Source organism: Lacerta agilis, chromosome 6 (assembly GCF_009819535.1).
Source record: "Lacerta agilis isolate rLacAgi1 chromosome 6, rLacAgi1.pri, whole genome shotgun sequence".
Taxonomy (NCBI): Eukaryota; Metazoa; Chordata; class Lepidosauria; order Squamata; family Lacertidae; genus Lacerta; species Lacerta agilis.
In genome coordinates this window covers 73,539,681-73,828,038 of record NC_046317.1, presented here as the reverse complement: position 1 = coordinate 73,828,038, position 288,358 = coordinate 73,539,681, and the positions used below count along the sequence as shown (strand labels likewise).

The window sequence follows — 288,358 nt, the reverse complement described above, 5'->3', positions numbered from 1 at the left end:
AAAACAGGGCTCCTGAATCTTTGAGAGTTGTGCAGAAGAGGGACATTTGGATGTGTTACAGGAATTCTAAGGTCTCAAATAGAGAATAAATGTTGATAATTGCTCAAGGCAAACACATAAGTATATAAACCACATGTCTAAAATAGTACAGGAGAGCAATCCAAAAGACTCTAAATATTTCCTCTGCCTCCTTAATCCCTCTTGCCTGAGAACAGGTAGACAGGTAGACAGATAGCAATCAAGGGAAGTTCCTGAAGGTATTCTTTTCCTATATCTATGAACCTCCTTTGTATTAATTTTCACTGTTTGCCCAGATGCTGCGCGTTGAGGGATGTCTGACGGGCATCCCAATTGTCTTATCAAATGCTAATGTTTTTGTGTAAACTGTGTCTGCAACTATGTAAAACTTGCTAAAACCTCAGAAATATCGCACCTTGGCCTGCCTGAGCCACAGTAACCCCACCTGATGTGTGATGTAATTTCTGACTGTTTGTAGAGGGGGTGTTCAGTTCTTCTCCGTGCCAAAATGCAAACCTTTGCCTCCTTGCTAGGAGTGGAGGGAACTCTGTTGCAAGAGAAAAATAAAGATCTGCATTGCTTTCACTGCATCCTGCCTTCATCCATTCATCTCTGACTGATCATGGAGTTAGGGGACTCAGTGCCTTGGAGAGTTGGGCAGCAAAAGCCAATCACCCCTATTTTTCTATATCAGATGACATAATTGGCCGTGTAAGTAATGCCTGCCGATAGCCCTCTTCATCTTAACTGTTAAAGGTCCAGTCCTCCCCCCTCCCCATCTGACCATTCTACTGCTAACTGCCCTGGGTTGTGTTTTTTTTTGGGGGGGATAGGTTATGTGGATTCCTCTTACCCAGTTGAGGAGCCTGATGTGCACAAATCACCTGGGAAGCTTTTTACCATATGGAGATAAATATTATTACTTAACCTGCTAACTGAGCTACTGTTTTAAGACAACTTTAGGAACCAGTTCTAACGCTGGCAGCCCTAATTATAGAATAGATGCAATTCAAACATATTTAGCTAGTCCATAGGTGCATATATTAGCAGCATTTTAAAATAGCACTCCAGGGGGGAAGTGGGGGTGTGGTGACACAGGTGTCTGGAAACAGAGAGATTTGATGCAATATCTGTCATTATATATTCAATTGCTATATTTGATCCCTTTGTATTATTATTATTATTATTATTATTATTATTATTATTATTATTATTAACATCAGCACCATCACTTACCTGCCCTTCAACCTAAGATCCCAGGGCAGGTTACAACAACTAAAAATACAATATTAAATTTGCACAGTGTGCTCTTTATACCACATGGACCTATTCTTAAATCAGAATCTTCTTGATGTATTGATGCACAGCAGAGTTAGGGAACCTGTGGCCAACTCTCCAACTCTCATCAGCCCCAGCCAGCCTGACCAATGCTCAGGGATGATGGAAATTGGGGTCCATGAACATCTGGGGACAGTGGTGGCCACACCCATAGGGCATAAGCAAAGGAGGCCAACATTGGTGGAGCCAGAACCAACAAAAGGTAGAGCCAGCTAAGGGCTTGTCCACACTGGCCTTTACTGTGTGTCTGAGGATGTTTGAGTCCAAGATTTTGGGGCATCACTCACGTGGATTTGCCCCCAAGCAAAACCCATCCCATATTTTTTTTGTTACATGAATCCTGGGAAATCTGAAAAACAAAGCAAATCTCTTGCTGTCTGGCTATTGCCATTTGCATTCTCTTCAGGTCAGGTGGAGCCAGAAAGATAGTGTGAGATCTAATGGAAGGTGGGCAGGAAGAATCCAAAGTATGCTTGCAGAGTGAAAGAAAGAAGGGGACCTTCCCCCCCTGCTTTTATTATTATTTATTAAATTTATATACCACCCTTCAGCTGAAGTTCACAGTACATAAGCACGTGTCATATCTCCCCCCTTTTTTATTAAAGATTTTCTTGATTTACAAAAGTGTGCACAATGTCACTCTCTTATTTTTTTCCATGTATCATTTTTACAAATCAGTTTTGGTTGTTGAGACATTACGGAGAGAAGGGGGAAAGAGGTGGGTGGGGTGGGGAGATGGGTGGGGTGGGGTGGGGTGACGATGTTTCTATTTTACTTAATATATGTAGGGTTTGGTGTCAGCGTTGTTTGTGTAGGCTCTCTGTTGTTCGCTTGTGCTTCTTTGGCGGTGAGAGAGATTGGGATTGGCATAGGGTGTGATTGTTCATTTGTGGTTGGCTGTGGTGATCTTTGGTTTCCTGTGTGAGTGGGGTGGGTGGGTGTTTTCGATCAGGTTAGCCATATTGATTTGTATGCTGCCGGTAGATTTTTGTCATTGTCTTGTTGGGCTGTGTGTGTGATGAAGGGGGAACCATACTGGGGTGAAGGTGTCTTCTTCTGTTTGTCCCCGTGTTAGTTGTGTAAGTGTCATATCATAACAACAAACAAAACAATAACCTTCCGCACTCCCCCAAAAAATACTTGGAGAAGGGCCCAATATAGAGGGGGGAGAGCATAGCTTTGTTTCTGACGAAAGATGGGGGTTTGCTTGTGGGGCCACCTTAAACCTTGTTGCCAACACAAGCAGCACATCAAATCAGTTGTTTGGCCTGAGAAATTGTGGAATGGTTAATGACTCTTTACTTGTCCCCCACAAAAAAGAATGTGGCAGCCCCACCTAACAAGGAAGGCTGGCTATGGGGCTGCCCTCTGGACTGGTGATAAGTAAGAAGATCAGTGGCTTTAGAGGAATCAAAACTGAGGTTGGATGGGTTGTGCCCCATTTGCCCTGAGGGACTGGGCCCCACTGACTGGTGGGATACAGATTCTCCATTGTTAACATACAGCATTCCTGTTTTTTTGTGGGGAGGAGGCATGGACTTTTTACAGTATAGATATATAGACCAGCAGCTGTCCTTCCATGATGGAGAGAACATAGCACAGCCTTATGGGCAGATTTTCTGGTTGATACCTTACTTCCATCTCCCCCTCACCTTGCCTCCAATCCACACTTTAAACCACAGTGTAATTGTGCTAAAATCTAACAGGTGATGCTGAGAGAAACTGGGAGTAAAGCTGTCCCCAATTCATTGTTCTGCGTTGAAGACAAAGACGTAGGAAGGTCAGGTGGTACCCGGTGTGGAAAATGTCTTGTCACACACACCCATTGATTCCCCCCCTGCAAAAATGGTTGTACATTATTTCATATTTTCTTACAAAGGAATAATAACAAGTAATAATAATAATAATAATAATAATAATAATAATAATAATAAAACTTTTATTTATATCCCGCCCTCCCCGGCCGAAGTTGGGCTCAGGGTGGCTAACATCAGATACATAACATTGGTATAAAATCAAACAATAATTTAATTACCTCCTAAAAACATCTCAAAATCAAATGAAAGTCTAATTAGATGGCATTCCACAGGGTTAGGGTTGGGAACAGTAAGTGCTCCACTGAACTGAAATTTCAGCCTTCACGACATAGGAAAACAGCCAAGTAAACAGCTATTTTGGTGGAGGAGGGTCAAGATATTAACCGATAGGCATGAAATTTCATATATAGCTATATAATCCCTAGTATAGTAAGATAAGACCTTTGGAGCAGGCATTTTTTTTAAAAAAAAAAAGTTTATTATGAACCGCCCTAGTAGGGCAGTAATTGTTCCTTGATCATTTGTCACCCCCTCCATTATGGAACCTGGGGCTGCCCACCCCCTATGCCCCCTCCTTGCTACGTCCGCCCCTGGTTGAAGACCACATGAGAAAAGAGCTAGCTTTTTTAACTGGAAAACCCCCCCCCAGAAAATCTAGGTGTGAATAAATGTGTGTGAGAATCAGTCCGTGGGTGACAAGTAAACAATACTCAACACACTCCAGAAATTGGACATCATTTGCTCTGCTTGCCTGCCATGAGCCCTTCCACATTTGGAATCTCTGCATAGGCTACTGTCTGAGACATTTCTGTATCCAGATTAAAAGCGTTAGCCTCAAATCTCCTAATTTAACCAGAATCTTCTCCATAATAGTATTCACTGGAGGAGCCATCTGGACCGGGGACATTATTAGCTTAGAATAATTTAACTGCTTTGCTAATCTCATCCAATTTCATAGGTTTGTTCCAGTTTCCCTGCAATGCATTATGGGAAGACTGGGCAGCGGTTTGTCTACCCTCTCTGTCAGCATCAGCTGCCTTCGGGCAGCCGTGCAAGCTTCAAACCTCCTCCTAAAATCCTCTAATTTAAATGAGGCATCCTCCTGCCCCAGCGATTCTGATACTGGCAGTCGAGTGCCTCTGAGCATGCGCAGAATACTTTCCCCATTTGATTAGAATCAGCTTTTTAAAGACTGATGGAAAGGGCAGCATAGCTAAGCATGCTGCTCCTGTTTGCTCAGTGAACTCCAATTCCCAGAGTGGTTTAACAGTCAATCCGTCTTCCCAAAGAACTCTGGGAATGGAAGCTCTGTGATGGGAATAGAGGTCTTCTAACAACTCTCAGCGCCTTAACAAACTACAGTTCCCAGGATACTTTGGGGGAAGCCATGACTGTTAAAGTGATGCAAGAGTGCTTTAAATGTGTGGTACAGGTGTTGCCTTATCATGTGGCCTCCATTGCTCCAGACTCTTGGCTGTGTTGTGTGTGTGTGTGTCTGTTGTTGCCATTCAGTGCTTACCTCTCACTTTCCCCTTCCTTTTCTCTGTTAGCTTCTTGTTCTCTTTTTCTTTCTCGCTCTTTTCTTTTCACAGATCTGTTTGAGTTTGCAGCTTCTTCTTCTTCTTCTTCTTCTTCTCCTCCTCCTCCTCCTCCTCCTCCTCCTCCCCCCTCCTCCTCCCACAACTGGTTGTGATTTATTAATGTAATTCTTCAGTTGCATAGACATGCTGAAGGAAATTTGCACAGCTATTTGGGCTGAGCGGTGTGCCTGTGTGATCAGGGCCGTCTTAGCCATAGAGGCTAGTGGTGTGGGGGACCACGGCGCCATGTTCTGGAGGGCACCAGGGAAGAGGTGGAGGCTGGACGCGGTGCCTCCCAGCATCAACTTGCCGCCCTTGTCCTCCTCCGCCATGCCGCGCTACGCCCGGAGTCTCCTCCCTACTGGAGGAGCCGCCCTCCAGCCCCTCCGGCAGCACCGCCCTCGCCCACCTCCACCATGCTGCACCGTGGCTGGAGCCTCCGTCCCGCCAGAAGAGCCACCCAGAGTGAAACGTGGGGGTGGGGGGGCACCGGAGGGATCCTTGCACCACGGCGCCAGATAAGCTTAAGACAGCCCTGGGTGTGATATTTCAGTTATTTTTTTTCAAGCCCCCCCCCCCAACTAAATTGATACTAACACTTTAATAAATAGAGAGAAAACAGTGGCAGATGTTTGTTGCTCAAACTGGGTTGCTACCTTCCAAACAAGAGAGAGAAATTATTTTAGCAGCTGTGGAGCAGGGAGACATGGTGGCTTAGTGTTGGAGTCCATTCTGAATATGTTGTTGTTGTTGCTGTTGAGTCGTTCAGTCGTGTCCGACTCTTCGTGAGCCCATGGACCAGAGCACGCCAGGCACGCCTATCCTTCACTGCCTCTCGCAGTTTGGCCAAACTCATGCTTATCAAAAATCAAATCAAACTTTATTCATGTAGCCAACAGGCCATTGCGACTAAAAATACAGATAAAACTCATGCTTAGTCACTTCGAGAACACTGTCCAACCATCTCATCCTCTGTCGTCCCCTTCTCCTTGTGCCCTCCATCTTTCCCAACATCAGGGTCTTTTCTAGGGAGTCTTCCCTTCTCATGAGGTGGCCAAAGTACTGGAGCCTCAACTTCAGGATCTGTCCTTCTAGTGAGCACTCAGGGCTGATTTCTTTGAGAATGGATAGGTTTGATCTTCTTGCAGTCCATGGAACTCTCAAGAGTCTCCTCCAGCACCATAATTCAAAAGCATCAATTCTTCGGCGATCAGCCTTCTTTATGGTCCAGCTCTCACTTCCGTCCATTACTACTGGGAAAACCATAGCTTTAACTATACGGACCTTTGTCGGCAGGGTGATGTCTTTGCTTTTTAAGATGCTGTCTAGGTTTGTCATTGCTTTTCTCCCAAGATCACTCCCAGTGATTCATGGATCACTGCCTTGTTGTGGCGAAGGGGCTTGAATTACTCAGGGAAGCTATGGACAGGTCAAGATGGACAGACCATAGTGGAGAGTTTGGACCAAACGTGATCCACCTGGAGAAGGAACTGGCAAGCCACTCCAGTATCCCTGCCAAGAAAACTCCATGGACAAAGACAACATTCTGAATATAGCAGATCATAATTGAAACACATTGAAGTAAAAACCAAGAGAATGCCCAGCGTATAGGGCATCTCCTATATTACTGAGCAACAGCATTTGATTTCTACACTGGCAGGATTTCCTGGTGTCACAGCCACCTTCTTTTCTAGCAAGGCTCCTATGCATTTCATAGCTATACTACAGCTAGGGAAAAATGATCCAGTATGCTGGAGAAAGATGCACCTGTTGAATATCTGCCTGGTCTGAGGGACGGTAGACCGGCCCACGGCTGAAAAAAGTTGCTGACCCCTGGTGTACACAGAATGCTTTCCCTATGGGGAAAGGCTTAGCAAAAAGGGAAGAGAATATTCACTATGGATAATTCCTGTCGAGAGCAGTCTGGGATGGCAACAACAGCAACAACAACAACACTTCACAAAAATATGTGCTGCTTAAAGTTCAGGCGTGTTAGAGTGGCAAAAGGACTATTAGTACATTCAGTGGGTTTGGAACGTTTCCTACTTTTAGCCTGTATGGAATGATTCACAAAAGACCCCTTGTTTTCCATACCTTTTAGACTCATGTACTTATTGTCTGCAATGAGTCATCTTCTCCATTGACTTTCAGCTTGATCATCTTCCTGCAACTGTGTTTTCTCCAACCATTTTGTGGATCAAGCTGCTAACTGTCTGATTCATTAGGGGAGGGGGAAACAACCACAGCATCTCAATTCAAGCGATATTTTCAAGGCTTTTGAATGAAGGTAACCTTAACTTATTAAGACAGCAGAATCACCTATTGTTCAGGGGTAAAAATCATTTGTGGAAATGTGGATCGAAAGCTGCTTGCGAAATGTTTGCATTAAGGTCCTCAGAATGCTTTTTCACGGTGGACCTTTTAGCTTAATAGTATTTTTAAAGAAAGAAAGAAAGAAAGAAAGAAAGAAAGAAAGAAAGAAACATCGCCACAGTTTCAGCCTCAAACAAAAGATGTAGATCATGATACAAAATTAAGTGAATCACGAGCAAGAGAGAATGATTAAGGAACTAGAAGAGATGGCGATATATCACATTAAAATTATCTCAGGACAAGTGATGTATGACCTCTCCAAGCTCAGCCTGAATTAGCTCTGATATTATCTGGGATATTTTCCAGGGGGGGAAATGAAGAATCTGGATCATTTCTCCAAACTGATCTGACACCCAGAGTAATAATACCAACCTCTTAATTTTCTCCTGATGGATGTAATGAAGAGATGTTGCTTTTTATATTCAATAGGGGGGAAATGTAGAGGCTGTGGGGTTGCAGATAAATTGAAACCTTTCCTTCATGGAGGACCTCTGGGCGATGGATACAGATACAGATACAGATACAGATACAGATACAGATTATATAGATCTATGCAAACACAAAGTGTCTCTGTTGCTCCAGACTCAAGATGGAACAAAGATTCCAACTCACGGACAGACTCAGTGACTGACTAATGAGCTGACATACCTAAATCACATACTGTATATAGATGGCACTGAGCTGTTACCATAGCAACTGGTTCCACTGACCTTGCACCTGTCGACTTATCTCAGAACATAGGTTGATTTGTGCTCATGAAGGAAATTAACCCCTTCTTTCATGTCCAGTTCCTCCAACACAATGCTGTGTGAATGCTCCAAAAAACCACCACAACAACAACAACTTGCATGCCTGAGGTGCACTGATCTCACAATATACACTCCTTTGGGGCCACCTTCTGTCCTCAAGTGAGGGGTTGTTTTCTTCTTCTTGCATCCCTGATATCTCCATCTTCCTACCTTCTTTGCTTTTTGTTTCCTTCAGTACACACCAATGGGAGCACCAGATTGGCTCAGTTGAAGCATTTGCACCATACTGACCTTGAACCCATCTCATCCCCACCCCTACCTCCTGGTAAGTAGCAGCAATGTGACTAAACAGAGGTCAGGTGGGTGCTTCCCTCCCACCTGCCATTTGCTACTGTTTGGTGCCCTGTCCCGTGGGTTCCACTTTCTGCCACTTTCATTTTAAACTCAAGTGAAAGCCAATGAATTCTTGGAAATGTTTGGCCTTTCTGAGGAAGGTGGATTTGGCCATTATTATACATAAGAACACAAGAAGAGCCCTGTTGGCTCAGGCCAGTGACCCATCTAGTCCAGCATCCTGTTCTCACAGTGGCCCATGTGATGCCCATTGGAAACCCACAAGCAGAACCTGGGGATAACTACATTCTCTCCTCCTGCAGTTTTTAGCAGCTGGTATTCTGATTCATACAGTGAAGGCACCTGTCTGAAGTCAATAGACAGGGAGTCAATAGGCACCCAAAGTGTGGGCAATGCCACACTAAATGCTTGGTTTGTTGTTGTTGTTGTTGTTGTTGTTACAAATGTGGATTGATTGATATGTCAGGAACCGTGCTGAGGGCTGCACTGAGGAGGAATGGTGGGAGCCACCCCCTCTCCCAATCCTGAATTTTCCCAGGAACAGGAGGACAGTGTAGATTTGGAACAGTGGTTTGCAGAGGGGCATAGTCCAGAAGGCAGAAGCTGGGAAATACTCGATGGGGAACAGTTAGAAGAAGAAGAAACACTGGGGGGGGGAGAGGGTTAACAGATTCACAGTCTCTGGACAGCATTCCTCTACCGCACTCCCCAAAGTCGTGAAGAGCTCAGAAAGTCATCAGAACAGAAAGCGCAGAAGGTACAAGCTCAGGTTACAAGACGTAGGAGTGATGTAGATTAATAGAGACGGAGGGGGGGAGTGGCCCTTAATTAGGAACACCGCCATTTCTAGGAGATGTGTTCTTTGTTCCCTCACTGTGGTTATTAAAGATTCTAACTGGTAAGACATTCCTTTCATTTGATCTTCTTATCTACTTCCACGGGGGGGGCGGGGTAGGGAGCCGATTCCCCAAAGCCTAACAAATATGGTATCTGCCGCAGTGCCAGTTCCACATGTCAAAGCGGTCAAGTGGGCATATATTAGGTACTGCAAGCTTTTAATGTGAAAGCCTCAATTTATAGTATGCACTTGAATCTCTCCTGCAAAATCATGAACGTCTGGAGATGCCCTGTGCTCCTGGCTTTGGTATCCATTATTTGGCTCCAACTCTGGATATTCATTCATTCATTCATTTAATATGGTTTGCTCCATCCTCAGTCCTGGCACAACTCCTGGTTCCTGGCTCTCTCTGACTGCTGCCTATAGCTCAGCCCTAATAGTAAGGCAATAGTGTGGCATTGCCCAGACTTTGGGTGCCTATTGACTCCCTGTCTATTGACTTCAGACAGGTGCCTTCACAATCTGCTCCCGTACTATCCAGGCACCTCTTGGATATCTGACAACTTGTAGCCAAGAGAGGGCTATAAAATAGGGATCACATCTTTGTCCTGCTTTGCATTGGCATTCACGGGACAGCTCTATTAAGTGGCTTGACATAATTGGACACTGTGATAATTGAAGACTGTACCGTTGCTAGAGATAGGAAGTCAGTAAAAGAGACATTAATTGCAGAAACTGAATCTCTCCAGCTGCTTGCCTTCTGCCTGATGCTATTCCGGAAATTCGCATTTTAGGATCCTTCCCTTTGCTCCATTCTGCTCTCTGTTCTTCAGCTTGAAGTGCCTGCTTAGTACTCTAGAGATCTAGGGATGGGGGAGGAATTGGATTGGGTTTGCTTTTTAATGAGAAACCACCTAATTTGCGCTTCTCAAATCAACACACAGATCAAACCATGGTTATCCTTTGAAACTGACACTCCTCTGAATTTTGTGTTGCTGTTCGCCAAGTGAAAATGCATACAATGGAAGTGTGCATAAAGATGCATATATTAATGGAACTAAAGTAGAAAAAATGGATTAGATCAGTGGGAATTGCTTGCAACAAAGGTGTATACAAGTCAAACTGCATACAAAATTGTGCATTTAATCCACACTAAAATGCTGACAGATTCTCATGGGGATTTTGTGTTAGAGCTAATTTCTGTGAAAATGTAGAGAATTGTATTTCGAAGGGGATAATTGGAAACTGAGAGAAAATGAAATTAAAAGATCTGCCCATCGTGATAGCTAACCACTTGTCAGTTAAAGGTATATTTGTAAATTGGTTTGAAATGCCTCCTAAAATCTTCTGCTAGCGAGGGGCAGGGGGTGCTCATATCTTCTCCCTTCCTAGCCACCTGGTCTTTGACATCTGGTCTTTATATCCTTAGAGTCAGACTTTGCTTCATGCTTCAGTAATCAGTTACTAATTCCTAGCTCTTTCTCTGAGCAGCGCAAGAAACAAAGCGTGGATTCATCTATTTAAAATGCAATTTGTTGTTGTTGTTGTTTAGTCGTTTAGTCGTGTCCGACTCTTCGTGACCCCATGGACCAGAGCATGCCAGGCACTCCTGTCTTCCACTGCCTCCTGCAGTTTGGTCAGACTCATGTTGGTAGCTTAGAGAACACTGTCCAACCATCTCATCCTCTGTCACCCCCTTCTCCTTGTGCCCTTCCATCTGTATATACCATAGTGGTATAGTAATGCATTGTGAAAGGCTGGAAACCATCATGGTGGCTAGGAAAGCCACTTATCATTTTTTGCTAAAAGAAGGGGAAATGCATCACCAAAAAGAGAAGAATGGCAGTCACAAATCTGCACCGCATTTGCATATGTTAATTTATAGCGTATATATGCAAATCTAGAAAAAAATTACTATAATTTTAAATAAAAATATAATACATCTTAGCATAATGGGGAAGACTGACCAGGTGACTTGCTCAGTCTTTGGTCCGGGTGCTAAGTACCAACTTCAAGGCCACTGCCAGTGGAACCAATATTTGCTAGTACTAGTCATGCAAATTATGAAGCCAGAAACACACCACGGATGAAGACCCCCACTATGACCTCTCATTTTATGTGATGTCTGTCTTCTTCTCCCAAGGAGGGGAGAATGGAGATTTTCTTCTTCAGCCTTTCATTTTGAAGATGCAAAATGAGACAGTGAGTGCTTTAGAAAACAGGAATTCAAATGGTACAATTATCCTTGGGGTGATACACTCCAATCACAAATCACTAATTCCAATTACACCCTTCCAGTCTCTGAAATTTTGAAATGCAGATGAATATGCTGCTTAGTCTAGTCTTGCTTCTACCACTCCCAGCAGCATAAGAACATGTGCAGTTGCCTTATTATACATTTCCCAAATTGTTCTGTAACTTTTTCTTTTTCCATTTCTTTCTTCAATGAATTCAATTTAAAATAAAAATATCATTATTTTAAAAAGGAATGTGATGGCAGCTGTAGTTCAAGAACATCTGGAGGGCTGCAGGCCCTGGAAGAATTAGGTTGTACATCTACTTATACATGCATTTTGTAGTGAAATGATTTTACTCAAATCCATTGGAAGAAGGGGAAGATTTATATGATTCCAAAAAAAGAGAAGATAGTGGAAACAAAACAAAAGATGTCTGCCATGTTCTTGGGGGGGGGGGGGGGAATCTCACTTTCTATTTTTCTGGCCAGCAGGACATTGATCTCATTGAGATGCCACACCAAACAACCATCAGGTGCAAATTGATATGGCATTCATAGGGTAACCTAGAACCTCCCCATCTCCCACCCTTAGGCATCAACGCACAGCCTCAAGGAGCCAAGAGACAAAGCTGAACTACATGTTGACCTTAAGCAGCTGGTGACCCTTACAGGGTTTTAGCATCTTCAGCAAAATGTTTTGCAACCCAGCTATATTTAAGCCTTCTTCACCAGCAGCACCATTATACAGTAACTTCCAGTGCCACCTGCCTGGACCGAGTAATAATGAATGGTGCCCTTGCTCAGCGCACAAATGGAACATGTGATAGCTCAGCCAGTTATAAATCTCAGCAAAGTTTCCATCTGGACCAAAGTCTATTTATATCACAGCAGCCCCAATTAACTTTGAAAAGCAGGGATTGGTGGTAAGTCTGATTCTCCACCGCCCTTAAGAGTGTGTGTCCAGTTTAAAAGAGATGAACACATATTCCATCCAAAAAGCATGGAATCAGGCACAAGCTTGGTGTTTTTCAACAAAGAGGAAAGCAGGAAGCACAGGAGCTTGTTATGACAACCGCCACCCCACAGCCACACCCCTAAGGAGAGTATTCCACCCACATATATGGAAATGAGCACTGGTACAGAGCATAATACCCAATTTATTATGATCAGCATTACTGCAGCCCTATGCATAGTTACCTGGAGTTAAGGTCCACTGAACTCTGTGGTGCTTACACCTAACTCCAGAGGTTTGACTTGTATAACCCACTGAGTTTTAAGAAAAGATCTTTAGGCAGCTGAAATACAGCCTTGTTTTGTGTTCTTAATTAGAAATGCAATCAATCTTGCAAAGAAGTTTGTTCATTTAAACTGCTAGCCTGAAGTGCGGAAACCATCAAATAAAAGGAAAGAAGTGTCTGGCCCATTTTTGGTTATACTAATTTGTCTGAAACAAACATGGAAACTGCATCATTACCTCCTTCGCTTGCCAGATCACAGAGGCTCCATCAATTACCCTGGCACTCCACAAGCGGATGTCATCACTGCCCCTCTGGGGGAAAAGGTCCCATTACAACAAGAGGTGTGTTAGGGCTGCTGTTGTCAATCTGGTGCCCTTTAGATGTTTGGGGGTTACAATTTCCAGCCATAGCTGTCAAGTTTCGGATTTGAAAATAAGGAATCAGCATTCTCACCTATCCCAGAGACAGTCACATGTCAGCGGTGGGTGGAGCCAGAAGCAAAAGTGGGCGGAGCAGCAATGTAAACTCCAAGCGGGCTCGGGCCCGGAGCGGAGCAAAGAGGAGGGCAGCCATGTGCTCCGCGCGATGGAGCCCCATCGTCTTCTTGTCTGATCCCATCAAAACAGGACAGGAAGCAGCAGCTGCTCAATGGCAGCCAGGCTCCGCCCGCCAGCTAACCCTATTGGCCGGCTGAGGGGCTCGGCGGCAATGGATAGGGGCTGATGCAGGGGGAGTAATACACCCCCCTGTAAGCACGGGAAATGGCTCCCACTTGCTTTGAGGGCTGAGGCTTTTCTCTCCAAGTAGCCGAGGTCTTCCCACCCAGTCCCTACCCAGCAGGGGAGGAGCTGCTTCCATTAAAAACGGGAAATTTAAGGGAAATAAAAAATAAGGGAGAGCAGTGGGAAACTGCTTGAAATAAGGGAGAATCCTGGGGAAAACGGGATACTTGACAGCACTGTTTCCAGCAGCCCTAGCCACTACAGAAACTGGGTGTGACCCAGGAGATCTTGAGATCTTGAGTCTTTGGGGCTGAGCCCTGATCTCCTGCCTTTTCCCTAATATTGTTTTAAGCTTTCAACATATAAAGCCTTAAACGACTCAGGGCTGCAATACCTCAAGGACTGCCTCTTTCCATATGAACCTACTCAGACCCTGAAATAATCTTCTGAGGCCCTTTTTCATGTGCCTCCTCCTTGAGAGGTCCGGAGGGTGGCAACACGAGAACAGACCTTCTCTGCTGTGGCTCCCCATCTGTGGAATGCTCTCCCCAGGAAAGTTCGCCTGGTGCCTTCATTATACACCTTTAGGCGCCCGGCAAAAAATGTTCCTTTTAAACCAGGCCTTTGTTTGATTTGATTGGCATCCATTTAAAATGTGTTGGGGGGGGGGATTATTGAGTTGTTGTTTTTATTTTGATTATGTATTTTGTGGATTTCTATTCTGATTTTATTCTGTGAACCGCCCTGAGACCTGAGGGTATAGGGCCATATATAAATTCAATAAAACAGCAGCAGCAGCAGCAGCAGCAACAACAACAACAACAACAACAACAACATTTCCTGAAAGTCTGCATGAGTCACACAGCTAGGAATTCTTTCCAAGGCTCCTTTCCCCACAACATCCAAGTACAAAAGATATGTTCACACTTTAAATAACAGAGAGCAGAATTCAGCTTTAAGATTCATATAACCCCAAAGCAAAATTACTTGGATATAAACCAGTACTCTTTTATTTAAGTAGTCATCCAACATTGAAAAGGAAATTCTTCCTCTTATGATAGATTGGGTCTAATGAATCAAAAAGTTCTAAAATACTTTAACACTCTATTTGTACTGTCTTGTTTCCTCTCTCAATCACAGGCATGAACCTCACAAGGCATGGCTTAAAATAGAAATGGTTCGGTCTGGCAATAGGTGGATTATTTTTAAATTGGATTCTGAACTATTTAAGAGACTGGCAAGGCAAAATTAATTCAGCATGTAAAATTAATTCCCAAGATGTAATTGAATGTATGGACTTCCTGTGAAGCGCCATTCCGTTCAGTGTGTGTGTGTGTGTGTGTGTGTGTGTGTGTGTGTGTATTTATATATCCTTATTCTATTTGTTTTTAAGTGTCAGATTTAATAAAGAAAAAACAAAAACAAACATATCTTTTTAATAAGATAGAAAAACGCACAATAGCAATGGACACTGTCGGCTGACATTCAGAATGCAGTAGACACCAGTGCTTCTCTGAAAAATTAAACAAATAAGTTGATAAGAGCCCTCCAGATACCCAATAGGTGTCTACACAAAACTGGAGTTTATAAATGTATGTTCAAATGTCAACTCTGCCCTATAGCAGAGAATAAATCATTCAATTCATATTTTGTACATTTCAGATATATAGATCCGGGGAAGGAGGTGCTGCAGTTTGATGTAGGAGACGTTTCACTGTTTCTGTCAATTTCTCTTCCTGCAATGTTTGAATCCGTTTCTTACGGGAGACATAACACTATGATCCTACCTTGAATACAGGCATCGCATGCTTCCCATTCAATGCCACAGAAAGAAGTTGTACCCTTGTTATTTTCAAAATATTCCCAAAGTTCAGCCACCATCTGCTTTTTAAAATTTTCATAATTCACATACCCAAGATATTGGAGCATGATCCGAAACAGCAATTATAAATATGTAATGTTGAAGAAACAAATAATAATAATAATCTTGCGAAAAGCAATTTTGGGGTACTGATGAAAAAAAATGCATTCTCACACACTTTGGGATGTTGTACGTCTCAAACATTGTTCAATCTAAATGGAACCATATATACCTTTAGCACTGACCTCACTGAAGACTAATTTTGGGGGGGAGCAGTGTACGTCCAAATTTGGACCATATACTGTATTGGTCTGAATATAAGCCGCACTCCCCCCCCCCCAATTTCGACTGTGAAAGGTTAAAGTAAGGTTTCCAGATTTTTTTCAAATAATTTGGAGACACTTTATTTTGAAAAGAGAAAAGAAAGTTATTGTTTTAAAAAAAGAAGTAATATCTTCTCTTTTGTGGTCTCCTCTGTTGCGCGGCCTTCCTCTGGGCCCCAACCTGCTCTCTTGGAATGCTAGCCCGCCATGGAGTAGGTTCAGGTCAGGCTCTCCTACCTCTTGTCCTCAGTGGCGTGGCAAGGTTGGGGCTCCACTCTTTTTTCTCCTTCCTCTCTCTCTTGCTTCCTTCTCCTCCTCTCCTCCTTTTCCCTATGTCGGCCCCAGAGCACCGCTGGGCAGTCAGCTGGGTGGCCGGGTGCTCTCACTCCCAGCTCGATTTGGGTCACGGGGGGTGGGCAGCGGTTCCCCCAGTTGATGCAACGGGCGTGCCCAGTGCCCCCTTGGCAGTGGCAGTGGCAGCAGCAGTCTCAGCAATCCGGAGCCAGCCTGGTAGCGCAGTTGGCTCTGGCTGGCTTCAGGAGCTGTCTGCTGCCATGGCATCCACCATTTTACCTCACCAGAAGTCCCCATATGATGTGTCTTGTACCTTTGAACCAATCACACAACATTCATTCCCTACTACTAAATCTACAACACTTAAAATATAAATCCAGGGACATTAAATGAAATCCGGGGTTGGATTTTGTCTGGGTCTGGGGACAGATTTGTAAATCCGGGGACTGTCCCCGGGAAACAGGGATGTCTGGTAACCATAAGTTAAAGTGCAGCTTAAATTTGCGACCTTACAAAAATTGCTGCAGTCAAACCACAGCAGCCCATGAGGTAGAGGGCAGCGGGGAAGAAGCTAAGAAGTGGGGTCACAAGTGAGCGGGGCAAGGCGGGCATTGTGTGCAAGGGGGGAGAGAGAAACCTCCCCTCACGAGCAGCCCAAGTTTGCTCTCCTCTTTGCGGAGTGTTCCCGCTTCTCCCGGCGGCGGTGGATTCCTCCATTTTCCCCTCCCTCTGTCTTTCTCTCCAGTGGCGCCTGGACACCTTGAGCTGATAAGGAAGACAAGAAGACAAGGCAGTAGCAGGAGCGGTGGCGGTGGGAGAGCGTGTGCCTGTACTACTCGCAAGGAGGAACCAGCCCTGAAGGGGCGTCAAGAACACACGCGAGAAAGTGCCTCAGACAGACACACACGGCAAGGGTGAGGTGGGTCCCAGGTGCGCCGGTGTTGCGGCTTATATTTGGGTATTGACTTTTTTTTCTCCCCCCCCCCCTTGAATTTTAATGGTGCAGTTTATTTGCGGGTGCGGCTTATATTCGGGCCAATACAGTGTTTACTATAGCCAGTGTCTTGCTAGCAAAATAAGAAACCTTCTGTATCAACAATAGTTTTTAACAGTGAAAGAGGAGCATATTTCAGAATAAATATAGCTGCACTTTTAGAATTCTCAGAATGACCACTAACGTATACTTTCCCTATCTAAACTGTTCCCATTCTATCTTGATCTTCCACCAGAAGGATGTATCTCTTGCAGTAATACCACATCAGATGTAGTGTGTGTGTCATAATAAAACTACTAATGTAAACCATAAAACATGTGTAACCTATATGTAGGTGCCACCCTTACTACTACAACATTCTTAAAATGGCCAGGCATATAACACAACTATTAAGAATCCATATAAATCATAAAGCAAAAGGTAACATCTCTGTGGATACGCTATAACAGGGGTCAGCAACCTTTTTCAGTCATGGGCCGATCCACCGTTCCTCAGACCTTGTGGGGGGCCGGATGATTTTTTTTGGGGGGGTGAACGAATTCATATGCCCCATAAATAACCCAGAGATGCATTTTAAATGAAAGGACACATTCTACTCATGAAAAAACACACTGATTCCCGGACAGTCCACGGGCCAGATTGAGAAGGCAATTGCACCGCATCCGGCCCACGGGCCTTAGGTTGCCTACCCCTGCGCTATGAGGGCACGCTCCAGCTATCTATACTACAATGCTAGGAGCCATAAAATCTTTAAAATATAAATAACTATAACAGAAATCAATTCTGAGCAAATAATAATAACCAGCCAATCATTTGTGTAAGCTGATACAGTGCAGCTAAAAAAATGTGAAAAGCCACCCCCCCACCCCCCACCCCCCAAAAAAGGTGCAAAGAGAGATAGATAAGAGTGCACCTATGAATCTCCATCATGAATGCATTATGGAGCAGTCCATGGGTCCTGGCTTGTGATGTCTTGCTTCTCTTGGACTTCCCTTGCTTTGCTTCACCTAAATCAATTGTTGGTGACTTGTGGAAGTCTGTTGTTAGATCACCACACCTCAACCAATGTGTTGTATCAGCAGAGTAGGTGGAGCCCCAGCAGAGTCTTCAGAGATTTCCTGCTCCCAGCAGAACAGCTTCTTCCAGAGTCCCTGGTTAGGGGATAAATTCCTCTCCCACAAAGTTCGAAAAGTGTCCATTGTCTCTGTTTCGCCTTTCCAGTAGCAGTACATCACAACTTTGGTGATTTCAGGCCTTGGGCGGAATCCTTTAGTCATCTTCCTAAATGGGGGGGGGCGTGGGGCGGTGACCCCATGCCCCCATTACGGCAGCAATACCAGGGTTCCCTGTTAAAGGGGTCTTGGGAGGAGGCATTGGCCATACACCGAGAGGTTATCATTGCTCTCCCCCTCCAGCGCCAGCCCAACCGCCACACATTCTGGACAACCCTGAAGTCTCCCAGATCCCTGGCTGGGGGCTGGGAGGGATAAATGCTCAATGCCTGAGCCAAGGTCTCCCTACATCTGAATTTTAATAAAGTTGTGGCCAATTTAATCCCATAGCACGTTGTCTTGTGTCATTATTCTGTTCAGGGGTCGCATGGGGTTTGGGGGACTCCGTCTGTCCACGCAAAGTGTCCATTGTCTCCAGACACAAGACAAAGTTAAACTGTACTATCTACTATATACAGTTCTTCTGATCTTTGGAGTAAAGATACAGAGGTCCACCAGCACTATCACCATGCTAGCTAATGCTGCCGGGTAAAACCCACAGCCTCTTCTCTCTGACTCTCACAGATTCAGAGTCAGACCCTGACACCAAGCAGGACAGGACACAACATGAAGCAGGACTTGATGAAAGCAATGCCTTGGAGTCTACTGTACCCATCTCTACATTCCTGAATCAATGGGAGACTGAATGACTCAGCAAATTATACTCACTGGTGTTGCTATGGTAACCCGGTGCACCTGGCACTCTTATCTCAGAACATCCGGCAGCAGGGTGGGACGTGCTAACTCAAGCCAATGCATCCTGCCTGGTTCAACTCCCTCATCCATGTCTCTCCCACAATCACTTTGAGACCTGAGGTGCAACAATAGCAACAATAAAATGAAATCCTAGCCAAACCTCAGACCAGAGGATGCGATGCAAAAAACACCACAGTGATTCTTATCCTTGAGCAAATACTTGAGAGAAGGAATCAGAAATTTAAGAATATTATTATTATTATTAATTTATTTATTTATTTATTTATTTATTTATTTATTTATTTATTTATTTATTTATTTATTTTTATGCCCCGCCCACCTGTCTGGGCTTCCCCAGCCACTCTGGCCGGCTTCCATCACATTAGAAGATGAACAGGTAAATGAATCCCTGATGGTATTGCTGATTTAATTAGATCCTATAATAGTGCTTCCTGAACAGATCAGGAAACAAGAGTTGCCATCTGGGTTTATTGCAGGGTTTAATCCTGTGGTTCTCACACTGTTTCCTCCAGGCCACACTTTCAGAATAAACATTTGCTCTCACCATATTTTGTTGATAAGGAAACCTTTGGAAAACAAAAAGAAACAACTCCTAGCAGTATAATAATAATAATAATAATAATAATAATAATAATAATAATAATAATAATAATTTATTTATACCCCGCCCATCTGGCTGGGTTTCCAACAAAATATTAAAATGCAATAAAATATTAAACATTAAAAGCTTCCTTAAACAGGGCTGCCTTCAGGTGTCTTCTAAGTCTGGTAGTTGTTTTTCTATTTGACATCTGGTGGGAGGGCATTCCACAGGGCGGGTGCCACTACTGAGAAGGCCCTCTGCCTGGTTCCCTGCAACTTGGCTTCTTGTAGTGAGGGAACCGCCAGAAGGCCCTCGGCACTCGACCTCAGTGTCCGGGCAGAACGATGGGGGTGGAGACGCTCCTTCAGGTATACTGGACTGAGGCCATTTAGGGCTCTAAAGGTCAGCACCAACACTTTGAATTGTGCTCGGAAATGGAATATTCTGCCTCGGAGCCCCACTGATGCTCCAGAAAGGAGTGGAACAGCAGAACCAGCTATATCCCTTTCCACTTGTCTAGTTTTGCTGGTACAACACCCCCTTCTACCCAGTTTCTGTGCTCTTGCAATTAATTCTTAGGTTGGACAGCTCCCTTGCCTCTTCAGAAACTTTGCTATGCTGGACAGCTCCCCAACCTTCACAGGAAGATAGGAAATTCCAAATCAAAGAGTTCCATATTGCTAGGAATGGGACAATAATTGACCAGGTAAACCTGCCCTAGGTATTTACTGATTGCAGATTTCTAGGTTGCCTTTAGGCCCACCGTCTCTCAAGGCAATTTACCTTAAAAGAAGAAAACCTAATTCCAGTGGAACACAATGAAAGCTGAAACAGCTGTCTGTTAAAACGTTTCAAAAACCAGCAAGGTACTCATATTAACTTACACAGCTAAACAAGAGCAAGTTAAAAACAGCAGCAATATAATATGCTGATAGGTTCAGCTTCTTAATCAAAATCAGCTTGGAATAAATGGGGGTATGGGGGACTGTTTAAAAGCCAGCACTGAAGGGGCAATGTGCATCTCAGATATGGAACCAGCACTGACAAGGCCCTGTCTCTACCTCCAGCAATCCTATAACTTGAAAAGTTGGTTCTGCAAGGGACTTAACATATAGAATAAGAGAACAAGAAGAACATCCGTCTAAAGAAGATTGGAAAACGTTTATTGAATATATGGAAAATAATGGTGTATAGCTGAAAACGCTGGCAGCATTAAGATAACTTCAACAGTGCAAATAAGTTTTGATGGATGCAATAATGGAAAACCGATTGGTATAGTTTTTTGTAAAATATGCAGGGATTTAAGATATGTAAAATGAACCATGGAAAAAGAAGAAGAGAAGTCACTGATAAGGATGTAAAATGAGTATTTGAAATTGGAAAACAGAAAATTAAATGAAAATTATATTTTTTTAAAGTTGGTTTTGGAAGTGGGACCTCAAAGCTGTGGGTTTTGCTGCCACCACCAGCACCCCTGTTAATAATCAGAAAATGCAGAGTACATGAATCGCATAGTTTCAGAAGGCTATTTCACACATGTTTTCCACCCTAATATATGGAGATCACCTCCACTTAAGGAACATAGGAAGCTGCCTTATTTCAAGTCAAACTGAAAGGCTATCTAGTGTCAACACTGACCAGCAGCTGTTCTTCAAGGTTTCAGACTGACAGTCATTCCCCAGCCACCATCACAACCACGTGGAGATGCCTGAGATGGAACCTAGGACCTTCTGCATTCAAAGCAGAAGTTCTGCCACTGAGCTATGGCTCTTCCCACACCATTACTTGCCAAGTGTGGCATGAGAGTATTGACGTTCCTTGACTGCATGGATAAGAGAGCAGTTCCTATGATGAATTCAGCTTAGAACACTTGATATTAGAAGCAGCCCCAGAGGGCAAGGCAAATGATAAGGTCAAGCAGGCATGGGCTTAAGTTAAATGATCCCGGTGTTCTCTCCAGGGTGCTTATATTTATAAGATTTATATTAACATCTTTATAGAACAGCAGCTGTTCTGCTTCTGTGACCCCCACCCCCACCCCATGGGTTTGATTTTTCCATTACTTTGCACTGTGTTTCTCTCTCTCAGCAAACGTAAAAATGTTACTGGATCAGCAGACTCTTATTTCATGCTGCAGGAAAATGTTAGGACCCCTTGGAATCTATGGTATGAGGTAGCAAATGGTGTATATTATATTATATTATATTATATTATATTATATTATATTAATTATATTATACTGGTATACTTTTAAGTATGGCATCTTAGAAGAACTATTCCCTGATGAGATGTATATTCCTGTATGTTAGTAAATACAAATCCCAGGGATGTAGCTATGTTTGTTGGTTGCAGCAAAAACAACAAACCATCCTGCTATACCTTAGAGAAGAAACAGGGTTGTTGCGATGTTATTTTGCTTCATAAGCTAGAGAAGCCACTGTATCAAACACATGAATTGTGTGTGTGTTTAATGCAGCACTCGCTCAGATAAAATTCTTTCTAGACATTTTGTGATAATTTTGCACATGTGGTTGGAAAGACGTCCTGTGCCTCCAATTAAGTCCAAACTGACCACAATTTAATTTGCTGGTGAATTTTAGCTCAGCGATTTCAGTGTCTCCAATTAAGTCCAAGCTGAACACAATTGGATTTGCTGATGAATCAAGGTTCAGCGATTTCCACATCCTCCATCTTCTCTTTGAAGTTTTGGAGAACAACTGCTGCGTGTCCTGGGAGACTGCAGTGTTCCCTCATTGGCTTCTGAATGTTGTTATTTTTATACCAGATTCGTGTTCCCTTGCATCGAGTTAGGTCTGTTCTTATGTAGATAGCAGGAGGGCATTGTTAGCAGGTAATACATATGTATCACATTAGAGGATGAACAGGTAAATGAGTCCCTGATGGTATTGCTGATATAATTAGATCCTATAATAGTGCTTCCTGAACAGATTAGAAAACAAGAGTTGCCATCTGGGTTTATTGCAGGGTTTAATCCTGTGGTTCTCACACTGTTTCCTCTAGGCCACACTTTCAGAATAAACATTTGCTCTCACCATACCAAAAAATATTGTTGATAAGGAAACCTTTGGAAAACAAAAAGAAACAACTCCTAGCAGTGCTTGATTTATAATATAGAACACAGCTACTTTATAGTATGTTCATCGGACATCCAGAAAAAAAATACAGCTACATAAGAACAGGAATCATTCCCAAAATATAATACTGATTGTCCTTGAATCTTCCTGCCACACTTTCTACCCTCCCCTGCCACACCAGTGTTGCACACCGCACACTTTAAGAAACACTGGCTTAATCCATGGATTTATATCTCTGTGTTAGATGGCCAGTTTTAGTTTTAGGTGGTCAATGGTAGATTAGGGAACTGTCTGTAAGTGAAAGCAGGTATATCATCCAAAATCTGTGAAAGGGACTAATCGTTGCCCAAGATGAGCAGTACAGATGGAGAAGAAGAAGAAGAAGAGGAAGAAGAGGAGGAGGAGGAGGAGGAGGAGGAGGAGGAGGAGTTTGGATTTGATATCCCGCTTTATCACTCCCCTTAAGGAGTCTCAAAGCGGCTAACATTCTCCTTTCCCTTCCTCCCCCACAACAAACACTCTGTGAGGTGAGTGGGGCTGAGAGACTACAAAGAAGTGTGACTAGCCCAAGGTCACCCAGCAGCTGCATGTGGAGGAGCAGAGACGCGAACCCGGTTCACCAGATTATGAGTCTACCGCTCTTAACCACTACACCACGCTGAATGATGATGCAGTTTCAGCTGGAAGCTCTCAGTGAAGACAACTGGTGTTGTTTTTCTTTGAAGCTTGTCCTGTAGCAGGCAACTAGTCTGGCCTTGTCAGTGTTAGGCTTTCTTTCTTCTTTGGGTGGGTTGTGTTCTTAAGATGCCTGATATATTCTTCATGTGTGTGTCCCTATCCACCAGGGACCGTGCTGAGGAGGCATGGTGGGAGACCCCTCCTCTCCCTGACCCTGAATCTCCCCAGGAGCAGGAGGACAGTATGGATTTAGAACAGTGGTATGCAGAGGATCATTATTCACAAGGGAAAAGCTGGGAAATACTGTGTAAGGCAGGGGTAGGCAACCTAAGGCCCGGGGGCCGGATGTGGCCCAATCGCCTTCTCAATCTGGCCCACGGACAGTCTAGGAATCGTCCAGTGTGTTTTTACATGAGTAGAATGTGTCCTTTTATTTAAAATGCATCTCTGGGTTATTTGTGGGGCCTGCCTGGTGTTTTTACATGAGTAAAATGTGTACTTTTATTTAAAATGCATCTCTGGGTTATTTGTGGGGCATAGGAATTTGTTCATTTTTTTTCAAAATATTGTCCGGCCTACCACATGGTCTAAGGGATGGTGGACCAGCCCATGGCTGGAAAAGGTTGCTGACCCCGGTGTAAGGCTTGGGTCTCTCCCACACACACGAGATGACTCCGGTAGTTAATTAGTTCAGATTTATTAGGCAATTTAAAAAGCCCCAGTTGGAGCTCAGCTAATCTCCGTCATCCTCAAATAGCACAGTTGCCAGAACTGAGCTCCGCCCCCTTTCCCCCCAGCAGGAAAACCCCCACCTTCTCTTCCTTTCCTTTTCGCGCTTCTTGGCCAGTCTCATGATTCTACGAGATTTTGGAGATAGCACTCCCTGTATTTCTGTGTCTGTCTCACTGCCTGAGCTTATAAGTTCCATTCTTTCACTCCAGCTCTCTCTTTCATTTTCCCTGTGTCCAGAGATCAAGTTATGGCTGCTCCGTGCTTCTTCTCCCTCCCCTCTGCATTCCGCTCTTATCTTATCTGTTCTCTTCTCTATGCCTGCATTTCATTTCCTGTCAGTGAAGGAACATAGCTGACATACTGGATGAAGAGCAGCTAGGAGAAGAAACACTGGAAGAGAGAGGGCTAACAGATTCACAGTCATTGGATAGCATCCCCCCCTATGTTCTAGGAGAGCTGAAAAAGTTGCTGAACAGAAGGCATGGTGACTACAAGCTCAGGTTACCAAACTAGGGGTGATGTGGATTGAGAGGGATGTGGGGGTGTAGCCTTAATTGGAAGCACCGCCATTATCCCTTGCTGTGATTATTAAAGACTTCTAACTGGTAAGAGAAGACAGGAGTGCCTGGCGTGCTCTGGTCCATGGGGTCACAAAGAGTCAGACATGGCTAAATGACTAAAGAACAACAACAACAACTGGTAAGAAGGCTCATTTCACTTTGTTCTGCTGATCTACTGCCAAGGGGGAAGGAAGCCGATTCCTTGAAGCCTGACACTATCAAAGGAAATGGAATGAATGTGATTGTATTGCAGGTCCTGGCTGTAGATGATGGATTCTGTTGCGTGCTGTGGCTGGTAGCTGGAAATAGGTAGATATAGGCCGTTGTCCTTGAAGCTGTTAGGCTAAGGTGGAATTTATATGGCCATCCTATAGGCACACTGTGGTGTCCAGAAACTTAACCTGTTACATGGACTGGTCCAAGTCTCAGACTGACAGTGGGATAGAAATAATACCTAGTGGAATTTCTCAGTGGTCCTTTCCTACTCCTTGAGTCCAAATGATGAAGATGTCATTGATGTATTTCAGGGAAAGGAAAGGACTCTGAGGCAGGAGCTAAGGTCTCCTAAATCAGCCTGAAGTTCACCCATCCCTGCCATACTCCTTTATCTGGGAGTATGTTGCACTGAAATAATAGGACTTTCTATTGCATAGACATGTTTTGAGTAGTGCAGTAAATAATGTAAGAAAAAGGCCCCTGTCTTCACCCACCCGCCCACACGCCACATGTGATAACACGTGTTTGAGTTAGCAGGCGCTTCTTCCAATAAAACTCTGTGACATAGCTGTCAACCTTTCCCTTTTTTGCGGGAAGTTCCCTTATTATAGCAGTGGGGAACAGCAGGGAGGGTTGACAGCTATGCTCTGTGAATTAAGAATTATGGACTTGTTTGAATGCTTCTAGCTGAAGAAGTGTGCATGCACATGAAAGCTCATACCAAGAACAAACTTAGTTGGTCTCTAAGGTGCTACTGGAAAGAATTTTTTATTTTGTTTTGACTATGGCAGACCAACACGGCTACCCACCTGTATCTAGCTGCGGTGTGATTTGTTATTGGAGTAAAATAAAACCTGTACTTCTCCAAAAAGGAAAAGCTGAAAGCCGATACTGGTTTTGGCTGTGTGTTGATTTTTATTTTATTTTTTTAATTTTTTGTGGCTAAACAGTCCTGGCTTCTTCAGTGTCAATGTACGTCTGGCTCCAAGCTTAGAATGGCAGGGAGCTGGTGGACATTTATAGACGTAACCGCATGACATTGAGAATGGCAAAGTTGCTAATTATTTACCAGCTTAGCGTGTGCTCTCTTTAACAAAGGGCAAGTTGAAGTGCAGAACCCCCCGTGGCCATTTAAAAAGCAATAAAATGCAGCCCATGGGAAGTTTGAACGGTTTCCACCCCCCACAAAAAGCTGGATCCTGTTTGGGAAATGCACAGCAGGAGAAAGGTGAGAAAGTTGTATGTCTCCACAAACGTAGCATGGGGTGAAAGATATGGCTCAGTAGGGAGACCCAATTTTCAATTCCTTAGCATGTTGTAACTTTCAAGGTCCTTCCAAGACTTGTTGAATTTGGACTGGTGTATATACAATAGGGTTGGGGCGGGCGGGTCTGAGACCCTTAAATTGTTGTTGTTGTTGTTCAGTCGTTCAGTCGTTCAGTCGTGTCCAACTCTTCATGACCCTATGGACCAGAGCATGCCAGGCACCCCTATCCTCCAGTGCCTCCCGCAGTTTGGCCAAACTCATGCCAGTCGCTTCGAGAACACTGTCCAACCATCTCATCCTCTGTCGTCCCCTTCTCCTTGTGCCCTCCATCTTTCCCAACATCAGGGTCTTTTCCAGGGAGTCTTCTCTTCTCATGAGGTGGCCAAAGTATTGGAGCCTCAACTTCAGGATCTGCCCTTCCAGTGAGCACTCAGGGCTGATTTCTTTAAGGATGGATAAGTATGATCTTTTAATTAGCCTTCCACATATCTTACCTTGTGTTTGGACACCTGCTGATAAGCTGCCTACTTTCTTATCTATTGTGTGGCTGTGGGCAGCTCTTGGCAGGTCTTTAAGCTCAGCCACCCGTAAGAGGAGCACCGTGTCACATAGTCTCCAAGATGGGTTTATATTTGTAAGAGATAAAAGGGGCTTGGAATCTCTCCTCCACAAACTGCAGCATAAACCAAGACCAGAGAAGGTGCAACTTACTGTATTGACCACTATAGGTTTCTGTACTGAGGGGTTCCCAGTGGCTGAAGGGGCATGAGAACTGCTTGTTCTGTCTGTTCTCAAGCTATAGAAAACATGATGGCTGTGCTCTGACTCTGTGGTTGGAGGCAGTAATGCTTCTGAAGACCAGTTGTTGTAAACTACAAGAGCGGAGAGTGTTCTTGTGCTCGGGTCCTGCTCACAGGTGGCCACAGTGAGAGCAGGATTCTGGACTAGATGGGCCATTAACCTGAACCAGCAGGCTATTATTATGTTCTTAATTGTTATTCTTCACTCATTGATTTGGTCATTGCATGTGGATCCAGTGAAAGAACTGTTGCTGTTGGCAACACACTCCCCAGTGCTCCCATTCTGCCCCCCCTTGCATGAATAATGTGTTACGGGAGATTTAAAGTCACATGTCCCTTGGCGATCCATTTTACTTCCTGCTTCAGACCTCACCAGTGATTATTTTTTTTAAAAAAAAATTAAAAATAAAAATCCCAGAGTAAAGGTAAAGGTAAAGGGATCCCTGACTGTTAGGTCCAGTCGTGGACGACTCTGGGGTTGCAGCACTCATCTTGCTTTACTGGTCGAGGGCGTACAGCTTCCGGGTCATGTGGCCAGCATGACTAAGCTGCTTCTGGCAAAATCAGAGCAGCGCATGGAAACACCATTTGCCTTCCCGCCGCAGCGGTACCTATTTATCTACTTGCACTGCATGCTTTCAAACTGCTAGGTTGGCAGGAGCTAGGACCAAACAACAGGAGCTCACCCCGTTGTGGGGATTCAAACCACCAACCTTTTGATCGGCAAGCCCAAGCAGCACAGTGGTTTAACTCACAGCGCCACCCGCGTCCCTCCATTCTCCTATTCTGTCCATCTCCATCCTCCTATTCTGCAGCGACTGTGGCTATCATGCTGTGAAGGACTTGCGCACAAAGGAAACAGATGCCGTTGGGATGTGCAGTGTGCATGACAGCATGGGCAGGCTTCTGCTCATCTGACTGCATGCTCAAAATCCATCTGGCCATGAAATGGAGCAAGCAGACAACAGTTTAACGCTTGACATCCTGATCTGAAGGCCTGATGTTTCACTTGGACGCAAATTACCTCCTGGAAATGTAGAATTCAGTAATGAAATGGAAATTGCTGTGATGATGGGGAACATTTCTCACATTGCACACCCTCATTCAGCAGTGGCAAAGTGCTCTTCACTCTAAAAAGCCCATAATTTTCTCCATAACACTTGAAGGGAGCTAGCCAAAGGAGAGCAAGCAATCTTGGAACATGCCATCGGTTCTGATTGTTTTAGGCCCTTTTGTTTTTGAAGTAGTTTTTTTATTTCTGAATATCGAAAGAGGTGCCCACCAGCTCAGTCATTAGCTCAGGAATTCAAACAGACAGAAACAATGGATACATTCACCTGGGCAAAAAATAGACCTCCAGATGGTTCTGTATGGTGCACACTTTGCAATAATGTAAGGTAATCAAAGTAGGGTGGGGTGGAAGGCGAGCTGTCACAGTGAGGGGCCAAAATCTATGAGGAGCATTGCCACCTACTGTTACATAATACACAAAAGAGGTAACGTATGAGACAGAGACAGCCAAGTACCACTCGTTTAGGTCTAGGTACTATAATTTGGAAGAGTAAAACCTCTCTACTGTAACAGTGACTAAAATGCTACCTTTCAAACCCATGGGTGGCACCTAAAAGTGGAAATGCAACCTATAGAACATCTCAAGAAATGGATGGGCTTTCTAGAGGAACATATTTCTGTCTCCTTCCTGGAGCTATGGAGGTCTAGGGCTGGTCAGTGCATCAATAGGAGACCACGTGTGAACTGCTTTGGGTTCCATGGCACGAACCCAAGTGGGATGTAAGTGTTGTTGTTTTGCAACAGTTCTGGGAAATACAATTTGATTTGAAGAGGGGAGCTAAGATACTTTGTGACAATGTTTTGGTTTCTAGGTATCAAGGAAAATGTGACATTCTGGAAGAAGAAGGGAACTGTATCAGTGTGGGAGAAGAAAAATCTGGACTGGAAAAATGTTGGGGGGAAGCCTGGGGGGAGATTGAAATGGGAGGGAAGATGGTGAGGAGGGGGTTGGGGGTAAAGGGATTTATGAGATTTAATAGGAAGGCTTACCATGGTACTCCGACGCCAGAGGGTAAAAAGGATTTGGAGAATGGAAGAAATATTTAGGTTTTATGAAAATGAGTTGATTAGAATAATTTTGAAGTTGGAATTAGAAGTAATAAGAGCAACAGCTTTACTGAGTTAAGAGAAGAAGGGATATAAGAAATTAAGATTTGGAATGTGGTGTTTTATTTGATAAGAATAAGTTTTATGATATAAGACTTGTTGATTATAATTGTAAGATTAAGATTAGTTATAAGGGTTTAGATTTTATAATGTTACAAAGTTACTAAAGAAGATTCGAAATGAATGCACAAGGGAGGGCGAGAGGAAGTCCCGAGTAAGATTCATAACAAGTGAAGGATTTTTAAGTAATTGTGTTGTTTTATTGTGTGTTGGTGTATTGTGTTGTGTTGGTGTATTGTGTTGTGTTGGTGTATTGTGTTGTTTTGTATGGGATGTGGGTATTTGTAATTGGTTTAATTTGGAAAATCCAATAATTTTTTGTTTAAAAAAAAAGTAAGTGTTGTTGTTGTTTTGAAAGAGTTAAGCAGAGGACCAATCTGGAGACTGCCATGTTGAGATCTGTGAGCCAACCCAAAGAACAACATTTCAGAAAAAGACCAGTGATAGAAGTGGGAGGGACGCAACTCATACAACCATTTGCGGTTTCAGCACCATCTGGTTTGTCTTACCCCAGTGGATTTCAGCTTTTTGTTTGTGTATTACATTTATATACTATATTTTCCTCCAAGGAGCTCAAGGCAGTGCACATGATTCTCCCCTCCTCATAACAACCATTGGTCTTATGAATGCTTCAGCATGTGTCCAAGTTACAATTTTAACATCCTAGTTCAGAGTCCAGCTTGGCAACGTTCTACACATGAAATGGCAAATGGGTTGCCTACTTGGAAGGCCAAGTGAAAACCCCACATTTCTGACATCCTGTCACAGCTTCTGTATATCTTCAAATGTGGCTGTCTAGACAATTTTAAATGATAAACTCCCCTTGAAAGCAGAAAAGAATGTTAGTATACTGAACATGAAAATGTCCTTGAAAGAACTTAAATCTCCACTTGAATCTAAAGTTGTGCTTTCAAGTTTTTCTTGAGTGCTACTGATATTCAAGAAAGCCAGCCCAAACTGCTAGGCGAAACCAATGTGCTGCCCTCCAGATGTTTTGGATGTAAACTCCATGCTGGACCATTGGACATGCTGACTGAGGCTGATGGAAGACACCATATTGGTTATCCCTGGCTTTGAGTGTATACAGAAGCTGTACATCTTGGGAGGAGCAAGTCTATGGGGAAAACACTCACTCTGCTGCTTTGAACAGATGCACAAGCTTTTTTTCCCAGGATCTAGCTTGGTAGAAATCCATTCTTCCTCTTGCCCTTAGCAGTCACCTCTGAAGTGTGCTCACTGGTTGGTCCATTTGCTGTTTTGAGGTCACTCCACTCTAATTCCCAGCGAAGTGTTTCAGTGTTTTAAAAGTCTCTCTGTGTGTGTGTGTTAAATAAGGTTATGTGAATGAATGTTCATGCTGCACTTAAAACCAAAACCAAAAATACATTATTTACAACCTATGTGAACACCAGTTGAATTGCAAGTGGTGAGAGTGCTGTTGCACTCAAGTCCTGATTGCAAGCTTATTTATTTAACAAAATTTATATACCACTTGATTGTAATAAAACCTCTAAGTGGTTTACAAGAAGTGCAATTCTTACAAGCTTCTCATAGGCATTTGGCTGGCCACTGGGAGAACAGAATGCTACACTAGATGGGCTTTGGGCTTAATCCTGGAGGGCTCTTCTTGGGCACATTCACAACATACATTTAAAGTGCTATGATACCTCATTATACAGTCTTGGCTTCCTCCGAAAGAATTCTGGGAGCTGTAATTTGTGAAGGCTGCTGAGAATTGTTAAGAGGTCCCAAAGTCCTGCATAGGGCTACAATTCTCAGAGCTCCCTGGGAAGAGGCACTGATCGATAAACCACTCTGGGAATGGTAGCTCTGTGAGGGGAATATGGGTCTCCTAACAACTCTAATCACCTTTAAAAAAAAACCTACAGCTCTCAGCATGGGCATAGCCAGGGTTTTTGTTAGGGGGGACAGGACTTCTGTTGAAGGGGGCAGGGCTTTTATTTAGAGGAGGGTAGACCCAATGTGATTGGTCAGTTTGTTAAGTATTTCTATTGTTTTACTTGATGGGGGGCAGCTTTCCCCCTGCCCCCCTTGGCTATGCCCATGGCTCTCCGAATTATTTTGGGGGAAGCAAACAACTGTTATGGAAGTGTGATCTTTTGCTACCTTGTACAGATCTAGCCTCAAAACTCCATTGTAACTGAAATTGCTGGTGTGTGTGTGTGTGTGTGTGTGTTTGTGAGAGAGAGAGAGAGAGAGAGAGAGAGAGAGAGAGAGAGAGAGAGAGAGAGAGAGATTGACATTTCCATGAGGAAAGCAGGGATAGGAGATGGGAGGGCGGACTCCCTTTTTCAGGGGAAGGGTTTACTATGACTCCTAATTTCAACTACCGGTATGTCTGCAAAACTTACTTCCTTTCAAAAGATGCTCCGGCAGCCAGCTTTGGGCTTTGTCACGTTGTTGCATAAAGGTCACGTTTTGCATTGATCTGTGTGTGACATCGGTCAACATCTTGCTGCCCAGTACAAAAAGCAGAAAGCCTTGAACTGATGCAGTGTGGCATATGGACTCTAATTAAGTCTCAGCCAAGCCCCTTTCTCCAAATGAATTCGACACCCTTGTCTTCTGGGATCAGAGAAATTAGAAATGGAATCGTCTCCAAATGTGTGAGATCCGTGTCCGTCTGCTTGGGCCGGATGTATTAGCTCCCGCCAGTAGGCATACAGTTCTGTCTATTCCTATTAAAGGGCCGTGCAATTAATATTTAATTAGCCCTGAAGCTGTTATTAATGTTGCTTCGCTCACTTGCATCCTGGGGGCGCGGATTTATTTCTCGGGCCTAGCGTGGAAAAAAAGAAAAGAAAAGAAAAGAAAAGATTAAGCTAGAAAATTGTTGCTAAGTGTGATTGAACGGTAGATAAGGTGGAAACAACACAGATGTGAAGGAGTGATCTATGTTCCTGCCAAGGAAAGCAGTAATAAATGGTTCCTCACTGATGGGCTTACCGCTGTTCTAATCGCTCATATTCAGGTCATGCTCTGCTTAAAGGATGCTTCAAGTGTTCCTCTTCTGCAACAGTGTGCATGGTTTCGAATGCTACAGTGTTCTCCACATTACCCCTCTCACATATCCCCAATTATTGAAACCGCTCTCCTTTGAATGAAACTAATTAATAAAAGTGCACCATACCACTCATGCGCGGTCCCTAATTTTCACCATTTATTCTTCTGAAGTTGCCTAATCTATTTCTGCCATGAGATCTGCATTTTTTCCAGATTCAGATTTTGGGCTGGCATAATTGCAGATTTCTATCTCCCTTGGCTAGGAGAAGAAATACACTGTAAAAGCCCCAGAAATCTGTGAAGATAACAATGGATCAGGCTTTGTAATTGTGGGGAAACTTTTCCAGAGTCTAGAATGGAATTATGGCATGAAGAAGACAAGTGGCCTTGCAGTCTGGACCAGGCATGGGGAACATTGTTGGACTCTCAATTCCCATCAGCCCCAACCAGCATGGCCAAAGTCAGGAATAATGAGAGTTGTAGTCCAGCAACCTCTGGAGGGCTGCATGTTCCCCATCCATGTTGTAAAGGCAGCAGTGACATGAATTGGCAATAGATTGTATCCAGTCTGAGTTAAGGCCCAAACTCTGTGCTTGGTCAACAGATCAGAGGTAAAAGATGTGATGGCTTCCAGAAGTTGTTGGACTACAGCTCCCACCAGCCCCAGCCAGGCATGGGCAATGGTAAGAGATGATGGGAATAGTAGTTTAACAATCTTCAAAGGGCACTGAGTATCTCTAGGGTAGGTGGTGACATTGTCGATAAGGGTGGAGGACATTTAAGAAGAGGAAAAGTTGAGAATGTCAGACTTGGACAGAGTTTGTGAATCAATAGAACAGCTGTACAAAAAGGGATGAAGCGGGAATGGTCTGGATGCAGAGGTCTAGCTGGCATCATAAGCATACAGTTGGTACTGAAAGTCATGGGATTGGACAAGGTCAGCCAAGAGCAGTATAGCAGGGAGAATATTAGAAAAGCAGGAACAGGTCCCATCAGAGGATAAGAAGGAAGAGGAAGGTTGTTTTAACTCATTCTATGTGCCTAGCTTATACAGTGGGGTACCTCAGGTTACAGACGCTTTAGGTTACAGACTCCGCTAACCCAGAAATAGTACCTCGGGTTAAGAACTTTGCTTCAGGATGAGAACACAAATCGCGTGGCGGCGGCGTGGCGGCAGCGCGGTACCACTGTAATTTTGTTTCCGTCTCTTAATTTTTGTCTGTTGTTATTATTGTTCTCTCTGTTTCATAAACATTATGAAATGAAATACAGTGGTACCTTGGGTTAAGAACTTAATTTGTTCTGGAGGTCCATTCTTAACCTGAAACTGTTCTTAACCTGAGGTATCACTTTAGCTAATGGGGCCTCCCGTTGCCACCGTGCTGCCGCCGTGTGATTTCTGTTCTCATTCTGAAGCAAAGTTCTTAACCCAAGGTAGCATCTGTAACCTGAAGCGTCTGTAACCCGAGGTACCACTGTAAAGAAAAAGCTTTAGAAAGGAGAGGAAAGCCTCTTCCTTTGAAAATGTTGAATGGGTGATTTGACAGGTAGAAAGAAAGAGACTCAGATGAGAACAGAGTCGAACAGTGCTCAGGTTATCCATATGAGTTTATTAGCAACATTCATATTGTCATTGCATATATTATCTCCCCAAATATTTTACACGTGTTGATTCATTTCTGCTGCAAATCTCTTGCTAGTATTGCTGATAGTTTCGAAGTTTAAATACAGTTATGGGACATCTGGTGGAGGTTGCAAGCACTGCATGCACTTATGTTTTAATTATTATTTATGTTCCCTTTCCGCTTTATCACCAAGGTTTAGTGCAGATTAAACACAGTGTTATCTCATTTTAGCTTCACGATAGCCCTGTGAGGAAGGTTAGGCTAGGAGATAGCCTTCTGTGAGCTGGCTCCTCACATGTGGTACTCAGTCCCAGGGGAAGATAGGCAGGTACTATCTCTAGTCTATTTTAAATGAGCTTTGGATGCACTTCTTCATCTTTTAAAAATGACTTTTGGAGTTTAAAGTGTTCTGCTGGACAGCGAAGCTATTTTCCAGTGCTGGTTTTTGTCAAGTTTTATTGTTTAAATTGATATATTTCATTAACTGTGCACTGCTTTGTAATTGCCCTAAAAGGTGCTATTTTTTTTTAAAAAAAATCTTCAATAAATTAAATAGAAATATCCCTTGCACAATCACATTCTACCCGGCAAGCAGGGCAGAAATTAATGTGCTAGCTAGATGAAAAAGTATATCTACCTTGGGGCAAAACATCATGCTTTGGAGTGCTGGGAAAATACAGTGCCCCGTGATAAAAGAAAGGACATGCCGAGTGTGCAAAACAAAAAGAAACTGAAGCCAATTTATTGCACAAGTAAAAATAGCATTAAAGGGGCCTGGGTCTGTGCTGCTAAAGATAGCCAGCATTTTGCTGCAATTATTTTTATTTCTGGTCTTCTGCCTGAAACTGTTTCTAGTGCAGAGCTTTACTGACCCAGTTAAAATACAGAGGCTCGGCCTGGCCTTTTCTTTTGAGTGATCAGAATTTAAATACTCCACATTCTAGCTGAATAAAATTAAGTGTGTATTTGCATCACCAATTCGTTTTTGCATGATGTCTGTCATGGGATGTACCACGGGCAACTGACACAGCCTGCACTTCATGTTTTAGTTCTGGGATGAATTTATACCGGAGTTAAAACAGTGTGAGAATTCAGCACTTGGGATAGCTCCTGGAGCAGTACAGACATAGGGTTATACGTATTCAATGCCAGTCCTGCTCAGAGTAGCCAAAGTTAGTCATGTCGATTAACTTCAATGGGTCTACTCTGAGTAGGACTAGCCTTATGTACAAGGGCAAACATGTGGACTATCGTGTGCTTCTTGTTTGTGGATGCATGCAAATCACAGGCAAATCACAACTGCACAGGCCGATTCATATTGAAAGGATTAAAATATCCCAAGAATGCTGGTGGCTTGGCCCAAGGACAAGATGAAGGATGGGATGCAACTAAGTTGTTGTGCAATGAGGTCCATCTGCAATGTTGATGAATGAGGTCCACTTGCAAAATGGGACTTTCCCCCTAACTCCTCCCCCTGCACTTACCCCCTAAATATGCTCTGGAGGGTTCGGGAACCCCCAGAACAGGTTATGGGGCTACACAGGAGCAGGAGAGGGGGAACAGTCCTGTTGGCAAGTGGGCTTTGTTCTGCTTGTGTGTATACCCCATTTAATGCTAAATTGAATTGCACTATTCCAAGAATGCAGTGATCATAGGAATACATAAGTCTGATTCATTTTGCCTTATGTAAGCAGAATTGTTCAAAGCATGGCAGATGGGAGAATGCTAGCATGCTCGTGTTTTGCCTGTGGATTTACAACAGGCATCTTGGTCACCTACTGTGGAAACGGGATACTGAACTAAAAGGATGGGTTTTGGTCTGATCCAACTGGGTTCTTGTACAGTTGTACCTTGGTCATTGAACGCCCTGGAACTCGGACATTTTGGCTCCCAAACGTCGCAAACCTGGAAGTGATTGTTCCGGTTTGTGAAAGTTCTTTTGGAACCTGAATGTCCAACAGGGCTTCCTGCAGCCAATCAGAAGCTGCGATTTGGTTTTTGAATGTTTTGGAAGTTGAACGGACATCTGGAACGGATTCCATTTGACTTCAAGGTACGATTGGCAAGACAATTCCTGCATGTTTCTGTAAACTAATGCCAGCACAACCTTCCTAAATGTTAATCTAACTTCTGCCTGCAGCAGGGGCGTACCCAGGATCAAAACTGGGGGGGGGCCAAGCCATGGTCGTTCAGGTTCAAAAACAAAAACAGCTTCAAAAAACAAAAACAGCTTCAAAACACAGAAAAACTCCCCCCCCCCAACAGAAAGCCCCAAATGGCTGAAAAACTCAGTTTCCCAGGATCCTCAGTCCTCGCAAAGGAACTACTCACCATGCAAGGGAACCGTGTTTGCCAAGCTCCCTTGCAACGATGAATCCCGGCAACGATGAATTCGCCCCCTGACACTGCCCAAGTCTCAGCCTGCATCCCCATTTGACCAAGCAGGGTGCAGGCTAGGATCCGGTCTCTGATAGGCACGCCAGCTCTTTGTCGGCATGAGGGAGGGGGAAACAGCCGGCGCAAAACACACACACACACACACACACAGTGGCCAACTGCCTCGGCAAGAGCGGAAGAGCTCAATTGTTATTGAGATTTTGGGAGGGGGAGAAAGACCAGTCTTGAGCTTTTTTTCCCTTTTAGGCTGCCGATAACCATTTATTTTTTATTTTTTTGCTTCTGGGGGGGCAGCTTCCCCCTGCCCGCCCCCCGGGTATGCCCATGGCCTGCAGCCTGCATAAATGAGCTTGCCCTGTGCAATAACCAGCAAGATGGGATCAGTTGCTGCTGACTGTGCCTGTCTAGCCAAAATTCAAAAACACCCATCCTTTTGGGACAGACTCATTCTCCTATTATGTTCTGAGCTATCCTTTTTATGCGGCTCCTGGCACCTTGAAACTAATTTCCAATCAGAGATCATTAGCTGCTTTCTTTCTCTTCTTTTTATCTCATTTCCATCTGTACCAATGGGACCTTCTGGTGATCACAATAGGCTTGTTTCACTTGGCTTTTGGCAAGCACCTGATAATAGGCTGGTATTTGTGCAAGGGGAAAAGTGAAGACTTTCATCTGTAATTATATCAGAGTCAGGCTGCAAGCTGTTTCAGGGTGGTTTTGGGGCGCATTAATAACTGTGGAAAGCATAATTGATCATGTTCCTTTTTTTCTTTTTTGGTCTTGCAGCATCTGTTGGACCAGAGGAAGCCCCCCAAAGCAGCTTGTGAAGACTTATTTGGAAATGAATTAAATCTTTTCCCCTCTCCATCTTCACTTGGCAGTCCTCCTTGCCGAGGAGCCCAGGCTGTCAGAGGAGCCAAGATAAAGCTCTTCTCTCCTAGCTTCTATGCAATTCACTATACTTGACTGTGAAAGGCTGAGTGGCTCTTATTTGGGACCAAATTGAGCACCTGTCCTCCAAATCTCATTATGTCTTAATAGGTTTAAGACGCAACTTGGGTCTACAGGCTCTGCTCTGAATAATTTAGTTTGACAGATCATATAATATTGAGCAGATAGCGGAGCTGACGTCTTCAGGGCCCTTGTCAGTAGGAAATGCTCACACATTCCTTCCCTTCAATAAGTTATCCATGCAGGCTGTTGGTTAACATGATAAGGCACCATGGTGGGGAGGGTATCAGACCACAAGCAAAATTTGCAAAGCACATACTGGTAATTTTCTTTCCTAATCATTTGCATGCAGCATATCACCCAGCCCTAGAATAAAAGAGACAATATGGTCTCAGTTCGGAATCCAAGACTGGTTCATTGTGAATGTGGAATGAGTACATCCTTGCAAAAGCTGGCAAAAGGGGAGGAGACTGCAAAATTGCTTTTTGTCACTATGCACACAGCTGTAATTAAAGAACCTAAAAACAGGCAGCATGATGCAGTGGTTAGAATGTCAGACTAGGACTGAGGAGTCCGAAGCTCAAATCCCCATGCGGTATCCACAGTCAGATCCACATGCCAGAGCCTGAACATGTGAGACCGAGGCAAGGGTGTCACAGATACAACTATGGCCTCTTGCCCCGCTGTGAAATCAACCTCACAACTGAAGCAGGTCCAGTCAGGATCAAGTCCGGACAATGGATTTATGGCATTAGAAACAGAACTGCCCAAGAAACTATTTTACCAGCAAAGGTAAAATTTTACCAGCATCAAGGGTACCAACTTGAATAAAATATTGGGGGCCCCAGGTAAGCCCTGTGCTGCATAACTGATCACATGACATGGCTCTCACACACCATTTTAATTACAATGCCTATCAACTTTGGGGGGAGCAGCCCCCTCAAATATTCTAGAGGGGGCAAAGGGACCTCGGCCCCTAGGAGTTGGCTCCTATGTCAGGCATAGACTGAGAGGTTTTATGCTAGTACACCCAGACATAATCCTTCCTTTCCTTCCTTATCAGATGGATTATATAAAAAAACAAAAAACTGGTGCCTCCTCCTGTTGAGTAGGTGTGCTGTAGATTTCAGCTGAGCCCTGCATCTCTAGGAAGAGACCAAATAAGTCTGTCTCTGCTAGCCTAGCTTTCAACGATAGCATCTGTGAAAAAAAGCGGCAATGGACTTGATCACTATGGGATACATCTCAGGAACACTGCTGGTTTGCTGTTCTTCTTGGCCCCCGATTTCCACACATGCACAAATTTGCATGGTGGCTTCCTATGCGCAGAATCCAGTGGGATTAATAGCAGCAGTGAATTTAAATATGTAGAGAAGCTTTTGCAAGGATTGGGCAGCTTCAGAATGCAAATACCCTTGTTAAGTTGTTGACGAAACGGTGCACAGAATTATCTAACCAACTAGGCTTCTGTGCCATCTGCTGGAAGAAACCCAGAGCTGCAGTGATTCTACCATGAGCAAACACTGTATATACTTCCCATTTATTTTCAGTAGTGTCCTGTCTTAGATAAGTAGCCCTTTTTCACAAGCAAAATTTCTTTTAAAAAATGTACATTTGCTCCATTGCAGTCTTTTGCAACTAATTGCACGGTAATTTCACACTAATCAGATGCTCATGTTATGGTGCACACTCAAGCAGACAGAATGTGCATTACATCTGTTTTAAATATACATGAACCCAAAGGGAGAATCCTGTGCAAAACAATATTTAAGAATGTTTTCAGATGACATGTTTCTCATATGATGCTATCAATTACATTAAATATGAGTTACCTTTGAAACTCCATGGACCACAAGGCACAGCTTTCTAACCATTTATATGAGTGGACCTGAAATATCTTACATAGCTGAAGATATTAGCCCTGAAAATATGTTGGTCCATGTTTCCTTCTACTCAATTTAAGGCTGGCTGTCTCTGCAGAAGGCCTTTTCTGTGGGCCACTGACTGTCTGAGAGCATATTATACCTGGAGAAGTAATATTAAAATGTGACTCTGGCCTGCATAGCCCTTGCAACATTCACACTGTTTTGGGATGTGATCCTTGATCAAGGAAGAACAAATTTCCCTAGAAGCAAAGATGGACCATCTCTCGGTTAGCTGTAGCATATGCCATGCTTATGCAATGAGAACTCACAATCAGAAAGTTGCCACTTAGCTATAGAACCATTGTTTTATTGTAGCAAACTGTTTAATAAGATGCCACAAAACTAAATGAGAAGTGCACACAAATAGAGGCCTAATGCCAGTTGCATTACAGGGAACCAGACAGAGGGCCTTCTCGGTAGTGGCGCCCGCCCTGTGGAACGCCCTCCCATCAGGGGTCAGAGAAATAAACAACTACCTGTCATTTAGAAAATACCTGAAGGCAGCCCTGTTTAGGGAAGTTTTTAATTTGTGACTTTGTATTGTATTTTGGTATTTGTTGGAGGCCGCCCAGAGTGGCTGGGGAGACCCGGCCAGATGGGCGGGGTATAAATAATAAATTATTATTATTATTGCTGGACAAGTGTATCAATCCATTATAATCTTCAGCTTCTGAGCAGGGACTGCAGGGGCAGAGAGAGAAATCTTTCCCTGTGCTGTAAAACTGTTCAATGTAGTATAAGTTTCTGCATCGAGTTATCCTGCTCCTCTTCTGCTGTGAAGACTTTGGGGTCATAAAGATGCAAATTCCACAGCCAATTCCAGTCTCCTGTCCTTAGATCTGGGAGAAAAAACAACTCCATGCAGGGAAGTTTCATATGCATATTATTTGCAGTTAATGATCACCACCATATTATTACTGTCATGGAGTCTGGGGACTCTTAACTGTGGATTACATCCATCAAATCATTATTGCCCTGGCACAGGTACACGCTTGTCATTTTGGACCCCTTTACTACAATTCTGGCTGGATACAAAGGCCCAACAGTCAACTGTCAGGTGAGCGCACCTACTCATTGGTTTGTATAAAATTTAGACTGGAGTGAGGAACCTGTGGCCTTCCAGATGTTGTTGGACTGCAATTCCAAGCAGTCTCAGCAGGCATGACCAATAAGCAGGGATGATGGAAATTGCGTTATAACAACATCTGGATGGCTCAAGGCCCCACAGCTCTGATTTACACTAATGGTAGAAGTGAATACTGTTTACTAATGTATGGGCCTTGCCCTTTGTACTGATTGACAAGAGCAGCCTTGGGCCACTTCCAGCATTTGAGACCCCTAGCCAGTGGCAGCTGGTGACCACTGTGCTTGGTTAGTCTGGTTTTCTCCCCAACGTCTTCCCTTGTAAACAGACTGTGGACACTTAAGCATTGCAGGTTTACAAAATAATTTGCACACAAATAAACTGAAGTCTGTCTAACTTACATTCAGAAGGGATCCCTGTGGGGCATATTTTCTCGTGTGCATTCATGCCAAAGAAGCTGTACATTACTCAGAAGTAAACCCCACTGAAATGGACTATGCTGAATCAGCAAACAGCTAAAATAAGAGGACTTAATGATGACTGTTTTATGGAAGAATGGGAGTCTTTTTTGGACTATTTAAAGAAATATTATAATAGGGTGAATTCACGATCAGGATTTGAACTATGAGCAAGAGAAATTATTAGAGATTATTGTTTTATGGTTATGATATAAAAGAGTGAAGATATAGTGCAGCAGTTACTGGTATATGGGGGGGGGGGACAAAACACCATGGAAAACAGGATGGGGAGTCGATAAAACTCTTTTGTCCAAGGATAACCCTTCAGAGTATGCTTATTATATAAGTTAAGTCAAGGAGACAGAGACGTGTTTATAGCTGGATAAAGATCATGCCTGAAAGAACCCACAGAAAATGTCATGCCTCCACATCTACATTTCCTGCTATCGCAGGGAGAAGAGATGTCAAAAGCATTGTTCACAAAGTGAGCAACAATACTATGAGAGAAGAACAGAAAAACTAACAGCGATCATTTTCAAGATCATTGCACTAACAATACACACATGGACACATACGTACAACAAAAACTTCACCAGGAGTGCCTATCCTATACTTCAAAGAATTTGCTGTGTTTGTGGTTGTGCACTCTCCAACCCTGCACCTTTGGATTTGACAGATCCATTGTTTGAATGAGCCCCCCCAAGAGATTTCTGCAGCCTCCAATTAAAAAAGAGAGCCCCCCTCCCCCCTCCATATAAACTCACTTGCTTCAATGGGATTATACTAGAATAAAGCATTTTTCGGGTTTAAATTTCACACCTTGACCCACAATCCAGTTATGTCAAAGCTACTGCTGACAGCTAAATCTCTAAAGCTGACTTGAAATCACGGAAAAATCAACTGTGTTAAAAGAGACTTCAATAAAACGTTATCAGCTGTCAGACAAGTATTTCATGTTAACTAGCCTAAAGCTAAAAGTGCCTGTCATCTTTTTAGAATGCCATTTTGAGAGAGTTCCTTTTTTCATTAGAAGAGTAAAATACAGTATATTTTATTTTATTTAGCTTTTATTTCCTGCTTCTTAGGCACCAAAGCAGCATTCAAAGTTGTATACAGTGAACAAGACAAAATGTACAATTTTATATATATTAAAAAGTCATTTAAAATATCACCATAACATCAAATCAAGAAGCCTTCCATATAAATTAAGTCTGTCTCTAAAGAAAACACCAATGAGCCCCCCCACCCCCCGCAGCAGAACCCCTCGTTGAGATGGAAATAACCTAGTTGCTTTTCTCTCCATCCTCTAGTCAAGGGATGCAGAACTTGTGGCCATCCAGATGTTGTTGGACTACCTCCCATTACCCCTGAGCACTGGCTAATGTCATGAGTCCCATAGAGACTTTCTGGCAGGACTGGTCAGATGATATGTAGAATGGGATGGGACTGTGAAGCTCAATGCTGAGGAAGGGCCAAGTGGTCTGGGAAGTGCATACCTTGATTATTATTATTATTAGTTATTAAATTTGTATACGGCCCTATACCAGTAGATCTCAGGGCAGATCACAACATAAAGATGTATAATGAACAGGCAGCCAAACCTACCTGGGGAGAGCATTCCACAAATGAGAAACCGCTACAGAAAAGGCCCATTGTTGTGATACCACCCTCCAGACCTCTTGTGGGTCAAGTGGTTTACTTACCCAGGCCTGCTCCTGCCTTGCAGGATTTGGATTTCCCAACAGAGGGAGAACTGCCTAACCCAGGGAGGCCTGACCTGAGCTTGGGTCAGACAGTTTGCTCCCTGTTTCCAAGGACACATAGTCAAGAGCACCAGCTGAGCAGTTATCACCTACTTGCAGGAGTGCTCACTTGCTTTCTCACTGCAGTTCCATTGCTTGGGACAGGACCTGTGTGACTGTGTCCTCCTCGCTCTTCAAAAGGAGAGCCAGGGAGGTGTGTCAAGTGTTGAGGCAATGTCCTAGCTCCTGCCAGGTACCTTAGAGCTCCACTTTGAACTTCTGAACTGTGTAACCAGTAACCTGATTGATGTTTAAACTGTGCAATGGTTTTTGGAAGAAAATCTTTGGCAATAATTGAGCGGAGTCTGAACACTGTCTTTACAAGTGGAGGTCAGGTCATCCATGCTGGCTGGGGCTGATGGGAGCTTAAGTCCAACAACATCAGGCAAGCCAGAAGGTCCTCATGCCTGCTCAAATCATGGAAAAAAACAAAACACCATTATTCTAGCTAGCATGTCTAGGGAAGGGAGTTAGGTCACCTACTAAAGCCTCTGCTAGGTGAGCCAAACCAGGCTTACCTCTCATCCTCTAGCCACAGAGGCATGACAGTTAAAATGCTGTCCTACTGGAGGAAGTGAAAGAGGAATTCCTGCTACAGTGAAGATACATTTGGAGGATGTTACGTCCTAATTGGTACAAATCCACTCCTGAGGTACACACACTGAAGAAATGCAGGAGGCAGCATTGCCATCTCCCCTTGCCCCCGCTCCTGTCCTAGCAGCAGCTCTGTATTTTTAATAGTTGTAGCAGAAAATACAATGCTGCCACTATTTCTACTACACAGCATACCCCATACAAAAAAAAAAAAGCTTCATCTTTTGAATTTCTATTTGTCGTGCACGTGGCGACAGGGGTCCTGCTACCATCTGAGAGCAGTGACTGGTGTAGCTGATGCATTATTCCCAGAAGGCTAAGCCATGTTAGCCTGTTGCAGCAGAAACAATAAAAACTCTTGCGGCACCTTAAAAGACTCACATTGCGGCATAAGCTTCCGTGTATCCGATGAAAGTGCACTCTAGTCAACAAAAGCTTATAAAATACGTTGGCCTTCAAGGTGCCGCAATACTTTTTTTTATTGTTTTAGATTTATAAGCTGTTCAGGTACATAGGAAGAGGCAGCAAGTCACCTGCCACTTACTCCAGTACTGTAAAACAAACGGGAACATAAGAAGCTGCCATAGCAGATCAGGCTTCGTCCTGGCTAACAGAGACTCTCCGAGGGTCAGGCAAGCAGGGTGTTCTTTGCCACCGCTGCCCCAAATGCATTTAGTTGGAGATGCCAGCCAGGGATTGAACCTGAAACCTTCTGCATGCAAGACACACACTCTGCTTTGGAAATGAGTCGGTCCATCGAGCTCCCTGTTGTCTCCTCTGGTTGTCAGCAGCTCTCCAGGGCATCACGCGAGGGAGGTTCCCAGCCCTACCTCCCCCAGCGGTGCCAGGATTGAACCTGGAACACTTCTGCTCCCTACCACCGAGCTGCAGCCCTTCCCCTGAGGGCGATCGCTGAAGGGACGCGCACACGACCTTCTGTCCGCTCCACGCAAGCCGCTGCGAGGTTCAGAGCAGAACGCGCCAAAGCAGAAGCTACCATTAGTAGAGGAGGCGGGGGCGTGGGGTGGTTGCCGTGTGCCGAGAAGAGGGAGAGAATACACCTCTCCCTCCCTCTCCCTTTGTTCCCTATATGCAATGATCCCTTTACTTGCACACCGCCTGCCTCTGAGCGGACCCCGCACCCTGGCTGACATGGCACCAGGAACACAGGGCAGAACGGGGGGAGGGACTCTGGAGGGGAGGGGAACGCATCGCCGTAGGAGGAAGCGGAGTGTGTTCTCGCGTGGGTGGCAGGGAGCGTCGCTTCCCTCTCTGACTCCAAAACTGGGCCTGTTGCCATGGCTACGGAGCGGCATCCACCCAAACCCACTCCCCTTCGCGGCCCTTGCAGTCCAATAGGGGAAGCGGGAGACGCCGCGGGGAGTTGGGCGGGGAGGAAGAGAGAAGGCAGAGGGGGAGGGAAGGAGGAAGGCGTGTCCGTGGCGGAAAGGGCGTGGCCCCGGCGCCGGAAGTGCCTGCAGGAGCCGCAGGGTGTGTATCTCTCTGGTGAAAGAGCGGAACGGGGCTGCCGCGCGCCGAGAGAGAGAGACGCTTCATTCCGCCCGGGGACGACGAGTCTTTTTTGGAGGCCTGTAAGCCGCCTTCGCCTTCGCCTTAGCGTCAGGTGAGCGGGTTTCCCCGCCGGAATCCCCTCCCCCACCCGCGCTGCTGAACGGACGCGAGTCGCGCGTGCAGCTGCCCTTCCCCGCCCCCACGCGCCTCGGAGGAGGGGGGGGGAGAGGGAGAGGGCAGAGCCGAGGTCTCCCCCGCCCCTCCTTCCTTCCTTCCTTCCTTCCCTCCCCGTCTGCTTTCGGAAGCGAGGACGGTGCTGCCTCCGGCTCCGCTCTTCCAGAGAGAGGCCTGAGGAAGGCCGCGGAACCGCCACAGCCGCCGCCGCCGCCTTTCTGCCCTGAGGCGATACCCCACTTACGCGGCGGGCTGAGGGCACGGGCAGCAGCCCCTCCTTGGCAGCGGGGCTCTCGCCTCCCCCCCTCCTCTCGCCCCCTTTTCCGCTCCAGGGTCTACGCCCGGTGGCGTCACCTCGCCTGCCAGCGGCCCCGCCCTGGCTGAGTCACCACCTTCTGCCCGGGGCTGGGCGGGCTCACCTGTCCGGAACCAGCCAGAGGTGGGGCTGGTCTCTTTTTTTAGCCGCGCTTCTGGTGAAAGGTCCTCCACCACCACCACCACCCCGGCTCCCATAGGATTCAGGTCGCCCTCGCGGCCAGGGGAGTGGGCGGTGTGCCCTTCCCCCCTTAAAAACACACACACACACACTTGCACAATCCAGCCTTTGGGGCTTTGCCCACCTGAAAAAACGGGATTTTTAGTGCCACAGTAGCTTTAAGTAAGCTCACCTGGAAGCAAACATCATGGGCTTCCACGGCTTATGACTACAGGCTTGGTCCCTTTTCTACATGAATGCTTGTCCACCCCTTCCAACTACACATGTTTTCTCCTTGCTAAAATAGTCTTGATTTCTTCCTTTCATACCTTGTATTTTATTCTTAAAAGGCATGGAGATCAATAGCATTTGCGTTTTCAGAATACCTGTTCAAGTGGCGAGGGAAGAGAGTGAATGGTAAGGAGTATTCCAGGCACCAAATGGTTCGCTGGCTAACACTAGTACAGTGGCACCTCGGGTTACAAACACTTCAGGTTACAAACTCTGCTAACCCGGAAGTAGTACCTCGGTTTAAGAACTTTACCTCAGGATGAGAACAGAAATGGCGGCAGTGGGAAGCCCTATTAGCTAAAGTAGTACCTCAGGTTAAGAACCGTTTCAGGTTAATAACGGACCTCCATAACAAATTAAGTTTGTAACAAGAGGTACCACTGTAGTTTAATGGCCCTGGTAGGGAACAGTAGTTCTTACTGGTTAGCTATACCGAAACTAAAATGGCAGCTCTGTTGGGGAAATGGTAACTGACCATTGTTTAATTGCAGCATCTTTACCCTGTCACTTAATGATGAAAGCTTTTAAGAGTGGCTTACAAAAATCCCTGTTGCTCCCCCGTTTGCTGCTGCCAAACTTACCTGATGCATCAAATTTGAATCTGAGCTCTAAAAACCTTTATGTCAAAAATTAGTTATGTTTGTAATTTAGGTAATATGTGTGTGACCAACATAAAAATATTATTCAAAAAAAATAGTGTGTCATACTTTGAGTATAATGAATGTGTGGGTGGGTCTTGCACATACAGTGGTACTTCCGATTGTGAACAGGATCCATTCTGGAGGTCCGGCCGGATCCCGAGGTTTTCACAACCCGAGGAGAAGTGGTAGACTGCTTCTGCACATGTGTGCGGGGTGATAGACCACTTCTGCGCATGCGTGCATGGCGAAACACTAATGGGTTTGCCGCTTTCACAACCTGAAGTTTACGTTACCCAAGGGTAACGTAACCTGAGGTGCTACTGTAATTCTTTATATCACTTTCACTGCATTGTAGTCTGAACTTAACTGCCTAGAGCCACATCGCTGATCCATTAAAAACAAAACAAAAAACCCCTGCTCCCTGCTAGCTTTTGCCAACCCATCAATTCCATAGTAGAGATCCTTGAACGCAGTTGCTTACATGCAGCTGGGTCTCTGTGTGAACAGGGTTATTAATCCAAGACTTCCTTTTAGGAAGATGTAGAGAACACAACAGAATCTGAGAACATGGAAGGAAGGCAGGACATAAATGTACTTGAATCTCTTGACTCCTAGAACTAGACACATATATATCAGCAGCTCTTTCCAACTCAATCTGGGATGATAGAGCATGAGGAAGAGCAGTCACCATCACAAATCCAATGGGGAACCACCCTTAGAGGGTGTTCAATTCCCTCTCCCCAGTGTCTTGACTAGTGAGAGGAAGTAGGCTTTTAACTTCTTCAGAATTATATTCCTCCCTTGAACTTCACACACCCTTTCAGGGTTTCTGTGTGCCCCTACTCCCTGCACAAAGAGCCTAGAATTTGAGAATAACTTATTTAACCTAAATGGAAGCCAGTTACCTAGGGTGCCTCTGTGAGGGTCCCTTGGAATTACTAGGGTGAATATAGTAAAGATTATAAAGTTTATTGCAAAATATGCTGCACAATTAATAGTACAGTATGTGCACATTCTAAAATTATTTAAGGCAGCTCATTTTTAAAAACATGTTAAACGACAAATAAAATGATTGATGCTTAAAAGATGCAATATTTAATTAAAAGTATGCTGGTATAAAACAGTGTTCCAAGCCTGCTGAAGGACAGGCATTGATTGACCGAGGTTTGACTCTGGAAAGGCTTTTTCACAATCTAGGTGCTGCTAGTGAAAAGGCTCGTGCACATACATCACACATCAATTCAGGAAGGTGACACAGAGGCCACCAAAGTTAAACAGATTTCTCAGAAATTTGAATGAGAGCAGGTGATTCTGTAGATACCATAGTCCTAGGCCACTTCACATCTTTAAAGATTGCATTGATAATGCCTTGTAAGTCAGCTTACTGTTGTGACCTTGCTGTAGCTGCTTGTGGTAAAGATGAATTAATAACAGCATGGTTGGGAGCTCTTTAAAAAATGAACAGGAAATGAAATATTGGGAGATTAAAAATTAGTAAAAACTCCCAATATGAAGATTATTACAATATAATTTATTATTATAAAAAGATGACATTTTGTTTATGATCTTAGGGTAGTAATCCAACTAAGTCATACTCAGAGTAGTAGATCCATTGAAATAAATGTATTTAAATTACTAATGCCTAACTTAAGTCCATTGATTTCATTGGATGGTAACTTTCAGCTTTAATGGAAATGTATCCAAATAATGGTCACAATGACCTGAACATTCTTTTCATTAAGATGGTTTTGCATGCATGGAAAGAAGGTGATAAATTGTTCCTAATGTCCAGTACAACATAGTCTTACAGATCTGTTGTGACATAAGCTTTTGCAGACCACAGTCCATATTGGCAAATGTCATTGAGTAATTGGTATAATAGTGGCCAGTGCTCTTCACCAGGCTGTAGTCAACATAAAAGGGCACACATCAGCTATGTGCAAGAAACCTATTGCAAATAGATAAGCTGAGTTTTTGCTATGATATTGGAAGGGACTTCAGGGACATATTGTTCTGTGCCCTCTGAAAAGTAACCACCAGCTGTGCTGCCTGCTGGGAGAGCATTCACATAATCCACAATATCTGTCAATACTGTAGTTGCTGTTGCGTCAGCATGTCTGTGACTGAATTATAAAGGAAGTTCCCCTCACCCAAACTGCCTTCAGAAAGCTACTGGTTTCCTGAATTTTAAGATGAAAGTTTTAGAACTGGGGTGTTGCTGGGGAAGCGCGCTCTCTCTTTTTCCTTCTTTGGTTTTAGCAGATAACAATTTTCTCAAAACAAACTATTCCAGTGTTAGTTTAACACCCGTTTTGGTCATCTGCAGCTCTTGTTTAAAGTGTAAATATGTTGACGAGAGATTGCCACCCATATTATTATTTAAGATGGATTGAAGATGGCTTTTTTTAGATAAGAAAATTTGAAGCATTCCCCCCCCCTGGTGGTGTGGAAAGTTAGTAATGACAATTTCATTTTATGAATGTCTCTTAAGTGGTTTAATTAGAGCTAATTAAAAATTAACCAAAAAATCTCTGTCGTTTTTCTGCATTAAAAACAATACCCAGGTCATTTAAAACACTTCATGCTAGTATGTTTCCATTTTACTATATTAAGCTAGTCAGATACTTCTCTGCCAATTTCCCTTTTCTACAGTATTTAACTGTCATTATTTTGCATCTGTTTTGATGTCTTGTGTAGTTCATGGAAATTTGAAGCAACAGACTACAACCTGCCATGAGTGGTGTCTTTATAATTGCAATTCCAAACTGTGACTTACCTCAAAGATCCTTCAGTACCAACTGAGTAACCTTGGAACAGCTTCTGTTGTTACTTGCACTTTCCACTGGTTTTCACTGATTTTTCTCAGATGGAAACATCTCAGAATCAGAAGTCTCCTTCAAAGTGCTAAAATCTTACATGTATTCTGTGTTCTCCCATACATAATCGGTACCAGGATTGTCTGAAGAATCATGCCAAATTTGGTAGATTTTCTTGTGAGATACTGCTTCTGTCATGGTATTGAATCTTTTGTTCAGAGATCCCTCTATAACTTCCCCCTTTTCCAAGCTCCCTCATAGTGACCACAGAGCATTCATCTCTTGTCTCAACAAGGTAAGCAATGAAGAAAATTCAAAGTGTTCCTTTGTTCATGTAGACCCAGACAGATTGCTCATGTACTTGAGAGAACATGTCTCCTGAAAGAGGAATGAATTCAAACATAAAGAGCTTCAATGTGCCCTATTAGACAGTTCTAAATACTTTGGGCAAGATAACTTCTTCATGCAATGGGACTTCATCTTCCTTTGCATACCCCCAAAACCTGCTCTGAAAGATCCCCCACCGCTCTGGGGCAGATTTGGAAGGTGTGTAGGTGCTACTTGTGGTGGTGGTGGAAGGTTAAGTATTGTTGCATTTCTGTTTGTGCACAGAAATGCTTGATGCAACGGAAGGTAGCAAATTTTCCATCAAGGCAAGTTAGCAAGTGTGAGTAAAAGTTTTAAAGCTTTATGTTGAATTTTTTAAAAGTTGGAATGTTTTTATAGTCTAAGAATGAAATCACTTGAGCTGACACATCAGAGTCCAGGAATTTATTGCACTTGTGAAGATAGTGTATAAGAGCAGTTGTCATCTTGTGTTAAACTGGTGGCTATCCACAATTGAGAGTTTGACTCTCAGGAGTCTTAAACAGGTGTAAGTTCTTTGGGCCCCAGTCACCAGATTTGAAAACGAGTATCCAGGTATTAAGTTCTCATCATGCCAGATTAAGAGACATGCTGTACCTGTCAGGCAAGAATGGGGGTTTTTACCACATGACTTAAGTTCAAAAACTAGAAATAACATTAATTGCTTGTAAACAATTAACATGCGGGGTGGTTTTTTTATAAAAAAAAAATAGAAGCTGCAGGGCCTTCTGAGTAAGGATCAGGACTGTGTGTGTTTAATCCTTCCTCACTGTTGTGATCCCACTATAAATCTATCCTCACTCAAGATGCTATTAGCCCTAGGAGAAAAGTTCCCACTGGTGTCAATGGGAGCTTTCCTTTGGGAGCTAACAACAATGTATGTTTTGTGTTTGGGGTGTGTGTGTTGGGGCCGTGGGCAAAAAGGGTTAATCCCTATTCATTTTTGTTCCAATCCTGCTCATCAAACCCTGCAGCAACTGTTTAAATCAGTCTTTCTTAACCTTGGGTCCCTGGATGTTGTTGGACTACAACTCCCCTCTTCCTTGACCACTGGTCCTGCTAGGTAGGGATCATTGGAGCTGTAGCCCATCAACATTCAGGGACCCAAGGTTGAGAAAGGCTGGTTTAAATGTTTAAAAAGGTTGCATTAATTGCTTACATGAAATTGATGCTGCATGTAGTATAGTGTTAGTTCATTCAGCCCATCGCTCTTGTCGTGCACTACAGTGATCTTTCCATTCCCCATAATTCTGTACTTTTCTCCTTGAGCATGTTATTTCTCTTTAATTCTGAAGTGCCATTACACTTGCACATGTTCCCTTCAATAAATTGATTTACCTTCTGAAGGTTTTTTTTCTGGGAAGGAGGTAATGCATACTCCTAATGAAACAGTTCTTGTTTCTAATGAAAAGAAACCTAATAACAATGCTGGTGTTGCAAATTCAGCACCCGTAAGCGGGAAATTGCTGAGAAGGGCAGAGACTTGCAAAGTGTTAGATAATGATTTATAAGAAGTGTAGTATTGTACTTTGTAATGGTCTTGGATAAAATTCTGCAATGGTGGTGTGTGAAACAGTATTAAATTATGACAGCGTCTGAACCTTCCAAATTTGGTCCAGCGCGAAGCTCCTGAGGACCAGTCGATCTTCATTCCGTTTCATTGCTCTGGTACTGGAAAATGACCTTGTTGCTTGCTGCAAAGGAGCAAGGAACACTGTCTTTAGAACTGAGACACAGGTGTTCTCTGCAGGGGTTGCTTTTAGATTGAAGGGGGAATGAGTCTCCTAACAGTTACTTGTATCCCATTTGAAGGGCTGCCTTGTTAGTTTATTCTCATACAAATGTAGCCATTGGTTAGCAAGGAGATTAATCTGTTCTGTTTAGTGGCAGTTGGGTAAAGCTATCCGAGCTCAGTATCATTTGCCTCAAGAAGGATACATCTAATTATATTGTGGCACAAGCTTCTGTAGAGATTAAAATAGAAATAGTTGTGTACATTGCACTATTATATGTAGTCAGAGATGGCTATCCCAGAATAATATGGTGTATATACAATCATTCCCAAAGTTGCTGTTGAACAGGTCAAATTTTACAGAGGATCAGTGACAGGCAGGAGAGCAGTTCATAACAAAACACTCATAGATGCTACATCCCAGCACAAGACTCTTCCTTTTTTTTTTTGAAAGGGCCACACTCTACTACCCTATTATATTGGTGGATTTTTAAACTTACTCCTATGTCAGAGTACTGGAGTCTTCCCTTGTACGTTGTCATCACTTTGGAATAACCCACATCCTGATGGTTTACTCTCAGATTTACTAATAAAAAATTCCTTCCAGTAGCACCTTAGAGACCAGCTAAGTTTGTTCTTGGTGTGAGCTTTCGTATGCATGCACACTTCTTCAGATACACACGAAAGCTCATACCAAAAACAAACTTAGTTGGTCTCTAAGGTGCTACTGGAAGGAATTTATTTATTTACTACGACCAACACAGCTACCTACCTGTCTCAGATTTACTGTATTTTATGCCTATCAAATCATAGTTCTGTCCTGCTGGAGAAAATTGAGCTGCAGGAAATAAACAGTTTTATTTTTACTCTTGCCTCCCTCCCCCCCCCCCCCCCAGGAACAAACATGGATAAAAGTGAGTTGGTACAGAAGGCCAAACTTGCTGAGCAGGCAGAGCGCTATGATGATATGGCTGCTGCCATGAAGGCTGTCACTGAGCAGGGACATGAGCTGTCCAATGAAGAAAGGAATCTCCTCTCTGTTGCCTACAAGAACGTGGTTGGTGCCCGTCGTTCTTCGTGGCGTGTCATCTCCAGCATTGAACAGAAGACGGAAAGAAATGAGAAGAAACAGCAGATGGGAAGAGAATATCGTGAGAAGATTGAGGCTGAACTGAAGGACATCTGCAATGATGTTCTGGTAATAGCCTAGTAGGAATGGATATAGCAGCATTTATTAAGGAGCTCCATCTGTTGGGAAGCTTGTGAGCTCAAGGCAAGAGCACAGTTTCATCGCTTAAGGATCTACTTTGGTCCAACAGCCAAAGATCCTTGCTTTGTAATTAGTTGTTTATATGCTAGGTGTAGAAAATTATTTTTATTTGATACTTGATAGACTATGTGTACACTTGTATGGACCAAACCTGTAAACAACACAAAACATATATAAACCTCTCTTCTATAATCTAGCCAATGAATTAAAGACATGTGACCTTGTATAAAGAGACCAGAGTTCTCCAAAGAGTGTTTCTTTTTGTTTGTTTTTTTAAAAGCTTGGTGCCTCCTGAACTTCTAAATGTTGCTCAACCACAACTTTCATCATCCCTGGTCATTGGCCATGCTGGGTGGGGCTATGCTAGAGGATGTAGTTAGCAACATCTGGATGGCTGTAGGCTAGGCCCTCATATTTTAGATGTACACATATTGTAGATTGGTTGAGGAAAATGTGTGTAACCTTGTGATTATATGTCTTTCAGGAACTGCTGGATAAGTACCTTATTGCTAATGCCACACAGCCAGAAAGCAAAGTCTTCTATTTGAAAATGAAAGGAGATTACTATAGATACCTTTCAGAAGTGGCATCTGGAGAAAGCAAGCAAAGTAGGTGGTTACATGAAAATCAGAAGCCTTTCTTAATGATTGATTCCCTACAAGAGCTGTGTGTGGTATTATTAAACTTGTTTCTTGATCTCACAATAAATTTGTCTCAGTATTCTGAGAATATCAGATGTTCTGAATGCAAATGGAGTAGGGAAAAGAACCAGTGGCTTCCTGTTGTATTTAACCATAAGGTGGTTGACTACCGTGGAAGGGCCAGGTTGAAAGGATTGCTGCTGCAGGATACTTGTTTTTAGTATCTCCAACTTGACTAGAGGTTACTAAAAGGAGGTAACAGCAAATCACAAGAAATGGGTGTTCTGCATTTTTCCATTAAGACAGCAGTACCCTCTTGGTGAAGACACATATATTGGATTTAGGAGTTGAATATGTCTACAATATACACAGAAATTAAAATGTTCTAGTTTTTGTAAATTATTTCATGAAAATCTTGCTACTACACATTTTGAGTAAGTAAAGCTTTTTAAAAAAGCATTTCACTCATTCCAGGAGTCCCCCCCCCAGTGTTCCCCAAATTTTCCATTGAAAATAAATCTTTGAAGTGGGAGGGGGTTCCTCTTTTTTCCAGGCCTTTACATCTCTGCTGCAACTGAATGCAAAGGCTCCTAATGGAACCTCTGACCACAAGGAAAGATGTGGAAGGTTCCTTTTCAGAACTTAGAAGTGTAGGAAGCAGAAAGTATAAGTTGCTTGTACATATCTTGAATATAAAGTCACAGTTTGTACATGCAGCTTATTTAATCTGTAGTCACAGATGCTGGATCTGTGTGTCTTCAAACCTTAGATGGTCTATGAATTTGTTGTTAAACAAATATGTCTGTACATGATACCAGGCTAGTGGCATTTCACCATTTAGCCTACTCTTGCTATAGATTTTTTTATTTTTGCTTCCCCCCAATAAGATTTGTAGTGTTCTTGGAAGATCACCAAATATAGAACCCTGTAAAGTTTTTAGATATAGGGATTGTATTCAAATGTTACTGTACAGTATTAACTAATATGTGACACAACTTATAGCTACGATAGAATTTCTAGACACAATAGAATTTGGTTCTGGATCAAATATCTAAGATAGAATAGGAAATGAACATGCAGGGTTCATGTGATATTCAGATATAAGCGGTAGGCCATACTCTTTGTAGAATGTCATATTTGCAATTGCCCCCCCTAAATATTAAATATGTTTGTATTTAATCTAAGGTTTTGTTGTTTAGGATGGGCTGAAATGGAGCGATACTTACTTTGACAACATTTTTTCTTCATGTATTTTCCCATCATATCAACACTGTCATAGCCAGTCAATGTAATGACCCTGGGGACGAACTAGCTAATTCTAAGTAAAGACAATATTTCCTGAGTTGGAGTTGCTCTCACTCTGAGCTTTGTTTGTTGTCAGTGACTATGCATAGCCAAATATTGCCACAGTGTCCCTGCTACTAGGTAGAAGATGACCAGTCTTAAAGCAAACTGGTGCTGAAGCAGCACCTGATTTTAGCTGTGAACAGGTACAAAAAAGTAACATTTCAGCAGTCTTTTGGGAAACATTTCAGGCTCCTAAAAAGACTGTTTTTGTGTGTAACAAAATGTTCATTACAGATCACTGTTCAGCCCTACTTTATGCAGGCACCTGTGTAAATGCTTCTGACTTGGAGTTGGCCATGTCAGGAAATATTAAAATTATCACCCTCTTTTCTTGCAGCAACAGTAGCAAATTCTCAGCAGGCATATCAAGAAGCATTTGAAATCAGCAAGAAAGAGATGCAACCAACACATCCTATTCGACTTGGTCTGGCACTTAATTTCTCTGTGTTCTACTATGAGATACTAAACTCACCAGAGAAAGCCTGCAGTCTGGCAAAGACGGTAAATAGACTTAATATTGTCAAGAATGGTTATGGGGAAACAAATTTGAGATACACGTTGAGCTGTTGTGAATGCAACTAGAAATGTATGGCTTAATAAATCATGTTGGAGAGCTCTAGGAGAGCTTTTATATTCTTCAGAAGAAAGATTAATTATTAAGTTAAAATAACACACTTGAAATTAGAGGTGACACTTATATTCTAAGGAAATCTGTCTTGGGTCTTAACCTGGATGAACAGAAGTGTAATGTTAAGCGTTTTTCATCACTTAGCCAGCCCTGTCTGTGCTTGGAAATTGAATGGGTTAAACATTCTTAAGGCAGGAATGATCAGAAGCAAAATAAAGTGAAATAATTATTTGAATTTGGTTTAGGCATTTGATGAAGCAATAGCTGAACTGGACACACTGAATGAAGAATCTTACAAAGATAGTACTCTGATTATGCAGCTACTTAGAGATAACCTTACTGTAAGTATTCCTTCAAAAAACTGGCTACACTTTAAATGATGCAATGCTTTATAATTTTAAGTCTTGCCATCCCACAAATGATTGATAATTGCACTCTTGCAAACTATTTTGGATGTAGCACAAAGTTAGTTCCATATGAAAGAATGACTGCTGTCAGCATTGTGTGTGTGGAGCAGTCATACCTGTAATGGAAAACTTGCCAAATGCCCTTATCAGGCAGCTAACAAATTTGTGTATTACCTGCAGGCTTCATGTACTCATTGTTTAACTTCATCTAATCTCCAGTCCTTAGTTCATCATTCATTAACTCTTCCACTCAAATAATACTGCTCTACTGAAACAAATTGCCCCACTACTCCTTTCCAGACCAATGTAATTAACTGCATGCTTTCAGCATAAACATGTTTGTATTTTCTTACAGCTATGGACATCGGAAAACCAGGGAGATGAAGGGGAAGCTGGGGAGGGCGAGAACTAATGGCTGTCACGCTTCACTATATGTTCAATGTCACTCTGTATCCTACACGTTATATCCCTTTGTGCGACAAGCAAAAAGAATAGTACATCGACTTCACAACCTCAACGTAGCAAACTGTCTGTGGGGTAAAAACAATTGGTTGGTGTTCTGTGTACATAAAATGGAGATCAATTGAGCAATGGCATTTTGAACCTTTCCTATTATGAACACTTACAATTATGATTACTGTGTTTATATTTTTTTTTAACTGAACACTGTGATTATGGGTTTTGCGATTGCAGTTGACTATACAAAACTCTAAATGATGGAAGAGTAGATATCAATCATGTAATTCATTGGAAAGATTATAATCTGGGATCAAAGTAGTCGAAGTACAATTCTGTTGTAAAGTTGTACAGAAAATTATAGAGATTATATTGTGACACTGCAACATGGAAGGGAAACAATCTATTGTGCGGCATTCCAGTTCAGTAGTTCACTTCTGTGAATTTAATAGGCACATTCATTCAGAAATTTTTGTTTTTGAAATAATAATGCTGGACACGCTGCTTTTCAGCCAAATGCTCATGTCAAATGTAAACATTTTCTGAGGCCTCAATTTAAACGGCAGCCTAAGTTCCAGACTCCTTAGCAGTGGCAGAACACTGGTGCTTTGTCTCTGGAGAAACAGCCCAGTCCTCTTTCTGTGGACATCAAGCCCCTTCCCACAGCAATAAGTTAACATATTTACAATATGGACTATTCTTGGTAGTGAATTTTTAGAGCACTATCATGGAATTTCAACAGGATATTTCTGTTTTTATGGCCTTATTAGTTGCTGGGTAGGCATGCTAAATAGAACTGTTTTCCCACTTTAAAATCCTAAAATCTTAATCTCCCTCCTCACTTCAGGGAGGAGGCCTGCCCCTTTGAATAATCTGAAAGAGCTCTTTGCATGGATTGTGTTCTCCCACCCAGTCCCATTCCTACTTCAGTTTAAAGCCTGAGGTCCTTTGTGTATGCTGTTAAATCTTTGATGATGGGAGCATCTTAAATATGTTGGAATACAGTTTTCACTTAGATGCTGAAAGCTTGCCAGTGCTGTAGTTCTCAGCTCTTGGCATCTGCCCACTCCTGGGTCACAAGATCCTGTTAAAAATTTTCCCATAGCTGCCTTAGGAATACAGACCATAAACATGCATATTAATTGTTAGCTTGAGATACTGAAATTCCAAATGTTCAATTGTTTATAAACCTGTCCAGTCAAATACCAGAATTCAATAGGAGTTGCATGAATAATGCAGAGGAAAGATTTGAATACTCACCCTTTCCAATCTTTTTAATATCGTTCCTCTGCCTATAGCATTCCACTTAGATCATAGAATCCATCTGTTCGTCTTTTCATCTGTTGCTGAAGAGAGAAATTCATGCACTGACTTCAAAATTCCCCTCTTACTAGCTGAACAAATTGTGCAGTTATACTTGGCGCTTGATAAATGCGGTAGTGAATGTGGAACCGAGCCTGTCTGTATATCTGGTAGCTCTTTTTGCGTTGTTTCTACTGACCAGTATTTTGCCTAAAGTTTGCTTCTGTGACGGTTGTATTGCCTAGCACACACACACGTGGTTGTGAGAATAGTATAGCAAAAAGAAATACCTGGTTATTGATGTACTAGATTTGTGTATGTCTTTTAAAACAGTTCTAGTTTCACCTTACACAATCGGGAAAGTGTAAAAGAATTCAAAGACAATAAAAAGTTTTATCAGTTGTGGTCTGTTGTTTTTTTTTACACTTTTGTTTGTTACTGCCATGGCTGACTACTGTGGCGGTAGAATGACTGCTGTTTTATGTCTTGTAGCTTGCTTAACTCTGCTAAAGCAGCCTGTAAGGTCTGCACCCCCCCCCCAAAAAAAAACCACCACCTCGTCACAACTGTTTAGAGTTGGTCACTTCTGTTTCACAGGAAGAGTGAAAGAAGACACCTTGTGCAAGGCTTTACAGCATCCAAGCCAAACTGCCTATCTACTGGACATCTGCCTTCTTATAGACAATAGTGAATGATTTTGAAAAGCATAAAACATGCTGCGTTATTCCTTCAGATATTAAAGCAGCTTTGGGTTCTAGAAATAATTTAGATCCTAGAAAGGTTGTAATGTAACACTGAACAGAAATGGCTTCAAGTGGCCCTTGATTTCTTAGCTTTCTGACATGAAGCATGAATTCATGTTCAAAAGCTACCTACATTATGAAGTCCTTTAGGAATAAGGTTTGTCCTATAAGTACAAGTAGCTTGTAGGTGCAAGTGATCAAAGTTTCTAAATGGCACTTTGTGGGTTGTAATTGTATTAAGAACAGTTCTGCTGCGGAAGTCTAAATTGTACTTGCTTTAGACTTTTGATTCTTTTCCATTATTAGAATTATATCTTAATTCTGCAAGGTATTGGTACCACCAGCTCTGAGGTTCCTAGTATGAAATACAGTTTGTGGTTCTAGTTTTCTGATGCACTTTAAAGGGATCTTTCCGATTGCTTCTATGAAAAGATGCTTGAACTCCCCCTGCAGAAAAAGTGCACAGGTTCTTTCAAATGGTAAGAAATGTACCCAAAAGCAAGGAACCCTGTTCCAGCAAAGACTAAGAAGGGTTCATCTAGGCTTCCTTTTGTGTCGTGTTTCTAGGCACAGATTCAGGCTTTAAAGCTCTCTGTCCAAGCAGACTTTTTTTTTTTGTCCCCGGCCTTTCCCTGGGAAAACCCGTGTTTTACCGCTGAATTGGAGCAAACAGGTTTTCTGCAGATTGCTATTTGCTCTATTCAGTGGAAAAACACAGGTGTTCCTGGGCAAAATGCCAAAATCAAAACTCTCGGATACGCCGCTTTAAAGCATGAACCTGTGCCTGGAAAGCACAGCACAAAATGAAGTCTGGATGGGCCCTTAATGTTGAATCTACACTTACTGATGATTTAAGAAGGTTACCTTTGTACTCTCCCAATGTGTCAAGTGCTTGAAATTGGCACCAAACAGTAACACACTTCCTGCGCTACCATTTCAGAGTGCAGATAATGAGCTGTGTGTTTCAGTACTTCCTCATGAAGGAGACTCCATCTGTTTGGTTTAAAAGGCCAGGCTGAATCCTTCGCTCTAATCTACTTGTTTTGCATGCATAAGGGGTTGTTTTTAATTGAGCATTCAAAGATGCAGCCCTCCCAACTTGCAGCCTGAAATTGCGCAGCTTACAAAAAGTGTGCTTTTAATTCCTGCAGAATGTAAGCCAGCCTTCCAGATACGTTCCACAATTTGTTTGCTTGTCTCTGTATGTTGTTGGCTCATGCCCAAGTGTACAGTACTTGTCTTGGAGCAGAAAGGGAAGAACGTGATAACGGCCTAAAACAGCTTTTCGTCTAGACAATGTGGAAAAGCAACTTGCTGCGATACCAAGCAAGCAGCTGCCAGTCAGTTGTATTTTTTTCCGTTCAAGGACTTTACCCTTCACAGGAAAATGAGAGCAATGTTATGGCCAGACTTTGAAAGACTTGTTCTAGTTCCCTAGCTGCTTTTGCTGTTACAGAAAAGCCACAACTTAAACTGCCTTTGATAGCCTATGGCTATCCGAACAGCCCATGTGCAGAGAGGAAAATGGAAAGGTGTCCTGAGTAGCAATGAAGTAGTATGACTTCATGTAGAGATAGAAATATGCTGAAAGAAGAGATGCATGGAGACTGCTTTAAAGTGTGCTTGGTGTTAACAGCTCCAGCAACATGATTTGTGGCGTAACAAAGTTAATGTGGCATGAGCCTTTTTCATCAGATGCAGGAGCTATGGAGATGATTGATTCAAGCAGAGACCAATGATTAATTGGGGGGTGGTCAAAGGACTGGTCCTTTTTATTTCCCCTGCAATGATTGCCCAAGCTCTTTCTCACCCATCCACAGTGACATGGTGAGCCCTCTTTGCTGTTGACACTTGTTTTTGTCCCTCGCAGCATCTTTTGCCATTGTGTTCAGGATTGGAATGTGCGGGGAGATAAACATTTGGGCCATTAGGGTGGGGTGAGAGGAGCATCCGTCGTGGGTGAAACAGACAGGCATTCCAGAAGGGTGTAAAAGATCATGGGTTGTATCCAAGTAAGTCGTAAGTACGTTTATTGAAATTAATGAGTTTAAGGGCATTGGTTTCAATGGCTCCTACTCCTGAGTATGATTTGTTTAGATAAAACCCTACATAATGTTTTGATGTTAATAAAAGTTATTTAGATGGTAAATTAAAAAAAAAGTCAGGTTCAGAGGCTTAGTGAGAGCAGCATGTCAGGCAAATTGATAGCAGTTTTTCATTGGCTCTGTGTCTAGCATTCAGGCACTGAATCTGGGTAAAACTGAGCATGAGACTTAACCCCAGCCCGTTGATTCAGACTGGACAACAGTTATGGGGAGAGAAGTTCCCCAACAGCTTCTTAAAAGCACAGTCTCATCTGAGTAGTAGGAATGACATTTTATCAGTAATACATTAAATTTAGAAAGCTCTGCATCTGTAAGAAATCATTCTTTTAGTGTGGCAGCCCTTACACTTTGGAACTCACTGCCTATTGACTTCAGGCAGGCACCTTCACTGTACTATTTTCAGTGCCTGCTTCAAAACATTTTTGTTTAGGCAAGATATGTAGAACATTGACATGTGTTTTAATCTGGTTTTTAGTTTATTGCTTTATTTTTGTAAACCGCTTTGCTGTTTGGTTTGGTTTTACAATCAAATAGTGCAAATTTTGTGAAATAAATAAATAAATATAGAAACGTTTTTGGTGTCTCATTTACCTCTTCACTCTAGGGAAGTCCCAAGGGTTATGCTTACTTTAACTTTCTATGCACATGTATGCATATATAAATTGCTTAAATGTTCTACAGTACTTACAATCGAGTGGAATTTAAATTTTGTTCAAATGAAAAAGAGAGAGACTGAAATCTTTGCCAATGGGATTCTGTGTCTTCCCATCTTTTAATACTTGTTTTGTGCATGTCCCAACTCCTGGAGAACGATATATCTGTTTGCCATTGTGGCAACTAAAGAACGTATAGTGAATGTTATACAGTGGTACCTCGACTTACGAATTTTTCGACTTACAAATGAAAAAAGTGCCCGCACGCCTACGAATTTTTCGACATCCGAAGGACATCGATTGGCGGTTTTAGATGGGGTTTACTCGACTTACGAATTTTAGATGCGGTTTACTCGACTTACGAATTTTTCCGAATTTTTCGTTTCCAATGCATTCCTATGGGGAAATCGCTTTTTTCAACTTAGGAATTTTTCGACCTACGAATGTGCATTCAGAACTGATTAAATTCGTAAGTCGAGGTACCACTGTAGTTTTAAAATGTCAATGCAGCAACATACAGAACGCACAGTGCATTGTTATACATGTTACTCAGAAGTAAGTCCCAATGCTTTCAATGGAGCTCTTACTCCCATCCTGGTGCCTTCCAGTTGTTTTGGACTACAACTCCTATCGTCTTCTGACTGGCCAGCCACACCCCTTTCAAGAAACTCCATTCCTTCCCTTCTGTTTTGTCTCAACCCCACCCTTCCTGCACCCCACTATTTGAGTTGTCTTTGACTTGGGTGAGTGTGTTACTTTTCCTGAATCATTTTTTGCATTCCTGCACATACTATATTGTGGTTCCTCTAAGCTTGTTGCTACCTCCCTCTTGTTCATAGGTGGTGCTATTCTGGCTACATAAGAACAGGCATTTTTTTTAAAAAAAAAAACGCATTCACTTTTAGTACATAGGATTCAACATAGTTTAATTGTTTGTTAGGAAGCAGGTCAAGTGACTGTTTCCAATGGGCTGTAACTACCAGTCATACTCAAGAGTAGACCTTTTGAAAAAAGCAGGATTATATTTTTTAGTTTCTTTGCATTTTTAATATTTTACTTCCTTATGCTTAGAGGACAGTTTTGCATTGAACTTTCCTTCTGTTTATGCAGCTGGTTTTTATGCGGAAAGTTTGTTTTGATACTTAAGAGGATGCTCTCTTTAGTTGTTAACTGTGCTTTATAGAATGTATTGATTCTCTCATATTTGTTGCTTATTAAGGATGTTTTAACCTATGGATGGAGCCAGTGCTATTCCTACTCATAGTTGACCCATTGAAGTGAATGGGCATGGATCACTTAATTTTGATGGGTGTACTCTTGAGTAGAACTTTATTGTCTACAACTTTCTCTTGTAACCTATGTACTACATCTAATGCTGGAGGCAATGTGCCCCCAGTGACCATTCCTGGAATTCACAGGTGGGAATGTCCCAGATCCTACCAGTGGCGTAGTATAGGGGGGGAGGCACAGGGGTGGTTGCCCCAGGCGCAAAATTGTTAGGGGTGCAAAATTTCAAAACCCTGTGCTTCCTAAATACAGCTGTGTACTTCCTTTGGGCTGTGTTCTCTTCCCCATGCGAACCAGGAAGTGGCCTATCCCAAAAACAGAATGACTTGAATGTACATATGTACTCTGCCTGTTTCCCTCCCTTTCTCTCTGTGCGGCGCCGGGCATTGGCAACCCATGCTATGCCACTGGATCCTGCTGTTGGTCTTCCCATAGGCACCTGCTTGGCCACTGTGAGATCAGGCTGCTGGACCAAATGGGCCTGATCCATCAAGCTCTTCTTATGTCCTTAAACCACACAGAGGGAGGAATTCAGCATAGGGCCAAGAAGATTGCTCTGTCAGTGTAAGCATTTCTGCTTGCCTGATTCAACCGTCTGCCCTCTCCTCTCCCTGCATGCTGTTCTTGGGGGTGGGGGGGTGGAGGAAGCTCTGTTGTGCTAGTGATGGTCTTTGTGCAAGTTTCTGCTAGTGGGGCTTGTTATAGTTGAATCCCACCCCCCTCCATTTTGTTTAAATGGTACATAAATGGTCCAAATAACTAAACAAAACTAACATGGGTCCATTGATTTCAATGTCTCTACTCGTGAGTCAAACTAGATAAGCACAGATTAGTATTAAACAAAAGTCTATACAGGCTAGGTTTATATATTTTTTTAAAAAAATAATAAATAAATCAACAGCCGACCCCTCTCCTCACCCACCCCTACTTTTTAGAAGGGAAGTGCATAGCTTTCATCCCAGAGTCGAATTCCAGTATCTCTTTAAAAACAAACCTGCAGAGTAGGCAAGGGGGTGGAGTCTGTTTTGTAGTATTTTGAATCCATGAAGCATCTTATAAATGAGTGGATGACAACCTTAACTGCTGGTGTTGGCATCGAAGCTCACAGGAGCGCAAGACCCAGCTTCCCACCCTGAACACTTTCCAAAAGAGCTGGTTTTATTGCCTTGCCCTGTACTTTTAACTCAGGTGGGATTGGCAGCATGGTGTGGGGTCTCAGGAAAAGCCACAGAGGCCTGTTCTTATCCTGTTTTTGGGTTAGACTAACTGATGCCATTTTGCATCTGTAAAAAACTACCTGCTTTAGAATTTAGGAGGGTGAGCCACAAATACGTGAAGACCAGATAACGTTGCTAGGCGATTTTCAGGAAATCCTCCCTCTGCCAGGCAACTCTCCCCTTCAAGGTCTCCCGGCAGGGTGTCCTGTTTCAATCAGCGCAAGGAACCTCGAAAGGGGGAAAGAGAGGGGGGATGCCTATTTAAAAAGTATGAACAAAAGCTATTTGGGGCAGCTTCACCATCACACCGGTGAGTGTGGCTCACCCACTCTGTTTTACCGACCCCTATGGTTGTAATCCGTGGGCAGTCATTTAATTTTATCCTGATTCTAATTTTTAAACTGCATTCTAATCAATTGTTTGATTGTGTTTTGATTGTGCTTGAATGTATTTGATATTTGATGTTAGCCGCCCTGAGCCCAGTCTTGGCCGGGGAGGGCGGGTATAAATAAAATTTTACTTACTTAATTACTCAGCTGAATAAACGAGTGATTATGGGAATCTCTGTCTATGGCATTTATTGGCTTTTCAGTGACCAAGGCAGCTTGGGCCCGATTAGCGGACCCCAACAGTGGCTGGAATGGTTGGAGCAGGTGGTGGTGTTACAGGAAGTGGCTGGCCACACCTATGAGTCAAGGGGGCGGGGCAATGTATTTCTGAGAGCTGCTCCCACATTAGGGAGGACCAGCACTGAAGGTGAATGTTTGCTGGCGGCCTTGCATAGAGTCACATGTGAGTGCTTCATGGGTTGGAGGGGAAAGCTGGCTGGTGGGAGGGATTGGGAAATCACGAAAAGTATATTGTTACATGTATAGCCAGGTTCTATGCATGTAAGGAATAAGGAATGTTTACTCTTAGTCAAGATTTCAGGTGAACATGTTCCCAAATTAAGTGTGCAAAGAACTGCAGCTTGAAGTTGAGCCGGTTTAATGCTCTACTAGGGCTCTAACTAAGAGACATATTGAATTTGGAACAAAAAAATAAAAAAATTCCTTCCAGTAGCACCTTAGAGAACAACTAAGTTTGTTCTTGGTATGAGCTTTCGTGTGCATGCACACTTCTTCAGCATGCACACGAAAGCTCATACCAAGAACAAACTTAGTTGGTCTCTAAGGTGCTACTGGAAGGAATTTATTTATTTATTTATGTATTTATTTTTGGACTATGGCAGACCAACACGGCTACTTACCTGTAATTGAATTTGGAGTTGGCTTTCTGGATTTGTTTCCTACCTCATCTCCCCCACCTTTCAGCTGAGACGAAAGTGAAATTGTGGATTTAAGCAGACACACTAAAAGCACATGAAATAACTGCCTTGGCAGTTCGCCAGAAGGATCTCGGGAGTGTAGCTGATCACAAGCTGAGCATGAGTCAGCAGTGTGATGGAGCTGCAGAAAAGGCTAATGTGGTTGTTAGGCTTCATGAATAGAACCATAGTTTCCAAGTCACACAACGTAACCCTGCAGTTTGCTGGTTGTAACCTAGGCTGTGACTCAGTCCTAATTTATGATTTTCCCAGTGTGTTCCGTTCAGTGTGAGACCATTTCTGGACAGAAAAATCAACTAAGCAACCAGTTAAAAACAAGTCTAGTTACTTTCCACCATTAGTTTCCAATTGCTTAGTTAGTCCTTTATACAGCAACCAGTTAAAAGGTTTCCCCTTAATTGTCCTGCAGGAAGGAAAATCTAAAGGTCAGTAACAAGACTAGGAGGAGGGACCCTCAAGGGGGGAGTTAACAAACACACCCTAAAATATTTGTTTTCTCTCTGCCCCTAAGTTTGTTTTGTAATACATATTTTTCTCAGCGCCACTCTCCCCAAATGCTTGACTCTGGTTGCAATGTAAGTGGTTCTTACTTCGTTTCTAAACGATACAAGTGATACAAGATTGAAACTGATTTTTTTTTAGAGAGAGAGAGAAAACGAGCTCCGTACCAATTTTCAACTTTTTAGTTATAACATAAACAGCTTCCTTTGTTTTATACCTGCTGGTATCCCCCTGTTCACTGTATCCTTGTCATCCTTCTCCCCTTAGGAAACAAAAATTATGCCAGTCCTTTAATTCCTGGTGTAAATTTTCTCCTAACTTACCTAACGGGCTACCCTGTTTCTCCTAAAATAAGACATGGCCATAAAATAAGCCATAGCAGGATTTCTATGCATTTGCGAAATATAAGCCGTTCCCCAAAAATAAGCCATACCCCGAAAATAAGCCATAGTGACGTGGTACCTCCCATTAAAACAGCCTGGAGAGGCGTGGCTTTGCAGCGTACCGATGCGACACGGTTAAAATAAGACATCCCCTGAAAATAAGCCATACTGTGTTTTGTTGAGCGAAAAAAAATATAAGACTGTGTCTTATTTTAGGAGAAACACGGTATGTGAACATCAAGTTAACACACTCTTCCTGCGTGGAGGAGTGAGGGGGAAGGTTACTGCCTTTCCCTGGCCCTCAAATCCTCTCTACCAGTGAGTTGGCAGTGAACTGAATGACACCCCTCTCCACTCAAAAAATGCCCCCACCTAGAAATGTGAATGCTCCACCTAACAAGGAAGGCTGGCTACAGGGATGTGACACAGCACATCTTTTGAGAGTCATCCTTAAATTTATGCAGTGCCGTGTCCAGATCCTCTGTTGAGTCTTACCCCACCTGGCTCTTGTAATCTGCTGGTGAGCATTGGACCCTATATGACACCAGTGGGTCCCAAAGTGGGAGATATCCCTCTATTGTGGGTGGGGATGGGTGGGTAACCTAGGGTGTCCCCCTGAGAGGCAAGGGGGCGACAGGGGAACTTTGAAAATCTGACATCACTGAATCAAGTTCATCAGTTTGGTTGAATTGGTTAATTAAAACTAAATCGTTCTAATTGGTTTGTGAAGAAATGTTCAGTTGTTACTGTTTTGAATTGTACTGTGTTCTTATCTTCCTTAAATGGATTGTGCGAACCGCTATTCTGAATAATACTTTTTATAGGGTAGGGGGAACTGGAGATGAGTTTATGGCAGGCATCCCCAGCCTTTGGCCCTCCAGATATTTTGGACTACAATTCCCGTCATCCCTGATCACTGGTCCTGTTAGCTAGTGATCATGGGAGTTGTAGGCCAAAACATCTGGAGGGCCGCAGGCTGGGGATGCCTGGTTTATGGAACCGAGGCGGCATGAAAAAGTTTGGTACCCTCTGTATTACACCCTTCCAGTCAACCTCTTGTGTTCCAGAAATTGTTGGCCTGCAGCTCCCATCACCTCAGACTACTGGCCCTGCTGGGTGGGGCCGATGGGAGTTGCAGGCCAAAACAAATTGAGGGTGTTGTGATCATAAAATCATAGAGTTGGACGGGACCCTGAGGGTCATCTAGCTCAACCCCCTGCAATGCAGGAATCTCAGCACATGGGTTATGGATTTCTAATGCACCATAATGTTTCATGTTCTCGTTCTCTCTCTCTCTCTGTGTGTGTGTGTGTGTGTGAGAGAGAGAGAGAGAGAGAGAGAGAGTTCACATACATACATACATACATACATACATACATACATATACAGTATACATACATACATACTCCCCCCCCTCTCTCACACACACACTCTGTGTAGAGGCGGCTGAGTTCCACAACCCCCTCTTCTGTTTATTATTACCTATGGTGTATTATAGTGTGGAGGTGCTATCCAAGGGGGCAACAAGGTATATATAATGGGTTTCATTTGCAGGCAACTTCAAGAGCTCAGAGGTTTACATGGAATCTATCCTATAGAGTCCTACTATTTTTGCATCTCTAAAGATCCTTGTTATGCTGCCTGGGAGTAACTAGGTTTTGCTTCACTTCCCAAGTTAAACTGCATGATTGACCATGAATGCTAGTGGCCCAGGATATCCGCTAGCCTCCCTCTATGTGGGCGACTTGCACCCGGATGTAACGGAAGCCATGTTGTACGAGAAATTCTCGCCTGCTGGACCAATTCTGTCCATCAGAGTTTGCCGAGATGTCTCCACACGCCGATCACTAGGTTATGCGTACATAAATTTTCAACAGCCTGCTGATGGTAAGTAAGTGAGAACTTCTTCTAAACTCTCAAATGTTGTATTTTGTTTGCATTGGGTGTCTTTGCTCCACTCTTCAGCTGAAAAGACTCCCAGGGTAGACTACAGATCAATAAAAAGTAATACTGTGTTGCCTGAGGTCAGAGGCTATCTCAAAGGCAGGACATGAAAGGAAAAAAGGAGCAGAGAAAGAAGAGGGAGGAAACTCAGGCACTAGTTAATAAAGTTCTTATAATAGTGAAAAGGGAAATAGTTTGGTGCACAGGTGGGGAGCCTGCTACCCTCTGGATGTTGTTAGACTCCAACTCCCATCAGCCCTGGCCAGCATGGCCAGGGGTTGCTGGGAACATCATCTGGAGGTCTTCAGGTTCCCCATTGCTGGTCTGGAGAGAGAGGGGGATCCAAATGTTTCTGGTTTCAGCTGAGCCGATGAAGTGGCCCTGCTTCCCATCTCTCCCTCAGCTGCAGCCTGATAAATCCATGTTGTACGATGTGCTCATGAGCCTTCTTTTGGAAAACGAAGCAAGTTTTGCCAGGCAAAAATGCAACTCAAACTCTGCTTTCAAGCAGAGTTTTGGGCTCTACAGTACTCATTTTGATCCCCAGATATTAGCTCTGAACATTTAGAAATTAGCTAGCAAGTAACCTTTTGTGTTCCAAATCATTTCTGGTAGCTGTAAGATAAGTGTTGAGCTAAACCAATGTGAAAGGAAGCTTCAGCCTTACCCTGTTCACTAGGCCACAGTGATTAAGATTAGCCATTGCAAATGTCCCACAGGAGGAGTGAAAAATCTGTGGATTTATCTCCCATGAGCCCCAGCCAGTGGGGCTGGTGGTCAGTGGGAGTTGCAGCACAACAATATCTGAAGGGTCATATCTTCCCCAGCCTTTACCACTTGACCCATGATGCAACTATGGTCTTGTTTACAGACCATAAGAGAGCCAGTGTGGTGTAGTGGTTAAGAGCGGTAGACTCGTAATCTGGGGAACCGGGTTCGTGTCTCCACTCCTCCACATGCAGCTGCTGGGTGACCTTGGGCTAGTCACACTTCTTTGAAGTCTCTCAGCCCCACTCACCTCACAAAGTGTTTGTTGGGGGGGGAGGAAGGGAAAGGAGAATGTTAGACGCTTTGAGACTCCTTTGGGTAGTGATAAAGTGGGATATCAAATCCAAACTCTTCTTCAGATGGTTGACTTAGAAACCATGGGAAGTTATTTGTACCTTCAGCTTCCAGTCATGTTTTTCAGAAGCCAGAGCTTCTCTTCTTAACACCAATTTCTTAACCCCCACTCCTGTCGAAATACTTTGTGATCTTCCCTGTTGGTAGTAAAATGAATGTGCTCACACACAGCTGTTTGCAAGGTGAGAGACCAGGCTTCGTTGCTTCCAGCTTTTTTGTTTGTTTGTTTGTTTGTTTCTGTGTAAACAAATGAGCTTTCCCCCCCCACTGCTAGCTGAGCGGGCCTTGGATACCATGAATTTTGAAGTGATAAAAGGCCGACCCATTCGCATCATGTGGTCCCAACGGGACCCAGGACTCAGGAAATCAGGCGTTGGGAACATCTTCATCAAGAACCTGGACGATTCCATTGATAACAAAGCTTTGTATGATACATTCTCAGCCTTTGGAAATATCCTTTCTTGCAAGGTAGCTATGCCACTGGCAGAAATAACATTACCTGATCTGCTTCTAGCATTCTAGTATATGTGTTGTCTATCATTCCTTTTATCCTGATGTATGCAATTTTTGACCAGTGGCTTCTAAGCACTCTGGCTTCACTTTTGTGTAATATCATTTGGTGGGTGGTGATTTAAAATTCAAAACGATTTTGAGGTAGCCTCTAGGTAAAACACGTTGGGCAATTTCCCACCCACCCCCTCTAGCATCACAAGCGGGATAGTTCCTTGAATCTCAGAACTTCTCTGCTGGTCCAACGAAACAGCACTTCAGTACTGAGGGAGACCTCATTGAATTGGACACCAACCCCATTCCAATTTTCTTCAAGTTCTTTTTTCTCTCTCTTTGAAACTTGGGAAGAAATGCCTTCTCTTTCTAGGGGAACCAAGGTTTTTACTCATTGCTGATGGGCCCCATTGATTAGGGTTACACCAAAATGTGTCCGGGACTCAGGATACACTGTTTGGGGGGGGGGCTTTGTAACAATTGAGCAGATATACATGTAAACCGGGGGGGGGGGGTCGGTCAAGGGCCCATCTTTTTTGTTTTCAGTTGTATGACTTCTTTTTTTCCCCTCTTCCCACACACCCACCCATGTCTTAACAGGTTGTTTGTGATGAGAACGGATCCCGGGGTTACGGCTTTGTCCATTTTGAGACCCACGAGGCAGCAAACAGAGCAATTGGCACGATGAATGGAATGCTCCTCAATGACCGTAAGGTGTAAGTGGAAGCTTGGGGTGGGGTGGGAGCTAAGGTGCAGGTATGGGTGAAGTGGGTGACTGCGAGATCAAATGTTGTTGACTCTCTTAATTTGGTAGATGCAGATTAGCATAGATCCTTATTGCGAGTTTTTTTTTTTAACATTCTTTAAGAGAAGCATTGCACACATAAATAAATAACAGAGCCCCTCTTATGCAGAACACAATTTAGAATAAGGGTATTAGCACAAAGGAACACCAAGGTTAGTAAAAGGTGCAACAAATTTCCTTGGAAACATACCCAGTATATCAAATGATAGAATAACAAGTATATTCGTAAGTAAATGGAAGTATCCAATATTTTAGTGCAAGTTTAGCATGCAAAACAGTCCATAAGGTCACTAATTCGTTTCCCCTGTGATTCTAGAAAATGAGCATTTCCAACAGCAATACGGTTGACCAGAAGAGCTACGGCTCATTCAGACTTCCGCTTGTCCCACCGCTTCTCCTCCCAGGAAAACCCACTCTTTCATATTGAATTGGAGCATGCGTCAACTGGGTTTTCCTTGGATTGATGTTTGCTCCAATTCAGCACTAAAGAGCTGGTTTTCCTGGGGCAAGTTGTGGGGCAAACAGAAAACCACTCAGACTTGTATTTGGAAAGGACAAGTGGCAAAACCAATTGGAACCATGCTTTCTAGGCATGGGGAAAGCCAGGGGGGCGGGGGACGAGCCCTCACTGTTGCATGTGCTCTATAAATCCTTTGCCTAGAAGATGCCTTGCCGATTCACAGTTTTCTCTCCACTGCCTTAAGAAGAGCAGTGGTTACAGCTGAAATCCACCTTGCGAGGTTGATGCAAAATACAGGCCTGAGCAATGTTATCACTGCTCAAGCACCAGGCTCTCCTAGCTTAAAGGTCTCTAGAGCTACACCAAACAGAGATAATCCTGCCTCTCTCCTCATGACGGCGTCTCCTGAGCACTGATAAGGCGAAACTTGGCACTTGTGGTTTTATTAGAGTATGGTGATTGACAAAGCTGCCTCGGTCTTGCCTACTTCATATCGCTTGGGAGGTTTCCCTGACCTCGTTGCATTTTTAAAAGTGGCTTCACCGTTTTCGCCCTGTTTACAGGTTCGTTGGCCATTTTAAATCTCGGCGAGAGCGGGAAGCAGAATATGGCGCCAAAGCAATGGAATTCACCAATGTCTACATCAAGAACTTTGGGGATGACATGCATGATGAGCGACTACAGGAAATATTCTCAAAATTTGGTAAATGCGACACTTTGAAGTATAGTTATTGGCAGGGAATGTTATTTCAGCTTGTGGGCCTAATTAGGCCTGCCAAACCTCAGAGATTGGGCTGCCAGGCTATTTTGGGTGAACAACACCCCTGTTTCCTGAGCCTGGTGTCATATACGATGCGAGGTGCACCTTTTGCAAATCTGCTCCAGAGGATTGGGGGAGTGCTTTGAACAGGGTTCCGCCAGCAGGGGAGAGGGAGAGGGAGAGGGAGAGGGAGAGGGAGAGAATATTCTGTTGTGCAAGGAGAAATCCTTGCCCTGACGGAACGTTTGCCTTTACCGGTATGTCAGATTCTACCCATATGTAATAAGAGATTGCGGGTAAGATCCTTTTTTTGTGTGAGTAGACGTCTCCATCTCCCCACTACATTTCCTGCATCCTCCCAAATCTGCTCCTGAGAATCCCTCAACCCTCCAGGACAGACTTTGGAGGCATGGATGTGGGGGAATCAATTCTGTCAACTGGATCTGTTCTGCTGGCACACAGACGAAACTGTTGTGTTGCGCTGGTGGGCAGGCACCATTGGATTTCGCCCGATAGGCCCAATTGCATGGCACCAATGTACAGGTAAGTCTATTGCAACTTGTGGCCCCAGCAATGTCACACTGTCTTAAAGTTGCTTGTTCTACTTTCCAGGAAAGACGCTGAGTGTCAAGGTGATGATGGATAATGCAGGCCATTCGAAAGGGTTTGGGTTTGTGAACTTTGAGAAGCATGAAGATGCTCAGAAGGCAAGATGGTCTTTGATCTATTTGTCTGTGCCCAATGCTTGCTTGTTCCTGTTCCGGTGAATGTAGCTGTCAAGATGGAGCTGAAGACTTATTGGTGGGAGAGAGAGACCTGACTTGGTTGTGTGTGCACCCAAAGGAGTAAATAGGCTTTCTCCACCAGGAACCTCCCTGTTTTGTGATCATAAAGTTGGAGGAGGCCGTCTAGTCACTTGCCTGATGTGGGAAATTCCAGAGCTAGAGCAACCCCAACAGATGGCTGCATATTTTGTTGTTGTTGTTGTTGTTGTTGTTCGGTCGTTCAGTCGTGTCCGACTCTTTGTGACCCCATGGACCAGAGCACGCCAGGCACGCCTATCCTTCACTGCCTCTCACAGTTTGGCCAAACTCATGTTAGTAGCTTCGAGAACACTGTCCAACCATCTCATCCTCTGTCATCCCCTTCTCCTTGTGCCCTCCATTTTCCCAACATCAGGGTCTTTTCTAGGGAGTCTTCTCTTCTCATGAGGTGGCCAAAGTACTGGAGCCTCAACTTCAGGATCTGTCCTTCTAGTGAGCACTCAGGGCTGATTTCTTTAAGAATGGATAGGTTTGATCTTCTTGCAGTCCATGGGACTCTCAAGAGTCTCCTCCAGCACCATAATTCAAAAGCATAAACTTTTCGGCGACCGGCCTTCTTTATGGTCCAGCTCTCATTTCCGTACATTACTACTGGGAAAACCATAGCTTTAACTATACAGACCTTTGCCGGCAAGGTGATGTATTTGCTTTTTAAGATGTCATTGCTTTTCTCCCAAGAAGCAGGCGTCTTCTAATTTCGTGACTGCTGTCACCATCTGCACTGATCATGGAACCCAAGAAAGTGAAATCTCTCACTGCCTCCATTTCTTCCCCTTCTATTTGCCAGGAGGTGATGGGACCAGTGGCCATGATCTTAGTTTTTTTTATGTTGAGCTTCAGACCATATTTTTCACTCTCCTCTTTCACCCTCATTAAAAGGTTCTTTAATTCCTCCTCACTTTCTGCCATCAAGGTAGTATCATCAGCATATCTGAGGTTGTTGATATTTTTTCCGGCAATCTTAATTCCGGTTTGGGATTCATCCAGCCCAGCCATTATATGGCTGCATATAACTTCTGCTTAAAGACCTCTCACAAAGGAGAGTCTATCCAGTTGCTTTGATCATTGGTTCCATTGCCAAACTGATTTTACCAGCAAGAACTGTCCTAACGTTCAAGTGACATGCAGCCGCTGGTGCAGCAGAGGAAATGAAATCTTGTCACATTCACATACATTTAAAGGCTTTCCCGCAAAGAATATTGGGAACTGTAATTTGTTAAGGGTGCTGGGAATTATAGCTCTGTGGTGGATAAACTACAGTTTCCAGGATTCTTTGGGGAAGCCATACCTGTTAAAGGGGTGTAATTGTGCTTTAAATATATGGTGGGGACTGCTGAATCTGTCCTCTTTTGGGTGACAGCTCTTCAGGTATTTGATGAGTGCTGCTGTTGTGTGTTCTTTCAGTCTTCTCTGGACCAAACACACCCCAGTTGATTCAACCTCTCATTATAAGATGAGAATAATAATAATAATAATAATAATAATAATAATAATAATAATAATAATAATAATTTATACCCCACCCATCTGGCTGGGTTTCCCCAGCCACACTGGGCGTCCCCCAACAAAATATTAAAAACAGAATAAAACATCATTTCTACACTCCTGACAATCTTTGTTTCCATCCTCCGAAACAGTTCTAGTTTGTCTATGTCCTTTTTGCATATGAATCTCTCTCGTGTTCACTATGAATGCATGATGGCTACAATACCAACTAAATTGCTCTTGGTGGGGGGGCGGGCGTAGGGGGATTTCATTGCTTAGGCAAAGGACATCTTTCTGCAAGATGGATGTGTGTCCGCTGAGGGGTGGGGTTAGTAGTGGAACTTCTTGATATGCAGAACCCTCTTTGTAGACACCTGGTCTCCCGGCAGGCTGTTGAAGACATGAATGGGACGGAGATCAATGGGCGAATGGTGTATGTCGGCCGAGCTCAGAAGAGGATGGAACGTCAGAGTGAACTGAAGCGCAAATTTGAGCAGATCAAGCAGGAGAGAGTAAACAGATACCAGGTAATGCTAAATAACAACGAGGTCATCAGGTGTGGCAAGGTACACTTTTTTAAAAAAGCAACACACCTGCTGACTTTCAAAATCTCAAATGCTGCGGTTGATCTCCAATACGCAGTTATGCCATACCAAAAATTATCATTTATAAATATTTATTTGTTTGTTTGCGGGCATCGTTTCTATTACCGCTACTAATAAATTTATTACCCACCGTTCACCAGCAGAAGGATTACAGCAATTTAAAATCCAGTATCAAAAACAGTGGAAACAAATTTCAGCCCGTAATTGTACGTCCAACCTTGGTCTACAATAAAACAATGTAAGGTTAAAATATGAAAGATCCCAAATTCAGTAAACTAAAAGCGGTAAAACAATTTCCAGGACTGAGCCATTATAATTCCGTAAAGTGACTGAGCCATCTAGAAGAAATCCACATTTCTCAGTCCTGCTTCACTAGTGAAGGATAAGCAGCTTAGCAGGTCAGGCCATTTTTTCACCAGGCCATTTCATGTTTACTCTTGACTGGCAATGGTTCTGTACGGTTTCAAGCAGGGGTCGGCAAGGTTTACCTCGCCTGGGCCGGTTCACTCCAGCGGAGATCCCTCCATAGGCCGGATTTAGTGTGTGTGTGTGTGTGTGTGTGTGTGTGCCGCCCCCCCACACACAATTTCCGGCGTCAGTGTCTGTGCAGATGCAATTTCTGGCGTCTGCACATGCGCAAAAGCAATTTCCGGCACCGCGGAAGCAAGTCCCCGTGCGACGCTGCACCAATTCAGCGCAGCGTGCAGGGACTCAGCAAGCAGGCAGCTTGGTTCGGGGGTGGCTCATGGGCTGGTTAAATGACCCCTGTGTGCTGCTTGGGTTCTCTTACTATTCATTTGTATTTCCTTGGTGGTGAGAGAGGGTGGGTGTAGCTTAGGGTGTGGTTGGTTGTCTTTGGCTGGCTGTAGTGAGAATTGGTTTTTGAGTATGAGCGGGGTTTGATTGTGCATTTTTGAATCAGGTTAGCCAGATTGATTCGTAAGCTGTGGTCCCTTTTGAACAGGCTTCCTCAACCTCGGCCCTCCAGATGTTTTTGGCCTACAACCATGGCCATGATCCCTTGCTAGCAGGACCAATGGTCAGGGATGATGGGAATTGTAGTCTCAAAACATCTGGAGGGCTGAGGTTGAGGAAGCCTGCTCTTGAAGCACAGGTCACCTGCAATGACAGCGCATGGTAATGGTTCCTGTTTGTGGCAAGGGATGAAATTTGTTGGGTTTCATCTAGAGGCCTTAAAAAAAAAGCCAACAAAATTAAGGCTGGCTTGCTTATCCTAAGAGTTTTGGTAACACAACTGGCAACAGGTGCATCCTTGAGGTAAAAGCTTTGAAGGGTGCCACCGGACAATCTCTATTTTGTTTGTGGGATTCAAGCACATAATGGGACTTTAAAGGTAAAGGGACCCCTGACCATTAGGTCCAGTCATGTCCAACTCTGGGTTTGCAGTGCTCATCTCGCGTTACTGGCTGAGGGAGCCGGCGTACAGCTTCCGGGTCATGTGGCCAGCATGACAAAGCCGCTTCTGGCGAACCAGAGCAGTGCACGGAAACGCCGTTTACCTTCCCGCCGTTTACCTATTTATCTACTTGCACTTTGACATGCTTTCAAACTGCTAGGTTGGCTGGAGCTGGGACCAAGCAACGGGAGCTCACCACGTTGCGGAGATTCGAACCGCCGAGCTTCTGATCAGCAAGCCCTAGGCTCTGTGGTTTAACCCACAGCGCCACCTGCATCCCACTAATGGGATTTTAGGATAGTGTAATTAAAGCAGATTAAAGGGCTCTTTCGCCTGAGCACAGCATATTTGGATGATGTTCATTGAGAGAAAGCGCAATAATGTTATAAAACACTACACAGGTGATGGGTAGTAACAATTTAGTGCTATTCCCTCATACAGGAATCTGATCTTTACATAAGCTGTAGTGTGTGTTATACAGTGGTACCTCGGGTTAAGAACTTAATTCGTTCCGGAAGTCCGTTCTTAACCTGAAACTGTTCTGAACCTGAAGCACCACTTTAGCTAATGGGGCCTCCCGCTGCTGCCGCGCCGCCAGAGCACGATTTCTGTTCTCATCCTGAAGCAAAGTTCTTAACCCGAGGTACTATTTCTGGGTTAGCGGAATCTGTAACCTGAAGCGTCTGTAACCTGAAGCGTCTGTAACCCGAGGTACCACTGTATTGAAGTGTTGGCAGTGTTAGAAATTGAGATATGAAAGCTAGGAGCTAAATGGCACCTTAAACCTAGGTTTTGGGTACAACGGCACACTTTTTAATAACAAGAATACAAAGCTGAAAATGGATGAACTGCAGCTAAAATATTATGTTCATTTTTCACACGGTCTAGTCCTTCCCCTGCCCGCCCACCCTAATATACTTAAGAGGGTCTCTTCTTCAGTCTTCAGAGAGCAGCTGGAAGTGGGGAGGCAGAAAAAGGTCCTCCCTCCACTCTGCAGTTTTAATCTGAAATCTTAGGCACAGTACTGCACCCTGAGCTCAAAACTGCTCACGCTAATGAAATTCCCTGTCACAAAACGCACCTAGAACAATGGGAGTTTTGAATCCTGGGTTTTGGTGTGGATGGCATTTGGTTCCCTTCCAGCCTTATGATTGAGTGTTGGAAACCTTATTTTTTGTGCATATTTTAAAATGGAAAGATGCGGCATAAGTGTTACATAAAAAATATTTATGAACATATGGGAAGTGTCTGTGCTTTTTGCTCCTAGGGTGTGAACTTGTATGTAAAGAATCTGGATGATGGGATTGATGATGAACGGTTGAGGAAGGAATTCTCTCCTTATGGAACTATTACTAGTGCCAAGGTAAGATCTATGGTGTGTATTTAATGTTGACCTATGTTGAACGTTCCATCAGCTCAAACATGTCAGCTTCTCAGATGGAAACCCCCCCCCCCAATGTTCTAGGGTGTTCTCCCTGCCCCCAAGCCAATTTCAGGGGGCACAGGGGGAAGGGAGAAGCCCCACTGCACAAGTGGAAGACCTTGTGCAAGTCTGCTGCTGATGGGACTCATTAGATCAGGGGTCAGCAAACTTTTTCAGCAGGGGGCCGGTCCACCATCCCTCAGACCTTGTGGTGGGCTGGACTATATTTTTTTGGGGGGGGGGTGAACGAATTCCCATGCCCCACAATAACCCAGAGATGCATTTTAAATAAAAGCACACATTCTACTAATGTAAAAACACCAGGCAGGCCCCACAAATACCGGGTAACCCAGAGATGCATTTTAAATAAAAGGACACTTTCTACTCATGTAAAAACACGCTGATTCCTGGACCATCTGCGGGCCAGATTAGGAAGGCGAATGGGCTGCATCTGGCTACCGGGCCTTAGTTTGGGGACTCCTGCATTAGATGAATCCTGCCCCTTCTGTTTTTAACCAAATATCGTTTCTCTGTGAAACTTTCATTCATACCATAGGCAAGGACTCATGTGATTGATTGATTGATTGAATCATTGATTGATAGCTCCTTCCATATTCCTCCTTAAAAAACAAAAACAAAAAACACTGGGCTGTTGTTGTTTTTTTAACATGCAGGGATTTGGGGGTGGTGATATGGAAGGAGAAATTGCATGAGCCACCCACCTGCAGTCTGAAAACAAGACAGCCCAGAAACAGTTTTGCCACTGTTTTGAGGCTGAAATTGCCACTGAGGTAATCCAGTGATCTGTCCCCTCCTTGCCTTCTCTGCAATGATTCCATCTGGAATTCTGGTTACCGGACTACTTTCATCTAGTCCTTCAGAAAACTATAGCGCTCAGAGAAGCAAGGCAACCAAAGCAGTGAGGCATGGGTGTGGGACTGTTGACAGAGTTACTAGAAACTCTGCAAGCCCCCAGTCTGGGAGGTGTGGAGGCCGCTGTGTGCGAAATCCAACTAAATAGATCCACCTGCACATTGATGTTTAGCTGCCCAAAGGAACTTCTCCTCCCTTTCTTGTCCCTAAGGGCTGAGGTTGAGGAAGCCTGCTCTTGAAGCACAGGTCACCTGGAATGACAGCGCATGGTAATAATAGTTCCTGTTTGTGGCAAGGGATGAAATTTGGGGCAGGGATCCCCAAACTCTCTAGAGCAGATTTGGTGCGGGTGCATCTACAAGCCTATTTAGTTGGAGACCATCCATGAAGTTTTGAAACCACCAGTCAACTGTACATTTAGTTATGATTGTTTGCTTGAAGGTGTATGCCACTACGTATGTCTCCCCTGCTGCTATGGCAGGGTACAATGAATGTTTACCGTAATAATGGCTCAATGCCTCCCCATTTAGTGAAAACTAGGACTTTTAGTTGACCTTTGTTCCAACTGAGTTTGGTGGGACTCAAGATCAGTTCACCCCAATGAGTATATTTGTGTGTGTTAGGAAAAGTTGCCAATTGTTCCGCTCATCTCGATGTCCGTGTCTCTCTGCCTCTGCTCTTCAGACTGCCGTTTGCCATCCACTCAGTGGACTCTGTGTTTTAATTTTCAATTTTAGGTGATGACAGAGGGTGGACACAGCAAAGGTTTTGGGTTTGTATGTTTTTCATCCCCAGAAGAGGCTACAAAGGCTGTGACTGAAATGAACGGGAGGATTGTCAGTGCCAAGCCTTTGTATGTTGCCCTGGCTCAAAGGAAAGAGGAGAGGAAAGCCATTCTCACCAACCAATACATGCAGAGACTAGCTACCATGAGGGCCTTGCCTGGTCCAATCCTCTGCTCCTTCCCTCCAGCAGGTTATTACCTGCCCTCCCTTCCACAGGTAAGATTTGTAAAGAGGCTGCTGTTAAAGCTTACTTCTATGAAACCCATTGACTAGCACCAATGGCAGACAAGATGCTATTGCACTGCAACTTAATGCACTTTGGAAATCCATTGCATTCCAATCTAACTGCCATATTCGGAGATGACAGGATGCATGTCTAAAAATGGCTTTCACAGATCAAACACCATAAGAACTTTTTATATCTCTGCCTACATCACCTCAAAAAAATAAATCTTGCAATAGAGCCCACCCGTTCAGCTGCGAGTTGTCCAATCTAAAGCAGTCATGGCTTTCCCCACAGAATCCTGGGAGCTGCAGTTTGTTAAGGATGCGTAGAGTTGTTAGAAGAGCCTTATTCCTCTCCCAGAGCTACAATTCCCAGAGTGGTTTAGCAACCAACCCCTCTTCACGGGGAACTCTGCAGGTCCCGGAATCCTTAGGGGGAAAGGATGTGCAAAGGAGAAACAGGGTCTGTAGCTCAAGTTTCCCTTGGGTGGCCTGGAGGAAAGGTCAACCTGGAAGGCCTTGTAGGTTTTAGCCCAGCAAAGTCTGGGCCTTCTTTCTTCTCAGGCGTACGTTCAAGAGGTGCTTTCCTTGTCATTTCCTCCCTCATGCATTGAAGGAGAACATGAGCCTGAGGCTTCCTGTGAGTTTATTACATATAGTGCCAAACTATGGTTCAATGTTATTGTAGTTGTTCTCCTAATCTGCCTCAAGTCATTCTCAGGTAATGGTTCCTGTAAAGCTACACAAAAAGAACTGCCGCATATCTTTTCACATCCCAGGCCTGGCGCTTTCGGTAGTCCAAGCTGTGTGAGGACAGTAATGTATCTTCTTCCTTTGTTTCGTGGTCTTTTTTTCTAGCCTCAAACCAGAACTACTTTCTACAGTCCTAGCCCTGTTGCCCAAGTCCGCCCTGTCTCCCGTTGGAACATGCAGCCCTCCAGGCCTCCCTGTGAGTGTGTTTGTTTGTTTGTTTATTTTAGAAAAGACTTGGTCATCTGCAGAGCATGTGGGTGAAGGTTACACTTGATATGGAACTCCTACCATGCTGTTGGTTGGAGTTGGGACCCCAGTATTTTCGTGAAGTCAGCATGCAAATTCACGGGGTTTGCGACCTGATTATGCTGGACTCCAGCTCATGGTCAGAGATCATGAGAGCTGGAGTTCAACAACAGGTCGCAGGTCCCCATCCCTGGATGAATGTGTGGTGGTCTTAGTTCTCATTACTGAAAGTAGACCCACAGACTCAGCAGAACTCTCTGCTAAGACAAGCGGGGTGGTGTCCCATTAAGTTCTGCTCAGAATAGACCCATTGGAATTAATGGACTTAACTTAGTCATGTTCACTAATTTATTTATTTTTATTATTTATTTAAAAAATTATTTAAGCTTTTCAAGTTTATACATTTCACTAATTTTACAGTCATTTTAACATTGCAAAACTTGACTTCCTTCCCCTTCTTTCTGCGGTTCCTTAAACTTATTTTTAATATCTTCTGCATATCCAAATTAACTTAAATTTGCTCATTTATTCACCTACTTTAAATCTATACTCTTATAAAAACTGCACCTTATTACAATAATCCTCCCAATGTTCGTATCTGTTTACAATTTATCTGTAAATATTCAATAAAGCATTTCCATTCTTTTATTAAAAAAAACGTTTGTTATCTTGATTTCGTATTCTTCCATGTTCACTAATTTATGTGGATATAACGTCTCTGAATGCCACCCGCTTCTTATGCCTCCAAATTCTGATGAAAGTATTCAATGTTTTTAGCATCCTATCATGCAGCCAGCCCCATCCTGAGGACTAGTGCACCTCCCAGGCGCCCACTGTCCAACATCAGCACCATGAGACAAGCATCCACTCAGGCTCCCAGGGTATCTCCCAATGCCCAGAGAATGGGTAAGTTAGGAAATGTGGATGGTTCATCATCAGATGGAATGGTGCGTGCCTGTGTGCTTAGATGCAGGTCGCAATTATTTTATGCATAATCTGGTTGGGGGGGGGAATCTGTCACAGTGTAGCATTACCAGGAAATGGAACCTGTGGCAGGGTGATGGCAATAAGGGTAGGCTGAGTGGGAGCCATTCACTTCTATGGGCTGCCATAGCAATTGAGAGATTAGGTACACAAGTTGCTCTTACCATGCCTCCTCCAGATAAAAGGTTACAGGTGGGTAGCCGTGTTGGTCTGCCATAGTCGAAACAAAATAGAAAATTCTTTCCAGTAGCACCTTAGAGGCCAACTGAGTTTGTTCTTGGTATGAGCTTTCGTGTGCATGCATGTATCTGAAGAAGTGTGCATGCACACGAAAGCTCATACCAAGAACAAACTCAGTTGGTCTCTAAGGTGCTACTGGAAAGAATTTTCTATTTTGTTTTGGCCAGATAAAAGGATTATCAGGATTTAGTGGTGTGGGGCTTAGCCCTTGCTTCAATGGCATCTGTGGGTTCATGCTTTTGCCTGTTTTGTATACATGAATGGAGTGTTTTATTACCATAAGATTTGGACCACCCAATTGTGCTGACGTTGCAGGGGAGATTTTGGGAGGACTTCTCAGATTTATTTGTTGCAGGCTGTGGATGCAGCTGAGAACTGCCACCTTCCTCTCTCCGCCTTCTGCACCATTTTTGGAAGCCTGCTTTTAAAAAGGCTTCTGCAAAGGGTGTGTGGCATGAACGATGGGATACGTCATCTCTCCTCTCTCTGTAGCCTTCCAAATTGTTCGTGTTCTCATTTCAGCCAACATAGGAACCCAGACCATCAGCACTCGGGCATCCTCCTCAACAGCCCTACCACGTGGCATTTCCCAGTACAAGTACTCTTCAGGCGTGAGGAATGTCCAGCCACTGGGCACCATGGCACCTTTGCCAATGCATCAGGTAACTCACCTTCAGTTGTGGAACAAAGGATATTGTATAGACCAGTGTTTTTCAACCACTGTTCCACGGCACACTAGTGTGCCGCGAGATGTTGCCTGGTGTGCCGTGGGAAAAATTGAAAAATTACTTTATATATAGTCAATATAGGCACAGAGTTAATTTTTTTTAACATTTTCTAATGGTGGTGTGCCTCGTGATTTTTTTCATGAAACAAGTGTGCCTTTGCCCAAAAAAGGTTGAAAAACACTGGTATAGACCATGTTTTCCTCCCTCCACTCCTTAACATGGAAGAGTTTTGTGATCGTGCCATTAACATAGGCTGTGTACACACCATACATTTAAAGCTCCCCCCGCCCTGCAAAAATCCTGAGAACTGTAGAATAAGGGTGCTGGGAATTGTAGCTCTGTTAAGGGATAAACTGCAGTTCCCTGGATCTTCTGTTTGTGCATCATGTGTTTTTTTTAAGTGTGCTTTCAATGTATGGTTGTGCACGCAGCCTTTAGAGTTTGGTCTTACAGCGTGTTCTAGTTTTTGGCGTTGGATAGGTCTGGATTAGTGGTTCCCAAAGTGTAACAGACCAACCAAAGGTCACACAGGTCCCCGTCTTTGATTTAGAGGTATGTGTGGTGGCCTAAGTCTGTGGGTCTACTTTCAGTGAAAAGAACTAAGCAGAACTCTCTGCTAAGACACTGGTGTGTGTGTGTGTTCAATTAAGTTCTGCTCACAGTAGACCCATTGGAATTAATGGACCTAACTTATTAATTTCAGTGGGTAAAATTTAGCTGACCACCACCCTCTTCTCATTTCTCCAGCTTCTCCTGATGAAAGTGTTCCTTCGGGGGGTGAGCTCAAACCACTGGAGAGTTGTAGCGTCTGCTGTGGCTATAGAGACTGATGCAGGAGAGATATGTTTTGTTGCAGCTGGGGCAGATGAAGGCATCCGGCTGTGCTGCAGCCAATGCACTGTGATGATTGTTCTCTCTGAGCTCCTCCCAGCGGTTGTTCCCCCTCTGGTCACTGCTGTGGATACGTGACCTGTCTCCAGACACTGTTGACCAGCAGTTAGGGAAGATGGGAGTTGCAGTCCCAACAGCAGCTGGTTCTTCTTCCCTACTTTAGGGAGCTTCAGTTGGTGCAGGAAGAGGAGTTGCTGCCATTAGAATATTCCCTCCCCCCTCCACAGAATGTCATTCAGGAACTCACACAAGGACCATGCTATTATTGTTGCCTTCTGTTTATTGGCCTGCAGGTTGTAGAACCGGCTGTCCGTGTCCACGGACAGGAGCCTCTGACAACATCCATGTTGGCTGCAGCCCCTCCTCAGGAGCAGAAGCAAATGCTTGGTGAGTTGTGGTGCGTCCTCCTCCTCCATCAGCAGCTTGCCATTCTGAGGCTCCCTGATTAGCTAGCAGCTATGTCTCTGGGCAAAAATGTTAACCTTAAATTTAAAGGTGCCGCTCTGTAGCTTGGAAACTGTTTTTGGCTTCGCCCGAATATGCAGGGTCCGGCCGTAGTTATTCAGTGCTGCTGGCAATGCACTCTGCTCAGCTGGTAGAGCATGAGACTGTTAATCTCAGGGTTGTGGGTATGTGTTGGATAACCAGTTGCTGGGATAACCAGTCATCTGAGAGCCTGCTCTGGCTGGTTATGAAGGTTCACTGGTTATGAGGGTTCTTGAAGGTCGTGAGGAGTTTTGGGAGTTGCAGAAGGTCCGAAGAGGATAGGATAGGCAGCAAGAAGCAAAGCAAAAGGTGTGGCCGAAGAAGCAGGAAGAAGGCCAAATAAAACAGACTGCAGTCGGTGGTTTCAAGTGCACTCAATGCGAGCGAGCTCTCTGTCTCTCTGTCGCTGAGCTAACAGAAGCAGGGGCTATTTATTGGCAAATTATACAGCGTCATCAAATAAGCATCAACCAATAATAATACAGCAATAACGAGTGTTTCCGGGTGGGAAACCAGCTGTGTGACCATTACCAGAAGGCTTCCTGGCGCGCTTTTGGGGAGGCGCGGAGGGATCCAGGCTCCAATCTCCGGCCGGATCTTCTTTCCTTCTGCGCAGTAGCGCGGAAGGATTATCAAAGCGGCTATCGCGCAGGAAAACCCAAAACGTATTCCCACAGGTATGAGTCCCACATTAGGAAAACACTACCCGCAACTGCGACGAACAACCTGGGAGACGGTCTTCTTTTCACTGCCTTTTGTGGTTCTGTTGGCTTGAGATTTCATTGTGGGCCTTGCTTAGTTTCATAGGCTTTTAGCACAGATCAACACCATATATTTAAAGCACATTAAATGCACATTTAAAACATATGATTCCCCCCCCTAGATTCCTGGGAGCGGTAGTTTAAGGGTGCTGTGAACTGTAGCTCTGGGAATGCTAGTTCTATTAGTTTGTACAGTTTGATTTGATTTTGTTTGTGTATTTCTGCCATGAGACCTTTGCTTTAAATAAAGAAACATGCAAACAGGAAACTAGAACGAACACTGGAAAGGACATTTGCTGATTGGTATAATTACAACCTAACATTGCAGAAGGGTCCCCCTAGCCAAGACTAGGGGAGGAGATGCTGCAGGATAGTATATTCAGTATCCTTTCCATTCTGCTTCTGAAAAGCAATTGTCTCAGCAGTGCTAGCAGACTGTAGTATGAAAGCAACCTTGGCGGCTGGTTGCATGGTTCTAGCAACCATGATGACACTTCAGCTGGAGCCCTGCTTTAAGGGACTGGCTACCCAGCCTGAGCCCTGTCAATCACAGCTTTTCTCCCTAGCAACTGTCCTGGGTCTGGCAGCAGGGGTCTGCTGGCATGATCAGGTATCGTGAGTAGCAGCTCTTTTCCTGCTGACCAAGCAGCTGCTGCTCTCCTCCACATGATCTGATGAGGCTGAGCTGCGTGCCAACTGCATTTGAACAGAGAGTTTCTTAGATTACTAACAGCCGGACTGGACAGGCTCTTCCTGTGCTGCCACCTGCTTTGGGTATTTGTGTATGCTTTGGGCATACCCTTCCTTTCCTGCCCCCATAAGTGTACTTAAGGAAAATGATGCTGTTTTTCCTGGAGGGATTTTCCTTTTCAAAGCACACAGCACCTCACTGTGGAAGCAGAAACTCCTGCTCTTCAATATATACTTTCCTCACACAATGGTTACAGTGGTGATGGGTTGAAGGAGTTTATATCTGTGTTCTCTCTCTCTCTCTCTCTCTCTCTCTCTCTCTCTCTCTCTCTCTCGTTCCTGAAAGAAAGGTAAATCTTAGTCCTTGCTCGGTTGCAACAAGAAAGGCCAAACTGGCCAATGTGAAGCATGGCGTGAGTAAAGAGTGCTGGAATTAGGGATGGATCATTCCGTTTCTGGTCTCTGTCCTTTTCTCCCATGTTCACAAAATCCATCATGTCCCATGTCAATCTGCAGTTTTAAAAAACAATGCCGTGGACTGGGAATTTAACTGTACGCAGTGCTAAATGAATCACTGCCAATCTTATTCGGCATTTGTTCTGTTTCGTTTAAATGATAAGCAGGAGAAATCCTGGTTCTCAACAGGCCCACAGTTGTTGTTGTTGTTCAGTCGTTCAGTCGTGTCCGACTCTTCGTGACCCCATGGACCAGAGCACGCCAGGCACGCCTATCCTTCACTGCCTCTCGCAGTTTGGCCAAACTCATGTTAGTAGCTTCGAGAACACTGTCCAACCAGCTCATCCTCTGTCGTCCCCTTCTCCTTGTGCCCTCCATCTTTCCCAACATCAGGGTCTTTTCTAGGGAGTCTTCTCTTCTCATGAGGTGGCCAAAGTACTGGAGCCTCAACTTCAGGATCTGTCCTTCTAGTGAGCACTCAGGGCTGATTTCTTTGAGAATGGATAGGTTTGATCTTCTTGCAGTCCATGGGACTCTCAAGAGTCTCCTCCAGCACCATAATTCAAAAGCATCAATTCTTCGGCGATCAGCCTTCTTTATGGTCCAGCTCTCACTTCCGTACATTACTACTGGGAAAACCATAGCTTTAACTATACGGACCTTTGTCGGCAAGGTGATGTCTTTGCTTTTTAAGATGCTGTCTAGGTTTGTCATTGCTTTTCTCCCAAGAAGCAGGTGTATTCTAATTTCATGACTGCTGTCACCATCTGCTGTGATCATGGAACCCAAGAAAGTGAAATCTCTCACTGCCTCCATTTCTTCCCCTTCTATTTGCCAGGAGGTGATGGGACCAGTGGCCATGATCTTAGTTTTTTTGATGTTGAGCTTCAGACCATATTTTGCGCTCTCCTCTTTCACCCTCATTAAAAGGTTCTTTAATTCCTCCTCACTTTCTGCCATCAAGGTAGTATCATCAGCATATCTGAGGTTGTTGATATTTTTTCCGGCAATCTTAATTCCGGTTTGGGATTCATCCAGTCCAGCCTTTCGCATGATGAATTCTGCATATAAGTTAAATAAGCAGGGAGACAATATACAGCCTTGTCGTACTCCTTTCCCAATTTTGAACCAATCAGTTGTTCCATATCCAGTTCTAACTGTAGCTTCTTGTCCCACATAGAGATTTCTCAGGAGACAAATGAGGTGATCCGGCACTCCCATTTCTTTAAGAACTTGCCATAGTTTGCTGTGGTCGACACAGTCAAATGCTTTTGCGTAGTCAATGAAGCAGAAGTAGATGTTTTTCTGGAACTCTCTAGCTTTCTCCATAATCCAGCGCATGTTTGCAATTTGGTCTCTGGTTCCTCTGCCCCTTCGAAATCCAGCTTGCACTTCTGGGAGTTCTCGGTCCACATACTGCTTAAGCCTGCCTTGTAGGATTTTAAGCATAACCTTGCTAGCGTGTGAAATGAGTGTAATTGTGCGGTAGTTGGAGCATTCTTTGGCACTGCCCTTCTTTGGGATTGGGATGTAGACTGATCTTCTCCAATCCTCTGGCCACTGCTGAGTTTTCCAAACTTGCTGGCATATTGAGTAGCACCTTAACAGCATCATCTTTTAAAATTTTAAATAGTTCAGCTGGAATATCATCACTTCCACTGGCCTTGTTGTTAGCAAGGCTTTCTAAGGCCCATTTGACAGTACATGAGCAAATAATTTATCCAGCTCTGCAAAAACCATACCTCTTGCAATACAATTGGGGGGGGGGGAGCTCCCATTGGCACCATGCTGCCGTTTCTCCAAGCGGTGGTTTGTGCAGTGACCTTACACAAGCCGAGCATTCACTGTCGCATGAAGATGCCCTCCTCTCTGCTTTTTGTTTGCACAGCCAAATTATTGACGTGTGTATAGGGCTGTGGAGTTGCCTATGCAAATGTGTAGTGCTTAAAAGAAAAATAATGTATGAAGTCTGACTTGAACCGAGTCAAATCTCAGTGTCAACAATGGCTGCATCGTCCACCGCACCTGAGGGCAGCAGATTAGCTTAGGGGGTGAAGAGAGGCTATGTGCCCCACAGAGCTCTGTCTTTCACTACCTTGTTGCTTACTCCAAGCCCCTCCAGTATTTGCTGCCTGAGGCAGACGCCGCACACTGCTTAATGGTAGGGCCAGGCCTGCATGCAGTCATTTAAGGAGAAAGTCATTTACAATGCCTGCAGCAGCAGCTTGAAAACTGGGAGGATAATAAAGAGGTAGGTCAGTTGTGTATCTGAATTTGCTTTCCCTTAAGACAGTCTTTTCTAGTAGATAACATTTCCTTTTGGGGGGCAGGTGGGGGGTACCTCTTAGATGGCAATGGATGTTAGTATCCTTGTATATCCAGTTAAACTCTTGTAATTTTTTCAAGTGCTTTATTCTTTGGATATCCATGTACAATTTGTTTAACTCTTCTGCCTGCTCTCTCTTAAAATTCTGGTCCTTACCAGAATTTTTTAAAAATGGGTTTTCATGTGAGAACTGAAGCCCCCACCGCCCCCCAGTGTTCCTCATGGGCCACTATTGCCTCAAAGCTTAAAAAAATGGAATGAAAAAATGGAATGGGGCCAGCTCCATGGGGTTTTCTCACTGAATGATGCACGCTTTTGTTCCTTTTGCTTGTGCACAGGTGAACGCCTCTATCCTCTGATTCACTCATTACACCCCTCCATGGCTGGGAAGATCACAGGTATGCTGCTGGAGATAGATAACTCTGAGTTGCTGCTGATGCTGGAGTCACCTGAATCCCTCCACTCTAAGGTACTGGAATTCCATGCTATAAAATAAAATCTGCCATTGCAAATCCCCAAATTATGCAACTAAAATATATTGTGCTGATTTGAGTTTTGTTTATCTGTAGAGTTTATGATATGCATACCTTCAGAATATGAAGGGTTTCTTTTTTACAGAGTTTTTTTGGGGGGGTTGCCCCCCCCCCGAAGTAGGTGATGGAGCAGGAGACTATTGGGGAACTGAAATGATCCCTAAGGGCTGGGAGATTTTGAAACCCTGGTGGGATAACTGATAGTAAAAAGGCTCCATCTCTGACTACAAGACTTTCCACTGTTGCTTTTTCCCATTCTGTCCATTTCTCATCTGGTTTGTACATGTGTGTGTGTTCTAACTATTCCTGGTGCATTTGCGCCTTGAGCAAATGTGGCGTGCGTTTGTGTATGTATCCCACATGGAAGCATATTTCCTCGCTGAGATTAAAAACTACTTTTGTACATATAAAGTGGCAATTCACTGTAATGGTATGTCCTGACTAGTTAGAGGAGAAAACAGAAAAGATCACATGACACAGCCTTAATGTCTGTTTTGACATAACACAGTGTGTGTGTGTGTGTGTGCAGGGTTTCTATGAGTTTTGGCTGGCTTGCAAAGACTGCATGTGCAGCCCTGTGAATTACCTCCACGTTATGAGCCATTCTATTCTCAGTGCTTGTTGTCATTTTGTCGTGTCTGACTCTTCGTGACCCCATGGACCAGACCACGCCAGGCACCCCTATCCTCCACTGCCTCCCGCAGTTTGGCCAAACTCATGCCAGTCGCTTCGAGAACACTGTCCATCTCATCCTCTGTCGTCCCCTTCTCCTTGTGCCCTCCATCTTTCCCAACATCAGGGTCTTTTCCAGGGAGTCTTCTCTTCTCATGAGGTGGCCAAAGTATTGGAGCCTCAGCTTCAGGATCTGTCCTTCCAGTGAGTACTCAGGTCTGATTTCCTTAAGAATGGATAGGTTTGATCTTTTTGCAGTCCATGAGATTCTCAAGAGTCTCCTCCAGCACCATAATTCAAAAGCATCAATTCTTTGGCGACCAGCCTTCTTTGTGGTCCAGCTCTCACTTCCATACATCACTACTGGGAAAACCATAGCTTTAACTATATGGACCTTTGTCGTTTCTCAGTGCTAGAGGAGCTATTTTTAAGCAGTTAGTGTTTCAGCTGCAAAGGCTTTCGATGCATGAATAATAACTTAAGGAGATCCTTCCTGGATTAGGCAAATGGTCCATCTGGTCCAAAATACTGTTTTCCCATAGTGATGGCCACCCAGAAGCCCCCCAGCCAGGGGCATGCTGTTCCTCAGCAGCTGATACTTATATGGCCTCTGAAATGCGGAGGCTAAAATGAATGTAGCCTTCCTACAAGTAAATCCAGTGGCAGATGGGGCTCGTCAACCTGGGAAGGTAGCCCATCTAGGAGGTTATCCTTAACCTTCATTGCCATGTGGGGTATCTTCAAGAGAAGAAGAGTTGTAAGGAATAAACTACACAAATCTGGAGTGGGGTCCCTAAGACTGTTGGGTGGTGCCTTGTACACCTCCTCAGGCCCTTGCAGAGCCAGGCAGAGGCGCGGGCCAGGTAGATAATGTGCCCCCCTCTTTTTAATAATACATAGGGAAAAGGATTATTTTAAGTATTTACATCTAAATAATGGTGAGCGATTGTGAATATGCTGACCGAGGCCCCCCTTAGAATCGGAGGCCCGGGCCAAGTGGCCCATATGACAACCCCCCCCCCCCCGTGTTTGGGCCTGTGCCTCCTTCCAGCAACTCCTGCAGCCAAGCTGGTGCCAAGCGTATTTCTCTGCATTACTTTGGACCACATCAGCAAGGCTGAGAGGGGGGGTCTTGTCGTCTGGGCAGCCCAGGACCTCCATACACACCACCCAGGCTTAGCGCCCCTGGGAGGTCACTTCCGTGCTGCTAACGCAGCAGTGTGACTTCACCTCCAGAGGCACACTCCATTGGCTCTTGAGACAGACCAGATGCCAACAACTGCTAGTTAAGTCCTCCGTGCATTTGCCCAATGCCCTTTTGATAAGAACATTATGCTTTCTGGAAGTTACAACAAACTGAAGACTTGGAGAGTATGCTTGGATAATGTTGGCATTAAAAACAGAACGGGGGTGGCGGGTGAAGGCTGAGATGAAAAACTAAATCACCCTTTGAGAGCGTGTATAACTGGAGGGTGTATATAAAGCGGGTTTGCATCAACTGCTTTCAGATTCGGTAGGAAGTTTTCAAGAAACGATTTAATGCACATTAAGGCAGTTGAGAACGTTTTTGTTAAAAAGCCCAACTGCATTAATGTATCTGTGTCAGAGTGGGTTTGGCAAGCTACTTGCTTGAGGGGGAGGGCGGGTTATTGGTTTGTTTTTGCTCGTTTTTATTATGTATTTTGGTTTTTTCTCTCTTGTATTTTTATGTTGTGAACTGCCCTGACATCTACAGGTGAAGGGTGGCAAAAAAAAGTTTAAGAAAAAGAACTACTGTAGCTCACAGATTGGCCTTAGCTTAATTGTTTGCAAGAACACTTTCCCTTTTGTGCAATTTTTCACTCAGGAAAAGAAACTGAGCTTCTTAGATCTGTCCTCAGGTAGACTGATTTTTGGGACGTCATGAAAAGGCAGCAAATTGCTAATTGCCAAAATTGTTATTTTGTATTTTTTACTCTCAGGAGGTGCTTCTGAGGCTGAAAATCCCGCGACAGGCCATGGCATTATGCGTCTGAAGTTGGGGTGGGCTGGGGAGAGCCAGTGTGGTGTAGTGGTTAAGAGCGGTAGACTCGTAATCTGGTGAACCGGGTTCGCTTCCCCGCTCCTCCACATGCGGCTGCTGACTGACCTTGGGCTAGTCACACTTCTTTGAAGTCTCTCAGCTCCACTCACCTCACAGAGTGTTTGTTGTGGGAGAGGAAGGGAAAGGAGAATGTTAGCCGCTTTGAGACTCCTTCAGGTAGTGAAAAGCGGGATATCAAATCCAAACTCCTCCTCTTCTTCTTGCTTTCCTGTTTCAGGCTGCAAAACATCTTAGGCCAGTCCTGGCTCAGAGATAACTATTTCTCTTCTCTTCCATACCTTCCATGTTGGTGTGAGGAAGAGTTCTGTGTATTTCTAAAGCTTGCATACTGCATTTTTGGGTGTCAACTAGTTGCAATGAAAGAGGGTATTTTCAGTGGCTCTGCATGAAATTTGTTACTATTCCTTGACCCAAGGAGCAAGATTGTTGAGAAAAATGAGCTTGCAAAGTCAGGCTTGGGACCACACAGCCTGACCAATCAGAAATGCAAATAATACAAGTCTTGCTGCACGAATTTCCCTTGATCTGTCAAGACGAAGCCCAGAAATACTTTGACACTCCAAAATGGCAGTCTTAATTGTCTGAATGTACCTAGAGAAAGAACTGGGTGAAGTTTCCTTCAGAGGCTTGGACCTCAGTGTGCGCGATTCTTTGGATCCTAAAGCAGCCAAGTGGCTTTATGACACTATCCACATCAGTCTATTAATTGCTTTGGATGGAGAGCCTATGGCTTTCCAGATTTTGCTGAACTCCAATTCTCCAGCTGACTCAGCCAGCATGACCAGGAGCCAAGGATGATGGGAGTTGTAGTCCTGCAACATCTGGGAGGCCACAGGCATTCCACTCCTGCTTTTCAGGGAAGCGTAATGCACCTAGGATTGTTAAAGGGCCTCCACGTTGATTTGCCAAGTCCATCTCAGTACAACTGGCTGTAATAAATGACTGTCTGATCCTGGGCTTTGCTTTTGTTAGATTGAGGAAGCTGTTGCTGTACTGCAAGTGCACCAAATCTCTGAAGCATCCCACAAGAGCAACTCGGCAGCATTTCTTCAGTGACCAAGGTGGGTTGGTAAGGAGTGCGCAGCGATCAAGTGAGAAACTTGGCTTTTGCCAAAAATATGTAAGAGGGAGGGAAGGATAGCAGGACCAAGCATTCCATTGGGGACCTAATGCAAAGACATGGTTCCATGTTGAGAACTGCTAACACAGAAGGAACTATTCATACAGTGTCATCTGCTTGGCAAGGTGAGGGACTCGTAGGAAAGTGTTGCATCTGCATGTGTAAAGCTGACACTTTCTGCTTCACTCCTTTTTAGGATCCGATTGGTACTGATCAAATGACTACTTCTACTTTGCCTGTTGCTGCAACCGTCACGTCTACATTGCTTGTGCAGCAGCCTTCCTTGTTACCATAAATTTGCTGCATGTGGTCTGGATCTCACTCAGACTCAGTGCCCAGCCGTGGTCCCGAACTACTGTAGGCACAACTAGTGGATTATCAATGGGCAAATTGAGTTCCTCTTCCCATTACACTCAGGATGGCTATATGCAACTTATCTGTGCATTCTAATTTAGAGTTTCTCCATTTAACATATGCGTTTGCAGTCCCATGGCACAGGTGGTTACTATATATTCTGTCCAACTATTTATTTTTTGGTGGGGGGAGGTATATGTATATAAATATTCCTGCAAAAATCTAGCCTTTTTTAATCACTTTCTTTTGTGCACTTAAGAGTCATTGCAGCTTCTTTTCCCACTAACATTGTACTCACACTTTAAAGTATTTTCACAGGTGCTTTTCTAGTAACTGCTGGTATGGGAATGATATGTTGTGAGAATGATGTGGAACAAACTGGTTCCCACATTGTGTTCAATTTATCGAAGCTGGTCATTTTTTAAGTAGCCTTAAACTTCAACCACCACTGGGGCCTGTGGCACTATTTTAGCTGCTGCTGTTGACATGATGATAAAGGAAGTGAAACTTCCTTTATCATCATCAAGCCTTGTGTCAGTGTTCACTGTCTAACATGGCACTAACAACTCAGTTGCATGGGTCCATGGGCTGCCAAGATTACTGGGACAAACCATTGTGAGCTCGTTTATTTTAAAGAAAACCAACTGGTTCTCATGCTTGACACATGTAGGAGGGTTTTTTGAATTGCATTTTTAAATAACTCTTATAGAGATGCGAGAATGAATTCCTGCTCTCCTTAAAAACACGTTTCTTCTGCACTGTGTCATGCACATACCCTCTTTTCAACAGCCACATGTGCATTCTGTAGAAATTGAAATATTTATATGTACTGTTACCTTTGAGCTGGGAAAGAAACTTTGACTTGTTTAACACATGCCTTATAAACTTCATATCCTGGTAGCACATTAATATATGACTGTTCTCCTTTATAACTTGGATCTAGTTAAATTGTCCCAAGAGCCCACAGAGGGGGTCACAAGCAGGCACCTGCAGTTGGCCCCGCGCTGCAAAGTGGAAACGATTAATTTCCGTTTGACAACTACAAGTTGCGCAACCAAACATTTATTTAAAAGTTCAAAACACCAGAAGCATGGGCTGATTTTAGTTTTCTTCCCTCAATATTTCCAGATGGATGCGAGAGGCGGCTGTTACTAGACTTTGCTGAACAGTGCAACATTAACAGTAATGGTTCCCTCGAAGGTATTTGGTGCCTAGCCTGCTCTGTGCATGACTGTGTTAAAGAGACTACATGCAAAACTCTCCCCCCTCCAACTTTAAAATGGCATGAGCTCTAAGGCAAAAGAAAATGAGGATTGTCTTGGATCTTCTCACTAATACAAGGTTGAGGGACTAACTGCAAAGCTTGCTCTGGGGGGCAGGCTCAAGAGGTTACAGGTGTTTTTTGGCTATGGAATTTTGAGCCTAGTTTTCACAAAGAGCAGAAGAGATAGTAAACCGCTGCCTGGATGCTATTAAGAGTGCAGGTGAAGCCCCTTGCAATAAATGCCCTTCTGTTATAAAAAATGTAGAAAAGCAGGTGATGGAGAAGGCACCTGCCATTTCATTATCTGCTACAGAGCAGGGGAAGTGGCTGCACTCTCAACTCCTGTCTGCCCTAGTCAGGAATAATAGGGGGCACAGGTCGCTCTGCAGAGGGATTCTTCATACTAAGAAACATTCTACCAGATGGGTACCTTACCTGTAGTCTGGAGTGCTAGAAGCAACATCAATTTTATCAGCCGCTATTCATAAGGAGGTCTATGAGCAGGCAGATAGGCAAAAAGCTTTTGTACATGCAGATCGCTGTACTCTTGAGGGCATGTTCTTTCTATATGAAGCAGGAAAATTGGCTATGCCGGTCTACTTTGCTTCCTGCCCTCACCCCCAGCTGAATGTTTAGCCTATAACTACTTTCAAACATATATCAGAGAAGGGAGTGTCATCATAAAGTAATAGGTATGTAAAAAACATAACAGGCTATCAAGCTAAGCATAAACGAAACAGCCTAATCTAAGAAAGAACACAAGTCTGCAAAAGGTACACAAAGCATAAGAGCAGCACAATGTACCAGACTCTTTGGTAAAGGATAAAAGCAGCATTAGATTCCTAAATAACATTTCGAAGACCAGAACGCTCAACTGGAGCCTAGTGCACAAAAGTTAAGGCAAAGCAGAGACTACTTTTGAAACACATCCATCCGTCAGCCACTGTGTCAGTCCAAGCCTTTAGCTTGCAATTGTGCTGCTACCTACATGGATAAGCAGCTACAACCAGAGGCTTGCAATTCTTCGCTCTGCAAAACACATCCACCTACCAAAAAATACCAGTTAAGTGCCACCCTGTCTGCTATAATCTCTTTCTCAGTGAGTTAAGGTAAATTTTGCTAGAATAAGGGACTTGCAGTACAGCTACTACTCTGGAAATTCTATTAGGACATTGTGACTCTCAGATGGTCACATAGAACTTTTGGAAGCCTTTGTAGGAAGAACAAATAACTTTGATAAAGGAACCAGAAAGATACCAACAGGTCTGAAAATGAATTTTGCATCTGGCTCTGCATTCAGGCTGGTCCCTGTGATCATTTTTTTAAAAAACAAAACAAAACAAAACAGGAAACATATCTTCAGAAGAGCATGGTGTTGCCTTTAGCCTCTCTTATTTTAACAGTTTAATTCTTGCAGTAGTTTCTGAGCAGCACTGTTCTTTGGTTCAATTTTCAAGAGGCTGTTGATATCCGCTTTACTAGATCTGTAGTCCTGGAAGAAAAGAAAACATGTACCTATTTGGCAGGTGCTCCCGAGAAACCAGCTCAGGAAAACTTGGAGAAAGCAAAAAGTGGCACCTCTACATTTAATAAAAATCTTTGGAATTTAGTGCATTCAGCAGCACTGCCACTTCTACAGCCCCATCCTCATGGTTTATAACACTACCTGGTATCCTTTGCACCATATGGGAACCAACAACTCCCTGAATTTAGTGTTGACTTTAGTAAACAAATGCTTTTGATTACTCTTTGGGATGCTCTCAATTCCCCCCCTCCCCCTTGATGATCCCAATATCCTGAGGAGCCTGCCTTCAGCTGTTGCCCCAAAGTGGCCACCTTCCAGATGTCAACTCCTTTACAAACCTGGAATGGGGAGACAGAAACTTCTAACCTGCCAGCAAATTTGGCCCACCTGGGGGTCCACTTTCACCCACAAGGTCATTTTCATTGGTAACGTCAGCTGGTGGGAAAAGTTTAATCCTGCATTGGCTGCAAACCCTGTTCTTGACAGTGAACAGGATCACAAAGCCAAGGCAGCAGGATTTAATCCCCATTCATCAAGGGAGGAATTTGCGAAACATTATCTGAAGCAGCTCTGTGCTGCTTCTCTAAGCAAGTGGGAGAAAGGAGTCTGTCCCACCACCCATTTGCTTAAAGGAACATTTGCAAAGGGCTTTAAAACCAATGTGGGTTCCCAAGCAGCCAACATCCAGCTGGCTGTAAAGCACTTGGAAACCAGATGCAATGGATTTTGAGAGGTAGGTGGGGCTGCCCGCCTTTCATGTGATGTCACAATGGCGAGGTGTGTGATTGATAAAGATCTAGCCACTGGAGCCAGAAAGGTTCCCCAGTCCTGCTCTGAAGCAAAGGATGTGGAACTGGGTAGGTGGAGAAAAAGTCAAATCACCGCAAACAAACATTTCCCATATTTTAACTTAGTGACCCAAAATTATAGGAAGTTCCTTACCTTGAGCTCTTTATATGCTTGTGCTCGTCTGTAAAATGCTTTGACATTCTTTGGGTCCATCTTAAGTGCTTCTGAGCAATCCTGAATTGCTTCCTTGTACTGCTTCATATTCAGGTAGCAAAGGGCCCTACAATGTATACAAGGAAATATGACAGTCTTTGGAAACAACTGCTATGGAAATCCTGCATTTGGAATGATCTCATACACCTAAATAAAGGGTGCTGGGAGTAGGTGTTCAAATGCTCAATTTTTATTTTGAGACACATTGGTTTCTCTCACAGAATGATTGCTATTGGCAACTGGTAAGTAGAATGAATGAATATTGCCAACATCATTAAGAGAAATTAACTCAACCATGATTAAGTTGTAACAATGGACATCTTTTTTTAAAAGTAGTGGCGTTTTGCTCATCTGTAATAAACCAATGTGACTGCAGCCATTTGCACCTTGATCAATTAGGATTATCATCTTGCATAGCAACATTTCTAGCTTCTGTCAACAGGTTCCCCCTCCCCCCAAAAAAACTTTCAAGTAGACCTTTAAAGAGGCTGGAGCTAAAAAGATGTGGAAGCTGGTATTTTCAGGAAGCTGAATGCTGCACATAGTAAAACAATTATGTGCTCCTATAGAGTAGTGGTATACAGTCGTACCTCGGGTACGTACCGGAGCACACGCATGCGCAGACGTGTTCGTGCATACGCAAACCACTACTTCTGGGTTTTTCGCGCGCTTGTTCGGGTTGCGTACTTTCCGGGTTAAAAACTGTAACCCAGAACCAATTACGTATGCAACCCGGCGTACCACTGTATACAGAGCATAATTTGCATATACTATGATTACAGAACGTAACTAAACCATTTGGGAGGAAAGGACTTTACCCAGGTACTCTTAACAGCTTTAACAAAAACAGAGCCCACAGGAACATATCAGCCAAAAGAACTAGGCTTCATGAGGATGACCTGTACTTGTGCATCCAGGCTGTTAGTAAACACTGGGTCCTGGAGTGTCCAATACCTTTCCATCTATCTATTGTCTCCCCCCATTGGCCCCTTTGCAAATTCTCTCATGGCCACTACAAGTATGACTCCCAAACTACCGTTGGCTTATTCAAACTTAGCCTCCATGAGCGGCATGAATCAGGTGTTGGCCTTTTTAGCAGCACAGAGAGATTGATAATTCCAGAATTAGTAGTAAGGGAGAGCTCTTACTGTTTCTGTTCTTGGAGGCTCTGACTGGCCCCATCAAAGTAGGTTATGTTGTGAACTCCCCTGAGATCTACGGGTGTAGGGCAGTATGTGAGTATAAGAAGGAAGGAGGACATGCAAGTGTATGTTACACTTGAGTAAAAATGTCACAACCCCAAAGTATCCCTATTGACCATATTTGCATACAACCCTAAACCAAAATCCTGTCTTAATAACCTAAGTTATATGAGAGTGATGAGCACCTGCAGGCAGTCCCTTTTCTGCCACTTTTCCCCTTCCCTTTGCATGAACCCCAGCAGAAGTCAGGATTCAGCACTAAGCTATAGCTCCCTGTTTCTTGCAACCTAGAAACTATTGTTAATGGCTCCAAAACAAGCCAGAATATGAAGCCAACTTTAAATCATGTATTTTTGGCATTTTATGTGCAAATGCAGCCATTATCTTCCACTCACATGAGTTTTAGGACTGGCAGTCAAAATAGTTTCTGATACCCTGATAATGTGCTACAGTGCAATTTGAGGGTGTATACCTGGACCTGTCAGATGGTTACATTAGCATTACCTGTTAGTGTACGTTGCACCTTCCAGCTTATGGAGTTTTAAGCTTTCTGTGTACTTCTCAACAGCTTTTTTATAGTTTCCCTTCTTTACAAACTCATTTCCTTCCAGCTTCAACACATTTGCTCGATCCATTGTGGCAGCAGTAGGCACTGAAATTCATTTCAAGAAAAAACACAGTGTAACCCTGAAAGCGGCTATGACAGAGGGCCATGCCACAAAAGAAAATTCAGTCCTTGGTGTTTCAGAGGGTGGAACTATAACAACTGAAGGTCAAATTATAATGTTAGGATATACTTGTTAAAAGCTCCTTCTGATGACTGCTCATCAAGGACACAAATTTAATAGCTACTTGATGCCAACACAAACAGCTAGCCTTTTGTGTTAGGTAGTAGTTCCAGCAAATCTCAGTGGGTCTGTGGGGGGGGAAAAGTGCTGGAGAAAAAGACTGTGCTGCAGTACCAGCTCTACGGAGCTGACAATGGGAACAGGAAACATACAATAGAAGCATATTCTTACTGAGGTATATACACAAATGAAACTGTACTTTGATCAGGTCTGGGCTGCTTGTGATGCAGCAAGCTAAATGCAGCACAGCAGTGAAGTTATGGAGAGCATCTGATAAGTTTTGAAAAGTCTGGTTTTTATTGCTGAGAAAAGAGAACTAGAAAGGGTAGGTGGGTATGAAGCACATGGCAAGCCATAATGCTTGACTGATGGGCTGTGTTCAGTTTGGTGGTCACAAGTTCTGCAGATGAAGTGGTTAAAGTGGACCTAGCCCCTATTCCCACCTCAGATTCCAGGTGGTTTCTCTAAACTGCCTAGAGTTATCAGAAAGATAACGCCGGTTGGAATTTGGATGAGTTAGTTGAGGCTCTATGTGCTCTATCCCTCATTCTCATCCCTAAAGCAAAAGAACTACTCACCTTGCTTTGTTCCTGCCGTATTGTTTTCATTGCTTCTTGTAGTAGCTTCTTGGCTTCCAGATGGGGGCTCCCACCGTCTCTGAGCAGAAACTGGAACAGATGGGATGGGTGGGAGCTTCTGCCGCCACTGAAGACCATCTTTTTCCAGTAAGGCTTTGGTCATTCTAGAAGAGGACAGTTATTAGTTTAGCCATTGTTTGACACAGTCACCTTCCCATAAACAGATAGCTAGCTAGTATGATTTATACACCTCTAAACCACAGGGATGCAGGTGGTGCTGTGGGTTAAACCACAGAGCCTAGGGCTTGCTGATCAGAAGGTCGGCGGTTAGAATCTCCACAACAGGGTGAGCTCCCGTTGCTCGGTCCCTGCTCCTGCCAACCTAGCAGTTCGAAAGCACGTCAAAGTGCAAGTAGATAAACAGGTACCACTCTGGTAGGAAGGTAAACAGTGTTTCCGTGTGCTGCTCTGGTTTGCCAGAAGAGGCTTAGTCATGCTGGCCACATGACCTGGAAGCTGTACGCCGGCTCCCTCGGCCAATAAAGCAAGATGAGCGCCGCAACCCCAGAGTCGTCCGCAACTGGACCTAATGGTCAGGGGTCCCTTTACCTCTTAAAGCACAGAAGTTCCATTCCTAGATCTGATTTCCCGGAATATAGACAAGATCTATGCTTATTTTAACAAAGGTGGGCTGCATCTTAAAATATATCAAACTGTTCTGGAACAACACAGAACCCACTATCCAGAGGCACATAAACAAACCTAATTTGAAAGGAGAGCAAGAATGATCTAAAATATACATTAGAAATTTTTTTGTACATTCATTTTGAACACAGAGCAGGGGATTACCGATTGACTCCATCATGTGCAGCTTGTACAGTGATATCAACCTGTAACACAGTTTTGTAGTCCACGTAGGCTAAATGGTATCTCTCAAGAGCTTCATAGGCTGCTGCGCGCCTCAACAGGGGCTTGATTCCAAAAGGGACCAGATCCAGGGCCCTAAAATCAGCAGAAAAGGCATCAAAAGATCACTGGATAAATAAAAGTTAAACAGCAGAATTTACAATGTTCAAACTCAGTTGGCGGAAGAGGGTTCACGTGCACAGCACATCTTTATCAAAATTTCAAGTATCTGAAGAGTTTTTTGGGCTCTGCAGATAAAATGTACAGTACTATAGAAGCAGGGATGGGAAACTCTTGGCTCACTGGCTGTTGCTGGACTTCAGCTCTAATCTGTCCCAGGAAACCTGGCCAATGGGAGTTGTAGTGAAGCAACATTTGCAGGCCACAGATTCTCCATCATGTAAGTTATCTGAGCAAGCCACACCACTTCACAACGAAATTTTCCATATGCAAGAATTGTTGGATCAATCCATCAACCTCTGATGGATGGCTTAGAATGATAGGGTCCGGCATCACTTTCACTGTGCGTGTGTGCCTGTACCTATACTCAGCAGATTTACATCTCAACGCAGCTCCTTTCTTAGAAACGTCTTCGGGGTTGAAGGTGCACACAGTAGGCAATAAACACTCAGGGACGCCATAAAGATTCAGTCAAGTGTAGAAGTTTACTTGACAGGCATAAATGCATACTGGTAGCAAATATATACAGACATTCACCATTGCCGTGGTCAAGGCATGCTTAGAGTCCAGCAAGAGTCCAAGACTCACTCTCTGCTTCTCTCACCGCAAGGCACAAGCAAGAGACTCACAACAAGTTACACAGAACCAAAGGACAGTTCCCACAGAAAACTTCCTTGCATAGACAAAACAATCTTAGCCTTCTGCTTCTTCTTAAAACTTCTCTGTTTCTGGAACAAATGATTCTCTCTCACACACAGAGAATATCCAACAAGATTAATGTTATCTTGGACGGACCTCCCTCCTTCTTTATCTATGTCTAGCTATCTATAGCAGCGGCATCACACATGGGGGTTCCATTCCAGAAGTAGCTTGTACAGTAAGTGCAAAATTGTGCCCCACCAAAATTTCATAGCTGCTGTCTGGCAAGCTTGGCGGGTGGGGGAGTCCCATGCAGAGACCTTCCCCATGTCTCTGTGGTCTTGCCTCAATCTTGCACATGTGGTGGCAGCATTGAGAGGGTGCATGTAGTCTTTCTGTGTCTCCACTGCCTTCCCTCACTTCTGCACCTGCACAGGAGCATTGAGATGGTGGTAGCAGCAACCCGGCTCCCTCGGCTGTACTTACCAGAGGGGAAGGTGGAGAGATGAAGGTGGAAGGGAGGCAGACAGAGACATGCAGGCAGAGGCTGCAGCTCCATTCCAGCCTTTTTCTTCTGCCCGAGTCTCTGTCTGCCTTCCTCCTTCATCTCTCCCCCTCCACTTGCACCCATCCCTGGAAGGCTACTGCCATCGCTTGAGGCAATGCCCTTGCCACCGCTTCCTTTCTAGTGGTCACAGCTGTGTGTCATTGAATTTGTGCAAGTTAAATGTGCATGTGATGCTACTACACTGTTTTAAAATATATATTGAAAAGTATCCATATGCTGCTGCTTTGCTTGACAATGGTTTGCAAGGAGCAGATGAAAGTAAATGAAAACACAGCAAGATAAATACCACAAGAAATGAATTATAGGCCAGCTACTGCATCCAAAGATTGCAGAATGTGATTTACCCCCCCCCCCACAGAAGCAACCTTTTGCTGAAAGCAATGGGGTCATTTGTTTAGTTGATTCATTTATCTTAACAATTTATCCAAAAATAAATTTGAAATTCAAAACCTACAACATGGGGAACACAACTAAATTGAAATTAGTAAAAGTATTTAACCAGCTTAAAATACAATGATTTAAAATGCCTGGTTACTGCTGCTTGTTTGGAAGAGTCACATTAACAGTCTTCTGTCCTCCACCTATATTTTGGGCAGTTTAGGAATGAACACTGGAAGATAATCCTACTTCCAGCCAGCAGGGACAACAGAACAAGTCCCCCTCTTCTTTCCAGCAACTTTGTGGGCAAAGTGTGTTGTGCTTCAACCCTGTTTAATATTCCCTACCTGTAGAGAGTGGGCTCTGAATAGGCAGAGTGGGCCCTTTATGTAGCCAGGGTCTGAAAGGCATCAAGCGGTAAGAGGAAGCAATGTATAGGAATATGTCAACTTGACTTCCATTCTCTTTTCCTCAGGACACAAACTACTTACTCAGAACAATCCTTAATGCAGAGACTACAGTTCCCATCTTTCAAATAGCAGGCAGCACGATTGGAAAAAAGAACACTCCTCTCTTCTGCATTTGCATCCCCTAGATATAAAGGGAACATTAAGTCAGATTTTTAAGCATAAGTCCCTCTGGTGCTAAGCAAGGTATAGTGGGATTTGGAGATGCCTCATCTTCTGCAACAGAGATGGGGAACATGTGGTCCTCCAGAACGCATTGGAATAAAACTTGTATCAACTTAGCCAATGGTCACAGGTGATGGAAGTTGTAGTACAACATCCGGAGGACCCCCTCCTCTGCAAAATGCTTCTTGTTACCTTGTGTAAAGCTTCAAGACCAGTAACTATGATGGAGGTGAGGGCAGAGGTCACAATTGGAAAAAAATGTTAATGAATGGGGCGGCTTCTTAGTAACATCACTTAAACCAGTCGCTAAACCATCATTAACCAGCACTTACCATTTTTTATTGCACAATAAAGAGGATATTGATCACAAGAATTCCTGATTGTCTGCCGTGTCCCTTATTTGAACATGATCTTTGTGCTGCCCCTCCCTATCCTCATTTACTACATTTTTAAGCTCACCTTCAAAGAGCTCAAAAAGTATACATATATGGTCTCCCATTCCCTATGCACATGGTCTCATACTCCAATCACATATTTTATCCTCACAGGAGACTTATGAGGCATGCTTGGCTGACAGTGTGTGACTGATGCAATATTTGTTTTGCCAAATCATTTTTATTTGTTTTACAATAATACAATAGTAATTTTCATTACATTTTCTCCTCTCATTTTATACATTTTGGCTTTTTAAGGCCGTGACTTCCTTCAAACCTTCCTTATTATTTTCTATTTTTCATTTCAAATTTCTGTATTTCCACTGCTTAGGCTAACCACTGCTTTAAACTATAACATCCAAAGAATATCACTAAAGTTCCATCTCTACGATTTTTATATTTTAACTTACAAAGGTGACAGATGCAAATTTACCCAATGCTCTTGGTGGGTTTGAACTTGGGGGATGAGTGTAACTCAGTGACAAAGCACATACTTTGGCTCCAGAAGGTCCTGGCATATCAAGGTAGGGCTGGGAAGACTCTTTTCTAAAACCCTGGAGCCAGTCAGCATAAAGAATACTAAGCTGGGTGAACCAATGGCACTGCCAAAGAAAGCAGATGCATTGCCAAAAGAGAGGATAGGCGGTGGCATAAGCTTAATTCACAGCTACAGGTGCAAATTTAGAAAAATAATTACTGTAATTTAAATCCAAATATAATACATCTAACTTATTGTTGAAAAACTGACAGATAACCTGTGTGCCTGTTCAGTCTGCTGTCTAGCTGCTGATGGACAACTTCAGGGCTCCTGCTCCTTAGCACCGATTTTTACTCATTTGTTAAGCAGTATATCAAATAGGTTTACACGAAATGGTATAAAACAGTCATTAGGTAGCCATAAAACACTTTAAAAACAGTAAATATATTATCAGTATATAAACACTTTTAAGAACAAGGCGACATAAATGAAAATAATGTCTTGCCTAAACAAAAAATGTTTAGTGTCATGAACAGTACAACAAAAGCACCTGCCTAATATTCATAGGATTCTTTAAACTGGACTTAGATTGCATAGCCCTTTAAACACAGGACACCATACAGAGGACTGTACTTTTTAAAGTATCGCTATCATTATTCAAGTTTATAAACCACTTCACAGTATCAATGTGGCTTACATAGTGGAACCAGAAGTCTGAAACACAAGCTCTAACAATAAATCAATTCGACAAACTCTAAAACAATAAAACCATCCTAAAAACTCTGAACACAATTAAACTGTTTATCAGATATAAAATTGATCTTTCATAAATGGCTGGGTTACACCCTAGGGAAAGCCTATTAAACAGGAATGTCTTCAGCAGATGATGTCTAAATACCATCATGCTAGGCACCCAGCTGATTTCAACTGGAAACTGACTCCTGAGAGCTGGAGCTGCAGCACTAAAAGTAGGACAGATAGCCATTCTAACCAAGGTACCTTTTACCAAGGTAAAAGGTAGCTCCCTCTAATCTTACACTGCTTACTAGTGTCACACTATGGCCCACAAACCTCTTTCTGGGTGTTCTTGTAGGCATTTCCAATGCAGATTTCTGGATATGGAAGTGGAATAACACAATGTATGCTGTCTATAACTAGAATAAGTATAGAGGCATATGCAACTTTAAAGTTACTTTAAAATACAGGAGAGTAGGGATCCAACTGCTGCCCATATATATATCATGTAGATTTTTTGAAGTGGAAAGCTGCCAAAAAATAAAAAGCACACATGTGCTTTGTATTCTTGATAGACATCACATATATGTCTGTAACTATTATTGGTACCTCAGTAGGAGGGGGAAAGCCTGTCCGATACAGCTCTCAGAGGCCATGTGATGTCCACACTAATGGAGAAAAGACTATAGAAAACAACAACATTCCTATTCCGTTCTGTGTGGCCCCCAACAATCCATAGAGCCCCATTTCCTTCCATTTCTTCAGCAAGTGTATGGCTCTTCAGGGTGTCCCCATTTCAGGACATTTTTGCCCTCCATCTAGAAGTCCTTCCCTTTTTCATGTTCAAGAAAGCCCTGACAGAGACTGTTAAAAACTATATATGCAGTTGGAAGGGGGGGGGGCAGACAAGGCCAAAGCCAGAACTCAGTTAAATCAACTTCTGTCCCTCACCTTAACTCCATTAGGAATGCAAGGGAAAGAAAGGAAACAGAAAGCAAAGTCTATAGCTCAGAGGCTGAGAAAGAGAGAGCCTAGACTGAGAGAAGAAAGGAAACAGAAAGTGTATCTCACGAGCTGTCCAACTGCTGGCTCTGTTTTATGTTAGTAACCAAACTTACTCATTGTGACACAATTACTGCAGCAGACAGCCTGCTGACCTAATAAGTCTAAGGCTGTGGAGGAGCTTCAGAGGCTACCAGTAACATTAAGACCAGGCAATAATGAAGCCTTAAACATCTTCCACTCATCTGCCCACTGTAACCTACAACGTTGGGTGCCTTGTACTCCATGGGCTGCCAATTCCAGGAATATGTAGCGTGACAAAGAATGCTGTTCCATATTAATCCAGAGGACCATAAAGCACCGCTACTCTACCTAAAGAGCTGGTTTAAGAAAAAGAAGCCCAGAGCTCCCAAAGCCAGCTAATGGGATGGAGTTTTTATATTCTGCCATCAGGTATGGTTTGAAAACTACTCCCGGTCTCCAGACGTACATAGTGGTATCCTTACTTTTGCATCAAATGCTTCAGGGTTCTCAATCTGGGACTTGGCAACACAACACAAAATGTTCCTCAGCACGGGATGGTTTTATGGGAAAAATCCAAACCACAATTACTATTTCTGTATATACAAGTCTTCACCTGGGTTAGAGTATACAAAGTTACCTATTGGTCAGGCCACCCCACCATCTAGAACTAGATACTACAATTGAGTAAAAATCTCTCAGGGTTTTATCCTGCCCTAGTAAAATCCCTTTAGCTTTAGACACTGAGAAATAAACCTAAGACTTATCTCTCTCACAAAACCCTACAGAGCTATTTAGGTCCCATCTCTTCTAGTGGCTTCCTCCGAGCCTCCATTTCACCCACTGTAAAATGGGTGCAGTCCTATTTCGCAGGGATGTTTTAAGGGCAAGCCCCATAAAGGCCCTTAATGACTCTGCAAATCAGGAAGTGATTCACACATGAGCAGGAGAAAAGCACAGGGTTGTTGTCATCAGTGCATGGGGGGGGGGGGTGAGAAGGAACATTTTTTGCAAGTTAAAACATTCGCCGATGGAATATGGCTTTGAATCCTAATACTCGGCACATACGATTTTGGATCTAGTCTCCCCATATAATTAATTTGGGGCAGGCGATATTTGAGAGTTAAAAGACAGCACAGAACTAAGGGATGGGTTAGGCTGGCGAGGGTGGTTGGGTGGGAAGACACATAACTTGGCTAAAGACAAACAGAAGGGGGGCCTTTATGGGGTAGGGCAGGAGGGCACTATAGCCCTGTAGATCCCCAGCCCTGTAGATCCCCAGCCCTCTCTGACTGCCTTCCCTGGAAACTGAGGCCTTGCCAGGGCTTTCGCCGCCCGCCGCCAGTACCTGCTGCTTCCAGTAACTCCAGCGCCCGGCCGTAGAGGGCGGCCGCCTGGCTGTATTGCCCGTTGCGGAACTGCTCGTTGCCCGCCTGCCGCAAGTCAGCGATCCGCGACGCAGGAGCCATGAAGCCGGCCGCGGGGTGCGAGGAAGCCGGCGCCGGCTCTCGTAAGGGAAAGCAGCCGGGGCTGCAGCTTCCTCCTCCCTCTGCGCTCGATTAAGCAAGGGGGCGGGCGCCGTCCGCCAGAAGCTCCTCCTTTTCCCCTCCAGGGGCGCCTGTGCGGGGCGAGAAGCGCAGGCTGCTCTCCGTGCCCGAATTTAGGCGAGGGGGCGTGACGCAGCCCCATTTAGCACATGTTCGCTTTCTCGGGAGGAAGAAGCCCCGACTGAGTTCGCTGCGAATTGCTTCTAAGTTTGCGTGTGAGGAAGCCGCGTCGAACTCAGTGGGACTTTCTTGAGAGTAAGCACGCCTCGGAGGCTCCAGCTGCAAGCGCCTTCCTTCCCCCCCCCCCCCGGTAATGGCATAGGACCGGTCTGCTTTCGTTCCCTGCGCCCCCCAGCCTTCCAGGATGAAGATCGGTCAAATGACTTTTCCGTTTGGAAACGGCAAAAGGCTTGATCCAACAAGCCCAGTTGCGCTATGGGGCTGCAATCTTGCGCACGTTCACTAGTTGGGAGCAAGTCACTAAAAGTGTTTTGGGCAGGAGTCCCGTCCGCGTCTGTGAGCAAATCTAAAATCTAAAATCTAAAAAAGCAGGGCGCCTTTTTATTTTCACACGAGATGATGGCTGCTAGTTAATAGAAGTTTATGCCGCGATCAATCTTGTTCGCTGAGTAAAGGCAGCCCTAGTCCTTCGCATGTTTACTGAGGAATCAATCCCTTAGTCAACGGGCCTTCCTAGAAAGTGGCTTTAGGATGGCAGTCGTGCTGTACAATCTTAAAGTTAAGTCCTACTGTGTAGTGATTTGAGAGCAGGACCCAGGAGACTCCAAATCCCTCCAGCTCTTAAGTTCATTTTATTACATTTCTGTACTGCCCTTCACCTGAGGATCACTGGACAGTTTACAATATAAAAACACAAAAATGTGTAACAGTAACAAACAAAAACAAAAGCACACACAAAAAACAGTTTAAAAGGCCATAGGTTGCTCAAATAGCCAAAGGCCTGGGAGAAGAGGAATGTTTTTTGCCTGTCATATGGGCGATGCTGTGCCTGTCCCCATTTCTCACCTATGTTGTTGCAAAAATACAATGGAACCAGATACTGACCTGGTGACTCCTTTGAGTAAATGCAAGGAACAAGTGTAATGATCATAAATATGACCTGCACCCAGGTGAAGATAGGATAAGTGTATTGAGACACAATCCTTTAAAAAAAAGTAGGTTATACAAGCATCTACTCAGAAGTGAGCACAGATTGGATTGCTGTGGAAAAGATGAAGTACAGAATGTCTTTAATATGCAGCACATTTAGAAATTGCAGGGGAAATTATGGAGGTGAAGTCAAATGTGAAATTAATGTGTACAGTATCTGGAAAATATGTACTAATTTGTAAACTTTTGAAACTCAGAATATATATTCTGAGTTTCAAAAGTTTACAAATTAGTACATATTTTCCAGATACTGTACACATTAATTTCACATTTGACTTCACCTCCATAATTTGACTTCATATATATATGAGTAAGTGGAGCTCCAACAGCCTTACCCCCAGGTAAGGGTGCAAAGGATTGTATCCTGTCTTTACAGCATTACAAAACTATTTTAGGCAGCTGCTGAAGATGTACCCTTTAGCACCTGAGCATGCTATTCCCCTGAATGTAATGCTTTAACTGTTTTTAATGGTTGTATATTTAAATTGGCTTTTGACCTCCCCCACCTCAAGGCTAGTGGCAGGTAATGAATCAAATTACAACAACATGATGATGATGGGCCTGAAACGCTGCTAATTTTCTCTCATTTGGGGCAGCCATTTTGCAGCATCAGCTTATTTAGAGAAGCCCCGCTTTGTTCAATGGGGCTTGCTTACTCCTTAGCTAGATTTAACTTCAGAAAGCACCTCAACGTTTTATTTATTGTGGCCTAACCCTTCAGAGGCATAAAGAAAAACGCGTAGTGATTCTTCTGCGACTTCTGAGGAAGCGCGGGATGGGGGAGGGGGGGAGCAGCAGTGCAGCGAGGAGCGACATAGCCACGCCCACCGCTATTTTTTTTTATAACAAACCCACTGGGGGGCAACTGCCGCCAAGACCTGCGAAACCACGTGGCCTGGTGTCGCGCTTCCCCCTTTCTCCCTGCCCCGCCCCCTGCTGGTTTCCGGCTGGTGCTTGCCTGCGGGGAGGGCGGGGTTCTGAGAGTAGGCGGCGGCGGCGGCGGCGGCGGCAGCTGCAAGGCGGAAGTGCCTTTGGCGCTCGGGAGGCGGGGCCGAGGGACTCAGCGCGAGCGGGCAGAGCAGAAGGAGGGCGGCGGCGGAGATGGAGCGGCCGTGAAGAGGGGGGAAAGCGCGCGCACGCCCACCCTCGCCACCCCGGTCAGGCTGCGGCGGCTGCGGCGGCAGCGGCTCCCGTCAGGCGGCCATGGAGACTGTGCAGCTGCGCCACCCGCGCCGGTGAGAAGCCAGAGGGGAAGAGATGCGCGGTGATGGTTAGGGTGGTGAAGGAGCCCCTGCGCTGTCCGAGGGGGTGGGAGGAGGCAGTCTGGGTGCATGTAGGTTACGGGGGCGGGTCGGTGCACTTCTCTTCCTCTTTAGGCCCTTTCCCACACACCCTTCTTCTCCCCCGCTTCCTCCTGGGAAACGCGCTCCTTGTTCGTCTTAAACTGCCCTCCTCGCATCTTCCGTCGGAGTTCGCGCGCACGATCCAGAGTTGGCTAAATGCAACGGGAGTTGTGCAAAAAGCAATGAAACAAATTAGTCGCCCATAGGCAAAAACAAAACCTTTTTGGGGAACTGCCCGTGTCGTAAAGTTCTCTGCTTAAACTGGGATTCCAGAGTGATGTAGGTGGTTGGGACTCACTCCGCTTGCTTTTTTTTTTAAGGATGCCTTTACATTTCTTTTGCAATTGCTCGCCTCCTGTAACAACTGGAAATGTGGCCCCTGAAGAAATGAAGAGTTTGGAAATGAATGTTTTGGTGGTTGCTCTGGTTTGAGGTCTTCAGCTGTTGACTTAAGAGCAGGACTCGCCTTTAACCCCAACCTTCAAAATGCAACCAGTTTATAATTAATTTATTTATGCTGCTATATGGGTGACTGCTCCCCTATTCTTCTGTAACTGTGCTCTGTTTCTTTCTCATAAAGACCAGGCATAAAACAAAGTGGATTATATTAACAGTGTGACAAACCTTAGATCTGGGCAGGTAAACATGTGAAGATGTCATCTTGAGTCAGGTGCTGATATGTCTTTGCCAGGTATTATCTGCTCTGGTAGCAGCTCTCAAAACTGGGGGGGGGGGTTCCCCAGCTGTCTGAGATGCCAGGGATTCATCCTGGGACCTTGTGCATGCATGCAGAGCCTGCAGTCTTTCATGAAGTGGAGCTTTGCATTGATTTTACTGAATTATTTCGTGTTACATCCAACCTACATGAAAATGAGGTGTAAACCAACTCAAACATGCAAACATCTGGCTGCATGTAAGAAGTGTGTGTTCAACAGCCCCAAATAGGAAGTGCTGGTCTCTTTTTGCAAATGCTTATTGCTCATTTATGAGCATGGCAAACAGAAGTGAACAAGGAAGTCTGGTGCATAATGAGAAGTTCTAGATGACAAAACTCTTAAAATCCTCGATTAACCATGAGTAGAATTGAAACAAGGATGAATATGGTTAGAGACTAATACTTCAAGAATAACCTCCTGTCATTTATTAGTTAAAGATGGCTGAACCGTTAACATAATGCTCTCAAAGTGTTGTTAGGCTTTGGTCACAGTACTGACTGAAAATGTAGACCACTATCTTTTATGTTCTATCAGCTGGCAGAAAGCTGTCACCGCAGAAAGCAGAATAGCATGTTGATCTGTGGAAATTAAAGAAAGATGGACAAATATGCTCTCACTTCCTTAGGCTGTTTTGGATTAAACATACCGGTAGTTCTGTGAATTTCATCACAGGGTTCATAAGCAGTACGTTCCGGAATGATGTCTTAATACAATATTTGGTTTTTAAATGTCTTTCTGGGTTGAGGAATTTAAGGAAGTTAGACCAGATCACTCAGAGAAAAAATGACTCGACTCCACCCCGCCCCCCGCCATGGGCCTAGAAAGGCATGAGTGTTGCCTGTCAGTTTTTAAAAGTAAAACTCTTGTTATTTATAACTTAATGTCTTCAATTTTATCTGTTTCTCACAGTTATGCTGTTGCTGGTAGAAATGGATTGTTGTTAAAGAAGTACATTTTACTTCATTTAATTGTGATGTCTCCTAGGGTGGGTCCACATGTGTATTCAATGTGATAATGTCAGTGGCCTTATCATAACTTCCCCCACACTCCCCAGGCTCATGCTTATTCAAACAGTAATGCCTGATAACATGCTTTGTGGTTGCTTTTCGGTTGTATGTGTTGGGCTGTAATTTAGCATTGGAAAACAGTCTCTCTCCCCCCCCCCCCCCACCCTCCTGGACTCAAATGTTGCCTTCATCCCTCTCCAACATAGTCCCAAGGAGATTTGAAACTCCTGTTTCCATTTTTTGTTAACTGCCATTCAGTGTTATGTCTGAACCCTAAACTTTGGTTAATTTTAACTATGGTTCGTGAAAACAAGCTATATTCGTGAACTGTGGTTTGAAGTTTACTTGTTCCAACTAATCATTACAGTGGTACCTCGGTTTACGAACAGTCCTGTTTACGAACTATTCTGGTTTGTGAACTTTACCTTAGTCTGCAAACGGAAGGCGAATGGTAGAAGGGCATCGGCGGCGGGAGGCCTCATTAGGGAAAGCGCCCCTCGGTTTAAGAATGGATTTGGTTTAAGAACGGACTTCAGGAACGGATTAATTTCGTAAACTGAGGTACCACTGTATTACACATGGGTTTAGCCCAGAAGTTTGAGAAGCAGTCCGCAGAATGTAGCTAAAATACGGAACAAGACAAAACAGCAAGCTGTGATTAATCTAAAACAAGAGGGAAAGCCTCTGAAGTTGTCCTCGTAGCTTCACCAGAAAGGGGACCATGCAGATCTGAGGAAAACAATATGGTTTATGGTTGCATCTGGACCAGCTCTATGTTTCTCCTTTGGACACAAGTATGATATAAAGGAGATACTAACATTTTGGCTAAGAGGCCAGTTACAATTTAGGATTTTTGTTTTGTCGTTTTAGCATTGGCTGTAAGTGAACTGTCTCAGGTTAAGAAAACCCCACAGAGCAGCTCACAGAAGTATCTGGTTCATGCAGTCATGCAGCTGCTTTTTTCTTTTTTGGATGGCCCATTTACATGATGAGCAAAAGAGGCTGCTTCCTTTGTTTTGTGGTGTAGAGAGCACCCCCCCCTTTCTTACCTCTCTCCACTCCCCCCCACACATTATACTTCTGCTGATGGTAATATGTATGTTTCCTCTATTCTTGACTCGAACTTTGTTGTGGTGACCAAATTAAAGAAATCCACACTGAAAATTTATTCTTGTACCAATATAGGTTGCTAATAACATAACTGAAATAGTGAGTATCGTTGGTAACTTGCTGCTTCTGGCTTCATTTTTATATGTGCTTTTCCAAGTTCAGATGTTGCTAACGGGTTATAATGATTAAATGGAAGTGCAACAACTTTAAGTAGGCTTCAGCTTTTTAAGCAAGGTTGGTTGTTCTGTGAAGGTGGTGTGTATGAATGGGAGAGAGTGGCTTACTCATGTGCAGTATTTAAAAACTTAAAAGCTGTGTCTGTCTATTAAAGTTGCTAATATGGATGTCCGCTTAAATAGTTGGATTTTGAAGTTAGTATGTCACTTCCCTCTCTCTTCTTACTTATGTCTCCATATTCCACCAGTATTTTAACCAAGTACGGTAAATAACCAACCCTACTTCTAAGATTGTATCTTTACATGAAACTGGCTTCTAAACTACTTATGCAATACTTGGATTAGTACTTGCCTGGAATATTAGTACACAATGTACTAATACATTTTTCATCAGTATTAACTAGCAATCATGACCTAGGCATATTTGTTGACAACTGTTTCAAACAAGAGCAGGTTCTGTGGTCTTAATGCTTATCGCTGAAGCTAGTTCTGGTATTTCACCATTTCCTGGGTGGAAATCTTAGTCATGTTTCTTCATTTTAGAAAGACTGTGTATTTCACATGTGTTTTTCTACAGTATTTATGTATTCAGAACATAATACAGAAAACCATATGTTTTGGGTTTTCAGAAACGTGGACTTCTCAGGACTCGCTACTACTAATTTTGCACTTTTGGTAGAAGGCTGCCTCTGAAATGTGAAAAGTATAGCTCACATTTTCTTTCTGTTTGGTTAAAAAAATGTATTTGCTGTAGTTCCCCATGTGTGTTTAGCACTTCTAATACTGTATATAGCTCCATTATTTACTTATAAGTATTTTTTATTAATAAACATAGACCGTCTTCTGAAAGTGAACAATGAACATTTCAGCAGATTCCCATTTTTAAAAATTAAAAAACCCTTTTTTAAAAAAGCATTGTTCTCTGAAAGGTGCAACGCAACAGAAAATATGGGCAATTATGAGAGAAAATGGATTGTGTGTGCATTACCCCTTGTGCTTCTATAGGCTTCTTAAAAAGACACTGCAACAACACTGATTCAGTGGTGCTATAGGGCTTGTATCAATTCCAAAGCCTACGTGGCTCAGAGCTTTGAATGCCTCTCTTCTCCTTGCTCTTAAACCTATTTGCATTGTTTTTTGTACCATGTAGGCCAATGTAGTGCCTTCCAGATGTTGTTGGACTCCCAGCTTGATCCTGTCCATTGGCTATGCTGGCTGGGTTGATGACATTTGGAGTCTACTAACATCTGGAGGGCATTGCATTGGCTACCCTTGATATAGAGGCTTTCCCTCAGAAGAGTGCTATTTGTACTGTTAAAGAATTATGATGACTGATAAGGCTGATTGAACACTGTCTCCTATATCTGACATTGAGTTTTAAAATATATGTATGAAAGCCTCCTCTGATATTTACGTAGCATAACTGAATTTTTCTTTCCTTTGCCACAGGCAGCTAAGGAAGTTAGATGAAGATAGTCTGACAAAACAACCCGAAGAAGTGTTTGATGTGCTAGAAAAACTCGGAGAAGGGTAAGTGCAGGTAACAAAAAGTGCAAGTAATGCGCTGAGACATGCAGGTGCTGGTTCTTATGTGTGCCACAAGCTTCAAAACAGCTTGTTGTTCATTGTATTGCTTATACAGATCAAGAAGTGACCATGTTCTATAGACAGCTTATTCAGCGGTAACTACGTGTAATGTTTATTAATTTTAAAATTGGGATTAAAAAGCCTACCAGTCTTCTGCCAGAAGGTTTTATATACCTTGTACAGTGGTACCTCAACTTATGAATTACTCGACATACGAATTTTTCGATTTACGAATGAAAAAAGTTCCCGCATGCCTACGAATTTTTTGACATCCGAAGGACATCCATTGGCGGTTTTAGATGGGATTTACTCGACTTACAAATTTTAGATGCTGTTTACTCGACTTACGAATTTTTCCGAATTTTTCGTTTCCAATGCATTCCTATGGGGAAATCGCTTTTTTCGACTTACGAATTTTTCGACCTACGAATGTGCATTCAGAACGGATTAAATTCGTAAGTCGAGGTACCACTGTATATTCATGTGCATCATGTAAATCCTGCAAGTGATTGTCAGTGGTTATGTACCCATCATAACCCTTGATTGTTGACCAACTTAGCAAGGCTAGTACCATATTAATCTTTATGTAAGTTCATCATTCAGTGTTGAGTGCTTGAGTGTGGGGGGCACTTTAGCATACGAGTCAGTGTCTTTCCTTTCTGTATCACCTCTTACAGTGTTCAAAGCCTGTTTTTCTTGTTACAGGTCCTATGGCAGTGTTTTCAAAGCTATCCATAAAGAAACGGGCCAGGTTGTTGCAATTAAGCAAGTTCCTGTTGAATCTGACTTGCAGGAGATCATTAAAGAGATATCCATAATGCAACAATGTGATAGGTAAGTGCAACTGGTCCATATTTTCACTCACCGGTGGTGAGAGCCTCTCCCATCTATCATGAGTGCCCCCAAACTTGCAGCAAAAGCAGCATGCAGGAAATACATTTTACATGGTAGAGTGAGAAAAGAGGAGTGCATTGCAGCCTTAATGTGGTTTAAATAAATCTTATCAAAAGCTTTACTTGGAAAGTGTTTCTTTTGGAATACTTGTATTTAAGACATGACAGCTCAAGAGCAGATGCCTCTTGCATTAAATTTAAAACTAATGGCCCTGAAAACTATTATCATACGGATTCTTTGTGATTGAAAAGTTCCACCCTCGTGTCAGTGCCTCTAGGGTCATTTTTAAGGATTACAGTGGTACCTCGGGTTACATACGCTTCAGGTTACATACTCCACTAACCCAGAAATAACGCTTCAGGTTAAGAACTTTGCTTCAGGATAAGAACAGAAATCGTGCTCTGGTGGTGCAGTGGCAGTGGGAGGTCCCATTAGCTAAAGTGGTGCTTCAGGTTAAAAACAGTTTCAGGTTAAGAACGGACCTCTAGAACGAATGAAGTACATAACCAGAGGTACCACTGTACTGAGAATATATGGAGAGTGCTTGGAACTCTTGAAATGTGCCATATGGCGATTAAGTAGTATGTGCTATATAGAAAGCAATATAAATATAAACGATATAATGTGCTGCATGTTAAGTAAAATGACCCTTCACTGTAGGAGACATACGGTTCTGAAAACCAGTTGCTGGGATTCACAAGTGGGAAGATTGCTATTTCACTCAGTTTGTGCTTGTGAGCTTCTCATGCCTATCTGGTTGGTTGCTGTGAGAATAGGATGCTGGACTAGATGGGCCAGTGGCTTGATGCCACAGGGATTTTCTCACGTGTCATGCATGGTACGGTAGGATGTTGCAGAGTTTAGCTGTTACCCAAACTAAATATTACAATATTATGGTAATGTCTCTCATGTAATCCTTAGCTCTCGCAATGTTGGGTACTGCTTCAAAGGATATAGCTCTTCTTGAACAGTTTTATTTCCCTTTTAGTAGAGTATTGCCCATTAAGCTATTGGGCAGCCACTGCATACCAAATAAATCAAGCTCTTTCACTCTATCCAGTGAAATATACACTATGCACACTTCCGACAGATGAATGAAATAGCAGAGCTATGGAAGGGGATTTCCCTTTTCTAAGTTTGTGCTTTTAATAGGACCCCACAATATTGTACCAAGTCTGATTTTCATTTTTGTAAATGCAAAATGTGTACTTCAGTGACACATCTTCTTAATTTTTATTAGTCCTCATGTAGTCAAATACTATGGCAGCTATTTTAAGAACACGGACCTCTGGATTGTCATGGAATATTGCGGTGCCGGATCTGTGTCTGATATTATTCGACTGCGAAATAAAACGGTAGGTGTACCTTCAGCATCTTAATGTGTGGTGTTTTGCAGACAAAAGCATCAAGTGCTAATATAGGACATTTTAATGTCTAGTGTTAGACTTGGAATCCTTTCTGTTATACTTTTGCTGCCTATTCAAGATGTTCCTCTTTTAGTAAGCTTTCTACATAAGTGGAGGTTTGTTTTTTTATCTCAGCTGGTATCTGTTGGATTTGAATTGATTTTATATATGGTGATGGTTGATGTGTATGTGAGTACTGAGTACACGCAAATGATTTAGCTGTTTTTATATACGCATTTGTCTTGTGTATAGTTTTCACTGTGTTGTAAATCGCTTTGGGATGAGGTGCATCAGGAATGCTCTCGATATATGAAATGAAATTAATTAAGTAAATAGCATTGTATTTAAATCTTTTTGGTAATTAGCTGGAGGTTTTCTTTGAGTAACATAAGATGTTAAAGTTCATAATGTATTACTTCTCCTTGCTGCTATTGAGATGGTAACAGCAGCCTGAGTCCATAGCATCTCTACTGCCTCTTTTTCATGCCCCCAGGGTGTATACACCTTCTCAAAGCATTGCATTTGCGGTTTTATTTGGCTGTGTGTATGCACGGTGGCTCTTGATTGTATTAGGAGGCAGCAGGATATGTCAGTTCTTAGTTACTTTAGAGCAGGAAAGAGGAACCTGTGACCCTCCAGATGTTGTCAGACTCCCAACTCCCACTTTCTCGCTGTCCATTTTGTGTAGCAAACAATAATTTAGGGTGGTGGAGTTTTGATGGGATCATTGATAGTGTACAGGGAAACTGGGAGCTTCGATAGGGGCCTACAAAATGCAGCTTGGACATAGTTTGGGGTGTGTGTGTGTGTATTTGAGAGATAATTATTGTATATTTATTATCAGTCAGTTTGACAAGGAAAGGGACAACTTTTAGATACCAGTATATTGAGTCCCAATTATTTTGCATAAATAATAGTTGGAGTAGTAAGATGGGTGGAACATTTGTATATTTATATTGTATATTGTATATTTATAATGGACACACAATGGCAGTCTCTCTTAGCGACACTTAGTTGCTGGTATCGGTTAATGTAGTTCATTTGTTCCTTCAGTTGATGGAAGATGAAATCGCTACAATAATACAATCAACACTCAAAGGGCTGGAATACCTCCATTTCATGAGGAAAATACACCGTGACATCAAAGCTGGCAATATATTACTCAATACAGAAGGGCATGCTAAACTTGCGGATTTTGGGGTAGCAGGCCAACTCACAGTGAGTAAAAATTGTCTATACACATTTTCCCACCTGTGTTTCATTCAGTATTTAGTTTCTTGGAGCTGGTGCACATTAGCTGGCAGCCCCCCCTCCCCCACCACATACGCCTTGGGAGGAATAGGCAGAGCCACTACTTGAATGGTTTGTTTTGAAGCTGCTGCTACTATTGTTTACACAGATGTGACTTATTCAGCCCTCACAAGATGCTGGTCTTCCTTCAGTCTGCATGTTTTGCTCTGTGATCCTGAGGGACTTGCATGGGGGGCCACCAGCTAATATGTTGTAGCCATGGTGAAACTTATATTCTGTAATGTAGAAGTAACGTCTGTTTCTTTTTCATGAAACATAATTGGTTTCTGTTGGCTTAACTATGTAGATTTCATGTAATTGTTCTAACACATTTTAGATACGGAGAGCATGTGCTCTGGATAACCTCTAGGACAGCTGTTTCCAATCTGATGCCCGCCAGATATTGTGGACTACAAACTCCCCTCAACCTTAGCCAACACAGACTGATGGGAGTTGTAATACAAAAGGTCTGAAGGGCACCAGATTAGTAAATGCTGTTTCATTAAGTTTTTTTTTATATAATTGCTGCACTTCATTTTATGACTGGGTTCCCTTTCCTTTGTTAGGACACCATGGCAAAAAGGAACACTGTGATAGGAACTCCTTTTTGGATGGCACCTGAAGTGATCCAAGAAATCGGATACAATTGTCTAGCAGACATCTGGTCTCTGGGCATTACTGCCATTGAAATGGCAGAAGGAAAACCACCATATGCCGACATTCACCCGATGAGGGTAAGCGTTGGGTAACTGGACTTAACTGTGCAATCTCTCTTTTTTTTGCCAAATCATTTTTATTAGATTTTCCAATCATAAAAATCACATAATATATTTATAAATATCAATTAATCCATATAGTCCAATTAGTCCAAATAAATCCAAATAAATTGCCGAATTGTTAAAAAAAATTTATGACTTCCCTTGCTTCAGACAATTAGGATTTTGATCAGCTTCTTAATTCCATTGCCTTCCGTAGTCTCGATGTCATCCACCTCCTTTCTGATGTTATCCGTCGTTCTTTCTTAACTGTGCAATCTCAACCATGTCTACCCACAAGTCCTGTTTTAATTCAATGGACATGTGAGAATCCAAATTCTTAGATACGCCATTGCATGATCTTATGGGTGCCGCGTCATGTGTTGAGGGGGTGGGGCAGCAGGGTTGCACATTGTTGCTTTTGCATCAACAAGTGTTGTGAGGGGCCCTACATGGAGGATGTGAGCATCAGTGGGGGAGGGCCTAGCCCATGTGGCCCTGTAACCATGTCACACATTATTTTAATGTGTAGAGAAGGTTGTCTCAACACACCAGTTGTTTGACCTTACAGCACCAAACTAGCCTGTTCTCTTAACGTCAATTTCACAATGGGTGAAGGGAAACTCTCCAAAGGAAAGGATAGTATAGTGATCTTGTATCAACAGATTGCCTAAGCAGATGCCAGCTTGCACAAACCTGTCTTTCCTTCAACCCCCCACCCTGAAAAAGCCTCTTCTCAGAGTCTGGGAGGAACTTCTGAACATTGCAGGTTTTGTCATATAGGAACCTGCAGTTGGAGGGTGAGGGGGTTGCCTGAAATTGGATGGAAGAACCTTGCATGAGTGGAGCTCCACCAATGCAAGATCTTCTGCTTGATTTCAGCTGATCCTTCTTTCCCAACAGTGTTCAGTAAGCTTCACACAGAGACACTCACACATACTTCATGCCTTCTGAGACAGCATGGGCACATTGATCTTTTATACACTGGAATTGCTGGAGAATGGAGGCTTTAAACTGCCCCCCATCCCAATACAACCAAAGTCAATAAGCTGATAAGTCTTTTCTCTGCCACCCAACTGATGGCTAATCGGCTGAGCAGTTGAGGAAAGTGGGCAGGGCTTCCTGGGGTTTAGGGAACTGCAAAGAGAGCTGCCAAAGGCTGTATATAGTCCGGTTGTTCCTATGAGAACAGCAGCATTTTTATTTTGAACCCAGCTTATGCAGAGTACAGTTTGAATACAATTGAACTTAGTAGGCTTGAAAGATATGCTCTTATCCTCTGAATATAAAAAGCAGTGCATAAGAAACAGTACAATGTATTGGTGGCTGCCACCAATTCCACTGGTGGGCCCTCTGAGGTGGAGAATTATGATGGAGGTGGGCACTTCTTAAGGTTCCAGTTTTAGCCTTGGAGTCCTCATTAGCCATCCCCTGTGCAACACTGTCAAGAGCTTTGGTCCTTTAGACCCTTGCAAAATCTTTCTCATTGTGCTCATTGTTTGCTTTGTACTTTAAAAAAAAAGGTAAACAGCAGGTAGATATATATATATATATATATATATATGTGTGTGTGTGTGTGTGTGTGTGTTCAAATCAAATCAAACTTTATTCACGTAGCCAACAGGCCATTGCGACTAAAAATACAGATAAAACAGATAAAAATACTGGAGAAAGACCAGTCAAGTACACAAATATATAAATATACTGATAAATCATATGAAACCCCCAGGCTAAAAGGCCGTTCAAATAGTGACCTCGTTCTCAGAGAGTCAAACGATTTTCTCTGTTATCGTTTTTGACCCTGCTAGAAATAAGGTAGACAATGAGGCCCTAATTTGGCGGCCTGAAATAGTCAGTAAAGATGGTACGATACTCTCGTTCCTCAGAGCTAAATAGATAAGCTGATCGAGACAAATATAGACCTCAGGTGCATGGACTAGTCATATATGCCGACTTGTCTTTCAAATTGTGGCCCTTAGTCTCATTGCCCTCTCAATGAATCTGGCAACCTTCTCTGTTGTCTGGATGTTCTGGTCCGCTAACAAGTAAAAGCACCGCTACTCTACCTAAAGAGCTGGTTTAAGAAAAAGAAGCCCAGAGCTCCCAAAGCCAGCTAATGGGATGGAGTTTTTATATTCTGCCATCAGGTATGGTTTGAAAACTATTCCTGGCCTCCAGACGTACATAGTGGTATCCTTACTTTTGCATCAAATGCTTCAGGGTTATCAATTAAAACAAGTAAAACTATATATATATGTTGTTTGCAGGCAATTTTCATGATTCCAACAAATCCACCTCCAACATTCCGGAAGCCTGAACTCTGGTCAGACGAATTCACAGACTTTGTAAAGCAGTGTCTTGTGAAGTGTCCAGAAAAAAGAGCCACTGCCACACAGCTGCTTCAGGTCAGTATCTGTTGGAATGTAAAGCAATAAATAAAATTATAGGTGTTCCCCTCTTTGACTATTGGAGAAATAGACAGGCAGTTTTCCTGCCTGTTCCCCGTTCCCCCTCTGGGTTTTCCAGTATAGCAGTTTTGTTGCTGATCGCCTTGTGCTTCTAAGTTTTAGATAGTACAGTGGTACCTTGTTTTGCGACCGGGATCCGTTCCGGAGCCCCAGTCGGTAGCTGAAAAGGACGCATGGCAAAGCACCACATCTGCACATGCACGCGGAGCGGTTTGTGTTTTTGTGCATGCGTGAAGTGTGATTTAGCGCTTCTGTGCATGTGCGAGTGGCAAACCCGGAAGTAACCCGTTCTGATACTTCTGGGTTTGCCGCAGATGTTTGCCGGAACGGACGTTAGACAAGGCGGACGTTCGCGGAGGTATTACTGTAGAGTTGGATTGTAGTGCTTAAAGTTCTAGAATAAAGTATGTTGCTGCCTGGTGGGGGTTATCAGTAGGCAAAGTGAACACTGATCAGGAATGCTATGGGTATAGGATACTGTTTCTTGGGCAGAGGATTGGATTATATTGGATTTCTTATACCCCTGTGTTTGGTGATTGTGCAGCTGCTTTGTAAATATCATATCCTATGCATATTTACTCAGAAGCAACTCAGTTCATTGAGGCTTGCTCCCAAATTAACATTCAGAAAATTCCTATTTCCATAGTCAGGGGAGACTTTGTGGAATCTTGTATATCTTAGCTGTCTGAACAATATGTACTGTTGCTGACAGAAAATGTGTATAGATCAGAACTAGCATGCATACTTTCATATTGATATTAACTACTACTTTCCATCCATTTGCAAAATTAGGCAGATCATTTGGCATTAGTAGTCCTTTCTGTGTCCTAAGCTATTGAAGTATTTAAACATAACACGAAAGCTCATACCAAGAACAAACTTAATTGGTGTCTAAGGTGCTACTGGAAGGAATTTTTTATTTTATTTTGTTTTGACTATGGCAGACCAACACGGCTACCTACCTGTAAAGTAGAAATGCATTTGCCTTGCAGATTGCATTGTTTGGGCAGGGCTGCCATGCTTGAATAAACTTGCATTACAAAATCTGCAGAATTAAAGAGATTAATGTAGCTCGGGGTTAAGATCTTTTGCTGTTACATTTCATTCAAAGTTTATCGTTCTCAATGTGTCATCTTTAGCATCCGTTTGTAAAAAATGCCAAAGGAGTTTTCATCCTACGAGACCTGATTAATGAAGCAATGGATATTAAACTGAAAATTCAGGAAGCTCAACAGCGCGAGATGTATCATGATGATGAAGAAAATTCAGTGAGTGCTAAAATTACTTAACCATTGTTCTTCCTGTAGAAGCATTGCTCTGTACCCCTGTGTTAGCTGTGTTGGCTGTTCATAATTTCTCTGTAAGTTTTTTAAAGTCTGTTTTCTGAAAAAAATACGCCCAAGTCTCTCAGTAGGTCAGTGGCCTTAGAACCAACCGTAGCTGGTGAAATACAGTGAGCAAGCAAGGCGACTTGAAAGCTTGCTTAAATGGAAAGGAAGGGCTCTACATCAATAGCAGAGAACATGCAGTGCATGCAGAAGGGTCCCAGGTTCAATACCTGTTATGTTCAAGTTTAGCAGAGTTGGGGCTCAACTTTGACAGGTAGGTGGGGTCAGGTCTGTCATCTGATGTCAGAGAGGTCAGGTGATTGACAGGTTGGTTGCCTCTCTTGCCTGTCAGAGTTCAACTTTACGATCAGCTGACCCGGCCACAACTTTACCAGCCCCATACCTGACATCACACATGACAGCTGGAGTGGGGCAGGTGGGTGTGGTTTGGGGAAAATTGCCTCATGGGCCGAATAGGGGAAACCTGGGTCACATTTGGCATGTGGGACATTTTCTATCCTTGAAATAAAAGGATCCTGGATGGCAGGGCTGGGAAAGCCCTTCTGCCTAAGACTCTGGAGAGCTGCAGAAACGACCTTAAATTGCCCAAGTGGGTCAGAGTTGGGACCAGAGGAATAAACAGCTTTTTCAAACGGATATCAGAATGCATCAGCCGAAAACCAGTAAACACATTTTTCAAATAAGCCACCCTTTATCTGGTGGTTTCCAGATACTTTGGGATATAGCTCTATAAAAATGCATAAACTGGAAATGCATGTTATGCAAAAGCAGAGGAGAGACCTTCTGAATTTCTCTCTTGGCTATGGTGGAGGAAGAGAGGAAAGTTAGGAACAAGCAGCTTGCTGTAGCTTATTTGGGCTTATTCACTTCACATTTGATTTTATTTATTTATTACGGAAGTAGTTTATGTATCCCCTTTCAGCGCCCCTAAGGTGGTTCACAACAATAAAATGCAATCTTCTTGCAATATAGAAAAAAACAGCAAGACTCTAAAAACAAAAGAAGTAGAAAACAGCCAACAAGGCTGTTATATACAGCTAAAAGTGTAGTGAAATACAGTTAGACCTCAAATTATGTGGGGGCTACATTCTGGGGATCGCGCATAAAGCCAAAATCACTTGTAGTCAAAATACTTTTGGTTCAATGCTGGGTTGGATTGCCAAAGTCTTTTTTCCTGGATGTTTGGGAACCACTGTTCTAGATGATACGTGTTGGCAAATTAAAAACATGTATCTATTTAGAATCCCTGACTTCAAAGTTAAGAGACAGTTTTGAACAAAAATAAGCCTAATATTATGCATTATTATTATTATTATTATTATTATTATTATTAACACTTCGACCCTGTCCTTCCTCCAAGGAGCCTGACACAACATACAAGCCCACTTTGTGGAAGGATTGCATAAGTTCAGGACTTCATCAAGTAATTTCACAGTTTTGTGTGGTTCTTCCTCTGCCAAAATGCTATCCTCTATTGTAATCAGTATTTTGAAGGGAAACTTAAAATATTTGTTATAGGAAAGTGGAATCTCAGCATTATGATCTGTTGCTAAATTATGTAACATTTGTTTGCACTAATAATTTTACTTCAGCTTCTAAAATTTCTGCAGTTAACCTTTTTTTTGCAAAGCTTTTTAACATTCCTGTGTTGTTGCTGGTAATGTATAACTTGACCTAAATAGCAGATTTCGATCTTCAAAGCTGTCTGTCCAATATTTGCTGTCCATTGAAAAGAAACAGTTACTAACTGATAACGAACTAGAATCAGATATGTAAACTAACATTACACACTCCTTTCAATTCTAATTGCATTGTCGTGGAGAAATACTGATACCTTGCTTAGTCTGATTCAAAATTATATCTCTTGCATCTCTATTCAGGAAGAAGATGAAACTGATGCTAGGACCATGGTGCGGGCACAGGGACAAGAGACTGGTACAATCAGAGCTGCTTGTGGAATGAGTGATGGCATCAATACCATGATAGAATACAATGACACGTTAGAGTCACAACTGGGAACAATGGTTATAAATGCTGAAGATGAAGAAGATGAGGGTACAATGAAGAGTAAGTGCATTTTTCATTATAATAAAGTGCAGTCTTTTAAGCTTTAAAGCAGGGACAGCCAATGTGATGCCCTTCTCATGCCAGCAGTGACAGGGAACAAAATAAAATGGGTATTTTGGAGAATTAACCCTTTAGCTGAGTTCAGGCTCTTTCACATTTAGATTTTACTCAAATTGGGGATTGTTGTTGATGGCACAAACACTCTTCCTCCAGAACTTACAAGGCAGTGGCAAAGTGTGGGGCGGTCTCTGGAACATCCCACCCTTCATGGTTTCAGGTACAATTGGGTACAAGGTTTCAGGTACAATTGGGGAAGGGAGTTGGTAAGAGGAGTGTTCAGACCCTATTGTGCTCCTGACGGCATCATTGGGAGCATCACAGGGTTTCTGAGCTGATGTTAATGAGAAATGGAATGTAAATAGAATGTAGGTGAAGGACTGAGCAGAGAAGCCATAAACGTTCTTGTGGAATGACATAGGTCCAGGTGCTTATCTCGAGTGCTTATCGCAAGAAACTGTGGTAGAAGCAGAAGGAAGGAGGGAGAGGGAAGGCTGAAAACCTTGATGTCATGACATGTGCTTAAGCAGCAGAAGTCTGAAGCTTTCCCAAATATGGAAGAGATTGTGATTTTTGTACTAGTAGAAATAGGTGCACGGTTCAAATGTTGGCACACCATTTGCCCACTTCCATGGTGGGGCCATCCTGCTTGACTGACACTGGAGTCTGGATTCTTGACTGGCTGCCTAGGCTACCCTAGGCATGGGGGAATTTAACCCCAGTATTTCCTGGAGACTAACTTTCTTGGAAACCATTTCCTAATTCTTGGGGAAACAGCTTGGCAAACTCTTCTCAGAGTTGAAAAATGGGGAGCTTGCCCATTACATTTGCCACAGGGGGGAAATGTTCTATTGAAACTAAGGGGACTTTGCAAAGCCATTTGTGACATGGCATTAGAGGGGAAAGTGACATGTCCAAGCCCTTGGGTTGCCTAACCATGTCTTAAATCTCAGGTGATAAATATTCTTCCATATAGGATAAAAAGCTTTCATTGTGATCCACTGTTCTGATGCATTGTGAGTGGCAGGAGGCTGGACAGAATGGAAAAGAGAAAATGAACTTTGTTCAGCTATGTACTAAGAAGAAGCCTCTTCCTGTAAATGGAAAAGGGAAGTGCTTTGCATTAATAGAATCAGTCTCATGAAACGATGCAAGAACACAAATTGGATATAATGTCTATGTGGCCTAGCTAATCTTGAGTCAGCAAGATTAGCTAGGCCACATAGACATTATGTGTTTGATGGAATTTAGAAGATGGTCCTCTTACCCCCTGTGCAGCTGGCTGGAATGATTGCTGAATCTATATGGGCCATACAGATGTTTGTGATTATGATATGCCAGTTAGTTGCATGTTAGAGTAATAACAAGAATGCAGGCAGCTGCTGTTCTGACATACTGTTGGTTTTCCTAGATTGTATTGACTCATATACTTGAATTACTAGTAATTGCTACTTTGGCATGGCATACTTATAATCAAGGATTGTTCTTTCAATCAAAAACAAGTTTGACTTGTTTGTAACATAAAGCAAGCTAGCTGTGATACCTGCTTACCATGATGTGACCAGTGATGACTGACCTCTATGAATCTAAGAAAATAATGTTTAAAAATGTATTTTTTTGTGTGTTCTTTGAATTTTGGCTGAGTCTGCTTCATTGTTAAGATATTACAGCACAGTCTACATCCAGGTGTAGGTTATAGAAAATGAAAGTTCAGCGGTCTGTTTTTTGTCTCATTGTGGTTCTTCATTCTCCTGAAAAATGCTCCTTTCCACCACTGGAGGGAGTGTAACATGAGAAATTAAACTTTCATAGAATTGTAGAGTTGGAAAGGACCACGAGGTTATTCAACTGAACAGTTTTTTGCAAAAAACATTTTATTGAGTACATGCAGTATACATTGCAGTCTATCTCTACCTTTAGAGATAATGTTTAATGTATTCAATTTTTGTTGGAAGCTGCCCAGAGTGGCTGGGAAAATATTATTATTATTATTATTTATTACCTTCTGTGGTAGTCAGGTTCTGGAAGTAGAAAGCAGATGTTTCCGTTTAGCTGTTGTCTCTTAAAACCTATGTTAAAGCACACAGATAAGTGCAATTATGCTGGGGCTGTGGAGCAAAGCAGGGCAGCTGATACCACCAACTTGTGTTTCTTAAATAGCTCTATACTAAAAATATAAATAAACTAAGAATGCTGTTTTATAGCCTATACTTAAGCCTATACCACACATGAGGGGACGCGGGTGGTGCTGTGGTCTAAACCACAGAGCCTAGGGCTTGCTGATCAGAAGGTCGGTGGTTCGAATCCCCGCGACGGGGTGAGCTCCCATTGTTCTTTTTTTAAAATAATATTTATTGATTTTTCCAAAAACACAAAAAGCATCAACAAAAAAAAACAACTACAGAAGAACAAGCAAAAAACAAAATAACACAACTACAAAAATACAATACATCAAAGATAGAAAGAAAAAACAAAAAAACAAAAAAAAAACACAAAAATATATCATCTTACCAAAAATCTACTTTTTTCTTATCATCTTTTTCGGACTTCCTCCTGTTTCCCCTTATTTGCGTCCCTTTAGAATATTTCACGTAACTTCCAAATTTAATTTCCTCACATATTTTATACATACTATTATCTCTTAAAGAAATAAAAAATACAACACTTTACCCTCTAAAGCTATTCATATCTAAAACAATTTCCAAATCCATTCTAAAATCCATATATTCCTAAAATTCTCCTTAATTACTTCAACTTAAAATTGACAGCCTATCCTTATTTTCCAAACACAAATTAATTTTAAATATTACAATGTTTTTTCAAATACAATTTAAATTTTCCCCATTCTTTCTCCACTGCGTCCTCTCTCTGGTTACGGATTCTCCCGGTCATTTCTGCAGGCTCCATATATTCCATCATCTTCATCTGCCATTGTTCAATAGTAGGTAATTCTTCCAATTTCCAGTTTTTTGCTATTACAACTCTTGCTGCTGTTGTGGCATACAACACTAAATTTCTATCACATTTCAAAATGTCTTTACCTAAAATACCTAACAAAAAGGCTTCAGGCTTTTTCTTAAAAGTGTATCTAAGTATTTTTTTCAACTCATTATAAATCTTTTCCCAAAAGTCCTTCACCTTAGGGCACAACCACCACATATGAAAGAAAGTTCCTTCGGATTGCTTACACTTCCAACATTTCTTACTTGATCCCTGATGCATTTTTGCAAGTTTAACAAGGGTCAAATACCATCTGTAAATCATCTTCATAAAATTCTCCCTTAATAAACTGCACGCTGTAAATTTAATACTCTGGTTCCACAGTCTTTCCCAATCCTCCATCATAATGTTATGCCCAAGGTCTTTTGCCCATTTAATCATAGCCGATTTCACCAACTCATCTTGCGTATGCCACCCCAATAATAAGTTGTACATTCTGGAAAGATTTTTACTTTTCGGTTCTAGTAGTTCTGTCTCCAACTTGGATTTTTCTATCTGAAAACCAACCTTCTTATCTGCTTTGAATGTTTCATTAATCTGATGATATTGTAGCCAGTTCGTAACTTGGTCTTTCAATTGTTCATAAGTTTTTAACTTATAATTCTGTCCTTCTTGTATCAAAATGTCTTTATATTTCGGCCATTGTCGATCCAAATTTTTACTTTTATGTGCCTTAGCTTCCAAAGGTGACAACCATCTGGGTGTTTTGCTTTCTATGAAAACCTTATATTTCATCCAAATTTTAAACAACGAATTTCTAATTATATGCTTCTTAAACTCACTATGTACTTTACTTTTGTCATACCATAAATAAGCATGCCATCCAAAGACATTATCATGTCCTTCTAAATCTAATACATCAGCATTATCTAACAAAAACCAATCTTTCAACCAGCAGAAAGCTGCTGCTTCATAATAAGTTCTTAAATCTGGCAGGGAAAATCCCCCTCTATTTTTTGCATCTATTAAGATCTTATATTTAATTCTGGGTTTTTTCCCCTGCCAGATAAATTTCATTAGATCTTTCTGCCATCTTTTAAAACAGTCCATCTTGTCTATAATTGGCAACGACTGAAACAAAAATAACATTTTTGGTAGGACATTCATTTTTATCACAGAAATTCTCCCTAATAATGACAATCTTAATCTAGTCCACATTTCTAAATCTCTCTTTATCTCATTCCATACTTTCTCATAGTTGTCTCTATATAGGTTTAAATTCTTTACAGTCATATTAACTCCCAGATATTTTACTTTCTTCACAAAACTAAGCCCTGTTTGTCTTTCCAATCTTGTACTCTCTTCTTTGCTCATGTTTTTAGTTAAAACTTTCGTTTTGGTCTTGTTTAACTTAAAACCTGCGACCTGCCCAAATTGTTGGATTGTCTCCAGTGCACACACTGCACTGTTTTCTGGATCCTGTAGGGTTAAAACCAAGTCATCTGCAAACGCTCTCACTTTATATTCTCTTTCTCCCACTCTTATTCCTTTAATGTCCTCATTTTGTCTAATCATATTTAATAAGACTTCCAGGACCGAAATAAAAAGTAGTGGGGATAGTGGGCACCCTTGTCTTGTTCCCTTCTCAATTCTTATTTCCTCTGTAACCACATTGTTAACTATAATTTTTGCTTTCTGTTCTTGATATATTGCATTTATTCCGTTCATGAAATTACCTCCCATCTCCATCTTATTAAAGTTTTGTTTCATAAAATTCCAAGAAATATTATATTTGAGCTCCCATTGTTCGGTCCCAGCTCCTGCCCACCTAGCAGTTTGAAAGCACATCAAAGTGCAAGGAGATAAATAGGTACCGCTCCGGTGGGAAGGTAAATGGCGTTTCCGTGCGCTGCTCAGGTTCGCCAAGAAGCGGCTTAGTCATGCTGGCCACATGACCCGGAAGCTGTCTGCGGACAAACGCCGGCTCCCTCGGCCTATAGAGCGAGATGAGCGCCGCAACCCCAGAGTCGTCTGTGACTGGACTTAACGGTCAGGGGTACCTTTAACTTTACCTTTTATACCACACATGAGGTAGTATAATGATCTTTGCTACTTCAGGCTACAAATGGTGGGTGCTGTGTTTTTAATGTTCTTCCTTCACAGATGCCCAGCAAAGTTAAGCAAGCAAACAAAAAACCCTCCCCCCCAAAAGCAGATAAGAAAGGTTCTAGCCCCACCTACTTGCAGGGTTTATTTTTAAGCATAAGGGTACATTTAAAATGTATTTCCCCTTCCCCTGCTTGCCTTCAGTCCATTCTACTACTGTGTGATTCGATCATTTCTTTCCCACAGTCTTATTTTATATAGTATTTGCAAAAAGCAAACGTTTCCCAAATCTTTCTCTTTCCCAAATCAGGTGGTTTTATTTTGATGGCAGCAAAAGTGGTACTTCTGTGATGATGCCTAGAAATAAGTTTCGATTTTGATGACCCAAGAGGCAGCTCCTCTTAACTTGTGTAAATTTCATCAATTTGAATCCTTCACCACTTGCTGATGGTTGCAAGCTGTTACTCAGGGTTGCCCCCCTCTGGTTGGGTATCTCTTCCACAGGTTCCTTCTGTGTGTTGCTTCTCAAGAGTGGAGAGTCACTCTTTACTTTTCCTAAGACTTTCTAGTAGAACTAGAAAGGATCCTATTCAATTTGCAAGATTTTACATTGTCATCATCGTCCCCTGCCCATCAAATCAAACCTTTTGCTGTGCAGACTATCATTGCAAATTACATACCTGGAGCTTGTCAGCTCTACAGGAACATAAATCTCCTTGATGTCTGCATAGGATGACAACACAACCACCAACAAATTTCACTAACACATCTGTGAATGTGAATGTGACATATGGTTTGCTTGTGGTTCTGAATGGCATCCCAAGTGAAAATCCACAAGGAATACGCTTCAGGTTACATACTCCACTAACCCAGAAATAACACTCCAGGTTAAGAACTTTGCTTCAAGATAAGAACAGAAATTGTGCTCTGGCGGCACAGTGGCAGCGGGAGGTCCCATTAGCTAAAGTGGTGTTTCAGGTTAAGAACAGTTTCAGGTTAAGAACGGACCTCCGGAACTAATTAAGTTCTTAACCCGAGGTACCACTGTAAACAGTTTCAAGAGGATGTACTTCTCCCTCTTTCATGCATTCCACTAACTCCTAGGCACCCCTTCCCCCCACCCCCTGCTGTTTTCCTCTCCACAGTCTCACAGATTGCTCCTTTCCCTATTTTCCTACCTATCCACTTGGTCATTCTGCTGTGCGTTCAGGTGTTTAGGTCCCAAACATTGAAAGTACGTATTGCAGAGCAAAGGAGGCAGTTAAGTGTTGTGGGGAGGGACACCCATTACATCCATGAATGCCTTTTGGGTGACCCTAGACATATAGGATGTCTATCCTATCTCACTTCTAAATGCTGTAGGTAGGTTGGTGTGGGGTTTAGTATGGAGATTAAAATGCTGCCTCTTAGTCTGATTTACTGTTTTCAGCTGCATGTGAGCCAATTGTATTGGGTTGTGGATTTTACTGCAACAATTTTAAGTTTGTGTTTTATACCTGAGATTGAAAACTTTCCAAATAGAAAAACGACCTATGGAAAAACGTTATTGATGGAACATATTGTTAAAGTGCACGAAATTGACAACATTTAACCAAAAGAGGGTGCTCTTTCACAGCTTTTAATGGAAAACTTGAGTTGTGAAAGGGTAGGGTGTTCTTCTTCCACCTGAACACTTGTTTTCTCCCTTAGCAATGTTGATAAGCAATATTAAAGACAGATGTTCCAGCGCCGAGGGCCTTCTGGCGGTTCCCTCATTGCAAGAAGCGAAGTTACAGGGAGCCAGGCAAAGGGCCTTCTCGGTACAGTGGTACCTCTGGTTACGTACCTAATTCGTTCTGGAGGTCCGTTCTTAACCTGAAACTGTTCTTAACCTGAAGCACCACTTTAGCTAATGGGACCTCCCATTATTATTATTATTATTATTTATAGTACAGTACGGTATCTTCTCATGAGGGTCACTTCACACATCTGAGAGTGCCCATAAAATATCTGTGAATTGGACTCCTCTGGAAATGGGTGTATCCACCCATCAGGTAACTTCTTCTATGGGTTCCTGTTGAGCACCCACTTGTTGGCTAACCTGGATTAGCTTCCATGTAGTGTGTGGATTGGCTCTAAGAAATTCAACAGGCCGGTAAATGTTCACCATACAGTCACTGTACATGGGTTCACTTAGCTAGCCTATATGAAATGATGTTGTCACTTGATATTTTGTAGTATGCCTCCTGTCGTTTTACAACAACACCAAGTGGAGATGTTACAAGTCATTGCCCAGCTATACCAAACATGCAGGAAGGAATGAAACCTGCAGAAACAAAAACGTTGCCATGCAGGTAGATCTTGTTCAGGGTTCTGGCCAGTGCGCCAGAGGTGCTATCTTCCAGGATAGGCAATCTGCCCTTGAGTCAGGAAATCAGTCTTCTGTGCCTCTTTAGGGTTTCTTTCTTAACTTTTCTTGTATAGGCAACCCCTGTTTTAGGCATGACTGATATGTGCCCAGTCGCTTGCATGCACACAGTGCCAACCCAGAAGTGATGTCAGCTCTATTTTTTTCCAGGACTCATGCAAGGTCCAGTGTGGTGTAGTGGTTAAGAGCGCTAGACTTGTAATCTGGGGAACCGGGTTCGCGTCTCTGCTCCTCCACATGCAGCTGCTGGGTGACCTTGGGCTAGGCACACTTCTTGGAAGTCTCTCAGCCCCACTCACCTCACAGAGTGTTTGTTGTGGGGGAGGAAGGGAAAGGAGAATGTTAGCCGCTTTGAGACTCCTTTGGGTAGTGATAAAGCGGGATATCAAATCCAAACTCCTCCTCCTCCTCCTCCTCCTTCTTCTTCTTCTAAGCCAATCAGAAGTGGTAAGAATACCTGTGTCACTATGTCTGCGTTACACCCCCCCCCCCCTTTCTGGATTCAGAGGAGCAGGGTGGAGCTGGCTCCGTTTACACAGGCTGTGTATGCATAGAGCGCATGACTTTGCACACCTGAGTCTCCTTCAGTATGTGAAATACTGGGAGAATAAAAGCCGTGTGAGATCTTACTACCCCCAGCAAGGAGTAGTAGTAAGAATGGGAGACAAACAGACCTATAGGCTAGGGAAATATGGAACTGAGGGAGTAACAGATGGGAGTTGTAGGGGCACCTCTGATGATGTGCAGAGAAGCAGAGGTGTTACTGCTCTGGTGTGCAAAGGGAATGGTTTAACAAAGCAAGTTAAAGAGGGCACCGTCTTCTCTGAGAAGCATTGCTGTGAATTCTTCAAGCTGGAAATGCTGTGGGTGGAAACCTGAACGTCTTGTATGTAAAGTTTGCTTTGCCACTGAGTTGGTTGTAGCCCTTTCCATCACAACTGTTCCAGCAAAATAGTCTGGTGAACGTTCCTTATTAAAATTGCTTTAAAACAGCTTTGTGCTCATACTCAAGCCTTGCACAGCTTCTTACCTTTGCCGTATTAATTTTTCTTGGTATAATTGTTTCTCGGCAAGGTGACCTGTGCCATATTCAGTCTGCGGAGTCTGTATGTGCTATGCCCCACTAAATTGCTTCAAGTGCTCTGTTTTTCACCTTATCACTCCTACAGTAATGTTCCTTTCACATTCAGTTAAATTGATTTAGCTGTAAAAAAAATCATCAGCCTTGTGTAACAGTCTTTTGGGGAAATAGTTTTTAATAATCAGTATAACTAAATGGTATTTTAAATGCAGTGGAATTGAGGTCATTAATACCATCAAAGTGGTTCGTATTTCATGACTGGCGTTAACAACTGGTAGGAAGGAATTGGCTGGATCTTAACAATTCTTTTTATTATTATTTCAAGTACCATAGAGCAGAATTTTCTGCAACTTTTTTCCCCCTTGGAATGCTGTGTGAAACACTGGAGTGTTAAGTTTTTTTGCATTCTGCATTCAAAAATGATTCCCCTGTGTCCTATTGCTCCAGTTCATACTTCAGTGTACTGTGGCAAGGATATTCCTGCAGCAACATTACACCATTTGTTGGCATACTGTGGCATCTGCTCCCAGTAGGGGATTCACCATGTCTGATCTGTTCGGTAGTCAAGAGATTGGATTGGCCTTTTATGTTCTGATAAAATGATGCAGAAGCGCTCTTGGAAACTTTTTTATTTCTGCCTGCATGAATAGGAGTATCCTAGAGCTACAGTTCAGAAAGCAGATAGCACCCCATACCTGAAGGAGGAGTGCCTCCTCCCAAATCAGCCTGCCCATTTTGTAAAATCATCTGCTGAGGCTTTTCTCTATGTACTTTTTCCATCAAAGTACAAACAGCCTCTATAAGGGAGAGGTAATCTAGGCAGTTGCATCTGGTTATGAAATGCCCTCTGCAGAAGCACCAACACTGCAATCTGTTGGGTACCAAGCAAAAACATAATTTTTATCAATCAGTGGATTTTAGTGTGTGGGAGGTGGCAGAGTTAAGATCTGGGTTATATTGGATTTTGGGGCCTTTATCAGTAAGCCTTCTAGATTACACCAAATGTCTACTTTATCTAGTTCAGTATCCTGTTCCTTACAGTTACCAGCTGGATCCAATTGGGGCATGAAGCCAGAAACCCCTGCCCCCCAATCATTGTTCCCCAGCATCTGATATCCATTGGCACATTACCTCTGAACATGGAGGATCCCTGTAGCCATTATGTCTATTGCTCATAGATAGACCCATTTTTGTTGTTGTTGTTGTTGTAATTGTGTTTAATCCCTTTCTAATCTGACAGCCATCACCAAGATTTGGGGCACCTAATGATCTGCAGGGAAGTAATTTTGTCTGTCTTGAATCTGCTGCTAACCAATTTCATTGGGATAACCCTAGGCTATTGTATTTGAGAGAGAGAGAGAGAGAGACTGCTGCCAGTCAGTGCAGACAGTGTTGACCTAGCATGGACCAGTGATCTGACTTGGTGTAGAGCAACTTCCTATGCTATATTTAGAAAATATTTTGGCATATTTTAGATAGATGTCTCTGTAAGCTCCCCTGAGCCTTCAAAAGAATCTTGGATACAAATCTAGCTGTCTAAATATAATACATGTGCCATGTTCACCTTTTTAAAAAAAAAAAAAAAAAAAGTCTGTCTTCAGAATTGTAGAATGTAATTCAGAACAAATCTGTGTTAATGTTTCTGTTTCATTATGGGGGTATAAAATATGCTACAGATTAATTGTACCTCATTTTTAAAAGATGAGAGCTGGCAATCCAGTCTAGTTGCATATCATATTATTATTATTACTACTACTATTATTACGAATAAACCAAAGAGAGAGAGAGAACTGTTACAGAACCTAGGGCGTACCGATCAGAAGATTGGTGGTTTGAATCCCTGCGATGGGGTGAGCTCCCGTTGCTCGGTCCCTGCTCCTGCCAACCTAGCAGTTCGAAAGCACATCAGAGTGCAAGTAGATAAATAGGTACCGCTCCGGTGGGAAGGTAAACAGCGTTTCCATGCACTGCTCTGGTTCGTCAGAAGTGGCTTAGTCATGTTGGCCACATGACCTGGAAGCTGCACGCTGGCTCCCTTGGCCAGTAAAGCGAGATGAGCGCCGCAACCCCAGAGTCATCCGCAACTGGACCTAATGGCCAGGGGTCCCTTTACCTTTACCTTTACCTAGCTTAATCATAGTTACTATGGACCAAATTTTCTCAGTCCGTTCAGATATAGTAGGAGATATGCTCCGCCCCCTGTGTGTGATTGTAGATCTTACCCTTTCACCTAGAAACCGTTTCACTTAATTATATTTAAGCAGGGGCTGGTTTTGTTTACTCAGTGTTGAAAGAAAGACACATCCTAAGACAATTGAGGATCCTGTGAAGCTGCAGACTTTGTTGGACCTCAGCTCCAGCTAACATGACCAATAACCATGGATGACTGGAGTTGTAGTCCAGCAACATTTGAAAGGACATAGGTTTCCCACCCTTGCCTGTCATTATCCTAAGAGGAACTCTCCCACCCAGTTGGTCCAGGGGCTAAAAATCATTTCCATGGTAAATTCTGTATCTGAGGCTCTTTGCAGCATTTCCTCCTGAACTATTGACATAGAAATAAATACTTCTGCATTAGCAGTAGCCTTGAGCACCATGAACTTTGATTGCCAGATGAGATGGGTTTTGTTTGACAGACCAGTGGATCTTTCACTTCCCATTTCATAATTTCAGCTGTAGCTAAATTTACTATATCTCTGTAATGTGCCCTATATTCTCTCTGAAGATAAATCTAGGTGGGTGTGTTTTTAATTGATTGCTCCTGTAATTTCTGAAACAACTTTGTCAGGGTTCAGCAGAACTTGTACACCCAGTGGCTCACAAATATATTTTGAAGTCTCTCTTTGGGACCCAACCCTTGGCTTCTTTCCACCCTATCTGTGCTTTCGCTCTACATTTCATTACAGAAGCTACTGATGGAAGCCCGACTTATTGAATGACCACAAATTTTATTGGAAACAGATTGCTTTAACTATCACTGGACTGCATCTTTGGTAGTGGTAACAGATTGCTAGTTAATGTAAAGCTATGTATGTGTTGTGAACTTGATAGGATCTTGGAAGCCTTATGTTGGGTGTTTTGCTGCTATTTTACCCAAAGTTTCAGTAGAAAACTTAAGCTAAAATGCTTCAGTTCGGTAAACCTTTCACCGGTCATTTTTCATTTAGAGGAATGGCTCTATTTTCCCTGTAAAATCAGAGATCTGAAACGGAGCGTAATTAAATATAGGAGCCTCAGAAGACATCCATTAAATGTGTAGTTGGGTTACAGTCACAGGCAAAGTATTATCGACCTGGTATTTTATATAAGGGAGAGCTGAAGGTTGTTTGTTAGCAGAAGTCTTTGTTTGTCATTGCATTGGCCCTTAGTACTGTGCATCACTAAAACAAGGTAAGCCATTTTAGAAAATAGCTTTATTCGATGTTGGAGTAAGACGATTCACTTGGAAGAAGATTCTTACCTAGAAAAAAAGTTGCACCATTTGAGAATAATTAGAGTATAAAGCACTATTGATGTTAGGCATTTGACTCAAGAAGATGAGCATTAATCTGTCCAACCATTCAGCACTTCATTGCTGCTTCACTTCCGTTGATGGAGAACATAAATAATTGGGTATAAATGAGACTTTGCTTCCTTGTAGGGGCATGCCTCCTTGTACTGATTATATAATGATTTTGCTCTGTGCAAGCGATAGCTTATCTATCATCTTCTGTAAGCATTGTACTGCAAGCATCCTCCTTTATTAGCACAGCCACATCTACCAGCCAGGAGCACAGGAATCTTCCTCATACCAAAACAGGCCATTGGTTCACCTAGTAGTGTCTTCACTTGACTATTCAGACGGGACATTCCCAGCCCTATCCGGAGGTACTGAGGATTGAACCTGGGGCATTCTGCTTGCAAAGCAGGTGCTCTACCTCTGAATTATGGCCCTTAAGTCTGGCTTAATGATAACTAATCCATTATGTTTCCAAAGGGTTTCTCCTCTCCCACCTACTCCCCCAGAACAGAAGACAAATGTGCCAATTTCCCCCATTAATCTATGTTAACCCAGTGGTACCTTGGGTTAAGAACTTAATTCATTCTGGAGGTCCGTTCTTAACCTGAAACTGTTCTTAACCTGAGGTACCATTTTATTTTTTATTTTTTTCAAAGATTTTATTGGTTTTCCACACACTAAAAAACAATACAACAGAACAAATACAACAACACATACAGCAATCAAAACAGAATAAAAGACAAACACAAACCACCACTAGAACACCAATATTTCTTTTTCTTACTTAGAAAAAAATTTCTTGTTTTGAATCTACATAGGGTGACTTCCCCCGTTTTCTCTCCTTTGGTTCCAATTCTAATTTACTTTAATAACTTCTCATCTCTAAAGTTTAAATCATCCAAAATATCTAAACAGACTTCTTAATATTTATTTTACTTCATAATATGACCTATTACTTCTTAGCTCAAATCTTACATCTTATTTTACTTAAAACTGCTGCTGATAAACAATTCACATATCTCTTCACTAGTTCAAAATCTTAAATTCTTAACACACTGACTTCAGGGTACCATGGTGAGCCATCCTAATTATATTTTAAATATTCTCACCCTATCCCTCTTCTAACCATTTTCCTTCGCCATCTTGGGATCGCCCCCTAGACATTTCTCCATCTCCCTCCAACATCATTGTCCAGAATGTCCTCTTTTTCTTTAAAACCAAAAGTCCAGACGCAGTCCATAAACATCCTTGCAGGGAGCTCCAGGGAACACAAATCATCGCCTTCCAGCATCTCCATTTCAGAATTCCAGTCATCTTCTAGTTGTAGTTTCACAAATCTTTTTCCCTTCATTTCTGGGCTCTCACCCCAGAAATTGGATATAAATTGTCTTCTAACCCTGGGTCTCTCACACCAACAGGATTTTCCATCTTCTCGGAGTTGCATAGTCACTGTACTTTGTTTCTCAAAAATTTCCTCAAGTTCCCTAGCAAGGTTTTCTTCCAGTTTAACAAAGTTCTCAAGAGTCTTTCCTGTAGCATATAACTTTTCCTCGACATCCTGCTTCAACAAATTTAATTTCTGGTTTAACAGTTCTAACTTCAAAAGAATAATCCTTTGTTCATGGGTCAGTCCCGAGTCTAAAGCCAGTTTAAAAACGAAACCAAGCATGGTAGAAGTAGGCAGAGGGTGTCAAGTTTCAGTACTTTTCCATCTTTAACCATAAGTTCCAGCCGCCATTTTCCCCCGAATCAGGGTGAAAAGATTATAATCCAACAACTTCAAAGAAGAAATATTTCCAACAATTTATTTCCCCTAGAAGGGGTTCAGCCAGTCTCACTTGTCAAAAAGCTCCATAGAAACTTTGTATCCGCTACTGCAGCAGCAGCTAGAAACAATGTTATTTTCTTCATTCAACAAAGGGAGGAACGGGCTTCCTTTTTAACGTTCCTCCCGGAGTGCCAATTGTCAGAAACTTTAAATCCAATTAACTCCGTACTCACGGCCTACGGGTTTCTTCTTTTTTTTCTTCCAAATCAGGTAGAACGACTCGCTCAGTGCAGGCGGCAGCCGCCACTTCGCCAGCCCGGTTGGGGCATACCTCCACAGCCCGGCGCCATTGTCCCTTCACTCCCGCACCCCTTTTACAAGGGGAACGGGAGAAGGGTTCAGCGCCATAGTGGGCTCGCTGGAGAGCCCGTGCCGCGGGACGCTCGACCCGCGGTTTGGCGGAGCCCGCTGTGCGGTAGCGGAGCTCCTACCCCCAGGACAGGCCAGGGTCGTTTCGCTGCCGAAACGACCCTCGACCACCCGCAATGGCGTCCTCGCCGGAAGTTGAACCTGAGGTACCATTTTAGCTAATCGGGCCTCCCGCTGCCGCCACCACACAATTTCTGTTCTCATCCTGAAGCAAAGTTCTTAACCTGAGATAGTATCTCTGGGTTAGCGGGGGTCTATAACCTGAAGCGTCTGTAAACTGAGGTACCACTGTAATTGGTGGCTGCCAGTCATTTGAATATTTTATAAAGGGGTGCCATATCTCAACAAAAACATCCATATCAGATACATAGCTTAGTTTCTCAAACAAAGCAATTGTCCATACATTCTGTTTCCATTGTATGATGGTGATTTTAGGAAGGTTTATTTGTCTATAGCTTGTTCCAAACTGCTTCTTCAAATTCTGTACTTAACTCCTTTTCCCAATTTTGTTTCATAGTCAAGCATTGTCTTTCAGCTGGCTTGCTTGTAAGCTGTGTAGTGCTTTATAGGCCATAACCAGCACTTTAAATTGTGCCCAGAAGCAAACCGATACAGTGGTACCTCGGTTTACAAACTTAATCCGCTGCGGAAGTCTGTTCTTAAACCAAACCGTTCTTAAACCAAGGCGCACTTTCCCTAATGAGGCCTCCCACCGCCAGTGCCCTTCCACCATTCAGATTAGTGCTGTGGGTTAAATCACAGAGCCCAGGGCTTGCCGATCAGAAGGTCGGTGGTTCAAATCCCCACGACAGGGTGAGCTCCCATTGCTTCGTCCCTCCTCCTGCCACCCTAGCAGTTTGAAAGCATGCAGTGCAAGTAGATAAATAGGTACCGCTCCAGTGGGAAGGTAAATGGCGTTTCCGTGCGCTGCTCTGATTCGCCAGAAGCGGCTTAGACATGCTGGCCACATGACCTGGATGTTGTACGCCGGCTCCCTCGGCCAGTAAAGCAAGATGAGCACCACAACCCCAGAGTCGTCCGCGACTGGACCTAACGGTCAGGGGTCCCTTTACCTTTAGCTACAGAATACTAGATTCTTAGCAGCTTCAGTAAATGAGGAAGAAAAGCTGTATTATTTGATATTAATAATTCACACTTGGCACACTTGGTTTGCAAAATATTGAATGTAAGGGAAACCATGTAATCAACAGCTCTTAACAGCAGTCACATGTTAGTAATCTGGTGTAGGTGGCAGTTTCTAGAACCAAGACAAAATTTTGTTGGAGCTACATATGTTAAGATAAGTGTAGTCAGGCATTGGAATTATGCATAATTCACAATTAGGTAGAGTATGTGGGTGTCTAGTGTTTTGATAGCTTAATAACTCAAGTTCTAATTTGGGTTGCCTTGAATAAGTGACTTCATGTTTTGGCCATTTAAATTAACTTCTGTTAAGTGTATTAAAACTGAAAGCACAGTTCAGATGTGAAGCTTATAGAAGCAGGAATGGCTTGCACTTCTGAGTTGAGCATCAAGGGTCTTGCATGTAGCAAAATAAGATTAGTTGAGACACTGTGGTGCTACATCAGACTAGCAGTTTGAAGTGCACGATACTCATGCCACGTTACAATCTTCCTCTCCCAGTTTGCTCCCACAAAGCAACTTGGAAGAGTTGGGTCTAAGGGAAAGTGGCTTTCTTGCAAAACAGAAATAAAAACTCACTGTCATGAAGAATATAAGCTGCACCTTAAATCTTGTGCAATGTACAGTCACTGTTCTGTTTTCCCTTGGATTAATTTCCTCTCTCCACCTTCCCACCCTGCAACCCAAGAGACTGAGTTGTTAACATTAAGCTTATTTAAAATATTTGCCCCTATAATATCAAATACATCTGCAGTGTTTAGTCTTTTATTTCTGGAGTAAATTCCAGCACCGCATCAGGATTTTGTTTGTTCACTTTAATATCGTTGCAGCTAATACATGGAATTGTTTCTGGGGTGTTACTTACTGAAAACTATAATAATGTAATAATCAGCCAGTTGTGGTATTGTGTTTGGACAACAAGGTATTCTGGAAAAAGGTCAAATTGGTATAGATTGAGCCAGTTGCTAATGGACTTCTTCTGCCATCAATCAACTCTTTGGCACATGTGAACAACCATTACTAGCTAAGGCAGCCTTTCTCAACCTTGGGTCCCCAGACCACTAGTCTTGCTAGCTAGGGTTGATGGGAGTTGTAGGCCAAAAACATCTGGGGACCCAAGGTTGAGAACCACTGAACTAAGCATGTAACCATTACATTACTAAGGTGCTGCTTATGAACAGGACAGCTAACCAAAGTTTCTAGTCTAACTACCTCATAAGCATCTGGCCCATGGGGCCAAAAAGATTTCTCCACCCCTTTTTATGAGAAGATCTCCAAGGGGTATAGTATAACACATGTATTTCCATTTGCTAAACTCTCTCTCACACACACACCCACACCCACACCCCTGTGGTTAAAGTTCTGATGTACCAAATAATCATCCAGTGGTATGTTAGCATTTTTGCACTCTTCTCTGTTCTGACTTCCTGCATAGCTTTTCTTGATCTGATTGTGTACAATGAGGTCTATTGAAGGGGAAAACTACAGTCGGCAGTAGAATTGCTTATCTTCAATAGCTCAGAAATTTCCACATTTATTTTTGTACTTGAACTTTCTTTTAACCCAGAATGACCATTGGTTTTCTATTATTATATTTTAAGCTTTCTCTTGATATCTTAGACTGGAATGTTTTATGAAGTGATAATTTATTATCGTTAAGGGGATTTGCTTTTATGTTTGCTTCTGTTATGTACAGAATATCCTCCTTTTAAAGCCTAATGGATTTAAGATCATACATACATATATGCATTCTCTATACCAGTAATAGGCAGCTTCAGAAGCAAACGTGGCCGAAACAATGAATGTGTATTTTAGTTTTGCACATTAGGCTACTTTCTGCATCCATTCCACACTCCTTTCTGTCTTCCATCCATAAAAAGCAATAGGCATTATTCAAGCAAAGGCCATTCAATGACTGTAAGCAAAGAGGCATTATCAGAGTTCAGGGCTGGAGTGGGGTGGCATGGGGCCAGGCTTGTAGAACCATATTTGGTCCATGGCCCAATGCATCCTTGCATGGTTATGCTAAAATAAAGTGAGGATGTATTGCATCCTGCTATAAGGCATCAAAGTAGGGGCAGGAACGAAAATAAAATAAAATGCTCTCGCTTGAGTTTTGCCTTAAACTTTTTGCTTGAAGACAAACATGCAGGGTCATAGAATCATAGAGTTGCAAGGAACCCTGAGGATCATCTAGTCCAACCTCTTGCAATGCAGGAATATGCAGTTGTCCCCTAGGGGGATCAAACGTGCACCACGCTCTACCAACTGAGCTATCCACCACTGATCCATCTAACCAAGTACCGTATCGACTGGCAGTGTCTCTCTTGGGTAAATGTATTTCCCATTCCAGCAACCTAAGATCCCAGATGTTGAGTCTGCTCAATGTACAGAATAGATGTCAGGATTTGAGCTCTTGCCAACTGCATACAAAACTAGTATTCATCCATTGAGTTTTGGCTCTTCTCCATGCAGTGGCTAGTACTAGTGGCTGTCAGTCAGTCAGGAATCCTTGCCGTAATATAATTGCAGCATCTGTTTCTTCATTTATAATGAAGATGCTTGGAACAAGTTAACTCTACATAAGTCTTGACAGATCATTGTTTTTGCCCTTTTAGGCATTTTAATATGTTCAAAGATTTACTGCTGTATGTAAAGAGCTATAACTTCAAAAAGGTCTCTCTCTGTTTGTCTTAACAATTTTGAGTACATTGTTTGATCTCGCAGAGTGACCTCATAATGTACGTGTAGGGGGATAATGCATACAGCAATTCATCACACTGGGGGAAAATATCCATGAGTCATCTTGGTAAATATGCTTGGAGCATATATGGACCTAGGACTCATCTTGAGTCCTCTCTACATTAATTGTTTTGCAGACACACTGATGGTCACTTAAGTGAATTCCATACATATGGAGATGTCTCATGAAGAAAATGAGTGCATTGATTTGCTTCTGCACAGAACTTGCCAGCAGGCTTCTAGAATTCCAGGGTTCAGTCCAGTGTTTCCCAAACTTGGGTCTCCAGCTGTTTTTAGACTACAGTCCTCTCTGACCAGTTTGGGATGATGGGAGTTGAAGTCCAACAACAGCTGGAGACTCAAGTTTGTGAAATACTGGTCCAGTCTCTTATTTGGAGACTTAGGTAGATAAGGGTACAACAGAAAAATACGGCAGTATTGAGGAGGTGCGTTTTCTGAGAAAATAACTTTGGCACTTTCAAACTACATTTATCATTCTATGTACCTTCTATGTACTTGTTCATTAACACATTTGTATTTGTGATTAGCATACCTGCAGTATTCCTGAGGTGAGTGCTGCAGACATTTTGGTTTATTTTCTTATAGATGAGTTAAGTGATGGCCCAGGTAAGAGAGTTTCTCAGTTGTGTTAAATTCCCACTTAGGGAAAGCCACCTGGCCAGCACTCTTACCTTTTGGCAGACAGTAAAAATCTGGCTGTTTTTTCAGCAGACGTTTGTATCGGTCCTGGTCTGAGATGGAAGTTTCATGTAAGCTGTCATTCCTTTGTGTGTTTACAACTGAGGTGTTTTTTTAAAAAAAAAAAACTACTACTATTGAGAGCCATGCTGCAGGAAAGCATTTTTTACATTTTTAATATGCGGTACCCCAAACTTAAAATATATTGGGTGGGTGGCAGCTCTCCCTTGCCCTTCTCCCATTCCACTGCCAGATTGCAAATACAGGTGGGTAGCAAATACAGGCTGTGTATCTGAAGAAGTGTGCATGCACACGAAAGCTCATACCAGGAACAAACTCAGTTGGTCTCTAAGGTGCTACTAGAAAGAATTTTCGAGATTGCAAATAGTCTGGCATAACATACACAATCAGTGTTGCAGAAATTTTATTTCTAGCCTACTCCTTATGAACGATGTCAGTAAAATATTAAAACATAATAAACCAGTGTGAGAGAATAGTCACTTAGATACAATATACAGCGGATGCTTGGATTGCGAACGTGATCCGTGTGGAACCTGCAGCGCCACGTCTGCGCACGTGCGGGTTGCAATTCAGCAATTATGCACAAAGCGGCAAAACCCGGAAGTAACCCGTTCCGGTACTTCCGGGTTCAGCACTTCCGTAACCCGAAAATGCTTTTTAATGGCTGAAGTTGTATGTTTGCAGAAAATCCTCAGGTTTAGACTTTTACAGGGATGGGAGTTCAGGACAGTTACGAGTGCTTCTGAATGTGACTTGCACTACTCAGTACATGGACAGTATCATTAATATAATTATGTTATTGTTATAAGTTATATGTTTATGCAACCAAATTGATAAGCCTGTGTGTGTGTGTGTGTGTGTGTATTCTTGATGCCTTGTATTTCTGTACCACTTTAGAGTCAATGCTGTGCTTGTATTTCAGTCTCCTGATGGCCCATTCCTATCAGGAAGAAAAATGAACCGTGTTGCATGATTGTAGTCTAGTCTCAAGAGGTACAAAGGCATGAATGACTGCCCTGCTGCCATGTGAAATAAACACCCAGTCTTCTCCTCAAGTGGAATTGGGGTGGAGGGCCAAAAAAGTTGAATGCTATTACCTGGGTTTTGAGGTACAGACATTTATGTTAGAACATTCTAAGGCAGTGTTTCCCAAACTTGGGTCTCCAGCTGCTTTTGGACTACAATTCCCATCATTCCTGACCATTGGTCTTGCTAGCTAGGGATGATGGGAGCTGCAATCCAAAAACAGCTGGAGACCCAAGTTTGGGAAACACTGCTCTAAGGCAGCCTTTCACAACCAGGCGTCTTCCATATGTTTTTGACTACATTTCCCATCAGCCCCATCCATCACAGCCACAGGTTGGGGAAGACTAGGCCTCAGTTTTGGACTTCTGTGGCTAAAGGAGATGCAACATTCCCGATAATCTACCTGATCTTCCCGTTTCTAGATTTCAAGAGATGTGCTGATAATTTATCCATTACTTGCTCTACTGAGAAGCTCTGAACATTTTCTTCTCTTCTGAAGCTTTTTAAAACTAGCAACTCTTATCATGTGTAGGTATTGTTGTGTAAGCAATGTGCTAAATAGTTATCTTAGTGGAATGCTAAACTTTTTCCTTTTGAGTTAATACTATTTTGTATATTAAATATATTTGTAGGAAGAGATGAAACAATGGAGTCTGTCAGACCATCTTTCCTTGATTATTTTGAGCAAAAAGAAAAAGAGAATCGGAGAAACAACTATGGAAGGAATGTACCAGAAAGATATTCCTCCGATTGGAGAGTTCCTCAGGATGGTGATTATGAATTCGTAAGTAAAATACTTTTGGCATGTTCCAGAATCACAGTTTGCTTTTCTATTTTTTTATTGTAGAAAAGGAGAAATAATCCTTGATCCTAGTAAATATTTGAAACAATATAAAGGTGAAAGAAAAAATGCATAATACTTTATTATTACAAAGAAATGCTTACTTAAAACAGACAATACTGAATTGCTTAAGATGTAGACAAGTGAGAACAACAAATGATTTAACTTGGTATTCTGCATGTATTGTGAGCAAAGAAGTATTGCGTATAGATAGATAATAATAGTTCAAATTGCCTGTGAAATGAAAATGGTGTTCTGATTGCTAATCTTATTTCAGTCATATGGTTTTGTTCAGTGGCGTGGGTTTAAAGCTGCACCACAGTTTAGTTGAATCCTTTTTTTATTGTACATTTCGTCTTGGTAACTATATGAGAACCGTACTGCTAGTTGAAATGGGCTGTTGAGAAGGTGTAATTTATCTCCTTTTTGACAATTACCCATAACTTTTTCACACCCCACCAATCTCAAATAGCATACTGGTGAAGGGAACTCTCTCTTCCTTTTTCCTTATGCCATTCTTCTGGCTAAGGAGCTTGAGAAGCTACAGTAATTTTCCTGTTAATAACTGTTGTCAGCTAGGAAATGTGTTCATGGTGATGGGGATTTCTAATGTAGAAGGCACTTGGCAAAAGAAAAACACTGAAAAAATTAGTGTACATGGCCATCTCTTAGTTACTGCACGGCTCTGCTTGCTGATCACTACTGTTACCTAACCACTTTCAATATGAGAACCCCTCCTATACTCCTTGATTATGTGGAGGGAGAAAGCAAGAGTTGGAAGATGTGAGATAATGCACACCCAGGCTACTCATTCCTCCTAACAGCCTGGCACCATGTGTGCATGCTGGGAGCAGTTGGTGGAGTAGGCAGGAAAACGGCAGTATTATTTCTGTATGTCAGCCCTCCCCAACCTGGTGCCCCCCAGATGTTTGGGACTGGGAGACCCATTGTTCCTTATCTTGCTGGTTGGGGCTGATGAAAGCCACCTTAATGAGGATACTGCCATACATGGGCAAGGATCGTGCCCTGTTGGTATCTAACCAGTAGTTATGTACTTAAGATTTAGTACTGCCATTATAGGCTGTAATACTGTTGGAAGGAGCAATGTAATCCCTAGCCAAAGTATGTGTGCATGTGTAGTGTGTCGTATTGGCAAAATGTTCCTTTCAGTGTTAAGACACCATCTCTAACCCCTGTCACTAACTGCTTATCACATTTCTTACTACTTTTTCTTTTTTTAAAAAAAGTCACCTTGCCTCCAAAAGCCATTTGCCACGTTGCAGAGGCATATAGGTAGCTGCCCAGTCCATTGAGCTGAGAATTGCCTTCATTGACTGGGATCTTCGCCATAACATGGTGCCTGATCTCATTAACTGGAAATGCCAAGGATGGGTCCTCAGATACTTTCCATGTATTCTACCATTGGACTGTGGTTCCTTCTCATAGTTTTCACCTGGCACTGTTTACACACACACACACACACCCAATTCCTGCACCATACTGTGGAAATCTTTAAAGACAGAAGTCAACTCAGCTTACTGTGAACAATTGTTGCAAGCACCACATTGCTTATTTAAGATGCAGCCTTGTCGTGCAGTATGTGGCGTATCTGAAAGGATAAAGCAAAATATTTGCATGGATCTCTGCAGGTGATGGCTGTTACTGGGTGAGAGCTGTGCTTAGAATTTCCAATTACAGTAATCAAAAGCAGTTGCAGTAATTCAATAGCAGAGGCTTAAATACCATAGCACCAGTGCATGTAATTAGTCACGTACTGTTGCAGATTTAAATAAATTATGCTGCCCTTTTTATCCTGAAGGGTTTGCTCATACGGTGTTCCCTCCCCATCTTCCGAGCTTACATATACTATAGTTTAGATTTTATTACTTGAAGCATTGTTCCTTACATTTTTAATCTTCTTAAAACATCCTTAAGCTAATTGGGTCTCCTTTTTTTAAGTTTTGTTTATTTGTCAGTTGGGAGATGTCTGAAAAAAACGCAGGAGGTTAAAATGTCACTCTGCATATTTACCCAAGATTGTCATGGAAATTGAGTGTTCACTGTGAATACCGGTAGTTGTATTGCAGTTCTCAGAGAGCCTGCTTGTGTAGAGGGAAACATAAATGATGCCTCTTTATGTTTACCGAGTTTGAGGCAGTTAGGCTTAATTGAATTGCTTTTTCAAAATGTAGCTAAATTTGCCCCTTAACATCTCTTCAGCATGACAAACACTGTCTTGGTTGGGAGAAAGGAGGTAACAACGGCTGACTTCATTGCTAATTATTTGCAAACCTTAAACCATAATACAAGATGTGCTTGTTGTTCTTTTATTGAATCTTCATCTCCGTCGAAGCGGAGGCACCATTCCAGTATTGCTGGTCTGGGATGTGGATCTAAGGCGGCTGTTTTCTCTGCCACAGATTGAGTGACCTTTCAGTATGTCATCCTGTAACTGAATTCCCTGTCTATATAAATGAGATTGCCGAGGATAAATCTGTTCTAAAGTGTAATATACTTGGAGGCTGAAGTGGGGAGCCCTTCCCATCACCACAGTTTCATTAATAATTTCGCATTGTCAACTGTGTTGGAAAGAGTCGAGAGAGTTTGATAGGGGCTTTCCCCAAAGTGTATTTCTTCCTTGATATGTGTATTTCAAGCATTCCCCATTTAGGGTGTATCTGTCCTGATAAACGTTGTGCTTATGCCTAAATTTCAATAAATCATAGTGGCAGAAGAGGGCATTCTCTTTCAATCATTGCTCCTACCACTGTGGAAATGATAGGCTACCACAGTGATTCACTCTGCCATTCAAAGGAGCTCAGATTTGGTGCATATTATGCACACTGGGTGAAGTCTGGTGCAGATTTGGCTGCTGTCACTCATTTGGAGGGGTATTGACAAGGCTGCATATATACTGTGATCATAGCATAAGCGTAGAACATAATGTTTTGAGAGAACACACATTACTCATTTAGCCCATATGGTTGTGCACATCAGCTGTGAAGTGCCTTAAAATTGCTTAATGCAGTCTTTGAAGCTGTTGTCGGGCTTGGCTTCAGTTCATGTACAAAGTGCACCCCTCACTCTCCCCCCACCACTGTGGGCTCATCATCAAACTATATGTGGCATATTTTACATATTTAGCAATTACACAATTTTTAGAAAAGTAAAGAGTAAGTGGGTGTGGGGCTGTTGATATTGGGCTTCCAACACCTGCTGTTTGCGTTGGTAGGAAATCTTCCATTGGTACCAGTGGAAGCATTTCTGCTAATGCAAATAATAGGCATGGGGTGGTGGTGTGTGAGTTGGATTATGGACCACAGTGGAAGTAAAGTGTTAAAAACCCCTATCACCAGGATCCAGGTCCTACCCCCCCACAGATGCTATTTAAACTTCTTTTTAAAAAATATGACTCACATCACAACCAGTTTGCCCTAAGTAATCCTATCCATTCTCCACACATCTGGAACTGGGGGGTGGAGAATGTTTCCCAGCTAGAGAGCTATGGACTTTTGAGTCCTGTAACCTGAGGTTTTCACATTGTTTCATGCTTAGCTCCATCTGTGACCTAGTGGTGTTCAGTAGGTTTTGGAAAAATAGGGTGGCATTAATAACCTTAGGCTTGCAGCATTTTGTTTGCTCTCTAAACCTTTTGTATGCAAAATGTGCTTTCTCTGACATTCTTTCCCACTTAAAAGTTTTCTTTTTTCCCGGTTAACCTCCTGTATAACTGGAACCCTTTCATCACAAACATTTGATGTTTGCTTCTGGTATTCAAGTGGTGCTGTGGCAAAGGTCAAATGGTAAGGGCTTTCTGCACATTCTAAGATACCTTGGCTGCTTCATAACATGCTCTGAAGAATGTTAATGGTTTTGCCAGTTGTACAGAGGAAACATCTATTATCCTTTCTGGAAATGATTTATAGTGAGCAACTGCAAGAGGCCGAGTGATTTATTGCTTATTGATCAATGAAAACATGCTCTGGTTTACAATGACCGGTATGTCTGCTGTGTTACAGGCCTTTGTGCTGGCGTCATTTGTCTCATGAACAAGTCAGTATCATCTCTCCCTTTCCTCAAATAGTTGTTTTATTCCCTCTTCTGAACTCTAATTTGGACTTCATGTTGGTAGCTTAGAGTTGATAACATATTCCTTCTCTGACTTTTGTCAATCCTTGTTTGGTGGTTACCGGTAACTCCATCTAAAGTTCAGGCAACATAGAAACAAGACTTTTCCACAGGCACAGGGTCTTCACGGCCAAAACAGTAGCATTTATTTCTTTTCACATTTAATTTATATACCACCTTTCTATATTACTACACACAAGGTGGTTTACAAGCTGAAGAAACAAGAAAAATCACACACCTTAGAATAATATGATCCAAACCAAAAATGTCACAATAGCAGCATAACTTTAAAAGAAACAACTTAGATAAAAAGTAATATTCAGTAATCCATTAGAATATAACAGTACACAATAAAATTAAAAATAAGCAAATGATAACTAAACAGAAATTCACTCTTAACAATTGCAATAAATAATTTCTAAACTATAATCAATAAAAATAGCAAGTCACATGGCAGAAAAATAACACAATACAACTTGAGAAGCAAAGACATACAACTTGTAAAATTATTATTTTTAAAAATGTCCCTGAACTCCTCTCTTCTCAGCTGCTTCTGATGTTCCTAAAATCATAGTTTGGGAAAGGTTCCTAATGCATCAGGGTGGGTGGAGGCAGGTGGAAAAAAACCATTGCCTGATGGGCAGCGGTATTCACATATAGTGGTACCTCTGGTTATGTACTTAATTTGTTCCAGAGGTCCGTTCTTAACCCGAAACAGTTCTTAACCTGAAGCACCACTTTAGCTAATGGGACCTGCCGCTGCGCCGCCAGAGCACTATTTGTGTTCTTATCCTGAAGCAAAGTTCTTAACCTGAAGCGTTATTTCTGGGTTAGCAGAGTCTGTAACCTGAAGTGTATGTAACCTGAAGCGTATGTGTCAGGAAACCGCCCTCGCCGGAGCTGGAAGCGGTGCCGGGGCTTTTTCAGTATCGTGAACCCCCGTCTCCACTGAGCAGCTCATCATCTTCCCCCAGTGGAGGAAGCGATCACTCTTCCAGTGGGGAGGGAGAGATGGAGGCAGGAAGTGGGAGCAGGGGCTGTGGCAGGGATGGAGAGCCTCTGCGCCAAGCGGGAAAAGGGGGAGAGGGACCCTTTCCGTCGCCCCGTTTTAGCAGGGAGGAAGGACGTAGAGGGGGGAGGCGGGGGTTCAGGATCCCGCGCCTTTTATGGTGGGCAAAAAACCGGAAACAGACATTCCCGGACTCTGCAGAGGGATGAGCTGGACGTCTTTATTTTAGCTCCACTGTAAATATCTGCACAATAAAGAACTTAGTGTTTAGAAGTTCTGCGTTTGCCTGATTTCTCATGAGCAACCACTGAAACTCCTTACAGTATGTAACCCGAGGTATATCCAAGTGGCTCAGTTTATGTTTTATAAACGATGAGTTTTATATTAACACAGAGTTTGGCCGAACTCGCCATGGCACTTCTCATGTTGTTATTCCAAAAGTAAATTTCCTTCTGTTTGTAGCTTGCTCTTCATTAACCACGACAGCTTGCAATTTAAAACACACAATAGATGGGGTTCATAAAACCATTACAGTATGAAACCTTTTAATATGTAAGATAGAAGTGCATTGGCCACAGTTCTAATAGTCCAGCAAGCAAAACCCCATTAGTGACTGGCCTCATAACATCACCCCACCCCAGAAGCCTGTTTGAAGAGGCATGTCTTCAACTCTTGCCATAAGCTAAACAGCAGCTCACACTGGGGGGTTTACTATTGAAAGATTCACATGTAAAGAATTCTGCTAGCAGATAGATGCATACACAAAAGTGAAGCATTCCTTTTAGTATACTACCGGTAGGTGTTTTATAACTAAGAAAACAGCGCTTTCGCTGTACGGTATCCAAATGAATTTCTGTCCCAACATTTCTCACTGGCAGATTATAGGGAGGAAAAAACATAGTTTAGACACCTGCTATATTTGTATTTGGCTAGCTATATTTAGACACTATATAAAAGCTTCACTATCGTGTGCATTTTTATTAATAACTTTGCATGGTAGCTTCATATTTTAAACTAGAGGTGAATAGATAGATGTGCCTGGAGTATAGTTTGTGTTAGATTATCCTGTTTATCAGTGAGACAGCTTTTAAAAATGAGTGTGCTATGATGCATCCATAACTGAGGAGTTTTGTCTTCCTGCATAATACTGAAATTTGAGAAACAGGAAGCTTGAGATAGGATGGATCCTTTAACTAATATTAGACTTCCTCGTGATGGTAGTTCTAAATTAAAACTTAGATGAAAATGCATTGTGCTGAAATAGGATTGTATCCAGTGTAGTGCTGTTTTAAAGTCACTTAGTAATGTACTTGTTCTGTTGGTGAACAGTGCTGCTTCCTTTGCATGAGCAGAAGCAACGAAGTAGGGCCCCTGGCTTAGCATTAAATCCAAACAGGAGATCATGGTGGGTTTTCACCAATGGAATGAGCCATGATTGATAAACCAAGAACAACCTTTTGCTTCAAATGGTGGTTTGGAGCAAAAGAAAGCCATCATCTTCAATTTGATCATAATTCTTAGCCAGTATTGTGGTTTGTTGCTCATACGGATGTTACATCATTAGTTTACACGTGAACACAGCTATTGACAGCTCTTCACTTCAGCTAGATTTTTGCAGTCATGTCTATGCGGAATCAAGGCTGTGCTAACAGGAATAAAAAGATCAAAATTCTGCACTAACTGTATGCCAAGAAAAGCAGATTTCTGCTATCCCTTTAAATTATGCAATTTGTATATCTTTGCTTTGACCTTTGCATTTTTCTGCATCTGCTGATCAAAACAGGGGTTAAGGAATTTTTGGCACTGAGGTACAACTTTCAGTTTTTTAGATTACACCAGAGCTAAAAAAAAAAATAGGGCTTGGAAATGTGGTTTATCCAAGTTGTCAATCCTGTATGCACTTCCATTAAACTCAAGCGGCTTGTATAGGATTGGAAAGTAATGAATTAAGATTACAAACGCTGCTTTGGCATGATTAGTTCTTCATAAGGTAATATTGTCCTCCATGCCAACTCCAGTTCTTCTTTTGAGAGATGTTATTTTGCTTGTTGCTGATCCCAGCTGCAGACGCACAACTGCTTCAAACTGCGTCTCTGATATACATCATATTCCTCATATATGTATGTGCCCCACAGAAACGCTGGGCTCCATTGCAACCCACAATGGGGGCACATCACTTTTAGATTTAGAAAATGCTTTCTGCCAGTGTTTGAAATTGGAAAAAGTCAGGTAGCTTAGGGCTTGAATTGTTTTCAGTACCTACTGCCAAGGATGATTATTTTCCCCTTCCATCCCCTTCCTTAACTGGGCATAAAAATCCCAGTTCAGAAGACAGGCTCATCAGTCAAAAGTTTTTCTCTTTATAAAAGTGACACTGATCAGATTTGTAAAAATTTTATGCCTTTATTGTTGCTACTGATGGTATATTTTTGTTGTGTTCAGCAATTTTAGGATTATGAAGACTCTTTAAAACAAAGTTGCGTGCAGGATTCTAAAAGAATAAACTAAGAGACGGTTATATTAAGAACATTCTGTTCTCCCTGCCTGCGTAGACAGATAAGCTGAATTCGGTAACCCCAAGCTTACACGGCCCATTCTTTACCCCAGTGGGATCATCAGTGGGATCATATTCTCCTGCAGTTTTGATGGAAATGAGAGTGAATTGGAAGGAGGGGGTCAAAGAATCACTTGCTGCTTGTGAGATAGAGAAATAGGCCTGGGTAGTGTGTGGGAGATAAGGTAGCAAGGTCTGATAGTGGTTCAGGACTCTGACTTGACCTTGGTGAGCCTGGCTTCCAATTAAATGCTGTTATTGAGTAGCATTGTCATTTTTCTTCTAAGGACAATAGTATATTGTTCCTCACAACAGCTTGCAAGGTTGGTTGGAGTGAGAGACAACACTTGACCTTTCCTGCATTGGCTCTCCATTAAAAATAAGTTGATCTCGTAACAGGCCTAGAAGTGTTCTGGATCCATGATTGTGAGTTAGACCTATTTCTGGAACCACTGTCACGATAAAAGCTTGCTGTGCATTCCCAGAACGTAGTAATATGCAATACCAGTAAGCCATAACTTTAAGTGTCCAGGCAAGTAGACCTATGTACTTTCCTTAGGTACCCAGGAAGCTGCCTGATACTACTCCAGACTATTTGTCCACCTATCCCAGAATTCTCTACTCTTAACATGTAGAAGCTTTCCAATGGCTTAGGCAGGGGTCTTTCCCATCATCTTCTACCTGATTCCATTTTGACTGGAGATGCCATGGGTTGAATCTGAGACATTGTGCAGTCAAAGCATGTGCTTTGTCTCATGCAGAGCCTGTCAGCACTATGAGAAGCTGTAGCCGTCACGATGTGGGTGCAAAAGATTATGCTTGTCTGTGCTTGTAGAGCTGGTGGCATGTTGTAGGAAAATGCTCAGACTGAAATTTCATAGAAGAGAAACCATAAGTTAACAGACAAAACACTGTAATGAGGGCTGAATGTTAGAGCGAAAAGTGCCAAGACAAGCAGCAAATGAAGACATTATCATTTTGGACATACTCGGAACAAATGTGTTCAGTCTAATCTAAGGCTTCATTAATCCTTTCTTAGTTCTTATTTGTTCAAAAGGGTCTGGCTTCTCTTTTGTTATCTGCCTTGCACACAATTGTTAATGAGTGCCAAATCTTTGAACAAATTAATGTAATCAAATTCAGTAAAGTCATCCCATGAGTCTGCTGCTTTTCTTTTCTTTTTTTTTCTCCTGAAGAGGATTGATTCATAGGCTCTCAAAAGCTCTACATAGTTGATGAGTCAGTAAATCAGTATTACATGGTTTCTCATCAGTTGTGAGTCCTGTAGAACAGGGATGGACAAGCCGTTGCCCTCCAGTTCTTTGCTCAGCTACAAATCCCATTGTCCCTCACACCATTGGCTATGCTAACGGGATAATGGGAGTTGTAGTTCAAAAACACCTGCAGGGGGGCAATAGGTTCCCCATCCCAGCTTTAGAAGAAATACAATGTTTTCAGCATTATATCAGTTAAGTGATTTGTGAATAGCACTCTGTCTTCTCTGTTAAAAATGTATGTTTCAACAGCACTTGATGATGATGATTATTATTACTCGCCTTTCACCCCAAGGTGGATCACAAGTATCTCAAATGTCAAAGGGTAAAGAGCTGCATCTTCAGCATACAATAAAAATTGTGTAATGAAAGTGCTACGGACACATCTCTGGCTGGTCCTGAGTTTCTGAAGGCACTGGGAACTACTAAGAGGACCCTGCTGTATTTTGGACCACCCTATAAATTTTTATTTGTATTTCTGCATTATTTTACACGCTGGACTCCTTTCTCTGAGGAGCTTACCACCACCACATATTATTAATGTAAATATGTTGCATGGACTGCTTTTGATGTTTTTTCTATTGAAATAAATAAGCAGAGTGCTATGCTCAAATGCTGTGCTTTGAAAGAAAGATATGCCTAAAACTGTTGCTTTGTGCGTTTTGTACATGTGTGACCTTCAAGAATAGAAAGTTGATTTATTGCTCTGTCGGGCTTTTAAGTGTCCTGCTTGCTGAAATAGGGGAAAGAGTAATAATTTTAAAGGAGAAAATATATTGCCATAAAACTGCAGAGGTCTGCCATGGTGTAAGCACTTTTAAGCATCAACTCCAGCAAATAAATAATCTGCCTGCAGAAAGGTGTGTGTGTGTGTGTGTGTGTGTGTGTGTTTCTGTTTCTTTGTGTTGGTTCAGAGAAATTGACCTTCACTTGTCTTGTAATTCAGTTATAGGGAAGTTGTGGGGGGGGGGGAGATGCCTTGTCCTTTGTGTATTATTGGATTAAGACACCAGAGCCTTTTGATGTCCTTTAAAGATGAAATGTTTGTAACTGATGGCTGTGTGGAGGAAGACAGTTGAGACACCTTGACATTTCCTTCCTTTCAATCAAGTCTGCATAGAATTTAAGTTGTCAGAGGTGCATGGAACATTAGCCCATTATTTGACTGGTTTGGATATATATCCCCTGCTTCATAAACCATGAGTTATGAAGCCAGGAGTGAGTGTTGTGGCTGCATGCTTTTCCCTTCCCATGCATGCCAGCTTTGTTGCGATGATCCTGATTTGTTTTTAAGCCGGAGTTCCCTGTTACATCCAAAAAATGGGTCAGTGGTGTAATGACTAACCAGGATAAACTTAATATGAATTGCATTAAAATATTGATAGGGTACCATGTTGGCTGCCCCTGAATTACCGGTAAGTGGCTTGGTTCTGACACACAATCCCATTTAATTCAATGGTAGGCAATATGGTACCCTCCAGATCAGGGTTTCCCAAACTTTGGTCTCCAGCTGCTGTTGGGACTACAAATCCCATCATCCCAGTGGTCGGGTCAGGGATAATGGGAGTTGTAGTCTAAAAACAGCTGGAAAGCCTGCTCCAGATCTTGTTGGAGTCCAACTCCCATCAGCCCTAGCCACTGTGGTCAGCTGTCAGGAATGAGGGGAGCTGGAGCCCAGAAATGTTTGAAGAGCACCATGTTAGTTTTATTAAATGTTGTTCGTGCAATTCAGGATAACAACACCATTTTACAACCCTCCCAACAAATTGGCCATTATCTCGATTAGAATATGCTAAAAATAGAGCTGAATAAAAATCAGCATGGGACTGAGGGAAGCTGTAGACCAGGGGTCAGCAAACTTTTTCAGCAGGGGGCCGGTCCACTGTCCCTCAGACCTTGTGGGGAGACCGGACTATATTTTGAAAAAATATATATGAAAGAATTCCTATGCCCCATAAATAACCCAGAGATGCATTTTAAATAAAAGGACACATTCTATGCATGTAAAAACATGCTGATTCCCGGACTGTCTGAGGGCCGGATTTAGAAGGCGATTGGGCCACATCCGGCCCCCGGGCCTTAGTTTGGGGACCCCTGTTATAGACGAAAACACATGGAGAGCACCAGGTTGCCAAAGGCTGCTATAGTTGTCAGGTAAAAACATTGCTGTTTAAATGCCCGTATGACTGAGGTGGGTATTAATGCCGTGCTTGGACCAAATCCTGGCTTATTAAGCCAGGATTTGCGTGGGTTCGCTATATTCACCGGCAGTGCTGTGAGTTGATGTTTTGAATGCAGGGTAAGTGTTTTAAGCTCTCTTTCTCTCAGTATAGTTTTATCTGCCAATTACTGCTGATGTGTTTACTAATTACTTTTTAGTTAAATTTGTTTTAATAGTATTTGTTTTTAATGGCAGGGTGCAGAATCCCCCTTTCCTTGGTGCAGAATTTGATTGCCTGCATTGCAGGCTTTACATTTTTCATGCAGAAGTTATAAAGTCCTGGACAACTACGTTCTGATCTGAAGCTATTTCAAAATGTACTGCAATTTTTAAACATTCACTCTGGGTTGAATTTAACTCACATTTTACATGTAAATATCTATTCATTGCTGCCAACTCTTATATGGGAATGCATTGAAGAACTCCTAAGGGATTTAAGCGCTATTGAAATAGAATTCTTCAGAAGTAGTCAGGGATGCTGATGGAGAACAGCAAGGCTTTCTCCCATTATATAGCTCCTACCTACGCTCTCAGTGTGGGTGTCCTATTTGCATAATCATCTGGACAGTGTTCTCTAAACCACATGGATAAATATACAAATCTCTTTAATCCAGGTACCACAATTCCTGTGGTGTTATCCTCTTTCAGGAGTCTGTCACAAGCCTAATAATGCCCACCGTGTTTCTCTGCAAAAAGCAAAGAGGATGAAAGCAAAAAGCTACCAAAAAGATGAGGCATCAAAATATTTTTCATTTCCATTGTATTTAATTTTGCTCTCCTATTTTTCTAAGCAACATGTCTCCTTCTGAAAATCCAATGGGTGCCAAGCAAATCCCAGCTCTACTAACAGGTTGAATGTAAATGCTCCCCACTTCCATTTAACCTTATTTCAGTGGCTCATTGCTGCTGCTTGATCAGCCTGTGAAGAGTTAACTTCCTTGGCCCAGAGGTTGAGGGATAGTGCTGGTAGCTTAAGCGTGGATGTGGGAAATGGCTGTTCTTGCCAGAGGTGTGTAGTTGAGGGCATTTCCATTCAGGCTTACATTCAAGGTGAAAATGCATGTTAGTAGCAGCAGCCACCTGTGCGAATTTATTATGCACACACAGGGCTAGAAATGGAGGAAGGATTTGTTCGTTCCTATCTTCTTTTTTGGTGACTGACCTAATTCGATGGTCCTGAAAACGCTTGCAGATTGGTACACAGTTCTCAATTGGATTGCGCTCTTTTTTAGATTTTGCAATGTAGTTTTGGGGTGCAAAAAGTACGTACAAAAATATGTTTTATATGGTTAAAATGCACATTGAAAAATACGTATGGGGGGTGCATATAATCTTTACAATTTAAATAAGAAATTCTCATGCATTCTTTTTTTAAAAAAAATATCCCCATAGGAACAGACCTATAATTGAGTGCCAATGAAAAAGAAACAGGATGGTGTTAGACTGATTGGACATCCTTACTTAAAACATTGGTGGTCGACCCTTTTAGCAAATAGTGCAAAGTACAGTACATGGGCAGTCCTTCCCCGGCTCCCCAAATGCCCTTGTTAGATTTTCTTCTAATTTACTAAGCTGTGGCACAGGCAGCACTGGAGGAGGCAGCGGTGTAGACCTGGCTTTATCCTGTAGCCCAAGCCTCTGGCCCTTCCTGCTCCTGTTCTGATGTGTCACAGGTTGACCACCTGAGAATCCAACATACCTCAAAAAGCCCTTAGATAAGATTGCAACTTCTTAGTGATGGAGCAGGGGCTACTTAAGTGTTAATGGCCTAAATTTTCTACTCTTATCATCAGTAGCCAAATCTTCTCCAGCTTTTCAGGGGAGCCAGAAAAGAAGCCATCTGAGAAACCTCAGCTCAGAATGCTGATTGGAGCCCATATTGTTAGTAAAAAGAGACATGGGTGGTGCTGTGGTCTAAACTACTGAGCCTCTTGGGCTTGCCGATCAGAAGGTCGGCGGTTTGAATCCCCGCAACAGAGTGAGCTCCCGTTGCTCTGTCCCAACTCCTGCAAACCTAGCAGTTCGAAAGCACACCAGTGCAAGTAGATAGGTACCGCTGTACCGGGAAGGTAAACGGCGTTTCCGTGCGTTCTGGCTTACGTCGTGGTGTTCCATTGCACCAGAAACGGTTTAGTCATGCTGGCCACATGACCCAGAAAGCTTTCTGTGGACAAACACTGGGTCTCTCAGCCTGAAAACAAGATGAGTGCCGCACCCCATTGTTGCCTTCGACTGAACGTAACTGTCCAAGGGTCCTTTACTTTTACCTTTATACTATTAGCTCATTCTGAACAAATGAAGCAGTGGACTTAAGAGTAGGATTGGAAGGAATAGCAGCCAAGCTCATTGATTCCATCAACAGTGCTTAAAACTAGATTCACAGTTGTGTTGAAAATGATCCAGTCTATTCATTGGTGAAGAAATTTGGGATGACGGAAAGGATTCTTTAAATGTTCTCTAGGGTGCCTGAAACTCTCCCAACAGTTGGAGTGAGTGCGTGGGGGGCACTCTATTTTTTTGCCAGATAAACTATTGTCAACTTGAAGTAAGCTTTTTAAAATATTTATGGACCACTTTATCTGATGGGTGTGCAATGGGTTATATCACTTCCATTGACTGCTCCGTAGTAATCATAAGTTCAATTCTGTTAAAATTGGTGGGAGGGGTTAAGTAACAGGCAACCAATTCTGCCTCCCCATCCTTGCATAAATTAAACTTGCATATAGTTGTTTGTTTTGCATTCTGAATTGCTTGGCACATGGCAGTGTAACTTGCTAGACATAACCTGGGATTCCATTAGGAATCACACAGATTCAAATGAATTACTGCAGCTGCAAGAGCTAGAAACATGCAACACGGGGGTTCTCAGGCTGTTGAATTGTTTTAGTTCACATGCCGAATTGTCACATTTCTGTGTTTATACAGAATTGCTGGATATGCTCAGCATGGTTGATTATGTTTATGGCTTTTAAGTTAGAATCAGGTTCCTTTCTGTCCCATGTAACAAAGTACTTAGCAAAATAGACCAACCAAAGATATTCATGGCTGTTTGTTTTCTAATTGAGGAATCTTTATTGGCTTCCAAAGCACACCTTAAAAATGGCCAGATTAAAAAGATAAAGGTTGATTGCTCCTCTGCATGAAACATTTAAAGTGTTTATAAGTACCTAATGAATGCTGTCAACCATGCTTGCCAGAAAACCCGTATCACTTTAGTTAGTCGCTCCAAAAACACACTAGTGCTTATTTACAACGCTTCTCAGGAAGTATTGAGAAAAACTCTAAAATTAAAACAAAGTAAAGAGCCCAAAACAAGCTTTTGCATTATTAAAAGCTATTTCATGGTAACTACATAATAGCTGGCATTATAGTTATTTTATATACTGTTTATAAAATGTTTTATATACTGTTTATAAAATGTTTATAAAATAGGGTTGCCATATTTGAAACAGTGAAAATCCAGGACATTTTGCCAATTTCTGCCCTGACACTGTTGCCGGCGGTATTCCGGATATGTCTGAGAAATGCCAGACGTATGGCAAACCCTTAAACCCATCTGAGACTTGCAACTGAAGCTAGGGTTCAGGGGTGTGTTGTGGGACTATGCAAGTCCTTTCCTTATGTGTGAATTCTTGCTATCCCGTTCTACCCAGTTCTGTTGGCTGATTGTTTTTACATAAACCGTCAGCAGTCTGGATTAAAAACTGGGTTCTAAAAGAGAGTTTAGGCACATTGCTGATTTCAGTTTAATGTTGGGGCCAGCAATGGTTGTCATCTGTCTGTCTCGGGAGACAATGGAGAAGTGCGCCCTTGGGGGTGAGGTCACACTATTGGCAGGTTGCAGCACCTACTGTGGCTGTAGAGACCGATGTCAGAGAGACATGTTTTGTTGTTGATGGGGCAGATGAAGACATCCAGTTGCTCTGCTACAGATGCACAGGGGCGTTTCTTCTCTCTGTGCTCCTTCCTAATGGTCATTTCTCCTCTGGTCACTGCTGTGGATACATGATTTGACTGTCTCTCTCCAGGCACTGTGGTTATCTGCAAGAGATTCACACCAGGTGGAGTTGATGTTGCCAACCTTCATGTCCTGTTTGTAGGCATCTTCATAACACAGAGTTGGTCTGCCAATTGGTCTGGTGCCAGAAGCCAGCTCCCCTTTAAGGCGGCATCACATCGCTTCAAACAGTCATGGCTTCCCCTAAAGAATCCTGGGGACTGTGGCTTGTTAAGGGTGTTGAGTTGTTAGGAGACCCCTATAGACCCCCTATCCCCCTCACAGAGCTACAATTGATTGTTCAACCCCTCTGGGAATTGTAGCTCTATGAGGGGACTAGGGGTCTCCTAACAACTCTCAGCTTTTCGGAACACAGCCTTAATATCTGTGCTAAATAACTTTCTCAGTTGGAGAGAGGGGGAGAAATTGATCAGTAAGAGAAAATGCATTTGCAATAGCAAATTGCATACTTGTGCTGTGTGTATCTGTCCCCCTCCCCTGACACCCAGTAAGAAATATGCTGTGTGCAAGGAGAGCTCTCCCTTGTTGCCAACGAGGAAAAGGCCTTTGTAGGGAGTACTCAGAGTCCTCCCCTCTGCCCCAGTATATACCTCACATACTTGAGATCCCTCCCTTTATTTAAATAGCAGGAAGACATCAGAACAGTTGAGTTGCCTCTAGGGTACCATGTGTACATTCCTGGTTTGGTAGACTTTTTGTTTTCTATGAGAACTGCCACCCACTCTCAACCATATTAGGTAATGCATATTATGAGTTCAGCTGAACAGATCCTAAACCTGTTCCTATCCTGTTTTGCTAATGTGTAAAAATCTCCTGGGTCTTCTTAAGTGTGTCTCTTATTCCTTGTTAAGGGAGCTGTGTTTTAGAGCAAAATGGTTCCCCTCCACCACTTTGGAACATCCTGAACCAAAATCCAACATGCAAGCTGTTAAGAATTGCGTTGCATGCTGTAGCCCACAGTGAACATAAATAATTAAGTTGCATTAAAAGCAGAAGCTTGTTCTAAGGTTTTTATTTTTCGGTTCCTCTGAAAGATTAATAAAATCTGTGTTGTAAATTCACAGGAATTTTCTCACAGCCATTCGCATAGCTTTCTGCTTCTCTCCCTGCAACCCATGAAAAATTATACACAAAAGTATATATCAAAACTTCTAAGACTTGGTGTTTGCTGTTCCAGTATCTTTTAATAGCTTTGTTTATCTTGAAAAAGCGTTGACTGCTTTGTCTTGCCTCTGAAAGTGAGAACATTTCTGTGTTGTCCCTCGGGGGGGGGGGCACTCGAGGCAGTGTAAACAATAAGATTATATAAATGATAAATATATAAGATAACAATTAAACGATACAATTCAACAAAACGGATAAAACACAATTCAGCCTGTTTACATGACATATATCACTTGTTGTGCAAATGATCGCAGGTGAGCATTCCATAGATGGGAGTCAAAATTGAGAATGGGATGAAGTACCTGTGACTCTTCCATGGTCCTGCAGGAAGGATGGCAGAGGACCATCATTATAGCAGGCAAAGCTGCTTCTCAGTCATCTTTCATTCTGTTACCGAACTTAGCTAAACACCAGATAAACTTTTGTTCCATGGAGAGTTATTTGAAAACCATTGTTCTAGAATGGTTGCTAAGCCCTACAGAATAAGTGTCAACATGGTGGTATAGGCCTATAGAAGCAACTTGGACGCTAAGAAAACCAATGCCATCTTAAATATATATATTTCCTTATAGGTGATTGGGATGAGAACGGGATAGCTCAGCTGGTAGAATAGGAGACTTAATCTTAGGGTCATGGGTTCAAGCCCCACGTTGGGCGAAAGATTCCTGCATTGTAAGAGGTTGGGCTAGACAATCCTTGTGGCCCCTTCCAGCTCTACAGTGCTATGATTCTAAAATCTGATTGCTGTGAAATGTCAAGCGCTAGAACAAGACTGGGGTTGCTATGCAAGGGGACAAGAGGAAGAAGGTGAACTGTAGTGAGGAGCCTGGGAGAGGCATGCCTGTACTCGGCCAGCATAGCTAGTGGAAAGTGGAAGTTCATGCATCTTTTATTTGAAAGAGAACTTAAATGTATTGATTACAGAGCTCTCTCTTAGCTAAGGGTATTGGAGCAGAGGTGTTCATAATCTTGTAACCAGAATACCTTCCACCCCATGGGGATGCCCAAGCACTTAGCATACTATTTATACTGCCAGAAACTGAAATACAACCACTTCCAGGGTCAAATCTGGTGTCTTACTGCTACTTGCTCTGTATTGATTGTTTTGGAGAGGAGACTTGGACATACTGTATTGGGGTGTTAATTTTTATATAATGCTGCACATTTTCAAAACTGCTTGCTGAAGGTGTGGACCTTGAAGACCAGTCCCTGTTGATGAGTCCCAGGTCACTGCCATACCCAACCATGTAGTGTGCATTCTGATGTGGGCAAGCTTCCTTCTCACTGTAACCGAACTGTGTGCACCTTGCCTGATACATCATTCACCATGCACAGTGTCGGACCTGTGGTGAAGTCATGGCTCGCCTACTTCCCATGGCTCGCCTACTGTTCAGAGGGAGCAGTAAAAGTGAGAGTACACGTCTTCTGCATTTACCCTTCAAATGCAAAGCATCAGAGAAGACTGGTGCCTGGAGAACTCTGCTGTATGTTCTTCGGTAGAAACAATGGGACAGACACACAGACCTGGAGAAAGAAGTGTTATCCTTGTCCAAAATTGCTTTGCTGTGAGCTTGCTTTGAGTCGGAGATGTTACGCTGGGGGCATTCTTATGGCTTCAAAGGGAAAATGAAAACAAGACATCTCTCTGATTCTGCTTGACAAAATTGGTGATACTTTAGACATTCCTTTTTTCTTTAATGTTTTTGTGATTCTTATACTTGGACTTTATTGTATGCCTGATTCCTTCCTTCACTTTTACATTTCCTTTGGCTGCCACTTATACTTCATTTTGTCTTAACAGCACCACCTGCTCCAACCTCATTGCCATCCCCTAGGGAACCTCACAAAGTACCATTGTAAACAATGCTGCTTTAGATGCTTATGCCTGGATTCTCAACAGAGCCATTTTGATTTAAGCTTTTTTAATGCATGGGTGACACAGCTTCAATAAATGTGTTGTCTGAGCGTTCTCAAAGTGGTGCTGGTTTTCCTCAGTATACCACTCTAAAAAGGGCAGGCAAAAAAGAACTGGTTAGTTCCGCAACTCCTAGTTGTGGTACATAGTGTGTAAACTGTATTATCAGATACGTCAAGAGGCTATGCTGCTGGCATTTGATGAAAGAAGAGAGTTAGGTAATTTGAAAGACTCCTTCCTGATCCATATCTCTGCTGCTTCTGTGACGCAAGCAAATAATCAGTTTTCCCACTGATACACAAATCAAAGCTGACTTGAGGTTCCCTACAGAATTTAGATGGGTACATAAGCATTAAAAAGCTCTTGCCAATGATTGCAGCAAATTAAGCATAAAAAAGAAATACAGTGTTTTATAATAAGTATAACATATTTCCTGTTAACAGTTGCATTTCCCTACCATTGCCAACTTGGATGTCAGGTAAGGTGGATTGGCTACTGCTTTTTCCTCGTACCTGCACTTATTTTGTAATCTGTCTATATCATTCTGTTAGGTGGAATGTAAATTGAGTGGTTAATATGCATAACAACAGCACATTGTGCACCTTCACCAGACCTCATGGAGAATGTGCACATAATCCAACTCTTAAGATGGAATTGTGTTGTGTTTCCCAGCCAATATGCATAATCCCCAATAGGCTTTTGGGAATGTGCATATTATGATTGCACTTTGTGCAGATTCTGTCCCACTGCTTAATCTTAGGTGGCCCACTGATCAACTGAGTGAGGCTCCATAAAAAAATAACTTTTGTCGGCAGTCCAATCTCTATTTCTCCACTCTAAGCTGTTCCCCTGTCAACTGAGAAGTTAAAGGGAAACTGGGAGAGTTATGTATGCTGCCTTGAACTCCCTGCAGGAAAGGTGGGATATGTGTATTCATTTTTTTGCAGCAAGCCTTTAAAAATGTATTCCACAAGTAAGAGCCCTGTGGAACTGGCAACCTTGCAAGTCACTTTTGTGATTTTCTGCTCTCATACACTGTATATTTGACTATAGAAAGTAAAACATTTGTGTTTATGCACTCTTACTCTTGTCGCACGTGCATCTGTTTTGTTGCCCTTGAATCATGTAACTTGTTTGGTCTTCAGTGACTGAGCATCAGCCACAAGATACATGTAAAATATGAATAATGTCGTGAATCCAAAAATCTCATTTCTTACTCAGCAGACATCATGCACAAAGGTTTTGAATTAGATGAGAAGTCTTCTATTAAATTTTGAAGAGAATCAAAGCACCCTCTTTCTGTTTGAGATAAAGCACTTCAGTATTAATCATTCTAGACTGGATGACGGACAATTAGTCATCCCAGATTCCAAATGATGCGAAGTGTACCATTCACTTAATAGAAGTCTGGGAATGTATTATTAAAAATAGTTCTGCACTTTCTGAGCATATAACACTGCTTTGCACTGTTCCACACTACTGGTCCGCCTTTGCCCAAAGTTGGCAACTGACTTGCAGTAGCTCCAAAGACTTTCAGGCTAAGATTAGTCTTTTTCTGCTTTCCCACATCATGTAGTCCTGCAGGGCCTGTCCAGTGCTTGCTGCACTGTGTGCTGCCTGCTTCATGGAAAAGGAGGATTCACTGCTATAATTTGCTCCTTTTTAAAAGGGCATGTGTGCTGTGAAGTGATGGAAGTATTGCTGGTGGAAGGTGGGGAATGAATGAGTCCCTTCATCTTGAAAAAGGGGGCACAGCAGCATCTCCACACTTCAACATGCAGCAAAATGCCCATCCAGCAAAAAGTGAAACAAAGGCACTGTGCTGAATAATGGGGATCATTGTGGAGTTTCATCTCTGTAGCGATCCTTGTGCAATCACTTCCCACTTGGTAATATAATTAAAAGTAATGGTGGGAGACAAAACTGCCACAAGCATTATCTTCAGAAGAGCATCCAGAGCAAGTGCTTCACTTTTAAATGGCACCACCAGGCAAAGTGTGGTTTGTTTACACAGTCAAGAGTCATAGAGGGTTGTCTAGTCTAACCTCCTTTTGACTAAAAAGCATGCATGACAAGTGGCCATACAAGATCTGCTTAAAAAGTGAAGGTGAGCCAACCTTCCGAGGGAGTCTGTTCCACTTTGGATGCTACTACCCCAGATCTGTTATCCTGAGACAACAGCCACATTGCACACCCAGCTGAAATAACTTAACCTGCTAGGTTAATCTCTCTCTGCCCTTAAGGCGCACTTGACAGGACTCTGCTTTTGCAGTACCAGACAGACACATAAAAATAAGAAGCTTTTCTAGCTTCTGGTAGACCAATGTGCATGGGGGTTGGGGTGTGCACTCTTTATCAACATAAATGAGGAATTCCAGAGTTTTTCATTCTGGACTTATTGGGTTACTCCATAGACTTATCTATGAAGTTGTAAACAAATGACTTTGCCAGTGTTTAGTCTGGGATTTTGAACTTTATTTTAAATGGTATGTTTGGAAATGTCAGTGCCATTCAGCCTAATTCTGGAGAGGCCTGCAAATGTTCTCTTTCCAGCTATACTTGTCTTGGCCACAGGTCATTGCTCTGCTACTTTACCAAAGCCCCACAAATGCATAGGCTTTGGATTACTTTGTGCATGTGTTAATCTTTTCCGAGCAGTTAAGGGCCCTGAAATGGGAAATTATTTCCTATCTTTTGCTTATATTATAGCAAGTCTCTTCCTGGAAATTGAAATCTGCCCATTCCATCTTGAGGCAACAACCATGTAGCTCTTATAAAATGGTCTCCAGAGGTCAAAAGAGGGGCACAATGCTATAAAGTTATTGAGCAATGTGCCCTTGAGAGTATGAACTGTGACTAATGTGTCTGCTTTGCTGTGTTATGTATTGCCCTTCACTGTTCCTGTTTCATTTAGATTCAGTAAAGCTCAGTGTTTTACTGGCACGTTATTGTGACGGATGAAAGACTATTTTAAATGCAGAAATCAAGGGGGGGGGGGGAAATTGACCCAGTCTACCTTGGTCAGAATCTCAAGGTTTCAAGCATGTTTCTTACGTGTTTGGTGCAAATAAAAAGAAAAAATACATGCTGTAGAACTTCCCTTCTGGGCCATGGGGATTCAAGATGGCACTTCACCTTGTTCTCTAAGGCTGTGTTCTTCAGCCTTTGGTCCAAAGATGTACTACAACCCGAATCATCCCTGACCGTTAGCGAAGCTGGCTGGGGATGATGGGAGTTGTAGTCTAGCGGCATCTGCAGACCCACACTCAAGCACTGCTCTGCAGGCATGCTTGCACAATTGTGTCCTTCTGTCCCCTTATTTTCAAACTTATGGAAGAGTGTAGTGATGTCCATAAGCATCCAAAGTTTGTATTGCCCTACACTGTATATAGCATTCTGTACATAGGCTGCAGAATAAGCAGAAATGGATTGTTTTGAGACTGATGTGTATAAGTGGAGGCTTGTTAATGGTCCACATTACTGCTTAAAATGCATCAGAATCCAATTTTTCAGACTCCCTGCTTGACTTGACCAACTGGGCTCTTAAACCTTTTATTTAATGACACTTGTTTAAAAAAAAATATTTCCCCCCTCCAGCCTTCACCTCAGTTGTTGTATTCATTTGAGCACATATGGTAATAGCAAAGAAATTATAAAAATTAAAGTAACAATATGGTGTTGGGTGATCAAATATGGATGATAGCAAAAGTGTTGAGGAGAGCTAGCTCAAGAGGAAATGAACCAGTTCAATTTTGAGCACAGTACTAAAAAGTATCTGCAAACAGAATGCACATAACGCCCAAAAGTAATCTCCTAATGTACTAATTTAGTCACCGTGCTCTGCAGGCAAGGGCCTCCTGCAGTTACCATCTTATGAGAAGGTCCATTCTGTGAAATACACAGCAATCAGACCGTTAGTATCTACCTTTTGGAATTCCCTCCCCTTGAATATTAGACAAGCACCATTTCTCTTATCTTTTTGGCACCTGACTTGAGCAACTTCCTCTTTCAACAAGCCTTTTAACTTGAGATCTTTCCTAGTCTACATCTGTACTTCCTTGTCACCCTGGGCTCCTTTGGGAGGAAGGGCAAGATGCAAATAAATAGCACAAATAACACAGAGTGCACACACAGAAATGCAAAGGATTTTCATGGGTTCATTTATTTTGCGCTGTGAAATAGTGGGGATATAAGCCAGTCACAGAATGCAGTGGAGATAAATTGTGGGATGGGGCTGCCTTTTGTATCAGGATAACCGCCCTTATCAGGAAAACACTGTTATTTCCAAGATTGCGAAGTGCTATCCTTCACACAGGTGAGAGGGGTATCTCTGTAGCACGTAAAAGCCCTATTCTCCTCCCCTCTAGCATGCACTTTCCTGGCCTGTTAAGGGGTCGTTGGTCTATATCAGGCATGTCTAAAATCCGTTTGGGGGGCCTAATCCGGCCCGCCGGTCGATTTAATCTAGCCCCCGTGGCAGTATACGTCCTGGGGTAAAATCCTTTAAAAAGCTCTCAACAACATTGGTTGGCCCTCACACATGTTCAGTTCATCAAATCTGGCCCTCTTTGAAAAAAGTTTGGGCACCCCTGGTCTATATGCAGCTCCCAAATGACTGTCCACCAGCAGCCATCTGACATTCAGGGAGCCTAAGGTTGGAGCATGCAGGTATGATGGGCATGAATATGCCAAGTTTGGGAGGGGGAGAAAAACAATTACCATCACTTATGATGATAGATAGTAATTCCTTAGATCATAAAGGCATAAGATTCCCTCTTCTCATGCAGGCACTATAGCTAACATAAGGATGGGTTGTGCCCTCCCAGCCTATTTTTATTTTGTCTTTCCATATCTATTAAAAAGTACTAATTGGCAGACATGCCTTAATACACACAGGGAGAGGATATTGGACCTCCTGCCCTTTAGCTTGCGGTGTATTTTTGGATACTTTTGACACACAATCACTGCCAAAAGCTTCAAGGGCGTACTCAATTGATCTAAACTTTATTCACGAACGGTGCTAACTGCAATAGCCACACTCTCATTTCTGAGCATGTAGACAGTCTGTCTCCACTTAAGCAGCAGTGTGAGCATTTATATAAAGTATTAATTTTAAGGATTTGTATACTGAATTATTTCACTTTTGTGTTTAATGTTGGTTAGAGTGCTGTAAGATTCTGTCTTGTCTTCTGAAATGATATAACCAAGTATCAAATCCATATTTTATCATTCTTTAACATGGAATTTAAAATCTCGCTTCAAAGTGCAATGTAGTTTTTTACCTGGAATAATAAATTTGCATCCTTTAAAAATGTTTTTGTACACTATAAAACTGCTGACTTGTCAATAAAACATGCATAGATTTTTTTCTCAGGCAATTGTAATATCACGAGTTCTCATGACCCTTGTATTATAGACTAAACAAGAATATTTTTTCTTACACTAAATGGGTCTATTGTTATTTTATTAAATTTCTGTGTGTGCATAAATGCTGGGTGGGGAATCCATGGCCTTCCAGATGTTGCTAAACTACAACTCCCTTGAGCCCCAGTTAGCATGACCATTGACCCAAGATGATGGGAGTTGTAGTTCAGCAACACCTGGAGGATGATGTGTTCGATATTCCCTGCTGCAGCACCAACACCAGTAGAAGCCATGCAGCTGTTGAAAGAATAATCGCACTTGTTGTCCGTGTAGAGCTGGCTTCTTCGTTGGCAGTGGGAAAGTTACTGCATAGTATGGATTATGTATTGGTGCAGAAATAACATGGGTAGTGACAAAGCTACCTAATAACTTCGCAGCTATCCATAATTTTTTGGGGAAGGACATTGATTTTATCAGATATTCAAGGTATATACACAATTGAGAACCTAAATGTGACTCTTGGTACGAAAGAGAAGGGCTGGTTGTGCAATGAAAATGTGGAGAGTGAGATCTCCCCCCTCATTGCACTTGGAACCTTTGACATATCTGTGTTCAATGCAATCAGTTAAATAGTCTCTCTTCTCCTCCTCCTCGTCACTGAGAGCCAGAGTGCTGCACTTGCTAGAGTGTTGACTTAGAACAGGAGGACATGGGATCAAATTCTGCTCAACTGCAAAGCGCACCAGGTCTCCACGCCCTGCCCCTTCCTCCCCTGACCTGTCACATGTTGAGTGCTAAGCTCTGCATCTTCAGCTCAACATGACTAGAATCCTCCTTCAAACCTGTACGCTGAATGTGCAAATGCCAGGAAGGAGGGTGGGACTGGCGTACATGGGAGACCTGGGGGTGGAACCAGAATGTGCGCCTTCTACAAATTACACATTCAAAGAAGGTTTCTTCCCATACACATACCACCAGTAAAAACTCTCAAGGCAGGATTCCTTTAAAATAATCCCCTGGCAAAATAAACAAACAAAAACTGGAAATCTTTGTCCTATGTCCTGAAACACTCAGGACGGCCTCTTAGAGATTCAGAAGAACTCTAAGGCTTGAAGAAAATTCTGTAAAACATCTGGTAGTCATTTAATGGTTAGGGCTGACTGATCTCTTTATATACACCCTTAGCACTGAATTAATTTTTTCTGTCTTTACTGTTATACTTTATTATATTCTGTCAGCTCCTGAGGGCTGAACATTGAACAATCACCTTCTTTAAAACAGATGTTATAGAATTGTAGCAGTTCCCATACATCAACTTAAAGGGCTGTCAGCTAAAGCTGCGTTAATGTGCATGCATAATGCATCTGATGGGGAAAGTGCTTTCCCCCCCTAATGAACAACTTCCTTACAAGATAGGCAAAAATCTGTGCCCTCTTGCTAAAGTACTTATTTCCCTTGTGCAATAATACTCTATGCATTATTGAAAAGTTTTAAAGCAGTTGCTAGTGGTAGAGGAGGGGAGAAGACCTTACCTTGCAAATAATGACAATAATGAAATTCCACAAAGTCATGCTTCATTACTGTTTACAACTTTGGGGTGTCTTCTGTAGGACCAGGAGGATTTAGAGCATGATACACAATACTACTTTACAGTGCTGATGTGATGAAATTCATCACATCTCTGTGTTAACTAAGGCAAGCTTCAGACATTCCTGGCTGCTACGTATTGCACAGCCCAGAAGCCATGCACTGGTACTGTCTTGTTTCTGGTCTGAAGTAATTGGAACAAGGCAAGGCACTGCTTAAAAGGAAACACCACCTCTCTCATTGGAGTCTTAATAGTTTCAGCCACCAGCTTGTTTAGTGATGAAAGATTGTATTCATTCCCTGCCATCTAATCTAATAATCCCTGGGGTTTTGATCCAAGCAGAAGATTGGGAACACCGAATTGGGCAAACAAATTATGTGGATGTCCACTACTTGGTAACAAAAGGCACAGCTGATTATTATTTGTGGTGGGAAGTGGGTTGAGCAAAAGATGAGCAAAAGATTCCTGCATTGCAGGGGGTTGGACTAGATGACCCATGTGATCTTTTCCAACTCTACAATTCTGTGAATCTCCATATATACAAAGACAGTGCTCAACATGGAGCCAAGTGTGTAACTGTACATAATATTGCAAATAGTTTCCTTCCTACTTCAAATACTTTATTTTTTTAAAAAGGTTTAAACTCCCTTTTCTCACTTCATTGAAGTCAGGTAGAAGCACAGTGTTATCTGTATTTTGTGTATTTAAAGGTTTGTGAATCTGTTTTGTTACATAAGAAGCTTTGAGTTTCTGGAGCCCGAGGCTTGGGACATCCCTTAAGAGGAATCCTTCTCAAGATACGCTGTTTCTAGTTCTGGAGGGTTGGGGCAACTCTCCAGAACAGCATTGAAGTGGTTGCAGGGAACAACTGCAAGGAAAAAGGATTAACTATAATTACCTTTCACCAGAAATGGAAAGGCAACTCAGGATCTAAGTCAAAGTTTTTTTGTAGCCTTTCTCAGTAAATTTAATGGGATTCAGAATTGTTACTCTTAAAGTAGAGCCCTTTTACTTTATTGCTCAGAAGAAGCAGAGTAAATTTTCCAGCACAGGCCCTTTGTTAAGCTCCAGGTTTTCTGCTGTTGCAAACTCACTGCTTTTGTGTTTTTCTTCAGCTGAGAAACTGGACTGTTGAAGAACTTCAAAGAAGACTCGGGGCGCTTGACCCCATGATGGAGCAGGAGATAGAAGAAGTTCGCCAAAGGTATCAGTCAAAACGGCAGCCAATTCTTGATGCCATTGAAGCAAAGAAGAGACGCCAGCAGAACTTCTGAGGAAAGCCTGCCAGTAGAATCCATCATCCCTAACAATAAACTGTGTTTCTATGACTACTGTGTAGGTGGATTTCTGTTTTAAATGGTCCGGTTTTCACGTGACACTAAGCCAAACCATAGCTTAGCATGAACAAATTCCCAGAGAGGAGATGGTGGCTTTGTTCCTACTCTGGTCAATCTGCTGTGCTACACCGAGCAAAGCCGTGATTTGGCTTAGTGTGTCCTCTGAACCCAGTCTTGTGATTTAGCTCTCACAGTCAAACCACATGCTGTAACCAAGGTTTTTCCTATGGTTTATGATTTGGAGAGAGCTAAGCCATAAGCCCAGGTTCAGAAGACACATTAAATCAAATTGCAGCTTAACACAATGCAGTGCAACAGCAACATGACCAGGGAGGAGCAAAATGCCTGCTTTGTGTTAAGCCATGGCCTGGCCTAGTGTTGTGTGCAAACGATGGCAATGTGTTAGCAAAGCAAAGCAAGCCAGTGGCTGCTTCCTCCATTTACTGTAGCACCTTTTCAAACTCAGGAATGCCATTATGTGGAGTCCTCATGAACAGATTATGCTTGTGTTTCAGTGTTAGATGTGTTCTGAATAGATCGCATGTTGCTTCAGAGAAGTCCTGTTACTTTTGGAGCCAGTCTTTATATATATATATAATAAGTAAATTGGAGCAACAATAGGAAACAGACTAAAAGAATGTTGGTGCTCAGATGGCCAGTCAGTCTCACAGGCCTGTTTTCTGCCTTGTGGGTTTATCCCACACTCTGGCGTGAGGCTGCCTCATTGGTTCATGAAGAAAACAAAGTAGGTAAACTAGTGTCATTCGTTGGATGCACTTAGGTTGGACTGCAAGAATGCAAACATATGCTTATTTTTGTGAAACTCTTAAGTGCTTGTGAAACCAGAAACCTTGCACACTTCTCTGTTCGCCTAATTTGTCCCAATAAAAGATGCATAGCTTAACTTCCATATCTCCTTTATGCAGCAACCACTTTGTATTAAACTGCTCCCTCTTTAAATTTCCCCCTGTTACTGTTTAATGGTACTCTGGAAATAGGTTTTTAAAAGAAAAGTGATTCACTAGCAAAAATGTGCAACCTGCTCCAGCGTTTGAAAGGGAATATAAACTCTCTTTGTCCCTTCCAGAAGCCTCTAAATGTCCCATGCCTTACATTCCCCCTTTTAAAGCATTGAATTTCAGGCTTATATTTATATCCTTTCCACTGTGTACTTTATGAGTGAATGCTGATAACGTTTGAGTGATTTCTTGGTATTTTTTAAATATATTAATGTGAAACTAACCCATCACTCAAGAAAACGTGAATCCTACTTTGTGTTTCTTCAGAATTCCTTGCAGCAGAGGAATGTCAAAGTAATTGCAACTCAGGAAATTAGGAACTCTCTTGAGATAATGAGAGGTTTGAAATATTTAAGGAATTGCGAATGTTTATGGGCTTTGCTATTTTGAGCTTAATTTGTTTGAGGCTTGCAATATTAGTTTTAAATTTTAAACTAGAACGTGTTTTCTGTTTATTTGGAAAGGTTAAGGACGTCAGTTAAGATTAAAATAACAATCTGTTGGCTCAAAAGAATAATTTCAAAATGCCCTTTTAGGAAAAGCTTGATGTGTCAAGCTTAATAAAGCAATTTCATTCATTTCTAAGCAGCGGGATTCCTGCTAAAACAAAGTGTGCGAGAGTCTGATGCTCTGTGCAATTCTCACTGATTGCTGTTGGATTTGCACAAGAGAAATTTATGATGGAATGTGCCTGTGGTTATTGGCCTCCCCAGGTTTCACAAGTATCGGAACACAATGACCAAGCTCTATAAAAAGGCCTGTTGCTTCAACATGTGAATTAAGGGAGCACGAAAGTCTTCCAGTCCAGCAGCAGCTCTCCTGTGCCTCCTAAATTGCTCCTCAGAGGGCCCCATGACCTTCAGAGGGTGCATAGGAAGTGGGTAGTTAAAATGTCACATTTGTGGCTGGAAGGCAACATGCCTGTTGCATCCTAGCCAGTCTCTACAGTTCTTGATGTTGCAGTGTGATAAACTGGAACTGCAATAAAGGCAGAAATGTGCAGATACACTTCCATTCTTGCTGCTCAAGGCCTGAAACTTATTTGTAACAGCCCGTGTGTAACTTCTGTTTTACTCTGCTTGCAGCAGAGGATTAAACACTCTGGTACTAACCGTTTAGGGTGGGTGTGGGGAAGAGATCATGACCTAGCCTCCAATCTCTCCTCTTCACTTATCCCAGCTGCACTGTGGCCATTAATTCTGTACTCTCATCCCAGTTGCACCGTAGGCCATGCATTCTTTTGCATGTGGTGCGTGTGACCTGAACCAAGTTTACGTTTCATGAGCTAGTGGGGAATGGTGAAGTCATCCAAGCCTTTCCTGCTGCTGAAGGAAGATTGTCATCATTGTAAGCAGAGCCCAAGCTCTTTTCAAAAATCTAGGGAAGCATTGCTGTTAAGACCACCTGCTGAAGAGCAGTAGTTTGATTGCCAGTGTTTCTCTTTCTACCGACCTGGCCAAGGATATCTTTGGCTTAACCCAGATCAGGGATGGGGAACCCCTGGCCCTCCACATGTTGCTGTGACTCCCAACACACAAGGACGCTGGGAGCCAATGCCCAGACATTATGGGAGTTGTAGTCCAGTAGCAGCTGGAGGGCCACAGGTTCCCCATCACTGCCCTGGCGGGAGAAGCCCTAAAAAAGGTGAGCAGAAATTAGCAAACCAGTTGTGCAAGTTCAGTGACAGAAAGAGAAGTATTAAAATAAACCAAAGTAATTATGTTCCCTGTAAAGCCATGCTGATCAGCTACTGTTCGAGTATATACAGTTTGCAACACAAGCTAACCTTTTGAAATACTCGTTTTTGTTAATGGTTCTAGCAAATAGAAATCTGCCATGAAAGGCTAGAAAGCCAGTCATTTGCAATTTTAACTATGGAGGTGCAAGCAAAGGGGTAAAGTGAGGGGATGCTACCTGCAGTAGAGATGTACTTTATTTACTGCACAAGTAAATTTATTTTGCACCCCCCCATCTACTGTTTCCTTGCTTTAAATGCAATTTTTGACTGTGTGAATCAGGTGGGAGGACCTTTCTCAGTAATCTCTGAAGCCAGATGGCTGCTAAAGTGGGTGCCTTTTGCCTCTGGTTATGATGCCTACCCCACAGTATGACACATTCAGGTATTAAGGTGAGTAACTTGCTCTCACATAAAGGAGATGGTCCTTTAGCTAGGAATCTTTGCCTTTACAATATGTGCCATGGTAGCAGGGAAATACATGTGTTTGGGATGTCTTGTCTGCAACCAGCCAGACTCTTAATGAGTCTCCTAATGAAATAATACTATTTTTGTTGTGGAAGCAAGTGATTGAAAAAGCACAACAGTCTCAGTAACGTAGTTCCCCCCCCCCCCAAATTCTTCTGCAGGAATATATCACTTCATTTATCACCCAGATTGTAATTTTAGGGACTTCTTCTGAAAGAATGCTGTCCAGAGCAAACAGTGTTTAAAGCAAGGTATTCATATACTTATGAAATCTCATTCTCATGGTTGATGGGTCCATAAGCACAACTTGAAGCATTCCAGATAAGCTGCCATCTTCTCTTCCTACCGCCCTAAATCAAGTGTTTGCTGTTGGTTCTGTGAGACACTTAAATGTGAAGTTAGTCGCTTTAATGTTTTGTAATGAAGTTAGCACATCATGTCCAGTGTAACTTGAAATTTCTCTTTTGTAGAGATTTATCTGGTTTTGTATATATTAGAATGGATTGGAACCCTTAGTTTGTATATGTATGAAAACAACTTTTTATTACATGTTTCTTTTGAGTATGATAACAGGAAAATAAACTGTTCCAATAAAAAAAAAGTTTGGTTTTTATGGTTTAAAAGATACTGATGTGACCTAAGTGTATGATAACTGATGTTTCTGTGGAACAGGATCTACTGGAAGATACTGGGATGATTTGCAGTACATTTGCAGCGTTTGTTGATTCTCAGTTGTTTAATGATAGGAGCAACAGCAACAAAATTGATCTTCTGAAATGAGGAAAGCTTGGTATTACCAGCAGTGAATGTTTTTGTGAAAGGACTGTGAGTTCCAATTAGTTCTAGTACTGAAAACAAAATTCCTCAGTTCAAGGTAGTTTAAGGCTAAAGGTGTGTTTTTTGCACTAGTTTCTAGTTGGTCGATCCCAGGGTTCTATTTTTTTTTTTAACAAAGAAGATTCTGCAAGCCTTAAGTCTAATACCACCTAGTGACTAAAATGTGCAATGACACTAGCCATACAATATGTATGTCTACTCAGAAGTAAGTCTCACTGAGTTCAGTGAGGCCTACTTGCAGGTATGTGTGTATCTATACAGTCGTACAGTACATTGGATCCCAAATGCCACAAACCCGGAAGTGAGTTTGCAAATGTTCTTTGCAACCCAAATGACTGACACAGCTTCTTTGGCTTCCGATTGGCTGCAGGAGCTTCCTGCAGCCGATCGGAAGCCGTGCCTTAGTTTCCGAATGTTTTGGAAGTCAAATGGACTTCCGGAATGGATTCCGTTCGACTTCCGAGATACCACTGTATCTTGGTCCATGTGCATTACCTTAACTTCTCGATGGAAGGCTCATTTGTGTTCCAGGAGGATGGATTCAAAGACTGCAAGAAGATATTCCAGCTCTTTCCCATTTGACTTTATTGCAGCTGGTTTGCAAGGAGCAATTCAAGGACACTGCCAGTCAGCTTCTGAGCAGCCAGCCAGCAACTAAATACCTCCAAAGAAAAACTGGGAAGAGAGAGAGGCAGGCTTGCATGCTCTGGTGTGTCAGGATGTGAATGAGAGCAAAGCATTTCTAGACCAAACATATCTCCGAAATAGCCTCCAGCTTCAACTGTGCTTTGCTGAACAAAAAGACCTGCAGGCATTTGAAGATTGCTCTGTGCAAACTATGAACTGAATTGGATTGGGTTGTAGCAATCCCAAAATTGGCAGGCATTAGCCATATGAATAGGGAGACCATGCATACAGAGGGCGGTCTTCTATTTGAAGGGCCTTCAGAGGAAAGACATCATCTGGGTTGAAGTGTTGCCCATTTCAAGGCTGGTTCAAAGATAAAGAAATCTTTAAGAAGAGAGAGCAGCAGGCAAGGCAGGATTGAGGTATTTAGGAGTTGTGGTGCAATTCCCCAAATAGGGTCCCCTTCTCCCAGAAACGGAACACATGGAATAAGCCAGGTATCACAAAATAAGTCATGTGGTGTTTCCAAAAAAAAAGTTACAGCATAAGCTTTTGTGGACTAACAAAAAAATTATTGAGCCTGTAGAGCAGGCATTGCCAAACTTGGCCCTCCAGCTGTTTTGGGACTACAGCTCCCATCATCCCTAAACTAACAGGACCAGTGGTCGGGGATGATGGGAATTGTAGTCCCAAAACAGCTGGAGGGCCAAGTTTGGCCATGCCTGCTGTAGAGGCTCAAAAAACATTTTGCCAAACTTGATTTTAAAAACCTTGAGCATGTGTAGTTCACATTTTTAAATCACTCACTTAAGTCATTGTTTTTGCTCACTTCATCCCTTGGGCCAGTCACCAACTCTCAGCCTATCCTACTGCACATGGCTGTTGTGGAGATATATAAGAAAGTATAAAATTTCTGCCAAGGGAGCAATTTGTGCTTGCAGGCATCAAATTTTTGTTCCTTGAACCAGAGTGCTGCATGTTTGTAATATTAAACACCAAATTAGCACAGCTAATTGGCTTCAACCAATCTTAATCTGGCCTGATTATTGCACTTTCTAGATGCGTAAATCCTGCTTGTGTTTGATGGTGCTTGCTCCCAAAGTACAGAGGACTGATTCCTAAGGAGCTATTTTAGACCAGTAACCAGTAGGGATGGAAGGCTAAGGAAAGCAGGGTGTTGTTTTCATTTCCCCAACTCACACCTCTTACCAGTCCTGTGCACTCCTTGAATGCTTTTGCCTGGCTGGAGGAGACATGCACACCCCTTTGTTTTTTGTGTGGTGGTAACGTAGCTTACTATACAAAGTTAAGAGTCACATCTGTTGCCGCAAACTGGCATGCATGGAAGTTTTCACCATAAGGGAATGAGAACTAAAAAAAATACCCTCTCTCCCTTGGCTAGATTTGCTTTTTAAAAGCCCACAGCAATTGTGCAGATCAATGCTTAATACGTTATTGAAAATGTAGCCAGCCAACTACCATTTGGCTTGACCAGACTGCAATTCATTCTCCTATACATCTCTGGCTTCTGTACGAGTGCATGGTAGGGGGAAGGGGCAACAAGAGAAATGACCGGGGGAGACAAAAAGCCCCATGTGTATCAACCCAGTGGTTCTTAGTGGAGCAGAGGAGTCTTGCTTTTAAAGGTCTCTGAAATGCGCTCTGCCTTTCTTGAACTCCGCTCGGTTTCACAGTGCAAAGCCTTAACGCAGCACCGTGGTCCTCTATTAAAAGTGCAGCAGCCAGAATTGCAGCTTCTGTGACTGGAAGACGGCGTGCTAATGGATCTTTGGAAAGACAATAATGTAAAATGTATGAAACGCCTGCCTGCTCAGTGGCATCAAGCTTTTGGAGTGACGCATATATTCTCCTTGTGGCAAGAGGGACCTAGGGCACTTAAAAGAGCGTGGAATTAAAGTAGACAAGGTTCTAAATAAAAACACTTAAGATGGCAGGCGGGGAATCCTTAAAGCAGGGATGGAGAAGCTCTGCAGATGCAGCTGGACTGTAGCTCCCATCATTCCTGATTGATGGCCATGCTACATGGGTGTGATGGGAGGAGGCTTAACAGCTTCTGGAGGAACCATCCCTGGCTTTAAAGCGTTTCTCCCTTAAGAGTTGACCTTAAGCCAGGAGTGAGTAGAGGCTGATCTAGAGCTTCTAAACAGAAAACTGCAGAATCAGTGTAGGCCATGGGTAGGCAAACTAAGGCCCGGGTGCCAGATCTGGCCCAATCACCTTCTAAATCCGGCCTGCGGACTGTCCGGGAATCAGCGTTGTTTTTACATGAGTAGAATGTGTCCTTCTATTTAAAATGCATCTCTGGGTTATTTGTGGGGCATAGGAATTCGTTCATATATTTTTCCCCAAAATATATGGCCCCCCCACAAGGTCTGAGGGAAAGTGGACTGGCCCCCTGCTGGAAACGTTTGCTGACCCCTGGTCTAGGCTCATCCAGCTGTTGTCTCCAGGATTCAGTTTGCATCTTTCAGCACAAGGTTTCCCAAACTTGGGTCTCCAGCCGTTTTAGGACTACAAATCCCATCATCCCTAGCTATCAGGACCAGTGGTCAGGGATGGTGGGAACTGTAGTCTGAAAACAGCTGGATACCCATTTGGGAAGCCCTGTGATCTTTGGATGAAGGGTGGTATGCAAATTTAAGTAATTAATTAATTATGCCATTTCTATGCTCTGTTTCCTTCCTACACACACACACACACACACACACACACACACACACACACACACACATTGATTGCTTGGAGAACTTAATTGCAAAATTCCAATTTTTTAGGATGGTTGTTTCTATTCTTCTATTGTTCCAGAAAATATACATTTGATAGATTTTCCTTTAAATGCAAACTGAATCAAATCTCTCCCCCACCCCTAGTCCTCCCTCTCTCATGGATATATAAAGGTAAAGGTAAAGGGACCCCTGACCATCAGGTCCAGTCGTGTCCGACTCTGGGGTTGCGGCGCTCATCTCGCTCTATAGGCCAAGGGAGCCGGCGTTTGTCCGCAGACAGCTTCCGGGTCATGTGGCCAGCATGACAAAGCTGCTTCTGGTGAGCCAGAGCAGCACACGGAAACGCCGTTTACCTTCCCGCTGGAGCGGTCCCTATTTATCTACTTGCACTTTGACATGCTTTCGAACTGCTAGGTGGGCAGGAGCTGGGACCGAGCAACAGGAGCTCACCCTGTGGCAGGGATTCGAACCACCGACCTTCTGATCAGCAAGCCCTAGACTCTGTGGTTTAACTCACAGCGCCACCTGGGTCCCTGGATATATAAAGATGCCTTATTGACAAAAAGTGTGAGTTTTAATGGAGAAAAGTCAGTATTGCAGGAGATATGCCAGCTCCCACATTTAATAAGCACAGGGGGGTGGGGTGGGGGAATTTCACTTTCAAGAAATCAGTTCCTCTAACCAGAGGCATTTTCTGTTCCTTTGACAGTTTCTTGGTAGGAAGTTACTTGTATCGTGCTTTGCAGAGCCCCTATAGGGGATAAAGGATAGACTGGCATTGATGATTGAATCTCCTCTGTCAAGTTAGAATCTCCTGGACCTATGGATTTTAATTCCCACAATGCCTAAAAGGCATCCATTTTTAATAACGGCAAAGAAAGTGGTGCCAGAAGGGATATATTTCTTATTTGTGTTTATTAGTATTGAGACTTTCATGACAGATGCTGAAATTGCATTCCATTTAATATCAAGAGGAGGAATGTTCTGTAACTTAAAAGAGACCACCTTGCTTTGAGGTGATCAGCAGAAAGTGAGCTCGTTCATCTACCAAATACAAGTTTCACTGAGGGTAGACAGCTTCTGTTCTCTTCCTCATGCCTACAAAAGTCATACCAACACTGGGTTGCCAACTTTTCAAACTGCCCCATGCAGCTACGCTTTTGGAGGTGGTTTGATATGCGGCAACTAGAAGAGGGTTAAATCTTATCTTGATGCTGCTTTAAAAAAAACCTTCATTTGTTAATTTCTACAGATCAAAAGAACTGCTAGAGGGTGTCAGGGGGTCTGGCCCCACCAACCTGTCGAAGTGGCCTTTGTTGGCAGCGGGAGGTCAGGATGTAACCCACTGACTGGATCCAGTTCCCCAGCCCTGGTTAAAAGAAGAAGAAGAAACCTCCATTTACATGGTAAAGCCAAGTTCAGCAAGTTCAAGGGTGAGCCCCTTGGAACTGTTGGCCGATGGCCGTCTAGACCTGGTATTTCAGCTTTAAAATTGTACCACATTGCGAGCCGACTTAATTTGCAGTTTCTAAAACAATACATGGACATCAATGTAGCTACCCTTTGGAATTTACACTTCTCCACTAATTCTATTATTAGGTTTTAAAATAAAGTGAACAGGTTATTTAACTGGCTAGAATTACGCCACAGCCAGCTGTTTCAGCATTTTGTATTTAAATATAGTTCTTCTAATTTTAGGTTGAGATAGCTGGTTCCCACAGGCTGGAACTAAATGCAATTGGATGAGTTGTTTCTTTAAAAGAATGAAAGTGAGGGTCACAAACGACAGGGTATTTCCTTCCACTCCTTGTTCTGACAGTTCAAATCACTATTCTATTTTTAAGGGTGTCCAAGTGCAGTGGAGAACAGAGCCCCATCGACCGATGGGAGCTGTAGTTCTGCAACATCTGGAGGACCACTTTTGACCTAAGTAGACTGGGGGATGGATGATGCTTCCTTAGGGCAAGAGGCACTGTTGTCCATATTATAATGGCAGGCTCACTTTCATAAACCTTGACCTAAAAAGGAAATGAGACCAGAGTGCTTACAGCAGGGATGGGGAACCCATGGCCCTCCAGATGTTTAATTACAGCTCTCGTTATACCCATCTTGCTGGCTGGGTCTGAGGCCAGCAGATCCCTATAACAGACCGCCATCCAAATACAGCTGCAATCCTGTTCACACTTATTTGGAACTATGCCCTGCTAAACTCAACAGGACTTCTGCCTAAATATACATATGATTGCTCTGTAAATTGCTCCACCATGATTGCTCCACCCTGATTGCTCCACCATGGACATCAGTCCAGGTTTTTCTCCCTCCTTCCCTCCCTCATCCACACCCTTTCCCCCTCAACATTCGGCTTGATGGTTTTTTTTGAAGAACTCAACATCTTGCTCATAATTTTGTAACATTTTGAGTGGTCTGAATGAAAGAACTGCCCAACATGATTTTTAAATGCTTCCAACATGCCAACCAAAAGAGCGTCCCAAGCTTTCCCAGTGTAAAAGTGGAGACAAACAAGAAAATGATATTTTATGATGGGTCACTAAGATCTTTAATAAAATATACCATATGCATCCCATGCATAAATATAAAATTACTATTGTACATGCTTTTTGATGATCTTGTTGCATAACAGTTTTCCTTAGCATATTTAACTGGCATCTAATATCAAGTACATTTTGCTACCCAACGATATTGAGGGGCAAATGGGTACTCCTGTATTCAAGTATCTGTAGCATCCTTCTTCAGCAATTTCTTCTCACAACAATGAGCAAAGTGTGGACCACAAATGACCCCGTTTGCTTATTAAGAATGGAAGACGATGGCTCTGATTTTCATGGCTAATGTATTCATGTCCATCATTGTGTTTCTCTTGGAGCCAGCATGAGGTGTGATCTGATGTATTGCACTGTAGTCTCTTGGCTTGAAAGGAATTGGGCAAAACAGCTGCTTTCAAGACTGTTTCTTTAAAACCGAGCTACACGGAAGGTGGTTAAACACTTTACACATACAGACATTTTTTAAGGTGCCCAGTCCCCTATTTAGGTCAGTAGGGTTGGTGTTTCTACACGTAGGAATAGGCATTTGCACACACATTAAGCAAAACATGAATTCAGAAACTTTACACACCATCTTATGAACATGTATGATGACCAGAAGCCTATGTTATTGGCTCATCTTTATGCACTGAAATCTTTCATAGCTGCTTTGAACAATCTGGGCCTTCAGGATCAAAGTAGACATGGTATCAAATGTGTATCTACATTTGAACAGCAGGTTATAGAAAATGCAAAAAGCTGCTGTGAGGTTGGGAGACAGGAGTTTAACACTTTCTTTGGAAAGTTCAAAATGGCTCCTTCAAAGCTGCAAATTGCTTTGGAAGGAAAGTTCATTATTATTATTATTATTATTATTATTATTATTATTATTATTATTATTTCTATACTGCCCTTCATCCGAGGATCACAGGGCGGTTTACAATATAAAAACACAAAATTGGTGCCCATGGGAGCTTTCTTCCCAATACAAACAGCAGCTTCAGGGGAGTGATTTTAACTTGCATGCTGCAAAGAAACGTTTGATATTGAATCTAGTTTGGACCTAAGGCATCCTTTGGGGTGATCACACACACACACACACACACACACACACATATACGGCCACAATATCAAACAGGAGTTGTGTATTTCCAACAGCCATCACTAATCAAATGCTACACAGGGAGCATTGTTCAGCCCTGCACCACCACTGGAAGAAACTGAAGAAAAGTTAAAAAGCAGAAGACATGTCTGCTTATTTACTATGCATTTCGTTTCCTCCCAGATGCTCAGATCACAATGCTTTTCTAAGGGGACAGTTCACGTGTTTAGTTGATGCACACTCACGAGTGATTCAATTTCACTTTCTTGGTTACACACAGAGAGAAAAACAAAAAAATAAACCGAGGCTGCAGTCCTAAACCTACTTACCAAATGAGCAAGCCCCACTGAATTCAATTCAGACTTACTTCTAGTAGCCCAGTGGTTAGGATTGTGCTGTTAGCATGCTGTCATTTTTAGCAAAGTGAAAATGGGGTGTGGGGACAGAGACAAGCAGCAAAAAAACCATCAGAGGCAAAAAACACAATTGCAGAACCCTGGTTCTTTAGTCATTGCAAAAGATAGCACTCATTTCTGGGGGGGGGGGGGGGCACCCGGCAAAAATTATTAGCAGAAACCTCCATATAAAAGCCACACAGGAAACACCAACTTATTTTTTACTTACATTTAAATCTTGCCTTGCTTTCTTGCTCAGAGCTGAATTAGCTTCACAAACTGTCTCTTAAGTTACAGCGAGAGCTGGTGACTTACCAAAAACACCCAAGCTTCATATCTGAAAGAAATTTAAGTCTGGATCCAACTTTCCCTGCCATTCTAGCTACTATAGTGCCACATACACAGCTAAAATGGATTTGATGTGGTTGCAACACTATGCTCTTGCTAGGGTACGTCCCTTTGAATTCACTGAGGCTTACTTCCACACAAACATGCATCATGGCTGGGTTGTAAATCATTTCTGTTTTGGAAAAGCATGCTGTTGAACCTAAATGCTGGTTTTAAATAAAAGGATTGGGAGGAGAGTACAGAAAGGACCTTGGATATGCTCAGGACCGGTGCTAGGGTTTCTTGCGCCCTAGGCAGACCACCTTCTGGTGCCCCCCGCCGCCCGCCAAAGCCTGCTTTGGCGGGAGGTGGGGGTGGTGGAGAGGCAAGCAGCAGTTTCTCCACTGTAGCGGAGAGCTGCTGCTCGCCCGTCCCGCCCCCCCCCCCGCCGTCCAAGCCTGCCCAGCGCCCCCTCCATTTTGGTGCCCTAGGCAATTGCTTAGTTCGCCTTAATGGACGCGCCGGCCCTGGATATGCTACCCTGCCTTCTCCAGAGAAGCTCACCTGTTGCTGATATTAACAAATTTCCTGCACCAGGCGAAAACCTTTCCAGTTCCCCTTCTAACATCTGCAAGTTTTAATGTTATTATCATTTCTGTTTTATAACTTGCCTTTTGTGGTTTTACAATTTAATGCTTTCTCCCTCATAAATCACCTGAGAAAGATTTATTGAAGGCCGTCGTACAAATTCTGAAAATAAGCATAATAAAATCAGAGCAGGGGACAAATTTGTCTGACTGTCAGATGACGTACAATGGCCAGTTTGCTAGCTAGCTGCAAATTGGACCAGACAAATGCCGAATTAAGTAAGATTCTTTCAGGTCTCTAATGATTGTGCTCAAACCAATGGATGTTTGACTCTGAATCACTCCAAATCAGTCAATGCTCCCCATGTGGCCCTTTCAGGTTGAATTTTCCATCTCAGCAGTAAGAGTATCTGTAAACATTCCATAGCATCACATAAGCTCAGTTAAAGGGCAATGTTTTGGTCTCTCTGGTGTTTTAAGAACCTGTGCCATCGTAGCAGCCCAATCACTGATAAGGGGCAGCTCACTAACTCAATTGGCTTATGCACGCCTGTGTTCAAGTTTAAGCCTAATCATAATCATGAATATTTGCTATTCTGCAAATATTATCAGTTCTCTCCCCCCCACACACACTTCTGATTACCCAACAAACCTAGATAAAGGACGTATGTGGTCCTCTTTGTTCAGTTATGCCAAAGGTGAACTGCTTGCATTTGTTCATGAAAACGCAGCCATAGTGCTCAAAGCTCTTATGCTGATGGAAGGAGAGGAACTAAAGCAATTTTCATCATTATAAAGAAGAATGGCAATGGCATTCTGAACTCTAGCGCTTGCCCTGATCGGTTCTAATCTTGGAAAGGAAAGGCTCCGAGATCATTAGATCAGCCCTCAGTTATCAATATTGCAGCTTAATGCAGTTTTTGGCAACTCAGGCCACGGAAGCTTGAATTCCTCTGACACTTCTCACCTCTTCCCTCTTCTTAGCACTCACAGCTCTGGGAGGAGGCATTAGCTTGCCTGCTCATGACGCCTGGGGATCTAGGAAGGCCACTCGTTGGAAACCACTGAGATTTCCTCCCCACCTTTGTTTTGTTAAAGGGTAGACCAGCCTTCCCCAACCTGCCGCACTCCAGATGTTTTGGACTGCATCACAGCCCCGTCACAGGAATCGCCAATCACACACTATTGTCACTTGATGGAACCCTGAGCATAAGAAGAGATCTGCCGGATTAGACTAAGAGGTCCAACTAAAACAGGGTCCTATTTCCCACTGTAACTAGTCAGGCGCCCCTGGGAAGCCCACAAGCAGCAGATTTTCTAGTTGGTGGCAGGCAATAATCATGCTTTAATAGAACATCAAGTCCATTGACCTCAATATTGTCTACACTGACTGGCAGCAGCTCTTCTGGCAGGCTTCTCTCCCAGCCTAGCTGAACTGGAAATACTGGAAATTGAACCTAGGATCTTCTGCCATGCAAAGCAGATGTCCTGCTACTGAGGAAAGTTTTTAATGTTTGATGTTTTATTATGTTTCTCTATACAGTGGTACCACGAGTTACAGACGCTTCAGGTTACAGATGCTTCAGGTTACAAACTCGGCTAACCAGGAAGTGGTTGCTCCAGGTTAAGAACGGAAATCGTGCGGTAGCGGTGCAGCGGCAGCTGCAGGCCCCATTAGCGAAAGCACGCCTCAGGTTAAGAACCATTTCAAGTTAAGAACGGACCTCTGGAACGAATTAAGTTCTTAACCTGGGGTGCCACTGTATGCTGGAAGCTGCCCAGAGTGGCTGGGGCAACCCAGTCGGGTGGGCAGGGTACAAACAATAAAATTTATTATTATTATTACTACTACTACTATGTTGCTTCACTGTTGCTTGCCGCCACCACCTGGCACCCAAAGGCACACCTCTCACCATAAGGGGAAAGGTAACACTTGTTTGTGAGGGACTGGGAAATATGTGGAGGTATTTTGAGGAACAAGGGGCTAAAGGTTTAAGGCATTCATTTGTTTAGGGCAGGAGTGAGAGACCTGTGGCCCCTTCAGATGCTGCAGGACTACAACTCCCATCAACCACAGCCAGCATGGCCGGTGGTCAGTCAGGGATGATGGGAGTTGTAGTCCACCAACACGTGGAGGGCCAAAAATTCCTCATCCCTGGTTTAGGGAAGGAAAGCTTCCTTCCCATTTCCAGGATTGTCTACAGGTGCAAAGCAATGACAAAGAACATGCCATCTTTGCTGTCCAGAGGCAACCTAATTTACCGCAACACATATATACGCATTTGCTCCAGGAGCTAAAAGGAAAAGCAAGAAATGGTGTGCCTTTCGCTTGGAGGGGACAGGCTTCCTCCTCCTTTACAATGATCAATATTGTCACAGTCCCCTGCGTTATCTTTCCACATGCAACCTTTTCTTTCTTTGTGCAGCCTTGCAAGTGATTTCACAACAGTTGCTACCCCATAAAAAAAAGTGTTGCTGCCTAGTTTCATTTGTAGCACATCAGCAGCAGTAGAGAAAAAGACAATAAACCAACCCTTTCCCATTTACCAAAGCATCTCTTGGCTGGTTGCCTGGAGACCATTTTTAATTGCTATAGGCAGCAAGGCAAGTGCCTGTTTTGAAGGACTGCTTCTGTGCTGGTGGAGGAGGAGATGGATGAGCAGAATCACTTCTACTACTACTACTACGGAGCTCTGCCACTGAATCGGGACAACAGAAACTTCCTTAGTTATCGTAAGTTGAGTTCATGGCCATTTGCTTTTTGATGCTGAAAGGCAAGTGATTGTGGCAGAAGAAGTTTGATTACAAAGCAACCGGCACTGGAGAGAGTTCTAGTTACGGTATATTGAGGTCAAGCGGCATACCTCTCCAAGCCATGGCACTGAGCACACAACTAGACATGAAGTGGGAAATCTGTGATGATGGATCTTCCATTTTTAAAGTTAATAGTGGCTCCAGGGCCTCTTAAACGTGGAGTCAAACCAGCCATTTCCCAAAGTTATTACAGGTCCTTGGAGGGAAGATCTACAAGTACGAAGTGGTAGCCAAGTTAATAGTGGACAAGCTTTGTTATTAGATTCATTACGACTGTGTTAATTGGGCAATTACAAAAGGCGTCCACTAAATTGCCTGCTTCGGTATCACTCAGCAGGGACTATGCAAGCCTTCTAACTACTATTGGTGCCTGCTTTCTCTCAAGATGCTGTACACCAGAAATGCACTGGGGGGCGGGGAATACATAGCACGCTCACAGCAATTGCTTCTCTGAAGCCATTTGGAGGGTGTCTGAATTGGCCCCGATAGAGGAAGGGATTTCTAAGAAGAACATACCAAATAAGCCAGCATTACAAACGGGCACTGAAAGCCATTCCCAAGCCATTCCAGACAAAAACAGCCCAAGGCTCTGGCGAGTCGTGATAATATGGATATAATTCAGCCAGGCTCATGCAGGTGCTCAAGCCAGATGTAATAAACGGGGGGGGGGGCCTTTTATCTCTCAGCCGGAGGTGCTTTAAGAAGTTGGCCGTCTTCCTTACTGAGCCCGAGCAGATGAAAGGCAGAAGCCTGAGGCTAACAAAGCACTATGGACTTCTCCAGAGAAAAAATGAAGAGGCGTTTCCCCACTCCTTCCTCTCTCTCCCCCCTCTCTCTCTCACACACACACCATGGTTGGACTTATCTACACATCCTTCCCCATAGGATTCTGCAGCATTTGTCACGGAGAATGAGGCTGGCAACAGCAGTAGCACTAGGTTGAAGGCCTACACAGGACAACAACACTACAGAACCCTGATCAAACTCGTGCTTTGTTTAATAACAGGAGGACATGTCTACAGTTTAGCCATGAAAGATCTACTAATGCCATTATATATAAAGCATAACTTCAAAAAAATCTCATACGCTGACATAAGTAATGACCTTCGACCTTGGGTTCCCAGATGTTGATGGACTACAACCCCTATCATCCTTGACTATTGACTAAACTGGCTGAGGATGATGGGGGCTGTAGTCCAGCAACATCCAGGGACCGAAGGTTGAAGAACACTGTACTAGTTTGGGATAGTTCCAGCGATCTTGCTGTAGTCCATAGCATCTGAAGAGCAGCATGTTGCCTACCTCTGATGGAAGAGACAGGGTCTTTCTGGTGGTGGTGCCCATAATTTGGAACTATTAGCCTACGTGTTGTCTTTGTATTGTTGTGATTAGTTCTTATTGCAACACAGGGGTTTGTTTTTGGTTCATAATTTGGAACAGGCACCTGAGAAAATTGGCCTTCAGCAGACACCAAATGCTGTTTTAATTAAACAGACCTTCCCTGGGTACATTTTAATGCTTTTAAGATTTTGATATCGATATTTGTGTTGCAGGTTTTTTGTGACGATGATGTTGTTGTTGCTGTTGTTATTGTTTATGTATTGTTCTTGTGAGCTGTACTGAAGGAATTTTTAGGGAAATGCAATAAAGACACTATCTTTCTCTCTCTCCCGTTCCCGCCCCCTCACAATGCCAATGACAGCAATCTCTCACGTTGAATGTAATCGTCCTCTAGAAAGGACTCTATGAATTGAAAACAGAGGTATTGTATGTACCTTTGTCATCCATGAAAATATTTTTTTAAAGAAACAAATTACAGTGTGTGTGTGTGTGTGTGTGTGTGTGTAGTGTTGGCACTTTTGAGAACTAGTTTCTCCATTTTCCATTCTTTTTGCAATTTGCATAAGGGCCATTTCACACACACGTGGCAGGGAACTTAGCTTTCTCAGCAATTCTACAGTCAACAGGAATCAGCACCCAATTCCAGCTGTATTGTATTGCATATTTCCAAATACTTACAGTACTGTATATTTTAAGGGCTACTAGACCGATGCAACATGTGACTTCCAGTAAGAGAAATGCTCAATAAGGGTGTGTGTTGGGTTGGTAGGTTTCTCTCTCTCTCTCTCTCCACATTTTGTGGTGATGTAACAACCAGAGGTTGTGTGGGGTAGAGAGAGATTATAAATAATGGAAGGCAACTCAGCAGGCATTCTTTGTTTTACGCTTCACAAAGTGGCATCTTAAACAGCCCGAGAGACTGTGTCGGGAAAGTAAATAGGAATTTGGCTTGTAATCTTCTAGAGGGTGCTGAAATGATATTAGCAAATAACTGGGGGGACGACCCAATGTAATGCACACACCCCTCTGTGTCAGAAAACGAACAAATTAACTGCTTTAATTAAAATGAGATCCGGTAGTGCTGAGCTGATTTTTGTTTTGGAAGACAGGGGGAAACAGCTTGATTCAAATGAGAAGCATCCAAGAATGAATGTACTTATACATGTTTTATGAAATGTTGCCAGCTTAATGAGTAGGTTTTATATGCATAGGTCCTGGCTGCAGGAAGGGTTAAAGGTCTATGTCCTGTATGATATGTCTCTGAATGTGCATGTTATACACTACACGATTTACTTAATGTTACTTTTAAACACATTCTTCATCAGATCATTGTTCCACCTAGCTCAGTATGCTCTCACTGACTGGCAGCAGCTATGCGAGGTTTCAGAAAGGACTCTTTCCCAGTCCGAACAGGAGGTGCCAGGGCAATTTGCCCACTGAAAAACACGGCCCGTTCCACTGAGCTAGGGAATTCTGGCATGTTTGTTAAGCATTCTTTATTTATCAGAAAGAGCCGTAATTCTGGCGTTTTGAAAAAAACGTGCAAAGACTCGCTTACATATTTATAAATGCATTGCATGCGTATTCCCCTCGTAAGTCATTCAGAGAAACCAGAAGGGAGTTTTGGGTTTATTGTTATTAATAATTCAATTTATATCCCCCCTCCCATGTTCCCCAAATAGCCCCAGGGGGCATAAGAGGAGTGACATGGAATAACTGTGCCCCTTCATTTTTCAGGGGGATACATTTTGGCAGATGCAGATTTTTCTTCTTCTGGGGGCATCAGAATATTTATTTCCTGGCTGCAACCCTTTAGTGAAGCACTGTAGCTCTTAGGCAGAACATCTGCTTGGCATGCAGAAGGTCCAGGTTCTATCCCCAGCATCTCCACATAGGGCTGGGAGAAAGCCTGAAATCCTGGAGCTCTGCTGCCAGTCAATGTGAACAATACTGAGCTAGATGGAACAATGGCTCGACTCTGTTGTCAGGAAGCTTCCTCTGTTCCCTCTGCCTACTTTAGAAAGAGACCTCAGGGAATAAGAGAGCAGCTGGCAGGCAGGCAGGAACACTGGAAGAAAGTTCCTCCGGCTGCCTAGCACACAGGGAGCCACATTATTTGCCATTCACGGGCTTTTTGGTTGCGTTGCATCAGCATCCCCTGGGGTGTTTGTGGAAGGCTGTTTTTTGCCGCCTGGAGTAGGCCCTGAGCTCCACAGCCTGCCCATCCCATAATAGTTACATTTCATTATCATCACATGCCCATGCCAGCAGAAGAATTCCCACATGCTCGGCGCAAAGCTCATTGCTGAAGGGAAACTCCGCTAAATTAATTTGAATCCACTAGGAAAAACACTTGGAGGCCCCTAATAATTCTCCATTTTTCTTTGAACAGAGACCAGTAGAGCACAGAGAACGAGAGGACCCTACAGCAAGCTTGAGATGTACAAGGTACAAAGCAATTGGACCGAAATGGAACTTGCGTGCCAAAAGACTGGCTTGCAAAACTGAACTGGCTTGCTAATTTGCCCAAGCATTGGTACCCGTGTAATCTATCATTGGCCCTGTAGCATCCAGAGGAAAATCGTGTTAGCTGCTGCAGTGCATTCTGGGTGCAGCAAGTGTAAAGGATCAGGTTATTGGGCCACAATCCTCACACCACCCACTGTGAATTAACCCCAATTTAAACCAACAGGAATTATTTAGTGGTTCGAGGTTTGTAGTGCTAATCAGACACATCCTCCCCCGGTTTTCTGTAGGTTCCCCTGCTGGATTCCATCCTGGAAAAGGGTCCTTGTCCCTTAAGATCTTGTTTAACTTCTCTCAGACACACAACTACTAAAGACAAAAGCAAAACAAAGATCCGTGTCCACAATGGGACCCTAAAACAATTTGGGGGCTGCCATGCCAGAGTTATTATTGGCAGAGCTCTTATAAGTGTTAAGTCTACCTTACAAAAGATGTTTCTGTTCTGATTAGCTTTAGAAACAGACCAGAATAACTGTTACCATTGATATTTTAAAAAACAAAAGCTAGTCATTGCTTCTTCCTTCTCGGAGCCTTTGGTGAACCCAGAGATTCATTTGTTGTTTGCAACTAGCTCAGGCCAGGCTAATTAAACCTGCCCAATACCTCCTCTAGTCCATTTTCAGATTGTTACAAATGGCAAAGTGTGGCATCTTCCCACCCTGTGCTTTCTTGCTTAACCTTCGCCTCAAAGGAGAGTTCTGCATTCTTGGAAGCTTGCTCATTATCTTGTGACATTTTCGTTGGCCCCAATGACAATATTATGTTACTGCTGCTGTCCAAGCCTTATAATCATGTGTCAGGTGGAGTTATATAACACCTTGTGACCAATGAGAAGAAAACCCATTGCTATCCCCTTGCTATGGGCCATATTTTCCGCAGCTATATTTGCATGGGTGCTATGGCTGTCCTGTCATGAGTGTATGGAGCCTAGCTGAAATTTTTCTTCCACCTCCTCCTCCACAGAGGTGATGGATTCCCAATATGAGCAAAGTACTGGGAGAGAAACCATCATCAGAAATGAGATAAACACATCTGCTAAAACAAAAACCCCTTTAAGATAACCTGTGCCTATTCCAGCCATGTCTACACAGCAGTATCAGCGGCCACATTTACACCATACATTCAGAGGGCTATGATGCCCCTGCAGACTGTCATGGCTTTCTCCCAAGGAATTCTGGGAGCTGTAGTTGGTTAAGCGTGCTGAGAGTTGTAAGAAGGCCCCCTTTTCCTTTCACAAAGCTAGTCATAGAATCATAGAATCCTAGAGTTGGAAGAGAGCACAAGGGCCATCCAGTCCAACCCCCTGCCAAGCAGGAAACACCATCAAAGCATTCCTGACAGATGGCTGTCAAGCCTCCGCTTAAAGACCTCCAAAGAAGGAGACTCCACCACACTCCTTGGCAGCAAATTCCACTGTCCAACAGCTCTTACTCTTAGTCTCAAGAGTTCCATGTGAAGAGGGATTGACTGTTAATGCACTATGGGAATTGCAGCTCTCTAAGGGGAACACGAGCCTCCTTATAGTTCTCAGCACACTTAACAAACTACAGCTCCCAGAATTCCTTGGGGGAAGCCAGGCCTGCTTTAAGTGTACAGTGCGGATGAGGCCTAATTTAAAGCCATCTACTACTCCAATGGCTGACACTATTATTTTGTGACAGTTGAATTGTATTGGACATTTTTTTAGTATGTTTTTTAAAAAATCTAATCTTTCAACTTCATTGGGCTTTGGGCACCAATGTTGAGAAGGCAAGGCGAGTGGTTAATTCCCTCTCCAATTTCTCAACAGTATACCATGCATAGTTGTAGAAAAAGCATCCACTTCATTCTAAAACATTAAGGGTTGGGGTGGAGAATTGGCCATGAGGCACTAAGTAGCAGCCCCACCCACCCTGTGATGTACTCCTCCAACCCTTATTCAGCACATCACGGTATCACAATTCTCCCACACCATACCACCCTGCGCTGTTTTCCTTCATCAGCTTCAAATCTATTTAATTCTTCTGCATCCACTGATAAGTCTCCACTGTCTCTGTTGGACAGACATTTATCAAGGAAGCCAGGAGGTTCTTTCTTCTATAAATCTCATAAGCCACAAACAACACTTTGTCACAGAAACTCAGGATAGACTTTGCAAACGCTATCTGGTCTCTTTGGCAACAGCTGAAGCAGAATCATAATCCGGACTTCAGAGCACAGAAATTGGGGGGGGGGGGGAATAATGTGTATTGACAACTTGACGGACAGTGGAGAGCATTTGGTTGTATTTGAACTAAGGACACGGTGGTTGTTACTGGGATGGCTGCTGAATGCCTAAAATGAGAAAAGGAGCCTTTAAAAAATGGTTGCGCCATTTGCCTACTATTTGCTAGGATTCTAGTCTTGCATTTCCAATCCAGCCAGGATGCCTTGCTCCCCTGCCTGTCGGTTATACCTGAGGGTTGCTAATAGCATTTTCCCCACTCACACACCCCTGCAAGGACCTTAAAAAGTGCTGATAATGGTAAAGCTACCCTCTTTTGCTGCTCGGGAGGGATGAGATATGGACTGCATCAAGAAGCATAGCTGTTTGGCCATTTGGCTCCAACGGTCCCTTGGTGGGTAGAGGATCGAGTCAGTCACAGTGTATAGCGTCTTGGGCAAAATACTGGAAATCCAGATGCATAAGGTGAGTTGGTATCCTGCATTGGCTCAGCAGGCAAGTGATTCTGCAACAGGTCACTGATAACTAATGGGCCCACAATGGCAGAGATATTTGCTCCTGCGAACATCTCAAGTGCTCCTTGCCTGGAAGCCTGATACCAGAATTGAAGTCCCTGGTTCCCTGTCCATCTCAATGGACTGGAAGTATGTTTCTGGTAAAGTCATCGTCTCTCTGGTAGGCCTCACTACAAAACTCTGACTCCTGGCTCGGGTAATTCTCAGAGTCCTCCGGTTCCTTCTTATCACTGTTCCGCACAGCCGCCTCGAGGGCCTTCTGCTGGCGGTAGAAGTGGGAGAACTTGTTGAAGATGATGGTGATGGGCAACGCCACAACCAAAATCCCGCCCAGAATGCAGCCGGAAGCAGCCAGCTTGCCGGCCACCGTCACTGGCACAACATCTCCGTAGCCGACGGTGGTCATGCTCACTGTCCCCCACCACCAGCAGGCGGGGATGGTATCAAAGCCAACATCTTCTTCCTTTTCAGCTGTGTAGGCCACTCCGGAGAAAACGGACACCCCAACGGCCAAGTACAGGAGTAGGATTCCCACTTCTCTGTAGCTGTGCTGAAAAGGAGAATAGAAAAGATCGTGGGAATGGGCAGCAACAGCGTACAACTGGGAATAAAGAGATCCTTAGAGGGAGGAAAGGTCATGGGGACCTTCTTGGCTTTTCTGGTCCCTGAGAAGCTGGTTGGCTCCTTCCCCCCTCTTAAGACAGGGATATCCCTTTGTGTCATGTGGGAACTCAGATAGCAAGTGTCATGAACCTACTTAGGGTGGAACTACAAGTTGCCTCAATCAAAAGTCTTCTAATCCTGCACTTGCTAAGGGAGGGGTGGGGGATCTGTGGACTCCACCCACCACTAGCCCCAGGCAGCACACCCAGTGCTCAGTGATAATGGGAGACAGCTGCAGTCCAGCTTCTGCCTGGGAGGGCATTGGAGCAGAAGAATCAGCGGATGGGAAGGGTTGTCATGGAATTCTACTCAATATTGATCCAGAGTAGATTCCAACATATAGTTAGCTGAATTAAAACATAAACATGTTGCAGGATTCTCAAAAAATAGACCAGAGGCAATTGTATTTCATCCAGCAGAGCTTTACTGCTACTGAAGGCAAATGAGCATAATGGTCACAAATCCAATACATTTAGGAACAGCACTGTCCATAAGAAATTCAGTTGCAGCAGACTTCACTTAATATTACAATAACTTATAATAAGAGTAAACCTTAACACTATATACAGAACATCACACCAGAAGGAAAAGAGACCGAAAAAGAAAGTAATGTGTAAAAGATTATCTGAGAAAAGAGAATGTGTAAAAGATCATCTGGGAAAACATTGTTCTCAGATAAAACCCTTGATATGTTTCAACTAAATTTTGCAAAGTAAAGATCAGATAGATAAGATATATTATTTATTAGAAAGGCAATAAGGGAAAACAACACAGCTGAAAAGAGAAAAAAGACAGAAGAAGCCGCACTGAGGTGGTGGGAAGTCACTTGTGTAGAAATATTGTTATTGTTTGGCTTTTATATGTGTACAATATATGTTAAAGAGTGAATGGAATGTGTATATGAATAACCAATACATAGATATTTCCTCAAAGGCAAAGCCTATATATAGGCTACTATCAAACATCAAAGTGTTAATTCAAAGTGCAATATACAAAATGCAATATATAATGTAAAAGATGGTTATGCAAAGTCTATAAGATATATGGGTCTATCTTCCCAATGTTGGAGAAGGTTATACAAGGTATGTGGGTATGTCCTCCCACATGTCTGAATGACTTTGAATTAGCACTTTGATGTTTGATAGTATATATAGGCTTTGCCTCTGAGGAAATATCTATGTATGCTTTTTGTATGATGATATTGTCAGTTTAGTTCAATATTTAAACGCGTTTCTATCCAGAGATATACATGGTTTTGTATTTTATCTGAGGTACAGATACCGTGACTGACTGTTGTTGTTTCTACTGCTTTTTAAAGCTGGCTTTAACGTACGTATGTGGTTGTTGACTTAAAACATTGCAAGGCGCTTTAAGCTGCTATGGCAAAAAAAAGCAACCAATAACTTTAATAAACACTTGTTAAAATACTAATAATATGAGACTTAAAGAGCTTGCAATGCAGACACAGTTACAGGGTGTGCTTGCACTGTATCAAATTTGCAGCCTCTTTAATATTTCACAGCTGCAACACTTGAAATAGCTTGTTACGGGTTTGTTTTTTCTTGTACGCTTGTGCAGCTCAGAATCATTATATTAAAATAATATGTTCTCACTTCTCCCACCATTCTCAATTCATAATGGGGTACGGTGGGAAAGCCATTTGTACTGCAGAGAGACCAACTAAATTGCGAGCAGGTGACTTTTGCTGTCATTCAAACTGTTTGCAGAACGTCTCATTTTGCAGAAACAAAATAGAAAATTCTTTCCAGTAGCACCTTAGAGACCAACTGGGTTTGTTCTTGGTATGAGCTTTCGTGTGCATGCACACTTCTTCAGATACCATTATTACCATTATTATTGCAGAATAATCCTACACCCATTTACCTGGGAGTAAACCCTACTGAACTCAGTATGCCTTACTTCTGAGTCAGCCCCAGCCCTGACTGGGGAGATTCATGGCTCTCTTACGTTATGAAGGATTGAAGCCTTGGAAGGAGGTGCTAGAAACACATAGCTCAATATCTGTTTATCTAGGGTCCAGGCGCCTTCCTGGATCAATATACTTCTTAACAGCTCTCAGAATAAGAATCAGGATGCTTTGCTGACCACGACCCCCTCCTGTGACTAATGCAAATGGAGCCTCAAGGGTCAGGCAGCCTTAGCTGCCCTTGGTGTTTCTCCAGCTCCCAGCGCAGCTTCTCTGAAGGGCAAAACATGGAGCCATCAAGAATGTGCCTGGTGCTGCCAGCCTGCCTCTCAGGATGTAGACGGTGCTGGACTCCAGATTGGCACCGCTGCCAGCCGTATGTTGGGCAAGTCCCTGGTTTGCATTCACCCGAGACAAACACCCATCTGGTGTCTGCGATGTTTGGCAGATTGAGGAGATTGATTTCCTGATGGCAAATAAATATCTGTCACTCTCCTCCCTTTCGCAGAGTGCAGAGCAGGGACTTGAAAGAGGGGAGGGGGAGGCTCACGCAATGCCAGAAGACGTGTCTGCGTGTGATGCCAACTGAGCCACAGGGAAGATCAAGGAGTGAGTGCTGGTGCGAGGGGCTTCAAGCAGAAGGGTAGATGGGCAAAACATAATAAATCCCCAGTTGCTGAAAGGCTTGTGACAGTAGAAGCTGCATTTTACCAAAGCTCCTCCTTTTTCCAAATTGGTTTTGGCAACCCTAGCGGATGACTATGTTGGCGTAACAGAGAGAGGCAATATCCAGTGCCAAATCTCAGAGAAGGGGTCAAAATGGAGCATTTCCAGTTTCTGAGTCAAGCTGCGACTGCCATACCCCCCCTCTCTCTCTCTCACACACACACCTTACAATTATGTGTGTTAATATTTTTATGATGGGTTTTTTATACTTGTAAACTGCTTAGAAGCCACCTTGGCAATTAAGCCGTATATGAATTAATAAATAATAATTATATCCGGCTAATGCATCCTAACAGTGCAAGGATTGACACTTGCGCAACAGAACTTACCCCACTCCTCCCCCCACAATTGGTTTCCCGAACTTGCAGAAGGCATGGGGTATATGTACATGGAGGCTCCATTGTGCAAGTGTAAATCATTGTGCTGCCAGGATGTATCCGATGGATCCCACCTAATAATAGTAAAAGACCAAAACATCAATGTCAGCAGTCTTTAACTTGCAGAAATGTATCAGATGAAGTTCTCCTTTTTAGAGACATGATTATAGGCATGAATGAAGCCATGTCAGCTAGCAAACCTACCATCCTGGATAGCAAAAGATGTTCAGGGGTGGACGGGGGGGGGGCCTGCTCATTCAACTAAGCAGTTCCACTGGTGGAAGCCAACACAAAGGCTCCCTCTAGCATAGCAGGGCTTCCCCCCTGCTCTCTCTCCCCCCATCAGCTCTGGGGGGTTGGGGGGAAAACACAGCTCCCTTAAACTACAGCTCCCAGAATTCTTTAGGGGAAGCCATGACTGTTTAAAGTGACATCATAGTGCTTTAAAAATATGGTACAAATGTGTTCAAGGTTGAAGGGTGGGCAGCCTTAAAATGTTTCCTGTGGGCATCTCTTGTGAAGGGCAAGAGTCCTCTCCTCTCAATCCTCAGGCAGGATCTTTGAGAACTCAAAGCCACTCGTCAAAGGCCTTTGCATCAGTCTTCATATGTTGGCAATTCTCCTCCAGCACAACCCCTCTTATGTCTTCAAAATGGAGCCCAAGAAATGGATTATGCTGCACAGTATTTGCTCTACGGCACAGGGAAGCATCACAACCGACTGGCTGACTACAGCTGGAACTGCTGCTTACACTGAATGTGTCGCTGTCAAAAGATGACGAGTCCATCCGTCAACATCAGGGATGCGTATTTTTCGCTCAGGCGTGTCAGGTGGGGGAATGGAAGTCCCTCTCGCCATCACCAAGCAGAAGAAGCAGTGAGGAGGACTAACCCAGAGTCACGTGACGTGAGCAGAACAAGATCTGTCAGAGCCGATTATTTATAGGCAGGGACACAATTGACAGACAGGCTGGGACAACAGCATAGTGACAGTCAGACTCAAAATGAAACTGTCAAAATAGAGAGAGAGAGGCAGCTGATCCAAGTGCAACCCAGCCAGAAATGTGGAGCAACCAAAGATGGTGTGTGTGTGTGTGTGTGTGTGTGTGTGTGTGTGATATAGAGAGAGAGAGAGAGACAGACAGAGAGAGAGAGAGAGAGAGAGAGAGAATGAGTGGAGGAGCAGAAAATGCTAAGTTAGGGAATAAGAACTTCATCCTACCAACAAGGAAGGTGGTAGCTCATAAAAAGGAAAAACTAGACAAAGATATCTGGGTGCAATTTATGCTTGGAGATAATGGGTCCCAGGTTTCGGGATCAATAACACATTTTCATCTTCTTATAGCAGCCATTACTTTTACTTCTGGCCTCTCACTTTGCTGGCTGCGTGAGCAGGGGAGGCAGCGGGGGGAGAAGCAATAAAACAAACTACGCTTACAGCACAAAGCAGTGATGAGAAATATACTTCCAAACAGGAGCTCCACTTACGCTGTGTCTCCTCCTTGTTGCACCATCGCTACCCTCCTGTCCCTTGGTCCCAATGTCCCAAAATAGGCGGTTTCCTGCTTCCAGCGCTCATGCTTGATTTGCATCAAGGCTCCCCGCCTTCTTTAAGGACCAGGGTCGAACTTGGTCAGGTATGTTACATTTGACCACTAAATATAAACCCCCCCCCCCCCAGGGTGGATGACCCTGATATACAACAATGAAGTAAACTTCAAGATAAAACACTGAATAAAACTGGAAGCAGGTAAACCTTTCAGAAACAGCAGTGCTCTCTCTGGGTGTGTTCATTTCATGCCTAAATGACAGCAATATAAGCATCCTCCTCCTTGGGGAGAGAACCTCATAACCAGGTTTCTGCAACCAAGAAGGGATGATCAAGGGCAGGGGTCGGCAAACTGACCCGGCCTTGGCCCGGTTCCTCCGGCACCGATCGCATGGCGGGCCAGAGGGCGGGGGAGCGTGCGCCCACTCGCTTTTTCCAGCGCACTTCTGGCACGGCAGCGGAAATAACTTGTGCACGTGCACACGGGTCTCTGCAGACCCGGAAGTGCACCAGAAATGACGCTTGCACATGCGCACAAGCTATTTCCAGTGCCGCGCTGCCCAAGAAGTGCACCGGAAATGACGCTTGTGCATGCGCACAAACTATTTCTGGCAGGGAGGAAGGGAAAGGAGAATGTTAGCCGCTTTGAGACTCCTTAGGGTAGTGATAAAGTGGGATATCAAATCCAAACTCCTCCTCCTCCTCTTCTTCCTCCTTCATTGGAGGTTTTTCAAGCAGAGGTTGGATGGCCATCTGTCATGGATGCTTTAGCTGAGAGTTCTGTGTACCAGTGGGTCAGACTAGCTAAGTTTGACATCAATACCAGGAAAGGTTGATAATTCAACAGTCATTCTGCAAGCACTTAAAAAAGAATGCTGTGAGTACTAAGACCCAGCCTGGGTTTCTCAAAAACAAGTTATGCCAGACAACAAATCTCATTTCTTTTTTTTGACAAAGTTGTTAAGCTTGGTGGATTGAGGGAACTCTGAACATAGTGTCTCTTGATTTCAGTAAGGCTTTTGACAAAGTCCCCCATGATATTCTTGCAAGGAAGCTGGTAAAATGTGGGTTGAACGAAGTAACTGTATATTTGTAGCTGGTTGACTGACTGAACCCAACGAGTACTCATTAACAGTTCCTCATCACCCTGGGGAAAAATGACAAGCGGGGTGGATACAGGGTTCTGTCCTGGGCCCATTGTTGTTCAATGTCTTTATAAACAACTTGGATGAAGGAATTGAAGGGGTGCTCATCAAATCTGCAGATGACACCAAACTGAGAGGGGGTAGTTAATGCTGCAGAAGACAGGATCAGGATTTGAAATGACCTTAACAGCTAATGCTGTTCTACGCCGCATCAACAGAAGTATAGTGTCTGGATCAAGGAAAGTAACAGTACCACTCTATTCTGTCTTGGTCAGAACACACCTGGAACACTTTGTCCGATTCTGGGGAGGGACCACAATTTAAGAGGATGTTGACAAGCAGGAATGTGTGCAAAGGAGGGCAACCAAGATGATCAAAGGTCTGGATCCTGGCAAACCCATCAGCTGTGTAAAATTCTGCAGCAAATTCACTACATAATAAACAGCATGCTCTTCACTACATAATATCTTAGGACCAGCTGGAGGATTGCCTTACCCCATACGTATTGGCCCACTCAACCACTTCAGTCTGTGAATTGGCACTTTTACAAATGCTACATAATGTTCCTACCTGATCCTTCAGTGTGGCAGCACCTAAGTTTTGGAACTCCCTGCCCACTGATATTAACCAGTCACCTTCACTGTACTGCTTTCATCACCTGCTAAAAACTTTTTGGTGTAAGCAAGCCTACCCAGATACCCATTTGACATGTATTTTTATATGTAATCCTATTTTACAATGCATATTTTTAAAACAGCTGACTTCATACATTTGGGGGGGGGGGGATAAGTAAACTTGTTTTTAGCATATGATTGCATAAAATATCCATTAAAATGACCAATACAAACAGTTTAAAGGTTTCAATGATTAAGTGGGTGTATATAAGCCTGCTGAATAAATACATACATATCCCTTGGTCCTAAGCTTGGTGAGGTCACTTTTGGGCTGCTCCCTGCAAGGCTGAAACTGAACGATTCATCTTCTTGCAAATGGAGAATCTTGCCTGTTCTCATTACAATATGGGAGGCCCTTTGAGAACAAGAGTAGAAAAGCCCAGCAGAACCCACAGATAAACACCCTCTACACTACAGGAGATCCCATCCCTGCCACTTGCTCAGACAGCCAGTCATGCAGAGGCAGGCAGCCAGCCTGAAAACTCCTTCTGGTGTCAGACAAATGCCAGCTCTTGCAGGTCAGCCTAAGGCTGGCTGGCAGGAGGATCACAAATTATAAAGAGCTATGCGCCACTGAGCAAGGAAAACATCCTAGGGAATCGCCTGGAAATTTCAGGGGGTTCGTAATTAGGCCAGATGGTTTAGGACAACAGACACAGTATTTTTCCTCCTTTCTAAAATCCAAATTTTGCACCTGGGAAGTAAGTGTCTGAACGTGAGGAACAGGATCAAGAAAAAATAATACTGCTTGGATATGTGTTCCTTAGTTCAAAGGCTTTGAAACCACCTCTGTGAAACATCAGGAGGCTTTGCATGACACAGAAGCCCGGCCTGTCTATTTACATTTATTTATCTAACAGACTTACTAGCCACATTTTGAAATGCAGTATTTTGCTAAGGCAGCATATGGTATCTGATAAAATCAGTTATAAAACACATGTACAGCATTAAAATAGTAAAAGCGACACATCAGCAGCACACAGGAAGCACACAATCTATTCCCAACTGAAAGATGTGGGGGTTTCTTATGGGATGGAGTTCCAAGAGTGTGGGGCTGCCACCAAAAAGTTCCTGACTCCTAGTCTAGCCTTCCTTCCTGGCTGACATACAAACAAGGGCTCGCCAGCTGCTTTTAGTGCTCTGGCAGGTTCATATAGGTATTGGAAGCCTTTTAAGCAACTGGGCCTCCAATTGTTCAAAGTGAGACACGGGTGATGCTGTGGTCTAAACCACTGAGCTTCTTGGGCTTGCTGATCAGAAGGTCAGCGGTTCGAATCTGCGCAACAGGGTGAGCTCCTGTTGTTCTGTCCTAGCTCCGGTCAACCTAGCAGTTTGAAAGCATACCAGTGCAAGTAGATAAATAGGTACCGCTGTAGCGGGAAGGTAAACGGCATTTCCGTGCTCTCTGGTTTCTGTCACGGTGTTCCATTGCACCAGAAGTGGCTTAGTCATGCTGGCCACATGACCCGGAAAGCTGTAGACAAACGCCGGCACCTTCAGCCTGAAGCAAGACGAGTGCTGCACCCCATAGTTGCCTTTGACTGGACTTAACCATCCAGGGGTCCTTAACCTTACCTTTACTTTTTACCTGTTTAAGAGTTTTAAAGGTCAGGACCAACACTTGGGATGGGATTTGACTAACCAAGCCTGTCAACAGAAGCCCTGAAAAAGGACTTCCACCTGTTCATTGCAGCTTTCCCCTCGCTCCTTCTCCATGTGCCGTGCCAGGGGTGGGGTCCGAAGAATTTCAGAAAAGCGCATGGGCAGAGTAAAGGAGAGGTTTATCCATTATGACCATGGAGAGAAAGATAACCCTCCCCGTCCCTCCCGTCCCCACACAAATACACCACTTTCCCAGTAAGAATCCCATTGCACCCATTAATTCTTCAAGGAAAACATAGAATAAGATATGCAGCTGCATACTATTGAATTGAAACGAATGTCCAGTTTGGGCCCCGAGAACCTTCAACATCCCAGGAAGCCAAAGCCACCCCATGGCAGGCTTACCTTCAAGGTGGCTCCTAAGGACCTCAGGCCCGTCGAATGCCTCGCCAGCTTCAGCACCCGGAATATCCTCATGAGGCGAAACACCTGCACCACCTTGCTCACGTTGCCCAGCTCTGAGTCGCCCCCCGCGGTCACTTCCACCAGAAGGCTGAAGTAGAAAGGCAGCACTGAGACTATGTCAATGAGGTTCAAGGGGTGCTTGAAGAACTTCCTCAAGTTTGGCGCCAGCAGCAAACGGGCCGTCACTTCAAAGGTGAACCAGGAGATGCAAAAGTACTCCAGGTTCTCCAGCACCGTGTCGTCCTTCAGGATGCCTTCCTCGTCGGGCTCCTGGTACTCCGGCATGCTGTGGATGCACATGCTCGCAATGGAGGCCAACACAACGCTGATGGACACAAAGCTGAAGAGCTTGCTTGGGATGGAGTAGCCCGGGTTCTCCATGGTGAGCCAGAGGCGCTTTCGCAAACTGCCGCAGCGCAGGGTGCTGTAGCGAAGCAGGTCGTGGTTGAAATCCGAGATCTCGTCCGGAGACATGTCCACACTGCTGACCTCGCTTTCTTCATCCCAGTTGTGGTGGCGGCTCTCCAGCTTCCGCTCGTGGTAGCGGTAGCTGCAGCAGGAGTCCAGGAAGAACTCGTTGATGCCCCAGTACTCGATCTCTTGGCAAAAGGAGAAGACGCACAGCTCGTCCATCACATGCAGCTTGCCCGTCTGGTAGAAGTGGAGCACATAAAGGAAGAAGCCAGGGTTGCGGTCAAAGTAGAATTCCCGGGCACTCACGTCATAGTCGTCACACAGCTGCAGGATGGACTCCTCCGAGTCGCAGGACAGCAAGCGCCCGAGGCGAGTGTCAGGGAACTTGGAGAGGGCGCTCGAGCTCAGCCTTCTTCTCAGACCCCCAACGTTGATGTTTATGACCTCATCCTCAAAATTGGGATCCCAATAGTTTAAGGTCTTGTTGACCATGATCAGCAGAGCTGGGGCTAATTTGGCCTGTAAATAAGACAGTCAGAAAGAGAGAGAAAGAGATTTTATACAAGACACTGTTTCTGCTGGAGTACAGCAGCAATCCAAAGCATATTTTGTAGCGAGTTAGAATACCCTATATGCCTTGTTTGTTTTAGCAATTTGCCTAGGTCAAATGGAGGAGAACCTGCTGCACTCTGGTGACCACTGACTTTAGGCAAGTCAGTTTATGAAATTCATTAAAAACCTGTTTCACCTTTGTCTTCCCTCCTTGATTCTCATTCTTATTAGTTAGTTTAAACATAACTTCAGACTTTACTGTCCCATTCCTCAGGGGTAGGAATGATTGATGTTCTTCAGTTTGTTCACAAAAAAAACATGAGCCTCTCAATGTCTCCATGAATATGCAGTGTGTATTGGGGGTGTTGGCACATTGGGGGTGTTGGTCCCTGCCCCCAAAGTGGTCATGCGTGCTAGGCACCCTCTCCACCCCTATCTTTCCATATCGAACTAGATGTGCTTAGAAGCCTCCTTCACACCTTCCTGGTCAATGCAAGAAGGTTGAGGATGCAGCGGACAGAGACAGCAAAGTTGACAACAGGGTCTCCTCACATTATACACCTTGGGTGGAAGTCAATGGTGCACTCTTCCAATTATTCCATCGGCTCATGCCTTGCAGCTTGCCAGACAGAACAATCCCACCCTCATCCCCTGCACGCTGTTCTGGGAGTTCTTCTGACTTCCCCAAACCAATCTGGGAGGAGGCCGCAGTGGGAGGAGAGGAGAGGAGAGGAGAGGAGAGGAGAGGAGAGGAGAGGGAGCCCTGTTGTGCAACCAGAAGTCCTTGAGAGCACGGCTTCCATTGACGGAATTAGGTGAATCCTGCCCTTCAGGTCCACATACATTCTTCTGAATGCATGAATAAGACAATAGTCTATCTATTACAAACTGTAAGGTTCTCAGTAGTTGCTCATGAGTAACCAGTCGAAGTCCGCTGCTTCTTTCAAAGTTTTTATTGTGTAAGCTATATACAGTGCAAAGCATCAAAATCACGTCCGTCCCATCCTTCCTCAGAATCCAGGAATGCCCCCTTCCGTTCTTGCCCAGCATGAGGCGCGGGATGTGGAACCCCCTCCTTCCATCCCTGGCGCAACACCCTCTGCTCCTGGGGGTGCAGGTCTCTTGGACCGTCCCAGAGCCCTGGTCCACACTTCCCTGGACTTCCCCTTCTCCCCAAAGTCTCACTGCTGCTCCCGCTGGATGAAGAGGAATTGCTGAGGAGGGGTTGCGGCGGCTCTCTATACTCTGAAAGACCTTGCACCACTCTGCTCTGGATCGGGGACAGTTCCCTGACACAAACATATAAATAATTCTTGGCAGACACCTTGCAAAACATAAGAAGAAAAGTATTGTGTCCAACTCCAGCTTATTGTGTCCTATTTGCTCTATCTTATCCCTTATCGTTAACCAATAGTCTCTTGCTTTGGACAACAGATATAGTTTCTGCCATCCTATCGACAAATTTCAACGTACTTTGCTAAATGTAAAGCATTATTTGGCAACGTGTCATCATTTCAATACCATTTTCTTGCTAATTCATTTACGGAGAGAAATAAATTGCTCTTAGGCACAGGTACTCACAGCAGGTATCGAACAGTAAGGAAATGCCTAAGTCATGCTCCCATTCCATCATCTATTGCTTAACTTGTTCTTCCTCACACACAAAAACAACAACGCTAAGATGGTTTTATAAATCTCTGTCAGAATGTGTGTTGCATTTTCAATCTGATGGTGTTTTTTCCCTCTCCTGAGAATCAGTACATTCCTGCAACTAGGATCCATTTCAATATAGTTTCTAAGGGAAACTATTCACTGAGTGCATACCATTTTTAACAAACTGCATTGAGATAACAAAATGTCACGGTCAAGTGGTTGTTATCCTGCATTTTCCACTGTGGTTTTCTGTTCACCAGGGGAAAGGGCTGCAGGTCAGTGGTAGAGTATCTACCTTTTCATGGAGAAGGTCCCAGGTTCAGTCTGTGGTATCTCTGGAAATGCCCCATGTGAAATTCTGGAGAGCCTCTGCCAATCAGTGTAGATAATGCAAACCGAGATGGACCAATGGTCTGACAGCTCCCTCCCATGTCACTCTTCTTACTGTGAAAAGTCGGGGTTGTTGTTGTTGTTGGGGAGAGCAGATTTCTGGCACCAGAGTGCTACTTAGCCATTGCTATTTATTGCGATGCACCCTCATGCACTGTGATAAGTTCTAAGATGCCCTCTTGCTGCACTAAGATCGATGAGAGAGATGTGCAAAAGTGTGGCAGTCTGGAAGCATCTCAACTATTCAAACCAAGATGAACAATCCGTTTCTATGGTACGGGCGCCATTCATCTGTACGCCCAAACCAGATGACCTCGCCCAAGAGAGGGGAGGCTGTGTAACGTGCCAACAACTATAGCTTTGAACAAGTACTGAATTTGTCATGGATGGAAACAGTCTGTAGCTCACATCATCCAACACATTGTCTTTGTCATCAGGCAGCACTAACTCAAACAGGTTCCGATAAGCAAGTCAAAACTGAGCCTCCTCATCCGTCAAACTCCTGCTCCGTATTCAAAATAGCAGCTCCTAAACTGAGCAAAGTACAAGCAATTTTGTCTGCAAAGGAGGTGGCAAAACTCTACGCAGCAGGCAAAGGATGACTCACCCACAAAGTGAGCGGCAACCCAGAATCACCTCACCGTAAACTGCACTGAGCCACCCCTCCAGATGGTATTTTGCACAGCCGAAGGGAGCAGAGAAGAAAACATTCCTTCTGTGATGCCACCCATCTTTTGGAGAACATCTACGGAATCAAACAGGCTCAGCACAAGATGAGCGCTGACTGGGACAGCCATTTCTCCCCCTCCCCACCACCACTTGCTCAGCTTTTATGTGAAGAAAGGAGGAGGCATCTGCCTACATAGCAAGAAGGAGAACCATTTACACCATTGCTCACCTTCATCCTAACGATAACCTGATTCATCCAGAGACCAGACAGTGCAAGGAAATCTGGATCCCCAAATTCCACAATATGCACATTCTCGCTTGCTTCTTACAGCATGTAGAATCCTTAAAGCACATAGCATTAGCAAGTAACAACACTGTGACAGCTGCAGGACAGAATGGTCAGCAAGTTGTTTTAAAATGCTTTTAATACTGTGTTTTAATGTGGTAGCCTGCCTTGGGACCCTAGGGCAAAAAGCAGGTAATAAATTAAAGAAGAACAGCAACAGCAAGAACAACAGTGGTGAGCAGAGTCAAAGAAAATGTACACATATCCCGTTCAATTCCAACCATGCCCAAAACCTATTCAAACACACAAACTTTCCCTGCAGCCGGTGCAGAAATAGAATGAGCAGGCAAAGTCTAAGTTACTAGCGCAGATCACAACAATATCAAAATTCAATATCAAAATCAGTTAAACCAGTTCACAATCAGAAGCACAGGGTAGGATACATATATATATATACACACACACTTATACAAATACCCATACATACATGTATGAGATATGTGAAAAGGCTATTGTAAAGAGGTGCAATTTTGGCATACAACAAAGGCTACACAATTAGGGTGCCAGATGCACCCTCTGTGGAGATGGAATTCCATAGGCTTCTCCTGGGCTTTTTCTGCTTCCCCAAACTTCCGAGGGTGGTCAAGAGCAGGGGTCAGCAAACTTTTTCAGCAGGGGGCTGGTCCACTGTCCCTCAGACCTGGTGGGGGGGCAGACTATATTTTGAAAAAAAAGATGAACGAATTCCTATGCCCCACAAATAACCCAGAGATGCATTTTAAATAAAATGACACACTCTACTCATGTAAAAACATGCTAAATTCCGGACCATCCGCAGGCCGGATTTAGAAGGCGATTGGGCTGCATCCGGCCCCCGGGCCTTAGTTTGGGGACCCCTGCTCAAGAGGGTTTCTGGGAAGAAGGTGGTCTTTCGAATATTCTTATATTCTGGGCTGTCATCTGGAATAAAGTTACTATAATAGAAGTTGTTCCAAACTCTTATTTCAACTCCTTGGACAGAAGAGGACCCCTGAAAGAACTAAAGGTAAAAACCAAAATATAACAGAGAAAATCAGTATCTACTGTTAATGTCCTGAATTAATTACAGGAAAGAACTTGCACTAGATTTGTTGGGGTTGTTCTCATATATATATATATATATATTATATATATATATATATATATATATACATATATATATTATATATTATACACACACACACACACACACACCACACCCCACAACCCTCTGCTTCTTCCAGTTTTCTCCGCTCGCTTCAAGATGGATTGCTCAGAGGATGAAAGTTCCAACTCCTACAGCAGACCTGCCCAAACTCATGAAAATGCTGCCTTTCAACTGTTAGGTTGTTGGAAAGGAATCACAGTTCAGTGCAGAATGCATACCCTCCATAGAGAAGTCTGGATCTTCCAGGTAAAAGGAGAAGGGAGAAGGTAACGTGAAATACATTGGCCTGAGACCCTACGTAGGAAACTACTGGTACATTATACAGAGTCAGACAACTGGTTCATCTAGCTCAGTACTGTCTACACTGACTGGCAGCAGCTCCCCAAGGTTTCGGGCATGGCATGCTTCCGGCCCTAATTGGAGATGCTGAAGACTGAACCTGAGACTCTCTACATGCCAAGCAAATTATCTTCCACTGAACTACAGCCCTTCATCTAAGGAGAGACAGTGTCATTGAGAGTAGACTGCGCTGAACTAGATGAAGAGAAAATCTTGAGTTGGTGTAAGGTCGTTTCTTCAGTTGTGTTGCTATTATCTCAGAGAACCTGTTTGCATGTGACCAAAAAGAAAAAAAGGGAGGGGGGAGAGATTCCAACCACAGCGATTTAACTAGAGAAAGGCAGCTAGGATAGCTCCACAGTCCTTCTAGTCTAGATATGGGTGGCACTGTGGTCTAAACAACCAAGCCTCTTGGGCTTGCTGATCGGAAGGTCAGCGGTTCGAATCCCCACGACGGAGTGAGCTCCCATTGCTCTGTCCCAGCTCCTGCCAACCTAGCATGCCAATGCAAGTAGATAAATAGGTACCACTGCAGCGGGAAGGTAAACAACGTTTCTGTGCGCTCTGGTTTCTGTCACAGTGTTCTGTTGCACCAGAAGCGGTTTAGTCATGCTGGCCACATGACCTGGAAAGCTGTCTGTGGACAAACACTGGCTCCCTCGGCCTAAAAGCAAGATGAGCACCACAACCCCATAGTCGCTTTTGACTGGACTTAACCGTCCAGGGGTCCTTTACCTCTGCCTTTCTAGTCTGGTAAAAGGCACTGTTGTTCCCTAGGCAGGATAATGCACTGCAGGCTCACTTCAAGGATGGGTTAAGAAATCCAGCTGGGACGAAGCTGCAACACATTTCTGGACCAAGAATCAATCTACTCTCACATGCAACGTGCAATAAAAAGTCACAGTGCATCCTAACCCTTAAAAGGTCTGTCCAGAGCAACAGCCAGCTATGCTCTCTTTCAGAATGCAAGCTGAAATGAGCTCAAGCAGGTCCTGTCTCCCTCCTTCCCATTTTTTGTTTTTCTTTTCAATTTGCCCCAATTAACTAAGCATGCTCAGTTTTCATTGGGCTGTGTTTTTTTTGGGGGGGGGGTCTGCATTAGACTTGCTTTCTGATCTTTAAGATTGCACTTATACCAAATTCTGGTTCCCTCCAAGCATACCAATACCACCCTCTCACCTCACAGAGGGTGTGTTTTGATCCTATCTCTGTCGGCACTCCACCTGCACTCCCTATTACAGGAATTGATTTTTGTTTGTGCCACTAAAAATGTAACAAATCTGTGGCAAACTGGTATTTGAACACACATTAGTAACAAACATTGGGTAGAGAACTGGCCCTGGCTGTGGCTCCTGGTGAGAGTACACTAATGAAGATTTTGTTGTTTATAGTCATTTAGTCATGTCCGACTCTTTGTGACCCCTTGGACCAGAGCACGCCAGGCACTCCTATCTTCCACTGCCTCCCGCAGTTTGGTCAAACTCATGTTGGTAGCTTCGAGAACACTGTCCAACCATCTCATCCTCTGTCGTCCCCTTCTCCTTGTGCCCTCCATCTTTCCCAACATCAGGGTCTTTTCCAGGGAGTCTTCTCTTCTCATGAGGTGGCCAAAGTACTGGAGCCTCAACTTCAGGATCTGTCCTTCTAGTGAGCACTCAGGGCTGATTTCCTTAAGAATGGATAGGTTTGATCTTCTTGCAGTCCATAGGACTCTCAAGAGTCTCCTCCAGCACCACAATTCAAAAGCATCAATTCTTCGGCGATCAGCCTTCTTTATGGTCCAGCTCTCACTTCCATACATCACTACTGGGAAAACCATAGCTTTAACTATATGGACCTTTGTCGGCAAGGTGATGTCTCTGCTTTTTAAGATGCTGTCTAGGTCTGTCATTGCTTTCCTCCCAAGAAGCAGGCGTCTTTTAATTTCGTGACTGCTGTCACCATCTGCAGTGATCATGGAGCCCAAGAAAGTAAAATCTCTCACTGCCTCCATTTCTTCCCCTTCTATTTGCCAGGAGGTGATGGGACCAGTGGCCATGATCTTAGTTTTTTTGATGTTGAGCTTCAGACCATATTTTGCGCTCTCCTCTTTCACCCTCATTAAGAGGTTCTTCAATTCCTCCTCACTTTCTGCCATCAAGGTTGTATCATCAGCATATCTGAGGTTGTTGATATTTTTTCCGGCAATCTTAATTCCGGCTTGGGATTCATCCAGTCCAGCCTTTCGCATGGTGTATTCTGCATATAAGTTAAATAATCAGGGAGACAATATACAGCCTTGTCGTACTCCATTCCAGTGCAAAAGAGTTAAAAAAATAAAAGGAATACTGTCATTGCAGTAGGGGAGCAAGGGGGCTCACCTTCAAAAATATATATTTGCAAGGCTGCTCTGATATGTGCTCATTTTTGCAAGCACCCACAGCCAAAGCATGTGCATTTGTTTTACTCTTTATTCAATGGCCTTACTCCCAAGAAAGCACCCACAGGACTGAAGTCCAGTTTAGATCGTGAAGTGTGTGTATACACAAGGAAGTCTTGCTTCTTCCTAACCAATGTCTGCTTGTGTGGCCAAAAAGGGGAGGTTTCCACTGCTGATTTCCTCAAAAATCAATGATACCCTTTATAAAAAAAAATGCAGCAGTGGTAGGAGCCCAGACGGTCACTAGGTCTGAAACCCTGGATTATCCTGAGCTAGAGGGATCAGATGTCTGACTTGGTACAAAGGCAGTTTCCTATGAGGAGATCCACGAGTTTGCTTAGTATGGGAAGACTCTCCCTGCTCAAAAATTCCTTCAGACATCCAGTTTAATATTGCTCAACTCAGTGTCTTCAAAGCAACACTGCCGATACTTCTGCGCTGCAACTCTGTGTGAAGGGCATCGGCTGAGATCAAGCAATGTCTGTTAATTATTAAGAATCTGAGAAGGGAGCCCCTCTCCTTCAAATGGGAAGGGAGCAGTGGCGTTATCATGGCTGCGCAACTGAATTTCCCAAAAGGTACATTCCCGCTGTGCCTTATGCAGCTTCGCTGGTACTGCTCCCCACCAAGTTACACAACAGCGTTGCCAAGGGCTTGTGAATTAGGAAAAAAAAGGTGGCCGGCAAAGGGGTTAATCCACTATTAGCACCTTCCTTACTAAAGAGAAGAAGGCCTAAAGCTCCAAAGACCCCACTAGGATCTTGCTAAGGAAGGGAGTTGACCAATAAAATGGCACAGCGGTAAAGGAATAAAGCACCCTCTCCCCAAAAGACATTGAACTAAGTGGAAATTGGGCCCCCTCCATTGCAGCTTTTAAGTTTTAAAAAGACGCTGAGAAATTACCACACATGTGCCCTGGCCAAGTTCTGGTGAAAGAAGCCTTCGTTCATACAAAGCCTTCGCAAGGATGCTCAAACGCATTCAAAGAGGCAGCTGGGTTACAATCTCAAAACAACAACCTCCCAAATCCAAAATAAAATAAAATAAATAAAAATACTCTTTATGTTGGGGGCAGGTAGCCTTGCTTTAAAAAAAAAAATCTAAAGGGACATTTGCTGCTGGAACTATCCTGTTAAGGGAGAGCAGAATCTGCGATGTATTAAAACAATCAGATTAAATCATCACAGACTGTCACATAGGTACCAGAGAAACTTGTTGATGGATGTGAGGAACATTGCCGGGACTGTCCATAAGAGGTCTGCAGCAGCACAACAGCAACAAGGGCTCCGAGAAAGAGCTGCCGTTTCCCCAAAAACAATGTCTTAACAGTTTCAAGAGTGCCGGGAAATCATGCTCTCCCTCCGGAAGATTTCTGCTTTAGAAAAAGGATGTCTGGCTCCCGAACAAATAAGCAACATCCATCACCAGGCAGAGCCCAATTGAAGGCTTCTTTAGTTGTAGCTAAAGAGGTTTCCTTCCATCGCTTCTTGAAGCTATAGGACGCCACGGAGTAGCATGGTGCTTATTCTGGCTGTTGAAAAGGTCCTTCGCTGTTCTCCTTGGAAGTGGCACTCTTGAAGCCCACTGCTATACTCAGGAGCACAATGCCATGGGTGTCTACTTAAAAGTAAGTCCAACTGAGTTCAATGGGGGCTTACTCCCAGGTAAGCTGTTGGGGTCTACACTGCTAGATTGAGCAAAGTGCATTCTGGATTAACAGATTAGCAGATGCACTTCCATCATGGCTACCTCTGATTAGAATTCCCAGAAGAAATCCCAGATGGTTCTGGTGGGATTACACTCAAATAACAATAAAGAGGATTCGTTCCTAGTATGGCAGACCCAACACAGCTACTGTTCTGGGAAGCAAATAAAAATAATCCCTTTATAATACAATAATAATAATAATAATAATAATTTATTATTTGTACCCCGCCCATCTGGCTGGGTTTCCCCAGCCACTCTGGGTGGCTTCCAACAAAGCTAAAAATACATTAAAATGTCATACATTAAAAACTTCCCTAAACAGGGCTTATGAGGTTAGCTTGCCACAATATACAGAGCAGAAACCTACTATTTTGTCTTCAGATAGCGGGGGAGAAGGTCATACAACCTGCAGAAAAAGAAAGAAAATAAAACCACCCACTTACATTTATCACATAAAATATTGCCCCTTCTAATTATTCAGAAAATAGAGAGGGGTAGAACCAGTTTTTAAAAACCAGGAACTCTAAGGAGATGATTAATAAGGAGGAAGAAATCCTGATGAGACAGATTGATGGGGCAGCTTCAGGAGGCAACAAGACCCACAAGAAATGAGGCTGCACGTGGGCCAGAGTTTCCCACATGTGAAATTTAGGACTGAATTACCGGTATCTGCATGTAGTGCATAAACATGGCTTGATATCCCATCTAAGCTGGACAGCAAAAGCGTTAAACAAAAAGCATATCCAAAACTGACTCTTAAGCCCAAGATGTTGCATGTGCCATCTTGTCATTCTTGTCTTAGGCCCCATCTACATTGTACATTTAAAGCAGTATCATAACAATTTAAACATTCGGGGCTTCCCCAAAAGAATCTGAAGCTCCCACCTCATGGTTACAATTCGCTTGGGAAGAGGGATTGATTGAATGTTCAGCCACTTTGGGAACCACAGCCCTGTGAGGAGTATATACTCCCAGCACCCTTAACAAACTGCCGTATTTTTCCGTGTATAAGACGCTCCCGTGTATAAGAAGCTCCCTATTTTGGGGGAACTAAATATAAAGAAAATGAGGGGAGATGGCCCAAAGTTGGTGAGCTTTTTAAAGGGGGAATTCACGTGTGCCATCACCCTAGCAGAGCCATTGCTGGGGGTTGGAAAAGTGAGCAGCTGCTCCCCCCACACCACTGTGGGTGGGAAGCTTCCCTAGAGCATGCCTCCCGCAGCGGCATGAGGGGTTGCGCGCCCACCAACCAGATGACTGGTAGCCCGCAGCTTCCCCCCATGCCACTATCCATGTATAGGACAACCCCAGTTTTTTGACATGATATTTGAGTCAAAAAACCTCGTCTAATACATGGAAAAATATGGTACATTTCCTAGGATTCTTGCGGGGGGGGGGGGAGCCATGCCTATTTGACGTAGCATAATAGTTTTCGATGTGTGGCACAAAAGGGTCTTAGATCACTTTCCATTTTGGCTTCTTTAGGTGTGAACAAAGTGCTTGGAAGAAGTCCTGAATCTGATTCTGATTCTGAAACTGCTCTCAATTATGGCCAGTAAAATCCAGAAAGAATTTGGGCTAGTAACTTCAGGAAGACGCTCCTATATTTGGGTTCTCCTTCAGCAGTTAATTACCTGCCACATGGTCCTTGAAGAAAGAAAAGAGCGCTGTCTTTGTGGAAAAGGTAACCAAGCATCCAGGTACCTGCACTGTGGGTCTTTTTCTTCTCCCAAATTTGGGATGGGGCAAAAATTTGGGATCTGCCATATAATGTGGTAACCACTAGCTTAGATCACAGAATTGCAAAGTTGAAAGGGACCCAAAGGCTTAAACATTCTTCATGTAACATTCTTGTAATTACCTGGATGTTGTCTCATACAGTTTTGTGGATTGTGGGTGGAGTTTGCAAACCATTCAAGACTAAAATTAGGAGGAACGGAGAAGACTGAGGATACAGTACATTTGCAGAGGGAATCCTTTCTTTGTTCAAACAGATCAGTTACAGTGACAGAACTGCAGACCTTGCTTGAAGCAGAGGTCCTGGAATCACAACTGCAATGGACAAGTCACCGGCAATTACATCCTTGAACTTCACTTGTTTATATGTTTAAAAGTGGTTATCAACATATAAAGGGTAGACTTCCAAATTCTGTGCTGGTCTAGCAACATGGCTGATGTATGCGATCAGCCTCTGAGCTTAATTGCACTATTCATTTTTTCTACAGACTCCTTCTGTAGGAGCAAAGCAAGACCATCATTTCTGCAAGAACAAACAAAGTAGCAATATTGCTATTTGATTAACTTTTGCATGGACCGTGTTCTCATTGAAGCAAACATTAATAATTGGATTTCTTTTCCCTCCCCTTAAAGAATGGTAATTTCAATCTTACGGGCACAGGAATTTGCTGGTGGGACAACGAAAAACCAAACCTGTGTGCCAAAGCCATGATTGTCAAATTGACAATTTCTCCTGATTTTCAATGGATCAGACGTTATTTAAATAATATCATCATGGAACTAACTTTACGGAGAAGCATATCCATGAGCCAACCCTTCCCCCAAGAGGGATGGAGGTCTTAATTTAGTTATGGGAAGGGAAAGGAAGAGAGCAGAGAAGACAGACAAGGAATGAAAGTGATCAAATGTAGCTGTATCCACTTAGCTAACCTCCAGGTTTTGCCTGACTACAACAACCATCATTCCTGAATACTGACCACACAGGCTGGGACTTAGGCTATGTTTCTGTTGTGAAGTTGTAGTTGAGCCATGTAAGAGGGAGACCTAAGCCAAAAAAGCGAGCAAGGGCAAAAAGACGGAGTATTTTAAAAGGGCCAAAGTTCAAGTGGGTTGGAGGAATTTCAGCATAGGTCTCTTGGGTCACCTTTGAAGGTGGTTCTCACTGGTGCTCTGTCTATTAGATGAATGGAGAACCTGCTGGACTCCCAACAGCCCCAGCCAGTATGGCTAATGACCAGGAATTAAGGGAGTTGTAGTCCAGCAACATCTGGAAAACTGCAGGTTCCCCATCCCAGGTCTAGAGCAACAAGTGTGTCATGGACCATTTTCAAATTCATGTTTGGCTGGAGTCCGAAAGCTGGAGGGCAGAATGGTTTGGCCTAGCTCTAGGGTTTTAAAACTGACCAGCAGGAGAGATGTAAAGAAGCTCATTGAGATAAAAAAACATAGTCTTTGATTCACATGTAAAAGTAGGCACTGAGGAGACTTTGTGTACTGACCTCTTTTTAGGAAGCTGGTCTAGATATTGAGTACCACCACTGCAAAGTTATCATCTATGTCTCTACCTGCTGTACCTTTGACACCAGGGAGTTTGACTGAGGGCCTCTTGATGCAGAATGAGGTAGATTCAAACAGTGGGAGGCAATTGAGATTCTAGTGCCAGGCCATTTAGAGTTGTAAAGGTCAAAACCAGCCCCTCGAACTGAGTCTGGAAGCAGAATGGCATCCAGCACAGCTGGCGAAAGATTGATAAAATATGATCCAGTAGAACAGCTCCAGTCAGAATCCTGCCAGCTGCATTGAGTCAATGGAAGTTTCCAGAGTCTTCAAGGACAGTTCCACATACAGCACACTGCAAGAAGCTAGCCTGGAGGTGACATGAACATACAGAACTAAGGCCAGATTTGCTTTTGCCAGTATAGCTGGCATAAAAATATCAAGTTGGTAAAACACGCTCCTGGCCACAACTATCAATTCTGCTTAAGGAGCAGATCCTGGTTCAGGGATACTCCCCAAACTGCAAACCTGCTGCATTTTGTGTAGGAAAGGGCAGAGAGAAGAGGGTGTAATCCTGTCTGAAACATATTGACCACAAGACCTCCGCCCCAACCAACAGTACCTCCATCTTGTGTGGGTTAAGCTTCAGTTTGACCTCATCCAATCCAAAGATGACACCAGTTCAGGACTTCTAATCTTGCCTCCCTAGGATCAGAAGATCCAAACAAGAGATGTGGCTCAGTGTCATCTGCAAGCAGATGGTGTCCTATCCTGGTCCAAATCCCTGAACAGCCTCTCGCAGCAGATCCATGTATGTTAAGGGAACAGGAAACAAGATGGAACCTTGTAGTACCACATATCCTAAATGCAGTCTCCCACCACCACTTTCTGGGACTGACTCATCAGGAGAAGATAGAGCCACTACATCCCACCAAGGTGATTCAGATAGTTGATGGCATCAATAGTTGATGGCATCATAAGCCCCAGAGAGGTGGACCTCTGTTGATCTCCTGTTGGAGGGCTCCCACCAGCACTTTCAGTTCCAAAAGCAGGCTTGAAACTTCATTGGAAAAGAATATTCTGATTCAAGAAACCTTGAAACTGCTTCACACTCAAGCACTTTGCCCGACCAAGCGCAATAGATCTCATACAGGGTGGAAGCTGTTCAAACTGGCAAGATACAATTGTGGGGATGTTGTTTCCCCCCCCCCCAATACAACTTTTCTATCAGCTGTTGCCAACCTGGCGCCCTCCAGATGTTTTTCCAAATCTTCCAGAAGACACCAGGTCACCAAAGCCTGACTTAAGTGTTGCCATGATCTCACCTTCCGACAGTGAGACATGTACTCGTTTTATAACACAGCTGCCCAGGCTCAGCCTGGCTAACTAATGAAGGATGGGAATAATCTGTCCACATCTTCCTGGGAAGAACCTACGGAAGAAATATGATAAATGACTTGCTATGGAAATACATTTTTGAAGTGTACTTTTGAAGCGCACACATACTTCCACATGTTTTGCAGCAGCAGGAGGAGGAGGCAAAGACTCAGGAGGCTCCATGGAAGCCAGAAATGCCACAGCTCAGCTAGTTATGGGAAGCTCACCTCTGCTGAAAAGAATCAGCAATTGTGATTTGCAGTGCATTCATTCATTACAAGCAGGGTAACCTGTTTTCTTAGCCAGGTAATTATGAGCTTCAGCAACAACTCTCTAGCCATGAGATCAAGGGAATGCGGTCAAAGGAGGACCGTGACTGATGTTTTTCCCTAGTGAACCAGTAGGGAAATCCTGTGCTTGGGAGGTCACCTTCATCCTTATATTTCTGGCCAACTTCGTGGGTTTCCACTTCTTCATGTTCATAAAGCATACTTTTGATGGGGATGGGAACGGCAGTAAGTCCTGTGGTCTGCTTCATCTTTTATTAAAACCCTTTAACACACCACCTTTCTACATGCGTGCCAAAGTTCTTCACTAGCATTGCCACCACCAATACCAGTTCCTCCTCCCTCTGAGAACATCAGACCTGAGCACACCAGGTCCCCATCATCTAAGCCAGGTGCTGCTGCTTTGCCTCCAAAATCCTTTTAAATACTAGAAAGTGTGGCTCCCAGTCTTGCCAGACTAGACATTTCTGCTGCACATCTCTCCTTCCCCACTGAGCAAAGGACACCACATATTCATAAGAAGAACCCTAAAAGCCCATCTAGTTAAGCATATGCCTCCTGGAAACCCTAAGAGGAAAGTAGTGTTGTTCTCTGGCAAATGGTATTCCGCATCCCTTTGTGGCTTGCAAACAATGGTAAATTGCCAACTACATCCTCTCCTCAATCCTGAGCACTTGAATTGCTGTTTTAAGTGCGGTGCAGGAGAGGATTAATAGAACACCCTTTCTGCCTTAGTAAAAGCCTCATTTCCTAGTTCTGAAGCTGGTGCAATTCAGAGATCTTCAAATACGTTCATCAGCAGCAATTGCAAGCTTAATTCTGGAGACCAACAGGCAAAGATCTAGTGTATTCCACTAAAGAAGAAGAAGAAGAAGAAGAAGAAGAAGAAGAAGAAGAAGAAGAAGAGTTTGGCTTTGATATCCTGCTTTATCACTACCCGAAGGAGTCTCGAAGCGGCTAACATTCTCCTTTCCCTTCCTCCCCCACAACAAACACTCTGTGAGGTGAGTGGGGCTGAGAGACTTCAGAGAAGTGTGACTAGCCCAAGGTCACCCAGCAGCTGCATGTGGAGGAGTGGAGACGCGAACCCGGTTCACCAGATTACGAGTCTACCGCTCTTAACCACTACACCACACTGGGGTTTTCAAAAAGTCACTGACAGCACAGGGAAGATAAGTGTGAGAGTGCATCAGCATCATGGGCTGACTAGAATGGGGTGTACAAGGCAGTCACCCACCAGTTCCCCTTTAAGCCCCCCACTTTTCACTGGACAGGGACTCCATGAGGGATGCAGTATAACTTGCCTCTGGGGGTCAGGAAGCAATCGCTAGAAACAGTGACTGGCCACCCAAATGTTTGCACTCCTGTCTAAATAATTGGTTTGGATGGATTGCCTTGGGCCACAATGGAGCTCTCACCCCAAGGGCCTCATGAAGACCCCAAGCCTTACAGCCAACAGCCCCGAGCTAGAGCGATCAGACCACTTTATGAAGCAGATTGGAGGAGACCAGGAGGAACGAGAGACCAGGAAACACGTTTCTTGCATTTTAATGTCACTCCCAAGGACAGGTAGGGCTGCTACCAGACAGCATCTGACGAACCAGAGGTCTTTACGTCAAGCACCACTCCAGACACAGCTGGCTCCCAGGTGTTCCGGGCGGACACGTAGTTACGCAGTTCTTTTGGGGGGAGGGAAAACAAGAACATTAAAGGGACACACACAAAAACATATAGCCGCTGGAAGATCAACGCTGGGATTGGGCCAAGATGGGTCGTCTTAATCCTTGCATACTATTTTCCTGCTACAATCCCCTTTTACCACACACCACCCCTCCTTCACAGCAGGGTGCAGATGAGACAGAAGCAACAAGGTGTTCCTTCTGCGTGCTTCGCCGCAACAACAAGCAACTGAGTCATGCATATAGATTAAAATGCACTCACTATACCTACAGCTTCGTCCTTCTCTACACCACAGATGAGCCATCTAAATCTTTCCACCTTCTCACCACTCGGGCAACCGTGTGATACTTGAACACAGGCACGAAGAAATTTGCAAGACCATGTCTATGTAATTGCCATAAACATTCGGCAACCATTATCTCAGGGAAGACTTACAGAAAACCCCTTTTTGTAATGGGAGGCTGCCTGCACAGAACGTTCTTGTGCATCTATTTCAGTAGATTGGCACAAAAGAGAACCCAGGAAATAGGACCTGGAAACACATGCATGAAGTTTTTCCTGCATGGTCTCGTGCGCCAATGTGCGCAAACGCCACAGTGCAACTATGCAGGCCATCTTTCACCAATCTGGCGCTTGCTGGGACTGATGGGAGCTGTCGCCGCAAACTTCTGGAGGGCTCCAGGTTGCAGAAAGGTGGCACAGGCCATGGGGAATCTATGTGGGTTGCTCAAGGGCAACAGTGACGCTGGAGATGAGGATGCACTAAAAATCAATACGTAAGATACCGCAAAAGCCACACGTGCTCCAATATCACTACTTGTCCCAAACCCTCATCAGTGAAGGTCATGGCTGAGGAAGGATTTCAGCATTCACTCCCCACAGCCAGGCCCAATGTCCCATCGCTTGGATTGCTTCTCAGCAGCAGCCTCACGCAGAATGCTGTTGCAGAGAGCATCTTCTAGCCAGCCATTGCCAAAGCCTCCCGGACTTCCACTTTGATAGATACCAACAAGGGGATGAGAGGATTATGTGTACAGTAAAAAGTCTCTCTCTCTCTTTCTCTCTCTTGCTGCAGCTAGGTGATCTGAACCCTCAAAACATGAGGATGCTTTCTGGAGCATGTGAACCTGAAGCCAGGCACCAAACGGGTCTTATTAGATGCTCATCCCACTTTTCATCTTAAGGAGCTCAAGGTTCTCTACATTTAACCCTCACAACAGCCCTGTGAGGTATGTTAAGGGGCAAGGATGGCAATAGGCCCAGGGTTACCCAATGAGCTTCATGGCCAAGCATGGAGCTGAACACAGACCCCCCCCCCCCCCCAGATTCCTGTACCAGCAATCGCATCATATTTGTCGTCCACCGGGAATCTAGTTTTTCCCAGCTGGCCCTGCACCAATGCCTTCTAATAGCCAATAAAGGCCCTGAGTTGGCCACTACATTTAGGAGAGGAAGGGGCAGTGCCAAGTTGAATGCCAAGGAAGGGCACAGGAGGCTTGACCTTTGCCTGCTTGCGGATTCCCTACAGGGAATAAGCTTCTGCCAACTAGTTGCATGGAGCTTCTCACTTTGTGGCAGGCCATTCCTTCCCTTCGCAACCTTAAAAGTTTGCCAAAGCCCCCTAGAGAAAAAGCAGGTGATCCTGGGATCCCATGGGAGAGAGAGAGTAAGCAAATCATCTCCAATGGTCAGTCCCAAAATGAAATGAGATCTACAGGGTTGCAGACCTGCGTGGATGCAAAGCTGTCGGACTTGGAAACTTCGCCTCCCTAATGCCAGGTGGTAAGTAGTCTAGCTGCAGTAAAAAAAATCACTTTGTGTGTGCTCAGGGGCACTCACTTTTGTCAGTTTCATCTCACCTTACTACCAAACTGTTTGCCACTGGGAAAGCTCCAGCACAGATCTGACCCTAAATGAAAGCACACACTAGCCTGCAAATCCGACCTAGGGCCTCTAAATCCACCTAGATGTGAGAGATGCTTCTCCCCGCCCTCACTAAGGAGGAACAAACACTCTGCACATGCTCAACAACACTCTTTTCACAAAGACCCTTCAACTTGTACCAGACAGATTGGGCCCTGGTTAAAACTGTGTTGTTGGGGTGGTGGCATGCTACTTAGTCTTGGCTTGGGAAGGGGGCAAAAAAGGCGCTGGGCTACATAGATCACCTTTGGGTCCCCTCTGGGCGAACGCGCTTCACTTGGGCATGAGGCAGAAACTCAGCCTTGGGGGCACCACGTCCAGCACGAGAAAGACCCAGCCTTCATCCTCAGACCCAATTACATGCGAGTAAACATCACTGACCAATAGCGCTTTCCTCCAAGTAACCATGCCCAGGATCGCGCCATTCATTGCAAGACCGATCCTTCCACCCTCCGCTCTTAACGGCAGCTATTATTATTAATTAATTAAATTTCTACACCGCCCTCCCCCCCCAGCTAGCGTCCCACCTACCTCTCCGCACAGGTGCCCGCAGGGAACCGCGGGTGCGTGCCTCTCCCGGGCACAGCCGTTCAGCCGCTGCGCCCTGGCCAGGGGCTCCGGGCAGAGTTGGGCGCGCACATGCCTGGAGAGGGAGGCGCCGCCCGCGATCTGGCCCCGCGCTCCGGCTAAGCCATGTGCGGCTGGGCGGGAGGCGCCCGATCCCCTCTCCTTCCCTCCTGCCGGATCCGGAGCGGAGAGAGCCAACCCTTTAGCGCCGCCGCTGCCCCGCGCCCTCCTCTTCTCGGCGCCCGGGGCGCTTCCAGCCGCTGCGCGCTGCGCCGCGCCAGGCGATCCAAAAAGGACACCTCCCCAGCGCCGGCGGCTCTACGCCGAAAGTTGCCATTCTGTGCCTTTTTGAAGCTCAGTTCGCCACGCCGCCGACGGCCGCCAGGCGAGACAGCCCGCCTGCTAGGCACCGTCTACAAATTCGCGCTTTTTTTCTCGCAGGGAGAAAGAGGCAAGCAAGCCAACAACGGCGCAGGGATAAGGGATCGCGCCGAGCCTGGTCTGGAGGCTCCTCCTCGTCCTCTCCCGAGTGGAGAGGCCTGCTGCAACCGAAAAGAGGCAGGCAGGCAGACTTAGGAGGGAGAAGCTTTCTCCGTGCAATCTCTCCAGGAGCTCTAGCGCCGGGACCATTGGGAAGGCAGTTAATTAGGAGAGATGCGTGGCTGGGGAAGCCTCTGGGCAAACCGGGATGGGATTTGTGCGCCTAAGCGTAAATCAGAGGAAGCGGAGAAGAGAGCGGTTAGGGGAATTGGGAAGGCAGCCGGCGCAGATAATTGCAAGGGAGGGGGAGGTCGGCTGCAGGAACGAGAGGAGAACAAGGGGGAGATGCGTGGGGGTGAGGGAGGAAGCACCCCCCCTTCCCTTTGTTCTCCCGGGGAAGACAAAAGGGATCAGGCAAAAGCTGGAAGAAGGGAAGGGAACCTCTAAGGGAGGAGAGGGAAGGGAGACCTGGGAGACGAAGCGAAATCGGACAACAGGCCCCGCGACCCTGGCCTTGGCTTTGCGGGGATTTGGGGCAGGAAAAGAGGCATCATAGAATTGTAAGGGCCCACGATGGCCCTATACTCCAACCCCCTACAGTGCAGGGCACGTTTGCCCATTGTGGGTCTCAAACCCATTAGGAGTCTCATGCTCTACACCTCTACCAACTGAGCTACTTGTTCTTTTAAATCCTGAAATCACCGTCCTGGGAAGGCATTTTTGTGGCTGTGGTGGTTTTCCAAATATCCACATCTTCGTGGAACCCAGCACATTGTGGAACATTTTAAAAAAAATAATGCAATGCAGGGAGGCCGGCCTTTCGTGCCCCATTCAAGGGTGGCCAATCCTGTGAGGGCCAAATGCCACTGAACACCCACCCACACCCCGCTCTTTCTTGCACACAGGATTGCATGCACAACAGCCCTGCACATAACACACTCCTCACACATGGCAGACTCCTCCACCGCACACACAAACCGGCAGGTGTGCCCTCTATCTCCTCCTAACCCAGTTCCACCAAAAGAGTAGGTGGCAGTGTTGTGCCTGCTGCCCTCACCAAGCCTCTGTGCAAATGGTGAATTGGGAGTTTCAGGAGCTATCTCGAAAACATGTCTGCTTGCTCCAGATCCAACAGGAAAGATTACATAAACCAGTGTCGTTTTACGATTGTAAAAGGTGGTGTTCGTTATAAGCAAATGTGAAATGATGTACATTGGGAGCTGAAAGAATCTAAGGTGATGCCTTGATGGGGGCTGAATGGGTGGTAACTAAATGGGAAAGTGATTGTAGGGTCATGGTGAATAGCTGAATGAAAATATGCAAAGGTGGTAGTTCTGGTTGCCCCACCATAGGGCTGAAAATGTGAAGAAAGGGGTAATGCAAATGACTAGTGAATGGTTTCCTGCTCCACTACAGATGTTCAGCCTATCATCTCAGCAATGCTGACTATATGCTTGGCAAACCTGCTACTGTAAAGGGCGTGACTACATAACAGACATTTAAACCGTAATTATCACTGGCGGTAATTTTTGCATCTCATTGCCATTCAACTCCCACCTTACTATTTTCTCCTTTATATCCAGATAGCATATCATTTCATGCACCTGACAAAGTGGGCTTGAGATCACTAAACCTTATGCCAGCATAAATTTCTTTCTCTTTAAGGCGCTGCAAGTCGTCCTATGCTGTTTTGCTGAATGCACATGGGGGGGGGGGGCTGGATCAGCTTTACTTTGGGAAAAGGGGTGTTTGGGACTTCTTAGTTTAGGGAGGGGAGATACAGCTGAGCTGGGACATGATATACAGTACACAGTAGAGAAAGTGGATAGAAGCTTTCCCTGCGCCTCTTGTAACAGTGCTCTGGATCATCTTGCGAAACAGGTTGGCAGTAGATTCAGAAGAGACAAGCGGAAGCACTTCTTCACAGAGCGCATCATTAATTCATGCGCTTGCTGCCACAAGAAGCTACTAGCTTAGGCAGCTAGCTGTAAAAGGGCATTCGGAAGATTCATGGGGAATAAGCCTCATTGATGGCTATTAGCCAAGGCAGTTTGGCAGCCATATTCAGAAGCAGAATGCCACCAAATACGAGTTGCTACAGGCCAACAGCAGGAGAGGCCTATTGCCTCCGTGACTCCTTGTTGGTGACCCAGAAACGTCTGTCAGAATACTGAGAGACAGGATGCTGGATTAGACAGACCTTTGATCTTGTTATAAAAGTTTACACACACATTAGCAGAAACACATTCCACAGAAAACAAGCCCTTCACCCTTCAAAATTTATGAAATATTCCTTGAGAAAATTACACATTGTTTTAGTGCACAGAGCAATCCCCAAAAGCCATCTTTGCTCTCCTAATTGCTCTAAATATTTCTTCTGCAGAAGGAAATACTTGGAGGCAGCTTTCCCAATGCACACCCTACAAATCCTGTCTTAAGGGCATATTTTGTGTATGAATTCTTCTCTGACCGATCATGGACTTAGAGGATCTGATCCTGCAAAGCTTTTCTTGGGGCATGGGGCTCAGATGCAGGGAATCATAGAATGATAAAATCATAGACTTGGAATAGACCCCAAGGGTCATCTAGTTCCACCCTCTGCAATACAGGAATTTCAACTAAAGCATCCATGACAGGTGGCCATCCAACCTCTGCTTAAAAATCTCCAAAGAAGGAGAGTCCACAACCTCCCAAGGGATTCTGTTACACTGTTGAACAGGGACCAAGCCTGGAGTTAGCTAGACCCTTTGTGGCTTCTCAAATCACAGTCTGGTTGGGCTAAAGAGCAACAGTACCACATCAGGCCATTGATTGGTGCTGCAAATATCAGGTCACTAGGTCCCTCTACCCGTGAAAACAGTTCTGGAGGCACAAGAAGTACAAGGTATCTGGGTCCTGCTGACAGCTTCCCTGGTTGCAGATTTTTGGTGTCTTAAACTTAGGTTACTTTAAAAGTTAAGCAACATTTTTCACTTAAAAAAAAGAGAGCATGTGATTTAATAATGCACTTTCCTTAACTCATATTGTTTAATGCCACACACCCCATATTATTTACCTGCCCCAAAATCTATTTGGAAACCAATTGAGATGGGTTTGCATATTGTGTCCGTCAAGCATAGCAAAGAGCTTTTTAGACCTCAGAAGTGGAAGGGAGATTCCATTCTGCTGTGATATGAAGCAAAAAGCTGTTAATTTTTTATTTTTTAATGGTAATTAGGAATGGATGCATCAGCAGCCTGGAAGCCGAGAAGTAAATGCAAGTGAACTCACCTGAGTGGTTGTGTTACGTGGAACTAATTATGGGCACAGATTTCAAGATTTCTCTGCCCTCCTAGGAGACATGAGAAAAACGGGCTGCATTTTAAGTGCATTTAAGTCAGCGTCCTTTTCTAAAAGGCTCGTGTGGGATTGGTTTCATTTCCTGATCTATCTTTTCCAGGCAGTCTTGTTACAGGAGAGAAGATTTGTCCTAATGGGAACTGCTGAATGGTGTTTAAAGGAAACATCCCAGATTAGGTGTTACTTTAATTCACAGGAGACTCCACTGTGATGAGTTAAGTGTGTGCCCATAGAGAGAGACAGAGAGAGAATAGAAATTGCCCTTCTGTCAAACTGGGTTTCGCTATTACATCAAGGTGAGATCAATGGAAGATATGTGTGACTGTAATGTGGTGCTGAAATCAATGCTTCCCCCTCCCATCAGTCTGGAGAATACAGTGGTACCTCAGGTTACAGATGCTTCAGGTTACAGACTCCGCTGACCCAGAAATAGTACCTCGGGTTAAGAACTTTGCTTCAGGATGAGAACAGAAATTTCACGGCGACAGCACAGCAGCAGTGGGGAGGCCCCATTAGCTAAAGTGATACCTCAGGTTAAGAACAGTTTCAAGTTAAGAACGGACTTCCAGAACGAATTAAGTTCTTAACCTGAGGTACCACTGTATCTGTTTTCTCAACCTTTTGGCCAAGTGAAAACATTCACTGTTAATTACAATGTCAGGGACGAGGCACCTCAGCCCCAGGGGGCATATGTGGTCCTTGAGGCATTTTTAACTGGCCCTCACACACCATGGGCAACTCCGCAGAGCAGCCCTACTTTACATTTTCCCTGAATATTTTCTTTGAGCACTGATAATGCGTCTTGCTTGCCTGGATGGAGAAAAGAGAGGGATGTACGAATGAAGAAACTAGCCTGCTGTACAAATGTAAAATATAAATGAAGGAAAGGAAGAGAGTTCATATTAATTGTTCTATTAGTTTTGCCTCTGGTCAAGACCAACTCTGGCATGTGGCCCTCGGAAGCTTGCCTGGAAGAAAATGTGGCCCTCGGTTTGGAAAAAGTTCTCCGCCTCATACTAGACTTGTAAAGCACAGTGAGAAGTTCACCTGTGCAAGCCCTAGAGAAATTAAGGGATACACTGGTGTAAGTCCTTCATCCTGGTTCACTGCAGCCAAGGCCAGTTTAAACCCCAAAAAGGGCATTTCAGGGGTGTGGGGGGACCAGGCAAGGGGGACTTATGCTGACTCCTAGCTCTGTTCAGCTCAGGCACATGACCTGTCAACCTGGGGAAGCTTAAACCATCGAAGATGCCTGGAAAAAGAGGAGACTGAGAGGAGATATGACAGCCATCTTCAAATACCTCAAGGGCTGTCACATGGAAGATGGAGCCAGTTTGTTTTCTGCTCTGGAAGGTAGGACTCGAACCAATGGCTTCAAATTACAATAAAGGAGATTCCAATTAAACACCAGGAAAAACTTTATGAGTGTAAGAACTGTTCGACAATGGACGGCCTTCCTTGGGAGGTGGTGGACTCTCCTTCCTTGGAGGCTTTTAAGCAGAGGTTTGATGGTCATCTGTCATGGATGCTTTAGCTGAGATTCCTGCATTGCAGGGGGTTGGACTAGCTGCCCCTAGGGGTCCCTTTCAACTCTACAATTTATGATTCTATGAAAAGAGTCGTGTAAGTCAAACTCTGTTTTAAGGGCTTATTTTCCCCACTGTCAGACTTCAGCCACCTTAGCTCAGGGGTGCACAAACTTTTTTCAAAGAAGGCCAGATTTGCTGAAGTGAACATGTTGAGCTTTTTTTTAGGATTTTACCCCAGTACATATACTGCTGCGGGGGCCAGATTAAATCAACCGACGGGCCAGATTAGGCCCCCAAAACAGACATGCCTTCCTTAGCTGGAAGTAGGCCTGCTCCTGAGCAGCGTTTGGATCTGGCATACTTGACACTGTCTTAGGTAAAGGTAAAGGGACCCCTAACCATTAGGTCCAGTCGCAGATGACTCTGGAGTTGCGGCGCTCATCTCGCTTTACTGGCTGAAGGAGCCTGCGTACAGCTTCCGGGTCATGTGGCCAGTATGACTAAGCCGCTTCTGGCGAATCAGAGAAGCACACGCAAACACCATTTACCTTCCCACCAGAGTGGTACCTATTTATCTACTTGCACTTTGACATGCTTTTGAACTGCTAGGTTGGCAGGAGCAGGGACCGAGCAACGGAGAGCTCACCCCGTTGCGGGGATTCGAACTGCCGACTTTCTGATCGGCAAGCCCTAGGTTCTGTGGCTTAGACCACAGTGCCACCCACGTCACTTGACATTGTCTTAAACTGACATAAATTACTCTGGCTTCCCATAGTCAGTATTGCTCCCTTACTTTACTATTGTTGTACAGGTATTTATATTCCCAGAAAGGGATTTTCTGCCTCATAAATCAACCAGTATTATGCACCATGTTTTGGGGGAAAGGAGGGTAGGCCTACCATTTGCTGTACTACCTTAGTATGAAGGCCAGAATACAATTAGATCTACATCTTTTGGCCCTTAAGGTTGATGAGTCTAGCACTTGTGGTATGATCTGTCACCTCCCTCTCCCACAGAGCCCTCTGGGTCCACACCACTGTCCATATTTATGCTCCTTGTGGGAGCAGCCAACACACCAGAGTTCTGGAGAGAATTGGAACGTGAGTAAATGAGCACAGTGTGTGTGTCAGGAATGCCTGAGAAAATTCAGCAGAACCCAGTGCAGATCCCCTCTGGGCGCATAGAGTCACATATGCAGTGAATTTTATGCATAGGGCAGGAGAAAGATGTGCATCGTTTATGATTAGTTTTAATGTCAATTCTATAATTAGGAAAGCATTAATAATGCTGTTAATGTCAATTCTGTGTTGTGACCATAGTCCTGCACAGCTTAATTGCACAGTAGGGTTACCATATTTAGGCATGAATTTAGAGCACATCCTTTGCACAGTTAAAGCACAGGATTTCTCCCAAAGACGCATGGGCACTAAAGTTTGTTCAGGGTGCTGGGAGTTTGTTGCTCTGTGAGTGGGAAACTGCAGATCGCAGATTTCTTTGGGGGAAATCAGGTGCTTTAAATGTGCGGTGGATGTGCTGTAAATGCAGCATGTGCAAAAGTTTATCTTCTATGTACATTTCCACAGGACTATTCTCTTGTGTGTTTGCTTACCAGATTAACTATTTTCTTGTGTGTTTGCTTACCAGATTTAACACACCTGCTCTGGAATTTGACAGCCTGGACATAATCATTACCTGCTATTGATTGCACATTAAGCCGAACTAAAGGCACAGCTACCTGGGCTGGTTAATGAGCTGATAAACAGTAAACAGTTTCTTGCTAGTTTTCATTAAGTTTTAGAAAATGGTCCCAAATGCCATTAAACTTATCTCTTGAGTGTGGTGAAAAATTGCTGCATGTTTCAAAATTATTATTCATTACCCTCCCTCACCCTATGGTCCCAGGGGAGGGTTACAGCCATTAAAACACAGTGTTAAAAACAGTTTAAACAACTCAAACATATAAATAAAGTGGGTGTTATTATTATTGTCAATGGCTGATTTAGATCTAGGGAATATTTAACAGGGGTACCACTGTAATAAAATGGATTTTTAGACACACTCACCCTCCCTTTTTTTTTTTACATATCAGCTTAATATAGCAATTTAGCAAAAGAAACTAGTTTTGGCACGTGTGTGCAATCGCTGTGAAAGAAGGAGCCAAGATAGTGAATAAGGAGACTAAATATATTAGGGATGAGAGATGATACTTATGGGCCCACAAAATCAAAAAGGAAAAAACTCTTAAACCAGAGGTGTTACTAGACATATTACAGACTTAGGCCACAAATTTGCATATCATTTGACTATGTTGATATACACGTATAGATACAAATTTGAGGCTGAGCAAATTAAGATGACGGGCTTGCAGCATGCCCAGTGAGCAAATTTTAAAAAATAATATTTACATTCCCCCCCCCAAAAAAGGAGGGGAGACAGGTGGTCTGGTGCCCAGTACGAAAGGCTTGGACAACACCTTAACAAAAATTATTGAGGCTACATTAAAAAAAGGGGGGGGGAGGAATATACATGCAAATGAGTCAGGTTCTCTTTTACTTCAAGACTCTTTGCTGTCTTCTCCTTCGTTTACCTCTGATGCCACTTTGCATACCAGAAAGGAGCATGGCTGTGTGTATTGAACATGACTTCTGAACTCACAATGTCGCAGAACTATAAACAAGTATGAAAGCAGGTCAGCTGAAAATGTCTCGGCATTTCTCCTTTGTCAATCTCCCTCCCCTCCGGTCTTGCACTCAAGTGTCTTCCCCAGTCACCCACCCATCCTCCCCCTTGCATTGCTCAGGGGAGATTCTTTCGGCAATCCACATTCAGTGCAAATTCCCTGCATCTGGAGGAGAGATGAAAACTCCTGCAGTTTTCTCTCCGCTCCAGCTGCTGAGGCAAAAGCCAGCAGCCATTGCAAAGGGGGGGGGATGAGTCATCCCCATGGCGCACCTTCGCTTTTTGCCCGCGCCATTGCCCCTTCACAGGCAGTAATGAGATGGCATTCAGTGACCTGGTAGGGCCTACAGTATATGGAAGGCAGCCGCAGTCCATTTATTGCGCCTGCAAAACATTTTGCATTACAAAACCACTCCGGTTGGAAACGTTAAACTGAAACCTATCTTTAAATGTTCATACATACAGAACAGTCCCAGGAGGAAGAGCAGCAGGAATATAAAGATAAACACAGGAACAGTCACCTTTGTCTGGAGAAGTGACGGTTATTTTAACAGCACACAAACTATCAATGAACTTGCAGCTCTGGGGAGAGAAATGAATAAATGGCTTTTATTTACAAGAGGCAGGAGACGTTGTAAAAGTGGGTTTATAACTAGGCTACTAGGTTTAATGCCCAGGTCCTGAAATATCTCCTTCCAATAAAAGAGCAATTGCTTAAATCACTGTTCGTTGCCAAGGGCTGAATCCTACAGGAATACGTAGAACGAAGGCCTTTCGTACCCCGGAGGCAAAGACCTTATACCCTGTTCACTGAGCTGGAAAACATGGTGAGAAGTGCCTGGCATTTCACTACCTTTGGTAAAACATCCCAGAACATGATTGGCTATGAAATGAGTCTCTTCATGTTATGTCAAGCCTCTGTCCTCCACATTATCTTGGTAACTGGCCAGCCGATTGCTCAGATCCTGTCCTTGTTAGCATTCCGACTTCTGCTGCTTTCGCTGTCCTACATATTACCTCTTTGAATTTTGATCTTGCACCTAGTCAGAGCATTTGTCCCTCTCGCTCAGTACAGTTCACACTAACTGGCAGCTGCTCTCCAGGGAGGAGGATGAGGAGGACGATGCTTAGTGGGTAGAGCATGAGACTCTTAATCTCACAGTCGTGGGTTTGAGCCCATTTTGGGCAAATATTCCTGCATTGCTGGGGGTTGGACTAGATGACCCTTGTGATCCCTTCCAGCTCTACAACGCTATGATTCAATGATGATGATGAAGATTTAATGCATTTATATCCCATTCCCCCCCCATGATCTCAAGCTGATGTATATCTTTCTTCCCCTCCCCCTTTAATCTCCACAACACCCCTGAGAGGTAGGTTAAGCTGAGAGGTGGTCATTGGCCCAAGGTCACCCAGTGAGCTTCATGGCTGAGTGGGGAATTGAACTCTCTTCTCCCAGGTCCTAGTCTCAGCTGTGAACACACATCTGCCGGTGAATTTAATTAGCCGGCACAAAGAGAGATCTAGATGGAAATGTACAGCTCAGAATAAAACTCTGAGTCAGGGTCTGATTGGTCTTACACTATCCCTCCCATTTCCCTCCTAGTAATTACAGCTGCTTGTTTTAATCTCCTTTTAAGAACCTTACTTCTGTTTTTGGTCTCATGCTGTAATTATTCCAGTTAGCAACTATTAGCAACTACTTGCATCATTGGTGATATATAGAATGCTCCAAATAGTCCTGATGCCCTATTTTTGGGATGAGGAACCTCAGACTGAGGAGCCAGATGTGGTCTCTCTTATCTGGCCTCAGAATTCCCCCTCTCACTTTAGGCCATATCCATCACTGTGGGGATAACCAACTTCTGGGATAACCAGTAATCCTGGAGTTCCTGCTCCCACTGGTTACGGTGGGTCCGCTGGTTATGAGATTACTGAAGGTCGTGAGATGTTTTCTGGAGTTCTGAAGGTTGTTACGAAGGTTTCTCTGGAGTTCTGAAGGTTCCGAAGAGGAAAGGATAGGCAGCGAAAAGGATAGCAAAAGGTGCAGCCAAAAGTAAGAAAGCGGCCAAAATAAAAATAAGAAATAAGAGACTGCAGTCAATGGTGGAGTTGCGCTCTCCCGACTACTCTCTGTGCGTGTCCTTTGCTTAGTTTCTCTTTCGCTTTCTCTCTGTGCTTGTCTCGCATCACTTGTTCTCTCTTTGCTTGTCTCGCACACTCTACACACCACTACAGAGAGCAGGGGCCATTTATTGATAAACTGAACAACGTCATAGCATAAACATAAACCAATCAGAGCATTGCATTGGGCTGTGTTTCCGGGCGGGAAACAGCTTTCGGACGTTACTGTGAAGCTTCTTGGCGTGCTTTCTAGCAAGCGCGGAGGGATCCAGGCAGCAGTTACTAGCCGGATCTCCTTTTCTTCCGTGCATTGCGCGGAAGGTTTTTGTGAAGCGGCAAAGTGCGGGAAGTCCCAAAAACGTATTCCCACACATCACTGCCCTGGTTTGTCCCCTATTCCCCTTGAGAATTTCTGCCTAGCTGTAATGTGCCAGGATGGAAGATGGATGTGTGAGTGTAGAAACTAGCCTACCGAATGTGATAAAAATCGCATTTGTGCACTAATTCCAAAAAGGCCTATTATTGCCCAAGCTTTATGAATCAATAATGTATTGAAGGCAGGTCTTTTAGATTATAATTGCTATTAGTATTCCCTTTTCCATTAGTAGATTAAAAAAAAAACCCCAGTTTGTGCTCATTCTTCCTTTCAGTGGCTTCCACCAGAGCTCAACAGTAAGACTAATGGATTCATGGGGCACAATTATTTTTGCCGTCCCTGAAATTACATCAGGGATGGGGAACCTCCCATCGACTCCGGCTAGAGTTGGCCAGAGAGGATGGCAGTTGTAGTTCAGTAGAAAACCACGGGTTCCCCACATAAGAACCACCTGTTAAGAGAGACAGACAGAAACAGAAACAGAGAGAGATGGAGAGAGTCATCATATGCTTCTGCTGTCAGCTCCAGAAAATCAACATTTGATATCTTAATTATCATGGATAATTATCATGGATAATTCTTTACTAAATTTATGCTGGGCAAGATTCTTATGCCTTTTCTCCAGTAATATGTACACCAGCAGAAACTTCCATACCAAACAATCTGTCCCAAGTTTTGCTCTAGGTGATTTATAAGCTTTTAACGTGCATTGAGATATTCTGGGTGCCTGGTTACTTACATAGAACCCAAAGCAGGAAGACAAAAAGGAAACTCTGATTTTAATACCAACTGCATGCACTAATTTATACATATAAGAGACATATTTTGGAAATAATTACTGTAGTTCAAGAACAAATACAACACACTTAGCTCAGTTGGTTAGAGCATGGTGCTGATAATGCCAAGGTTGCGGGTTCGATCCCCATACGGGACTGCTGCATTTTCCTGCATTGTAGGAGGTTGGACTAGATGATCCTCAGGGTCCCTTCCAAGTATGATACTAGGAAACATCTTACCATAGCGGGGGAGGCCGTGATCAGGCAGCCAGTGTGAATTACATGCTTTGCCTTTTGGGCAAAGTTGTTCAGCTTTTCGGGGTTGACAGACGTATGGCAGCCCTAATGCTGTGTGTAAGGTGCAGTCCTTGTGCTAATGGAAGGGTTGTATTCAGTTAAGTCCCACTTAAATTAATGTGCATTCCCAAGTTAGTTCCATTAACTTCAGCGGGTTTACTCTGAGTAAATCTTAGCTGACTATCTGCCCATGTCCCCACTGTGTTGCTTAATTTCCTTCTTTGAATTCTGCTGTTGCTCTCAGGATGCATAATCTTAAGCCTACTTTAGAGGAAGTAGTTAAATTTCTAGACTTCTCTGAGGAAGTACAGTACAGTACGGCCTTGTGTGTGCCTGCTTTTCCTTGCTTACTACATTTGTATCCCTTTTTCTTCAACAGAGCAGAGGAGGATTTAGGGGAGCAACGCAACTACGGAGTAGAATGGAAGATGGGGGGGGGGCACCAAATTTAGGCATTGCTCAGGACGCCACTGAAATTTGAGACCCCAAGGTCTGCCATTGCACAGAGCCCAAGGCAGCATACATTGTTCTCCTGCCACCCCATATTATCCTCACAAACCTGTGAGGAAGGTTAGGCTGAAAGAGTGTGAGTGGCTCAAGGTCACCCAATGAACCTTAAAAACATTTCTGTTCTGCTCAACCTTTTATAGATTTCTTGTGTGCGCTGGTCCTTCATTGATGCTGTTTCTAGATTGTTTTAACTGTATTAGATTGTTCTCGTTTTAAAATATTGGGAGAGTTTCCTCCAAATAAATAAACAAATGATATTCCTCAGCCTATCAAGGCGTTCTGATGTTTTATTGCAATTTTTGGAGCGAATTATGAGCAACATAAGGTTTGAAAGTATTATGATAAACAATGATAAAAAGTAACATTTCTCCCTTTTTCTGTGTGAAACATCCTCTAGCTATAAGACTCTTAATCACTCTTTAAATTCTGTGGGCACTGTATTACAAATTTTATCAGGCCTTTCTTTTAGATCTGCCTATTAAAATCTGCTCCTGTAAATTATATTAACTAATTGAAATTTTTGTTGGCAATAACCTGACCGTTATTTGCAGAATATACACAACTCAAAGGTATACATGTTTCCACAAATGCTCCCTCTCAGAAGTAAAATCCAACCATCGTTATCTTTTTATCGTAGAATAAAATTATTTTTTATCACTCAGTAAAAAACACCACTCTGTGTGACTTTACATCTGCCGAGGGGGCGGGGGGAGTTTTTCCCTGATTTTGTATTTATTATGTACTGCTCATATTTTTAAGTCACTGTGCATCTTGCGTAAATGATATGCCCAACATGATCTCTTGTCAATTTTTTAATTGCTCTAACATGATTACACGAGTTCTTTAATATTCAGATTATTATAGATATGTCCAAAATCCCCAGTCTTTATTCGTCAGAGGTGGAAGGGTGTAGAAAGCTATGGCTTTTGCATACCCAGGATAGAGCCTACAATACAAAAATAAGGGTCACATCCACTGTTCCCCTCTGCCTCTGACCCCTCCCCAACATCGAGCTGCAAGGGTGCTCCAGGGCTGAAGTGCAAGCCAGCTTCTATTTCTAAATAAATGTTTTTTTCTAAATACACCTATCTATCGTGTCCATTCTTTTTCTTAAGAGACAGATAGTGGAAGGTAAAATATCTCGTTTTATGGTTCCTCTCCCCCCCCCTCTAACATACACTTCCCGTACACATGAAGGATGGGCTGTAAATATTTTCAATAATGAACACATCTCCGCTGAGGTGCCCCCACAGGCCTGGGGAGGTTGTGCAGATGCCTCCCCAGCTGTTGCCATTAGCTACGGACCGCCTCTGATGTCACAAAAGGACAGGGCCGGCCCCCACATGAGGCAAGGTGAGGCAGTTGCCTCAGGCGACAGATCTGACCTCCTCTGTCTGCTGCTGGGTCTTCTTCCTTGAGAATGTCCACCACTTGATCTCTTATTGACGTGCTATAAAACTTTATCTTACTATCTCGGAGTAATTAAGGTTCTTTTGCTTATTTTAAAGGAATACTAAATGCTATATACACTTCAATACAACTATTAAACTCTGCACCAGCCATTCCTATTAATGACTTATGCAAATATAGCAATCAATTGTCTCCTTCCATCTCCTCCATCATACAAAATATTTTTATACGATTTAACCTAGCTTTCATTGTCCAACGTTCATCAAGAAACCAATTCTCGTTCCCAGAGTCTTAATTAATTCTTCTATAGTCACTATAGATTTTTCTTGCTTTTTTCATTTCCTACTGAATAGCCTCTTATGCTTCTTAATATCCTCTTTCGGATTTTTAATTTCGGTCTCATTCTGAGTTGCTCTTCTATCAGTCATTAGAATCTTTCCGCCAAACGTTTTCCCCCTCCCCAAGTCTGTTCCAATTGCTTTGTTTCTAACGCACAAGCTGTATTGAAAATTATTAAATCTATTATATTTAGGGCAACAATCCTAAGCTCCCAGAGAAGGTGACTGAAGGGTCACTGGAAGTTGCAGACTGTCCTCTCCACCGGTGGAGAGGTCAAAAGGCAGCGAAAGGCAGAGGTCTCAGCAGAGGAGTCCATGCTTTCGCAGAATACAAAACCCTCCCATTTCCATGTTACTGTATACTGTACTCCACACAAGGGAGAAAAATTATGCCAACCATAGAGATGGAGATGGAAGGGAGAGGGGAGGTACCGGTTTGTTTTGCTTTTGCTTTTGTTTTATTATGTATTTTATGTTTTCGTTTTGTATTTTTATGTGGTGAACTGCCCTGCAATCTTCAGATGAAGGGCAGTACAATGGTACCTTGGTTCTCAAACATAATCTGTTCCAGAAGTCTGTTTGACTTCCAAAGTGTTCGAAAACCAAGGCATGGCTTCTGATTGGCGCAAGCACCCCGGAAACAATAGCCAACAGCTGCTTCTGAAAAACGTTCAAAAACCAGAACACTTCCAGGTTTTCGGCATCTGGGAGCGGAAATGTTCGAGTACCAAGGTTCCACTGTATATAAATTCAAATGATAATAATAATTATAGAGTTAGAGGTGGGATGATACACACAGAGGGATGGGGTGAGACAGAAAGCAAGAGAGCATTCTGCAAGCCTGCAATGTTGTAAACTTCCATCCCATTTTGGCTCTGAATCGGGCTATTTCTTGGCTCCGGCTCAACCCCCTCCATTGAATCTGGCTCTATTCCACCTATTATGAGATGCAGCCCTTGACTATTATTCATGGCTCAATGGTCCTTCATGGGTGGTGGGAGGGGGGGGGGAGAAAACTCCTCACCCTCACCTTGAAGGCATGCATGCAATGGGCCTCGGCAACAAGTAAACAGGAACAAAAGCATTAAAGGAAATGAGGCACTTTTGCAAATCACCTGGAAAAGCGCAAGGACTCCAAAGTGACTTTGAGACTTGGAACTGGCAACAAGCAATTATTGTAAGAATGATTTATTTTTATTTTTTATAGCCCCACAAGTATAAGGAGACAGGAAACAAATGATGGACCAATGGAAGGTATTAATAGTAAGGACCAGGAGAAGCCCTTGGGCCTTTCCTGACTCCTTTCTGGGCTGATAAAACCCTTGGGCTGCAGGAAAAGCTGTCGGAAACCACCAAGGTGGTGGTGGTGATGATGATAAGGATAATGATGATAAAGAAGGGATCTCATTTTGTCTCACAGTCAACCATACATTTCCAAAAAGGAAACTATTATTTTATCACTCTCTTTGTAAATACTTGATATAAAGCTATAATATCAATATAAATTAATATTGATTTTTACACTGTTAAACTATTCATTTAACACCAGAACTTGAGGGCAGCCAATGAAGCAGAATGGTAGAAGATTTATTTTAATTTACTTTCTTTCTTTATAAAAGAACCAGTGTGGTGTAGTGGTTAAGAGCGGTAGACTCGTAATCTGGTGAACCGGGTTCGTGTCTCTGCTCCTCCACATGCAGCTGCTGGGTGACCTTGGGCTGGTCACACTTCTCTGAAGTCTCTCAGCCTCACTCACCTCACAGAGTGTTTGTTGTGGGGGAGGAAGGGAAAGGAGAATGTTAGCCGCTTTGAGACTCCTTCGGGTAGTGATAAAGCGGGATATCAAATCCAAACTCTCCTCTCCTCTCCTTCTTTATATACTGCTGTGTCATAAACATATATCAAATAGGTTCACAACAATAAAATAATGAAAAAGTGAAAAAGAAGTTAAAAGCACAGAGAAATTAGAAACAAGATTCAGGATGGACAAAACGAAGTACTTTTTCACATAAGGGATGGAACTTTTGTTCCCACAAGATGCAGTGATGGCCACTAATTTGGATGGCTTTGAAAGAGAATTACAGTGGTACCTCGGGTTGCGCACTTAATTCGTTCCAGGGTGCCGTTCGCACCCCGAACAGTGCGCAACCCGGGCGGCGCTTTCGCACATGCCGAAAGCGCAATATCACACTTCTGCGCATGCACGAATTGCGCAGAATGCTTCTGCGCATGCGTGGAGTGTGCGGACATGTGCAGAAGCGTGCGCGCTCTGTGTTGCACTTCCGGGTTAGCGGAGTATGCAACCCGAACGTACGCAACACACAGCGTGCGCAACCCGGGATATGACTGTAGATAAATTCATGGAGGGGGAAAGCTCTCAGTGGATACTTGCCTCCATGGCTATGTTCTACCTCCAAAGTTGGAGGTAGTATCCTTCTGAATACCAGTTGCTGAGAATCACAAGTGATGAGAGCACTGTTGTACTTAGGTTCTTGTGGGCTTCTGGTTTTACTCTGCTATTGACACATCATACATTTTATGACCTGTAGGGACCATATAAATCTGCAGACTATATAAGTAGACAGGTGCAAGGTGCAGTTATAAGTTCTCTGCTCTAATCAATTTGATGTCCACCAAGATAAGGCACTGGCCTAAGCAAGGTAAAAGACCAGTAGACACCGGAACTCTGGAATAGGATGGTAGGTAAAGATAAAGGTCAGGACCTTGGACAAGGACCATGGTTAGCAGTTCTGCAGATGAGGCAGAGAGAGCATGTTGTCACAGCACTGTCCTGGAGCAATTGACAGGCTTGGTAGTCAAGATTAAAGCCCCTGATCCAAGGAGCATGCGATCCATTCCTTGGAGAAGTGTTTCCACAAGGTTCAGGGTACAAGATACAGTCTTCAGTGTCAGCATATCCACAGAGGCAGGACAAGGGAGTGGATCTGTCTTCTCCCCATGGCACCTGTTGTTGGAAGACTGAGTATTCCTGTTCTGGGACCATGACATCCCAGGTTGGAATATGAACCAAGCAATTGTTTCCCCATCATTAGAGCCCACCAGAGTATAGTAGTGAAAGCACAGGGCTTGGTGAAACCCAAGTTCAGATTCCAGCTCCTCCATGGAGCTTGCCAGGCTACCTTGAGCCAGTCACCAACTTTCAACCTAAACTACCTCACAGGGTTGTTACGAAGACAAAATGGGTTGGGGAGAGAACCATATATATTGCCCTGGATTTCTTGAGCATGTCTTAGAAATTAATAAATAAAAATAAAGTATAGACACTGAGGACATGCTTGCAGGGGATCTTTATGAGGGACCGTGCTGATATTTGCAAGTCACAAGTACCCCAGTGCCATGCTTCTTTACATGTCAGTGGGTTTGAAACTGGAGCCGGTAGGCCTGTCTTCTTGCAATTTTGGTGGGGGGGTTTCCTCGCAATGTATTCATGTTTTGGTGACTTAAAGCCACTTCCGCCCTTCAAGAGGAGGTGGAACTGCAGGCAGTCATGCCCCTGCCACGTGTACAGGGGCTGGGAGCTCAGCCCCTGTGAGATAGGGGGATTCCCACCTGCGTCACTCACCAGGTCGACCAATCCGGTTAGCCTGGGGGTGTGTCCAGCCCTATTTAAGCTGGGTGCTGGAAGGAATCCTTCCTGTTTACCCCCGCTCCCCTTCCCGGACTTCCAGCACACGGGCTAGGGTCGCATACAGGCGGTTAGGATCCAATGCCTAAGCCAATACCGCTCAACATCTATAACCAATAAAGTTGTGGCATTTTCTGCCCATTAACCTTATAAAATGTGTCACATGTCATTTATTCTACACAGGGAGGGCGGGATATTGCCACGCAACTCAGATTCCTAGTTCAGCACAGCAGAAGGCAGTCTGCTCCTACCCAGACACCAAAGGAATGGTTCTTGTTTTTCCGCTGCCCCCTCTGAGATATTACTAGAGGAAATATTAACAAGGGGTTGACTCCTCTGAGAAGCCCAAGGGTATAAAACTATAAAGATCAGCCCAAAGGAATAACTGCTAATTAACTCTCTCTGATCTTGATATTTGGAGAGTGTAAAACGCCTCAGTGGTTTTTACATTTTTCAATAAGCTCCAGCCTCGACTTCCGAGTTTGCCTTCAATTAACTTAGTGCTTGCCTATATGTTTCGAATACTCAATCAATTATGGTCTGAGTGTTTATGCCTCCACAAAGTAGGTCTGCAGAGGAGAAAAGAAGTCCCAAGAGGAGACCTATTTTGTTACGGCTCTGCAGCTCAGTGTCTCGTTTCACTTTGCCAGTGGCAACTAATAACGAATGCTAATTAATGGCCAGTGAAGGACAGGCAGGGATGCAACATGCACTTATTTATTTACAACATTTGCTAGGCAAAAGCACTTGAAGTGGGCATGGAGCAGGACCCCTGAAAGGTGTTGCCTGAGGAGCACCCCAAGGGCTCGGTAGAGAGGCCCTGGGGAAATGCATTTAGCCACAGGGCCTGAAGTTCTCTCCTCTCTGCTTTAGGGCCTTCTTAAAGGATTGATGTGAATGGGCCTTGCGTATTTCAGTTGGAAAAGAGTTCCACCAGCATGAAGCCACTGCCAAAATGGCCAATTTCCTTGTGCCCACCTCACAGGTGGGCACACAAGTGGAGCCCAGCGATGGTCACTCTGAGGCTGAACTCTGAGTACAGACCTGCTGATATGGGTGAAGGCATAGTTGGGTCGCTTACTGCTTAGGGCTTTAAAGGTCTTTATCAGCACCCAGAAACTCACAGCCAGCAATCACAGTGCAAGCAGTAGACCTAGTGCAACTGGTTCCTGGGCAGAAGCTGAAACATAACTTTTGAATGTAATCGGAGAAAGAGAAACAATTTGAATTTTTAGAGCTGGCTGGAAAGAAGCATGGACTGTGTGTGTGTGTGTGTGTGTGTGTGTGTGTGTACAAGGCAGAAGACTCAGCAAGGATGAGCTGTTGCTTTGGGGGCTGATGCTACGATAGGAATTGCACCGCCTGTTCATGTGTCTGCTTCCCCTTTCCTCCCATCCCACTTGGTGAACCTGGTGAATAAGCAGTATGGTCTTCTTATGGACAAAGAGCCTAATTCTCTAAAGCTGACCCTAAGACTTCTTACTTCATCGTGCCAACACCTGAAATTTAAAAACTTCACATTTCTGCTCTTTCTGATCTTGCTGATAAGATTTAGAGATGCAGTTGTTATCCCACTCTTCCTGAAATGAGCTCAGGGAGGTGCTTGATGAAGAGTGTCCTGATGCTCTCAAGCTGGGTAGGAGACCTTCAGACTGATTTAAATGTATACTGTAATGCAGATGAGGTCTAAGTAGGGTTGCCAGACAGCCAGGGCTGACCTGAAGTCTCTGTTCTCCATCTCCAGGCCTCAGTGGTGGGAGGGAGCACAGAGGAAGAACCCCAGGACATTACCAGGGCATACCTATAGGTCTCAAGCTTGGCTCCTGAAATCTAAGGATCAGGGATGCTCCTGACCTGGCAACCCAAAGCCTAAGAGAGAAGGGTCTAGTCTAGACGAGCAAGAAGGGGGGAAGCCTAAGATGGGAATGGGGACATTTGTTCCTGAGGGTAGCTCCAAATTTGAACACTGTATTTGCATTGATTGTATCAGCTATGCAGTGCATACAGCATTTATTTGGGAGGGGGAAAGCTAACCTGAAAACACCACTAATTGCATTTTGTTTTTTCATGCATTCAGTGTTGTGTGCTTCAAGCCATGTCCTCCCCCCCCCCCCGGGTGAGCTAAGGAGTTGCTTTGAATGTATATACCTTCAATTTCTGCAAGTTATCTAGTTGTTTTTGAATGTTGCATGCCTTACGCCATGTTCATTAGTGCATCCTGATAATATTTAACGGGCTGAGCTTCCCATCTGTCAGACAGTAAGGCAATTTTGTTTTCAGCCTGATCTTGTACTCCACTAGGTGCTATGTTGCTGAATTAGGAGTGCAGGAAGATGCCATTCTGCTTTAGGCATTCCAGGTGGCTGCTCCACAGTTGAAGATAAGGCCATAGTTCAGGGGCAGAAGAACAAATGTCTTGAAGGTAGATGTTTCCGGGTTCTATTCCTGACATCTCAAGATGGGAAGGGAAAACACTCCTATACAAAATGCATCAGGAAGAACTTTGTGATAGTAAGAGCAGTTAGTGGAAAAGACTCTCTCGGGAGATTGTGGACTCTCCTTCCTTGGACGTTTTAAAGCAGAGGTTGGAATGACATCTTGTCTTGGATGCTTTAGTTGAGATTCCTGCATTGCAGGGGGTTGGACTAGATGACTCTTGGGGTCCCAACTCTGATTCTGTGAAATCCTGGAGAGCTGCTGAATATGTTGGTAATTTTCCAGGCAGACCGGAGCAACAACTGGTAGGCCCCAGTTGGCTCACTCACCACCAGCCGAACTGCTGGTCGAGTTCCAATCCCTGGAGCAGAAATCAGGGGCCTAGCCTCCAGGAAGCTAGGCACACCTATATAGTCCATTGCACAGCAGAAGTGGCACGACAGAGGCTGGTATTAACAAGCATTTTATTAAGCAAACAGCAGGACAAAGAGATGAACATGTGCAAAAGAGAAAATTGTTGTTGTTGTTCAGTCGTGTCCGACTCTTCGTGACCCCATGGACCAGAGCACACCAGGCACCCCTATCTTTTCACTGCTATGAGCTATGCCATGCAGGGCCACGCAAGATGGACAGGTCATAGTGGAGAGTTTAGACTAAATGTGATCCACCTGGAGGAGGAACTGGCAAGCCACTCCAGTATCCCTGCCAATAAAACCCCATGGAAAGAGAAAATACTAACTACAAAATGGAAGTTCCCAGAAGCACTGGGATATTATACAGACATGTGACATGCTATAGCCTCACGTCTGCTCTTAAGGTGGAATGGCATATCACAACAGAATAGTCAGTGCAAGCCAGTAGTCTTAATCCTTTTCAGTTATGCACAGACATGCATTTGAAAACCCACTTAAGAAGAAAGACGCATGCCCTCTTTCAGAACAGGTTACTGGTCACTGTTAAGGACACCCACCAGCCAATCTCCTTTACAAGAGGGAATCTAACAGGCTAAACTTGTCCAAGACATTTAATTATCTTTGTGGTCTCTTTTTACAGTTGCAGAAACACAGGGTTGGGGGGAGGACCCAAGGGATCACTTGGCCCAACCCCGGTTTCATAACAATATAAAGTTTGACAGCTAAAAGAAAAGGGCATGGAGGTAACATTTGGTTGGGAGTCAGACCCTGGTAGCTGTGGGGAGGTCAGACCCACAATGCATTGCTCATATCCAAGACCTGACATCACAGCATCCTCCCAGTGACTGACAGTAGTCCTGCATGACCATCCACTCCAGTGGAAGGGTGAAGCTGTGTGGCACAAGGGTGGGCAGCTTGTTAATGTTAGAATTTTTATATATCCTCTGCTGCTTGGTGTAAATCACATGAGTGTCTGAGAGAGTGTGGGAATGGAAGTCTGTCTTATCTCTTCCACCTAAGTGTTGTTATTGTAATTTACCAGTAGTTTCACTTCTGTCGTGTTGCAGTTTGTACTCTTGTTCAGAGAACACAGCCATGATTATGGAGTCTCTGTAAATAGACTGTAAATAAAGTAGTTTAGAACTACAGATGAGTCTTTTTTCTTGCTGCATGATGCTATAAGACCTGTGTGCTCTTTTCATAAGAAAAGGGTTGCAGATTACTGGTGCTCTGGACTGAAGGGACATGCCAGCCAGAGAGACCCACTGGGAGGACACTCTGGGGTCTTGGGGAGTCCGCCGTCTTCCCAGAGTGTTTTTCCAACACACACACACACACACACACACACACTGACTTTCCCTCCCTTGAAGGTAAAATGAACTTTCCTGGGCACATCCCCAGAGACACTGTCGGAATACGTTTCACGGATCCGCCATGGATTCATAATTATTTGGTTATTTTATGGGTTTTTCAAGGTCTACTTTTGGTATAATTGCGCGCAAAAGTGAAAGTGAAAGCATGAATGAATAGTGTGATTCACTTACAAGATTAATCCGCCTTTATTTTGTAGATCCGGTCACGTTCAAAGTTGTTAATGAGCGTTAAACTTGCTTCCCGCCCTTTTGGAGGGCAGCAACAGTGATTTTATTGGTTAAAGTACTAATGATGATGTCACGTTTGTTCCCTAATAAAAGGCAGAGGCACCCCGCTTAGGCACGTTCAGTTTGGGTTTAGGCACGTTCTTCTTATGTTCTTTTAGTTGGGTTTTAGTTGAAGTCAAGTTTAGTTTAAGGGACTAGGAGCGGGCTGGACGGGTTGGATGGGTTTTTCTTTAGTTAGAGTTAGATCGCGGAAGATCATTCGGTTCAGCCTTAGTTAGGTTTTCTTTAGGTTTAGCCTAGGGCTAGAATTGCGGAAGATATTTCGGTTTTAGGTTATTTAGTTAGCCTCGCGGAAGATTGGGCGCGCAGGGTCTTTAAGCTTAGGAGAACTTAGCTTAGGGGACGAGCCTACGCGGGTTCTGCCGAAGCCACTAAAGATACAACCGGTGTCTGTCTTCCTTTGGGGTTAAAGGGGGGAGTAAAGTAAAAAATTTTATTTCTTTAAACTGGTCCGTCTATTCAGAGTCAGGGTATATATTTTATTTCACGAGGCAACTGTTCATTAAAGAAGGCAATTAGGAACTCACACTTCATCGGAGTCGTCAATTGGCTTACTCATCATCCTTCAGACTGTGAGGCTTGGCCGGCGACCGTGCTCAAAAGCACGCGGAACGCTGGCCACTTTCCCCGCAACTGGTACCTCGTGCATAACCAATCCAAGGCCGTGCACGAGGAGCTCCAGCACCCAAACCCCGACAAGTGGTGCCCCTCTCTGAGGCAAAGCGTAGTCAAAAATCGCTTCCACGAAGACTCCGGTTGAAAGCAACATATCGGAAGTGGCTCGGAAACAGACATTGAGAGGTGAGGTATAACGGCCCGGTTTATCCAGGATTTCGTTGCAGTAGCGCGAATCCACCGCTTGCCCAAAGTACTGTAAATAGAAATTGCGCGCGTGTATTTTGCCCCAAGGGGTCCCCGGGTAGAGCGGCAAGGAGTTTAGTGTAAGCCTACGGGCAGAGTAAGGTCTTCCCTAAAGCCTACGGGTGGGAAGGGTTCTGGCAAAAGCCTACGGGTGCCAGGGTCTGGCAAAAGCCTACGGGTGCCAGGGTTTTCGGTCAAAGCCTACGGGTAGGGCCGGTGTCTCCCGAAAAAGCCTACGGGTGGGAGGGAAAGGTTTTCTGGCTAAAGCCTACGGGTGCCAGGTTTTTCGGTCAAAGCCTACGGGTAGGGCCGGTAGCCCCTAGTAGAAGCCCACGGGTGGGGGCGGAGGTTTTCTGGCTAAAGCCTACGGGTGCCAGGTTTTTCGGTTAAAGCCTACGGGTAGAACCGGTGTCCCCTAGTAGAAGCCTACGGGTGGGGGAGGAAAAGTTTTGGAAAAGTGTTTAAAAAATGGGCTCCTCACTCTCAACTGCTCAAGTAAAATTTTGTGAAGATTTATTGTACCTTTTGAAAAGAAATGGTCACCCTGTCTCTGAATCAGAAGTAGAGCTTTTAGTTAAAACCATTGGGGAAATTTGTCCCTGGGTCCCTAAGGAAGGAACGAAAGATTTAGCCTCATGGGAAAGGATCGGGTTAGAATTTATGGCCAACCCGAAAATCGGAATTCCTGTACAATTAGTATGGAGCAAAGTAAGAAACTGCTTTCAACAAATCGCTCCAAGAAATGTTTTGCTTAATGGAACAGTGAATTTAGGAAATACTGCTTTTAATAGTGCCCCTGTGCTGCCGCTTGCGGTTGTGCCATTTTCGGCCCCCTCGCAGCAGCCAGTTCAGGCCCCGTTGTCGTACACGCACTCGCCCTTGTCCAATTTGTCGTTGCCAGATTCATTGCCGCCTGTGCCGGTGCAGCAGACGCCGTCGGCCTTTCAAGCCCCGCCGCGGACTGCCCCACCGCCAGTCGCTCAGCAGTCATCGCAGGCCTTTTACCAGCCAGCGATTTCAAGTCAGCAGCAGCCGCGGACCTCGCTCCAAGCAACGGTCCCGCTTCCTCCATCGCAAGCCGCGCTTTTGCCAGCGATCCAGCAGCAGCAGCAGCAAGCAGCCTTTTTGCCAGCAAACCCTGCTGCCCTGCAGGCCGCGCTCAAGCCAGCAGCTCCAGTTTTGCAGCAAGCTGATTTCCAATCAACAGCAATCCAAGCTTCAATGCAAGCAGCACAACAGCAATTTACCAACCCTTCAGCACCTCCAATGCCAATGCAGATTCCAAGACAAGAGCAAAGCCAAACAATGATGATCCAGATGCCAGGACTTGCAGTACAGAGCCAACAACCTTATGCTCCAACTCCAAGTCAGCCATCTTGTCTTCATCCAACTTCAAGTCAGCCATCTTGTCTTCATCCAACTTCAAGTCAGCCATCTTGTCTTCATCCAACTTCAAGTCAGCCATCTTGTCTTCATAGTCAGCCATCTTCAAGGCATCCAGATGTCAAAGACTCTTTAGCACCATCTAGTGGCTCATCATTTGGAAAGCATCAAGAAGATTTAAACTCACTGATGCCACCTACAGATCCAACAGCAATGCAGCCCATTTGCAGAACCCAAGCTTTGGAAGCAGCTTTGGGACAAATAGACTTTAGTGCTGGTCCAATGCACATCTTTCCAGTGATTCGTGCTAATGGAGGACAACCTGCAAGATATCAAGCCATTCCTTTTGAAACACTACGTGAACTGCGAAAAGCCATACGCGAAAATGGACTTCAAGCTCCTTATACTAGAAGTTTACTTGAAGGACTGTCCACTAGTAGACTTCTGCCATCTGATTGGAAGTTGATACTTCGCACCTTTCTGTCGCCTACAGATGCTCTTCTGTGCCTGCAAGAGTGGAAAGAAGTAGCAGCCAGACGTGCAACGCCACTTGCCACAGAAGATATGCTCACAGGATCAGGACATTACTCCAATCTCAATCAACAGCTAGCCATACCTGATGCTGCACTTGTCACCATAGCAGACATTGTGGTCAAAGCTTGGCGCAGACTACCCAATCGCACAGATGCTAGCTCAGTATCAGGATTCGCTGCAGTTAGGCAAGGTCCAAAAGAACCTTATGGGGACTTCGTGGATCGCCTGATTGTTGCAGTGGAACGCCAGATAGAAGATCGTCATGCCAGAAACATGCTGACAAAACAACTTGCCTTTGAAAATGCCAATGATGACTGCAAGAATGCCCTAACAGCAGTTGCAGCTCGTCCAGATGCCACATTGACTGAGATGCTACGCGTCTGCCAGAATGTCGGTACCCACTCCTACAAAGCACAGCTCTTGGCAGCTGCGGTACAGATGCCACGTCAAGACAGCTCTACGCCAGTCAAGAAGTGCTATGGGTGTGGAGGCGATGGGCATTTCCGGTCGCAGTGCACAACAACGCCAAGGCCTTCTGCCAAGCCGCCAGAGAGATGTCCCATCTGTCAGAAAGGATTTCATTGGGCGAACGATTGTCGTTTGAATCCACAAAATACATCACCTACCTCATCTCCAGTTCAGGGAAACGGTTCTGCGGGCCGCGCCCCGGCCCCGGTAAAACAATAGGGTGCAAGTTCAAGAACATCATGAAGGTCAATCGTCCCAGAAAGGTGAACAACGCTACTCCTTATCCAGGTCATCAGGAAAAAAGAGTGATCCAAAGAGATATCTACTCTCCAGATGTCCAGAGAAAAGATGTGACCTCATCAAGCATTCAGGTTCCAGAGGTCTCATCATCTGCCTTACCTATTCAAAGGGTTCCAGTAGAGAACACAGCATTCAGTTCACCTTCTGCTGACCGCCCTTCAGTTCCTGCTGATGTTGATCCTGCTTCACAGCAAGCAATCACAGTCAAGTCTCTGATCGCAGAATTGCCTTCAACGTTGAGAAAACATCCTACTGAGGTCAACCTCGCAGCACCTGAGCTTTACTCACCTTTGAGTCAAGGTCAGCCTGTCATTGAAGGACATTTGCCCTTGATGAAACAGCAGTGTTCAAGTTGCAACCCAGCTGATGATCACTTTCCATGTGGCCAAAGAATGCAAGTGAGTGAGCCAGCTCCCTCTTGTGGAAGCTTAAACATCACTCCAGTTAACAATGTCCACACCTTTGTGTCACCTCCAGCTTTTAAGCTCAGCCCGCCACAATCAAGCAATTATCAGGAACAACAACTTCGACTGCCTCGTGTCAAAGAAGAAGCTCCATCCTGTCAGTTTGATGCACAACTGACTGAATGCCAGCAGGTTCAACAGCATCAGCAACTCTTACCAACGGAAGAACCTCAAGTTTGCCAACTCAACGCCAAGCAGCTTCAGAGTTGCCAACTTCAGCAGTGCAAAAAACCCGAAGCCAAAAAGATATCTTCAAACACTGCCAACGAAGAACAAGAAGAATCTTCTGTCCCAGGTATACCACTCTTCTAACAGAGGACTGTTACTTTTCAAATCCATGGTTTGCTCAGCAATTGCCAACATCCATTCGTGGTCCATTCCCAGACACTTCGATTTGCCTTATCCTGCCTAGGATGGATCGCCTCCCTGCCACAGTCACTTTGACTGCAGGCCTAGTTCGAATCACAGATTCATCGCAGTTGCTGATTCCAGGATTTTCAACTGTTCCTTGTGTCCTAACAAAAGGTTTGGAAATTGCCAGACTCTATTTGCTTACTTCCACACCTACAGCTCCTGTAGACTCTTTGCCTCCTCAGACAGCAATGGCGCTAATCAAGATTACAGAAGAACGCCCTCATCTCGTCTTAGAAATGGGTGGACGAAAGATCAAGGGTCTTCTTGATACAGGCGCAGATGTTACAGTGATCGCCAGAAAAGATTGGCCTGACCAGTGGGCAACGACTGTCACCCAGGAAGTCTTCGGAGTCGGAGGTTTCGAACCCGCCCACCAGAGCGTGCATCCGATTACCTTCCAGTCAGACTCAGGCTCCATGGTGCAGTTCCGTCCACTTGTTATGGATGTGCCTATCACCCTTTGGGGTAGAGACTTGTTGTCTAAAGCAAGAACTGTTATCCACACTCATTTTTGATGTGGGCCTCTGCATCAGCGCCAGTTCATGCACTTCCACTCACATGGAAGGAAGGACCCCCTGTGTGGGTCGACCAATGGCCGCTGACATCCGAGAAGCTCGTCGCAGCAGAGGCCCTAATTAAAGAGCTCATTCTCTCTACAAGCACTGTTACAAAAGTGCATTGTTCTTTTCTGCATTGCTCACATCTATTTACTTTTCCTTTATTCAATGATCCAATCGCCAGCCATGGAACATTCCTTGTTATGTTCTGTGCTGACTTTGGCAGTGGTTGATTGGAAAATTATAACTCCCGGCGGAACTCTTGGTTCTTTGGCTAGATTCCTGTTTCTTTATTATCCTCTATATTAACAGCATGCTGAGAATATCCAACTCGTTGTCTGAACACACCAGTTTCTCAAAGAAAGGGACTTGTTTCTGTTCCTTAAGAGGAAGTTTCTAAAATTTGGCCCAGCCATGGAGAACTACGGTTTCCAGCTGCCCGCCTTCGTTTGTGTGTTCAACCTCTACTCTTCAACAAGACGTTTCTACAGTTTGTCCAGTTAGGGAGAACTACGGTTCCCGGCAATTTTTGCCCAACGCCTTGTTAAGTGCAGCAACTCTTCAAAAGTGCTCAACTAACAGCACCAGTTGAGTTCTGGGCAGTTTGCCTTACCCTCCTACTGCCTAGGCCTTTTGTTTGCCTCTGGGCAGCCCCTTGGTTCCTGGCTGCCTGGATTTGTTCCAGTTACTCCCATACCTGCATTCACTAGCAGATCACCTTGATTTGCTTGCTTAACCTCCTTTCTTCTACAGGTATCGTTGTTTCTTCAGAACTCGATGTTTCAGTACTTTCCTGAGCTCCATGAACTTTTCCTGAGTTCCAGGACTATTTCTTCTACATGGTCGTGTGTAGTCGGAGAAGAAGACGACCGGCAACTCATTCATCGTCTTCATCCTCCTCTCCAACACCATTTTGCAGTTCTAAACCTGTCTTGTACTTTATATTGTACTTGTAAAAATTGCATATTTACCTTTGTATGCTTCTTGAAATATCCGCCTCGCATATTACATGTGATTTCCATATAGCTTGGTAATTAATGATATGGATGTTTATATATGCAAAGCTTTTCTGCAATGGTTTCCATTTAGAGCGTCACAATTTTGATGATATGGAAATGTTTATGTAAGGTCAAAGCATCGCCTTTGTGCAGTTCTAGTCATAGACATATTCATGCATATATGTTTTATTTCAATAATCCTAAATCTCCACGTTGTGCTTGCAACAGTTGTAGTTCGAAATGTGGTAACACTTATATGCCTTATTTGAAATATTTCCTTTGGTCAAAGAATTGGTCATTCTCGGATTTGGTCAAGATATATATGTCAAGTCTGGTGGTGTCCTACCCTTTTGGTACCCCTATTTTCTTTGAAGAATACCCCTCTATATGCTACCTTTGGCAGTAAACCAGGTTCCCAGCTTTTCCCTTCACCTTGTTTCCTGCTGTTCATGGGAGACCTTTATGTAGTTGGTTTAATTCCCATCTCGTTTCGCTGGAAACCCTTGCGTAGATGGTTTAAATCCTCATCCTGGCTGGGACACCTTTATGTAGGTAGCTTAAATCCCCTCTTGTGGCGAAAAACCACTTGTACATAGGTGGCTTAAATCCCCTCTCTGGAATCGGACCCTAGTTCCCCGTTACCTGTGGTCGCTGTGGTAAGTCTGTAGCCTCAGAGCCACACACCTTTTATGTTTCCTTATCCATTTTCCTTGGTTTTACAAATAAAAATTAAAAAAAATGGGGGAGGGGTCTGGGTAGGCCATGTAGCCCCAGCTCTAGTTATACTTTAATTTTGGGTCCCGGATCGGGACCTCTCTTATGTTTGGGCAGTCGTTATCCGTTATTTTTAATTTTGGACCTGTATCAGGTCCTCTCTTGTGTTTGGGGAGTAATTTGTTGTTTTACGCTGCACGCGAAAGTATACATGCTTATAAGGTAATTTGTTGTGTTACACTACATATTGAAGTATTTATATATGCCTTAAAGGTTTACAGTGTATCGGATCGATCATTTTTTATGTTCGGCTAGTGGTTTGTTATTTTCATGACTTTATTGCTACATTATTGTACAAGTATTTCCTCTTATGAGGGGGGTGGATGTTGATAGTGTTGCTGGTGTTTATATCACAGTTTTGATGTGGACACTGTTGGCACTGTTGATGCTCTGCCCTTTCATGTCGAGTTCTATATCAAAACAAATGGTAATGTTTATGTCAGATAAATGCTTATGATATCTCTATTTTTTTTTTATATAACTAAAACAAAATTAATTTAATTTAAAACAAAAAAAGAAAGATGATATGTCGGAATACGTTTCACGGATCCGCCATGGATTCATAATTATTTGGTTATTTTATGGGTTTTTCAAGGTCTACTTTTGGTATAATTGCGCGCAAAAGTGAAAGTGAAAGCATGAATGAATAGTGTGATTCACTTACAAGATTAATCCGCCTTTATTTTGTAGATCCGGTCACGTTCAAAGTTGTTAATGAGCGTTAAACTTGCTTCCCGCCCTTTTGGAGGGCAGCAACAGTGATTTTATTGGTTAAAGTACTAATGATGATGTCACGTTTGTTCCCTAATAAAAGGCAGAGGCACCCCGCTTAGGCACGTTCAGTTTGGGTTTAGGCACGTTCTTCTTATGTTCTTTTAGTTGGGTTTTAGTTGAAGTCAAGTTTAGTTTAAGGGACTAGGAGCGGGCTGGACGGGTTGGATGGGTTTTTCTTTAGTTAGAGTTAGATCGCGGAAGATCATTCGGTTCAGCCTTAGTTAGGTTTTCTTTAGGTTTAGCCTAGGGCTAGAATTGCGGAAGATATTTCGGTTTTAGGTTATTTAGTTAGCCTCGCGGAAGATTGGGCGCGCAGGGTCTTTAAGCTTAGGAGAACTTAGCTTAGGGGACGAGCCTACGCGGGTTCTGCCGAAGCCACTAAAGATACAACCGGTGTCTGTCTTCCTTTGGGGTTAAAGGGGGGAGTAAAGTAAAAAATTTTATTTCTTTAAACTGGTCCGTCTATTCAGAGTCAGGGTATATATTTTATTTCACGAGGCAACTGTTCATTAAAGAAGGCAATTAGGAACTCACACTTCATCGGAGTCGTCAATTGGCTTACTCATCATCCTTCAGACTGTGAGGCTTGGCCGGCGACCGTGCTCAAAAGCACGCGGAACGCTGGCCACTTTCCCCGCAACTGGTACCTCGTGCATAACCAATCCAAGGCCGTGCACGAGGAGCTCCAGCACCCAAACCCCGACAGACACAGATGAGATACCCCTTACATTTTTGTGTGCATAGAGATTTTCAGCTGTATCTTACACACAAGTTCACAAAACAGATGGTTTAGCCCCACTGCATTAATTCGAAGAGTTTCCTGACTACAGGGATAGTGCAATAAGCAATATATCTCCGAGTTGATTCATTAGGATGACACAAGCTGCCCATTCTTTATTAATGGTAATGGCTTTGAGTCACTGGTGCTATCAAATTGAAAAGACATTTGGATGATCGAGCATGCCCCATACAGGGCTGAATCAGTCTGGCTCCGATTGCTGCTTTTCTGCATCTGTATGCATTCCTACAGTTTTGATCCTAATGCCTCTCACTTGGGAATAAGCCCCATGGAATTCAACACAATTTACATCTGAGTAGACATGGTGAGGATTGCCCCAATAGTGTCCTTTTAAGTTCCTCATAAGAATGTGAGATGTTAAAAAAAATTATGAAGTGACTAAAAACCTCCTTCTAATTACGCCTCAAATTAACCTCTTCCCTTAATAGCTAACATCCAGCAGGTTTTAGCTTTCAGATGATTAAGCACCACTCAGGCTTCCTTTTGTTCTGCACCCCTGGTTCCTTTTTCATAGGGGTCTGAAGAAAAAGAGTAATTGCCATGTCAAGTCTAGAGAAGCAGATGGAGGTAGCCAAATCCAGACTTGGAAGCCGGGGGTTGTATCCAGTGAAACCACCTCTTTAGGGTAAGGACTTCTTCCCATGCACCGTTTGCAACTCAGCATCAAAAAAGTGATAATCAATACCATCTATTTTTATTACCTGTTTAGAGTATCCTGACGGAGAGCATGGTTGAGTGATTGGATAATATTCAATTTTACCCAATTTGCATAATTTATACAGGTTTTTCCGGTTGGTGCTGAAATTGGATTGCCTGACTGAAGATTTCTTTTTTTTTTAATGGAAAAAAAAAACTTGCTGATGCTCATTCACACACCCCATGCTGATAATCTACATTGGTTCCCTTTGACTGCAGCTTCGCCAATTGATGTTAAATTCAGTCTAATGTATCTTTCCCCAGGTTCCTGTTTAAGATAACCATCTCAGACAGGATAACCTGTCTGGGAGCAGCAGCTTGAGATGCTCTCCTCCTGACTGATGTGAACTCCAAATGTAAGTTGTTAAGGTTTATTCTCTGTGTGCGGGGTGGGGGTGGGGAGGCACAGAGACGAGCAGAAAAACAGGCAGCGTTTGGCAGTTTCAATGGAGGTGGCTGGCAGCCCTTTCGTTAAGGTAACGTTAAAACAATAACAGCAACCCACTCCTATCCATATGGAAGGAGCCTTCCAGTTTCCTGGGGAGTTATGCTGAAAGTTGTTAACCTACATCACTGTCAATAAAAGGAGCATCTGTTTCATACTACATTTGGCACACAAGCAAACCAGACTAGTTATTGCTGGCATTTAGGCAGGCATGATGCTGCGCTGGGAAGACAACTAAGGGCAGAGGTAATAGCCCAAAGGGCACAGGACTAGAGAACTTTGAGGAATTATGGATGCCTTAGCTGAGATTCCCGCATTGCAGAGGGTTGGACTAAATGACCCTTGGGTCCCACCCAGCTCTATGATTCTATGAATTGTATCATTGTGAATTCCAATATCAGCTGACCAGAATCCAGATGCTTGCCTCTCTGGGGGAAGGTTGTAGCTCAGTGATAGAGCAACCACTTTCCATATAGAAGATCCCAGGTTGAAATCCCGGTGTCTTCAGGTAGGACTGGGAAGGTTCCCCCGCCCTGTCTGAAACCCTGGAGAACCAATCAGTGCAGACAATGCTGAGCTAGATGGACCAATGGTCTAACTTGGTATAAGACAGCTTCCACGGTTCCTATGTTTTCTGACTGACGTGCGGATCAGAACTTAGCTTTCTGCCTGATTTCACAATTTTTTTTCTGAGCGCTGCCTTCCTCAGTAGTTTAACTACATCGAAATACATGGTCAAATGCGTATTTTGGGAGAAAACACATTTAGAGATTAAATGTAAAGTTTAGTGCAGGCTGACTGAGAAATGGGGTTGGGTGGACACTTGTGGACCAGAATCAGGCTCCTGGTAACTGTAGTCAGTTAAGGGTGCTGGGAAGTTTATCTCTGTGAGGGGAAAACTACAGCTCCCAGGATTCCTTGAGGGAAATCATGTGCTTGGAACATGTGTGGCATGTGCTGTAAATGTATGGTTTGCTGAGGTTCAGTCTCAGGTCTTCTTTCCACCAGTGACCATTTGGTCGAACATTTCGCAGTCCCAGGAACTTCCATCCTCTTCTCTTTCCTTTCACCTTCACCCATTTTTTATTTTTCCGTCCATCTGACCATGTTCACAGATGCTCATTCGCTAGTCCTCGCTAGCAGGGAGAAGAACATTTCCCTTTTTGTTCCTTCCGTCTGATTTGACGCACGTCCATAATATCCTCGGCTGAAATCGAAAGTGATGGGGGGTGCATGAGCTGTGAAATTTAGTTAGCATAGATGTGTAATGTGACATCCCTGGGCTCAGGCACATTCCCATCCCATGCGAGCAGCAGCCAATGTAGGGGCAGTAGAGACCCACTGCATGCAGCAAACCGAGGCAGATTTCTGTATGGCATCAAAGCCATTCTTCCAAAGGGTTCTGCAACTTTTCATTAAAATAATGAAACGTGAAGGCGTATTTGAGGGCGCCACTGAAGTAATGAGCTTCAAGAGCCAGCTTGGAATTTGCTCGGGATTTCCATTCTCAACGACTGTGCTGATTTCTGTCTCAGTGTGCCAGCCGATTGCACGGCTACCTTCGCAATGCCCCAGGAATGCATAGCAATGAGCGAGAGTGAATCACGCACAGGCAGAGGAGATGGGGATGAGCTCAATGGCAGGCTCAGTGTGGCTCGGTGTGGGGCAAGCCCTTGGGGAAACCTTCCACAATCGCACAGGCAATGTAGGCAGCAACACACCTGAAGAGGCTTGGAGCAAAGGAAGGCAGAATGGTGTGCAGTACTTGAATGTGAAAGATCACCTGTGGCTTGGATAGCTCACTTGGTTAGAACGTGGTGCAGCTGTTCGACCCAGCTGCATATTTGTGCATTGCAGGGGGTTGGATTAGATGATCCTCAGAGCCCCTTCCAACTCTACAATTCTATGGTTCTATGGATGTTGTCAGGGACCATGCTGAGGAGGGCTGCACTGAGGAGGAATGGTAGGAGCCTCCCCCTTCCCCTCCCTGAATCTTCTCAGGAGCAGGAGGACAGTATAGATTTGGAACAGTGGTTTGCAGAGGGACATAGTTCAGAAGGCAGGAGCTGGGAAATACTGGATAGGGAACAGCTAGGAGAAGAAACACTGGGAGAGAGAGGGTTAACAGATTCACTGCCTCTGGAAAACATTCCTCCGCTCTCCCCAAGGTCAAGAAGAGCTGAGAAAGTGGCAGAACAGAAAGAACACAAAGCACAGAGGGGACAGGCTCAGATGTGACCTAGATTAATAGGGACGTAAGGGGGTGGGATCCTTAATTGGGAGCACCGCCATTTCTAGGAGATGTGTTCTTTGTTTTCTCACTGTGGTTATTAAAGTTTCTAACTGGTAAGAAGACTGCCTTTCCTTTGTTCTGCTTATCTACTGCCACAGGAGGAAGAAGCTGATTCCCTGCAGCCTGACAGGTGATACTCCACCTGCTTTATTTATTTATTTATTTATTTATTTATTGGATTTATAAACCACTTTTTCTTCCAAGGCGCTCAAGTTGGAATCCATGGTTCTCCCCCTCCTCATCTGATCCACCACTACACTACAGTTCTTCAACATACGCATTTAGGGTGCAGTTCTACACGACTGGCATATACAGTCGTACCTTGGAAGTTGAACAGAATACGTTCCAGAAGTCTGTTCGACTTCCAAAACGTTCAGAAAGCAAAGTGCGGCTTTTGATTGGCTGCAGGAAGCATCTAGAATAAAGGGAAAGGTAGACGGCTGGGGCTGAATGCGGGGAGATGGGATTTTGGACCTCAGGATCTCTCTAAGGAAATGCTCACTAGACAGGCTGACGCACAGACAAGTGTCTCCTCCAGGAACATTTTTAGTCCCTGCCGAGCTTTGTTGGTGAAGAGATGCGTCGCTCAGCTCAGAGATTTGCACTTAATCAAACCAATTAGCAATTTAATCTTGTTAAAAGCCACGATAATTGCATCATTATCAAATCAAGTGGCAATATGAAGATGTCAGTTTAATTGCTGATAATAACCCTTCTTGATAAGGAAGTGAACTATCCAGACCCTGAGTGACTGCATTCACCTTCCACTCACCCATCCTATCCGTTTCTAATTGAAATTTCACACACCCCGCACAGGGAAATGGAAATTATTATTATTAATTTTGTTTTTGTGCTGTGAGAATGGAGAAGAAAGGTTGGAATCTACAGACCGGAGGAGAGTCACCGCTGTGCTCAAATCTAGCAGGGTCAAGGAGAACTGCATGGGCTGTGTACACATCGTAAATTTAAAGCACTTTACTTTCCCTGAAGAAGCCTGGGAAATGTGGTTTGTTAAGGGTGCCATGAACTGTGGCTCTATGAAGGGTAAGCTGCAGTTCCCAGAATGATTCGCAGAAGTAAAGGGCGGGGGCTGTAAGTTTAATGCCAGGTATCCTAAAATCTTTCATTGGATACCAGCTCTTACAAACACCTGAAGTTTGAAAGGGGAACTGGGACTAGGTGTTCATCTTAACAGCATACTGCCCTCTGGCGGCCACCTGGAAGCACAGCATCAATCAAACACCAGGCTTTGCCAACTTTCTGCCTTCCATGCCGGCTGGGACTGGTGGGAATGGTCATCCAAAGTACGTGGTATCTGAAAGGCCCCTGGTTGGGGAAGGCCGAGGAATTGCAGCAGATCTGTACAGAGCCAAAACACTGCCCCCCTTTTGCAGATCCCTTCCCAGGTAATGAAATTAGTATTTGTGGTAATATTCTGAGGGAGAAATTCTAAGCAAAAATCAGTCCTGGAAGGTTCTGGTACTTATCATTCAAGAAGTTGCTTTTTATTTTGGCCATTTCTTTAAGTAGGGGAATGAAGAAAGACCGATGATTTCAAGACTTCATGGCAACCAAGGTGAGGATCAGCTTCGATCTGGATGAGCAATATCTAGCAAAACGGCAAAAGATGGTAGTGTTTGCTTGTGGGAGGCTCCATTATCTTGTAACCTTTTGCTCCCCATTGCAACTGGCAGAAAAATGGCATGCAAACTTCTAGGTTAGTAACAAGACTATAACCATGGTCCAGAAACTTGATTGGCAGCCATTGCAGTTTCCTCTGCACAGGTGAATGGTGCAGGCCTAGGTGCAGGGAAGCCTCACACTGAGAACATTACAGTAGTCCAAAACCCTATGCTTTTCATAGAATTATCAGGAAATACTGTCTGTTCTACTTTTAACTTGGAGTCACATAAGAAAGAATCTAGATTATATATTCATGAGAAGGGAAGACTCCCTGGAATAGACCCTGATGTTGGGAAAGATTGAGGGCACAAGGAGAAGGGGGTGACAGAGGACGAGGTGGTTGGACAGTGTTCTCGAAGCTACCAACATGAGTCTGACCAAACTGCGGGAGGCAGTGGAAGACAGGAGTGCCTGGTGTGCTCTGGTCCATGGGGTCACGAAGAGTCGGACATGACTAAACGACTAAACAACAACAACAAGATTATATATACCGGTACTATAAAGGTAAAGGAACCCCTGAGCGTTAGGTCCAGTCGCTGACCACTCTGGGGTTGCGGCGCTCATCTCGCTTTACTGGCTGAGGGAGCCGGCGTACAGCTTCCGGTGAAGGGAGAGAATTCAATTCTCTAGTTTTATTGTCTAGTCTTTTAATTCAGTTTTATAATCTGATATTATAGCTTGTAAGGCCTATAGGAGTTTTTTTCTTCTGTATCAATATTCTATTCTCTATTGACATGCTGTGTATTAGGGTGAGCAGCTAAGAGGGCCCCTCATTCTGCATAGCATTCTGCATAGCATTTGCCAGCTTGGGTCATCTTGACCCAAGCTGGCAAAGCTCTAAATTTTCTGGCATGAAAAGCCCATTCCAATTAAAGGCTCCAAAGTCCTGGTGAGATGGTCATCTTGACCCAAGAAGTCCTGGCACAGAATTCCAATTAAAAAGCTCCAATTAGTCCTGGCACAGAAGCTACTTTCTCTTTTGAGAGCGAGTTTTTCCCTATAGTGGCTTAAGGCTGCGCAGACAGTCTTTTGCCTCTCTGAAGAGAGAGCTGGATTTCTTCATTCTGGATTTTTGGGCTGAAAATAATATTTTAGGGGAAAGCTTCTTCCTGAATACAGGTAGGTTCTTCTTCTGAAAGACATTTAAATAATATTTAGTTCTCCGTTTTCTGAGCTGGAAGTATTTTAATTGATATTCATATGGCTGGCTTTAGAGCTGTCCAGCAGTACCAAGGAGAGACTCCTTCTTTGGAGGTCTTTAAGCAGAGGCTTGACAGCCATTTGTCAGGCATGCTTTGATGGTGTTTCCTGCTTGGCAGGGGGTTGGACTGGATGGCCCTTGTCTCTTCCAACCCTATGATTCTATTCTATGTAAGTTCTCCCTTTTACCTTTTTCTCTAAGTTCTTTTTCTGAAAGATAGTCTTTTATTTTCCTTCTTAAATCCTTTTCTGAAATTCCCTTTTCTCCCTTTTAAAAATCTCTAGGCAAGCCCCTTCTAAAGGTCCTCCTAATGGACCTTCTTGCTTTTTCTGAAAGCTCTCTTTGTGCTTAGTGCAAACCTCTCTAATGTTTCCTTTTAAGTATGTCACCTGAGTTTGTGAAACTTTAGCCCCATTTATTTGATATTATTTTCTGGCTTTTGTATTGGTATAATGTTCAGTTTGTTTGTAGGTTCTCTTTCCTTTTATTTGATGTTTAGATTTTGCCTGTTTGCTTCATATAATTCTCTGGCCATTTAATATTCAGCTTTCTCTGTAAGCTCCTTTTGAGAAACATGTTCTTAGTGCATACCTTTGTTTGCTGGCATATCATTAATCAATGGGAAGCTGTAGGTCAGAAAGCCCCTTCCCGTGGAAGGTACAGAAATTGGCCAGAGATGTGAAGGGGATTGGATAATCCTTTGATGGGTGATCCTGCCAATTGTAGGGAAAGGCAAGAGGTACAAAGAGGCACCAATAGGAGCCAGCCAAAGGGCAGACTGGCCCATATCTTGAGAGTGAAAAGTTTTGACTTTCACCCAGTAATAAACTCAGGGCTGTCTTGGCCAGAGAGAGACAAGATGAGTCATTGACAGGTGGCCAGGCCAAAGTGACCTTTTGCTTTGATGTTACTAGTGGTGTGACGTGCATGAACTCATGAATTCATAATGAGGGGAGAGGGATTCTGAAGGGTATAAAAGCTGTATGTATCTTTTCGCCTGTTGTATTTCGCTGTGAATTATCACGCGGATGCCTTCTGCTGTCCTAGGCAGTCAGAATAAAATTCTTTCTCTGGAACTTCGGTGTTATTTTTGACTCTCTCTCCCTCAACTCGTGGTGCATGTATTGATTGCAGGATCACCCATCAAAGGATTATCCAATCCCCTTCACATCTCTGGCCAATTTCTGTACCTTCCACGGGAAGGGGCTTTCTGACCTACAGCTTCCCATTGATTAATGATATGCCATGTAAAAAGGCTACACCGGGTCATGTGGCCAGTATGACTAAGCCGCTTCTGGTGAATCAGAGAAGCACACGCAAACACCGTTTACCTTCCCACTTTGACCTGAAAACTCTAAGACACTAGTAGCTGAGGAAGAATACTGAAACAAGGCCTTGTCCTGGCATTGTCATCTCATTTGTATTAGAAACCTCAAGGAATAAATCCTACAAGAGACTTGAATAATTTATATCTATCAAATTTTGGCCTGAGTCCTTGGTGTCCTTTTCGCTTCTTTTCCTGCATTATTCTACGAAGAACTCAAATTTCTTCGATTAGAAGAGCAGCATTAGCCAACTTAGTTTTATCCAGGTGTTGTTGGACCACAGCTGAATAAAGTATCATGTATATACAGCCTAACATACCCGCCAACATTTCTCCGGTGGGAATAGGGACGTCCTATTCAATAATAATAATAACAACAATAATCTTTATTGTTTTATTATTTTAATAATATTTTAAAATAAATTTTATATCCCACCCATCTAACTGGGTTGCCACTCTGGGTGGCTTCCGACATATATAAAACATAATAAAACATTGAACATTTTTTTTTAAAAAAAAATTCTCTGATGAAAATAGGGATATCCTAAGGAAAAGGAGGAGATTCGATTCCGGGATCAAATCAGAAACTGGAAACCAGGGCGGCTTCTGTATATCCGGGGCTGTCCCTGAAAAATAGGGACACTTGGAGGGTCTGGAAGGCAAACTATTGGTCCATCTGCTCAGTATTGTATCACAATGGTTCTTGATATTTGTCTACAAATATGTTGTTCTCAGAAAAATGTTTGTTCTTAGCTGGCCCAAATTGCAAGCAGAAAGCTCTTCTAATATGCTGAGGAAGCTTTGCTTTCTCTCTCCCCCCCCCCCCCCAAATCAGGATACTTTGCTCAGAAAATCACCAAAATTACACAAGATAACATACAGCCAAAATACAGCAGCATGAAGAAATACCTCTCTCCTTTCCAGAAATCGGGGGCGGGGGGGAAATGAGTAGTTTTGAGTGGGTCAGCTGCGATACAACATTCTTTCAGGAAACAATGTTTGCTATTCTTTTATGGAGCATTAAACTTTATATTTGCATTATTTTACAAGGGAGATGGAATCTGTTAAGCTAGGAACGGGGGGGGGGGGGAGAAGATCCCAGATTGCGTTACACATTCATAGGATTCTTCTTTTCACACACAATTATCAGACTCTGGTTCAATTAATGATTTGTAACTTTGGATAATCAGATGATCAAATGTTTATACCCCCAACCTCCATTGTGAAGAGATGAGGCACCAATTAAACATCCTTTAAGGGGTCCTCAATGAGTCAGTTCACTCTGAGTAACTCTACCTTGCCAATGTGTGGACAACCTGTATTAGCTCCAGATTTGAGGCTGGGATAATCTTGGTGTAGTCAATCTCTGTAGGCCCAATATCTCAGCAAGCCTACCTCCCCCTTGCATCCAGCACCACTGCCCAGGGCTGGATTTAGGTTTGATGAGGCCCTAAGCTATTGAAGGTAATGGAGCCCTTTATATGTCCAGCTGTCCTTTGTCAACAACAAATTGTCGCTGTTTTTGTGTTGAATATATGCTACATGGTAATTTATGGACCTAATGTAGGACCTTTCTGGGCTTTTCAGTGCAGGAACATGTACACAAAGAGGCAAGACACCATTGCAGGATACAACAGGTTTACCGGTATTTTGAATTACATATGCAAGGCAAAAGGTGCAGGGCAATAACTCGCCAAACTGCACACCTAGAAGTGGTGTGCACATCCTTTTACACATGACTATAGGAATTCGAAAATTAGCTCACATGTTCACGTGTTTTCTGGGAATTCAACCTTCAAGCCTCCCCCAGAGCCCACCTTGTCCATCACATAAGAATGTGAAGGGGTTTCCTGGCAAGCCTCCTACAGATTAGCAACACAGAAATCACTTTATGTGTGTCTGGCTTATGAGCACAAAGATCCACTATTGTTTGTTCAAGGTTTAGTGCTCAGATCTATTTATATTTGCACCTGTGCTTACTAATCAGTAAGAAAGCAAGAAAGCACGACTTCAGTTAACTAGCAAGAAACTTCTGGGGACCATTCAGGGTATGCGCAAAGCATTGCACCAAGCAGGGAATACAAAAGCATAAAGGCAATAATAGCAATAATAGCAAAGGGACATACTAACATAATTAAAATACCCTAACAAACTTCAATTGAGCATCTAGCCAGATACTTAAAATATGAAGCTAATTCATTGGGCAGCAACAGAAATCTTTTCAGCTGCAAACTGAGTATCCAGGCTATTTTTGACTCATTAAACTAGTTGCATTGTTCTCTCACATCTCTAGCAAGGCCAGCCGCTCTGTCTCACCTCCCTCCAGACAGCGTGCATTCTCGCATTATCTTAACCTTGAGACGCTTGGCAAAAGTTTCTTGGCAAAAGTTACGAATGAGGGGCCTCTTATCCTGCCTATGCCAATTAAGAACTGCTTTTACAAATCCAGGTATACAGAGAAACTTAAAATTAAAATCCAAGAAAGCTTTACAGGAAAGGCATAATGAAAATAAACTAGAAAATAGAACTCTTCTCCTTCACTAATAGGTATCTAAAGCTATTTGCACTTAACAAAATATGTATATTTTGGAAATGTACATCCAGTTTTTTTCCTTTAATTTTTTTGGGGGGCCCAAGGATGTGGGACCCTAAGCTTATACATTTAGCTTATATGTAAATCTGGCACTGCCACTGCCTATTCCTTCACCCTCTGAGTCCAATTGGTACATCTGGTAGAGGGAAAGCATTAGCCAAAGTGGTTTTATCCTGGTGTCATTGGACCACAGCTGTCATCAGTGGCAGCCAGCAAGACCAATAGTCAGGGATGATGGAAGTCATACAGTAGTATGACATTTGGAAATCACCACATTAGCTACCCAATTGTTTGGTACTGGTTGTAAGATCCTTGATTTTAAGAGGCAGCCCTTTAAGAATATTTCTCACTGTCTGAAAAGATTTCAAGCCTTCATGGCAATCAAGGGGATGATCAGCTTGAATCTGGATGAGCATTCAGAAGTAGTTATAGGTTATTGGTAGAAAGTAGGGTTTAGGGATGTTTTTAAGGTTTAATAGATTATTGCATTTTAATGTTCTGTTGGAAGCCACCCAGAGTGGCTGGGGAAACCCAGCCAGATGGGCGGGGTATAAATAATAAATTTATTATTATTATTATTAGTGATATATAATTACATGTTAAATTACAATGGATGCTGAGTTAATATGTAAATGAATAATAAAGGATATCTGGTTACAGGTGGGTAGCCGTGTTGGTCTGCCATAGTCGAAACAAAATAAAAAATTCTTTCCAGTAGCACCTTAGAGACCAACTGAGTTTGTTATTGGTATGAGCTTTCGTGTGCATGCACACTTCTTCAGATACACTGAAACAGAAGTCGAATGGATATCTGGTTAATGGATGAATCTGCCAATAAAGAACATAAATGAAATTCAGAAGGGAGAGATCGGGGGTAGCTGCCCTAAGATGTTAGAGGAAAATGTGAGAGCCAGCATGGTGTAGTGGTTAAGAGCGGTAGACTCGTAATCTGGGGAACCGGGTTCGTGTCTCCACTCCTCCACATGCAGCTGCTGGGTGACCTTGGGCTAGTCACATTTCTCTGAAGTCTCTCAGCCGCACTCACCTCACAGAGTGTTGTGAGGGAGGAAGGGAAAGGAGAATGTTAGCCGCTTTGAGACTCCTTCGGGTAGTGAAAAGCGGGATATCAAATCCAAACTCTTCTTCTTGTATAAGATTTATTTGTGTTGTGTTTGTTTTTGTATGTGTTTTGTTTGTTTCCCTTATAAAATGAATACAATCCCCCCCCAAAAAAATGATACCACTTTTATATTCGTTCAGCAGCCACTATGGCTTCCCCTGAGGAATCTTGGGAACTTTTTGATGAGCCAAGAATTCTCTGCTGAAGACTCCTAGCCCATAAACAGTTGTTTCATCTTTACAGTACTCCCCTGGGAGGTGGAATGTCTGCTAAATTGGTAATTAAATGGGCCTTGGACACAATCTACCTGTTCCTCAACATTAAAAGCCAGAAAAACAAGACTCTTGGCATGTTTCTGAGAGGATGCTTTGTGACCCCTCCATTCCAAAGCTATATGCCAAAGGATATATAAATGTCCACCTTGGCCATCTCTAATCAGCCAACTGAGGGGCAGTTGCTAACAGCACCATGAGGTCAACCAGCATTTTCATCTTCATTGGCTTCTTCATCCTGTGCCAAGTGGCACCATCGACTTGTGCCACAACAGAGGCCCGTCCTTTTTTTGGCAGTAAGTCTTGAGGGGAACCGCTCAAAAATGTCCTGTTGTGTTGGCGCTCCCAAATGGGCTTTGTGAGGTTTTACTTCCTAATGTTTATGCAGCTGGAGATAATGCAGTTCTGCTGCTGTGCTTGTCTGTTTCATTATACAGTTTGAATTCATGCTTATTGTTTTAATATTTCTATGCAAACTGCTTTGTGACTTTCTCCAGAAAAGTGGGAGATGGATATATTTAAAGAAATTAGCAAATTAAATGCAAGGAGAAGATGGACAGTATTTGCTGATAATATGTTTGGATCCTAGTCGTACCTTTGGGTCTCCACAAATAATATCTATGCAACTTTGAGACTGTTGGTGTGTGTCTTTCTTATCCTTTGGATGAAACCAGCTGACCCCAAAGAAGAGCCAAGAGGTCAGAAACATCTTGGGGAAAATAGTTTTCTTTTTCTTTTTTTCCCTTTCTTTTTTTGATTTTTAAAACAACTTTATTCATTTTAATTTCATACAAGACATAAGAAGAATAAAAACTATACAAACTATAGAAACATTCAATCACAAAAAAGAATATTCTCCTATCTTTTTACCCCCTACCCCCCCTCCCCATTCCCCCTGACCTATGTATGATCTCCCTAACTCTTCCTTTATTTTCCTATCTTTCGCTGTGTTATTTATTCCAATACTGCTATTGTATTTTATTCATTTCATCTTGCTTTCCCCCACCCGTTTCAATCCATATTTATCAAAATGTCAAATCCTGAGCACTGCAATATCATATAATTCTTCACTTCTTGCCATTCTTTTATTACTTCTTGATTTGAACGGCCTCTTATATTTGCAATAGTTTTATTTTTCTTTGCCCTGCCGAGGTCTTTTCTCCATTTTTCTCTGCATCTTCTCCCTTCTTTTGTTCTCTCGGGAAAAAATGTTCCTAACTGCTCCTGGGCTCTTACTGGTGTCACTGAAATACTTCTTTTTTGTTTTTTTCAAGTTAAACTCGGGGATTGTCCTCGCAATGATGCCATCTGTCATGGGCAAGCTGTTGGGAACCGGTGCGTTAATGACACCCAATGCCCAAGTTCACTGAAGTGCTGCCCAGGCCCCTGTGGCAAAGCCTGCATCCAACCTTTGAATGGTATGGTGTTCCAGTTCCTGCCTCTAGGGGGGATATTGTGGGCATATGTTGGGGGGGGGGTGGAGTGGGGGTGGCAACCTATGTGCATGTCTGGGGTGCTTGTGAGTTGTGCAGTGTGCAGTGCAGAGTGTGTTGTAACCCTCCATGTGCCTTTGTTTACCTGGCCTTCCTGTTGCTGCATGTGGCTGCGTGATTGGTGGATTGCGTCGTGGGTGTGCCTGGGGCGTGTACCACACTATGCATTCTGGTTGGCTGCCACACTAAGTCTGGTTTTGTGCACCATCCCCTGTCCATTTGCATGAGCTATGTCTGTCCGACCTCGCAGTTTGTACACACTCGATAAGGAAGCTTGGGAACTGTCGCCTGCATGTTAACAGGTGGCCATCATCACAAGGGGATGTTGGCTTTAGGTGGTTCTATGTTCCTATTTCCACTTTGCCAGGCAGCAGCAGACTCAGTCGGCATTACTCCCTCCCTGGTGCCCTAAGTGCGTTCCAGATCTGGGGTAGTTTACGCCCCCTTAATTTATACCAGCATAGCTTTTGTCAGCTTCCTGTCCTTAGGATTGTTCTGAAAGTTGTTATTACAGTAACTTCCCATCCCAATGGAACAACTGACACTTCACAGCGTGTGGCAGGTGTTGGGAATCAATGGCTTCAGAAAACATGTGCAGATGAGGAGGCAGCATTATGCAAATGATGAAGGCAGCTCCCTTTTCCCCACTGGCATTTGGGGTGTGGGAGAACCCCCTGGGCAGCATCAGAGGAGGAGAGCAGGGATCTTTCCTCCTTGGATAATACAGATCCTTACAACAGTACAGGACTATTGCAAGTATTGCCTCCCCTGGGAGATCTATACAGCCCTTCCTTGAGTTGAATACAACTAGTTTATTTATCGATTCAGGATTCTCTTTTAACATGGAGCCTGCATGCTTTTCTTGTGGGTTTTTGGGAGGGATGCCTCCAGTCTAGAAACCGCTTTAAGATTTATTCAACATCATCAATAAGTATCCTCAGTTTCTCCATGCCAGACTCAGAGTTGGCAACATACAAGCAGGCACTAAGGGACAGAATTAAGCAGTCTCATTTCTGCAGCACAGCCTTGTTTTGTCTGATATCTTGAATTTTCTCTGTTGCAGTGAAACCAGATCACTGTCCACCAGATGGTGAACAAGATATTAAAAATTTTAATTTATGCAATAAAGATGCTGATTGTAAAGGAACACAGAAATGCTGCTTTGCTTTTCGGGGGTCAGAATGTCTCAGTACACAGAAAGGTATGGTATTTTGTATCACTGTACAATGCCCTTTTAAAACGTGGTGGGTTTTTTTGGGTGGGGGTGTTCATAATACTGTGTTACTCAGTTGTTTCTGTTTTTATTCTGTATTTTTATATTGTGATTTTATCCTGTGAACCACCCTGAGACCTGCGGGTATAGGGCGGTATACAAATTCAATAATGAATAATAAAATAACACTAGTTACAGGTAGGTAGCCGTGTTAGTCTGCCATAGTCAAAAAAAAAAAAAATCCTTCCAGTAGCACCTTAGAGACCAACTAAGTTTGTTCTTGGTATGAGCTTTCGTGTGCATGCATACTTCTTCCCCCACCTTCTCATGGGAGTCTGTTCTACTGCTGTCACGGTCTGGTCTACGGGTGAACGAAGTCCCAGCAGAGGACATCAGGACCAGGGGCAAGATGGTGAGGTGGGAGCAGGAACGGGAGTCCAGAAGCCAGGAGTCAGGAAGCCAAGGGTCTGAGGGTCAGAGAGCCGGGAGTCAAGAAGCCAAGGGTCCGAGGATCAGGAAGCAAGGAGTCAAGAAGCCAAATGCAGCAAGGCAGGAAGTGTGTTGCTGTGGCAAAGAGCCGAAGGGAAATGCTGACCTTATATCCCTTCCCGGCTCTTGCCACCAGGTGCAGTGAGTTACCAAGCAGCCTCACCTGTGTGGTCGCGCCTTGCCTCTCCAGAACAAACTTAGGAAGGCCCCGGTCCTGAGAAGCCCTGCTGGTCACGGGGCCTGGCTCCTGCACACACTCCTGACAACTGCTGATGTTGAAGTCCATGAGTGGGAAAGGAGTTTTGTGTCTCTTTCCCGCTTCCGGGCTTCATAGGCACATCTGATTGGCCACTGAGAGATAGAAGGCTCCACTGGTCTGATCCAGCATGCTGGGGACAATGCCTGATCCATGGGCAGCCTTAACACATCCATTTCAAGAGTGTATGCTTTCCAGTCCGGGGTCCCGAAGGTCAGTAGCTTGAGGAGGCAGCATGAGCCAGAGATGGAGGTCAAGGCATGAAGCATGGCTGGCAGATAGTGCTTCGCAGCTGGCAAAGCAAGACCAGAATATCAGGCAAAGCTAGTCCAGAGCATTCATATATACCTGAAGGAGCGTCTCCACCCCCATCATCCAGCCCAGACACTGAGATCCCGCTCCGAGGGCCTTCTGGCGGTACCCTCACTGCGAGAAGTGAAGCTACAGGGAACCAGGCAGAGGGCCTTCTCGGTAGTGGCGCCCGCCCTGTGGAATGCCCTCCCACCAGATGTCAAGGGAATAAACAACTATCCGACTTTTAGAAGACATCTGAAGACAGCCGGGTTTTTTTGCATATAGTTTTTATTGATTTTCAAATTTTCGAGTTTTAACAATTATATAGTACCATAACATAACATCCATTATCTCATTTGCTCTGCCGAGGATACGACTTCCCTCCGTCCTTTTTCTGGCTTCCTTCTGTTACATTTTATTTTGCACAGTTGTAACATCTCCATCCTATAATGATCTTAACTTGTCTCAACACTCGCTTTTATCTTAAATAGAATGTTAATTCTTCTCACGAAGTGAGTCTTATCTTAGTCCTGCTAGTGTCTTTATATGTGTACAATAAGTCTCTAAATAAAGTATAAATTTAGTCTATTCTTTCACAAACGCTTGGTCACACTGGTTCCGAATACGTCCAGTCAGCCTTGCCATTTCCCCATATTCCATAACCTTCGTCTGCCATTCTTCTATTGTTGGTAGTTCCTGTTGTTTCCATTTTTGGGCTAGCAAAATTCTTGCCGCCATTGTAGCGTACATAAACAGTTTCTGATCTATTTTTGTTATTTCCTCTCCAACCGTTCCTAATAGAAATGCTTCAAGTCTCTTTGAACATTATTTTTAACTCATTATATATATTATTCCAAAAGACTTTAACCTTGTCGCATGGTAAAAATCACCATCTTTAACGTTACATTTCCAGCAATTCTTGTTCCTCATTCTATACATTTTAGCTAACTTGGTTGGAGTAAAATACCATCTAAACATCATTTTCATTATGTTTTCCTTCAATGTCATGCATGCAGCAATTTTAATCTTGTATTCCATAATCTAGACCATGTATCCAATTCTATATTATGCCCAAAGTCTGTTGCCCATTTTATCATAACCTCCTTGACTTCTTCATCTTTTGTATGCCATTCCAACAATAGATCATACATTTTTGATAAGATTTTTGTTTTACCCTCCAACAACTTGGTTTCCAGATTTGATCTTGAGGTTCCAAAGCCATTCTTATTTTTCACTTTATTAAAAACATCATTGATCTGCAGGAATATTTATTGGCAACCAAATTGGCTGGGTGCCTTTCTGACACAGTAAAGCTGCATCCTAACTATTTACTGGTTCATTGTTTATGGTTCCTGTTTTCTTTTCCTAAGCAGAGATAATGTGTAAGCATGGTGTCAGCTCCCTAAAAAAAGGTGGACAACTCTGGGAAACCCGAGTGGGGTGGAGTGCTGGGGGGATCTTTGCACCATGGTGCCAGATGTGCTTAAGACGGCCCTGCATATCTGCTTGTGTGTCCAAGAGTCTCTGGAACCTAAAAAATGGCACAATTCTGGTTACCTCATTCACTTAGGTCCCTGACAAGGCGATCCCTCAATGATAATCTTCAGGGCTTCGAAAAATGAGCCACGTGGCTATGGGTGGATCATTTTATGGGTAGAACATTTTTTAAAAAGAAAAATTTATAATGCTTATGTGTTGTTACCCATCTTTACTACAGAAAAGCCTAAAAAGTGCCCCGAAGAAGTTTTCAAATGTGCTAAAATAATCAGGGAAGAGTGTACTCATGACACTCAGTGCAAAGGGGCGAAGAAGTGCTGCTTCTCTAAGTGTGGCTTGCGCTGTGTGGATCCAGTATAAAGTACCTGAGACACAGGGTGCTTCTGCAGAGAAGGAGACAACGTGTTCCCAACGTGTTCATCCAATGGAACCTCGGTATGATCCGGCTGAAACACAAATCTTCCAATAAAGTTGTCTAGTTCAGAGCTTTGCCATTTGTAATTATTTTGTGTCATCATTCTTTTATTAAAAGCAATTTATACTAAGCAATGATCTGAGAAACTGAGTCTGCTGGATGGAGTTGAACAGAATCCCAGAAATGGTTAGGGCTTTTAACCTATGTAATCCAGTTTACAGGCCAACATGGTTTTTTGGTTGGTTAGCATCTATTGTGTTAACAATGATTGTAGCAGGGGGCTGGAGTGTCAAAATCATGTTGTTGTTCAGTCGTTCAGTCGTGTCCGACTCTTCGTGACCCCATGGACCAGAGCACGCCAGGCACGCCTATCCTTCACTGCCTCTTGCAGTTTGGCCAAACTCATGTTAGTAGCTTCGAGAACACTGTCCAACCATCTCATCCTCTGTCGTCCCCTTCTCCTTGTGCCCTCCATCTTTCCCAACATCAGGGTCTTTTCAAAATCATAGCAAAGGAATATGGATCAATGTCCACCTTCCCCGTCATTCTGCTCACACAGTGGGTAAGCAGATGCCCACAGGAATCCCACTAGTGTTTTTTCTTGTTGTTGCTTAGTCATTTAGTCATGTCCGACTCTTCGTGACCCCATGGACCAGAGCACGCCAGGCACTCCTGTCTTCCACTGCCTTCTGCAGTTTGGTCAGACTCATGTTGGTAGCTTCGAGAACACTGTCCATCTCGCCCTCTGTCGTCCCCTTTTCCTTGTTCCATCAATCTTCCCCAAGTGTTCCTTAGCAAGTGCCAGTCATGGGCCTCCTACCTCTTATCCTTTGCAATCCCAGACCCTCAAAGTGTCCCTATTTTCCAGGGACAGTGCTGGATTTACAGAAGCCGTCCCCGTTTCTGATTTGATCCTGGAACATCATGCTTTTCCTTAGGACGTCCCTATTTTCATCAGAGAAATAATGGAGGATATGCAGTCATGCAACCCCTGAGCATATGACAGCAGCCCTGTATAAGGAAGGTTTTTTAAAAAAATGTTTAGTGTTTTATTATGTTTTTATATGTGTTGGAAGTCACCCAAAGTGGCAGGGTGAAACCCAGTCAGATTAGCGGGGTATAAATAGTAAAATTATTATGATGGAATAAAAAGGTAAAGGGACCCCTGACCATTAGGTCCAGTCATGGACAACTCTGGGGTTGCAGCGCTCATCTCGCTCTATAGGCTGAGGAAACCGGCGTTTGTCAGCAGACAACTTCTGGGTCATGTGGCCAGCATGACTAAGCTGCTTCTGGCGAACCGCAGCAGCGCACGGAAACGCCGTTTACCTTCCCACCGGAGTGGTACCTATTTATCTACTTGCACTTGATGTGCTTTCAAACTGTTAGGTGGGCAGGAGCTGGGACCGAACAATGGGAGCTCACCCCATTACGGGGATTCGAACCGCCGACCTTCTGATCGGCAAGCCCTAGGCTCTGTGGTTTAGACCACAGCACCACTCGCGTCCTTTATAATGGAATAGGATGCCCCTATTTTCATTGGAGAAATGTTGGAGGCTATGCATTATGCAAACCACAGACTCTGTTATGCCTCATCGTCCCAAAGGGAGCACAGACCCTGGTCAACATGCCTGCAACCCCTGGAACCTTGCACCCTCTGATTTGATCCCAGGTGTTGTGTTACAATATGTTGGGTAGATACCTGTTCCTGAGCCAGTTGTTTCGAAGTGGGCATCTGAAAAGCTAAGTCAAATAGATACAGTGGTGCCCCGCTAGACAAATGCCTCGCTAGACGAAAAACTTGCTAGACGAACGGCATTCACTAGCGGAAGGCTGCCCCGCAAGACGAAAATATCAATGGGGCTGCCTCGCAAGACGAAAAAAAAAAAAAATCGGCGCGAAAACCTCCGCGCTGCATTGCCGCTTCGCTAGACGAAAAATTCGCTCTATGAAGACACTCATAGAACGAATTATTTTCGTCTAGCAGGGCACCACTGTACAGCAAGAGGAAGTTCTAAGACTCGCTGACAAACTACCATACGATGTTTCAGGTAGGAAACAGCTCACCAAGTTGCCACCAGAGGGCAGTATGGTGCTAAAATATTTTAACATCTTGCACGAACTTTAATTCTTCAGAGTTTTATAGTTTGGGAAATGCCACTTTAGAGGTCCCATTTTCTGAGTAGTGTAGGTGTGACTCATTTTATTAAGTGCAGGCACAGTTCAAGGCCAGTGATGGTGCCCTTGGTGCCCACATGCCATTATTTTTAGATCGAGGAACAGTATTCTCTTTTTTTTAAATATCATTTTTATTGTTTGTATGTATGTGTACACACACACACACACACACACACACACTGAAAAAACTTTCACATTTATCTTTCAATTCATTTAACCTTTGGGACTTTTCGGGCCATGACTTCCCTCAAACCCTCCACATGATTTTCTAATATCTATTACTTTATCCTTTGACATTCATTTCTGGGCCTGAACCCAACTATGTTTGTCAGCAGCAAAGGTCTTCTCGCTACATCTGGACTGGGCCACAAAAACTCTGTTGCTCTCAGAACTTCACTGTTGCCAAGGTGTGACACAGGACAAAGGCAGCTCTGCACACAAAGAAAAAAAATGGCAGCCAACCTCATGGGGTGGTCAGCACTTGTGTCTCGACTGGCATACTTTGCAGAGGGTTCAAGGCAGAAAGTTATGGTCTTTTGTGCATAGCTTTGGAAAAAGGGGACACACAGCGGATTAGCTGCCATTTCATATAGCTGGAAAATTGAGGAAACATTGTTCGGGGTTGTGATATATAACGAAGGACCCTTCCTTTCGTCTTGCCACTTTATCAGCTCACTTATTAAAAGAACTAACAGGGCTTTCTTAGGTAAACTAAACTCCCACTTTTCGCTTTAGCCTTTCTGTAAACCTTTCTCATTTTAAATATAAGAGAGTCCCTTTCCAGCACCAGCGTGGCCATGTACCCTTTAAACTCTAGGCCAAATATGAGACTATCCCTTGTGTCCACAGTATGAGGGGTTCTGCCACTAGAAATCCCCTCATGTAAAAGCTCACCTCTTCCCTGAGGTAACTTTGTGACACCCTGGGTCTGTCTGCCTATTTCGCCCTCACAGTGCACCTCAAAGACACACCCTCACAGTTCCACTCTTGAAGGAAGTTTTGTCTTTTTAATGAGTGTCCACACAAATGAGTTCCATGTACCTTCGCAGGAAAATAACACAGACGACTTTCTGACTGGCACTTTAAAGATGAAAATTTATTTGCTTAAGATCGTAATGGTTGCATTACAAGCTTGGTTTCAGTAGTAATATCTTTGTTAATCATATAATATATAACAGTGTTTTTCAACCTTTTTTGGGCAAAGGCACACTTGTTTCATGAAAAAAATCACGAGGCACACCACCATTAGAAAATGTTAAAAAAATTAATTCTGTGCCTATATTGACTATATATAAAGTAATTCTCTTGAATAGGAATGGTGTCTAGCTAGCAGAATAACTGGCAAACATATCCAAGTACCAGAGTAAACATGGTCAAGTCCAATACCCACCCACCCCACTGACCCAGCCAGTTAAAATAAAAACATATGGCTCCTCCTTAAAAAGTCAAGACACCAGTAAGTATAAGAATACACCAGTTTTGGAAAGATACAAAAATGGCCTTAGACACAGAAAGCCAGATCCTCTGGAAGTTTACTTGGAAGCACATGTGACTGGCTTTAAAAAAATGCACAGGATTCAGCCTTTAGCATCTTTCTGCCCTTCTCCGAAGTCTTACTCCCTGCCCCCCTAAAGATTTTACATGAAAATATAGTCAGGGCAGCAGCAGAGTTGGAGGCAGAAATCCAACGAAAGCTTATACTGAGAGTAAGTTGCATGGGACTCAGGGGAACTTGCTTCCAGGTAAGCATGTTCAGGATCGGGCTGATTTTATCAGCATTGGGGACCTTCCACACCTCCTGGATGCGCTTGCGGGCCCGCTGCAGCACTTCCTCGTAACCCTTTTGCCGCAGCTCGCTCAGGCTCTCGTAATACTCCTCCGGGTCGTCCGTTTCGGTGAAGAGCACCTGGGAGAGGATCTTCCACCCGCAGGTGTCCAGGCAGTGTGGCCCAGGTAGACCTGCAGCCAGCAGCACAAAGCATCCATCTCCTCCTCCGACATCTCCGGAGCTCCGAAGAGTACCGTCCACATGCCCGACGGCTCCTCGGGAAGGACCGGCAAGCAGGGCTCTAGCTCGGAGCTCAACGAGCACAGCTGCTGGTGCACCGCCCACAGGTCCTGGAAAGCGAAGAGGCCGGCCCAGCGACACTCCTCGCCCGACGGCGACTCTGTCTCCGAGGCGGCCGCGGAAGGCGGTTGCGGGGCGGCTGCAGGCCCGGCGAGCAGGGACGGCAGCAGGAAAGCTGCGCCTCCCACAGGCTCATCTTTCCCCAGCTCCAGCACCTCGATGTCCTCGGCCGCACGGAACACCAGGCAACATCTAGTGGTTGAAAAACACTGATATATAACCTTATAACTACATAACCTGAACCTACTCTCACAGACCTTCTTTTCAACCACCCTCTCAACTGACAAAACGGCTGCCCATTCTCTTTAAACATTCAGCCGCCCCGCCCCTCATGGAATGTTCAGTCAGTTCAATCTGGAGTCTGCGTTAACCCTTGATAGGCCGGGTTGAAAAGGATAGAACAAACAGTACAAAAACGTCACAGGGGTCTACAAGACATACAGCAAATTCTTAGCAATCTTAGCAAACATTTCCCAAGAGAGGGATTGATGGTGACAACTGAAGGTGTGTGATGAAAAGGACAATACAGTGGTGCCCCGCAAGACGAAATTAATTCGTTCTGCGAGTGCTGTCGTATAGCGAAAATTTCGTCTTGCGAAGCACCAACGGGGGAAGAGCAGTTTGACAAAAAAAGAAAAGAAAAATCGGCAATTTTTTCGTCTTGCGAGGCAAGCCCATAGGAAAATTCGTCTTGCGAGGCAGCCTTCCGCTAGCGAATGCCTTTCGTCTAGCGAGTTTTTCGTCTAGCGAGGCATTCGTCTAGCGGGGCACCACTGTACATGTTTAAAGAATAGATACGTACCAATACTGCCATATTCTCTGCCCAAACTGCTAAGAGTCTTCATGGCACCCTCAAAATGTGGCTTTTAAGTTTGATGGGAAGCTAGCGCTTTCATACCTTTGGTCTGGAGAAAGGACTAGTTTTATTTGTATAGGTTCCTCGTCCTAGCTGCAACTGTGAATTTGCTTCATTTCTCAGCATGATTTGGCAAGGAAAACCCAACTGTCAAGCTTGGGAAAGAGGTTTCCCCACAAGGCAGAAACAGGGAAGTTGATTACTGAAAGCCAGCCTCTGCCCACAGCCAATTAAGCTCTTTCACCACCTCTTTAATGAACATGCTAATAAGTTTCAGACTGTTTTCTAAGAACTGGGAGCATTTCCAAGTAAGAGATTTCATGCAGTACCATTCCCTCTGTATTAGTCTTCATCAGCATGTGTTATTCGGGGCTCATTCACATGAGTCAGTGGCAACCACAGAGCACTGTCCTAATTCAGGTAACACACAGGAAACGCAGCCAGGAGTTGACAGGGGCAGTGCCAGAACCACAGCCAAAGTCCAAAACGAAGCGCAACACAATAGCTCTACCTGGAGTTGCTGAGATTTGAACCCGATACCTTTTTCTGAAATGCATGTGCTCTGCTACTGAGCTACATTCCTTTGCTATTTACGTGCGGGTCTTATTACTTGAACATACTTTTTGCAGTTGTGTACTTCATATGCACTCCTCTGCAGTCAGAGTCAGATCATACTCCGCACAGAAGTAGCTCCCAGACTGATGCCTCCGCAATGAGAAAGGTGATCAGCGTCTTCATGACACCATCCCTGAAGGTGGCTAAGGCTGAAGCCTGGGTTTAAACTTTCCCAAATATGTTGTCAGCTCTCCAAAGTGGGAGGTATGTTGTATTCTTCTTGAAGACCATGCTGCCACAGATATTTGGGTGTGTGTGTGTGGAAATAAATTAAGGATGGGATTCCAGTGCAGAAACGTCATTTCCCCCCTAGGCTTATATATTTGTCTGTTGAACCCCTTGACCTACGGCTGCTATAAAACAGCAGAAGATGTGGTCATTTCTGTCAGAAATGCCGTTGGGGCAACGCCAAACTGCCCCAGACTCCAAGCACTTTCTTTGTCTTAATCAGCATTGCAAAAGATCTCTCTGGACACTCCCATGCAACACTGGAAAGACTTACAAAACTTCCCAGTGACAAAAAGAGAAGCAAACATGGATAGCTTATCTGGCATATTCCATGGAGCAATTCAGTCAACATGGAGTGTAAAGAAGTGTGCATCATCATGAAGAAGCATGCATGCACATGAAAGCTCACACCAAGAACAAACTTAGTTGTTCTCTAAGGTGCTACTGGAAAGAATTTTTTATTTTTTATTTTGTTTCGACTACGGCAGACCAACGGTTACCTACCTGTAACTGTAAAAAAACCTGACACTGCCAATGAGTCATCTGGGAGAAGCATAGAAGTTGTGTGGTCCAACACCTGAGATTTCACAGGAAATGCACTGATATCAGCTTTTCCTTTCTTTCCAAACCTCAAGAGGAAATATCAACTCTGCTTCCAGGTGTATGTGATCCAAGAGACAATCTGTAGGTGGGCAGGCAGTCTCCTGTTCCCCAGCCCCGAATGTTGTATTTGTGGGATAGTTTGCATTTGGACTTTAGTGTGTGGAGAATGGCTTGAATAGTCTCGTCTCACTGCACCGCTGATCATGATTGCCCCCCACCTGCCACCGACATTTGGGGGTGTGGGAATAAATTAAGGGTGGGATTTGCACAATGAGTCCTGTCAGGGTAAGCTCAGTGCAAGGAGTACTGCTTGCACAACAGGGCTTTCCCACTTCCTTGACCTGCCCCCCCTCAATGGTTTTGGGGCAGTTCTGGACAGCCTTCAGAAAAGCATGCAAGCAGAGCTAAAATGCTTCAATAGATGGAACAACTGGAAGAGCATGGTGCTGAATTACTCCCAAAACATGGGAGCCAATTCCTAGGGACCATGGGGGCTTTGGTCCCCACAATGCACTTTGTGGCTTGTCCACGGGCAGTTTCAGCGGAAGAGACAGCCAAGCTGTTTCTAAACCACGTTTTTAGGTTGCATGGCCTGCCTTCTAGGGTGATCTCAGATGGTGGTAGGCAGTTCACCTCACGTTTTTGTTGCAAGCTCATGGACTTGTTGCAGGTGGAGGTGAGTCTGTCCACAGCCCGACATCTGCAGACCAATGGCCAGGCAGAAGGGCGAATGCGGTTTTACAGCAGTATTTGCGCTGTTACGTCAATCAAAGGCAAAGCGACTGGGTGGACAAGCTGGCCTTAGCAGAATTTGCATACAACAAAGCGGAACATGTGTCCACAGGGATGAGCCCTTTTATGGCTAATTATGGGGTGAACCCCAGAGCTTTCCCCGGGGAGGGAGGAGGAGGTGTTAGATGTACCAGCCGCGCAAGAAATGGCGGGGGAAATGGTCCAAATACACCAACAGCTGGTGGACATTCTAGAGCGGGCCAAGGAAGCATACAAAAGAGGGGCGGACCCAGGGGCGTACCCAGGATCAAATCTAGGGGGGGGGCAAGTCATGGTTGTTCAGGTTGTGACATTTCAGCACGGAAAAGGTGAATGAAACCAAAATTTTAAGAAAATTATATATAATTATAGCATAGCTGTCAACTTTCGGATTTGAAAATAAGGGATCAGCAGCCTCACCTATGACAGTCACATGGCAGTGGTGGGCGGTGCCTGAAGCAAAAGTGGGCAGAGCACATCAGCCACACATGCAAAATAAAAATGGTTAAGGAAGAAAATTGGGAGATTTTTACACAGATGTTGGGTGTCATGGATGTATGAACTAATTTGAGATTCCGGCATTGCAGAGGGTTGGACTAGATGACCCTTGGCATCCAATGCTGCTCAGTGATCCAGACCAGATTTTTATTTTACCAAGTGTGTGGTGGGTGCTTTTTCTTTGCGGGGGGGAGGCTGCTTATTCTCTGCCAGCAGCTGAATAAGCCTCCCCCCCTGCGAAAGGAGCCAGGCTGCACGAGGCGGCTGTAATAAGAAAAAATCTGCCCTTATTCCCTTATGGGGTACACAAGAGCCCTTGCAAAGTCCTTTGCAGGTTCTCCATTGGTAGGAGTAAAAAACAGAAGCAAAGCATTGATCTTTATTGAAGCTGTTGCAACAGCAGTGATTTTTTTGGGGGGGGGGAGACCCAGAACAAAGCAGGCTGTCATGCTCTTATAAAGACATTTCAAAATTCCAAAGGTTTCCTGCCCCGGCCAGTAAGCTAATGGCTGTCCTTTGTGAGGGAAATGACCCATATCTGGCACTCAGGCAGAGACTTCTCTCACCTCCCTGCAGATGAGAACATTTGGCCAGCTAGGATCAAAATGGAGTGAGGAAGACTTCCTGTGCTGTTTTCAGACATGTGGCCTTATTTGTTTGGTACACTAATGATTGAATTCTTACAACACTGCTGAGGCCAGGGGAAAAGGTCGTAGGCCCTCCCTCCCCCCCACCATCTCCCCAGGAATAAACAGGCCTGCCTGGGTTCACAACACCATGTCTTTAAAGGGCCTCTTTTAAAAGGAAAAGTTCTGCTCTGCAGGCCCCCCCCATCTCCCCAGGAATAAACAGGCCTGCCTGGGTTCAACACCAGGCTGCACGTGGGAAACCTAAAGGGGTCCCTCTTTTAAAAGGAAAGGATCCAGAAGCGTTCCTCCCCCATGTTGGCGCGGGGGGGGGGTTTAAGGCCAAAGGCCCCAGGCCTACTTTGTCCATTGACGAAGTCCAGGGATGTCCTCTTCCAGGGATGTCCACTTCATACAAGCTCTGGAGCCAATTCAAAGCTCCACACGGCTTCAAAACTAGGAGCTCTAGGAGGGACCAGCGAGTGGCAGCCGTAGCAGCCAATGAAGGCTCAGCTCCCCTGCCTTGCAGCACCCAATCCCTAAAGGCAGGAGGCGGGTTTTCTTCGCTGCAGCCTTTACCCCTTCATTGCCCGTGACTTGTGAGCCGGGCTGGAAAAAAAAGCATTCAGAACTTGCTTTTAAATACGTGATTAAACGGGATTATCAAACAAACGGGATAAAGGCGTGAAAAGCAATTAAAAACGTGATAATCCCGGGGAAAACGGGACACTTGACACCTCTGAATTATAGCAGTGCTTTATTACGGTAGTTATTACAATGATTTGCTTGAAAAAAATTAATTTTTATTCTAGTTACATGTCTTATACTAATATCATTTTTCTTGGGTTTGAAGAAAACTTGTTCAAAACTTTCGTTTCAATCCAGTCCTGATTTTCCTTGAAGAATTTCCGATGGACGCTCATCAAACACAACCCAGTCAGTCTGTCCTCTCCCATTGTACTTCTGAGCCATGTCTTTACCCTTCGAAGGGTACTGAAAGATCATTCAACAGTAGCCGTGGTGGACGGGAAAGCACTTAAAATGAGGAGTGCGTGCCTTGTTGCAGCCACTTCAATGTCCTTTAATTTGTCTCCTACTAAATCCTTCTTTTTCCACAGATTATACCACAAATCTAATTCTGCAGAGATATCACCCAACTCATAAAACTCCATGAAAGACTTTGCAGTTTTTTTCAAATCTTTTGAAGCCATTTTTAGCATGTATGACGGATGAAGATGGGATAAGGCAAAAGCAGGTGTATTTTCGTGTGAGAATCTAACATTCAAAGATAAAGTTAGGGAGTCAAGATAAGGGATGATCAACGACCGTCTCCAGTATTCAATCGCAGTCTCAGATGGCGGATTACTTCTGTTTATTTGCTTTTGAGTTATTCGTGGTACTGATAACTCAACCCCGACTTTCTCCGCGATATCATGTGCTTTTAAAAGTAATTCATCAGAAACATGTTCAATTTCTTGTCGATCCTTCTTGATGACATCAAGGATATGACCAATATATTTCCTCACCATAATCAAATCCATATTTTTACCTTGTAGAACGTTCACAACGGGTTCCAAAATCGCAGAGTATTTTGCAATCATGACTAAACCTACGATGAAAATTGGTTTAGTAACTGCACTGTGCAATTGGTAGGCAGATTTTCTTGTAGCATAGTTTCCTTCGACCGAGAGATGTTCTAGTGCATTGACAATTTCATGAAAGCTTTCTGAAAATTTTCTTAAGCTCTTGTATTTCTCAGACCACCTGGTCTCACAGAGTCTTGATAGATTGGGAACCGAATTCCTGCGGGCTGGTGACTCTCTAAAGAAGGATATTGTATCCTTAACCGTTGCAATTGTGTTTCTTATTTCTGGTAGTTTGCTAGCATCATTGACCACAAGATTTAGTTTGTGGCTTGAGCAATGGAAAAATAAAGATTTACTGTACTTTTTCTTCAGAATGGCCTGCACACCACCTTCTTTTCCAGCCATCGTAGAACATCCGTCAAATCCAAATCCAACACAATTCTCTGCTGAAAGATTCTGATCAACTAAAAAACTCTGAATTGCGCTAGCGATTGTAGGGGCTTCTTGAGATTTCAGCTCAACATAGCCAACAAATTCCTCTCTGATTTTTTCTTGCCTCTCATCATAAAACCGCAATCCAATAGAAAGCTGTTATTTTCCAGCAATATCTGCTGTTTCATCAGCCATTACAGCGTAAGCTTTTGCTTGTTTACAATCTTCGATAATTCTTTCTTTGACAACTTCACCACATAATCTTATAATCTCATTTTGAATTTTTGGTGAAGTGTAGACTGCATTTTTTCGACATCTATCCAAATGACTCTTTAGCTTATCACCACAGTCAATTCTCAAATTTAAAAGGTCAAAGAAAACCCCCTCTTCTCCTTCCTTTCCTCTAAGCGGCAAATCATGAGTTCCACAAAATATGATACAAGAAATAATTGATGACAATATTTGTTTGTTTTCTTCAATCATCTTCTGGTGACCACTTTGCAACTGGACATCAACTGGAACATTTTCAAGGAACGCTTTTGCAGCAGCTGTTGAAGTTTTGTGATAGTGACTGCCGACGTGCTTTCTACAATCTTCATGTATATCTTTAAACTTCCTGTATGGCTTTACGATGAATGACCCCAAAACTCCTTTAACTGAAGCAATATCAGGAGGAAACAGAACACAGTGCATACAAAAAGCACCTTTCAAACAACTTGAGTACACCAACCAAGGAGTATTGATGTAACCAGCGGTGGTTAAATTTTCTTTTCAGTTTGCTGGCATCTGAACCAAAATTGTATTTTGATGGTGGAACCCAGGGGTTTGTAAGCAATTCCTTCTTTTTTGTGGTTTCAATTTAAGGGTGTGACCAACATAATGACCAATGTCATTTTCATGGTAGCCATCGTATTCTTCAATTGTTTTAGAGGTCCCAGTCCCAGGGACAGCTACATGTAGAGGAGAAGAATTACTAGACCCTTGTTCCATAATCAACTCTGAATCCGATGGTTCGGTCAATTTAGTCCCATCTTCATCACCATCTTTGCTTCCACTTCCACTACTGTCATCTTGATCCTTTTTTTGTTTTCTGCCTGAAAATCATAGAAATTAACATAGTTCACAAACCATTAACAATCATTCATCCAGAAAAAAATAAATAAAATGTCATAACTTTGGCATTAGATTTGCCTTGAGACAAGTCAGACAACAAGTTAGACTCAGCTCCTTTGAATAATACAATAATAAACAGCATAACATTGATTATAATAAACCTCTCTTATAACACACACTGACTATTGTCCAACCAGAGGATATGATTTATCAAATAACCTGGCTCAGTTAGCAGTGGTGTTCTAAAATGTATAAGTTAGAAAAACACAGTGCAATTGGTAGGCAGATTTTCTTGTAGCATAGTTTCTTTCGACCGAGAGATGTTCTAGTGCATTGACAATTTCATGAAAGTTATAAAATATGGTATGCAGTAGTACCATGGTAGCCAACAGAAAATTCTCTGATCAAATCAAAACCTAATCATCCTAGTCCCTAGATGTTAATTTTTACAAATAAAAGTAACATTTTAGTATAAAATAAAGTAAAGTTTTAATTAAAAATTTAATTTTCTACAGAAATTACTTGACTTACCTTTTTGGAACCAGTTTCTTATATCCATTTAGGCAGCCTCGATGTCTTCTAACTGTAAATAAGAAGGTAAACTAATAAACTATAACTGGTAGGCCGGACTATTTTTTTGGGGGGGGGGGTTAACAAATTCCTATGCACACTGCAAATATTGTACTTTTGGTGCCAAAACACAGGCCCCACCCAAGAAATCCAATATAAAGCACATGGAAATAAATGGAAATAAATTTGCAAATAAATTGGGGAGGGTCAGAGGAGGTAACTTGGGAATTTTCCACACCTGTTCCATCTCTCCTTCACCCCTCCCAGACACACATTTCTGTAAAACAAAAGGTTTCCTGCCCTGGCAGGTAGAGCTAATGGTCGTCCTTTGTGAGGGAAATGGCCCATCATCTGGCATTCAGGCAGAGACTTCTCACCTCCTCCCTGCAGATGAAAACACTTGGCCAGCTAGGAGTCAAAATGGAGTGAGGCCTGTCTTTCTTTCTGTGCTGTTTTCAGACAGGTGGGCTTATTTGTTTTGTACATTAATAACACATATATATTATATAAATATGAAAGACCTTAAAAATTCTTATAACACAGTCCACAATCAAAACAGGCCAACCTGTTATGGAATTGGGGGGGGGGCACCTAAACGAAGTCTCCCAAGTTGAGCAGTAAGGAACGAATCTATGCCCTCAAGGGAGCCCCTCTAGACTATGTCCCCTTGCCCCTGACACATTGTTACAAAAAGTTAGAGCTCTGCAGAAACTCATGGCCAACTGGCACTGCCAATATAAAATATAAAAATATAAGTGAAAGGTACTCATCCCTTCTCAATTCCTGTGTGTGTTCCCTTTTATCTTTATTAACTACTAGTGCTTTAAGCCTGTTAAAATAACGGGCGCTAGAACATATGTGGTCAAACATTTGTAAAAACAGAAAAAAAGTGGACAACCATGCTGTCGGGCTTATCTCGTTGTTTTTCTAATAACGCGAGAGCCACATGATGCAGCCAGCTCTGCGCATAGCGTCCCCGTTGCCCTAGCAACATCGGGAACACGCGCAGAGCTGACCTACTTTTGTGAGAAGACCTGCATTCTTCAAAAGTGACCCAACATAGCTAACCTTGCTAGCAAAGTCTGCCTTTGAAACCAAAACCCTAATCCTACTCCAGGCCTCTTTAAGAACACATAGGTGCCCACCTGCCACCATCCCTTAAAAAACAAACAAAAAACAACCAATCTGGCCCAGCTTTCCTAAACCCTCCATCTTTTCTATCAGTCCCTCTATACAGGCCTTCCCTTCAGCATTCCTTAAGTGTGTCCCCAAGCCTCACAATCTTTCTCCTCAAAAATTCAGCCTCATTCTTAAGCCCCCCCCATTACCCAAATCCCTCAGGTTTGTTTTTTTAAAGGCATCCTCTCTCTTTCGAAATCAACCCCACATAAAAGAAGCTCACACCTAAAAAAAAAAAAGCACCAAAAGACCCACCCCGAAAAGGAAAGGCATTACTCGCCTGGCCCTCTTTCCCCCACCCCCAATACATCCCGCAGAATCCTCAGCTCTCAACATGTATGCCTTCCCTGGTCCCCCCGGTTACCTAAACCCATTTCGCAGATATTCTGGGGTTGCCAGCGGGTTCCATATACACCACAGCCTCCGCTCTCCCTTTCGCCATAGAGCTTCCCTTTCCGATTATTTATGCCCCCCACCCACCACCCCCTCCTCTTCCTACCACAGCAACCAGCAACAGTCATCGCCAACTCCCTCCCCAACCGCATCCCCCACCGCCATTCTCTCCCCGTTCATTCCCTCCTCACCATGAACTTGAGGGCCTTCTCCTGCACCACCGCCTCGGCGGGGTCCATAGCCCCCCCCCCGATCCGCCTCTGCTGTGGCTGCTGCTCCCCCGCCAGCTCCAGGCCTCAGCCGGGGCCTAGCTGCCCCCCCTACCCCTTCCCTCCTCCCTCCCTCAACACAAGGCCGCAGCCACCATAGAGTCAGGCGAGAAACCTCCCTCCAATCCCTGTGTCTGTGAGGCACATGCGCAGTAGCACAAACCCAGGGACACGACGCAGAGACACTTGGATTTTATATATATAGATTAATTCTTCTTTAGAGACTTTGCCCAACTTGGGTAGTTTATGTGTTATAATAAGCACCCCATCTGTGTTAAAGGCTTCTATATAAAGTAGGTACTTTATCCAAGTGTGTGTGTCTCTCTCTGGTAGTACAAATCTTGTTGTGAACCCTTTATTTTAGGGGGTTGGACTAGGTGACCTCAGGGTCCCTTTCACCTCTCAATTTAGGTACGAAAGCAATGTGTCTGCAAGCGTTGGAGCATAAATTTTATTATTTTTAAATACTGGTGTGATGGGTTGGAGTTCAGACCAACTCTGCTTTCTGGCAAGTTAAGATGGAAATCTGGGTTTTCAGAGTTTAGATTAGAGTTTTATTCTCTCCTTTCTTGACTATTATTATCTCCCTCCTTTTTTTTAACTAATTATGTCTTCAGACATTATTGTCTTCAGACCCCAACCAACCCCCTGCAGGCTTATTTTAAAAGGATGTTTTATGGGAGAGCAGCCCGCCAATGCATCACAGTGGCCAATTTCTTCCCATAAAGGACTTGAGGAATACAACCTAAGGAAAGCACCTAGAAAGCTATAACTTTTCAGCAAGGTTTCTTATACACGAAGTTCCCAGAAATAAATTACTTACTGCTGCTGGAGGGGCCGAGGGGCCGAGGAGACACGTGCTGAGCCAGGAGAGGAAACAGCTGGCAGGAGGCAAATAGCGGAGAGCAGCCCAGCCCTCTCCTCCTGCTCTCAGCCTTGCAGAGCTGCCCGCCCACTGGCCTGTGCCTCAGCGATATTAGCCAATGGCTGCATCAGGAGGAGGGAGGGAGGAAGGAGGGAGGATGCAGTGAGAGAGAGAGAGAGCGCGCGTGAGTGGGGAAATGCTTCTGAAAAAAATAATTGGGGGGGAAATGCTTTGAAGTTTTTGCTTTGGTGGGGGGGCAGCTTGCTTCTAGGGGAGGCGGAGGAGGGAGGATGCAGGGAGGGAGAGGGGGAGAAATTGTGCCCAGCCAGGAAAACAAATGCTCCCGGGGAAAAAATTACGGAAAAGAATGCCGATCATTTTTGCTTCTGGGAGGGGGGCAGCTTGCTTCTAGGGGGGGGGCAGCTGCCCCCTGCTGCCCCCCCTTCGGTACGCCCATGGGCGGACCTGCACAGAAGGGAAGGGGAGTGCATTCGAGTAGGAGACAAGGTGTGGCTGTCCTCACAGGGGTTGCCTCTCAGGGGGAGGTGCAAAAAGCTGGAGCATCGGAGGGTGGGCCCTTTCCCGGTAGTGCAACAGGTGAACCCGGTCGCGCTCAAGCTGTACTTGCCCGAGACCATGCGGATACACCCGGTGTTTCACCGTTCCCTTCTGTCCAAGTACAAGGAGGGGAGTTGTTTTCATGGAGAGTGTCAGGAAGAGGTGCCACCCCCCAGAGTAGAAGATGTGGAGTTCTACAATGAGGCGATGGAAATCCTGGATTCTAGGTGGAGGGGAGAGGAGTTGGAGTATTTGGTTGTGTGGGAGGGGGAGCCGGAATCAGAGAACACTTGGGTACCGGCCAGCACAATCTCAGAGGATTATTTGGTACAGGAGTTCCACGCGTTGTTCCCACACAAGCCCAAACCGGCAGGGTGTGTGTGGGAGGAGGTGTTTGCTCCCACTGACGAGGATGATGATGAGTTTTGGGGATTCCGATCGCGGGGGGAACATGAGAGTGACTCAGAAGAAGGAGATTGGGATGGGGATGCCCTTCCGGATGCCAGTCAGGAAGAAGGGGGCCTGGGGGGCTGGCTACCACTGGGGTTGCAGGAGGTCTTTGCACCCACTGATGAGGAAGAAGGGCGCAGAGGGGGTAGGCGGGGGTTCTGCATCCCACGGCTTTTATGTGGGGCAAAGAACCGGAAAGAGTCATTCCAGGACTCTGCCGAAGGATGAGCTAGACGTATTTCTTGGTGCTGCACTGTACATATCTGCACAATAAAGAAACTTAGTTTAAGAAACAACGGCGTCTGACTGGTTACTCATGAGCAACCACTGAAAACCCTTACAATTTCCATAGAATTATCAGGAAATACTGTCTGTTCTACTTTTAACTTGGAGTCACATAAGAAAGAATCTAGATTATATATTCATGAGAAGGGAAGACTCCCTGGAAAAGACCCTGATGTTGGGAAAGATGGAGGGCACAAGGAGAAGGGGGTGACAGAGGACGAGATGGTTGGACAGTGTTCTCGAAGCTACCAACATGATTCTGACCAAACTGCGGGAGGCAGTGGAAGACAGGAGTGCCTGGCGTGCTCTGGTCCAAGGGGTCACGAAGAGTCGGACACGACTAAACGACAACAACAAGATTATATATACTATAAAGGTAAAGGAACCCCTGACCGTTAGGTCCAGTCGCGGACCACTCTGGGGTTGCGGTGCTGATCTCGCTTTACTGGCCGAGGGAGCCGGCGTACAGCTTCCGGGTCATGTGGCCAGCAATTATTTCGAGTCGATATAATTAAAATAACAATAAGTCAAAATAATTGGTACACTTTGACCTGAAAACTAGTAGCTGAGGAAGAATACTGAAACAAGGCCTTGTCCTCGTTACAGGTGGGTAGCCGTGTTGGTCTGCCATAGTCGAAACAAAATAAAAAATTCTTTCCAGTAGCACCTTAGAGACTAACTAAGTTTGTTCTTGGTATGAGCTTTCGTGTGCATGCACACTTCTTCAGATACACACTTCTTCAGATGTGTATCTGAAGAAGTGTGCATGCACACGAAAGCTCATACCAAGAACAAACTTAGTTGGTCTCTAAGGTGCTACTGGAAAGAATTTTTTATTTTGTAAAGGCCTTGTCCTGGCATTGTCATCTCATTTGCATTACAAATCTCAAGGAATAAATCCTACAAGAGACTTGGATAATTTATATCTATCAAATCGTTATTTTGGCCTGAGTCCTTGGTGTCCTTTTCACTTCTTTTCCTGCATTATTCTACCAAGAACTCCAATTTCTTCGATTAGAAGAGCAGCATTAGCCAACTTGGTTTTATCCAGGTGTTGTTGGACCATAGCTGAATAAAATATCATGTATATACAGTCTAACATACCTGCCAACATTTCTCCGGTGGAAATAGGGACGTCCTATTCCATAATAATAACAACAATTATAATTTTTATTGTTTTATTATTTTAATAATATTTTAAAATAAATTTTATACCCCACCCATCTAACTGGGTTGCCACTCTGGGTGGCTTCCGACATATATAAAACATAATAAAACATTGAACATTAAAAAAAAATTCTCTGATGAAAATAGGGATATTCTAAGGAAAAGCGGGAGATTCCGGGATCAAATCAGAAACCGGAAACCGGGGCGGCTTCTGTAAATCCGGGGCTGTCCCTGAAAAATAGGGACACTTGGAGGGTCTGGAAGGCAAACTATTGGTCCATCTGCTCAGTATTGTATCACAATGGTTCTTGATATTTGTCTACAAATATGTTGTTCTCAGAAAAATGTTTGTTCTTAGCTGGCCCAAATTGCAAGCAGAAGGCTCTTCCAATAGGATGAGGGAGCTGTGCTTTCTCTCCCCCCCCCCAAAAAAAGCAGGATTTTTTTGCTCAGAAAATCACCAAAATTACACAAGAGAACATACAGCCAAAATACAGCAGCATGAAGAAATACCTCTGTCCTTTCCAGAAATCAGGGGGGGGGGGAATGAGTAGTTTTGAGTGGGTCAGCTGCGATACAACATTCTTTCAGGAAACAATGTTTGCTGTTATTTTATGGAGCATTAAACGTGACATTTGCATTATTTTACAAGGGAGATGGAATCTGTTAAGTTAGGAACGGGAGGGGGGGGGAGAAGATCCCAGATTGCGTTACACATTCATAGGATCATTCTTTTCACACACAATTATCAGACTCTAGTTCAATTAATGATTCGTAACTTTGGATAATCAGATGATACCCCCAACCTCCATTGTGAAGAGATGAGGCACCAATTAAATATCCTTTAAGGGGTCCTCAATGAGTCAGTTCACTCTGAGTAAGTCTACCTTGGCAATGTGTGGACAACCTGTCTTAGCTCCAGACTTGAGGCTGGGATAATCTTGGTGAAGTCAATCTCTGTAGGCCCAATATCTCAGCAAGCCTACCTCCCCCTTGCCTCCAGCACCACTGCCCAGGGCTGGATTTAGGTTTGATGAGGCCCTAAGCTATTGAAGGTAATGGGGCCCTTTATATGTCCAGCTGTCCGTTGTCAACAACAAATTGTCGCTGTTTTTTTGTGTTGAATATATGCTACATGGTAATTTATGGACCTAATAGGTATTTAAAGCTATTTGCACATAACAAAATATGTAGATTTTGAAAATGTACATCCAGTTTTTTTCCTTTATTTTTTTGGGGGGGCCAAGGGTGTGGGGCCCTAAGCTTATACGTTTAGCTTATATGTAAATCTGGCACTGCCACTACCCATTCCTTCACCCTCTGAATCCTATCGGTACATCTGTTAGAGGGAAAGCATTAGCCAAAGTGGTTTTATCCCAGTGTCATTGGACCACAGCTGTCATTAGCAGCAGCCAGCAAGACCAATAGGCAGGGATGATGGAAGTCATACAGTAGTATGACATTTGGAAATCACCACATTAGCTACCCAATTGTTTGGTACCAGTTGTAAGAGCCACATAAGGAGTCACATAAGGAAAAAACAAAAATATTATAGATAATGTAATTGTCCAGTTGAGTAATGTCCCCTCTTGTAGCCTGTAGGAGACAGATCAGAAGAATACCCGGAGCATCTCTGTGCTGCCAAATGATACCTGGGAGACTTAAATTGAGTAGTCTCCACCTTGATGGATAGAACACAAAGGCAAAAATTTTCTAATGATGGATGATTACCCAAAACGTTCTTTGATTTGGTGGACAATTTAGATCTGTTGGATATTTGGAGACTAAAATATCCGACAGAAAAAGATTTCACATATTTTTCGGAGCCGAATAAATCCCTCAGTCAACTGGATTATATTTGGATTACAAAAGATCTTGTCCCAAGGGCAACAAAAGCGGAAATATTACCAAAGACTTGTTCGGACCATAATGCTGTTCTCATTGGAATATAACTAACTCTGCAGGGTTCCTTTAGATTGAGAATGAATCATGCCTTGTTTTGGAATGAAAAGATAATAAAGGAAGCCCAAAAGACTCTAAAAGATTATTTTGAACTAAATATGAATTCAGCTACAGATTTGAGGGTCATTTGGGACACAAGCAAAGCAGTTATGAGAGGTTTTCTAATCCAACATAATGCAATTCGGAAGAAGACACAGAATGAGAAAAAAAGAAAATATCCTGTCGCAATTGAAGGAGAAGGGAAGAAAAGTTAAGAGGCAATCCAAAAAAATCAACAGATTCAAAAGGAGATTAAAGTTCTACAATTCCAGTATTCAACAATCATTAACCAGGAGATTGAATGGAAGATTAAGTTGATGAAACAAAGGACTTTTGAATCGGCTAATAAATGTGGCAAGTTGTTGGCCTGGCAACTGAAGAAGAGACCGAAGGAGAATACAGTTACACATATTGTAGTGGATGGAAAACCTATTGAGAACCCTGCAGAGATTAGGAAAAACTTTCAGAAAGATTACAAACAGCTATATACGAAGGAGAAAGAAGATAAAGCTAAATTACAACAGTTTTTGAATTCTAAAGGTCTGCAGAATATTCCCATTGAAAAGAGGATCCTACTCAATGACTTAATATCTTGAGAAGAGGTTGAGATGGTTATAAACCAGATGGAAATCGGGAAGGCTCCAGGACCAGACGGACTAACATCCAAATACTATAAGACATTGAAGGACTGGCTGATTCAACCACTGACGGATGTGTGCAACAAAATATTAAGGGGGGAGGCGAGCACCCGAGACCTGGAAAGATGCTTTCATTACTCTGATTCCCAAACATGATACAGATAGTGAGTGAGGAGGTAAAAGGTGTTGTGGTAGGGTCGAAACAGTATAAGTTAAAAGCCTTCGCAGATGATTTGGTGCTGACACTTCAGGATCCAGAATCTAGTGCAAGTAAATCACTGGATTTGATTCAATAATTTGGTCAGTTTGCAGGCCTGAAATTGAATAAGAGTAAAACCAAATTTTTGTGTAAAAACCTTACAACAGATGAAATAGCTAAATTAGAGGTCATTACTGGTTTGAGTTTTGCTAAAAAGGTGAAGTACCTGGGTGTGAATCTAATATTAAAAAAAACCTTAATTTGTATAAAGATGATTATGAAAAGTTATGGAATGAAATCAAGAGAGATTTGGAGATATGGTCAAAGTTAAAGTTATCTTTGTTGGGCCGAATTTCTGCGGTTAAGATGAATGTATTGCCAAAGATGTTGTTTATGTTTCAAGTATTGCCTATCATTGATAACATGAAGAGTTTCCTGGAATGGCAGAAGGTATTGTCTAAGTTCATCTGGCAGGGGGAAACCCGAGAATTAAGTTTAAACTACTAACAGATGTTAAAGATAATGAGGTGGCTTCTCCCTGCCAGATCTAAAGTTATACTTGGAGGCAGCAGCGCTCTGCTGGCTCAGAGATTGGTTTATGCTGGAAGATACTGATTTGCTAGACCTGGAAGGCTTTGACAATGTTTTGGTTGGCACGTGTATTTATGGTATGATAAGATAAATGCCCAGAGAGGATTTAAGAACCATATAATGAGAAAAGCTTTGTTTAATGTTTGGATC

General features: G+C 43.6%; 5 protein-coding genes and 1 long non-coding RNA gene across 8 annotated transcripts; 3 read left to right on the top strand and 3 right to left on the bottom strand.

The window, feature by feature from the left end:
- Nucleotides 1-44,277: 44,277 nt before the first annotated feature.
- YWHAB (tyrosine 3-monooxygenase/tryptophan 5-monooxygenase activation protein beta) lies at nucleotides 44,278-57,212 on the top strand. Its single transcript, XM_033153438.1, has 6 exons — nucleotides 44,278-44,376; nucleotides 51,656-51,957; nucleotides 52,514-52,637; nucleotides 54,355-54,518; nucleotides 54,891-54,986; nucleotides 55,408-57,212. The coding sequence occupies exons 2-6, from the start codon at nucleotides 51,664-51,666 to the stop codon at nucleotides 55,462-55,464; spliced, it is 735 nt and encodes a 244-aa protein (XP_033009329.1). The 5' UTR covers nucleotides 44,278-44,376; nucleotides 51,656-51,663; the 3' UTR covers nucleotides 55,465-57,212.
- Nucleotides 57,213-63,389: 6,177 nt separating this feature from the next.
- Nucleotides 63,390-92,143, top strand: PABPC1L (poly(A) binding protein cytoplasmic 1 like). Its single transcript, XM_033153437.1, has 16 exons — nucleotides 63,390-63,607; nucleotides 66,702-66,913; nucleotides 68,367-68,560; nucleotides 69,197-69,312; nucleotides 70,425-70,564; nucleotides 71,234-71,328; nucleotides 73,320-73,457; nucleotides 76,220-76,315; nucleotides 77,986-78,249; nucleotides 79,117-79,207; nucleotides 80,035-80,163; nucleotides 81,004-81,143; nucleotides 82,394-82,487; nucleotides 87,158-87,288; nucleotides 91,080-91,168; nucleotides 91,424-92,143. The coding sequence occupies exons 2-15, from the start codon at nucleotides 66,721-66,723 to the stop codon at nucleotides 91,161-91,163; spliced, it is 1,905 nt and encodes a 634-aa protein (XP_033009328.1). The 5' UTR covers nucleotides 63,390-63,607; nucleotides 66,702-66,720; the 3' UTR covers nucleotides 91,164-91,168; nucleotides 91,424-92,143.
- A 2,033-nt stretch (nucleotides 92,144-94,176) lies between these two features.
- On the bottom strand, nucleotides 94,177-106,646 carry TOMM34 (translocase of outer mitochondrial membrane 34). 2 transcript variants are annotated; one of them, XM_033153435.1, is made up of 7 exons: nucleotides 106,586-106,646; nucleotides 101,163-101,262; nucleotides 98,850-99,002; nucleotides 98,001-98,164; nucleotides 97,079-97,226; nucleotides 95,313-95,439; nucleotides 94,177-94,337 (listed from the first exon to the last, which is right to left on the bottom strand). In XM_033153435.1, exons 1-7 carry the CDS (start codon nucleotides 106,629-106,631, stop codon nucleotides 94,242-94,244), a joined length of 834 nt encoding a protein of 277 aa, XP_033009326.1. In that variant the 5' UTR covers nucleotides 106,632-106,646; the 3' UTR covers nucleotides 94,177-94,241. The 2 variants fall into 2 exon arrangements, with proteins under 2 accessions (XP_033009326.1, XP_033009325.1); XM_033153434.1 differs by lacking the exon at nucleotides 106,586-106,646 and adding an exon at nucleotides 105,322-105,550.
- Nucleotides 104,158-171,793, top strand: STK4 (serine/threonine kinase 4). 2 transcript variants are annotated; one of them, XM_033153433.1, is made up of 11 exons: nucleotides 104,158-104,405; nucleotides 112,492-112,572; nucleotides 113,335-113,463; nucleotides 114,764-114,878; nucleotides 115,983-116,147; nucleotides 116,786-116,953; nucleotides 119,242-119,379; nucleotides 120,582-120,710; nucleotides 122,672-122,858; nucleotides 143,409-143,560; nucleotides 169,968-171,793. In XM_033153433.1, exons 1-11 carry the CDS (start codon nucleotides 104,380-104,382, stop codon nucleotides 170,124-170,126), a joined length of 1,449 nt encoding a protein of 482 aa, XP_033009324.1. In that variant the 5' UTR covers nucleotides 104,158-104,379; the 3' UTR covers nucleotides 170,127-171,793. The 2 variants fall into 2 exon arrangements, with proteins under 2 accessions (XP_033009324.1, XP_033009323.1); XM_033153432.1 differs by lacking the exon at nucleotides 104,158-104,405 and adding an exon at nucleotides 107,862-107,925.
- Nucleotides 171,794-180,163: 8,370 nt separating this feature from the next.
- Nucleotides 180,164-181,738, bottom strand: LOC117048943. Its single transcript, XR_004426895.1, has 2 exons — nucleotides 181,597-181,738; nucleotides 180,164-180,550 (listed from the first exon to the last, which is right to left on the bottom strand). It is a non-coding gene; the product is annotated as an uncharacterized LOC117048943 (long non-coding RNA).
- Nucleotides 181,739-190,957: 9,219 nt separating this feature from the next.
- KCNS1 (potassium voltage-gated channel modifier subfamily S member 1) lies at nucleotides 190,958-220,102 on the bottom strand. The gene is made up of 3 exons (XM_033153431.1): nucleotides 219,750-220,102; nucleotides 201,043-202,035; nucleotides 190,958-192,525 (listed from the first exon to the last, which is right to left on the bottom strand). Exons 2-3 carry the CDS (start codon nucleotides 202,006-202,008, stop codon nucleotides 192,091-192,093), a joined length of 1,401 nt encoding a protein of 466 aa, XP_033009322.1. The 5' UTR covers nucleotides 202,009-202,035; nucleotides 219,750-220,102; the 3' UTR covers nucleotides 190,958-192,090.
- Nucleotides 220,103-288,358: the final 68,256 nt, after the last annotated feature.

Coding starts and splice junctions, on each gene's coding strand:
- YWHAB (XM_033153438.1), top strand. CDS start 51,664: ATGGATAAAAGTGAGTTGGTACAGAAGGCCAAACTTGCTGAGCAGGCA. Junction 52,638..54,354: donor ATCTGGAGAAAGCAAGCAAA/GTAGGTGGTTAC, acceptor CTTTTCTTGCAG/CAACAGTAGCAAATTCTCAG. Junction 54,987..55,407: donor TACTTAGAGATAACCTTACT/GTAAGTATTCCT, acceptor ATTTTCTTACAG/CTATGGACATCGGAAAACCA.
- PABPC1L (XM_033153437.1), top strand. CDS start 66,721: ATGAATGCTAGTGGCCCAGGATATCCGCTAGCCTCCCTCTATGTGGGC. Junction 73,458..76,219: donor AGAGAGTAAACAGATACCAG/GTAATGCTAAAT, acceptor TTTTGCTCCTAG/GGTGTGAACTTGTATGTAAA. Junction 87,289..91,079: donor CTGAATCCCTCCACTCTAAG/GTACTGGAATTC, acceptor TGCTTTTGTTAG/ATTGAGGAAGCTGTTGCTGT.
- TOMM34 (XM_033153434.1), bottom strand. CDS start 105,442: ATGGCTCCTGCGTCGCGGATCGCTGACTTGCGGCAGGCGGGCAACGAG. Junction 101,263..105,321: donor GGAGTTACTGGAAGCAGCAG/GTACTGGCGGCG, acceptor CTTTATATCTAG/GGGATGCAAATGCAGAAGAG. Junction 98,165..98,849: donor GCACATGATGGAGTCAATCG/GTAATCCCCTGC, acceptor GTCCTCTTCTAG/AATGACCAAAGCCTTACTGG.
- STK4 (XM_033153432.1), top strand. CDS start 107,894: ATGGAGACTGTGCAGCTGCGCCACCCGCGCCG. Junction 116,148..116,785: donor GGGTAGCAGGCCAACTCACA/GTGAGTAAAAAT, acceptor TTCCTTTGTTAG/GACACCATGGCAAAAAGGAA. Junction 122,859..143,408: donor AGATGAGGGTACAATGAAGA/GTAAGTGCATTT, acceptor ATATATTTGTAG/GAAGAGATGAAACAATGGAG.
- KCNS1 (XM_033153431.1), bottom strand. CDS start 202,008: ATGGTCAACAAGACCTTAAACTATTGGGATCCCAATTTTGAGGATGAG. Junction 192,526..201,042: donor CCTTAGGAGCCACCTTGAAG/GTAAGCCTGCCA, acceptor TCTCCTTTTCAG/CACAGCTACAGAGAAGTGGG.